Below are 244,809 nucleotides of genomic sequence, written 5' to 3' on the forward strand. Positions count from 1 at the left end.
GTTCTACTGGCCGTACGAGGAGGGGGGGCATTTTGCATCGCACAGGACGGGACCGGCTTGCCGTGGACGGACTCGAGTACAGACAGCAAAGACTGCCTCGCTCCAGGGCATCGCATCCCATTTATTCCCATCCTGGCTGGACGCCCGCCTGGCTTTTCTTTCTTCACCATCCCTCCCGGAGCATTGCTACGTGCCCAAGTTAAGTTGCTGAGTCCTCCGGAACAAGAAAGCCCAACCTCTGTGAGCATATCTCTGGTCGCGGAGCCATTTCTTCTTCTCTTGCTGCTTCTGCTCTCCGTGTCGCATTCTCGTTCACTCTGCGCCGCTGCGAACCACCCACAGCCGCCACCATTGTGCTAACTGAACCCAAATAACAAGCTACATCCCTCCCACTTGCCTCATTTGTCGCTGCCCTGCACTCTATAGCTACCTGGAGCAACACCACCAGCATATAACTGCTTGGACTCGCTCTACCCGGGAACCACTTCGTCGCCAGAGCCAAAAGCTCTGCTGCCGTGTGTCTTACGAACAGAAGGAAACATTTGTTGTTCCGGCGTGATTCTGTCGCGTGCCCTGCACACAATGGCGGCGCAAGGAGGAGCGGAGGAGGATGTTTACCTAACAGTGAGCTTCAAGCCTCAATTCCGCCAAAGCACCACAATCACTGACGACCATGTCCCGATAGCTTCTTATGAACGATACATATTTACCTGGTAAGGTCCAGATTCTTGATCAACTTTCTACGCGCCCGCTAACCCCATCTATAGGCGCATTGGTTCTAGGACACTCGTTGCGCGATGGCGGCACCTCCAAGAAGCTCGGGGCCCTGGTCACATTGGACACAGTTGCTGCCGAAGCTATAACACAGCTCAAGGCAAGCTTCCGCAACGCCAACAAACATGGGAGTACGACATGTAGGCGCTAACCTAGTACATGCAGGCAGTGTACGACTATATCATACCCGTGCCTCGAATCAAGAACCCGAAGCCGTCGAATCTGTCGCTGATGAATCGAACCGACTTACACTCCGCCTTCACCAAGATAAACCTATGGAAACAGACTAGCTTTCGCAAGATCGTATATCTAGATGCCGACATCGTTGCATACCGCGCCCCAGATGAGTTGTTTGACATTGCGCAGCCATTCTCAGCCGCGCCCGATATAGGCTGGCCGGACCTGTTCAACACAGGTGTCATGGTTCTGAAACCCAATCCTGGGGACTACTATGCGCTGATGGCGATGGCCGAGAGAGGCATATCCTTCGACGGTGCTGACCAGGGTCTGCTGAACATGCACTTCAAGAACAATTGCAACCGCATTAGCTTCAGCTACAACGTAACGCCATCGGCCCACTACCAATACGTTCCCGCCTACCGTCACTTCCAGTCGAGCATAAACATGGTTCACTTCATCGGGTCAGACAAGCCTTGGTTCCAAGGGAGATATGCAACAACTGGAAGCGGAGTCTTCGACGAAATGACGGGAAGATGGTGGGCAGTCTACGACCGACATTACCGAGCCGAAGTAAGTTGCTAGGAGGTGGCGACAGCTTACAAGACTATAAGCTAACCACTTGACAGACTCCGGAGTCCGATCCCTCTCGACCGTCTGTTCTGTTTGTGCAATACCTCACCAAGGGCGAATACCAGCCCAGACAACTTCAAGGCCTCGAAAACGCCCCAACAACCAGTGAGCCCAATAGTGACCAGAGCCAACATGAAGAACCTGCAGCTGCTCAGCCTCCTGAGCATGACTTGCATTTTTCCAGCTCCACCTTTGATAGCACCTCTAAGGAACCCGAAGCTGAGGCTCGTAAAGAGCATGGTGAAGACAAGGCCCCTCCCCCCCCCCCATCACATTCGCAGAATGGGACGCTCAACGGTCAGTTTCAACTACCACCAACGTACCGTAGAAGTAAGATTCCTGACATGTACCAGGCAACCCCCACCCGCAGATACGAAGCCCGAGGCTGCGAATTTTCCTGCCACCATATACGAAATGTCTCGAGACACTGCTCCGTTCGTACCTCCCGAACGCTACCCGAGCCCTCCGAGGAACATGTATTATGAGGTCCCCAAGGAACGTCCGGCACGGCATTACGTGAAGCCCAAGGCGATTTTCCCCTGGGAGATCAACCAGGAACCCCCTACCCGCGTTTTTGCCGAAGACGCGTTCCATAAAGAGGCGGGCTCTCCAATTGAACCCACGAGTGAGCCTCCGGCTTCTTCCTCTTCTGAGGAGCAACAAACCCCGGCTGAGACCTGTGTAACAGAAACATCCCCTACGCGACCCAGCCATGAGCCGGCAACCCCCACCACCCCTACCATCTCAGTCACGTCATCGGATCCTTGGAGCTCCTTCACGCGTACGAATGCTTGGGATGAGGTGCCAGAGATTGAGCGATATGTTGGCACCTTGCAGAAGCATCGGCGCTCGTTGAGTCTCAAATCCCCTGGTATTATTGGGATACCCAGTCGGAGCGGAGAGGCATTGGAGAGTGAACGGGCACAGCGGGGTTTGAAGCTCACGGACTTCCCGAGTGAAGCCGAGCGGCCCAGCTTGCCCGTCACCCCAGCACCTATCCGTCGGCCGAAATTCTGGGGTGGTGGTGGTGGTCCTGGCGTCCACGACGACGACGACGACGATGACGACGAGACTTTGCTCCCGGCCGCGGAGGGCGTGCCGGAGCAAAGTGACTGGGTATGTGTGCATGGTAGACGCTACGAGCCTGCAGACTGCCTTTGCGATCTGGCTAACGTTCTGCGCTATCACAAGGATCCTGCGGCGCAACTCCAGAAACTGGCTAAGCAGCAGTCAGAAATGTTGCTGCAGAAACTTGGTAGTAGCGGTGGTGGCGGTGGAAGGAGAGACAGCAGCGACATGCCGCCGCGACCTGTGCCTTTTGGCTCGGAAGAGTTGACTTCTCCAACATACGTGCCGCAGACGGCCAGAGTTTTGAGCCCGCAGCCGGTGAAAGGTCACTCGACCTCGAGTATGGTTCGCGGCATTGTTTCGGAAGAGCAAGCAATCCCCGAGCCTCTACGACCCAGTCATCTGCTGCACAACCACCTATTGTCATACCCGAACCAAGCTACTCTGGTCCTGGAGCAAGTTTCGAGAAAGGCGAGGACATACATCATCACGAAACAGCTCTCCCCCAAGCGAGGAAGAGCTGGATGTACTACAGACTTGAAAGCGGCATCGAGTGTAGCTTGATGTTTAACTAATGATTTGTGAAGTGTACGTACGAAAAGACCTGGGGCAGGATTGGGTGCACAACCGCGGTGGCCGGACACACCGGGAAGCATTGGGAATGACGACTGTTGCTTGGTACGAACGGCACGGATGGTTGGAACCCAAGTCGGCATGATGATGGATCCGAGGGAAGATGGCTAGTTTGGTGTGGTACGGCTTGTTGTTTTGGTGGTATTGGAATGATTTCCTCGCCACTTATATGTTGTATTCTGCATCTTATCCTGGTGCTGGGATTGTGAACACAGCTCGCGAGGCAAAACAGACAGTAACTGCGATTTTTTGTACATTCCTTCCTTCTTTTCTGTTCAGCTTTTGCATTCTTTTGTTGTTGTACCTTGGATTCATTTCGTGCCCGGTACACAACGGGCCTAGCATATGTTCTGGGATGCATTGACATGGATGTCAGTAAGTAGGACGATGAACTAGGCATTTAATAGGGATCATTACGATGGCATTGTACACGAATCTTTCCAGCCGCATTCACTGTGTGCCATCATCTACTGGGTTATGAATCCACTGCTACCCCATCAGTAATAATAACTATGTCAGCCGGAGGGTCGTCGTCAGCCAACCAGCCCAGTCAGCCACAAGAGTCCAGCTTGGGCGACTAATAGAAGCCTTCAGGTAGTAGGGGCCTTTCTATCAAGCGCCTCACCGCTGTAACTCGCCGAGTATATAGCCGTCCACTTTGAGAGAACGTCGCTATAGGAGAGAACGAGTTTGATGCGCACGCTAATTCACAGGGTCTCGCTGGGTTTGGTTGACATTTATTCTGCGTTGGTTTTCTCTTCTAAGTGTATGATATATGTTCTGAAAGCGTTCTTTCTCGAGATCCAGTCAAACGGTATAGCCGGCAGAGGTCGTTGCCAACAATTCAAAGTCGTCTGATCAATTGTCTGCATTCTCGTCTTTTTGAACACCGTTGCCAGCATGTATGTGACTTGCCAGCACCTGTTCTGCAACTTGGATGAGCCCGCAGTGCGCCGCATGAGTTCCGCACCTGCTCTCGACGCGCTTGGCATGGCTTGCACTAAATTGAAACGGCTTTGCTCCGAACCCGGTTTCCCCTGCTTGTTTCGGGCGTGCTTTGGAGCGCCACGGCGGCCCGTGTACGACCAATCAATCAGCCGGCACCGGCCTCAAGGGGGAGCTGAGAAAGCTCGTCGTGCGGCCGCAACGAGTCTGGACCAGCAGCATGTTGGGTCGTTGTTGGGACACGCACCGTACATAGAGTTCCCTTCCTTTGACATTGTCTTTTGTTTTTGCTTCTGTGCCAAGAGCGCCTTAAGCCATCAGCCCGAGCTGATATCCGGCCTGAAACCCAGGCCAGAGTTCAGCTCGGGCATCATGAGTGTCGTGTCGTCATCAGGCCATTCTAAGCAGGAAAGGAAAAGTTAAAAGTTCCTGCTGTGCCATGCCCAACGCCATTAGGGAGTTGTCAGGCGTATATATAAGTCCGACTTTATCTCCCTCTCCTTTTTCCTCCTGAAGATTCCCCAAGAAGCGACTTAGGTTATACGTCGAAGTATGCCGATTGTCAACCACCGCTTCCGAACCCCCGGATCCTCGGACCCACGATCCGGAGACCAAGGGCGCTCGACGCCTTCGCAGTCGCGCTCCCAGATGTACTCGACCTCCAGGCCGACCGCCTCGAGGGCCTCCCGACCGAAGAAGCCGGCCATCTTGGACCGACCAGAGTGGAACCCGGCAATGACCCACGCCCGGCTCTCGGGCCCTTCCTTCATGAACCAGGCGACGGAGCGCTGCAGGTTGGCGTGCTGGTCGGGCATCCAGAGGCAGTCGCAGACGAAGAGGCGGTCGAACTTGTGCCGGTTCTCGAGCGCGAAGGGGTGCCGAGCTCGCCCCAGGCGTGCCCGTCCACGTGGATGCGCGGCGCCACGGCACCCGACGGCGAGAACTTGGGCTGCGTGTTGAACTGGACGTTCTTCCGCAGCGTGTCGACGACCAGAGGGGGTGGGGTAGTCGACGGCGGTGACCTCAGAGGCGCCCAGCAGAGCGGCCAGCATGGAGGGAAGGCCGGTCCCGGCGCCGACCTCGAGGGTGGACTTGCCCCGGATGTCGAAGTCGCTCGCGGAGACCCTGCGCCCCGTGCCCGCAGCAGCGACATCTTGGCTACTGACGTTTCCGTTCTCCTGCAGCTCTGTTTGGCCATTCTCCGCCGCGGCGGCGGTCATGTCCTGGAAGACGCCCAGCTCCGGTTCTAGGACGACGCCCACGAGCGAGCCGGCTTCGACGAGCTCGGCGAGCAGCAGCGACGCGTTCCACAGGTAGTGGGAGAACAGCAATCGGTCCTTGGTCTCGATCGGATCGGCGACGCGGACTTCGAGCGGGTTCGGCAGGTAGGGGGACGTGTAAAGCAGGGACTGGTCGGGGTCGCCATGGGAGTTGGTGACATCGTCGGGGAAGATGGCGCCCAAGCTGTCGGACAGGTAGTCCTCAGGCTCGTCGGCGGGGCCGACGATGCTGATGCGGGCCGTCAAAATCATGGCCGCGAGAGAGAGAATGAGGAAAAGAAAGAAAGAATGAAAACGGGGGGACTACGATGGCAACGAGGACGAGGCTTGACAGACGACAGCAGGCAACCCAGGAACGCAAGCCTCTCCCCTTCGACAGTCGGAATTGCGAAATTTACTTGCGGCGTCGACGAGAGGAGGGGTTGTTTGGCCATGGTGGGGGATTAGCACGATAAGGCTGCGACGGGAAAAATTATTATGGGTATTCCCGAGAACCGACCCGATCGCCGGCGCCCAAGTACCAACGGTAGGTACTTACACTGGACCGGACCAATTTTATTATGCCTGACCACAGCTCAACACCACCGTTCCATCGTCATGTCCGCACCCGGGACACCGAATTGTCCCCGGCTCTCAGCGGCGGAAGCCGGGCTTAGGTGTGGCCCGGTCATGTCTTCCTTCGCCGTCGGGGCCTAGACAATTCCCCGGCCGGGGGCATTGGCAGGGTGAAAAGGAAATGGGGGTTGAATGTGATGGCTCAGAGGAGAGAGAAAACAAACAACTGGCGGGTCGGTCCGCGGTTGTGAGACCGTGTGCACTGCCTCATGCGCTGTCAGATGAAGCAAGTACTTTGACGACTCGAGAGAAAGGCAGGCGGGAATCGCCGGATGACTTCACCCCGCATGGCCTGGCCGCCGCTGGGTACGTGGAAGCTTTTCTTCTTGCTGTTTGGAAGCATGTCTCAACTCACGCCATGCCATTTGCTTCTTTCTTCAGGTGGAGGATGGGCTGCACCGGACTGACCGCCGGTGAGGAGTGGAAAGTTCCATGCATATTTTTGGCATCTTCCTTTTTGTTTTGTTTCGTTTTGTTTCTTTCCTTTCCTTTTTCTCTCGTCGTCTGTTTCCCGCGTATCGCTCTGCGTGCATGCCGCTGCTTATTGCTGTGCCTCGTTTTGCTGCAGGCACTGCGCTCTACTCCGTTGCTTTTACGTGGCCCCCTGCTCTCCCTCCCTCCCCTACAAAGAGAGCCCCTACGTGCAGAACAAAAATACAAAAGGCGGGGGGGAGGGGGGTCTTTTTGGCTTGGTCGACCAGGATCGGCTTGTCCGGCAGCAAGCAACATCGCGTGCGCAGTTCATACAATGCGACTCTACATGACGCTTCTTGTACTGAGTACCGCGGTACGGGTAGGGCTGTATGGTTGGGCGGCCTCTATTCCGCCAATTCCGACATCTTCGACTCTGCACCTGCGACTGCGAGCAATCTGCCTCTAACCCCCACAACAAGCATACCGACAGTGTGGCAGGAATGCACAAGGCGGGGAGAAGGGATTGCTTCTGTGCTCCGAGACCAATCCGAACATGGCAACAGCCTGCCTCTTCCCCAGCTGAATCGACCCTTGGCGTGATGAGGAACTGACGTAGCCTACCTGGACGAGTTGCGGTCTGAAATCGTCTGTGATGGATGGAATAATCTATATGCCCCCCAAGATGGTAGGTAGCCAATCGCAATGGCCGGCTCAAGAAGTCGGTGATGGGCACTGCATATGGTGTCGAGAAGTACCCGAATTGGTCATTGTAATAAAATAAAATGTAATTTGATATGGCCGAATAAAGCTATCAAACAGGGTATCAACACACGCGCTTTCATCTTTGAGAAGCGATTACGACCAGCAAGCCCGTCTTGCTATCCATGAGAAAAACTCCCTTTCCCCCAAAATCCACTAACAAAAAAAGAAGCCGTTGCGAACCAGCTTGTCCAACAGTAAACAGAAATTTGTATCTTCGTTGAAATACGTCCCGTCATGAAAAGATCGTGGCACCGAGCGGAGCGGGAACAAGCAACGCCGATGCCTGCACAAGCCATCCCGTCTCGCTCTGGCGTGCCATGTCCGCGGTCTCGGAAGAGGATAACCCTTGTCTATTGTGATATGACCCCCGTAGTCCTTGAGCCGACACGCCCTGGTATAATGATGCTATCTTCGTTCATCAGATCCGAATTGCGAAAGCCCGAAAATAGGAGAAGCCCATGCCTATCATGCTCCGAATATAAATCCTGCCCTTTTTCTTCTTCTCTCTTTCTTTCACCAACCGCCCCATCATGGTGTATAGGGGTAATAGGTGTATTTTGTAGAATTGCGATATGTCGGTCGAGTGGTTTAGACTTATGCAGATGCGTATGTACTGTACTGGCGACAACGAAGGGAGTGCCCAAGGATTGGCTGATGATGATACAGGGGCCGAGGATATATGTAGTCAGATGGCGTTGTTGATAGGTCGGGTTTAGTGGCCGGTGAATTCCAACATCTTGCGCATATCTTCTTCGGTAGGGTCGTCGGAAATCCACATGCCCTTCTCTGCCTCAGTGGCATCGAGGAAGGCCTGGGCTCGCTTCATGGTTTGCACGTCGAGGTCAGTGACGTACGATTGGCCGTCCGACAACTTGACGCGGACTTCGTGCTCAGTAGACAGCATCATGTCGTCCTTGGCGAGACGGCGGGGGCCATCGAAGACTGTCATGACCCGCTTCTTCATCGTCATCTGGCCCTTGTCGAAACCCCAAGACGATGGATAGTCGCGTCGGTTCTTGCGGCTCTTGCTCTTTGCCGTGAGGGCGACACCGCCTCGTGAATGCGTCATACCACGCGACTTCTGAACACCGTTGGCGGGGTTGCCTTTCCTCTTCTGGCCGGCCATCGTCTGCTTCCGGGAGAGCTTGTATTCGTCGTCGCATTCGTCATCTTCGGCCATATCATCGTCCTCGTCATCTTCGGCCGAGTCATTCGTCTCGGTGGTGAGGGGTAGGTTGTTCTTGTCCATTGTCTCGTGGACCTCCTTGTCATTCTGCACCTCAGCCAAACGCCGGGCGTTGATGGCCTCAGCAGGGTCTTCCTGCTGCACAATGCGCAGCACACAGTCATCCAAGTGCTCGTAGAAGTCCTGCGCGTTCGAGAAGGTTGATGAACATGTAGAACATTTACCCGTCGCGTCAGGGGCATAGCCCGTGAGCTTCTTCCCGGTGTTTGCCGTGGCGGCTGTCTTCTTCCGGCTGTTCGGTGGGGTTTGCTCGACTCCGTGGACAGCTGTGAGGTGTCGCTTGAACACATCCGCCCGGTTGAACGACTTTTCCGCCGCTGAACCAGAACCTGGGCAAAACCCGCAGACCATGGTACCCTTATAGTGTGTAAGGGTATGTCTGTTCTTGTCATACTTCCTTGCGAATCCCTTGATATGGTATTCGCAAGTCTGTATCGGACACTTCTCAGGGCGCTCGTTTTGATGCGTCAACATATGCGCCTTGAGGTCCTTGAAGGTTTTGCCGCAGTCGGGATGCGGACAACGTTGCTTCTCCTTGGATTCGTCACCGCTGTAAGTAAGCTCTTGCGAGCCGTGAGATTGGTATGAGGAGAGAGATGGTCTACGACCCCCTTGCTGTGGTACTGCAAATGGGCTATAATGGTAATTGGGGACGTAAGGCGATGTGCTGCCGTTCCTGATAGCAGGGACAGGCGACGTCTGACTAGAAAGAGCGGGCGAGTGAGGATAGGGATTTTGTTGCTGAGGAGAGAAGTTGTTGCTGCCATCATAGCCAGGAATTGGCGGGCCCATCGGGCCCCGGATTTCGGGGTGAATCAGTGAAGGGTCTGTCATGAGAACGCTTGGGTTAGTTTTTACGTGTATAATTCAGTGTTTGATACAGGAAAACCAACAAGTACAGAGAGGCGCAACAAGATGACCACTGTTTTGAAGAAGGAAAGGCGCGCTGGAGTTATCGTGTCGCGTCACGGGACTGCTTTGCCCCCTCAGCCCAGGACTACCAAACTGGCTCCCAGCACTGATGAGAGGAGATGTATGCGACACAGTGGGGGTAGTTGGGGAAAAGACAGCTGGAGTGGTTCTGCTTGGGATCACTGCCGAGACGTTTGGGGTATTTTCCAAGACGTTGGTATCGAGTACCAGGCTTGGATTTGGAGGAACAGGAAGGACAGGAATCAAGCCGTGGTGCGCCGTGGCACGAGAAGCATCATCTCTAGGGATCCGCGACAACTCACCAACAAAACCGGGCTTGGCCTCGTATGCCATGCTGAAATCGTCCATCACGGGCGCAGTGAAAGAGTATTCGGTACTGGTGTAGTAGTCGGGTTGCCCGACTATGCTGGGATTGACTCCGAGGGCATTTTGGTGGTACTCCGGGATGAAAGCCAATTGTCCGTGGTTAGAAAGTGGCGAGCCTACTGTGGATGAGGCTGCTGAGGGCGCGGATGCAGTGGAGAGACTGGAGGAAGGGACTCTTAGATCGCCACCATCTGGCGAGGCCCTGCCGTGATATGAGAAATGGGGGCTTCTGTGTAGACGGCACCGGCTTCGAAACCAGCGCTGTGGGGGAAGTTGAAGGTCTCTGGACTGTATTGCATCTCCGTTGGCGGCGAGGCATAACCAGTCTGCATTTGCGTCTCTGGGTATAACATGAAGTCTGTGTCGTTGTTTGGTCGTGAGGGGAACATATGATACTGTTGGGCCATGGAAGCCATCATGAGGAAGGGTAGCCAGGCTCGTCCCGGCGAAGTAGGTCGCGTGGTATTGTATATGGCCTGTGAGTGTGAGATCGCCTACAGGTTATCTCATGCCAAGAAGTTTGCGTTGTTGTAGGTTGCTGGTGATGGGTAGTGCAAGTCGAGTGTCCAATGTCTTGGTGTTGTGTGTAAGGCGAAGCGCAAGGCGGCAGTCGGTAGTATTTATGTCAGATCGCGGCGCAGTATGGAAGAGTTCCAGAAGCCAGGTTGGATGGTCCTATCCTGTAAGATGGTAATTTCGAGCGCTTTGAAATTTGGTTTCTTTTTCAGCCTTAGTCGACTTATACGATGCGGCGCAATATTATGCCCCAGGGTCTAGAAACGAGCGGACAACGAGGGTGAGGGGAGGTTGCTTCTTTTTGTTCCTTGATGGCAAGAACAGAAGAAGCAAGGTCGTAGGCGTGCGTGTATATATATTTAACAGTAATGAAGGACAACCGATATAGACCTGATGGAGCGACTTGGAGACGGAGGACTAGAAGATGTGGTGCTTGGGGGCGGGCCTAAGGATTGATATATCCCAATGCCGTGTACCGGATGTGCAAAAACGTGGTGAATCTTACAGTCCATGTATCTATCAGGTAAGGCAGAGGGGGCAGTACAGCTATGTAGGTAGACACTAGGACGGATAGAGAGTGAGAGCCTGCCTTACCAGGGGCCCGGGTGTCGCACAGAATGATCGACTACATGTACCTAGATAGTCGTAGGTCTCTGTTTTTTTTCTCCCTCTCTCCCTTGCTCCAGTACTGTCCTGTCCGCAGGCAGTGGGCCTGGGCTAGGCTTGTCAACTTGACTTGGATGCCCTGGCGAACGAGCAGGGAGGAGGTCGAGTGGGTGGTTCTGGGTGGCCAGGCATCGCTCGCGCGAGGCCGCGAAGGGGTGCATGCCAGGCCCGCCATTGAATGAATGAATGTATCGATGGATGGTTTGATTGACCAAGGTGCGTATTGCATGTACCCGAGTACACGAGTAGCCAGGTACATGCGCTGCCAGACTGATCTTGGGTACCTCTGTGCTAGTGCGCGACTGAGCCATCGCCATCCATGCTTGCAGGGTCCAACTGGGTGGGGAGGGGTGTCTGTTGTATCGGGTGCTGATGCTGGAGAAAAGATGATCAATCCAGAGTCGAGGGGGTACGTACAGCGTGGCCTGCGGAGGCACGACAAAAGTACCCTGGGCGCGAGTGGGAGCGACCTGGAGCGGCCTTCACTCCATCTTTTTGCTCATTACGGGGCCAGATGGGCGGGAGCAGGCCAGAGGGAGGCCTGTGAAGCCTGTCTCTGGCTGGGGGGTGTGCAATTGCTCCCACTCCAGCGGCCAGGGTAGCGTTATACCGAACAGGCTAAGCGTCAGCAGCAGCAGGCCCCGCTTGGTTGATTTGGTTGGCCGCCAAAAGTTTCCGACCTGACGGAGCCATGCTGAGTATCGGTACCTGTCTCGCAGCCGGCTTCAAGTACAAGCCCACACACAAGCACCGACTGATGCTAACCAACCTGGACGTTTCACGCACACACGCGCGCGCGCTCTCTCTCTCTCTCTCTCTTCTCCACGAGGCAGGTTGTAGAGGCAGCTACATAATTTATCAGATGTGGACTTGGCCATGTCGTCAATAGTCAACCGCGCTCGGCAACACCCTACACCCTGCCCTTCTCCTGCCTGGCCTACCTACTGTACATATCTGATAATCGTTTCAAAGTCTGGTTCCATTGCAGCCATGGCTACGGTACCCGGCCTGCTGCTCGTATACTTGCTTTTTCGTTTCTTCTTCCTTTCTGAACAGCCCTCTCATTTTGGGTTTCGACCTCAGTCGCGCAATGTGGCGCCGCCCATGCCTTGTAGGACACGGGAGGATGAGACTAGCAGTAGTGTCGAGGACCGGTGCAGTGGTTCGTCTTGTGCTGGCGTACCGGCCACCATAGTCTAATGTACTTACACTATAACCGTCCTGCCCCCTTTCTGCTCCCACCACACCCACTAGCAACAGAAGGTTTGTAGGCGTGTGGCAGGCAGATGGGAAGATGGAGCACTGTCTTGGGGACCAAAAGGAAACCATAACGGCCTTCTGGGCCAGCCGATTCTCTGCTTGTCTTGTCGGGACATGGTCATGACTATAGCGTAGACGTGCCCTCGGGGCTAACCCAGCGCCATCGTCGAGCTAGACCACACGGCATGGGGTTCGGCTCAATTTGGTAATACAAGACGAGGAAACGCCCAACGGCTGGTCTCGAACATGAAGGGGCATGTTTGCCCAGCTTCGCGGAGAAACGAAAAAGCCACGCTACCAGGAAACATTGCGGGAGGGGAAGGGGGAGGGGGGAGGGAGAGAGCAAGACTCGAGACTGTCAAAGAGCAGAGACAGTCGCGAAATTGAAGCCTGAACAAGGCCACATCGGGTTATGGGTTGGCGGAGGCCCGGCCGCCTGGGTTCAATGGCAGTCTGCTGGGTGTGTCATTGCTACCGCTCAATACCTACCTACCTACCTACCTACAGGTACTCACTCGCTCAACTGTGTTGGTCGTTGTGAGCCTGGCTAGGTACACAGCATCTCCAATTGGCACCTCCTGTCCAGTCAGATGACGGAGGATCGGCGGACATACCACAAACAGTCTCTGATTACAGCAGCAGCAGTATTAATTTTATTCACCGGCATCACCCGCAGCAAGCTTGCTTTTGTGCAGCACACTGCCCCTTTGCTAGTCTCTCTGGTCTATAGCGCCAATGACGGTGACATTCGAGTGGTGGTGGGGAATTGCAGCAGATGTGTAATTTGCCTATTATGTATTGCCCTCTCTCACTGTCGCCAGCACCGCCCTTTTTGGGCTGCTCCATGTGTGTGGTGATGATGCTATCCTCCCACGAAGCTATGCAGACCCCGTTTTTTGCGTGAGAAGCGGTTTCTGAGATGCGATTGGCTCCCCAGCATGTATGCTCATTTTAACCAGGCGACCGCGGAATTACGTGGGACGAGCTCTGACACCTATGTAAACCTCCAAAGTTCGCATGCCGCCGCATAAGCATCTTAATTGTGCAGACAGGCCTTGCCCGATACAGTCGGCTTTCCAGGTTGTCCAGCTGCCCTCTGGACATGAAATATTGGAGGGATATGCCGCTCTTGTCCGCTGAAAACGCTGTCAGACTGTCATCGCATGCTGTTTTGGATGGGCGGAATGCGATGCATATCCCGCCAGTTCTCATGCCATGCCACGCCATGCCATCCAAGTACATCGTAAGGAGCGCCAGCGTCATTATTGGAAGCCAGACTTTGAACCACCTTTCTATCACACAAAGCATTTCAGATGTGGTAATGAAGGGTCTGCATGGGCCGTACCTCGTCCAGTAACCTTCAAGAAGTCGAGGTTGACTATCTGCTGCTGTCTCACCCATTGGATGTACAGAACAGATGTAGCCGCAACGGGTCATCTCATCGCCGGGAGCATGCACTGACGTTGACAATTCGGTTGGTCGTACTTGACATCTTGCAGCAAGGCACCTCGAGATGGGGCCGGCCATGACCGCTTCTTCCACAGACCAGGGCTTTTTTCTTCTCTGCATTGATAGATAGATACGATACTCCGACATCCCGCACCTCCTCAAGATGGGTTCTGTTCGGGTGGGGAGATATTGATGACATAAGACGACCGAAATCAATCTACAAGGGTTGCAACAAACTTAAGCTCGGATGATCGTCATGTCAATTGGTAAACGGGTTGTTTCCGATATTGCGAGGGCCAGCATGTATGTATTCCATGTTGTACCGACATTTCTGTGCTGCCACTGGGCTCACAGTACTGTACGTACTGGTTTCCGACTGTCTGTGAGTAAGAAAGTATGTATGTAGTAGCAGCAGTGGACATGCCGCTGGGATCAATAAGATTGGCTTCTGCTGCATGCTGGTACTTTTGGACGAACGTGCGCCGCCTCATCGATCCTGCGACAAGCGACAAGCGAGAACATCAAGACATCAACCTTTTTCTTGGGCGCGCTCTCTCTCTTGATTCGAATTGAGTATGAATCAAGCACGAGATACTTGACCGAAATAGACAGATCTAGCGCAACGACCCGGCCGGAACGGGTGGCGCCGCCGGTAACCTACTGTGTGCACCTACTTACCGGCTACTCGGGTGAAGGGGAGATGGCGGTAGTATGCAGCATGAGGTTTCCTTCTACTGCTCTACTCAAGCCACCGGCGCATGCGACTCACATTGACTGACTTATTTATGTAAGGTTATCAATAGCGACCGGCGGCCCTGTCAGACTGAGCTCATCTTGTTTATCCAGTCGGCAAGTCAAACAGTTAGCTCAGGTTATGCTTCGCATACTCAGTATGAATGCATCGATCGGCATTCTCGGACAATAACACATGCTATCGGCCTGTTCTATCATTCAACACTTCAATCTGCTGTGCCGCGAAAGTTCAATCTCGGCCCCGATAATCGGTGAGACCGTCCCATACTCTGCCCGCTGTGCCCCAAGTGCAGTACAAGTACATCTGATTTCCAACCCCTGCTCTATCGCACTTGGTACCCATGCCAAGAGGAGCAGTCTCGTGGGGCTTGGAGACATTTGAGACGATCCCAAGATGCTGATTGGCGGTTTTACGAGAAATCAGATGCGCTACCTTCCCACTGGGAATAGCTTAAATCCAAAGATAGATCAAGCTCCAGGGGCGGTGCAACTTTTGCGTCACCAGCCTCACCCTCACACTGTTTATGTCCCTCCCTCAATCTCAACCCCCCATTATCTGGGTGATCCAGATTTCCCAGCAAAAAATGTCTGCCAAGCCGTAGCATCAGAAATGGAGGCGGCTCATTTCTCTCGGTGGTCATCTGGCGATGTCGTTGCCGAGTGCGGAATTGCTGGAGAATGGTGTTTTCCTACCATTTTTTTTCTTTAGACTCCGCCGGCGAGTGAATATCCCGTCGCGGTATAGTGCAGCCCGTTCTGTTGATGACTCGTCGTCCGTGTTCTCTATTGCTGGCCAGAGCACGCTAGCAGTACGTGTGGTGATAGAACATGATTAATGTGTAATCTCGATTCATCCTGCCCGTCAGTGGGCGCGACGTCATTTGATTGTACTGGCTTCGGATTCGCTGTGGCACCAGTCGGGGAAAAAAAGAAGAAAAAAGTCCAAACCTGTCAGCAAAGTTGTATCCTGTTGGCTTTGTCTGGGACCCAACGATTTGGTAGAGGGAGCGTCTCGCGATGAGGAAGCCTCCAGAGCCTCAAGGGTTAACAATAGTCGCCAAGTGGCAGACTGGTCTTACCTTGAACCTAGACTTGAGACCCTTCTCTGTGATTTGTCTAGGGACGTCGATAAAACTGGGAGCCTGTCCAGAAGCCTGGCTAGGCTCCCGTTGCAGAATGCATAGACACATTCCTCCGCAATCCCACCCTCTGCATGGGGTCATCTCTTCAGTGCCCAATCGATAGTGGCAGCGTTGACTTCCTCCGCACAATCCAGGTAGGGGCTAGGTTCCAAAGCAAGTGTCAGTAGGGAGACCATGCACACCGGAGGCGCGGTTCAGGGTAGACCAGCCCTACGGGTGTTGCTGACCCATGATTTTGGATCACGGCATAGCCACCACTAGACGCAATGCCTGATCGTGTTTCGCAGGCAGTATCAACCGCGAGATGGTGGAATCGTTCACCTCAGTGACCGAGGTGCCGTAACAGAGCGATGATCGCGGCAAAAGCGGCTGCGGCATCCTGAAGAGCCAGCGCGAGGTCCAACTGGCCTCGCTAGTGGCCGTTGCGCCAGTTGTCCGTCCTTCAATCTCTCATGTTTTGCTCGATTGGTCACGCCGCCTTTCACCCCTGATGCTCTGCATCCAAGCTATCTGAGACCTATCTAACCTATCTGCATGAGAATGGGGGTCAAGGGTGTGCTGCACAGCAACTGCTTACTTGTAAGTCGCCCAGCGAGATGGCCCTGGTTTGGACTCCAGATGATATGATGCGTACTGCATGTGGCCTTGGGAGGGAGGTAAGACATTCCATGTGGTTTCGAACATTTTGCTGCTTACGGGACAGGGTTGGGATCTAATGATTCATGCAATGCCCAGTACAATCCTGGAGAAACACGCGCAGACGCACACACACACACACCCAAGTCGCTGCTGAGTTTGAGGGGAAGAAGGCGATTGGGGTGTCATTTTCATCCACTGACCCACCCCTCTTGACAGGCCCAATAATGATCAAAAATAGAATTTCCTTGCCTGCCTTCTCTAATCGTATCCTGAAAATTCCATCGTATGGCTAGTCGGTTGAGGATATTGGTATTGCTGTACATCACACATACGTGTAGACGCATAAGGGATGGCTTCCTGTGTGCTATGCTCTCCTGCCCAAAAATCATTTGGAAGGTACCGTACTATAGGGCTGAGCAAAGGCGTTTGTACTCTTATCCCCTGAGGTACGAACCGCAGCAAGTACCCCAGGCCTCTGGCACTTACCAGGGTCTTCACCCTGGCGGTGCCCAAGGCACACCTATAATTGTGTGTACTATTGACCTGGATGCACGCCGACAAAGACCAATAGTATTCTGGTGGTATATGTCTCCTTGTTCTTTTTCCCCTTCTGATATAGATACTACTGCACTGAAGCTTGTCTACATTGGATGTTTTCAAATGGACGACAGACGCCATTAGCCCAATTTTGGCGCTCCAGCCTCCCGGGTGCTTTGCTTTGGCTTTGATGCAATGCAAGTGACAGGGGGATAGTTTATGTCGAGCTTGGTAATCTGCATGCATCCTACTCACCTACCTCCCTGCTTTCGTACAGGCGATGCGATAGAAAAAGCAGACCAAGAGGTAGGTTTCAAATGAACAAGTAGCAGAATGAGACATGAATCGCCAGTCGGATCTGATGACCTCCTTTTCCTCTCCCCCTTGCTTTCGCGTGTCAATGATCCCAATCCCAAGCCGACGGAACGCTAGCTGCTCGTCCCGCGCGTAGGCGTGATGGCCGGATAGGCTCAGGGAACAAGGACGGCCTGCCCGCGCCATCCCCTGCCCTCCATCCCAGTCCCGGTTCTCTGGCTCTTGCCCCGACGTTCGTCCATTTCAGGCGTTAGTTTCAGTGCGATTCCTTTTTCCATTGGCTCAACCTTGCGCCAAGACGGACAGCCCGACTCATGTACCGTAGCGTAGGCACAGAAACACAGAAACATGGGGGAAGAAGCATTGTGGTAATATCGGATCGTCAGTTGCGCAGCTGCCGTTTCTTTTCTTTTGGAATCGAGCGTGTTTTGTGTTCCGTACATGCGCATTCATTCGTGACCGAGTGCCAAAAAACGTTGGACCTGGTCTACCGAGCACTAAGGACTGTGTGGAAAGTGCTAAAAGGCTAGAGGACTCAAGTTTGCGACCTTAACCGGCAGCCAAGCAGCCACTAGACAGGCAAGCCAGCGCACTGCTCTTCAAGCGTTCTGCACTTGGTGGTTTAGGCAGTGCGCTAATGTCTGGCAACGGTTGCCTCATTCTGAAAGCAGCAAGGCCAGACACCACCAGAGTTGGCTGCTATCGTCGGTCTCCACGAATCCCCTGCCGGGCGCAGTGACAATATTGACTGACTGTCATCATCATATATGACGTTGGGTAGGCAGAGCATGGCATGGTATATTATTTCATCGGTGATCGCATACCCCAAGCTAATGGAAGCGAAGCCAATGCTCCATAAAGCAGGACTGACTGATGCCATTCGGAATGCATGTGGTGAGGAAGCATTCCGCCCCGCCCCGCCTCGCTTAACAGAAGCACTGCTGGGGTTATGCCCACTTCCAGTCCCATGAGTAGGTAGGTATCAAGAGTTCTGGAGAGGGGTGCTCCGTAGGGTGTGGAGGAAACAGCAAAACATAGCTCTCTATCGCCAGATCTACGATTCATTGGAAAACGCTCAAGTCCTGCAGCAGAAGCAAAGAACGAGACACAAAACCAGCTAGCGAAATTGCAACCATAACAGGCATCGGGCTCAGATGATCTTAGACAGGGGTGGACTAGGGCTGCCTTAACCCCAATACGGATAGAATAGACGAGAATATGTACCTTCTAGCACTATCCCGGAGTAGCAGAAGAAACCATGGAGTCACGTCTTTTCTGCTCCTCCCCCTGAGAGATGCCGCTGCTCACTCAGTCTACCTCCCACTATTAACTTCACCCCCGAGGTAGTGGGTTTTTCCTTCCTGTCTGTGACTGGATCTCGGCCGAGAGGCCGAGCAAGGCAGACTCCAGTGACTGCCCGCCCGGCTTCACGTACTGTACTGCTCGATCAAACAGAGAATCCAGCCTCGGCAGACACCTCATGACAAATGAAAGGTCCCTTCGCGCCTGTGCTCGTCCCCAAAGAGTGTCTCTGTTGCGCGCTGCCGGGCCCGCCTTGTTTGCCTCTGCACTGTGCAGGTAGAATTTGGCGATCCAGGCTCTTCCTCAAACAGACGCATCGGAGCATCACAGTCCTTAGCTTCTGCGGCATCTTTCAAAGGTACGGCTCTGCAATCACTGCGACTTGGCACCCCCAGGCAGATGCACGCTCTAGTCGCAAGGATCCGGTGCCGGCCAATGAGTCTAATCAATACAAGAATAAAGCGTCTTAAGATCGTCACGCTTCTTGGCCGGACTAGGCACTGACAGGATTTAGGGTTATCGTCACTCATGCAAGAAACTTTTCACCCTGACAATCCATCTCTCATCTCGATTCGCCCAATAAATATGATGGTATGCTGGAACACTAACTGGGCTTCGGCGAGCTCGATCCCTTGCCGCTGGCATATTTCTTATTACCCTCTGATATCATACTCTCGGCAACCCAGCCAATGAGATCCCACCATTGTATGTCCCCAATTACATGAGGAGAGGGTGGGACGAGATGCGAACTTGGAGCAATCTCATATGTAATGCTGCATGTGTGCGGTGCAGCAGGAGGAGTGAGGAGTCAAGGAGTCTGACGACCAAACTGACACGACTGCTAAATTTGGATCGCTTTCGTCAGCACTAGCACCGGCTTGCATGTCCAGGCATCAGGAAGCACAGGCTCGGTTACACGCACATTTTCCTCGTCGACCGCCTTCCTGTTTGGCAACGAGAGGCCATCCAATATACTGTGGTGTTGTGCAGAGTCAATGAGGTAAGTGAAGCCGACCACGATGGCACTACCCAGTCCCTCTTCGCCAACTGCCGTAGGCCAGCTCCTCGCGACCTACGCGTGCTTGTTTGTTTGCGTCGGCGTCGGAAGCAAGCGCCGGCTGGGGGGGATCCAAATTCGGGCAGCAAGACGCATCAGTGGTTAAGGTTGAACAGAGACTAATGCGAGAGACCCTCGTAAGCCTTCCGGAACGCCTGCTTTCCGTGCCCATACGCCTCCGGGCCAATCAGTTTTCGCTCTAGCACGGAATATCACCCTCTCGTTATTCTGTAGGACAAGACTCCACCCGAGTACTTTCCTGGCTGCAAAACAACAGTGCCCTGAGACGTCGGCCGCTCGTTGGCCTCATGCTTGCTCGGTACACATCAAAAGGCGCATCTTCTCCTCATCCTGCTGTCTGTCTAATGCCCAGTAGTTCGTAGATCATCACAGGAACCCCTCAGAGAGGCCGAGTCCAAGGCTAGTAGTCTACCGGTTGATTACCGAAGACGCCAGCAGGCACCCAGGATGTAAAACAGAAGGCGTATTAGTTAGTGAGGAGTGCTGCCTATCCACACAATGATATCAGGACGTTGGCAGATTGATGAGTCTATGGATGTACCTACGATGTTCGAGCATGCTCTTGCCACTGTGTGACATGGTTGCAGTAGAGCGCTCCCCGAGTGAGGCTCTGACGATCCGTATTACTGGATACATTCTGTATTAGTAGTGTATTGTATACCCTTTTCTGCGCGTCTATGATCCAGTTTGGCCACACGCCGAAGCCAAATGGCTGAACCTAATCTCTTTTCTGCTTGGATGCCACTGAGATGAATCTGACGGCGGATGGGATGAGAACGGGTTAACGTTGGTCCCAACTGACGAGCAGACGGTTATGAGGGCCGGTCTAGACCCTGAGGAGGCCAGGCAGGGGTCTTGTTTTTCTTCTCCTCTCTCCTCGGAACCGAACGCATCACGGCCAAGCGGCCAAGCCCATCACCCCCTGACCCTGACGGTCCAATCCCCTGGGCCCGGAATTGGGCAACACACCAAAAAAGCTTGGAACGACATCAACTTGGCCTCTGATTGATCCCATCCCGACATGGGGTGGATCTTCCCTCCCCTCCAAACCGTCATCGGCGAAACGAGACTGTTGCCTTCTCTCAACGACCAAAGCAAGAATTGCCTGTTTGGTGATTGCACGGGACGCTGTCAGAAGATGGGTTTTGCCTATGAGATCGCATGTTTGCTCGTCATGGATACAAAAAGCATAATGCAAATGAAAGTGATGGAGGAGAAAGAGCCCACCTGACTCCTCCCCCACTGCCGCGAGGAACACAAACTACCTGCGCTCATGCGACTGACTGAAGTATTTTCTGCATGTTTCTCTACATACTCCCTTACTCATTGCCGTCTACTGCTATTTCAGGATCCGTTACTAATAGACAGTTTGGCTTTGGGCCTACTGCTACCGGAAACCCAATCCACATCCGCAGAAAGCCGAGCATCCTATCTGTTGTGGAAGATGCGATGCTGCAAGCTTCTCCAGGTCGCGCATGTCCCATTAATCAAAGCCGTCTTAATTATTCTCCGTCTTTCCGTGACTGAGAATGGTTGTCGAAATATGTAGATGCGGAAGCAATACCTGTGGTCATCATCTCAGATTCCCAACCTAGACAATTCCGCGAGATTGGGACTGCCCGTTTTTTGACCGCGTGACTACCAATCTGCGACAATTCTCTCGCATAACCGCGTATCATGTTACGCAGGATGATGGTGATATGGAGTGGTGGTCAGAACAAAAACAAGCACACCGTACCAGATGCCCGGGTCCGTCACCTAAATGCCTTTCAGTGCACGTACATATTATCCCGTCTTGGCGCTGTCTTTGGAATCATGGAAGAGACACTCTATTTCTCGCTCTTTCTTGCACACACACACACATGTCGCCTCGTACAGGACAAGCAAGGACATTCCATGGCTACGGTACCCGTGCCATGTCACACGGCATCTTTGGGGTCGACATTATTGCAAGGAAAGCTGCAGCATTGTGAGTGCGGCATATGCACATAGGTACCCCCGATAGCGGCTATTTTGGGATGACTGAGACTCTACTGCCACTGCCCTCCTCCGTTCCTCTCACACACATTCTCTCTCTCTGGCTCCTCTCCCCCTCTAGCGGATTGGAATGAGGCGGACAATATCTCATTAGATCGCTTTCGGTAGTGGCTGACCGAAATGATAAGCTGCTACCGACCGATACCGAAAGGCTCTTGCGCGTTCTTCACGGCGGCAGTTCATTCACCGCCAGGAATCTCCGGTGTTAGTGACTCTGTGGTTTATCCACTTTTTTATATTGCAAAATCCAGGGATGCCCTCACAAGTCGCCCGGGGATGTTGTTGTTGTTTGATTTCGGATCCAGGGATACTCCAAGCCCATGGGAAGATTGCCATATTGGCTCTGACTAATGACGCAGATATCACGGGCGGCTGCTAGATCTTTTGGGTTGCGTCTGTGTGCCAGGGGGCCTGGACCCGACCCAATGGACTGGGTCAAGCCATGAGGACGGCCTTGGAGCACAAGCACCATGTAGCATCAGTATTACATCGTCTTGGGATGACAGATCGATCGGGCTGTTTCCTCCTCTGGTTCTACAGTATTTGAGGTGGCCAAGGCCATGGGCGGCGGCGAGTACGTGATGGCCTGCATTCGCCCACTACCCTAGCCTCCCAGGTGTCTGATACGAAATGGTGACGATTCCACCCGGTCGACACTGGGCAAGTATGCGCGAGTAATCACTATTGTGTTTCCTCTGGCAATATATTTATCGAATTTGCCGTTGACCCTGAAATCTTACCCCTGATGACTAGATCGTTCGTACAGAGCGTACCCCACCAACCCACTCATGAATGAGCTGCAGATTCGGATGCGAAAAACACAAAGGCCGAAAATGTCCGGGCATGGAGTCGCCAAGTCCCTCCACTGAGCTGTGTACGTACGTGCATCAACCACGTAGGTAGGCGGTACCTGAGCTGGTTTCTCACTATCGTCAGAAAAGCCACCGCGCCTACCTAAGCCCTAGGAGCACAAGCTAATACAAGGGCCGGCGGTAGGTGAATCACCAATTAGAGCATAGGTAGGTACGGGCGTGCGAATCTTTTGCCGGATTAATGAAAAAGCTATGATGCTCTGTTTGAGGCATGGTGCTATTGATTGAAAAAGTACAGTAGCAGGGCAGTGGGAAACCCGATCGAGTGGTTTCGCTCAGGTGCCGCCCACGGCCACGGGTCGTACCCGCCTCCAATGGAATGGAACGCTAAAACAACCCATGGATGGTCCCTTGAAAAAAAGTATTGTACACCTGTAGTGGTAGCACACTCCCAATTCTCACCAATTCTTTCGCAAGCCGCTAACGCGCGGGATACTACTTTCAAGAGACAAAATGAAAAGGGGTTTAAAAATATGAGATCAAGATCCTGATCTGGCTTGCCTTGCCTTGCGCTGCATCGATACATCAGTACCCCTGGGGGCCAAAGACGCCCGAGGAGAGCTCGTAAGGATCCGGTTCAACGGATGGCTGCACGATTTGCCTACAAACATTCATGTTGGTATATATTTCTGTACGCATGTACATGCCTTGGAAGATAGAGAACTGCATCCATGTATTAATTACATTATGGTCCAATGTTTTCCTTTCCCTCTGAACAACGGACGTGGTGAGACAAGGGATGGGATAGGACAGGCGCAGTAAGGATACCATGCTTACTTTAGGTACCGTACCGAGCCAACACTCCACAGCACGCTAGGTATGTTCCGTTACGGCTTCGACTTCCTTTGGTCTCAGTGGTCACCTTTGATCTGCCTATCGAGCGCAATTGATGCCATCTGGACAGGTGCCAATAGGTGTCCCGCCCAGCACCCTAGACCACCGCGTACTGGACCGTAGTCTCGGCGTGTACCTGGCCCCTCGAGTGCGTAGGTTGCACTGCAGGTAGTCGGCGAGGTTCTCAAACTGACATGGTCGCCGATGCACGCACGAATATGGACAAAGATTGCCCATCGTTTGGAACAATTGAAGTAAAATCAGGTTTTCTTTCTATCTACACGATCGTCTTCAATATCGAGCTGGAGACAGCATCAGTAAATAGCTTCACCGTCGGAAATGAATTAATATTGTTAGCGGTATATTTTCGCATGTTGTCCTCGGCTCTCGGGATGGGTCCAGGTCTAGGTCCAGAGCATTCCGAAACGGAGGGCTCGGTAACCTCCGCGAAGCCCGGCATCTCACGATGTACTTGTCGCTGGATCCGGAGATCCAGCCATGTCGCGTGGCTTGCAGGCGCCCAGGGTAGGTACGTAGGTACTTGGTCCCCTTCCCCGCGCGCACATGCTTTCAATGTTATGAGCACAGCTCCTGCGAAGGGTCGATCACCGTGGGTGTGCGCGCGCACTCACACACAGCTCAGGGGTGGGAATTGGCAGGCAAATGGACCCTTGATTTAGAAGGAAGCTGAGCGGGTGGGGTGTGCGATGGGATGGGCGTTCTAGAACCTCGAAAATATGCCAACAAGCCGCCCATCCAGACTGTCGGTTCGTGATGGCTGCAATAAGCTCAGAAGAAGCAAGCACCCACCGTAAGCCTGGGGTACCATTGCGCGTGGCCGCGCATTCCGACTTGTGTCAGATATTTGAGCCTCAGAGCGTGTGTATGCCCGTGTCTGGACTCTTCAGCAGCCCACGTGTACGCCTGGCCACGGGCAACCGCCACGGGACAAAGGGGGGGCCGAGACAGCAAGAAGAAAATGCAACACCACACAATGGCAACAGTATTCTGACAAGATAAGCCGGAAGCGGGTTTCCGACGCCGCGCGGGCGCGGTAGGATGAGTCCTGTCCTCTCTACAAGGCTGCCTTGACCGGTGCACTTGATGGCACACACCTGATGGCAACTAGACTCCTCGACCCAGACAAGTTGTGTTGGCAAAGAAGTCCTTACATGGTTCTGGCTCCAGCAGGATCCTGCAAGCGCCGGGCGCGAATCCGTGTGTGCCAGAGGGATTGCAATCTACTGGCGGCAGTGTTTACACGTTGGCGACCTCATCTCGCCATCCCCACCCTCCAACCGCACCCTCAGCTAGCCTTTCCATTCCGAAGGTTTCGCAGATAGTCACTGCGATAGCCCGGATGGCCCTCACCTCTTCTACGGTGGCGCCGTTGTTGAGGGCCCCGCGAAGATGCCCTTTGAGCTGGGGATTCACCTGTTCGCATCGATGTGTCAGCCATCCTTCATGCGACCCCTACGGGCACCCTGCAGGCTGTTCAAAACCCAGGCAGCCAGATAAGCATTGCACAGCAGGCTGCAATCTGGAGATACTGTCGAGCAGAATGATGCGAGACAACTTACATCCTGCGGGATCAGGCCCGCTATCAGGACAAAGGACGTCTCGGTTGCTGACAGCACCCTCGTGTTGCTCAGGAGGTATCCATACACCAACCGCGCCGTGAGGCCGAGGTCTTGGGTGCCGGACTTGTCCAGTTGGCCCATGATGCGCCTTGAGATCCTTACATAGATTTTATCGAAGAAGGCCTGCCCGCGGCCTAGAATCTCGGCTGGAGGGGTTTCATAGATGTCGCGTTGGCGCTCCGTAAGCGAGGGAGTTCCAGGTTCCTCGAGTAGCCCGGCAGGCGTGACCTCTTTCAGCGACAGCAAAGCATTGATAGTCTAGTATAGGGTTGTTGTTTTTTAGTACGGTCTATCCGGGCCAAGGTTTGTTGCTACACAGGGAACCAGCTCACCTTGGGCACGCCGCCAACAGCGGAGGCTTTGATCAGGGCCTCCCTCATCCGCCGCAGAACAACGAGGCTCTCGCCATTGCCACATTGCTCCACCTCGTACTTATAGACATCTCTTATACCATGAGGCTGATTTAACACTGCAAGAGTGATTGCTGCTACCAGATACCAACAGTGATTAGGCAGGTTGGGATGGCTCCTGAGGTTGGCGAGCACCTTGGATGTGATGACAGAGGGAGCAAGTTTGTGTGACATGTTGTTGGTATTGTCGAGATAGACTGGGTTGGGCATATGCAAAAGGCTGCACAGGCGACACACTCACCGTGTATGTTCTTGGCACTAGAATGGCATTGCCACGGGCAGCATGCAGGCATTGACTTACTGTGATGAAAGCCGGAGTCATCGGTCGATCATTGTTGGCATAATTGGTATAGTCCGCTCCGTCGCCCCCGTCACGGCGTTTCGGCCTAGGTCAGTCACGTGCCCACTTCTTTCCAGGTAGCTTTCCGGTGCCTGCGTCATTCACATCCCGCGCTGCCGGAACCAAACGTGGCCTCAGAGCGAACGAAACTGGGCGCTGCATCAAACGATAATCAATCGTTTGCTCTCAACCCCGACAACCCCATTTCCCCAGCGCAGAAGATGGGCACCTAACCACTGCCTACATCTCTTCCCATCCCAGTAGGACTTTGACAGCCCTCACTTTTACCCACGACCAGAGAGAAGAAGCTTTGGCAACCATGAGGATCCTGTGGTATGCTGGGGTAAGCTAGCCACACCCCCGTAGCTACGACTCGACTCGTAGCTTCATTCACGGAGCTGCTTCCAACTGACGATCCTTTTCGCAGGCTTCGACGGCGCTCGCCGTCGGCGTGACCACCTATGCCTTCCAGCAGAGGGCCAATTTCTATTCGGCCATGGTCTACCTGTCGCAGAACAACCTGAGCTTGATGGTGAGTTCGCCGGACTCGGTCGCGATCTGCGCGCCACGCGGCTGTGGTGATTGATGCATTGCTGACCCAGCTGGCCCACGACAGATCCTCATCAACGTCATTCTCCTGATGTACGGCACCTTCGTCTACAGTCTCCAGCGACTATGCTACGGCCAACTGCGACCCACCGAAGTCGAGCAGCTTTACGAGAAGGCATGGTTCGCCGTCACCGAGACTTGCTTGGCCATGACTATATTCCGAGAGGAGGTCGGCGCATGGTTCCTTGTCATGTTCACCGCGTTGGTGACTGGAAAAATATGGCAATGGATTGGCGAAGGACGCGTCGAGGTCCTCGAGCAACAACCACCTGCCAACCCCCGGCTGTTCCACACACGACTCAGCATATCGCTTATCTTCAGCATCCTGTACGACACCTGGCTGTTCGCGTATGCCGTTAATACCGTCATCCAACAAGCCCGCCCGAATATGATGGTTATGTTCTTGTTCGAATTCGCAATTCTGACGACCGACTCGTTCCGTACCGCACTCCGGTACGTTCTTTCGCTGGTGGAGACTAGCATCACCAAGAAACAGACGCAGCAGCGATTGGAAGAAAGGCGTAAGCAGGTTCGAGATCAGCGGACGGAGATCCTTAGACTCCGTGAGTCGGGCGATGCCGCTGAGGCGGAGGCAGCGAATCAACAAGAGCTGCCAGATGAAGAGGATATTGACGAAATGGACATCGAGGTCCCCGGATGGGAGACCAAGGGCCAGTGGATTCTCAGTCTAGAGCTGGTCGCAGGTGAGCAATTTCAACCGTTCAAGGGAACTATGGAATGTCGTTACTGATCTTGGGACGCAGACTTTGTCAAGCTTGGAGTTTACGCAGCGTTCTTTGCAGTGCTCATGATGTTCTACGGCTTGCCCATCCATATAATGAGGGACCTGTTCATGACGACGAGATCGTTCCTTAAGAGACTGAGTGCGCTCATACGCTATCGAAAGGCCTTGCAGGATATGAACAAGTACCCCGACGCCACCGAGGAAGAACTGGGACGCGAAAATACGTGCATCATCTGCAGAGAGGACATGAGACCATGGGACCCCAACGTCACTGGAGCGGTCGAGCGATCACGCCCAAAGAAGCTCCCCTGTGGACACATTTTACATTTTGGTTGCCTCAAGAGCTGGCTAGAGAGACAACAGGTTTGTCCCACCTGTAGACGCTCCGTTGTCATGGACGGTGGGATGCCGAACGGCCACGCTGCTGCACCAAATGCAGGTGGCCAACAACCGGCTCCTGGCCAACCTGGCGCCAACAACGGCGCTGCGAACGGCAACCAAGGTGGCCAAGGGCGACCGGGCGGCATGCGCATGTTCCAGCTTGGCCCGCTGAGATTGGGGTTCGCTCAGGGCAACCCTCAAAACCTCCAGGAGATCGCACAGCGATTTGGCATGCCTCTGGATGGTGTTAATGCGCCTGCTCCGGCTGTGAATCCTGCAGGCGCGGCCATTCCGGTTCCCATGGCAGCACCTGCTGTACCACAGCCGCCACACGAAGTTACGGCGAACACAGACAGGGCCAACGACATGGCCGCACAACTTCAGGACATTGCACAACGGCTGCACCAGGAGATGCAATCCTTACAGGCAACGCAAGCGGAGCTACAGACGCTGTATGCCATGAGGGCGGAGCTCAATCGGCTACGACAGCTACAGCATCATACTTCGAGCATGCACGTGCCCGCACAGAACGATGCTACTCACGGAGTTCCAAACCTGCAGGTTCCCTTTCCTGCCCAGATGCCGGCTCACCAGCCCCTGGCCTCGTTCCCCATCATGCCGCAAATGGCGCAGTTTCAATATCCCCCACGAATAGGCACGCCTTCGGTCACTAGGCACGCCGCTGGCTCATGGTCTACCACAATCCCTGCCGGCAGTCCCGATTTGCCAGAAGGCGTTGTCATCCCACAAGGCTGGACGTTGATGCCACTACAACGACTCGATCCCCAGGCCCAACCCTCAACGGCCCAGATGCCGATGCCCCAGACAGAAACGGTAGAGCTGTCGCAACAAGGCGCGAACTTGGGCACGGCTGGGGCTGCATCGGCCTCTGGCGAGATCCCGCGATCCACGTCAACTGGACCTTCGACGTCACAAACACAGCAAGAGACCAGCTCTGCAACGTCCACCGAGCAAAATCGGGGAGGTGCAGAACCTCCTGTTGTAGCTGCTCCACAACCTGTCGCACCGAATTGGGGTGGCGCTGCGCAACTGTTCTCAAATAATACACCCTCTACGTCGAGTCTTTTCCCTGGCAGCAATACTGATCACAGCTCGAGACCCAATTCTACAGATGGCGGCCACTCCGATAACGAGCAGCAGCATCAAGGGTCGTCGCCGGAAAGCCCTGATAAAGGCAAGGCAAAGGCAGTGACTGTCGAGGACGCGGAGGATGCGGAGGATGAATGAGACGAATTAGGTCTAGGGCAGCATTGTGTAATAGAATGGGCACATAAGAATACCTGCAGCCCAGACACGGGTGATTATTGCACCTCGCCAGGGATATGCATACTTCAATCCCTTGATTTTTATGGCAGGGCGTTCATGGAGTTCTACCTCTCTCAAACTCGGGAGGTCAATATCGATAGTACACATACCTCAAATGACTGTACGCATTTGCCTACCTGTAGGATAGATAGGAAGGGCCCTTTGCTTCATCAAGATTCAGCCCATGACAGAATGTTACCCACGTTGACCACATCAGCCAATAGTGAGTGGGAAAGAGGGTGAGCTTTACCACCTCGTGCACATCTACACGGAGGTCATATTTACTCCTCTCCTTGGACTAGCCTACCGTTTTTGAGTTGGGTACATATTTTCCTGGTCTTGCAAGCGTCCACGCCACTAGAGGGCTGTTAATGCGGCGCTGTCGGTTCCGCACTCATGGTAGGATGGATTGCTCGGCAATCGCAACGTGTCAGATTGAGAAGAAATATCAGGAAGAGATGACCTTTGGCTAGGGTGCTCCGTAATTTGAAATGGAAAGCGCGACTACGACAGCGTTGATATGTACTGACACGGCGTTGTCAGATTGCTTGGCTTGAATGGGCGAGTTTACCCATGATTAGGGGTACAAGGGTAATTGTGTGGGTGTTTCTGAGTGATACCTTCTCTTTATTCTCGTTCAATCTCATGTTAAGCAGGGTATTCTTCGTGCTTAGTGAAGGGTTCTAAGAAGGGCATTCTCGTGGACTCGGGGTTTGGTGCTCACAGATGGGGATCATTGGCTGCCACGTTTGCACTTATTTAGTGGTCAGAGCTAAGGAGAACATCAACTAGCAGACGGCCTCCTCTGCATTTTTCAATTGCTGCTATCTATTTGGGTGAAGGGAGGAGATTGAAGTAGTCGAATCATATATATACATGTGAATATCACTAACAACTTCGCCTCCTTGGCGGAGCGAAATTATCATATGATGATGTTGAAGCCGGTGATTTGCTTACCACCACGATACATGGACGAGACTGGGCAATCAACGAGCAAGCAGAATCGTAGAGCATGTTTCTTACCCCCTGACTGGGGTGAAGAGATTCGACGTTGCATGCAGTAAGCATCTAGCATCAGGATCGTCGGTAAAAGCACACACACCTTGGCGGTGACCCGTTAAGGAAATTTCGGTCATCGTAAATCTCGCGTCAGCATCCTCCCCTCCCAGGTATCCGATAATGTTTCATCGTATCACTGGCCTAGATCCGCTGCTACCTATCATGCTTACTTTTGGGCCCCCTGCCATGTGCCTGTCCAATATGCCCGTTCTTCCGTTGACCGCCTTTGCTCTCAAGGGCGGTTGAGTGGGCTTTCCTTGGGGGTGATGCATTGAAGCATCTCGCTTACATATAAGTTAATCAATTTGTAAGGAAGTACACCCTTATCTCCGACCTCCAGACTATTACATATGGCTGGGTAGGAGTTTATTTTGCTTCAGAGGAATGTATAGAGTCGCCATTTCCCTACAGTCCTCGCAGTTCACATCATAGACGTAGGAAGAGCCCATGCAAGTGGCCCTTTACGGAGATCTATAGTACAATACAATACTGCTGGGACGAAGGTACAGTTATCAACCAATGCATACATACTTTATACAGCCTCACGAAGAGAGGCCGGTACGTACGTGCAGGGCTGATGCAGCCCTATGAGCCCGACTAGCCGGTTAAGGTGGTGTAAGGGCCTGTGTCCCTCCGCATACTCCTCTTGCGTAAGCACACACTTATTACACATCCATGCAAATATACGTTTGTATGCATGTACTTACTCGGAGGGTCCTCCGAAACTGGCCCTCTTGAAGCCGGGCCTGTATGAGCCGACTCTCACAAACGGAGCCAGTTGTTCAGAACTAGTCCCTTAAGCGCCTCCACACTTCTGTAGTCAGAAGAGAGAAAAAGAATACGAAGACGAAAAAAACAGATGACTTCCCTACCATTCACTTTCTTCCCCGGAGAAGCAAGAAGAAGCAAGAAGACTACTACAAACAGACCTTGCTTTGTCAGATCTAGATACCATGTGTGCATAAGGGCCAACCTAGGAATCATGTGCCCAACCTTGGACTTGTTATTTACCGTTGACCCTTAGAGTTACCTATCACCGGGTTACCCATTACATTTTTGTGTGCTTCGCCACCCGCGTGGGATGCTGACAGTTTGGTTGGCTAGGAGGGAGGCAGAGCCTTCGGGCGCACGCACACGCACACACACAACGCGAGGCGGTGTAATTGTGCATTGAGGCTCTTTTCACCCCGTTTCTCTTGTCCTGCAGGTGCCTGCTGTACACCGAGGTGAAGGGTTTTCTTCTTTCCGCTCACCTTGTCCCACCTGTGCCACTTTATCCGTCTGCCTGGTGACTAATACGAGAACAAAATTCACGGTGTGAACGGAAGGTCAAACTAAAAAGAGTAAGGACGAAATAGCAGGGCTTGTGCATTATGATTTAGCCGTCCTAGAGGACTCTGTTCCATGCAGTTAAGTGGGAGAATCGTGTGGTAAAAGTCATGTACGCTTTCTAGTCAGGACTCGCTGTATAAGTGATGCTTGAATTTTCGTATGCTATGCTATGATGAGAACAGTGATGATAATGTTGACACTGATAAAACAGAAGAGGGGAAGGATGGGTATAAGGGGTATCCGCAACAATTTCAACTGATATGCCACCGCTTGCTCTTTAACACAATAATAGTTCCCCGGGAGAAAATCCCACACATAGAAGCGCTGCCAGACCTGTCCGACCGTACATGCAATAATAAACCAACCCCATCCGCCCAAATGCAATGAAAAGAAAAATGTGGGTGTGAAAATGCAAAATGCCCATAGAATCATCCATAACTCCAAATGTATGCATGCCATATTAACCCCAATGGCCAAACGCTTTGCGTATACCAACCAGATGTACACCTTATCCATGAAAGAAGCCTGTTACCCCTTAACAGGCAGTATGAACCGAACCTTCTTGACGGGCTTTGCAGCCGGGATGTCTATGGGTTGTGTCTTATTAGATTCCTCCAAGTCCTCGATGCGGAGCCCCAGCTCGCTCATCGTCTCCTTCTCGGGTTCCTCCTCGATAGCCCACACATCGGGGCTCGGCTCGCGCCAAGAGTGCCGCCTCGGCAGCTCGGCGCTGCGTGTGCGGCCGTGGAACGCGCGGCGTGGTGGCGGAGAGAAACGCTTAGTAGGTCTGCCTCTGGGAGAGCCGACGTGGAAATCTGTCAACGAGAGCATTTCTTCCGCTGTGTGTGCCTGCGACGCCGAAGCGGTAGGTTTGAGTCGGTCGAAGCCGAAGCCGGGTAGATTGAACGAGGCGCTCTTTGATGGTCGGAAGCGGATATAGTCTTCCTCGTCGTCACTGTCGGCACTGTCTTCGAGTATGGCGCACTCCTCCTTGTTCCTGGGCTTGTATCGCTTGAGGCCATCGAGGGTCGATGGGCTTATACTGCGAACGATCTCCTGAGGCCGAGATGAGTCTTCGATCCCTGCATCGAAGTCGAAATCAAACTCGAGCTCCTCGCCCTGGGGGCTTGCGGGGGTCAAGAAGTATGTCAAAGGGTTCCTCTGTAGTAGGGGCATGTCGAACTCATCGTCGTCTGTCGAGGCATCCTCGTCCAGCAACGGCGGAGAACGGCTGGTGAAGGACAGAGGAGATGAACCCAGCCGGGATAGGGCAATAGGGCCCCTTGGTCGCACAGGCATGGCTGTGGTGTGAGGTCTGTTGAGTAACAGATATGTTGAGGATAGATGGAGAGAGGGAGATGTAGAGAGATCAGGGTGAGAAGGATGTTGTGATGCCAGTTGGCATCCCGTCTTTTCTTATTTGTTTTTGGGGATAACACGAAAGTGACTTATACCCAAGCTTTTATATATATATATAAGGTATAAGGTATAAAGCGGGCTTCAACGGCGGCCAGTGAGTGGGTTGGCGCCGGCTCAATTTTAGAGGGACCGAAGGGAGAGAGGGAAGGAAGCCGGTGAAATCCTTCAGAACACAAAGTGATAGGTCGTGAGAGACAAGCGTCGTATCAAAAGCGAAGGGAAGGAGCAGCGGCGACACCGCCTCTTGATATATAATGTCGCAACGAAGACAGAGGTGTTCGAGGGGAAGCTAGTCGCCCCTAGTAAGCTGCCTAGTCATGGCCCAATCGAAGAGGCTGCCTTGTGAGGTGACAGGCTGAGAATGGAGGGTGGTCATGAACCGCCGTTCAGCTCCATTAGTCCTGGCAAAGATTGACATTTTTCCAATTGCGGGGACGCCTCAGCGCCCGCGTAACCTGTCTCGAAACAGGGAAGTCGAGCGAATCACCTAAGCTGGGGGCTCAGCAGGCAGTCGCCATTCCAAGCTATCGACTGCCCGGAGCCGAATCACGCGTCGGCCAAGGGTGGTGGGCATTGGATGTGTGTATGTGTGTGGGTGTGGGTGGGAAGGGAAAGCAGCGAGAATCGGATACGAAGCCACCATGGCAAAGTGTCCCCCAGACACACGCACTATGGGGATTTGGCTATGTGATGTTTGCTTCCCACATCCGAAGCTACCAACCTAAGACAGTTCGAGCAGGCTGCACACCCTCTTGGGCGCGGTTGACGGGGGACAGCTGACCGCAAAGTGCGACTGCGCTTTGATTCTGCCGAGCCTGCCGTGGCACAAGGCGACCAGCGTCTCCATTGCAACTCCACGAGGCTGGTGAACAGTCATACTTGGGAGGAACTGTTTGAGGTGACTTGCCTCGACGATCGGCCAAACAGTATGCATCGTACCTTGCATTGTGCGGCCATGAGGTGCAGAGTCTCCTATAGGCTGACCAACTGACCCCACGGGCCAAGATGGGGGACTGGTTTGCTCCTCTATTCCCATCGCCCTGCATTAACTGCCTTGGAAGAGGAGACGGATGGATCTGGTGTGTATGCAATCATAGGTAGTCTTGCCGCTTGCCGCTTGCTTACCGTACCTTGGGATCAAACAATCCATCATTCAGTGATTTGCAGTATAATATTTTGATTTGATCGAACCAGTCAATCAAGGAATTCGCTAGTCCAGGCGGTCACGGAGGCGCAGTGCTTTCCATCATCTGCCTAGCCGAATACGTGATGGTTGTGGTAAGCTTGGCGGCGTGTTACTCAGACCCGAGAAAATAACTCGTATGTGTTTGTGTTCTGTGTTTTGTCCTCAGCCGTGGACTGGCAGGGACGTACATACTTACTCCAGTCACATATCGCATTGGAAGGTTGAGTCGAATGGATGTAGTCGAGGACTGGCATCCATGACAAGAGCCAAACAAACATTGAACCGTCCCGCGCTCCAGCTTGCATCCAAGTCGCCGTTTTCGTCGACCTGCAGCTGCCCGAGGAAGGGGGGCTGCATCTGCATGGGGACTAGCGCCGGTGAATCCTAGTGAATCCCAGTGAGTCCCAGTGAACCCTTAAGAAGATCGACAGCAACAGCCGATTAGCTTTAAGCACATGCATATCACATCCAGCAAAAATAGCGGGATTGGCACTAGCATGATAGCATCTTATCGCGAGGTGCGTATCAGATGACAACAAACCTTCCATCCCTCACCTTCCGTTCCGTCTGCCATCAATAATGAGAATGCTGAACTCGCTGCAATGTAACCCAACCTAGCATCACACAGACAAGGCCTCTGGGCCAATGGAAAATCTTCATGTTGCGTCGACTACTGGGGATAAAATACCATCTACATCAATGCACGGACATTTTCTATCACCGGCAGGCACACTACCTCACCGTTCCTTCCTTGGACCTTTCCAAGAAGAACAACGGGAGAGGAGTCTGAGGAGGAAGAGAGTGAAAAACGGGAAACGACGGTGAGCGCTCTCTTCCTTCATCTGAATCTGCCTGGAGACTCGGGATGGAGTCAACTTGGATGGCAGGTTAGCGGTCTCGGCCGATCCCTAGCTGGTCTTAAACTTGGTTCAGGATCACCGTAGAGTTGGAACAAGCGCTGCCCAGGTGCGGAGATCCCAGAGGCAGTGGTACCCGCAACCCTTTTTTTCTTCTTCTTCTTGATAGCTTCGTAGCAGAGCGGAGCTTGGGCAGCCTTCCTTTTAATACCCGATTCTCAAGAAATCGATGTTCACCCCCTCCCGTTTTGCTTGACAGGCCGCTCTGCACCGCTCGCTTCACTTCGAGGCTGTTTGGGTTCAGCGGTGGTTTGGCAGACAGTTGACGAGACGGCCGTCATTGCAATGATCGTGCCTAACCCTGTCGAAGTGGAACACTGGGCCACTCATCAAACTCCGGAGATCTGAAGCTGATCGATCAAAAAGTGAACCATGGGTTTCAGTAAGCGCTGTCAGGTCCGTGTCAAAGGAATCGATCCACCCACGAATATGTATGGGTCGCAGTTACATGGCGATGTGACGGCCACCGCATACCGCGCTGAAGACTACAAAAAACCTTTAGTTTCCGCAGCCGTCCAGATTACCCCGATAAAGTCGCAGGCTAGTGGCCTTATGTTGCTTCGACTGAGCTCCTCTGCAATGCTGCACCGGCATTGACTTTTTGGCCGGCTTGCCTCGCTGGAAAAACATTCCACGACACTTGAAGTGCGAAAGGGCCATGTAAGACATCTCGACCAAGCCTTTATACCCGGCCTGGTCATGCTATTGGTTTCACAAGCGTACGGCCTTGTGTACCGTGGTGGTAGATGGGCTTATGATGGATCAAAGACAGAATTCGGCAATCTGCTCTCGATTGCCAAATCCATCTCCCAGGGCCTGGTCGAGATCATGCTGGAGAGGGAGCGCCCAGACACGACGGATACCAATGTGCTGAAAAGGATCGAACCTATCCGTGCGCACCTGGACTGGCCTGGCCTGGGCTTTCAGCTGGCTTTCACATATACTGGCTAGCGATATAAGGCTGAACCTTGTTGTGCCATTCCTGAAGGCCGGAACCAGCCAGCTCGCAGTCTATGGTAGCCACCGAGCCACGCGGGGGTGTCGGTCGCGTTCTATCGTGGACAGACTCGAACGGCCCAGAGCTTCGCCCAGCCCGCACGTCATATTGACAAGGGACGAGGAACGGGAGGCTGAGGGGTGAGTATTCCGCGCGTGGACATAAGCGCGGGTATTGTTGCACAGAAGGCTGAACTACCCCCACGTGGCATTGTTGCTAATTGGCGGCATGAGTCTTGATGGAAATGGGATTGGCCGAAAACCATTATCGTCCCTAGTATCGGGTCGATCTCGTCAGCTGACTTCTTCAACCCCGTTTCTCTTCCCACGGTACCGGACTGACTATATCTACTATGACGTCTGGCTGTATGATCATGCTTCTTTCCATGCTACTCTTGGTGCCCTAGTTTAGGACCTGGGTCAGTAAAGGTAAGGGTTAAGCATGACTCATCTGACCCAACCTACACATGTGCTCCTTGAAATCTAGCCATGATTCTATAGCAGGTTCGTATTGTTTCTCCGTGCCAGTTTCTATATTAGATATGGATGTCATATCTGAGGTAGGTTACCCAACTGGCCGTTATAGAACCCGATTGCTAACTCGCACCCAGGCTCAAGAAAACCATACCTTGGGGCCTTTAGATTGAACAAAGGGTTGCCATAACACAAGAGATCACAGAGACCTGCATCGTGTGTCTCTAGATATGGACGCAGTATGGCCCCCAACCCATATGAGCTCATTGGTTGACCGCGCTATCAAGACATACCAAAGGTTATTGGCTTAATGCAGTGGTTTCAAGAATCTGATGTCTGGACCAACAGCATGTCTCACACCGTTCCGCACTGCAGCTGACTACCTTGTGCGGCTTCGCCATGTTGAACGCTATCTGGATATTCTCTTCAGGAAAACCCATCAGAACTTGGTTGAATCCGCTTCGATGAGAGCCGATGCTGGTGTAGGATAGATCACTGGCCATCTACCCAATAGGCAGTCTGTGCAAGGCCAATAGCTGTCGGGGAATGACGAGGCTTCGTCCCGGCAATGCTGAGCCTATCTGGTTGGCGGGATCTCATCCGCGTTACTGGAGCCTGGAAGCAGCGGTGGGATTACGGCCCCCTCCGGATCATGTCCCTTCATCGCCGCGGACAATGTGACGCATTCAATACGTGCGCACACACATCTGTGTTGGGAGGCATAAGTGAAGAGAGGGGGTTGTCTACCTGGCTGCCCTGATCACAAGAACCTAGTGCTATTTGCGCATATGAGTTTGCCGATGGACGAGCTATCCTGCGTCTCACGCCCTTCCCGGATCATCACAACGAAGGAGCGAGTCAAAAGCTACCAGATTCTGCCTCGCAGATGAGGTATGGCAACAGCTTTCCTGATGCATGCTGACCTCATGTGACCACCCTCTAGTTGCTTTTCCCCCGGTCAGCGACAGGTACGGCTGTCGAGATCCATGCGAGGACATATTCAATATCGAACTAAACATCCGGTCCCGCTCCCATCGTAGCGCCCGCATACTGGTCGTTAGCATGGGATTGCGATACAGATGGCTGCAGCTTTGGTCAAGCCCTGAATGGATTCCGATTGGGCCAAGAAAGCACCACTCCCTGGCACGCAGTAGGGGACGGTACGTCTCCCTAGGGATCGAAATGACCGAGGGCGTCTGTTTAGCTTCGTGGATTCATGTTCACGATGAGCATGATAGTCTTGCCAGGAGTCTTACCTAGGTCTTCAACAAGCGCATAAGCGCAATATCGGCTCCCCATTATAAGTGGGGTGGCAGGCACACGGAGCTGGCGATACTAGAACAGTGGCGGCGGTAGTCGGTAGGATATTGCTTCCTACCTTCAACCCATTGCAGCCTCACACCGCTCTTTCTACCCGGGACATCCCAGCGTATTACCAGTTCTACATTCTGCGGGAGAAAACGGTGCAGGGACAATATGCCCATCTTGTCATTGTTCCTCGATGTTCTGGCCCAGCCAGCCCCGTTGGAGGAATCGAACGGGTACCGCTATCGAGATTTCTGCTGGCCCCAGTAGTAGCCAAGACACCATAGCCAACGAAACATTTGCGACCGCCGCTGAACACAAGAGCAGCGTACGAACTCGTTCACATGATGGTTTCTATACATTCGCAATAGCCATGGCGAACAAGCTGCTTGGCATCCATCCGTATGCCGGTGCTGCTACACTCGCAGTGTGCAGGTAAACAGGCGGGGAAAAGACCGTGATCGTCCTTTTCACTTTTGTCAAACCCTTGTGTCTGCGTCAATGCTCTGCATCGTCCGCAGCGACTTCTCCATGCACCAAATGTGGCTGGCCTTTGCTTGTGGAGTCTTACTATCGCGACTTTTTATGGTACTCAAAACGGGTCACTCACTGAAGGTCAAGGGCTTCAAACTCCATCCGCGACTATAGCGAACGACACACCTGCTCCAGGTATACTTGGCTGTCATATAGGTAAACACTTCTAGACCCCTACTACGCGTCCTGAGCACCGAACGGTTGTTTTAGGACACTTGATCACTGGAACCAGCCCAGTCAGTAGGTATCTTGGGTGGATGGTGTGCATACCACGCAGTTCGCAAACTGATGGGCTTCTCGGTGCCAATTCAGAGTCACAGTCAGGACGGCTCCTTGGCAAATCACCAAAACGGTTGCTACGCTTTAAGGTTAGATTAGTATGCAGCCGTCAGCAACCTCAACAACGCCTCACCGCAGCGAGGTCCTGGCCCGATTGCTCTACCGATCATAGCATACCGCCGATGCGTAATTAACAGTCAGTACGGGAGACGTTGGCAAGGTTGGGTGACTAACGGGGTTTGCATCTACCTATGTTCTATACTGCACACGATGCATTGGAAATTTCACTCGTACATGATCAGAGCTGAGCGCCCATTGCACTCGACTGGCATGTTGTATTCTGGGAGGTTGGTGTTTCGACTATACTGCAATGACAGCGTTTCAGTCTCCACAGTGATCAGCTATACAATGGCAGAATCGGTCGCGATGACGAATGCTTACTTTGGGCGACGATGGCACTCTGCTTAGTACACTACTACATGCTCCAAGCACTTGAACCAGAATGTTCTTGCGGAATGCGGCCCAATGATGGAAGCTCGTGGCTTCGGTTTAATGCAAGACGTCTGCAGGCATGGGAACAAAAGACCCAATAATACTTGACCGTCTGGGGTAAGGGTGTATTGGCATTGGTCGTCCCTGTCTGCCGCTCGCTCGTCGAGCATTGATAGCGGTCGCCTTGTCTGCACACTTCTGCGATCCGACATCGTCATCGCAATTCTCCCGAGGCCCTCGAGTTGGACCAAACCGTCTGCTCTGGGTGCTTATCTCACAGTCTGGGAAAAGGCTATCCGCTGCGCGACGGAGAAATTTTCCTGGGTGCTCCCTTAAAAAAAGCTCCTCGGTGGTACCAGACGAGGTCGTCCGTCGTAAGACTGAATGATTGGTGTTGACTGCTAGACACAAGTGCCGGATTGGTACCCAAGCGACACATGCAGTAGTCGGGCACGAAACCGCGTTGCCTACCAGAAGCCAGAAGATCACTTTGCCACACACGCCTATGGCCGGCGGCGCCTTTTTGGTAGGCAGGCAGGCAGTCCAATGCGTGAAATGCGTGGGTTCTCTCTCCTCGGTCGACCAATTCTTTGCTCCTCTCCCGCAGTATCGCATCTCCATATTCACCCACTTATCCCACACTAGCCAGGAGCACTTACAGCGTGCCTGACGGGAAGGACGAACAGCCACAAGTCACAACACACAGCTCAGCACAGCGCAATACGGTAGTGTAGTAGCAGGCCTGCCCGATGGGCTGTTTCGGTACGTACCGGGGCCCTTGACCTTGGAGTCTTACCGTTGTGCCCTGGGTGCTTGGGAATCCCAAGATTGATCCCAATCCCGTTCCGTTCCCCAGAGAAGCCAGGCAAAAAAGGAAGGGAGCAGGTATTAGCCATTGGAGCGACAGCTGTTCGCATATCTCAAATTAGGCGACACGAGGTGGCTCGTCACTGGCCCGGGTTGGCTTGCAGGTAGTCAGTCAGTCAGGATTTCAAGACCTCGTCTCCCCCTAGCTACGTCGACGTGCAACAAAAGTGCCTCATAGCCAGCCAGCCAGGAGGAACTGGATTCACCCAGCTGCTGGGTTTAAGCGACACCACCCACGCGCAGTCACGGACACACAAGACACATACGGCACGACGGAGGAAAACTCTTCTTGTTGGCCCAAGGAAAAGAAAAGAAGAGACAAATACTATGCCTATCTAGCTGCTGAGAACTCCACTCTTGGGTACCGTTCCGCCAAGGCTAGTGTGCTAGTCGAGCGCCAAATAAGCTCCTGCCTGTTCCCCCTCTCTCGGTCCCCTCTTATTAAGAGTACAAGCCGTCCGTTGTACTCCATCCTCCTTCTAGCCCAGTTCCAGTCGCACTTCTCGGCCAGGAGGTACCAGCAGCGCAGTAGCAGCAACAGCAGCAACAGCAGCACCAGCAAGCCCTTGATTGGAAAGGCCAGAAGGCCAAGCCCCGGTCTAAACCCAGCGACTCTGAAATACACACTGACACACCCACACCCGTGGATGCGCCCCCGAAAAGGCCGATCAGAAACAGCATTGCCCTTCATTTCTGGGATGCCCTGGCCTGAATTTATCGATAAACCGTGACCATCTGTCCACGGCTTTCTGAATTTCTCGACCGGCAGAACCGTATGGGTACGATTCTCCTATAGCCAGTAAGGCGACAATTGTGGCCTCCTGTTCGTACTGTCTTGTACCTTGTCAAGCCTACCTACCGTAGGGCCCCCTCCTCTGCGGCTGCGCGCCCGCTATTTGTACATTGATCGCATTGATGGTATTCGAGCTCGAGAGACGGCGCCAACGCTCGCACAGCTATTTACCACAATAACGCAACTCGCCTCAACATACTTACCTACTCACTTACTCATTCACATCTTCTCTCTTTTTATTTTGGTCTGAAACTCCTCCCTCCTTGCGCGTGGTTCTGTCGCGAACGGTTGAAGCCAGCGCTTGAAAAAAAAAAAAAACTCATCCGTCGGTCGAAAGAGGAAAGAGAGGAATGATACGTCGAGGTGGCAGGTAGCATACACAACAGACCTCCGCTCACACCCATCGATCGTCCTATCATACCATCCCATCAATCCATCAACCAATTTTGGACCAAGGCCCCCAAGGCTCCCCCCCGACAGAATAGCCCTGCCGCTGCCCGCCCAAAAGCAGCAGTAGCTACCTGGGCAACCCACCCGCTCTTGCATCTCGTTTCTTTCCCACCCCCAGAATATAATAAATTCTCACAAGCCGCTGCCGACACATTTTTATCCCTACACCACCAACATTTCACATTCGCACACTTTTCCTCCTGCCCGACTTTTCGGACCACCAGAATCTTACGTTTACCTTTCCGCGACGAGAGTGACACGGTGCATACATACCACTTTCCCCACGTTATTGTCGGGGCAAGTCGCACTGCCACGATTTTGGGCACAGATTCGACAGCTTTGTCGATACCGGAGCCCTCGAGGGCTTATCAGCACGCTCCACAACTCCCTTGCTCTCCCACCGACCCAACATTCAAACGAATTTGGATGCTTCGCAAACGCTCTTAGCGCAATTTCTTGAACATGTCATCGAGGCACCAGCGGCCTCCCGTGGCCATGGTCGAGGACGTCGACGACGACGATAGGGTTATTGAGGGATCCGGCCACTACGCCAGATCTAATGCCTTCCAGTCACCCCCTGGCAGCCCCTTGAGACAACAGATGAATACTTCAAAGAAGAAGTCCTCACGGTCACGGAGAGATTCTCTTATGTCTCCTCCGGGGTACGATCTCGACTCCGATCTGCCCTCGCCGCCCTCGAAGCCGTCCAGGAGAGACTCCAAGACGGAGAAGAAGCGCTCTTCAATGGGCAGTAAAGGGAAGACCGTAGTATTGAAGGAAGATCCTCGCCCCAGGCGCCCCTCGACGCGCACTGCAAAGACGGCCCCTGGACCACCCCCAAGAGGGCTGTCTGATGAATCCCAGTACTATGGCATTCCTTCGCAGACTATTATACCCTCAGACAGCCGGCCGCGCGCCGCGACAAGGCCAGCAAGCTACTACGGCTCTTCTCGGCCTCCACTGTCTAACTCTGCATATTATGGTGGTTCAGCCCCATTGGGCACTTCATTCCCGCCACCGCAATGGAATGGCGGTCCTCCGGGCATGCCGCCGCCTATGGGCCCCCTCAGATGATGACGCACTCTCCTCTGAGCGGGCCACCAGTTGATTATTTCAGCAACAACGCAAGGCCAGTAGATACTCTTGCTGCAAGATTCTCGCGGCAAGGAGAGCCCCGGCCGCGGTCGTCTCTGGGCTTCCATGGTGGTCCTCCGTCGGCATACGACGATTATGAGCCGTCTCAGATAATAGAAACGCCCCCGCCCATGCGGCATGCTTCGCTAGCGAGGCGGCCGAAGAAGAGTCAGGACGACCGGACCCGGATGCCTCCACCGGCGCGGCCTCAGACTACTAAGCCTGAGCGATTGGTGTTTCGTCCACCACCGCCGGCAAACCACAGGAAGTCGGCTCACTTCGCGGATGATGATGAATTGGACGATGATGCAGAAACGGAGGATGGCTTCTACCAGCCGGCACCAGGTCGCCAGGATTCCTTCGAGTATGGCAATGCTGTGGTCCCTTCCAGGCCAAGAAGAACCAGCATCGATTCGGAGGATTACGAAGATAGTGTCTTTCCATTGGACGAGCCAACGGGACATAACCGACGCCATTCGTCCTACAATTTTGAAGACAAGGTGAAGCAAGCTGCTTCTTACCAAAATGAGGTATCTGGTGGAACGGCACCCCTGACCGCTGAGACTCTTCGCCGCGTTAAGGACGGTGGTACCAGCCGGTCAAGCCGAAGCACCCAAAGTCGCGACGAGAGCAGTTACAAGCAGTCGGCCACCACCAGGACTACACGATCAAGCAGCGGGGATGATGATATTACCATCAAGGTCCCAGACGGCGCGATTGTGGAGGTCGGCAATGCCAAGATCAGCTGCAGGATGGGAGGCGAGATCAACATCGGCCGCAACAATAGTGGGAGCGATCGGGGCACAGTCTACGAGGATGATCGAAAGAGCCGAGCCATTGAGGATCGCAAGAGCCGGGCCATCGAGGACCGCAATAGCCGGGCCATCGAGGACCGCAATAGCCGGGCCATCGAGGACCGCAAGAGCCGGGCCATCGAGGACCGCAAGAGCCGGGCCATCGAGGATCGCAAGAGTAGGACTGACAAGCCTGCTACGCGGAACCGCGCGAGCTCTCAGTCAGGCTCATACTCGCACGCACCCTACCTGGGCGGTCATGGTGGATATGCCCCCGCATTTGGTTCGCATTATGGTTCCCCTGGGCACTACGCTCCTCCTCAATATCCCCAGTACCCGTCTTCTGAGTACGAATACTATGAGACTTAATCGATGACGCCGGCCTGACTCTGGCGTTTTCACTGGTGGAGCCCAATTCTTTCATGCGGGCGACGCAGCACTTTCTTCATGATTGGTACGATATCCGGCTACTTTTACGCCACAGTTTGCCAGCATTGCACTATATCCTAACTCGTCTGCGACATCATGGGCCCTCTGCTTCCTTCTTAGGGAGACCGGGGGTCTAGATACATGGGCTGGAGCACAAAAGAAACTGGAAAAGCGCAACGCTCTATTCACCATTCCGCGCATCTTTTTTCTCATTTTGGCTATTTACGATTGCATTTCGAACATTTTCTGCAGGCATTATATGAGGCACGAGTGATGAGAAGAATGACCTAGGATGGGTGGCTTGGGTCTTTATGAGACTGAGTGGAGTTGGGTTGATGTTAATGTTTTCCCTTGCAAGATACCGACCGTTTTCATTGCGGCGGAGTCTGTTCTGTTTTGGATTGTCTCTTCTTTCTTTTTTTCCTTTTTGGTCATCTTCTTTTCTTCCTCTCTATTCTACAAGGGTATGGCTGTGCCAACGCTATTGCAATTCACCGTGTTTTGAAGGCGAGCGTTTCGCTTCTTCTGCATGGCGTAAGAGTTGGATTCATAGATCTGTATGGAAGTTCACACTTCTTGTGGCAGGGTTGTTCTACTGCAAATAGGCCTGCCCTGCTCAACTCAGTTCCCTACGTGGGGTTTCTCCTCGAGTTTTTCTTTGGCCGATAGACTCGACTTGGGGAATTTGGTACCTCGGGAAGGAGGGTGGTTTGATGCCACCTCGCAAGGACACCGAGGGGCGAGATGGGCTGTTGAGACGGCGTGATCTCTTCAGAAACATTACTTTTTGCCTGCGCAGAAGAGTTGCTCATGGCGGCATGGGCTTTGGATGGACTGCCATGGCGGTGTCCCCCTGGGGCCGCAGCTTAGTCATGGTTTTACAAGGCACTTAGGATAGATATCTCAAGAACCTATAATGGAAATCGCGATAGGCTCGTGCGAAATGCCGACCTGTCGACTCTTAAGCGCATCATGATGTCTCTCATTGCACCGTGTACACCGATAACCACGCCGTGAAGTAATATTGGTGCCGATCTCAAGGTGGCCCTGTATGATTGTAGTGCGGGCTTCCCGGTAGCAAGCTGTACCACTTGGCTCGCAGGCTGCTGGGTCGGTACATCCTGACAGCTGCGGCGTCGTCCACGCGTCCTCTTCTCTCTCTGTGTTGGGCTGGAGAGTTGGAGCAGTTGCTTGCCGCACATTGCCACACCGCACATTGCCGAGGTGACACGAGTGCAAGTCGGACCAAAGAGAGACGCGTTCACTGCACAAGCGAGATGGTCTCCATGCTTTGCTGAGATAGGGAAGTAAACACGATGCGATGACGCGGTCGACACAGGAGACGGGATGCAACAGCTGACAATTACTGGACACCTGTATAACTGATTTGCAGTGACACTGACTGGATGGACACTTATGACATGGAGATATCAACCCACCAAACCAAACCCCCTGAAGAAAGTCGGGGATCCCAGTTCCCGGTGCCACAGTTGCTTCTTCCACCCGAACTTCTCGAACGCGGGTAGCGGCGACTCAGTCTGTGCCAGCCAAGACGTACTGTACAATAGCGTCGTCTCCCCTTTCTTTATGATATTCTAGACCTTCATCTCACCCTGATCGATGGAAGCGGAGCGGCCTCCCCTCTGCCCCCTGGCGGGCGTGGAGGTAAGTATGTGAGACTTCTGGAACCGCGATCCATCATCCGAATTCCCCGACCGGCACCACATGAATCGCAGTGGAGAGAATTGGCCAGCTGGCAGAAGTCTATACGCATGCCAAATATAGTTTGAGACCACGCACTGTCTATTGAGCCTGCTTGGGCTGGTTCCCCGGGGAGAGGGAAGCATGGACTGTCATGCGCCTCAGGTATGTATGTATCCGTATGTATTCATGTACATACATAGTCATTTCACTAACTACCTTCCTATGAGAGGAAAAGACACGGCTTGGCGGGTGTGTATGATATGCAAGCTTGAATTGTTGGAGATGAGACGACTCGACTTGAAACGAGGTGCCTCATCTCATCTCCGTAGTGATGTGCCGTTGGCTGGGTGAAAGACGAAGGATGGATGGATGGATGGATGGATGGATGGCCGGGGATTTTATTTGACGGGATCATTGGGGTGAGACGATAAGCTGCAGATGAGAGCGAGCGGCGGCTACTCTCGTTGATTACCCCAAACCTGTCTGTCTGTTGCTTTCATCATCGCACATGCCCGTACAACAGACCGACCTTCCCTCCCTATTAGGTGCAAATATACGTACATGATTAATAAGTGCATTGTTATGTAGGTGTGTGGTTGCTCCATCCCTCTACACGCACGTACATACGTACATCCTCAGGCAATGGGGATGCAAGTCATCATTAGCTTCGCTTGGTCGCATTAAATCCCATCTGGGGATAGCCAAAAACGAGCGAGACTGGGCAGACAGGGCAGACAGGGCGGCGGCACTAGCGAATCGCCCGATCCACCGGCGGTTGTTGGCTTGGGACGATGCGTTGTCATGAAACCTTGGGGGGGACCACGGGCCACGGCCACTTACTGACGGAGCATTTGAATATTGCTTGCGTGCAGCTGAACTGAACAGGTATTGACGGTCTTTACACAAAATCACGTGAAGCGAGACGGCCTGAAGTAGGCGGACCGAGCCTCTAGCTGGAGTGCATACCTCAGCAAGTCCAAGTCTGTAGGTATTTCAAATAACATGTGTCAACATGGAAGCAAGCGATCATCACAAACACCCAGGTACTCCGTAATGTAAGCTCGACGCGACGTGGAATGATCGCCGCCGTTCATGCCACTGTACAGGGAGATCGGTCGTGCGTGCAACGTGCAACGCCCAAGGTCCAAGGTCCAAGGTCCAGGCCAGCGCTAACCGTAACGGTAACGGTAAGCACGTCCCGAGTAGACCGTTTTCGTCTGGCGTCTCCTGCGCCACTATTTTCACAGGTCCTGTGGCTGGGCTGGGATGTGATTTTGACGTGGCTGGTCGTGTTGTCTAGTCGACGGGGCCAAGGCAGAATCAACAAATGACGTCCTCCCAACCTCTTTCTTCGCTTCGAGGTGTGTGCGTGGACAACCAGCCTCCCAATTTCGGGATTTCGCTGCCAACTCCCATCGTCTAGGAAACCGCCGGACAACCAAGTCTCACCTGTTCTCTTCCCTCATGCACGCTTGCTGCCAGCAGTCACGATCAATCAACCACACGAGATAGCCAAATTACCAAGTTCGGCTTTCTTCTGCAGTCTCCTTGCCTCACCGCCGTACAAAATCCAGTTCCACGAGAGAACTGCACACCTTTACTTGACTTGGCTGGGTACGTCCCACAGGTACCAGCCGGATCGTTATTGAAAACTCCCACTCACTTGACCAAAATTGATCCAATCCTCAGCATACCACAACCTCCATCCCAACAGGCCGCGAACCCTTTCTCTCGCCCACCATGGCGCCTTTGCTGCCAGCACTGGCAGCAAATGCCCGGCATATCTTGTCGCGCGCCGCTGACAGCAAGAATGACGATACCGGCAAGGACCTGGGTCCTCCCACCGGTGTCATCGACCCCCACCACATCAACAACAAAGGCATGTTTGCGCTGTTCGCTCTGATCGGCGTTGCTTTTGTCCTCGTCGGCATCTGGTTCTTCTTCTGGGCCAAGAATGGCGGCTTCTACTTCCAGGAGGACGACTGGGACGACTACAAGAGTACGGTTCTGCGACGCAAGGGACCCAACGGCACCATCCTGTCCAATGCTACCAAGTCGACCAAGCTGGGTGGCGGAAGCATCTACAAGGACCTGGACGACACGAACACCGAGTACACTGGCGCACAAACGCACACCTTCATTAGTGGCCGTACCGACGACACCGGAAGCACCCTGTCCGGCGTGACCGCAGGAGCATCTGACTTGGCCGCTCGCGAGAAGCGGGCCGCGAAGCGTGAGAGGCGCGATCGCGAAAGGGAGAAGAAGAGGGACCGCAAGCACCGCCACGGCCGCAAGGTCGGCGAGGACGGCGCCCTCGTGGACGAGGAGGCCGAGGCCGAGGCCAAGGACGCCATGCGCGCCTACCGCCACGAGAAGGCGGCGCGCGTCGGCGGCATCAACAAGGAGAGCGAGGGCAGCCAGTGGGATGGCTCGAACCCTAGCCACTCGTCGACCGGAGGGTCCACCTTGCTCAGCGACCACCAGCAGCCCGCGCCCGCGCCCGAGCGCAGGAAGACCAAGGACAAGCGCAGTGCTGGCGGCATCCGCAAGGTCTACAGCACCGCAGACCGTCGCGAGGCCCGTGAGAACGACCGCATCAGAGCCGAGGCGCGCCGCCTGCAGGACAAGGGCCGCGCCGCCGGCCGCCGCGACTTCAGCTACCAGCGTGCCGACAGCTACCAGCGCCCGCCGCCCCTGCTCGAGAGCAGTGAGGTCAACACTGACATGAGCAGCGATCTGGGCACCAAGTCATACACACACCACATCCCTGGCTTGTCATCATCGTCGGCGTCGGGAGCCGGAAGCGCGCTTGCTACCACGGACATTGTTGATTATGCCGAGGACAGGAGAAAGAAGCGAGGCAACGGATACCGGCGAACGGGCCGAGACGAAGCATGAGAAACATGCCTTTAGGAGTCTGTTAGGAGGGGGTTGGTGGGTAAATGAATGAGAGAAGCTGGATGGTTTGTGCTCTTCCTACTCTGGCGGGCTAGCTCCATGACAAGCAGCAATGCCCCTTACGGGTTCCATGTACACAAGATGCATGTTTGTTTGGAACCTAGGCCCCCCTCCTTGTGGAAAGGCATGAGGAATCAGGCTACTGTCGTTGCAAGCGGCGATACGTTCTCGCCCGAAGCAACACAAGCACGCACGCACACCACAAAGGAAGGAGGAATATGGGTTTATAATTTTGGAGGCATGGCGTTTTTGACTCTTGTTTTTGGCCCTGGTGTTTGCCAGTGGTTCATGCATTAAATATATGAAGTCCTGTATGTAGAAGTATGATACGAAGCGATGCGATACGTTCGATCCAGAGAATCGGAGCAAACATGAGAAATAGAACAAAGACACCAATACCAAACTTACGATATACCTACTGCTCTGTGAATGATGTCAGACATGTTCTTGGATCTTCAATATGGAAAGGTATACTCCGTAGCGTGCGTGTAAGTAAGTCGGTGGGCTTCTGGGATTGCATGTCGTCATCCGGGCATTGGAAGGATACTACCACGTTCTCGTTGTAATGACGTATCTACGCATAAAGCTTCACGCTTTCGTTTATATGTACATGACTTGCGTTCGTATCGGATATCTTGTTGGTCGTCGACATGGAAACCAGTTGCTGGACTCGGGAGTAGGCAGTGCTCTCTGCTCGTCAAGGAGGGGAAAACCGCTGTACTTCCATCCCCCTTAGTAGCGACTCACGACTCTCTACTTATCTCCATCTTGTATCTGACCAATGGAGCCTTCGTCCCCGTCGACCTAGGGAACCCAATGCAACTCCCAGTGATGTTCGCTACCGTCACAATGTTCGATGGCCTGCTTCATGAGAACTCACAGAGGGGTGAGTCTTTCTCAATTTCGCAAACGGGGGGTTGTCACGCGGCAACTTCGTTGCAGTTGGTAGACGATAATAGCAGTAGTGATTGTGTGTGATCCGGAGAGTAAGATGACTCGAATAATATCAATCTGTGAGCCGCTTTGAGCAAACGCCGCCGGACTTTATTTCAAGGGGCATCCAAAAAGCCGAACGACCATTATCCAACATGCCAATTCTCTTGGAAATTCCGACCGAGTGAAAAAAGATCGCCTCCGTAACATAGCATTGTCTCATTGTCATAAAGTCATAATATGAAAAGAAATAGTCGCTTCATATGTTCCCCTGTATATGGTCATAACTGTGTGTGCTGTGGTCCAATTCCTGTGTATCGTGTCTAGAAGAAGAAAAAGCGAAAAAAAAAGAAAAGAAAAGGTGAGATCAACGAAAAACCATCATATTACCCAGTAGTTCCAACTTGGGTGCCTGTCGGATTAGGGAAGGAGGTGGGAGTTGACTGAAACGTAATTCGCGTAGCAACTCAGTGCCAGCCGAAAGGCCATTGAATGCCAGGGAAATCAAGATGAAGTGATCTCTGGCAAAAACGTTGTAGATTTGGTGATGCAACAACACCCACTTAGCAAGCAGTCCTATTTCGAACGACTAACTAGGCCTCCAATTAAGGTTTTTGTTGTTGCTTCAATGCGATCTCTTCGAATGCTTCTTGTCAGAAGAAGTTTTGGATGAGCTGGATTTGTGCTTGGATTCGGACTCGGTCTTGGAGGACTTGGACTTGGAGTGTTTGGATGACTTGGACTTGGACTTAGAATCCCTGTTCGCTTGTCGGTTCTTCTTCCGCCAGCAATCGTCGACAGCATCCTGCACAATGGCAAAGTCCCCTTCTGTGATGGTGCCAATGAACTTTACTTCGACGTTGTGCTCGATCGTGACCAGTTTTGAGTAGTTGACCCGGGACTCCTTCACAAGTGCTTCGTGTGGATACATGGTACAGGATACAGGTCGATATCCCAGATCCTTCTCGCCAGTCACCTTCCCGGGGCGACGGCCCTGACTGTATATTATACCGTGGACGCCTGGCTGGACACCTGGTTTGGTGCAAGCACGATGTTCATATGTCAAGATTGGCCTGTAGCTCTATGGGTCAAACCACCAACGCACACGCGCACAACATCGAAAGAGAGAACTTCCACTTACACACAGGTACTGTGGTGAGCGCGATCTGTTGCTATGATTACAAATCTGCGGACGCAAAAAGTAGAAGTTGTCTTCGTGGCTCAATGTAACTTCCGTAGGTAGCACTCCATGCTTGCCCCGAGGCTCAGACCACAGCATTTTGAAGACCTGAATTCATGGTGAGCCCAGTTGCATGTCAAAGTTAGGGGTTTTTAGCCCGTACACTACCAGGTTGGTAATAATATGAAGGCACAACACTGAAGCTTCTCGCATCGAGACCCATAGCTGAATATCTGGTCAGCAAGTCATATAATATTGGCCCATTCAGACACTCACAGCTATCCTCTTCTGCTTCTAGAGGACCTATGTTTGGCATTGTACTGGGGAGACTAGCTGCTGAAGGATGCAGAGCCCGTGGAGTCTGTGAAGGGTCATCGAACGTAGCTGGAAATTGTCAGCCCGAAGTTGCAGGTCGACTGGTGAATACGACTCGCCTGGTGCATATGCTGATGCTGCTGTAGAAGATCCAGCTCCCGGGTCATGGCCATAGTAAGCACCACGCCGGCTATCTTCCATGGCTTGTGCCAATCCTCCATCATCATAATACGCCCCCTCGTCCTCACCCTCATCCTCTTCGTCCTCCGCTCCGTTATCTTCTTCGTCGTCACTTTCTTCATCTGCCATCCCGCCCATGGCTTCGAAACCTGCAACGCATTCAATCAGCCTTGTTTACCGTATACACTTGGATGGGTTGGACTATATACCATTGGGTTGGTAATTATAATGGGCACTTGCTGAAGTACCGCCACTTTCGCTCGCAAGCCCCATGCCTGACGAGGCACCTGCCGTATATGCACCTAGGTTGTATTAGAGAACGTATGAATGCCATCGCCCATGGAGGTACTACTCACCTTGGCCATGGTATGTTCCAGTGCTATGATTGGTAGTTCCTTCATCGTAGGAGACCTCTTTTCCCTTGCCATGGTGGCCATGGTGTTGCGGGGTCTCCGCCAGCCCATACGTGGAGTTGTCTGGCCATGACCCGTCCGTATTTGAGTAGACATTCCCGCCTGTGTTGTTTCCATATGGTTGTGTCATGGATATATCATCAGGCATGTGTCCTGGTGGGCTGCCATAGGAATAGCTGGCATTGCTGTAAGACGACGGTGGGGACGATTGATAGTCAAGGGCTAATCCTCGCAAGCTTAGTCGTGATGCCTATGAGAGTTGGCAGCCAAGCTCACCTTGGTTTGGATCAGTACTACTTGGGTAGTAAGTCGAATCGGTCACTGGCCCTGCCCCTCCGATGTGATAGTTTGCGATGCCAGAACTGAGATCGTCAAGAGGACTTGAGCGAGGGGTGGACTCAGGCGGATAAACAGATTGTGTGTCTGAGTTCCATTGTGAGGATGCGGCATTTCCGTCATGCCACCCATGTGCAGGCTCGCCTATACGGGACGTTGGATGTTAGCATACTGTACGGGCACTCGAGGATAGGCGATAGCTTACGATGCTCATTTCCTCCATGCTTGCTTTTTTCATTCCTTCCGCGCATTGTAACATGGTCGCACGGCCCCGGACTTCAAGATGCGATTTCCAGCTGCTTTGGCCAGGTCAGATCAGCACCAGTGACTCTGCAAGTTGCGGGGAAGGTTGTGAGTTGATTCAGCATTTACCTGTATACTTTGGATCATCAACAAGTGGACCAGCTAGTATACATGGTACGACCGACGTAGAAGTGATTGCAGAATTATACATGTACCAGTCCCAATTGGCCGACTATTGCATTCGCCCGCCCTCGTTTTCCCGTGACCCTGACAGGGGTGGCCTATTGGCTGGGGCCGCTCCTCTTCAGTGCAGGCCAGGGGGGATCAGGATGGCCAGAAAGCAGCAGGGAAAAGAGGGTAGAAGCAAGGGCTCCGAGGCCAGTTTCAGCAACCACAGACAGAACAAGCCTCGGCCAGCTGGCTTGCCCAAAAGGCTGCTAGGTCTGGGGAGGGCGCGTAAGCTAGACAGGCGAGGCAGCACAGCAGAGCTCAAGGTAAGGTGGCATTTGCCAGGGTGCGGTAAGTAAGTGTACTATGGAACGAGAATGGCTGCCACTCATTGAAGCGAGGAATTAGTCTGGCGGAATGGGTTAACTTATATGGTATTACCCTGATATACATACCAGGTGTAAAGGCAGTTTCAGAAGAAGCGTTAATCGGTCAATCAAAATGCCGGAAAGACACAAGTCTAATGCGGAGGGGTTGAATGCACCAACTGGAATTGGATCCAATCCATGAAATCGAACCTGATGATGCCTGCATGTGTCAAGCCATGGGTGTTGGTAGTGTGAGTGTAGACATGATGGTACAGGAAGTTTGAAGAATGAAAAGCAACGATCAAATGCATGCAGGAAGCAGCAGCGGCAGCGGCAGCAGCAGCAGCAGCAGGAATAGGTAACGGGCAACCAACCTACCTAACCTAAGCTACGGCTACTGCACAGTTGAAGCATGGATTGACTCTCCCCTGCCGCCCACCCTTATCAATCAATCAGGCCACCCCCATTTTCCCGAGAAGTGCAAATGAAATGAGGCTCTGCCAGGGTACAGCGGGTTTAGAAGCTACAAGTCGGGTACTTATCAATGTTCGGGTTGGAAGGATCCCCAAGGGATTTGATCAAATCAATTCAATTAGAGACATCAACACACAAACACGTACACACGCACACCACCAAAACAACAACTCATCTTCCATACCGTGGTCCCTGTTGAGACCTGTCCCCCAGCTTCATTCTCAGTCAGCAGGCTAGCCTGATTCTCTTGCCTCGCTTTCATCCCCACCAACGTTGATTATGATAGATCGCTTTATTCTTGCCATCAAACTCGCAAGTACATGTAGTCCGGACATGCGTTTGGCAGCCCCCGTTTTGCGCCAGTCGGTTTCTCCAAATCTTTTCATCAGCTAGACGCGTCCCACCGGGCTGCTCACGTGCATTTAGCCCTATCTTTGATGACCAGCACCACGCTGGCGCAAGACGCACCCGATGGCATCGTGAAGTCTTCGCAGTCGGATCGAGCGCCCACTTTAGATCATCATGAGCCGGATATCGGCGCCAATACCATGTCGTCTAGGCACAGCGACTGTCTTTCCGACATCGTGACTTCGTCGTCCCCGTGGGATGATCAGGAAGTAGCCAGCACATCCCGTCGTAATCACCCCCAGTCCCAGAAAAGCTCTGACGCTGAGTCGCCATGCTCCTCCGACGAGGCGTTTCATCGAGTGGCCTCAACTCCGTTTCTTCCATCCGCATCTAGCGCCAACTTCGGCTATCTAGTCAAAAGATTGGCGACCACCAAGCATCGTGTACAGCCTGCACCTTCCAAGAGACCCAGTGAGGGAGGCGATGCACTTATCTACAGCCAACAGCCAAGACGCCCGCAAACTGACGCATCGAACACCTCTAGTTTACTGGGGCCGCGGGTGTCGTCGTCCGGGGTTGATCTTTCTGACGACCCGCTTGCTAATGGATCTACCCGAGAATTCTTCGGGCCTGGGAGACCCACAAGAGACCCTAAGAAAAACCCACCCCCAGCACAACAACCGCTAAAGTTACAGGCTCCACCAACTACATCTAAGCCTGGCTCTGGGACCGCGCCCTCTTATCCTGACGCTTCGGAAGGAGAGTATGAGGGTTCGTCCTCCGGAAGATTGGCCGCCGGGTGCGATTCTAGCTTGAGTAACAGTAACGACGACAGCGAAAGCGACAGTAACAGCGACAGCGACAGCGACAGCAGCGACGAAGACGCAAAGTTCCGGCGCATCGCAGAACAATGGTCTGACTTACGAGAACGGCAGCAAGCTTTGCATTCCACCTTTAGCAATGTCGGAAGAGAAAGGGAAGCACTTGGGGACGTCCGACAAAAAAAGAACCAGGCCTACAATCAACTCCGATTCGCCATCAACAAGATTCTACGCGACCACCCTGATCTCGACAGTCTGTTTCGCGAGGCAGAGCGCGCGGATCTTAGGTGTCAACAAGTAGAAACAAACCTAGATACCTTGCTTGATGGCTTGGAAGATGAGCAAGTTCAACTCGAGAATGAGCAGCGCAGGTTCTTCACAGCCATTGCCCAAAGCGAGCCCTCGACTACGTCCTCCAGCTCGCATCCGGGTTCCCGAACGTCGCTTAGGGGCATACAGGCTGAGAGAGCCGAGGTTTTACATCCCACGATCCAGGCATATGATGAGGCACTCCAGGAACTCCAACTCGCCCGGGAATTTCGGACGAACCTTCTTGTGCAGAAGAAATTATTAGAAATGGAGGGGGAGTATATCGATGAAGGCAACAAGGAGTTCTTGCAGAAGTACAATGACCTCCAGCAACATGCCCATCAGGAAATCGACCGTTGGTCCCAGCTTGTAAACGAACGGAAAAAGGAATGCCAGGAAGCAGCCTTGTTTGGACCAAATGCGTCCGACACCACAGTCGACATCCAACTAGCTGAGGGCTCAACTCGAACGCTTGCACATCCTCTGTTCCCACTTTTGTTGTCCAACCCGGCACATTTGTTAGAAGAGCCGCTTCCCCAGACGGCAATGGCATCCTTGCGTACAGCTACTTCCCTTCCACCGAGAATGCCGGGCAAGAAGCAGAGGGTAGAAGTCGCGAGCAAGGAGTTTGGTATTGAAACGCTCTTCATCCCTGGCAAGGACGAGGGGCGCCAGGAATATGTCAACCGATGGCTGCTGCACAAACTCCGCTTATCTGCAATGGAGGCAGAACTTCTTTCTTCGAACTTTCAGACCAGACTCAAGATACTTGATTGGGGCCAATGGCAACGAGATGTTCTTTTCCAATGGACGAGAGACGAGGCCGCTACTCAACCTATGCCTTGGCCCGAAGCACTTAGCAACGATTATGGTATCCTCGGTATGGATATACAGGATTTACTACGAACATCCACGCATTCACGAATTTCACGGCTTTCCAAGTGCGGCGACCGGACTCCCCAGATGCAAGAACAGTCTATTGTATTGATAGCACCTTCAGCGGGGTGAGAGTGACCAAACCCCATCTTTTACACTTTGATTTAAGTTCTTGGCTGTGTACATGCATGTTTTCTTTTTATCTGGCACGAGGTGCTTGAGGGTGCATTACTTCAGGGGCTATTTGTTAGAGGTGAATTGTCATTAGAACGATACCCTTTGGATTGAGCGTTGAAAATGGGCAGGACTATCAATTTTATTCAAATGTTCCAATGATTCATCTATTCTGAAGTCCTAGCATCCATTAGGCAGTTGCCTTGTTATAAAAATAGGATATGCTAAAAAAAAGGGGGCGGCATCTTACCTACGAGGCAAACCCCGAGATGTCTGTGGCCGCCAATGATTGACGAGATATCTGTCTGACCGTCAACAATACGCAAGTGTTGTCGCGGGCCGAGCCTCCCCCACTTACGGCTGCCCATGTTGGTATGCTGGTATGCGATTTCTGAGGACGGATGAGAGCGAGCTGTCTCCTGACTGCCAGACGGGCTTTCCATGGGGGGCAGGTCTCGTGGATGCACGAGGACGGAAGCGATCAGACATGTGAGGAGCGATGCTGCAAGCTACTTTTGGCCTCGACGGGGGTTGTACCCTCGAAGTCACCCCGGATCATCATGTACGTGACACTCGTTCAGGGTGCGGAGAACAGCTGTCGTAACCCCATAGCCATGCATGCTGATTGTGGGTTGCTGCGTGTGGGTGGGCCATTGGTCTTTCTTGCTGCCGAGCTGCTTCTTGATTCTGCTGTCGATCGCACCCCGCGATGCCGATTCACGGCATATCGGCAAATCGGGTTGAGGAATGAGGAAAGAAATGGGACACGCCTACCGCCCTTCTTTCTATCTTTGTTATTATCCATTTGCATTATCTGGACACGTATATGTCCGAATGCACAGCTGACAAGAGATCCCTGCCATGCTTTTTCTTTTTCTTTGACATCTGTGAAGCCATGTGGCCAGCCTTGTGGCCTCCACGCCCTAGTCTCGCTCCTCTCACTCTCTCGGTATGAAATGTGTCATGCAGTGTGAGATTGTAGTTTGCGTATGCGTGTGTGTGTGTAACGCAGGACAGTCGGAAGAGAGGAAGAAAACGCAACAAGCGCCGGTGTCCACGCGATGCCTGCCACATGTTCGCAGTTACCTAAAACCGCAGCGCTAGGCTCTATATCATCGCCCTCCAGCCCCAAGGCGTGACGCCCCCCGGCGAGGCTGGCTCTATTCGGACCGCAGATAGGCTCGCCCACGAAGAACCGGTGAGACAGCAAGACTGGCCATGCTTGTCTTGTGTCGCCAGAGACCACAAAGCCATAGAGCCAGGTCGTAAGGGAGGGCGACGAGGCAGGCGTATCAGCAGCAACCTTCGGGTCCGGACTGCGGTAGGAGGAAGCCGGGGGTGTGGTGTGTGCACCTACCCCCACCCTCCCCAAGATTCACATTTAATTGCTTCTTTTCCCTCCGACTTTTCTTTCTCGCTTAAACATGCTAGCCTAGAATCCCGCAAAGCGTTGCTGACAGCAGGAAGTCGTGCTGACCTTACGAGTCGGGGAACCGGGTTGCTGCTTCCTGCATTAATACCATCTTCCGGTAAGGGACATTCTGAGTCACATTGATGAGCGAGTCTAGAAGTAAGAGAGAGAGAGAGAGGGAAGAGGGGAAATGGGAGGGACCGAAGGGGGGCGGGGGCGAAGGAGGAGCACGACGGCAGCAGTAGCAGAGCCTCAAAGGTTGTAATTGTGCTGTGTTTGTGGTGCGATGCTGTTGGGGGGAGGACGCTGGTCCCCAGTCCTTGTGGGTTTTCCGAAAACACCAAGGTTTCGTTTCGTTCGTGGATCTCCCACAAAGTCGTAGGGCTGACTGGTTTTGATGGGGAGATCTGATACCTCACTTTATTTCTTGCTGCGTTTGCTTGTCACATCGAATGCCCTTTTTACTGCAAGGTACGCGCGCATGCACTACGGGGGCACCCGCTCGCTCGGGATATCATCTTTGGTCCCGTCATTTTCTTTCTTTTTAGAGTTTCCATCGTGCATGAGAGGATGGGTTCCAGAAGACTTCCCCGAATGTGCAAGTGCAGGGTTTCGTTCGCCCGGTTTGTATGTGACAGACGATCGTGGCAGGGCAGACTTTTCTTCTCGGGCGCGACGCTATTAGGCCTACTCTAATAATAGCACAACGTATAAATCGACCTCCTCTCCTCCTGTTTCTGGAGCACTGGGGCCAAGCGCTGGCTCGTACAAGGATCTGTCTTCTCATCATCGATGCGTCGTTGCTCCAGATTGAAAGGCGCCAGCTGGAATCCAGCACCCGTTACTGTGCGCGGGCCTTAAGTGACACTGTCCACTCAAAAGGGTTGGCTAGCGATGGATTAGGGGGCCGAGGCCCAAAAACCAGAGAGAGGAGCTCGAGGCAGCAGGCGCTCTACGGGCGGCCAGCATTGCCGTTTCCATCTTCTCCCACTCCTCAGATTCTGCGATTGATTGGGCCGACCGGGTCCATTCTTCGACGACGCTGGGCGTACGAAGAAGAAAATGGCCTCGTAAGGCTTCTTTGGCCCCCACCGCCCCGGGGCAATTACGCAGTACGCAGCCAGGATGATTGATGATTACCAACGTGGCATAAAGGGCCTCTCTTTTAGCATCAGGCCTAATACCCAAGGAAAAGTAAGACCTTGTTCCAGGTTCGCAGCATTCCAATCAGTTATTATGAGCTTTCGGTGAAGGCCCTGAATGAAGATGTCCTGTACGGTGTTTGAGGGCAACTTGGCGTAGCATTGCACATTGCGCCAGTGGATGTCGCCCCTTTTCCTCTGAAATCGTTCATCATTATATTGTGGCCACGTTGTAGGTATGTCGAAGGATACTTCGTGTTTTAAATGCTAGGCATAATTTCATTGTACATTCTGTTTCTGTTGGCATCAAAAGTGGCAGTTGCGGTAGGGTGGCATGTACAGTGCTTGTCTGTGTATGTTCAAGGACTGGATCAGGCAACGACGTAGACGAGTAAAAGGCATGAGCATCACTAATGGCTCGTCCTGTAGACATCATACTTGATTATTTCTAAGGAAATCTCTTTCATGGGTCACCCCCTATTCATTTCAGTAGCACCAGTTCAGGGGTGGAGGGAGGTGCCCTATTGCATGCAAAGACGACCCGAACCCTTCGCAAAGGCGTAAACGACTTTAATCACATGCGTTCCTGATGCTGAAGCATCGGGACCATCTTCCACTCCTATTCCAGTCTCATACTTAAGGCTGTGGCGAAGGAAGTGAATAGCTGACCGAGAATCAATGGCGACCAAGTTGGGGGTTTGCAAACAACAGTGGCCAGTCCGACCAAAATAGCGACGAAAGACTGTCCAACAAATGGATGACCATTTAAATGAGAACAGATTGAAATTACGATAGACTTCTGAGATGACATTGATCTGTATGTGCCATGAGGCACGATGGGATGCACATGGGGTGTACTTGTAGACGATAGGGGCGGAAGCAAAACACGGCCAAAACACGAAAAAAAGAAAAGAGAAAAAAGACATTACTGTATCTACGTTTTCTGCAATGAAGAAATGCGAGCAAAGGTGATTTAGGGAATTGAAAAAGGAAAAGAAATGCCAAAAAAAGCTAGGCGTCCTGCGTCAGGATCGAACCATACGAAAAACCCTTTCGGAAACACGAGCCCAAGCAGGTTTATTCTGGCCACCAACTGAGCCACTAGGGCTACTTGTAAGAGTTCATGGTTGGAAAAAGAGGCAGTTATTTGGACATATGAACACACCCCTTCTGGTTACTTGCCTCCTGCCTGGGAGACACGTTCCCCACCAAGCTGCCCTCCCCTACAGGCCACGCAGGTGACATCCCTCAGTGAACTGACTGGCATTGCCTGGCCGATAATTAATTCTCATTGCCCCAACTGCACCTGCAGGAGGCTGCCTAACGCACCCTCGCGATCGGGTTCGAGTGGCAGTCGTGGTGTTACCAAGAACGTGTACGTTCCTCCCGAGACAAATCACAGTATCGTTGCCATCCACAACACAAAGTCGATATCAAGCAGCCTATCGTTAAATACTTTACCCGCGCACAATTCCAAAGAATACGGCATGGGTATCATCTCGTAGCCATATTAATATTCTCTGCCCATCTTGACTTCTGCCCTCGCCAAGTTTACCATTATGAACTCGCCACCAGGTATACGTATGAACTAACGACGGATTCCATGCCAGAGCCTATACAACTGCCATGGTAGCATCACTAGACGTGCATTTAACATCACTAATCATGGGCATGGTGATGCAGAGAACCAGCACGTCAACGCACACTATCCACGAGCCAAGTGGACAGACTCCACTTCACCCGCCCCCTATTCAATGCAGGCACAGCACCAACCATACGACAGAGAGGCCGCAACATACAGCACTCATATGGATGGAGAAGGTGATAAACGATACCCCTTAAGATGACCTTACACCAGTCTGGGTCTGCAAAGGACGGAAAAGTGGCAATGCTTGTAACAATTATGTATGTCCATGTGCCGACAGAGAATTCTGGGGAAGGAGTGGCACAGAGGATCAACAATATCACCCTAGGCGACCAATGCTGTATTTACTTACTTACGAGGCCGCCTGTCAGCGTATGTTCTGGCTGATGGCGTAACAAATAGTCTATGGCACCCCTTTCCTGCCTTCCATCGGTCGATTGCGCAGTACCACGATATCGTGACTCAGGCAACTCGCGGACGCAGGCCGTATGCAGTTTCATCCAAAAGGCATGTGTTTACGTAACAACTCGAATTTGAGTACGTGACGCGACCCGACTTGTCTAATGGCACGATAACACATCTGGTTAAGGGCCCAAGGAGTCGCAGGTATGACTGGAAGCAAGGCTTCATTCAACTTGACCCAGCAATGCGTGACGGAAACGACATACCAGCGATAGTCTTTCGACAAGATGGGCTAATACAGACATCTTAAAGACCGGTGATAACATGTCTGTGGCATGTAATGTAGCTGTTGACCTTCACTGGAAATGGTTGGAACATCACATAACCCCTATCCCTGGATCAAGACCAGTAATGTAATAAAATGCTCATTGCAACGTTCGTATTTCGCGTGATAGTCTAGAAGGCAGACGGCTCGACGTCTTCCCGTCGAGACCTGGTCTGCCGGGTAGCCCCTCCACCTCAGATGAATGGTATGTTCACATTTCACTCGTAGTGTTGCGTCAGCCGCCCGACATATTACCCAGCCTGTGCCATCAAAAAGACGCTCGGAACTTTTCATTTGGGAGTCGCGAACTTAATTTTTTATTCGCAATGTGCATGCCAGAACCCTGAGACCCATGCTTGAGAATGACCGCCTTGACACCAGATGAAAAGCAATACATCCCCATATCCGTATCTCGCCTATCTAACCAACCCCATATCACCATTCGCTTATGCGGAGGTAATGGCCTTGCGGCGGGCAGCACCACGCTGTCTGCTGCTCAGGTGGGCATCGCGGTTGAGATCCTGGGACTTCTGGACGACCTCCTCACCCTCGGTCAGGATGAGCTCGATGTGGCAGGGGTTCGACATGTAGGGGTTGATCTAAAATCCGAATCAGCTGATTATCCCTCTTATCGAAAGCGAGTTATACGTACGCGACCGTGGGCACGGTATGTGCGGCGGCGCTGCTTGGGGGCCTGGTTGACCTGGATGTGCTTGACGATCAGGTTGGAGGTATCGAGACCCTTGGAGTCGGCGTTGGACTCGGCGTTCTTCAGGAGACCGAGAAGGAACTCGGCAGACTTAACGGGCCATCGGGCGCGGGAGACACCGAACTGCTTGCCTATTTGCGTGCCTCTGTTAGCACTGAAGCTCCCTCGCAATGCGCAGAAATTGACTCGGTCGATTCAGGGTTCCAATCATGTTGCCCCTCCAACACAGCCAAAGTATTCGTGGTGGTGGCATTTTGTACCTTGAGCAGTGCGGCCAGTGCTGCCGGCGTATCGGCGCATGGGGACAGCCTCCTTCTTCTCCTGGACGTTCTCGAGGAAAGTGACGGCGCGGGCCAGCTTCCAGCCGTTGATGGCCTGGGCAGTCTCGCGGGTGTTCTTGAAGGACACACGGAGGTATTGGCCGCGGGCGCGAGCCGACTTGGCGGGCGCAATCTCGGTGGCGGCGTATCGAACCTATTTCACCAAGAGGCTCAGTTAGTCTCGATTGTCCCCATGGCAGGAAAAATTGTCGAAGTCGAATTCCTCCCCCGTGACGTCTCCCAACCGGTCCGCAATTATTTTTTCGCAGTCTTGATACATCAAAATTTCCAAGCCGCAAGAGAGACGCCGTTTCGGGAGAGGCAAGACGAGAAATCGATCGATATCAGACTTTCACGTACCATCTTTGCTGTAGGTTAGTGTGGAGATGGATTCGAGTTGTTGTCGTCGAAAATTGTTCTCGGGTCTGGGGGAGATTTTCTTGTCAGTCCACAACGAAATGTTCCTTCCAGCATGAATCTTTTCGCCGCGGGCTGTCAATCCGCTAGGGCAAGCGTAATCCGTGTGCAGTGGGACCCACACCTGCACCAGTTGGGATTGTCGGTGGGTGGGTTAATCCGGCCGCCGATAGGGTTTTGCAGCCCTAGTAAGCGCGACAAGCCCAAAATGACAGCCGTAAATCGACTTGGTACAACAGGATGAATGAACGAACTTACCGATGCGTACGGGACTTGTATGTTGATGTGAGTAGCAAAATTGCAATTGCCTCCGAAACTGCAGAGAATTGAGGACTTTCCTCTGATATCTGGAGAAGGAATTTCTGATTGGTCGAGGTCGAGGCCGCAGATTGACCCACTCCCGGATCAAAGCTGCGCCGCGATAAGCTGATAGCTACTCGTTAGGCTGGAAATTTTTCTGTTTGAGATAAGCTTTTAGAGCTCCGGTGCAGTTTTTCTAAGGGCCCCCAGCAGCTCAGGAAATTTCTACGAAGGCAGAGTTACCTCTTTGCAATTGCCCCGCGAAACTATCCTCGACACATTACCCAACGACCGACATCGTTTGACTACATTTCACACATCCTAACTACTCATCAACAATGGGTTTCGCACCACGAGGTCGGGGTGGTGATCGCGGCGGACGAGGCGCTCCCCGTGGAGCCAGCCGCGGTGGTCGTGGAGGCTTTGGCGATCGCGGTGGACGTGGTGGTGCCCGTGGAGGCCGTGGTGGCTTTGGCGACCGCGGCGGACGTGGTGGCCCTCGCGGCGGACGCGGTGGTGATCGTGGCGGTCGCGGTGGCCGTGGTGGTGCGCGTGGTGGTGCGCGCGGTGGCGCCGCTAAGGTGGTTGTGTAAGTCTACCAACAATGCTTCGCGCAAGGTCGTGATAAACAATCGCTAACATCACAACAGTGAGCCTCACAGACACGAAGGTATCTTCGTCAGCCGTGGCAAGGAAGACCATCGTAAGTAAAGCGCAAGCTCCTTGGCCTCGGCTCTGGACTGGACTTGCACCAAGTCAAAGTCTTTGAGATTGGGATATCCCAAGCTCATGCCGAGGCTGCTTTACCAGTGGCATTGACTAATTACCATGTCTGCAGTCCTTACTCGCAGCATTGCCCCTGGCCTCGAGGTGTACGGAGAGAAGCGAATCTCAGTCGATGATACCACCAAGGATGCCGATGGCGCTCCCGTCTCAACAAAGGTTGAGTACCGTGTGTGGAATCCTTTCCGATCCAAGCTGGCTGCTGGTGTCATCGGTGGTATCGACAACATTTACGTACGTATCGCATCTCCGACTTGGCTCGAATCACAGTGCTGACCGATTTACTTAGATGAAACCTGGAAGCCGTGTTCTTTACTTGGGTGCCGCTTCTGGTACCTCGGTATCCCACGTCGCTGACTTGGTTGGTCCCAGCGGAAACGTTTATGTAAGTTGACTTGTTCCTTACCAAACATAATCTTGAGCTAATCAAACAATTTTCAGGCTGTCGAGTTCAGTCACCGAAGTGGACGTGATCTTGTCAACATGGCTCAAAACCGAACAAATGTTATCCCTATCGTCGAAGACGCCAGACACCCTCTCCGATACAGAATGCTGGTCCCCATGGTCGACTGCATCTTCGCCGATGTTGCTCAGCCTGATCAGGCCCGTATTGTTGCCCTCAACGCCCACATGTTCCTGAAGGTTGGCGGTGGTGTTGTTATCTCCATCAAGGCCAACTGTATCGACAGCACGGCTGCCCCTGAGGCCGTCTTCGCCCAAGAGGTCCAGAAGCTGCGAGCAGAGCACATCAAGCCCCAAGAACAACTCACTCTTGGTATGTTAAACCCAATGTTATTCTCCCAGCCCTGACTTGACTAACAAATGACCAGAACCGTACGAGCGAGACCATTGTATCGTTATTGGACAGTACCAGGGCAACCAAGCGAAATAAGGGGTAGTAGACTGGGGTTGTTTATGTTGCCTGAATTACTATCACGTGTGTGACAATCACGACTGCTGCATGGGGCTACCATGATGCATCGGCGAAAACGGCGTTTTGGGAAAATGGCTTTGCTTTTAACATGTCTTCTGTACAGCATCTAATGGTACGGCGTTACGAACTGGTTGATACCATACGTAAACATCTTGTCCCTTCAACTCGATCTACTTTACGAAGATTGACGAGCGATAGCAATGTAAGCTGTGATCTATTATTTATTCATATATACTGTGTGTATGGTGTGTTCGTGCTGTCTAGATTTCTCTCTGTCCGGCCGCATTGCACTCTGATCTTGCTGGGCCATGCATGTGAGAGGGATGATTGTAGTAGGACGCGATATAGTGTAGGCAACTTGTCTTGTGACGTCATATGTCCCCTAAATATTGTCTGAAGTATTGAAGATATTACTAGCACACTACCCAGTTGCGGTTAGGGGCGATCTCTTACTGTTTGACAGTCTAAGTTCATGTATAGAACCTTGCATCATCAGTCTGTTTACATGCATCATTATACATGCATCCCACCGATGTTAACCTACACGGCCAAGCAAAACGGATTAGCCTTAATCACAATCACCAAAGTTTAGTATCGGATACGATACTTCTGCAACACTTCCGGCGAGGCGGTTCACCTGGCATGACCGTTAAACCCACCTTGATTGCCCGCATTCGGCTGAGACCATTCGCCGACTTCTATCGATGGGACATTAGTGATCATGCTTGCTAGAATGCCGGATGATGAGACTGCGCTGTGATTCGCCACTACGCCGGACGATGAGTTGAGTTGGTTTGCTGACTTACCGAGTGGTGATACTCCGCTGGTGTTTGCAAAGCCTGAGCCGGAAGGTGTCTCTCTGAATGGGTCAGGTTCGAGCGCCATGGATTGGTAGGGCTCCTCCGGAGGTTCCTCGAGCGGGTCCTCTGTCCCCTGGTCCTCCTCTAGCGAATCTATACCAGGTTGCTGGCACCAGGGTGCGGTTGCGGCGCCGACGCCACTATGACCGGAGGACAAGCCCGGGCCTCCGCGTCCGTTCCTTTCGTACCCACCAGACCCTCCATACACCCCGTGTCTTCTGTATCCTCCAGGTCCTCCATATCTAGTGCTCGGAAACACGTTTGGGAGGAAGTTGCCAAAAGTGTTGTTATAATAGTAGTAGTTGTGCCTCCTGTCATCCGGCTGCTGCTGCTGTACAACGATCACCCTGATCTCGGGTTCGGGCTGCCAGTCCATCTCGTCGTCCGCCCCGCCCCCGAACGGCACGCCCACCTCCTCGCTCCACTCGACTATCGTCGCCGCCGACGCCACGAGGTGGTTGTGGAGGGCGTTACGAAGCCGCACGTTGGCCTTTCGCACGGCGCGACAGTCGTTGCAGTCGTTGCAGCCGTATTTACTGTTGCTACGTTGGGGATAGCGTTTCTGTTTATATTGCGGTTGCTGCTGCTGTCGTTGTCGTTGGAATGACGGGAGGTTCAAGTTGGACTGCTGCTGTTGCTGATGTGGCTGCTGCTGCTTAAGAAAGGGGTTGTTCTTGCTGTTCCCGCGGTGGCGGTTATTCCGGGAAGTGTTCTGCTGAGCCTGGTGTTTCCGAAGCAAGCGTGTAATCGGATTGTGCGGTACGGGCGGCAGATCATCCACAGGGTCGTCGTCCTCCTCGGCAAATAGGGGTGGAAGTGCAGGGTCCGAAAGGAAGTCGACGTCATCGTCTGCTTCGGATTCGAGGTCGTCATCCTGCTGTCGGCCGTCCTTCCACGGCCCATTTCTTCTATGGCGCGGTCTGCCCCGGCCAGTGTCCCGGCCACCCCTGACGTCTCGCATGGCGACGTTGTTGTCGTCGTCGCGTTCGTCAAAGCGATCATGGCGACCGCCTCTGACCGGCCGGCGGCGGCCCTCCCTCCCCGGTGTCTGGGTCGGGCCATATCGTGTCTCTCGTGCCCGGGGTTCGTTCTTGAAGTATTGGTTGTCTGTTGAACCCCTTGGAGAGTAGTGGAGTTGACGCGTTGGAAAACCGTGTTGTAGGTGTCAAGTCACTAACTATGTATGAGCTTGTGGTTGGTTGAGCAGCGGAGAGAAGATGTTCCAAGTCATCAGGGGTGTCAGATGTGGTCGAGAGAGAGGGCAACTCTTCTTATCTATAAGGCCAGAGATGGAACACCCCCGGCATGACATCGAAAACGCAGACATGGTTATCTGATGAGTTTGAAAGATCTTTATACATCTTGACTGTTCTACTTTCCTCACCGGGGTGTTGGTAGATTGATCCAGGCAAGGAGCCCCGTGTCATCATGGGGTTCAGAACCAGGAAATATGAATGGGCAGAGAACAAAGGAGTTGTTATGCAAAAATGACTATAACCGAACAAGAGTTTCTCTTTCGCTTGGGCCAGCACATATCACCGAGAAGCGGGTTGAATCGGTAGAATCGAGCAACTCGCCAACCCCCGTGCTGGTGGGAGGGCTCTTCTAGGGGTCAAATCTGAAAGATTGCCCACATAACAGAGAAGGTTGTCTTATGAACACGTAGCTGGACAAAGAACTGCCTGGTGATATTCAGACCTCAGGGGATATGCTCATTTATATCCATTGACAACGACTTTCTTCACTAGATGTAGCACAACCACATAACAAAACACAAGCCTTGGGCCTTACGCATGGCATACTCTGCAGTCACAAACCATGAGGGGCACCGTGACACTCTGGTGAAGGGGATCGAAGTTGCTAGGCAGGTTACTCCATCTCTATTATACTGATGGAAACTACACGTGCTTGCAGATTCAAACAAAAACACCCGTGCGTGGTTCCCAGCTTGACCTTTTTCTGAAGCTCAATAAAGGCAATGCACACTCCCCTTCATACGCACTTAGCTTTATGGGATTGAGGTGGAGTTTACCCACGTAAGTGCCAGACACGAACGGACGTTTTCATGGCATTGGTTTGGACTCCAGCCCAGTCTAGCTCGAGTAGCCTTGCTTGTGCCATAAGGTGATGCCGGTCGAGTTTCCATTGCCCAGGAACGACTCCCAACCTACACTTTTATGCAACGGGAAGCAAATTCCAGTCCACTTAGCTTCTCTCTCTACTTCACACCGAGAAGATTACACATATGCAAGAAAGAATGAGACATACCACTCGCCTGAAGATCGCGGTTCCTTTCTTAGTCAGAGTAGAATGATTCAGAAATTTTCCATACATGATTAATTGAGCGGTGAAGATGACATGGAATCCTACCGCCTGCCTATGACAGATATTCGTTTATATGTTTTTGATCAGAATGCGACAGCAAAGGAGCCTGCCTGGCAGGGCATATCACGAACTCGAAAAGGGCAGGAACGGGTTGCTTTGACACTTGCTGGCTGGTATGCTGCCATGTTTAGATTCTCGGTGCAACATTGATGTATTACATTGTAAGTGGTACGTAAATGTATCAATCCGTCATGGGCGGGGCCGGAGAGTTTTACTGTTTTCCCCCATTGTCCAAAACGTGGCAACCAGGATCTGACAGACCAAAGGTTGAGCAGTTGAGGTTCCAATGTGAGGGGCTGCTTGCTTCAAACCGCTACCCACACTTCTTCTTTCCCGATGTGTAATATCATCCAGGAACATGAATCTAAACCATTGATTGATCTTTCTTCGCCCAAGGTACCTGCTGCATTCACATCTTGGAGCAATTGAACGCTAAGGTCGTATGCGTGGCTCGAAGAATCATCAATGTCATCCCACGCGATACACCATGGGGATATACCACGAGGCGAACCACACCACGAGCACTACCTGTCGAAGTGCCGAAGTGGCCGTGGGGTTATGTATCACTGTTCCCCAGGGATCTTCTCCGAGGAAAATTTCCATGACCCCTGCTTCAGTGTTGCCAAATGGGCTTTACCACCTCTCTATTGACCCCCTTGCTTCCCAATCTTGGCGGGTTGGGGTATGGCCACATGCCTGCCCCTGCCCAGTCCAGACTTAGCTCTCGCCCTCATTGGTATACCTGGACCCGCAGGCAGTTTCCCATTCAGACAGATTCGCAAGATCCGGGGCACGCACTCTCCTTGTCCAGTTCGTCATCCAATAAGGTAGGCATGTATCCCTACTCAATACCATGTCTAACACAGACTGCTTGGTGTGCTACCTACTGCATCTTCTCAAGTTTCCATACTACCCACAATACACTCTCGTATACTCCGTAGTTCCGAGTGGTGCTTGTTACCTCGCACGCATCATTCCCCTACCTCTTGGTAATCTCTTACGCTTCCTAGAGCGGCAGGCCTGACGCTTATTCAGAGCGACTAAGATGACAACATTGTGTGACACCCTTGCCAAAAGCTACCTCCTACATATAACTCTTCCTCTTCCTCTGCCGGCTCCGCATCCTTATCGCACTTCAACGGATCTCTCGCATATTCTTCAGCATATCCATCTGTATGCTCAACAGTACTATTACGTCAAGCTACGCTGGCGGTTCCTCCTTCATCCTCTCTCAAGCTGCCCATACCATGAGCCAATGGTCCTAGAGTGCCCAGTGGTGCCAGGAGAGAGAAATCAGCGATCCGTCTCGTGGGGGTAGTTTGGACTTCAAGGTGTACACCACTTCGATATATTCCTTGCGACCAAGAAGCTGCTCGCCCCAACGGCAGCCAGCCCACAGTCTAGCGATGGCAAACGATTCGGACACGCTCAGTGAAGGGAAACTCGATGCTATCACTATCATTGAGAGGACTGGTTCTGTATTCTCGTTGCTAGGATGCATATTCATCATTATAAGCTTCAGTTGTTCCAAGGCGTTCCACAAGCCGATCAACCGGCTCGTATTCTATGCATCATTCGGCAACATGATGAGTAACATTGGCACCCTTATGGCAAGGTCCTATGTTAACGATATCGACGTATTCGGTTGCCAGTTTCAAGCCTTCTTGATCCAAATGTGAGTCGCCCGCCACCTGGTAGCCTGGACGCCGATCACAAGCTAATCTCAAAGCCACAGGTTCATCCCGGCAGACGCTCTTTGGACTTTAGCCATGGCGATCAACGTCTATCTTACATTCTACTTCAAATTCGATGCCATGCGCTTGCGAAGCATTGAGATCTGGTATTTCCTGGCTTGCTACGGCATCCCATTCATCCCGGCCCTTACATACATATTCATCTCTAGCAAGGATGACATCCGGTTGTATGGGAATGCCACGTTGTGGTGTTGGATCTCGAACACTTGGGATGTCTTTCGCATCGCAACATTTTACGGCCCCATCTGGTAAGTCCGCTGCCTTCACCAGTATCCGTACTGCGGCCCCAATCTCATCTCATATACAGGCTCGTCATTTCGATTACCGTCTTTATCTATCTCCGAGCTGGCGGCGAAATATACAAAAAGCGCAAGCTGCTACGTAACTTCAGCAGTAGCGCGACGCAACATCCCGAACCCCTGACCATGGATGACCCATTCTCCACTAAGACGACCGAGGTCACAGTCACGTTGGAGGATTCTTTGGAAACTATCGGGCTTGCAACATTTGGAAATGGCAAGTCTGAGGTATCTCATGCAACGCCTGCCGCTTATTCGGTCACTATAACGTCGGACCATAACAAGCGCCACTCTCAACGCGAGCCTACGTCGTCGCCAGAACAGTCCAGCCAAGCCAATGCGAGGACAGCTGCTCCTATTACACGTCACGGGGCAGGAGCGGCGCAGAAAAGGAGAGTGAACTTCGAAATCAACAGTGCTACATGGTCTTACGCAAAGTGTGCCCTCCTCTTCTTCACGGCTATGCTCGTCACCTGGATCCCCTCATCGGCCAACCGTCTCTACAGTCTTGTTCATCCTGGAGAGACCTCTTACCCATTGGAGATAATGAGCGCCATAGTCTTGCCTTTACAAGGGTTCTGGAACGCTCTTATCTACGTGGTTACCTCATGGTCGGGCTGTAAGATGTTCTTTTCAGACGTATTTCGACGATCGGGACGCTCCAAGCCCAACGACTTCGCCAGCGAGTTCCACGATCGGCGGAAGGGGGCTTTCAAGCGCTCTGCTCGAAATATCCACATGAGTGGTGCCGAGAGCGAAAGTATGACAGAGCTCGCATACGACAGTCGGCCCACTTCGAATGAGGAAACGAAGCGCGGAATCAGTATTTCGTAACAGTGTAGAGAAAAGAGTGTATCCTAATGAACGGTTATACAGGTATAGCCTCTTGGGGTGCCAACAGGAATGCAGCGAAGGAGTTACTGGCGTCATTGGAAACCCGCCAAAACATGTCAATTCGTACCCTAATTTCACAATCCTTCATAAACATTGTCTGCTTTTAATGTAATGTACCAGTCCGGACGACTGGTTGAGGCGATCCACTAGAATGGGACAGGCAGACATCGCCAGTAAGAAACCAACGCAAGCAGTTGGAAGAGAGCCAATTACTGATAAATTCATGCATATTTTATACATATAAGCCATCTTGTTTTCTACTAGTATATATAAGACCTACCTTAGGTAGGTATAATAACACTGGACTTCAAGGCCTAACACTTGGCTCTACGGTATCCCAGGGAGAAAGTGATGTTGTTGGGCTGTGTGCCTACGCACCATTGGCCTAAGCGAAATGTCCCCTTTCCCGTAGCGTCGGGTCAGGGTCTGCTCACTGCTCGATTGACCCAGCGGGCAGTCCGCCACCCATCTCACTGTCCAAGTACTTACTCCTTCGTTTCTTTCGGTTGCCCCGGTCTTCGGGTCCATACATTGACAGAACCTCACCTACGCATGCCCTCATAATGCAAGAAATGGTAAACTCTTTCCTTTCTTCTCGATCAACCTCACGATCATTAATCCGGCTGGGCACCTTGACCTGGTTGTTGCTATACAATGGTCGCATGGAGGCCGAACGGACTACACGGCTGCCGACATTGCATTTTCTGCCGTGCCTTCTGGACGATGTCGACAATAGTCCCTAGCGAGAGCGTTCATTGAAGCTAGCACGGACTGTACGGTGCCTCCGTATTGCTGCAGTGTGCTTACCCACATCACTTGCCTCGATGGATCATGTAAGAGCTCTTGATACATGCACACTTACTTGTCACTCGCTTACATGGCGGGGGGCTCCTAGGGAAACAAGAGAGGGAGAAAAGAAGAGAGAAGGGAAAAAAGTGATCGTCGGTTTCTGTACCTCCTCGCGCCGAAACGCATGCTGCAAGTAACCATACATTTTCATCAATCTTTCATTTATCTCCCATCTACTCACCCCTGCCGATGACCACTGTTTTCTAGCCGGCTTCCGGCGTCTCGCCCCATGGGCCAATTCCCTTTGCTAGGTAGGTAAATTAACCCCCATCGCATCGCCGGTGTGTTCGAGGGACTCCCTCACGTTACTCAATGCCTTCTGCTTGTCTCACATTCTGCTCTTCCTATTCTGGACTTTTACTTTCACTGTTTTGGGGCATGTATGCCGCGGTCGGGCTCGGGATCCTACGTGGAGAGTACTTATGTAAGAGAGGATCGACATGCGAGCACTAAAACAAGTTACGTCTTACACCCTCTGTCACACGACAGAGCATTGGTGGTGAGAAAGAGGGCTGAAAAGCATGGGGTGGCATCAAAAGCCCTTTTCTGCACTTTCTCGCAGCCAACCCGTGATGCAATTCGCCCTCATACGACAATCGCCACTGCCAGCCAGTCCTTTGGGCCGCAGCCACCTTGCGAAATGCGACAAGAGCCTTGCTCCAAAAACGAGTGAGAATGAGCCGCGACCAAAAAGGGGTGGCGAGTTGACACAGCGTGCGATGACAGATAGGCATTCTGTTCGGCAATAATCATTGGGTCTTGTGGTTTCATTCGGATGCAGTAGTTATTGACCGCGCGTATACTGGCATATAGTTATTGTGGGTGGTCGTGTCTGCCACTTGTCAACATGCATACCAGGTAGATGATAGGTGATGAGGATGGCAGAATTTGATCGTCTATCTGTTCATTGACAGGACAGGCCTTCTCCTGTCATCACACGGGGTAACATGGCATAACCCGCTAAGGAACGATATATACTAGTAGAACTAATAAGCTGCCCAAGAGATGCTCGACCACCACCTTGGCGTTGGTACCCCTACCCCCTCCAAATTAGCTAACCATCAATGCCAAGAAAGCTTGGGGAGGTGGGGGAGGGGGGTGAGTGTCAGTGTAAGCGGAGCGAGTCGGGGAAGATGCCCCCAACATCTCAGAAGCTTGGCCGCAATCCGGGGAACCCAGGATGTAATGGGTACTACTATATGTAGCTAAATAGGGGTTTTAGGGTTTGACGCTTACCCTACTGTTAAGGATTGCTGACCGTCGAGACTCCCATCCACACACCGATATGTAGGCCTTTGCGAGAGGAAGAACAAGGGTGGCCGAGATTGCGAGCAGCATTGCCACGGAGATTGGGTGTAGAGATCCTACAGTAGCCCTGGTAGGATCTGCTTCGAATTCTCGCCAACGGCAAGGAACCCCATTCCCGACGCTCTTGTACGCCCGAGGAAGGCATGCCCGGGCCGGTTTGGAGTTTGGCCAACATGATGTCAATACGCTGGGTAAAAAGGGTGGACGCAGCTATTCCCACCAGCACCCACCAGAACCATGCCAATTTGATACCTGATTCCAGCATGCCTCTCCAGGCTAATTAGCACGCTGGATGAAGCGTGTGTGATTTCAACCCCTGTGACAAAAACAAAAGTCAAACACTTTGAAAGACGTACACAGCCGGCATCACTTGTGCGTCCGAACATGCCGAAACGCCGTCCCGCCGCTGTGTCCCTGCCCTTGTAGATCTTGCCATCATATGATAACACCCAGGCGGGAAACAATTGAAATCGGTCCTGGAGCCGGCCAGGTGCCAGGGTTGGAGCCAATACCGACATGCAAGGGCCCTCGCGCACGGTGGAAGCACAACAAACAATATTGAAAAGGACGGTTCTCTCTGTTTATCTTCACATTATACGAGGAAAGGGTTTTGCGGTTGCCTGTTCGCGAACCTGGGTTGGCGAATTAGGAGGCCAGGAGGCTGAAGAAGCCTCGCCGTTGTACCGTCGATGCAACCTTTCCTGCAGAAGCGAGACGAAGGCTACCAAGATACTCAACGGTACCGTTGAGGGGGTTCCAATGTATCGTATTCTTTGCTGTTTTGCCGTTGAGGCGTCAATCTGCTCCAGTGTTTGGCAACTGCACAATGCCACGGGTACGGCATGCAATTTGCTTTCTCGAAACGCCCAACACGTGTTCCGAAGCCTGGGGAGGCGAAAAGAACAAACATGAACAGACGAGAGCCGAGTTATGTATTGGGATTTTACCAGCAAGCCGTGCGGCATACTTTGAACCAAGATGATCTTCGCAAGCCGGGAGATGTGAGCAGATTTCCATACCTGCCTGAAACGGCTTCGAACCAGCTTTCACGGGTGGACAGCACACACACAGAGAGAAAGAAGCATACCTATTGGCATCAGCTCACGCAAACATACCGACTCGCAAAAATGACTTATAATGCCCTCGATGCCGCTACGCGATGTGATCGCAGTCCAGCATCGCATCGTCACCTGTGATTGTTTCAAGACGCCTTGCTTCCTTCAGAACCCTTTGCGGTTTCGAAGCCTATTGGTATATTCTCTCCTGTTCTGCCGTCACAGTATAGGTGCAGCTGCTTCTGTCTCGTTACGTCTCATCGGCCAGTGCGGGGGTTCCGTATCACTACCCCCGAAGACGGCCCTCACTCACCTCATCGGTTGCGGTGAGAATGCATGTGCCTGCATTCGCCTATTTCTTTTCTCCGGCGCGCATACTGCACATTAAACTTCCGTATGTGCTTTGCGATGAACTCTTGCTGCTGCGGTGCCAATCTCCGTCGGTGGCCTTGTAGTCTTCTGCTTGGCATGTTGCACCCACCCAAGGGCAAACAATTTTCGTCATTCTCTCCCTTGGGCCATCCCGGTGGGTCGCAAACAGGCATATGGACTTTGCAATACGTCGAAGTATATGACACTCTATGTACCTTAGCTAGCCTAAGAACCGGCACAGGCAGCGAAGTTACCTACCTCTGATGCCACCCCAACGGTGCAACACTTGGGTTGTACCTGCTGTCACGCCAACATTCTGACATGGACCGGGGAACAGTCACTTGCAGTAGAGCCAGCTGGGTCGTCCATGAGTTTTCAAAGCGTTCAGGCTCAGCTGCTGGGTTTACATTTCCCTCATGGCCCAGGATTCAACTTTACTAGGATTCAAATGCGACTTGAGAAATTTTAAAATGGCGGGCGCGAATCTATCAACTTTGACATACTCCCAGATTGGTATCTCGAAATGTCAGTCTGTAGCCAAATCCATCTCATCGGACGGACCCCTTTACTTGCCCACCTATTCATGATAGTGTACCCAAAAGCAGCTGGTTTACCGATCTTCCTTCACGGCGACTATATGAGAGTGCTGCCAGTAGGTTCCAAGCTCGATACACTCTGTCACTATATCCCTTTCTTCCCACCACCACCGGTTCGCGCGGACAAAGCTGCCCCACACCTCCTGCCAAAGCATCCTCATGACCAAGCATCGCAATTCGGTTTTGATGCTGGATTGCTTCTTGACCCCTTCAATCTTGTCCAGTCCCTCTGGGATAGCAGGAACTGAAACGGTTACGATAGTGCTGCCCTTTCCACGCAGGCGGCCCAATCCTAGCCAGGCTGGCAGTGTTTCGCTTGGATAGGTGGTGCGAGACGACTGCTCTAGATTGATTAGGAGCTTTTCAAAGAGCCACTGTCGAAGCAAAGGTCCCATAGAAGCTGACACCGGCTGAGGATCGATAATGGTAAGGTGTAAAGCTCCTCCAGGAGCGAGACATCGGTGAATGTGTCTCAAAAAAGGGGGTATCTCTGCCGAAGCAAAGAGTGCTGGCATGGATAGACATGTGACTGCCGAATACAATTTCGGAGGTAGGGGCCGCGAGGCAGCAGTCGACGAGATTGCCGGCACTAATATCGGCTGGACGTTAGGGAAGAGGCTAGGGTAGATGGGATTCTGCGACAGGTGTGATATCGTCATCGTCGGATGTAAAGCCGCGAGGAAAGATGCGGATGCTTACAGAGTGAACAGGTCAGCAACTTTTCAGGATGATTCGTCAGGGGGCTTACCCTGGGTTTCGTAGATCGCGAGGACTTTTGGAGGCCGCGAGGTAGATTGCAAGTCGCGAGGTGGTATGGTCTGATCAAGACTAGCATACCCCTCTCCTTGATGTAAAGCAGAGAACATCCACCTCTTCTTGTTCATCTCCAGTTCCTTGTAGACCATAGCATCGGTGGCGTCTCCCATTCCGGCTTTGAGATTAGCTAAGATAAGCTCAGGACCTGCGGCAGCCATGATGCGCACTTCTCTTTGAAGAGCCGAAAGACCGGGTGACAGATAATGAATCCCGTCACTAGGAGCTGGAGACTGAACTCTGTGCTCTAGCGAGGAGGAAGATAGCTCTCTGGTCAATGTGCAATCCCACTCGTGTGGAGGCTTCCAAGCATCTGGGTTCCCTAACTGTTCGGTTCCATTCCAGCCAGACGTATATAAACTCGCAGCGCTCCGATATTCAGGGGGAGGTGTCTGCGGCGGAAGGAGATACGGACCAGAGTTGTCGAATGGGCGAGGAACGCTACACATAAATCAGTAAGAAAATAACAGATACTATGAAGAGAGGCGTAGATACCCTTCCTCTGGTACTTCGGGCAATGGAGGCGTCTCGGCCTTTACCCCATCCGACGATATTTGGACTTCCGACACAAGCTGGCCAACATCAGGGTTGGAATTCCGCACAGAGACTGTAATCTCGGTACTTTTGGTTACGAACGATGACGGTCCAAGTGCTTGTATCAAATGTTCCGACTTTGTTGACGTCGAGTCTCGCTGGGAAGCCGCGCTTAAAGTCGTCGAAGTTACAAGAGAGGGCTGGGTCCATTTGGAGTTGACTGACTCTGACGTTTCTGCAAGTAAGTTGACTGTTCAACCAAGGTACAAAGCCCACTTACCTCGAGACGAAAGGCTCAGGCTACCATCCAAAGCCTCGGGTACACTGTCGCGGGTCACATTGCTGCTGCTGGCTGGCTTGACAGTAACTGCAGAATCGTCCTCGTGGGACAAGAGCGCTCTGACGCCATAGCCAGACGTCCTCTGGCTCTTCGGCTCTTCCGCCGGCGTCTGCGGCGATGAAAGACTCTGGGTCGCCGGTTTGGACGGCGCAGAAGCCTTTTTCCGGCTTTTGCTGGAAAACAACCCAAAGCTTCTCTCGCTAGAGGCGGAGCTGCTGGCCGACGTGGAATTCCTGCTGATGTCGGTCTTTTTCTTCTCCTTATCCCTGCTTTGCGCTTCGAGCTCTTTGCGAATTTTCCTCTCGCCCACGAGCTCTCGATTCGGATCGGTCCACAAGACATCGAACATGACGTCTGCCAAGTGAGGCCAGGGGCGGGTAAGGAATAATTTCAGTGGGCTCCTAGCGTTGAATTGAGTGCAGTAATATGGCCTCCCCCTATGAACTCGGCCGGGGTAAAATGTAGTAAAATGGCTGCTTATCTGGCTCGATGATCGGAGGTCTGGTCGAATAGCCGCACTCGTCGAGATCGTTTCCGGCTGAATTTCACATGCTGCAAATCGATGCAATAGGAGATCTACTGGGAAACCTGCAGTCAACGTCGGGGCATCTAAGTTAGGGGCCGCAACCAGTATCGAGTCGAAGACCAGCCACGCAGATATTGAACTCACACCTGCGAACACTTGCTGAGCGTAAACACGGACGATACGCAATATGGTCTTAGGGATGCAAGGCGGGATGGGCGATTTCGGTGCCAGACAAGGGCGAGAGGAATTGGGGGAATGCGACGATAGGAAAATGCTCGAGGTTTACAAGGCGTCTCTTGAATGCATGGACGTGGAACTAAGACAGTATTCCGTAGCCGTTGGTTTTCTGGGGCTTAGGCTTGGAACTCCTCGAGGCAGGTCGCAGGGAAGGTGCGATCCAAAAGGGAGATCGAATCAGACGCACCCACCCGAGAGCGCTTCCCTTTTGGGCGGATACTCGAGGTCAACATGGAACACATACCAATGATCAGGGTATTGTATTCCCAGGTATATATGTGCTAAGTAGTTCAGAGATTGGGTTCGTTCCTCGACTTCGATTGGTCCTGCCCAGTCTGGGTTCCCATAGTATCGTATACCTGTTAACTTTTTCACGGCCAAGCATAGGAGAAGGCAAGCTGCTATAGTTCTAGACCCTTTTCAGTGCATTTACATTCAATTTTCGTCCCAACCTCGAGGGAGTGGCTATGTATCCGCTTGGAAACGTGACTGAGAAGTGGTCAGGTCAAGCATCTGCGTGGGACAAATGAATTAGGTACAATGCCAAACTCATGGCTTGCTGTCGGGTTTTCTTTTCGTGGAATCCTCGGACGGTATACATACAGCCAATGCGCAACATCGCTATCCAATCGATCCCTGGGCTGTCAAGCACAAGTTATCGAGATTGGGAATTTCGGTCTTGTGCTGCCTTCGTATGGCCACGCTACCTCTTAGCCAAGAGGGCAATCTCTGGTTTGAGTTGTACAGGCGTTGATCGAGTACTTCCGTGTTCTGGACGACACCTAGCCTTGGACCGAGCCTTGAAGTGCATAACAACTCTGTAAGCCCACGTGTAGGATTCCTTGAAGCCAGTGGTTGATATATACCAGCAACGACATCCTTCCACTTCAGACATGACCTTCTAAACTGCCTATACGTGTCCGTATAGATATGGAGTATCGCCACAACCTTCCCATATTACCAGATGGGCGGGTAAAAAGGTCATAGGTTTGCTTGGGTTCTGCATGATGCCTTGCTGTTTGGTCCTTCTCCTTTACCAAGCGAGTGGATTGTATGACATGTACAGATGCCGCCCCAGAGGCATCCGCATGCAAACATCATTGCTCATCTACCAGCCATGGACCTGCTGGGCCTATTGAGCTACCGAGCCTCGACCGGACGCTTCATCAAGACTGTGACACTCAACTGCGCAGTAGCACACAAGAGAAGATTGGACAGTCTCTTGGGGACTCGTATCGAACCATGCAGCATCGATTGCACCCACTTGGCTTCGAGACCCTAGACGCTGGGCCCGATTCAAGCAATGAGGCAGCACAAACTCTACGAAAGACAATACAACCGCAGCCAATGGCTACACAGACGACGGTTTGAAATCGCTCTTCACTCAGCTGATAACAGGGGTAGTATCCAATCAAGTAAGCAGTGAGACTATCCTTCTTCGGTGCGGAAGTCCCTCAGGGGTTGGGATTGTTCATACAACAACTACTTTATATCCACTCGGCCGAACATCAATATATTCCCCCGTATACTCGGGTGGTACCAGACGTGTCCAAATGCACGTTGATGTCTTTCAACATGGATTAGCATCGGAGCCTCGGAGCTGTGAGCATGGCATGTAGAAACTCTCCGCAGTCCAAGAGTTAAGTGGTGTGGGCGAATCTGACTTCAGGAAAACCAAAGAAAGCTTGATTTCGGTGGTCCTCTTTGACTTTCATGGGATATGAAGCCTACCTATGGTCGCTAGTATGCCATCATTTCCTTGCGAATTGGCTTTGGATATCATATCTTGCCCCCAGAGGTGGTTAAGAAGGGAATCCGTCTATCATTACTCGCCATGCTTTTGTATAGGTCACATTCGTCTCCTGGGGACTACCAAGAGCTGATTTTCGGTGCAGCAGTCCGAGCCTTTGGTATGAAACTTGCAGCTGAGCCGGATATCCCCTATATGGGGGCAAGCCACGAGACCCGGAGACTTATTCTCCAAGATAATCCCATTAGCGCTGTCTTCGGTGTATCAGCTCCTGATTCACATTCAGCCGGACGTCTGCTGCAAGGAGGAAGCTATAGCCCCACACCACTACTGGGAAATGATCAGTTGATACGACGTCCAAACAAACCGCATAGATCTACAGCGTCCTCATGCATAGTTTGGTGCTCCTTGCATTCTTCATTGTCCGAAAGATCAGACGTTAAGGCGGATGTGACATTACCAGCGGGAATTCGCCTAGGTGAAAGGTGATGGACCATGCCGTTAGCCAGCCCTGTAGCAAGCTGCACGGCCAGAGTGGTATTGACCTGGACTGTAGATAGCCTCGGGGTTTTGTACGAGATATAGAACGACACTGCTCTGGTCGCACGTACATGCTTGTGCACCCATCTACACCCATTGGTGCTACACGAAGTCGCTAACATGCAAAATGATCCGCTTGTCTCATGCAATTAGCCATAGCCTAGCCTATCCCTGCTACGTCTTCCAATGATGCCCCTGTTGGCCATGTTCGCATCGCACAGTTTAATATTGTTCACAAGAACCAGGAGGGCCCAATGGGCTTTCGGGTCTACCATGTTCGAGTCCCAGACGATTGCCAGAGTCGAGAAAGACTGGTGAGCGTTGATAGGGGTAAGGGGCTGGCGGGGGACACAGATCTTATAGCAAACTGACGGGTGGATGTCATGTTCATGTTCATGTGGACTTGATACCTGCGGATGGACTACCTTGCTGCAAGGCACCCAACAGTTGGCACAAACAATGTTCGTTATTAAAAAGCATGCAACTCGGTAGTCTACATGACCACCCACATGGTTGCATATATGGTCATCAAGAAGGCCCTTCTCCTCTGGCATTTGGCCTTTCACAGACCACCTATCAAGTAGATGCCAAAGGAGATCCTTGTCGAGGGCCGAGACTAGAGGGAGACCATCCAGTACAGATGAGCAAGGCCGTCCAGTAACACTTCCATGCCATAAGTAGCTCCTTTGTGCACAATTCCACATCTGTTGTTCCTTGATCGTCTCACAATCCCATCGGGGTTACCAAAGCAGCTTTCGCCGTACACGCCCAACCACTGGCCGTACCTGTCATAAGAAATGAGACAATCAATTATGGGGGAAGGTTGAAGAAGCAGAGTACGGAACAAGTCACATCATCACTCTCGCTGTCAACTTCGCAAGTGGGCTCCAGGAAATCTGTGACCCTAGGAGATTGGGAAGAACAGGACCGCATTATTCCCACCGCCATTGAATTCTGCTGTTGGTACCTCAGGTCTCCCAAAAACAGCTCCTCATATTCAGCTTCACCATCTACACATTTTTCCCATCAGCTTGGTGGGGGAAACACCTACCTGACTCCCAACTTGAAGGTCCATCCAACCTTTAGCAATCAACTACTCTCGTCCTAAGCTCTTTTGTCCAGACCTCACCAATCCTGTCAAAATATGGTGTGTTCTCTTGACGTAAGTACTTCTTACCTGCCTGAGCAATGTGTTTGGACGAAATTTAATTTTTGTCCTCCCCATCCGAGTTTCCCGCACCTACTCGAAGCATTTGAGCAGTGGCAGCTAATCATCACCATGCCAGTAGTAACCACATAGGTATCTGCATACCTGTTCCTGTTTACATACTACGCCTTTGGCGTGTGCGGTTCAGGTGCAAAGCAATTTTTCCTTTGGCCGTTCCCTCTTCATCTTTCGTCATCTTTCAGACACGCCAGAAACATCTCACTTCCTCCCGCGTTCTGGGGTGCAGGATCGGTAACGAGTTGGTGTCACCACTAATTTCGATTTCGTGTCTCCTTCGTACCCAAGGTTGGTTTGCCGTCCCCTAGCCAAGTAACCATTTCCCATTTCGACGAATTTGCTACATTCATTCGATTTGTCACTTCTGGCTACATTGGCGTACTTACATCGCGCCTAGGGACGAAGTCCTCGTATGGGCCCCGTGCAAGAACAACGGCCACTCTCATTCATACCTTTGGCGACCCAATTCTGCCTTTTTCGACCGTACAAGACTCGTGACTGGCTGGAATACGCACCTCCCAGAGACACCAGCTGCTTGCAGAGCACCAGATAGCACGATGGGGCTTCAAGGGCTCTTCCAGAAGGCCGTGGACAAGACCGTCGTTTGGGAGGATCGCATTAACCGCTCTACCTTTGGTCGGGTTTTTCGTCTTGACGGCTCTGGTCATGTGAGTTATCTTGGTTTCTTCTGGGTCTGAATGACTCCGGCGACACCCATTGTACTGACCGTTGATACCGCAGCCCAAACAAATCCCAGGCGCATCTTTCTATCGCGAGATACGGGCTGGCTTCGCCACCTTCGCCACCATGGCATACATCATTGCCGTCAATGTAAGTCATAGCACCCAATACGCACCCACACATTTCTAAGTTCAACACCGTTAACATACTCTTGATAGTCTACCATCCTCGCGGATTCTGGGGGCACTTGCATCTGCACGGCACCGACTAGGCCTGATGGCATCAAATGCGACGGAGATGCAAGCTACGACGCTTGCCTAAATGGTGCGTAACATCATATTCTTCTAGAGTATTTGAGCTGACCTCCTATCGCAGTCCTGAAGCAGGACCTGGTCACCTCGACTGCTGCCTTGTCAGGGCTGGCGAGTATTGCCTTTGGCTTCCTGACAAATCTTCCAGTGGCTTTAGGGTGATTATTGATTCATTGACTGTTATAGCGAACATCAGCTGACTTGGAACAGTCCCGGTATGGGTTTGAACGCATACTTCACCTACCAAGTCGTCGGAATTCATGGTAGTGGCATGGTGCCCTACCGCATTGCTCTCACCGCAGTGTTTGTCGAGGGCTTCATCTTCTTGATTCTAGCTTTGACAGGGATGCGACAGTGGCTGGTCAAGATGATTCCTGCTACAATTAAGACAGCCTGTGGTGTGGGTATTGGTCTCTTCCTGACCGAGATTGGTCTGTCATATTCCGCTGGCTTAGGCGCCATCACCGGCGGTCTCACAACCCCAGTGGCCATTGGTGGCTGTCCTGCCAACCGTCTAGACAATCATGGGGAATGTCAAGATAGTGTCATGAGCAACCCATCTGTAAGTTGGAATCATTATTGAATGAGGATGCATGATCTTTGCTTGGCTGACCAACCCCTTTGTCCAGATGTGGATCGGAATATTTGTTGGCGGCATCTTTGTGGCTTTCCTGATGGCCTTCAAGGTCAAAAGCGCGATCGTCATTGGCATCACTCTTGTATCTGTGATCTCGTGGCCGTAAGTACCATCTCCCTCACCTTTGCATGAAAGGGAACCCTTCCAACATTGATACAGGCGAGATACTACATTCTCATATTTCCCGGACACCGATGCTGGAAATGATCGACTCGAGTTTTTCAAGCCCATTGTTGCCTTCCACCCGATCCAGAAAATCCTCAACGCACAGCAGTGGAATCTTGAAGGGGCCAGTACAACACAGTTCATACTCGCACTGGTGACCTTCTTGTACGTTGACATCATCGACTGTACAGCTACTCTTTATTCAATGGCCAAGTTTTGCGGCGTTGTGGAGGACGATGGCGACTTCCCTCGATCGACAATCGCGTACTGCACTGACGCAGTATGCATCTCCATTGGGTCACTTTTCGGCTGCTCTCCAGTAACTGCTTTTATTGAAAGCGGCGCTGGGATCGCAGAAGGTGGCCGCACCGGCCTAACGGCTATGACAGTTGGTTTTTGCTTCCTGATATCTCTGTTCTTTGCACCGGTCCTCGCATCCGTCCCGCCCTGGGCAACTGGGCCCACCCTCGTTCTGGTAAGATGCTCTCTCTACCTTCGACTGCTGCTGCTTTCCACTAATCTCCATCGGACCTATAGGTCGGATGTCTCATGATTCGCCAGGTCACCAACATCAACTGGGCTTACATTGGTGACGCAGTCCCTTCCTTTGTGACGCTAGCGTTCATGCCTTTCAGCTACAGTGTTGCGTATGGCCTCATAGCGTGCGTATTATCCCCCAACCCCCTTAAACAACGATAGGGCATCGTAGTGCTAACGAGTTTTCAGCGGCATGCTGATTTACATTACTCTCAATACCATGATATGGTTCGTTGTGCACTTCTCTGATGGGAAGATTGTGCCATCCAACTGGGACCAGAAAGAGGTGTACCATTGGAGCATGGGCAAGAAAGACGTGCCCAAGTGGATGCTGTTCATACGGAACAAGATCGGTGGTAAAGGCCGCCGTGGTGAAGAGCACAAGGTCGCAGTGGAGCTCGTGGACAATGACAGCGGCGGACGAAGCAGCTCTCGTAATGGATCGACCGAGGACAAAGATGCTGTCGTCCACCCACACTACGATGGCCGCCCCATTTCCGAACAAGAGCTGAGAACGGGCCACTAAGGTCATCAAGAGGGAGGAGATGATATCGGGGTTTGGACTCTTTTTGAGAGAGCCCAGACGGAGGCGAGGCCACCAACTTGATGTTTTGCAGGCCTTGCTAGCACCAGAGGGACGGGACGATGTTAACCCAGTTATGCGGTACGGCCAAAACTGGGATTAGGGGATCATGACCTGGCCATAGTCCTTGGGCCAACTGGGAGCAGAGTTCTGTGTATATAGAGGGACAACCAAGTCAGCTAATGTGTCTCGGACATGCACCTGTAACATTAGATTTTTAGGTAGAAGGATACACAAAAATGGATTTGCCATGCTTTGATTAATGTGTTCATCTAATCTACACCTATAAAGTGCAACGTGAATGGTACGTCGTCGAAATAGCGCCTCGGGCCCTGGGCTGGAGAACATCATAGCAGTAGTTAGTACCTGGTAGGGATGGCAGGCACGACTTGTCGTCATGGGCCTAATTGGCCATCGTGCTTATCTTATCTCACAGGGTGGCCATTGACCCACCATAGCTACATCCAGCACGCCAAGTGATGCTACAAACAACCATACACCAACTGGAACCGCGATTGAGACATACTACTACAAGCCACCACGAACAAGCAACTACGTTGCAGAATCTATTTTACTTTGCGGTCTTGATTCGCTTCAACATCGTCTGTCCCTGGCCAGCACTACCAGGACTGCGCACTTGGATACTAATCCAAAATGAGTGGAGGATGGAATACGAGTAAGCTGGCAATCACGACAGTCTTTCGCTGTATCGTTACTAACCTGCCCTCCTAGTTGAGTCGGATGCGGTAATGCTCCCCATACTTTGATGCCTGCATGCAGCGAAAATGAGGTCAACGCAGATAGCTCCTGCACAGAACGTAACTGACCTCACTTGCGCGTCCAGGGTGTTTTCACCTACCTGCTCGACAACCTCGGTGTCAAGGACGTACAGTTTGAGGAGCTCTTGACGCTGGAGCCCGACGCCCTCGCCTCGCTATACCCCGTCTATGGCGTCATCTTTCTGTTCAAGTACCCTACCAACGAACCGTACACGTCAACCGACAAGCCACTCGACGGCGAATTCGATCGCGATGCTTCCGAAAGCCTCTTCTTCGCCGCCCAGACCATCCAGAACGCATGCGGCACCCAGGCGCTACTCTCGGTGTTGATGAACAAGGAGGGCGACGTCGAGATGGGCGGCCCGCTCCGCGAGTTCCGCGAATTCACCATGATGCTGCCGCCCGAGTTCCGCGGCGAGGCCCTGAGCAACAGCGAGCTCATCCGCGACGTCCACAACAGCTTCGCGAAGAGCAGCCCCTTTGTCGACGAGACGCAGCGGACGAGCGGCGAGACGGAGGACGCCTTCCACTTTGTCGCCTACACGCCCATTGCTGGCAAGTTGTACGAGCTCGACGGCCTCCAGCCCGCGCCCATCAGCCACGGCCCCTGCTCGACAGACGAGTTCCCCACCAAGGTCATGGATGTCCTGCAACGACGGATTGGGCGGTACGAAATGTCGGAGATCCGGTTCAACCTCATGGCCATGGTGCGGGATCTGCGGATAAAGGCCCGGGAGATTGGCGACTTGGACATGCTGGAGCGGGAGGAGCGCAAGCGCAGGGATTGGCAGTTCGAGAACGCCCTGCGAAGGCACAACTTCGTAGGCTTCGCTGGTGCCGTGCTCCAAGGCGTTGTGCAAGAGAAGCTAAAAGAGGGCAACGGCGCTTACGGTAAATGGATTTCGGATGCTAAGGATGCCTCGCGGAAGCGCGTAGAGAGCCGGAGGAAGGGTGGTGGCGGCGAGGACACCGAAATGGAAGGCTGATCCACCCGATCTACCTGCGACCCGGACTGGAAAATTTGCGATCTGGATATCTATCAATAAGATATCTCTTTTGAGGTAGCCTGCATATGGCGGCGATAAGCCCTACGAGTGAATATAGACAAGAGCACGAGTGGCATCGCTGAAGCATGCATACTACCGCCTGCCCATATGTGCAAGTCTCTGCCAGCACGTACAAGACTCAACGTGCGCTTGGTAGAACTCAAGAGGGCCCCGATGTATCCAGAGCGATGATGAGTAGTCCACGCGGATGTTGCAACTGGGGCTCTTGTGCATTCACGTTGTCGCTTGTTTCTAAACAGATGTAGGGCGAAACATGCGACTTTTTGGCATCCCTTGGGCAATTAGCCACTGCTAGAGGCCAGAGGCAGAAACAAAGGGGCTAAGGGGGCTTGATGACTTGCATACTTCGGGGCTGCATGGTTCTCGGGTGGCCATGGTTTTCGTCGGTCGCTTGATCCATTCCCTCGGGACATGGCGAGAATCCTGGGAAGACGATCAAACATGTCGTCAGGTTATGATGAGATGATAAGGAGGGCGAGGGGGTTACAGACCAAAAGCCTACAGAGACCTGATTATTATTGTGATGCATGCTGTCCGATATGTCACATTACACTGTCTCCTAGAAGATTGGACCACGACAGCCAGCCACGTCGATCTTCTTTACCTACCTGGTCAAGGATCCTAAAATGACTTCCCTAATTCCGTGCACGATAGCTCAGAGGACATATTGCTCACCCTATTTCATCCACTGATGTTTTATGATATGCATTGCCATGCTGCCTTATCTGCCCAGCTTGGAAGTGCTGAAACTCAGAGACAGACATCCAAATGCACGAGTTTCATAGTGGCCTAGGCTTTGAACTAGGGGGGCCGAAGGGTGGTGGATTCAACCTTGTTTCAGCCCTGGCAGTGGACATGTGGGGGATTGACGGCCGGGGGGTTCTTTCCTCTTGGGCTGTGTGTGATTTCCGGTTGGCGTTTCAGGCATCACGAAAGTCTGCCCTGGCCTGTTACCTGCCATCAACCAACAACAAAACAGCATTCTTGTCTACCTCACTGGTGCCTGGAGAATGGTGAGGTTGCATGCCGACGAGATTTACGACTTGAAATTGCTGACTGCATGTGGCAATCATGTCGTGTAAATTCAGTCTGAATGGGCCTGGGTGGTGTGCGGGATGCCTACGGCCCGGCGCATACATTTTGGCGATGCTCGTTCTTTTGATGCACGCTGGCCGGTAATGCGGCTCAAGATACGAACCAAGGACTGCATAGCGCTCTTTCCCGAGGAGTGTATAATCAATGAGTGCAGTTTGGCCTTGATCGTTGCCGTTCATGTTGTTGTTGGGAACACACATCGATGCATCCCTCTAGTAAGCAAGGTCAATGCCAAGTAGAAGCCTGCTCGCGGCCAACACTCCTTACCTCGTTTCATTACCTACCTACACAGCCATGACCCGAAATCGGCCCGCGTAGTTGTTGGACGTGGGGAAGAGAAAGATTGACTGCACAGAGCACGTGAACCCAAGACTCCGGATCGCCAAGAGGGAATTCCCAAACGGTGACTGAGAGATTCTGGCGTGCATAAGGACCCTGTCTCCTCCCCCTTCTCCTCTATCTAACTAGGGCTTACCTCTCATCGTGCCAGATAGATGACCACTTTATCGTAAGATATGCAATATATACAGCCAACCAACAGACAATCCATGTTGAGAGAAGGGGTCAGGTCATATAGCCGCAACTCATATCCCCGTCTCATGTCAGATCGAGGGTTACAATGGTTATACGCTTGGGGCTGATATGATGTGGTTGCTACCACCACCTGAATCAAGCCGAGCTGCACACTTACTTGCCACACTGCGTTTCCCCGTAACGGCTAATGCAGTGCGGCTTTTCGTGATGGATGTTGGTTGTGATGATGTTCCTGTGTATGTTTCATCCGAGCCCCGAAAAGGTCCAAGCGCTGTTTGTGCGCCAAGCAGTTCCGATCAGCTGGTACCCTAACATCTGGTAACAGCTAAGGCTATATCCCTGACAATAATGGTTGATGGGATCATGGATGGAAAGACTAGCCGTAGTTCTGGCCGTAGGGTCATGGCCAAACACCAGCACAGGTCAAGTTTGAAGAGATATCTTTAGGGAAAAGAAGAAGGTCATTCGTCATTGCAATAACAATGGAGGCCTATACTAATAAGTATGTAGGAGAAATGCAAAACGCCCAGAAACGCCAGGCGGTACTACTAAAGGTGCGGACAGTAATAAGAATGTATCCGGGTGTGTTTGTGTGTATGTTCATTTTTGTTTTTTGTTAGGTATCATGCTTTCAGGGCGAGCAACCCAGTCTCGCCGACTTGTAATTATACAGCACTGCTTTGTCTTCTCCCTCGTCGACCAATCCCTGATTTAGTCGTACTTGGGTTTTGATCCGGCGTAGAACCAGTATCTGCAAGAAAAGAATCTTGGTTAGTCTGGGTACTATATGAAACTGTCGAGTGCGAGTGAGGGGAACTTACTCCGCCGAGTATTGTACCTCGAATGAGGAGGGCATGCCCTCGCATGTAGCCGGCGAGCTGCCGCCTGCGGTGCCGACGCGGTAGACCTCTTGCAGGTCGCCGGTGGCGCCGTCCTTGGAGCGCAGCTTGAGCCAGGCGACGGCGGCCTCGCCCTGCTGGCCCTTGGGCGCGTCGGCCGGGGCGGCGGTCTGGTTGAGCTTGGCGCAGGGGATGGTGCCGTACTGCGAGCCGGGCGTCGTGTCGAGGTTGAAGTAGGGAGTCGTAACGTCGGTGAAGAAGTGGTGGCCCGAGAGCACGTAGTCGATGGGACCCATCTTCTCGGCCGGGCCGCCAGGACCACCAGGACCACCGGGACCACCGGCAGGGCGGGGAGGACCACCGGCCGCCGCGGGCAGGTCGAACTGTAGAGCCGTCTTGGGCACCAGCTGGAGGACGTCGGGGTACGAGCTCGCGATGCAGCTGGCGTTGAACAGGGTCGCGACGGCACCGAAGAGGACGGGAGCGCTGCTGGGGTTTGACGTGTCGCAGGTGTAGTTCTGCGTGCCACGGCCGACGGCGACGTGCTTGAGGTAGAGGCCAGCGCTAGGCGGCGGGAGGGCGGACTCCGCTGGACTTGATGTTAGTGGCTGGGCTTGCGTAGGTGCTGGCAATGTGTAGGTTGGTACGTACGTAGCTTGACTTGCGACAAGTCGCATACGGGGTTCCGAGGAGATGCTCGGCCGTCTTGGACTACTTTCGCCAGCGCGTTGAACCATGAGGACATTGTCTCGAGTTGAGCAGGCATGGGCACGCTCTTGCTGAAGGCGGGCCATGTGGGGACGGCGATGACCGTCGATGCACTCAGTGCCGACGTGAACAGTATCGAGCAACGCATCTTGGATATGTGACTGGTGGTTGGTGGCGAGGCGAGATCGAGGTAGATTTGTGGCCCAGGTGAGGTTGAGATTCAATCGATGTTGGTATTGTTTGGTTGTTTCCTTGTAAGTGGTTGAGGAAGACAAGACAAGACCCGCCGAGCCCAGAAATTTCCCTTCGGCAAGAGTGAAGAAGACTGGATGGAAAGCGCGACCCGGTTGAAGAAATCCCAGCAGCAGATTGGAAAAGACCCGTTAGATAGGAAAGACTATGAAGAGAGGAACCCGAGAAATTATAAGGAAAGAAAACGGAAAGGATTAACCAACGAGATATACTGTGGTTGAACCTGTGGAAAGATAGATGGCTTGAAGATAGATCTAGGACCTGCCAGCTTGTAAGTGGGATGTGGTGTTTCCTATTATACTCGTGTGCACAAGCGGCAGCAGAATTATATTGATTGAAGAATTGCCCATGCCCCATACCCATGCCCATGCCTGTGCCTGTGCCCCGGCCGGCGCATGCATACCTATTGCTTCGTGTAATTTCCCGTTTTGGCTCATGGGCAATTCGTCAACGTGAGACGACGGGGGACGGCCCCAAGGTACTCGGCGCGCTCGAATCTGGTGTGGAGGGTACCTTGGGCGCCCGCGCAGAACACAAGAACAAGTTGGCAGCAGCCGCCGCCGATGAGTCTGACGGAGGGCCGTTGAAGGCCATTGGCAGGCTGCTATTGGGCGACGCATATGGAAAAACGACCCTGTAGGTTGAAGAACGGGTGCGTCTGTATGGCCCGCCAAGCGATCTGCAACCAGGGCATACTAGCAGGGTAAACAAGGCCCTGTCGTGGTGCGTCTTCAGCTGTCATTGGTCCAGCGGCAAGCAGGGATCACAACCTCCCCCTGTTCCCCGTCTGTGTCCACCACCCCCGGCCCCCTTGTTCGAAGTGCAAGCGCCAGGGCCGTTTTTCCTGGTCCGCAACTCGCCAAATTCTCTGGCCGTCGTTTCTTTGCGGTACCCCCTCCTCCTCCTCCCCCTCAGGCGAGCAAGTGCAGGCGGCAAAACGCTTGGTGTTTGACGGCTGGTGGTGGTCTCGTCGTGCATGTGAGTGCTGCTGCTGCTGATGTCCACCGCTCTCAGATACCTACCTACCTACCTGCCTACTTGAGCTGAGAACCTGTTTTGCCTGGCCGGAGGCAAAGAAGAAGAACATACAGGCAATACAGACGATGCATCCTTCATACCACCCTCTCTTACAAAGGAGGGCGAAAAACGGAGGTTTGTTGCTGTCATCAGGTCACGATGAGACAAGATAGCAACAGTCACACGCGAAAGGACCGAAAAAAGTACGACGAGATGGATGACAATAGCGACGGGGCACGCAGAATAGTAACACTTCCCTTACTAAGAGCTTCTTCCACGATTCTAGATTTCCCATCCTTCGATAGGATCATCCGCAGTTTAGTCAGAGCTACGTATCCATAGCTCCATCCTAGCGTACCGGGAAACGAAACGGGGAGGGAGGCTCTAATGCGGGCAAGCTCAGGATGTGAGATGCGAGAATAGCTTTTCCGGGCTAAGATCTAAACGGTGGCTCCCCCGGAAAGACGGCTTTCCATATTGCCATATGCTGGCCATGCATATCATCAGGACAAGATTGAGTAAGTAAAATAGGTGGGGTCAACCAGACTTCTGTGAATAATTAACCCTGCTTTCCACAGAAAGGTGGTGGTGCGGAAGCGCGCGAGATTTGATGGATGAGAGGGGGATGCTGCGTATCCTCCAGATCTGTGGAACAAGATAAAAAAAGAAATCAAGAATGCTTGGCCATATATCAGATCTGATATGGGCTAATATTGAAATGGAGCGGTGGGCGGGAAGAACAACAAGTCGTCGATCCAGAAGGACCTCTCAAAGCGGGCAAATTTGGATTTGATTTGATGATAGCTCATCGAAATGTCTGCATAAGAGCGACATTAGTCCCCAGGCGTGGTGGAGGGTCACATCCATTTTCCATGGCGGCGGTTAGCTGTTCGGTGGGGGATGCGCTCGAAATAGCAGCAAGCGCGGAAGAAGAGCAAACGAGATGAAGGGTTGCTATAATTAACCCAAATTGTCTACATCGTTATTGGCCGCGTGGGCCGCGGCCATGTCACCATGTGGATCATCTTTCTTTCTTTCTTTCTTTTTCCAATTTGCCCACTTTCTCTCGTTAATTTGCCCGCTTCTGTGGATTCTTTGAACATTGATGCTCCTTCCTTGCTGGCTAGCTGCTGCTAGCCGGTACTCGCTCTGCTCTATCGCTACCGACGTGGTGCCCTCTGACTGCACAGCGGACAGATGAAGCCATCTCATTTGCCTGGCCCAACCCCCGACCCCCCGGCATACATGTAGGTATGCCGTATGACCGCCTGCTTGCATTGGTGTGTGCCAGACATATAGATTGAATGGAGAGACAGGCATACACTTGGCTCACGATAGGACGAGCCCCCATATCCGTCTTCGACCAAAACCCGTCCATTGCCGGGCGTCTCGCTCGTCCGACCATATCCCGGGTAACGGATGCCGTGTTGGTGTGAGTATTGCGCGCGTAAACCTGCCTCCTCTACAATTATTAGCAAACATACTTTTCCTCACACAAGGTCATTTTACGTACTGACACAGAGGAGGACGGACTACTTACACGAGTTTCGCCCAGCCTGTCTCTTTTGGGGTTGGAATGTCTTGCCACTTCCACCCTGGAAGCAGTTCCCGTGGAGTCCTGGTCTCTCTTCCAGTTTGTGTATCTGGCAGCGGCCTGTCCCGCTATGTACGACACATCTGCCACATGACAGACTGGTCGCCGCTAACTGGACGGCCAGTCTCAGGTAAAAGATACAGATAGGGCAAAGCATGTGTGTAAGGTAGCGGGTCTCGAGAGTCCCGGGCCATTCACTTCGCACACGCCCATAAGTTGCGCTGTCGAAGCGTCAGAAGACCTTCATGAATGGGATACTATGCAAATATTCCTTGATGGCAGCCCTCATGGTCACAAGTTGATCGCCGTTCTGCCACCGATCTACAAAGAGACACATCCAGATAAGCGCCATGATTTCCGAATCGTTGCCAGGAGCCTTGTTCTCCGGCAAGGAAAGTCACCCGGCCCACCCCAGTTGAGGATATTTACCAAGCAGCTTACCTCTCATTCATCTCAAGGCCGATAATATTCCATGGGAATAAAAAATATATTCCTGAGCCAGCATGTACTTCTTGTCGATCCTCGATGATAGGAGCCGGGCTGATTCAATGACACCGGGAATGAAGTAGGCCTTCTAAACTTGTAAAAGGAAAGTTGGCGTGAGGGGGAGGGCCGTAGCCCACACCCCCTTGTCATATACTTAATATAGGTCAAGTCAGTCTCGAGGCTCTCGATGACATGACAGTGGCCTATCTTTGGCCGCGGATGACTACGGACTCTCTCCATACCGCCATTTGGCGAAACGCAGTGATGTGATGGAGTGATAGAATCCCTGGACTGATACACACGAGGTACGTAGTGGTGGTCATCCGTAGTCCGCATAAGACCTGATCCAGCGTGATCGTGTTGTTATCATGCTGTACTGGTGTTTGCGGCATGTGTGTGTGTGTGTGTGTGAGTGTGCTGTTTTTAGAAATCTGTCGGGCTGTCGCCCCTCAAAGTCGATCGGCGGTTGGCAATGTTGAACAGAATTCCAGACAGCCTTTCTTGATTTGGGACGCAAACACACACGCAGATAAGATGTGTGGTAAGACTTCCCCTTAGTGCTGCAAATCGCAACCAACAGCACAGTGACAAATCCGTATGGTCTGATTTACCAAGTGGATGGATAGTTGCCCATCACCGTCATCCGCGAAGGGCTTCTGGATACACGTTCTGCGGTGTCTTTTCCACCCAGAACAGCACAGGCAAGTCGCCCACCAGCCTGTACCGTACTCATTGACAGCAGGTAATGCGTTAGGCACAGCAACGACCGCTTCCTACCCGTCGGGGACGACGTCGCCTCGAGGCAATGTACAGGCTAGCATGTCTTCACCTCATCAACGGACAACATGAGCATAGCAGATAGTCGACCTGATCGTTGCTCTGTCATCCCAAGGCTCCAACATATAAGATGTCACATAGAGTCACATTATCTCTTATCACTGATACAGCAAGTTTCTCGAACAGATACCCTACAAACTACTAGTACATGGCAGAGGTACTAATCATGAGTTAACTCCCTTTTAAAAAACACCCTTGGTATACATCCGTTCCGTAATGTTTCAACAATGTATATACAATATCTCTCGGCATGCCTCCGTCAGTGTCCATTAAAGCCCTCTTCTTGCCAATCGCCATGTTTGGCCCGACTCCCGCTGCTCCCCGAGCCAGAGCCAGCCGACCCGCCTCCGCCAGCAGCCATGGCTGCTGCTACGCCGCCACCCAGATTGCTCGCGTGCTGTGCGGTATCTGCCGTGCCGAGCCAATATAGCGAGCAGAAGACCAGCAGGTGCAGAGCGACACAGTACGCAGCGAACAGGTTTCGACTTGTACGACTCGCGAGAACCATGCGCGTCACGGAGTAGACAACCCGCTCGGGCCAGCTCATGCGCTTATAGGCCCGTGCAGACTCGCGGCCCCTGAAAGCGGCAAAGGGTGATATGTTGGATTCGTACGCTTTCCTGTACCGGTCCAAGGCTATACCCGGGTTCGCACTACCGCCAATGGCAATGGTCGACGGATTTGGGTTGGAGGAGAACGCGGATGAAGAGGACGCTGAGGCGCCACCTCGGTTGTATGTCGATACGTAACGGGTCTTCTCGTATAGTTGAAGATTGTCCTTTTGCAGAGCCGCTGTCTCTTGCCGCAGCTGGGATATCGCGCGGTGCGATTCGGATAGCTCGTTTTCCAGTTGAGTAATACGCTTCTTGAAGCGATCCCTCTGCGCCGTAATCATAGGAAGCATGCCAGAGCCACCTCCCATGGGCTCACCACCGCCGAAGCCACCGTCTCTGGGGTTGAATCCAGAAATGATGGATGACGTGGGGGACGTCCTACCTCCCCTCATTGTTCTTGGGGGCGCGACGGATGGCGCGTAACGTGTGTAGGTGCCGGCTACAGAAGCCCCAGATGGGAACGCATTCTGCCCCTCGGCTTGCAGGTTTGCTAGGTCATTCTCGAGCTGAGTATTCAGGTTCTGCGACCTCTCCAGGTCGGCGTTCGTCCTAGACATCTCCTCCTGTAGGTTCTCCAACCTCGTCTGCAGGTCTTGGTGAGAGACACGCAATATGGTAAGCTCATCGCTCAGCTTCTTGTTCCTGGCTAACAGCAGCTGCTCCAAGGTGTCCCCCCTTTTCTTTCGTGGCTGCCCCGTTCGAGTCTGCAGCGCTAGCAATCATGTCCTCATCGTCGCCAGTCGCAAACTCGATGCTCTTGAGGACCTCAAGTTCTTGCTTGACATCGTCGTAGTCACTCCATTTTTGAACCTTGGCTTTTAGCGCATCACGTTCGTCTTTCAGTAATCCTGCCTCTCTCTCGAGACTCCGGAGCCTGGTGTCGATGTCTCGCTTGTACGCCTCTTTCTCTACTCTGGCGGAGTCAAGCTTGCGAATCAAGGAGGAATTCTCCGATCGAACACGTATATACGCAGGATCATCCTCGGGTGCAGGTCCTTGCGTTTGCACATGTGACTTGGACTGGGCAAGATCAAGTCGCAGTTGCTCATTGCGTGCCTCGACTTCAGCTAGTCTTGCGCTTGTACGTTCCAGGTCCGAGTTGACCATCTCAAGCTCGGCGCTCGTCACATGGCCACGGTTGCCTTCCGATTCGGCATCCTCGGATCCCTTCAGGCGCTGGTTCACCTCATAGCTGGCCTTGATCTCCGTCAAGAGTCTCTCTTGGTTTTCTACCTTCTCCTCCAACGCCTTTTCCTTTGCTTCCCAATTGTCCTTCTTCTCCTCCAAGACGGCGGCCCAAGAGGACTCGACCTCTTTGACCTTGCTCTCCAGGTTGCCTTCCAGCTGCTTTCGGGCTGTGCTCTCCGACTGCAATCTCGACTCTGTTTCTTCGAGCTGCGATGTGAGACTGGTGATGTTCTTTTGTAGATGTTGGTTCTCTTCGGTCAGCTTGGGTAGCGTATCCTCGGAGACCAGCATAGAGTCTACCGACGCTTCCAGGAGAGGGTAGGGGTCGGGGGCATCCGACAGCGCCGAGTATACTTGCAAGAAAGCCGAGTTGGTGGATTTGGAGTGGTTCGTCAGGAGGTCGATAAAGGTCTGGTAGGCCTTGAGCAAGCCCTTGATTTCGGTCAACTTGGTAGCGTCATCATGTTTGCGGAAATCCTTGGTCTTCTGTGCCAGATCCTTCCGTTGTATGGTGGAATCTCGTTGGTACGTGACAATGTCCGAGGCGGTGTTGTCAAGGGTTGAGACCAACGAAGTCAGATCGACGTCTGTACAGCTTTAGTCACTGTCTAAATGTGTCTTTATTGATTCCCATTGGTACCTACTTCTCCAAGCTGATATGGCATGCTGGAACTTGTTAGTATTTTCCGGGTGCAGAGTAGCGGCAGGCGTCTCGGCAGCAGGAGGTTTGCCTGCCGCGGCCTCCAAAGCTGTAAACTCTGCCACGTCGGCCATTGTGCTGAGGGTCTTCTATCGAACCATCAGGGGTGTGCTATGCATGCGAACCGGCGCCGAGTCCCTTTAGTATCGAGAACACCGGAATGTGGTCGAATGCAGAGATAGAAGAGGCGATGGTTCAATTGGCGTCTGAATGCTTTGCCGCTTTGGGAGTTACAGGATGTAGAATCGCGACGTCGCAGTATCATCAACGTGTTCGTTGGTTTGGCAGGTGGGTGGACAGATGGACGGATTGGACCTACCTAACCCCCAGCTTCGCTTCGGAGCCTAGAAGCGAGCGTCTTGCGCGTCTCAGCTGTCCGCTGAAGCCATGCTGCAGGGACCCCGAAAGTCTTCCAATGGGCCAGGGAGCGCGGTTTACTGCGGAGCTCCCGCCAACAACGCAGCTATCTTTAGTGCACATCACCTGCAGTTAGGCCGTTTAGCGGCCCCCCCCAGCCTTGCGATCTGCCCTGGCTGGCACTGTACTTAGGCAAGGTAGACCCGGAAGCTGTGTCGCCAGGCTGCCAACCAGGCTGCTTTCGTCACTGCACTGCTACACTCCCGTCGCAAACCACCCAGGGCCATGGACCATCGACGACGCCTTTTATGATGATAATTTGACGCCCATGCTGAGCTATGGCTTCCGATGTGCAGGATGCAAAACCATCACCCAGAAAACCGAGTTACTCCAACCTCGAGACCGGCCCCTACGTCTTGCGCACCCTGCTGAAGGATGTCCCGCTATCCCCCGATGGCGGCAATGACGACGATATCAAGATCAATTGCGTCGAATACCTAGGTTCGCCGGTCCCGTAAGCCCTTTCACGTATCGCATCAGGCCAGCTTTACTGACTAGCCCTCTGGTTAGACGGCAATTTGTACATAGGCACGTCTGCATCCGAGGTCATCCATTTCGTCCAGATCCTCCCGACCCTGCCGACAAGACCACCACTTCCCAGTTCATCCCCGCAACGAGGTTGCAGCCGACATACTCGGAAACCCCAGGTACTGCCAGTAGTTCGAAACCAGGCGTACAGCAGATCCTACTTCTCCCGCGCGTGGGAAAGGCCTGCATCCTGTGTAATTGGACGGTGACATTCTACTCTCTCCCTGAACTGAGCCCCATCTTCAGCAAGGTTCGAAACTGCAATTGGGTCGGCGGCGTAGATCTGAACGAGTATGGTGCCGATGCCGACAACGTTGATGCGCGGGGTGTAGCTATCCTGCTGTCTTTGAACCGGAAGGTCCAGGTTGTCAGAATTGGCGACGAACCCCGGGTTATCAAGGAGATCGGGTTCCCAGGCAGTACCTTGTCTGTTCGTAGAGACTCAATTGCTTGTGTGGCAGACTCGCGGAACTATGCTCTGCTGGAGATTGACCGCCAGCTAAAGATCCCCCTGATGTCAATATCATCATTAGACGAGTCTCAACCTGGCAATACCATCGGCCAAGCCCAAGATATCTCAGCGGTAGAAGGTGGCGGGATCTTGCGGAGCGCCTCTTCGGCACAGAATCGGCCGGGCGAGAGCCATGACTCTCAAGCGCATCGTAGGGGCACAAGCCTAGGTAATCTGATAAGCGGTGCCACTCGCCAGCTTAATCCGCGATCTGGAGACCAAGATGATCCCACATCCCGACAGGCTACCACTCCCCCGAATCGACTGGCTCACCTCAGCCGCCAGACCAATTTCCTAGTCGAGGGGGACGCCTCAGCCAGCTTCAGGAGCTCCATCCCATAGCAACCAACTGGGATTCGCACCCAAGCCACAACAAGGCTTCTTGAAGCCTCATATCGTGTCGCCCAGCGCCGAGGAATTCCTTTTGGTTACCGGGACGGGCCCACTCGAGCGTGGAATTGGGATGTTTGTCAACTTGGATGGTGATCCTACTAGGCCTACCATTGAGTTTGATCGATATCCCAAGGAGATTGTTGTGGACGGAGGCCCTCCCGACCTATCTTCTTCGAGGCCATCGCTAGGAGACGAAGAAGAAGGCTACGTCCTCGCATCCATGGGTAGAGAGTTCGATGATGGTTCACATAACGGACTCGAGATCCAAAGATGGGACTCTGACGGGAGCATAGCCGAGCCTCTCAAGTTCTGGCTAGAGCCACCGGTGCCTGCTGCAGTCACGGTTCGGGTTCCTCAGACACTGGGAATCCGCTCACTTCTCAGCACAGATAAATCGCATTTTCCGGAGGTCGTTGAGAGACTTCGTCAGCAAAAATTTGCACCGTTTGCTTCGGGCGCAATCGAAGCTTCTACCACGTCCCTTCGCAGCATTGACTCCAGGACGACACTGTCTATGGAGCGGGTGACGAGAGAGCGGGAATTGTTTGACAGAGACAATGATTCTCCACCTGACGAGTCATTGCCTGAAGGCTGGGAGAGCACCCGCAACGCGGAGGAAGAGGAGTTTGCACGGAGACTGGCCGGCTCAACCTCTCGGCTAGTTGTCTGGTCTGGCGATCACATATGGTGGGCTTTGCGCAATCCATTGATCTTGCAATGGGAAGCCCAGCTTGAGGCAGCCTTCAACACCAACAGCGATCCTGTTTCTAAGCGACTAGCATTATATGCCGTGCTTAACTCGTTCAGGGGTCGCGACGCAAAGTCGGAACTCGAGTTTCTCACATTCAATTACATACGGCAAAGAGGGGGCATTCTCCTTTTGACGAGCTTTCTTCAATCGGAGAGCAGCCCGCTTGGGGAGAGGGAGCTGCAAGCTCTCGAGGAGGTTCTCATCGACAGTCTTCTGGACCCTCGTGTGGTCTTGTCTTTGATACCCGGTGTTAGGAACGAGGTCATAGAAACTAGACGAGGCATTTGGATCTTCGGCGGTGTCAAGGCGGCAGCCGAGCAGTATATTGCCAGCGATTCGTTTGATAAAGGCCGATCCGGTGTGAGCGTACTGTCGCCGCTCGTACTGCAGTTTCTCAAGCGCTTCCTTACGGCCTGGAGACGCAAAAAGGGCTTTGGTAGCGTTCAGGACGAAAACGAAGTCTTTCGTACCGTTGATGCCGCTTTATTGGCAATCCTGCTTGAGCTTGACAAGAAGTCGCCACCAGGGCTTCCCAAGGGGCGAACTGTTCGGTCAGAGCTATATGAGTTGGTTGATACCGGCGTTGACTGTTTCGACCGGGCTGAGACCCTCATTGAGTCGTACCATCGACTATTTGTGCTGAGCCGCTTGTATCAGAGCCGAAAGATGGCGGCCGAAGTGCTTAGCACCTGGAGGCGAGCCATTGAGGGCGAGCAAGATGACGGAGGGGAGCTTCAGGATGGAGAGCAACGCGTACGCGAGTATCTGCAGAAGATCACTAGTCAAGCTCTTGTGCAAGAATATGGCATTTGGCTTGCGAATCGCAACCCGAAGCTTGGTGTTCAAGTCTTCGCCGAGGATAAAGGACGTGCGCCGAAGTTCCAGCCAGCCCAAGTGGTTGAAATATTACGGGCTGAGGCACCAGATGCTGTGAAATACTACCTGGAGTATCTCGTTTTTGGCCAAGGACACACGATTTATGTCAACGAGCTCATCAACTACTATTTGGACATCGTCATCACACACTTAAAGTCTTCGGCCGAAGCTCGCGAGGTCTTTGTATCAACATACGCGGCATATCGAGCCCTGCGACCATTGAAGCCTACGTACCGCCAGTTCCTGACAGATAACGCGCCACCGGACAACGAGGTCTGGCAGAGTCGCTTGCGTCTCCTGCAACTCCTTGGCGGTACCCATGATTACGACTCAGCTGCGATTAGGGCTCGCATTGCTGGGCTCAACGCTACCGCGGAGGACTTACTGGTTCCGGAGACCATCATTCTTGATGGTCGGGAGCGCAAGCATGAAAATGCACTCAGGTTGCTTATCCACCATCTTGGTGATTATGACACGGCTGTGGCCTACTGTATACGGGGCGGGTCAAGTATCTACAGCATTTACCAAGCAGGTCCTTCCTCGCCCGGAGCCTCGGTTCCGGCCGAATCCAAGGCGCCGAAGAGACGCGAAAGCGCTCCGCCGACACAGGACCAGCAAGCTCATCTGTTCCGGGCACTGCTGAGCGAGTTTCTGGCCATTGAGGATATCAGCGATCGAGTGGAGCAGACGGGCCTGCTGCTGGAGCGCTTCGGCGGCTGGTACAATATCGACGAAGTCCTGGCCATGATCCCTGATACGTGGAGCGTCGACCTGGTGGCAGGCTTCCTGATCAGAGCGCTGCGGCGAATGGTAGTAGAGAAAAACGAAACGACGGTGGCGCGCGCCTTGAGCTCGAGTCAATTGCTGAGGGTGCAACATGACATGGTGGTCAAGATGGACGAGAAGGGGCCTACTTTTGAGGCCGAATAAAGGTAGGGATGGATTAGGGGGAAGTTGCCTACGGCAGTATGAGCCGTGGCAGCAGATAATGTACATCATCCGAGCCTTACACAATATAGGAATTGCTTCCACGTGTATTGATAAGCACTCTGGCACTGTGTGTGCGAGCACCACCACGGCCACAGTGTTGTAACAGTCCTGGCGGTTTTATTCGAGGCGCTTAAACAGTAAGATGCACGGGTTTGGGGGTAGCTCAGTACAAATACAGGCATGATTGGATAGTGTCCTGGACGCCCCCTCCCCTCCCTGTGTAAGCATTGCCCTCGTCGTTCAGGTAGCGGTCAGTGATCAGTGTGGACAGGGGCGTGGGTGGCCAGCACTGCTGCTACGTATGTAAAAGCACTGCGGCTTCTGCAGCTTCCCTCCCAATCCTTCCAAGGATTATGACCAGAATGAGGCGGGAGGGTTGCAATGGGCGCAGTTAGATACAAACGCCCCCGAACCAACCTACTAACTGCACTACTTGGCTGCATGCATACTCACTTTAGGCAGTGCCACTACGCTGACAAGAGACGGAATCTCACTGTCGAAAAGCCCGTCAGCTCGTCGAAGACCTCTAGAAATTCCGACACATACCATTTTATTTTGTATCCTAACTTTTCATACATATATACAGTTCTAAGGATATCATTCTTTGCTATCGGAAACAGACCGGGTCTTCTCCTGTCGGGACCCAGATTTTTGCCACTACTGCGAGAGGTGGCCAACCATTATCACAAGAAAAGCGGATGGTGACGATGACCGCGGCCGGAGCGGCGTCGATGAACAGATCCTCCCTCGGAAGCCTATTCCTAACCTACGTCCTCGTCGTCTCCGCCATCGCTGCCCCCGTTCTCGCCCAACCTTCCTCCTGGACGACCGGCAACTGGGCTGCCCCCGGGGACCGGAGCGGGGGAGCCCGGTGGTGGTCCGACAGCAGCGGCGGATCGTACGAAACCACCCAGAACCAAGGCGCGAGTCCGGGCCAAGGCCGGGACCAAGGCGCGCCGCCGCCGCCGCCGGGTGCCGCCGTCTCCAAGGGGACGCCGCGGATCGGGCTCGCCTTCAAGATCGATCACTGGCGGCCCGCGGGCGCGCGGTGCAGCATCGACCTGTACTGCAACGGCTGCAACTGGAACGGCGCGTACTGCACGGAGCACATGGTCGTCATCGCCACCGACCCTGCGTGCGAGAGGGCTTGCGCCTGCGTGGTCGCTGACTGCTCCTCGTCAAATTGATGCCTGGGGGAGAACGAATGAATAGACTTGAACTTGGGGAGGATTTCCACATGCCTCATTGTTGTCGAGGCCGGATAGCAGGCGAACGGGTCTTTCACTCACTGTTCGATAGAGGCAGCCTTGGAAAACTTACTAGAAGTTATCATGTTTTACTTTGCATTCCGGAGTTGTCTGTTGGCTTGGTGGCTGGAAAATGCGTTGGTGTAAGATGTAAGAAACAACTGGCGAAATATTGTCGCATCTTCCCTGTTGGTTTATTATTTGGCCTTGACCGCGATGTTCGCTCAGGCACGATGGTATTGGGAGTGTGAAAGCCCCCGTTCGGAGGTTTCTGTATTCCTAGCACTCGCTGCTGCACTGGGAAAACAAGTGATGGGCTCGGGTAGAACACACAGAGGTCGATACTATTCGTTATGATCAATATAACCATGATCTTGTCATAAAATGACATGCATTCTATCTATGTAAGTAATACTATACTGTTGACCCAATTCGTAAGTTATCCGTCCCAGTATCAGCAGCCCCTGAAAAAACGTCAACGATCAAAGTCTGCATTTCTCACTGAACCTGCAAAACTTTCGACTTGGAAGCCTTCTGTTGGACCATGGCATCCACCCACTTGTCGGTTTCCTCGACCGCCTTGAGGGGATGCTTCTTACGTTTGAGCAGGTACCCCTGAATCTCGGCGGGCGAGAACTTCGTCTCCGGGATCTTGGCCGCGAACTGCTCGGCGATCTCCGTGAGCTCCTCGACCGAGATGTCCATGTCGCCAGAGTTCATCGCGCTCTGCGTCTCGGGCGCGACGGCCGGACCGCCGCCGCCGTCTTCGCCGCGTTTCGTCTTCTCTGTGGCGGCGGGGTCCTTCCCGTTGGCGGCCGCCATCACCACCGCGGCCCCGTTCGTCTTCGTTGCGGCGCCGCTGCCCGAGGCTTGCTGGCGCCGGCCCTGGTCCGCCTCGTACATGCGGATGAAGAGCTCGCGGGCCTGCTCGCGTGTCGCGTTGGTGAAGCCGACCTGGAGGTCGACGCGGCCGGGTCGGATCAAGGCCTCGTCCAGGGACTCGGGCACGTTGGTCGTCATGATCAAGACTCGGCCTTCGTGGCTGGCCACGCCGTCGATGGCGTTGAGCAAGCCGGAGAGTGAGATGCCCTTCTTGTCGTCGTTGTTCGACTCCTTCTTCAGGGCCTTGGCCAGGTCGCTGACCTTCCAGTCGTTGGAGGGGCCTCCTTGTCCTTGCTGGTTTCCTTGCTGCTGCCGTCGCCGTCCGCCTTCTTCTCCGCCTCGGCCTTGTTCAGCTCCTCGGCAGGCCGCCTCAGGCCTGCGGTGTCTATATCCTCGAGGAGGACGACACACCGTCTGGGCAGGGAGCTGAACAGAGCACCCAGGTCCTCCTCCGTAAGTGTAGGCTCGAGCAAAGAGATAACGTAAATATCAAGACCGAAGACACCGGCCAGTGCAAACGATAGCGATGTTTTGCCGGTCCCTGGAGGCCCGTGGAACAGATAGCCGCGACGAAGGGGGATGCCTCTGTTCGCGTACCATCTGGGAGTGGCAGGATGCAGGTACTCGTTGATGTCAGCCAAGACTTGCATCTTCTGATGGTTATCGAGAACAACCGTCCTCATGTCACGGATGGGGCGGTCGGCGACTTGTTGCCAGCAATGGCGGCCGCCATATCGACGCAGGTTCATGGGACTAGGCCGCTTGACTATAGTCCTGGCATGGTGGTTATTGTAATACGACTCTTTGACGTGTTTCAGTAGAGACTTGATAGGTTCTGTATTCACATCAGCATGTTTTCTCCTGGGCGATTCTTGTCGGGCCGAACCACACTTACCAGGGTTTCTGCCAAGACAGGAGATGACCAAGTCTTCCCTGTCTTTGAAAGTGCTGAAACCAGAACTCGCACCGTCGTCGAACACGGATTCTTGTTTGCGATGTAAGCGGAAGTATGTACCTCCCCACCAGAAACTGTGCAGTCCGACAGCGGGAACGAAGCGAGGCGGCTGTGCAAAAGTCAGACCATTGCAATAGACACAGCACAAAGCGGGATGAAAAAGCCAGGGAGGCAACTTACAGCCTTGGCTTCTTGGTTGGAAAAGTTGAGGTAGACCCCCGACTTGTCCCTCGACACGTTCGAGTCGTCCTCGTCCTCCCAAGCCGTCTTGCTTACCGTCTCCGCCGTCAGCGACCGCGAGCTCGTCATCTTCGGCTGGGCGGCGAGCCATCGCATGAGGTGCATGTACATGTCATCGTTGCTGCTGATGTGGATAGTGGACATCAAGTATTCCGAGGTGACGGCAAAAGCCGTGCCGTAAATCTGCCGGGCGACCTTGTTGAGGGCCCATACGGCGCCGAAGGCCGTGAGGATGAAGGTCGGGTCGATCCCGAGCCAGGTACCCACGAGCCCGTACATGGGCAGCAGACTGCGCAATCCCAGCATGGGCAAGAGGCTCTCAAGCTGGAAGTGCTGGGTGCTGCTGGATGCATTCCCGGCAGCGGCAGTGGCTGTCGCATTTGCGTCCATGGTGGGCAAAACACCACGGATGAGGGACTGTATGTCCATCACGTCGCCGCTTCGCAAGCGATCAATCGTGCGTGCGGACTTGGACAACGATCAAATCTACCGGGCCTGCAAGACACTGCTCTCAAGTTTCAAGCAATTGGGGTTTGCCTCTAGTTCTTGATTGTATTTGCGTATGGTTGAAATCCGACAGAGGGCAAAACAACTATGAGAGGTAAGTAGTTATAGTCTCGTATAGCAAACGCCACCAGACAAAGAGCCGCAAGGCAGCGACGAGCCATGAGGCCTCATGGAGGGTATGGGTCGCGACAATGTCTCCTAGTTGCTTTAGCGCCTACCGAAACGTAAGACTCATCAACAGTCGGCCGACATAATCCAGGAGGGAAAAGACAGTAGGCAACCCTTACGTGGCGAATAATGCGTACGTAGTGCAGAAGGTAGTGTGGGTTGCGACGAATAGCAGCTGCAACTCCCAGCCTGTTCTGTTCCGGTGCCGGGTCATAGTGAGGCTGTGGACTTTTCGGTTAATCCATACCTACCTACCTACCTTGCATGGGTGTGATATATGCACCTGCCTGCCTGCCTGCCGTACACACCAAGATGCTACAGGCAGTCACGGCTTGCGACTGGGTGCCTAGAGTGCCTGGCCGGCTTTGTGGCCCCGAGCGCAGAGGCTAATGACTCTGTATGTCAAAGCATGTATCCCTGGTAGTGATATCGAATCATAGTACTATAATATCCAACTCTTTCCATTGGCATATTAGTTGAAATCATACTCAGCCGACTTCAGTGATTGGGGCTGATGACGATTATAGAGATGTAGGCTGGGGGAACCGCCATTACGGAGTATAAGTGACTCAATCTGGCGTGGCAAGGCAACAATATATGTAAGCTGACTGACTCGCGTCATCCCTTCCGACGGTAAACGCCCCGGTACCGAGACGCAATTGGCCACGCCCGATTCTGAACGCTAGACCCCAGAAACCCATCCCGACGTATGCCGGTTGAGATTCATGGACCATTGGCCCATCCAATGCTTCTAGCCTACAGGGCCGCATGGGGGCCTTCGATATCAACGGGACCCTAAGACACATTGAGCGTCGCACCAGAAATCACTTGGTAGTTTGAGTTAGATTTGTATTGACAGATGTTCGATATATAAACATACCATCCCTATCTTTATGACCAACCGGATGTACTTGCGACAAGGCCTCGGGACGACTGGCCAGCTCTGTTTTATCACCCCAGCCGTCCCATAACCATGACCAACTCTTCTGCCGGGTTCACACGGTCGAAAACAGTTACCCAGGCTCCAAAAGAATCAACTGAAGCTTCGCCCAAGCAATATCATTGCCCAAATGCATTGCGTGGTGTGAAATGAACAGCGCACCAACAGTGAGTGCGCTGAGTGCCTCGGAAAGCAGCGACAGTCGGACTCCTTCACTCTGTAGCATCCTTGTCCCAGGATGTGGTTTTGGACATCTTCACCTTCCAGCAGAAATTCGGAGATGGCACTTGCCCAATCTCTTGCAAGCAGCTGGTCTGGAGTCAGGGCGAGCTCAGTCCAGGCCAATCCACTCATCCTCTGAAACGATTTCCTCCTCTTGCTGAAGAACATCAGCCAACGTCTTGCTTTCGCCCGTCATCAACAGCTTCATTGGGGTATCCTCGCCATCCTCAACCGCGCGTGTAGCGCTAGCATCCTCCTTCTTACTCTCAGCCTGGCCAAGCAGATAGTCCACCATGTACACATTCTCGTCCGCCAACCGGCGAATCTCGTCCCGCATTCTACTGATGGCCCTGGCGACAACTCGTAGCTCCACATCGATTTTGCTTCGATTAGCTGCAAGCCACTTGCCATGCTTATCCATCAAAGCTTTGATCCAAAGTAGACAGAATTCCATGTGTGGTGACTCTTCCGTTTGGGTTGCGACAAAACGCAGTAACCTCGACACGTACACGGTTGGGAACTGTTCCACGACCAGAGGGATGTCAGGGTAGGGTGTCGCCTCAAATACTCGCTTGATCAACCCGGCTTCGTTGAGACGGAACGCCATTACGAGGGCCTTGAGGTAGTCCTTGTCTGTCTCCAGTACAGCCAAGGTCGAGGCTGGTGTGATTTCCATGTTGAGATCGAAAGGATCGAATTGGACATCATTATCAAGGCTGTAGACTAGAAGTCCTTCGGTCGAAGCAGCACAGAAGGCATTGCCGGCTGGCGAAAAGCCCACGCTTGTGACTCTTACTTCTGGTATGACTTTCCGAGAAGAGGGATCACCTCGTTTGGAACCAGGTAAAGAGTTGTCCTTGCGGGCCTCACGGTCCGAGGCGTCGTCTTCATCATCCATCAGACCCTCGGGTCCGGCCTCGGTAAGCAGCTTGCTGTTCAGAAACTCCTGCGTTCCAGAGAGCGACAGGTTGATACTGACAGTAAACTTCTTCAATAGCACCATGGTACTAACTGAGTACAGACAGATGTACTTGCTATTACCGGCGGCTATCAAACAGCTGCCGTCGGTGCTGTAGCGGATCGTGGCAAAGCTCTTGGTGCCAGACACATTGGCAGCAGTCCTGCGCTCTCCGAGCTTGCGACCTCCCGACACATCACGGCGGCCATCCAAGCCGGATAGCTGCTCAGCTTCTGACACGGACCAGAAGGTGAGTTGACCATCCAGAGTAGATATCGCAAGCTGCGCAGAGTCCGGGCGGATAGCAATGTCCAGTACGTCGGCTTGCAATTGTAGAGGCTCGCTAGTCTGCGTGCGGTTGAAAATAGACCATATCCTTGCTGTTCGGTCCCAGCTGCCGCTGACCAGAAGATCTCCACTTGGCGCGAATGCTAAAGAGGATACAGGGCCTTCATGCCCAGAAAGCTGATCGAGAAGCTGTCCAGTCTGTACGGACCAAATGTGGATATCGAAAGAGTCCAGAGAACCAGCCGCCACGACCTCACCGCTCGGATCAACAGCCATGCAAGAGAATGACAATCGACTCGGCGCCGTAAAGGTTCTGAAGTTTCGGTACCTTACCAAATCCCAGGCTCGTATAGAACCGTCCAAACTCGATGTAAAGAGGACGTTGCCCTTCTTTGCAAACTCACAAGCCGTGACCCCACTTGAGTGTTCAGTGAAAGTAACTATACAAAAGCCGGATTCGACATCCCAGACCTTGATCTTGCCGTCGTCTGCTGTGGTGATGATCCGTTGGCCGTCGGGGGAATATACCAGCGAGTTCATCGAGTCGAAATGGCCTTGCTGCTTCAAGATGTAGGATTCTGACTGCCACTCCCACACAAGTAATTGCCCCAACTTGGAGGCACCAAAGGCCAGCCATTCACCGCTCTGGTTGATGGTAACAAAGTCTATATCGTTCTGCGATATGCTCAGAGTGTGGATGGTGTTGAAATCGGGTAGCTCGTAGAGGCCGAAAAGACCGTTAGAGAAGCCTGCGACCAAGAGGTTGGATTCTGCATGGAAGGAAGCGCATCTCACGCTCGCACTTCCTTGCATAAAATAGTGTTTCTTCACAACCCTCCAGCGCATCCCAGCGTCCTCATCCTCCATCTCGTCGTCGGAATCTTCAGGCGGTGGGGCGTTTGGGTTCCGCGCATACTGCCAGTCGAAGACTGCGCCATCTTTGCTGACCGTGTATATCGTTTCCTGGTCCTTGGAGAACCATGCGCCGATGACCGACTGCTTGTGCCCTGACAAAACGGTCGGTTCGAAGCCGTCTTCAGGATTCAAGCTCCATATACGTGCAGTCAAGTCCTTTGACGCAGTCAAGAAAAAGCGGGAATCCTTCGACCATTCTATGTAACGAACATCATCGTGGTGACCGGTGTGTGTATGGTGGCGCACGAAGGGGGCGAATTCCATCATACCGTCGGCATTCGCGTCGGGAGTCGAGGGAACTTGCCATACCTCGATCTTGCGGCCCAGTCCCACTGCGAAATGGCGGCCGGAGGGCGAGAACGACAGCGCAGTCACTTGCGCCCGGAATGAGAAGTGGTAGAGGGAAACGCGCCGGGGCACATTGGTCAAGATGGCGTGACCTTCATCGTCAACGGATAGGAGCAGATTGCCCCGCGGTGTGAGGCCGATGCGGGCAATGTTTTTGCGATGGGAGAACGGGAGGGTATGTGATTTGTTGCTGGGCGCACAGTCAGTATACTGCGGTTGGAGAAGACTGTAGTTGCGGCGTTGGCTTACTTGACCAGATCGAAAACACTGACTCTGTTTCCTACGGGCGAAAAGAGGCAGGTGCCATCTGGAGAGAATAGAAGATTGCCCTGGCTATAGACGGTGCCCAGGAGATTGGAAAACTGGAACGAGGATGTCAATATGCGGCGGTGCCCGAGTAGGACGGTACGGGAAGCCTACCTTGAAATCAGTCTTCATTGTCGCGACTCGCTCGGCTCTTCTATGATTATCATGAGAAGCGTCGCTCTCGGCGTCGAAAATGTCATGGGCAATTGAACTTTTTGTTTCTTATCGGGCGATAAGGAATGATAGACGTGCATTTAGCTGCTGTAGGTAAGGTACACACAAGTGTGGTACCAACCTGAATCCCTGTCGATTTCCTCAACGGAACCAAACGAAACGCTACCGGCAGTGTGCCTTTTTGAGGCGCCACTTTTCGGTGTATGGCCTGGCACTTCCGAAAATTGGTTCTACTATCCAAGAATTGATGGACTTTATTAGCAAGCACCTACCAGCAGAGCTTCATATGCTTGGGCAAATCAGTGCGATGGATCTTTGGCGCGGGTACTCATTTGAACGGATTAATAAACAGTCAATAGAGTAGGTACCTAGGTAAGGTTAACCTTGGCATTAAGGTGTCTGATCTGGTGTCTGGATGGGATTCATCTCAAAACTGGAGTGGTCCATGATCATTTGGATCTCGAGGCAGATGCACGGGCTGGCCGCTGTGCAGCTGGTTGATTGATATGTACCTCAATGATCAATCCCTCTTAGTGCCAGGGCAGCGGAAGGGGGCCGGTTCGAAATCGATGGACTAAGATGGGTAGGTTAGCAGGCAGTTGAGTTGAGAGAAGAAGGTGGTGTGGTGGCCTGTCTCCTGGTCTGTCTAGGGCCTCCAGGGCCTCAAGTGCATGGAGGGAGGTCCTTAGTGCTGTAGCCTGTAGGCCCTCCGTGCAACTCGCTCCGTTGCGCTGCTGCCCCCCGACTCACGCTATTGCTTGACCTGGCATAGCGTACTTGCCATAACGTCTCTGATAGGCGGTCAAGCCACTGGGCAGGAAAGGGGTCTTCGGCACGGGCCCCAGCAATGTTCCCCAGCCCAGCCAAAACTGCTTTGATTAATTGAGAGAGCGAAGGGGAAGTTGAGTTCGATTTCGGGGCATTTGGATCAGGACACTTCAAGGTGCTGGATTGCAACCGAGACCCTTTTTCTTCCAACTCTTCCATCCTACCTGTTGACCTGAAGTCTGCTCGATAACCTTCCTCGGACGACAAGAACAACGGCAGACCAACGCTGCTGTTGCAACATAACTCGCCTTTCCCCCGCCATCAAATCATAAACAAGCTCCCCCATTCGTCTGGCCATTTTAATTACACGAGGAAGACCCGCTCTTTCTTGCATCCCAGTTGCGGTCTTCTCCTGAGTCAATTCACCTCGATCGCTCCCGTTTAAACACCACAAACACGGGTGTCGCGATACCATACACCATACACATCTCTCCAACTCACCGACGCCATGGCTTCTCAAGTCCCGGAAACTGCTAGCCCTGTGGGCATTGCCCATCTGCCTAACCAGAGGCACAAGATTGTCGCCAAGCGAGGTGCTGCTTTCACCATCATGGTACGTTGAGCGCGTCCAACCGAGCATGCGCACCGCTCGTGATTCGGTCTAGAAGTCTAACAACGTGTGCTATTGCTAGGTTGCTGGTGAGTCCGGCTTGGGAAAGACGACCTTCATCAACACCCTGTTCTCGACAACCATCAAGAACTACGCCGATCACAAGCGCCGCCACCAGAAGCAGGTTGACAAGACCGTTGAGATTGAGATCACCAAGGCTGAGCTGGAGGAGAAGTTCTTCAAGGGTACGATACATTTCTGCCGCCGATATGGTCGATTCGCATCTCTAATATTATGTCTACAGTTCGCTTGACCGTTATCGATACTCCCGGTTTCGGTGACTACGTCAACAACCGAGATTCGTGGATGCCCATTATCGAGTTCCTGGATGACCAGCACGAGTCGTACATGCTTCAGGAGCAGCAGCCGCGCCGTCAGGACAAGATCGACCTTCGTGTCCACGCCTGCCTGTACTTTATCCGACCCACTGGCCACACCCTGAAGCCTCTGGATATCGAGGTCATGAAGAGACTTTGCTCCAGAGTCAACCTGATCCCCGTCATTGCCAAGGCCGATACCCTCAGCCCAGCCGACCTTGCCAAGTTCAAGGCGAAGGTAAAGCAGGCTCCTCAAACATCTGTCCCCACAAAGTATACTGACCTGTTTCTTAGATCCGAGCCGTGATCGAGGCCCAGAGCATCAAAATCTACCAGCCACCGGTCGAGGAAGATGACGAGGCGGCTGCCCAGCACGCCCGCAGCCTGATGACTGCCATGCCTTTCGCGGTCATCGGTTCGGAGAAGGATGTGAAGACCAGCGATGCTCGTATCGTGAAGGGCCGTCAGTACTCGTGGGGTGTTGCTGAGGTTGAGAACGAGGACCATTGTGACTTCAAGAAGCTCCGGTCAATCCTGATCCGCACCCATATGCTGGACCTCATCCACACCACCGAGGAGCTTCACTACGAAGCTTACCGTGCGCAACAAATGGAGACGCGCAAGTTTGGCGAGGCCCGCCCCCGCAAGTTGGATAACCCGAAGTACAAGGAGGAGGAGGAGGCCCTGCGCAAGCGCTTCACCGAGCAGGTTAAGGTCGAGGAGCAGCGTTTCCGACAGTGGGAGCAGAAGCTTATTGCCGAGCGCGACCGCCTCAACAAAGATCTCGAGCAAACGCACGCTCAGATCAAGCAACTCGAGAACGAACTCGAGTCGATGCAGGGCAGCGTTGCCCGAAGTGGTCGTCGTTAAGTGCTTGTTGGTTTCGTATACCCCCAACACGCCTTTGAAAGATATTCCCTGAGTATAATGAGCGTTGCCTTGAGATAAGCAGTATCTGTCTATCGTATGACCTTGGCATTGGACCTGGGCGTCCGACGAGGGTGAAAACAAAGACCTGGTTTGACCCGACGCGTTTCTCTGGCCAGAGATGGTTTATGGATATGCTTACGAGCTAATTGTGTCTGTCAAGTCAGCTCATATGACGAGATGAGAGTAGGATTTGGTGGAAGAGCAGTGATAGGTGCGCCTGATTCATTGTATACCCCGGTCCGGTGTGGTATTCCGAGCACAATGCGTTGAATGAGCCGAGATATTCCCCTTTTAATGGATGTCACTTTGACTTCCCAATATTCACTTGAGATAAGCTAGTTTTTTATTAGTCAACGATGTAATTCTGTGTTGCTCAACGTATCGACCGAACCGTGATAACAGTTTTCCATGCCATCATTCTTGAATACATATCCATACCCTTTTAGCGAATGAATGTTGTTCTATTCTTTTTTTTGCAAATCTGAAAAGACTTCTTGTGGCCCAGGACAGAAGCTAGATTATGTAATGCACTTGTATAAGATACTAGGCGTGCACATCGTATCTTAAGGAGTTGCGCTATGTGGATGTTCTTTCTCCCTCTCAACGTGCCTGAAGACCAAGCCTCGCAGAGTCTGCAATTTTGCATTCTACTGCGCTGAACTGTATGCTTCCCTTCGTATTTGCCAAAGTGACGCAGGATCAATGACTTGGCAGGGGAGCTTTAGATGATAGATAGCGTCTCCATGGGAATGTATTACCCCTGTAATATCCTCCTGCTTCACTTCAACTTCGGGACATCGAGGTAGCTTCGAGGCAGTTAGCTGCCATGCCTCGACCACGCGGAGACTGAAGCTTGATTTCCACGTCCCGCGCCAAGTGATTGAAGCACTGCCTCCGTCTACCCGATATATGAAGGCACAGGCATGCCCCTTTCCGCCATTCCACAGCACCAGCGTTTGTAGCTTGGGCATCTTCTGCACAAGGACGCTGGTGCGGCATAGCAGATTCTCGAGGTCGCTTCGTGTGCCCCAGTCGTTCTGTAAGAGCTGCGAAGTGAGCGCCAGGGATTCTAGACGCGGCCAGCTCCAAGTGGGCTGACAGCGTTGAACGATTTCTTCGGCTTGCACCATGAAAGGGATGGCAAGTTGTTGCAAGGTAGCAGTTTTCTGTGCAAAAACAGCACCAAGATCTTCGTAAGGGATCATCACATCCGACAACCAGGGATTTGGGACCACTGGATTTGGCAACGAGTCATAGAACTTGTAAGAGTCCTCGAACAGTATCAGGGTATTGAGCGTACCCGGAAGGCCCTGTTTCATTGAGAAAGACATATCTGTTAATAAACGTCAGCGGCGGTTGGCAAAGATACATTCAACATGGGATAAGAATGATGCTCAAAATATCGGTCATGGGCGTGGGTACTTACCTTGTTCATGCCTGTCTCTCAAAGAATCATCAAATGGCTCCCACGGCTCATAGATTACATGCTTCAGGCGGTCAAAGTAGAAGCGGATTAAGTCGAAAAAGCTATATGGAGTAAGGGAACGCCGAAGTTGTCGGCGGATAATGAGATTGGGGACGGCCGAAACTTTGGGGAGTCTAGGCCCCATGGACGTGTATCGCGGCAGTTCAATATCGAGACAGATATGACGAATGATTTCCCTTTTTTGAGGAGTAGCAACATGCTCGAAATCGTCGAGACACGGCACTCCCAGTGTGACCTTGCGGAAATTGGCCTTTTCCAAAACGTGCTGCTATTCTCGGCATACAGATGCAAGAGAAGTCCATCCGGGATGTTTCTGATCTGCGATTATCTCCAAGATCATGAGCCGAATTTCCGCAGGGAAGGAAGTCCATACCAGGACCTTTGACCTCGCCTGGCTGCGGGTTATCATCTTGTGGGTTGTCATTTTCATCCGACGGCGTATAGAAGAGAATCCGTTGGAGGAATAGACCTAAATATAGACTGGCGTAAGAAGGGGAAGCTCTACTCTCCCGCTTATTTTTGATAACATGATTCATACTGTACCGCCAATTTCGACAACAAATATACAAAGTGTAACTGAGATAAGTCTCAACCAACTCCCGGTTATAGCCATACTTTCCGAGTGTTATACTTCCATGCTTGCGGGGTCCACATTCTGCTCAGGACCGTCTATCGAAAAGCGAGAATCATTCGCATGTCTGTCCAGGGAGGCGTTACAGAGATATACCCAATGTTCTATCTCACTTACGATTGCAAAGTGTGATACTGATCACGCACTGGCGTTGTCGTGACAAGCAGGTCCTCGCCCGGGCAAAATCGCATAGACGGGCAGCAGACCAAATGCATCCAGGAGGCAATTCCGTGTATACGTGCATATAAGTCCGGGGGTGGGCAACATTGAATGGATCTCACGACTGGAGGGATTGATAAGATAAAGTGCATCGTTGATGTACTTTTCTCGGTGCATCTCACCGATGTGGGGTAACTCCAGCTCATCCATGCAGCCCTTGATAGCTCCTCCCAACCCTGGAAGCTTGTGACAGTCATCGCACCGCATTCTCACTGAGCTCGAAGCGACACAGGCAACGTCAGAGCAGAGCGAAACCGGTCCAAACTTGGCCTCCTCCTGTCGCCATCATTCGACCGGTCGAAAGAGTTGATGCGTACCCTCGATTTATACCCCCTCTCTGCCGTTGTCCTCGTATCTGTTTTTTCCATGTTATAACCTCTTCCTTCTCCGCTCCACGAGCTTGGTCGTGGCATGGAAACTCCAACATGTTGTCATTCGCGGCGCACAACGCCACAAGGACCGTCTGCTTGACCAGACCATCAAGAGCATCGGCTCTGCGGGCCGCTTCACTCTACAAAGGACTGGCCAATTTGCCCACGACACGGCCCCAGAGTCGCAGAATACAAACGACAACGAAATGGAGGCCGGTTCAGGTTCTCGATGAGTACGTCCATGTCGTCTGTTTGCTTTTTGCTTTGTCGCAAATTAGCTAGCCGCTGACTGATCTCGCCTCCCAGGTGGGTTGCTAAAGAAGCTCGCCCAATCTCCCTCCGGCAACTGATGGTCTTTGGGCGCTCGCTGACCGAGTCGCGACTCCTCTCATCGGCCAACTATGTGCGAACTGAGCTACCCACCCGCATAGCCCACAGGCTCCGAGACATGCAACGACTCCCATATGTTGTGGTGACGAACCCGCATATCAGCGATGTGTATGATTTGTACTATACGGCGTTCGACATGTTTCGGAGGGTCAAGGAGATCAAGACGCTCGATGAGAACGACCGCTTCTGCCAGGATATTGCGCGCATGCTACGGGCGCATCTTACCGTGATACCCAAGTTGGCTATGGGAATCTTGGAGTGCAGGGGGTTGATGCCGCAAGAAGAATTGGATATATTTATGAATACAATACTGAAATCTGTAGGTGATTAGACCCCATACCCGTATGAGAGGCGGCGGTGCTAACAGGAAGTCGCCAGAGGATATCTAGGAGAGTCATTGCTGAACAGCACCTCGCTCTCAGCGAAACATTTAACGCGCCTTGGTTCTCTCCGGGTGCCAAGGTGTCGGAAGAGTTCATCGGGGAGGTCTTCCTCAAGTGCGTAGCCAGAGACGTCATTGAGCGCTGCGGTACTGCCGTGCAGGAACTCGCACGCTCGGCCAATCCGCCCGACGTTATCATTCCCGAGATCAAGATCGACGGGCATCTCGGGGCAGCCTTCCCTTATATTTTGAGCCATCTGGAGTACATCATTGGAGAACTTCTTCGTAATTCCGTCCAGGCTGTCATAGACCATCACCAGAAGAAGTACAAAGGGAAAAGGGACATGCCCCTCCACCACCGATCGAAGTCACTTTGTGCGAGGCACAGCAGCACGTCATCGTCCGGATATCTGACCAGGGCGGTGGCATTCCACGGGACATCCTCCCTTACCTATGGTCCTTTAGCCGAGGACCGCATAGCGGACAACGTCTCGAGAACCTGACCCAAGTGCCCCTCATGGCCGCCACGCTGCAGGAGCTTCGTGTCGACGGAAACTTTACAGGCCTTCAGGATGGCCGCTCCGGATACAGCGACGATTCGCTCACGTCGCTCTCGGCTAGGCCACCGAACCTGAGGCTGGGCATGGGGCTTCCCTGAGTAGGGTGTATGCTGAATACTGGGCCGGCAATTTGGAACTTCACAGTTTAGAGGGTTATGGAGTCGACGTGTTTCTGCAGATCTCAAAGTTGGGAAACAAGAATGAGCAGCTTGCCACTCGAGCTACTATGGATTCTGTTTAGGGGGCATCCTCATCGAGTGGCGTAGTCAGTTTCATAGCAGAGAATTGGGCATGGGTCATCATTTCCGGGCTCGTAGGTATCGGCGCGTAGGCCTTTGTCTTACGACATTAGGATTGATTGTGAAGAATACATAGCATCTTAGTCATTCAGCGTTCAGATATACCAATGTAGCGGGAAAGGGGGGTAAAATAAAACCACCACCGCCATTTCAAATGAAACTCATACGCCAGATACGTTATACTACTCTTCTCAGCAAACCCCTTGAGAGGTCGTTTCAGAACCGGGAAAACCAAATCAGAATGACTTTCAGAGTCTTCAGAAATTGTTTAGTGTAGTTCAGTTCGAGGAGCGCAAGGTATGTACGCTTGGGAACGTTGCTTGGTTGGCTTGTCCTATCTCTTTATCGCATTGCACTTTCACAGACGCTCCAACATGGCAAGCGTGGGCATTAAGACTTTGACGTCCATAACGCACTTGGGCAGAACGCATGCCTTTCAAGCCTCTTCAACTGAGGTAGGATCCAGTATTCAGGTCAGCATTGGTACAAACTACCATTGGTATGATGGCTGGTCTCTGATTAAGACGTCATCTAGCAAGCTAAGAGAAAGTGGGGGGAATATCACAGTGCAGAGGAAAGTATCAGTATTTCAAATCTATCGATTGATATGCTCATCTCTTACTACATGTATCATGAATTTTTTGTTTACCTAATTGAAGGTTCTGTAGAGTAAGCCCAGAGGTCTCGATTGTTTGACGTACTCTAGAACGACTGGCATAGCTGGTCCCGCAATGGGATAACTGGTCGCGATAGAATAGTCATCCAGTTCGGCTGCTGGTGGAATAACAGGACAGTGGCATAGCTGGCTGGGGCCATGGAATAATATAGCGAACGGTATTTGGTAGGTAGGAGGTAAGTAGTGATTGTTATTTCTCTAGTGGCGTATCGATAGGCATGTACGATTAAACAATGGAAACAACAGCCCGCCTAGATGGATACTACTGTAGGCAGCAGAAGGGAGCCAACGCAAATCAATTGACTGATCGAAGCAACCTGCAATCGAACATGGAGTGTGAGTAAAGTATGTATGTACTTGCATGGAAGTACTTGTCGGGCGGCAGGTCGGTAGGTGCAGCACTGGCGACTGGTTAGCTGTGGCGGCGGTTTATCCTTGCCGTGCTGCCTGGCTGCTGCTGTTGCGTTGCCCCCTCCCCCCCTCCAAAAAGCTCCAATTGATGCCTCCACAGTAGTCACAGCCCACTTCTGCCAGCATCCACTGGCATGTAGCATGTAGCATGTAGGCAAGTACTGCCAGGCGTACATGCGTACATCCGGCTGGAGCCAGTGCCAGAGCCAGTCAACCAGTCAACCTTGCTTGCTACCTTATTCAGTCACTGTCACGGAACTGGTCTTGCTTGCTGGTTTGGCAAATCAATCTATTCAGCCCACATCACCTCACCAAACTTGTAAGCTTCCTTTGCTGGGAAGAGCGTCTTTGGACAACAATTCTTTGCATCGCCAGCTCTGGTTCTCTCCGTCACCTCTTCCCTCTCTTTTTTTGTTCCATTCCACACCTATTGACTTTCTCATCTTACTGGCACAGAGGCAGCTGACCCAGCTTATTTTTTTTTTGCGGCTCGTCGGTTTGGACCACACATCGCACCTGTTCATTCGCCTTTCATCATTGTCGTCAGAGCATCCGACCCCGCCAACTGCGACCTCGAAGCCGAGAACTCCCATCTGGAGCTTCACCCAGCCGCTTGGCCTCGCTGAACAGGCGCTATTATTAGCAAGAAGAAGACAGGAACCCGTATCCTCATTGATGTCCTTGCTGCACCACTTTGACGCCTATAGATACCCGTCGCAGCCATGGTAAGTAAGACTTTGACGTCCCACGACCTTGCAATCGCACTTGCCGGCTCTGCTACCCACGTTGGCTCCTTCCCTTTACTACTGCTTCTGATAATTGTTGGGCCACACGAGCTTTTCGGAAAAACAGAAGCTTTGCGTTCTTGCGCAATTTTCTACCCTCAGGTTCTTACCGGCTCAAGTCACTGGTGTATGTACTGACTAGTCAATTCGACAGAGCTACGATCCCGAGATCCATTCTCCCAACGAGATGGTGGTCGACTCCTCGGACGACTATATCGTCCCCGCCGAAAACGAGAAAGAACCAGTCGCAATCATCAACCCAGACAGTCTCGACACTGACGTCGACCAGCCCGAGAATGTGACGCTAGCGACAGACTGTACGTTACTGCCATTATTCTGAAAATGCGCTGTCAGAAGAACTTTTGGTCGTAAGACTGACTGACTGGTGTATACAGTTGAGACCATGAAAGAACTGGTCCTTCCACCCTTACTCGAAGAACCGAAGATACTCGACGACGCTGTCGACACATGGACAATAGAGAGCTGGCGGAATCTTAGCAAGAGAGAACATGGCCCAGTCTTCCAAGCCGGTGGCTTCCCATGGTCAGTTTGGCTGGCCGCGCAGCGTAGTGACTTCCGTCATCTAACTAATTACACTCCAGGCGAATTCTCCTTTTCCCATTCGGCAACAACGTGGACCAGGCATCGGTTTACCTGGAGCATGGCTTCGAAGACCCCAGCAAGATTCCCGACGATTGGAGCTGCTGCGTACAGTTCGGCTTGGTTATGTGGAACATCAACGACCCCTCTCTTTTCACTTACCACACAGCGCACCACCGGTTCACCAAGGATGAGAGCGATTGGGGCTTCACGAGGTTCCTCGAATTGCGCAGAATGTTCCAACAGCCTTGGGAGAACTCGGGCAAACCATTGTGCGAGAACGAGGCGGCCAACATCACGGCCTACGTCAGAGTGGTCGAGGACGAGACCGGCGTGCTCTGGCACAACTTCAACAACTATGACTCGAAGAAGGAAACGGGATTTGTTGGGCTCAAGAACCAGGGCGCAACTTGCTACCTCAACTCCCCTTCTCCAGTCTTTGTACTTTACCAATGCCTTTCGCAAGGCTGTATATCAGATTCCCACAGCCGAAGACGAAAGTATCATGAACAGCGCATACGCCCTCCAGAGACTATTCTATCAATTGCAGACCTCAAACTCCGCGGTTGGTACGAACGAGCTTACCAAGTCCTTCGGCTGGGACACGCGACATATCTTCGAACAGCAAGATGTACAAGAGCTGTCCCGCAAGCTAATGGAGCGCATGGAAGAGAGAATGAAGGGCACCGCGGCCGAAGATGCTTTACCAAAGATGTTGAGCGGAAAAGTCAAAACATATGTTTCCTGCATTGATGTGGACTATGAATCAAGTCGCATCGAAGATTTCTGGGATATCCAGCTCAACGTTCGCGGCATTTCGACGTTGCAGGACAGTTTCAAGGACTACATCCAGCAGGAGACACTTGACGGCGAGAACAAGTATTGGGCAGGCGATGACTTCAAGTACCAGGACGCGCACAAGGGTGTCATCTTCACCAGTTTCCCCGATGTTCTCCATCTTCACCTCAAGCGGTTCGAGTACGATATTCAGCGAGATGCCATGATGAAGGTGAACGACCGCTTCGAGTTCCCCGACCTCTTTGACGCCGCCCCATACCTCGAAAAGGGAGCCGATGTGTCGGAGCCATGGGTATACAAGCTGCACGGCGTTTTGGTCCACAGTGGTGATCTCAACGCAGGTCATTACTACGCCTTTCTTAAGCCCAACAAGGACGGGTGGTTCTACAAATTCGACGATGATAAGGTCACCAAAGCGACCATGAGGGAGACGCTCGAAGAAAACTACGGTGGCGAATACCGAGCAAGCCACAATCAACTGCGTTCTGCAGTGCAGAAGAAAACACCCATCATGCGCCAGATGAGTGCTTATATGCTGGTCTATATTCGTGAGTCCCGTCTAGACCAGGTCTTGACGCCGGTCAGCGAGGATGATTCTCCACTGCATCTGCAAAAAAGACTGGAAGAGGAGGCTGCTGCGCGTGAAGCTAAGAGGAAGGAGCGTGAAGAGCAGCATCTATATCAGATGGTCAAGGTTGTGAATGAGGATACATTCAAGCATCATGGGTCCACAGATCTGACGTACTTTGATGGGGACGCCAAAGTCGATGCAGCTGCGCCGAGGAGCTACAAGATCAACAAGAAGGCGTCTATGGAAGAGGTGCTCAGTATCATCGGCGAGGATATCAAGCAAGATCCACGCCGCATCCGCCTATGGCTCATGGTCAACCGACAAAACAAAACCACTAGACCCGACCAGCCGATCATGGATCTCAAGCCCAGCGTCGGAGAGACGTACCAACGAACCGCTAGTTCTAGTCGAGATAACGCTCTTCGGGTTTGGGCAGAAGTAGCTGAAGAAACTGATGACCAGGGCGAAGCCATCTGGCCTACTTACCAAAGCAATGCCAATGGTGTTGTTGTCAAGACGACAGATCTGATACTCTTGTTCATCAAGTGCTTTGACGCGGAGAAGCAGAGTTTGCTGGGGGTCGGACATGTTTACGCTAGCAAAGAGAAGAAGGTTGAAGACCTGGTACCTGCGATCTGCAAGAAGATGGGCTGGGGTGATAAGCTTCCCGCCGGCGAGCAGATGGCTATGTGGGAAGAAATCAAGCCGTCAATGATCGAGCCTTTGAAGGCTAAGCAGACTTTGAAGGCAGCTGAGCTGCAAGACGGAGATATCCTTTGCTTCCAGCGGATGCCAGAGCGCAGGGTGCCTGGCGACATCCTTGGGAAGACTCTTCGTATGAACGAGAAGCAATCTGACGATGGTGTCAAGAAGTGGGATCACTTTGAAACCGCCCCTGAGTACTACGATTTCTTGAACTGGAAAAAAGAGGTCAAGTTCTGGCCTCATCCCACGCGCTGCGACAAGGAGTACGAAAACTTCTGCCTCACCTTGAGCAGCCGCATCACGTATGACCAACTGGCGGAACGAGTTGCCTACGAATTGAAGGTGGAACCTACCCACTTGCGTTTCTTCACGATCAACGGCTCGACTGGCAACCCCAAGACGCCGGTCCGCCGCGTGCTCAGCCAGACTCTTCATCAAATCCTCAACCCCCAGAGCAACTTCGCGGCAAATTCTCAAACGAAACCCGACGCACTGTTCTTCGAGGTTCTGGAGATGAGCCTTGCAGAGCTGGATACCAAGAAGAACGTCAAGGTCACATGGCTTTCCGAGGGTGTCTCGAAGGATGTAAGTGAACTATATGTGGACAGTATATAAGTGCTTGTGCTAATCAGCTTGTTTTACCAGGATACATTCGATGTTCTTGTTAACAAGCAGGGTCATGTCGAAGACCTCATCCAAGCGTTTTCGAAGAAGGCGCAGATCAAAGACGAGCAGGATGGCGGTCGGATACGAGTCTACGAGATTCACAACCACCAGTTCCATCGAGAACTCTCGCCTAGTTACCCCGTGCTGAGCATCAACGATTACACGGAGGTAATTGCTGAGCGAATACCCGACGAGGAGCTGGAGGCCGACGAGCGCAACTTCGTCAAGGTTATCCACTTCCAGAATGACCCGACCAGGGTCCATGGGATTCCATTCAAGTTCCTTCTGAAGGAGGGTGAACCTTTCTCGGAAACCAAGAAGCGACTTGAGAAGAGAACTGGCATCAAGGGCAAGGCTTTTTGAGAAGATCAAGTTCGCCGCGGTCAAGAAGTATGAGAAGAAGGCGACATATCTACAAGATGGTAAGGTCCTCCTGGGTACGGATTTCGCGAAGACAATGGGCTAATTTCAGGATGACAGATGATGTGCTCTTCAACGAAGGTGGCGCCCTCGAAGATGACTTGGTACTCGGCCTCGACCATGTTGACCGAGCAAGAAACCGAGGGAACGGACAGGAGATGTTCCTCAAATAGATGTATCGATCATGACCAAGTTTACGACATCATTGCTGCGCCAAGCCGACTTGGCAGGAAAGCACGCTTAGCCACTTCGCTATTATTACTAGTGGTCCGATGACGGCGCCGATGATACCTGGCCGCCAGGCAATAGGAGTAACGCATGGCATATTCGGAGGGCGAATATCATCCTTATTGACGACAGTGGGTGGTGCGAGGTGATGCGCATGGTTAGCGGGATGATGCGATAAAACAACCAGGCTGGGGAGTCGGCTCAGACATTGTGATAAACTTGTGCGAATAAGAGATTATGATTTTGGTACATTACTACCATGGTAGAAAATGCGACGGTTTTGGCGATGTGCCTCTTTGAGTAACCAGCTATCCCATTCGATTGACGCACAGTAACCTATCGTGGACATTATTCCATTAGTATCATAGACTGCCGTGGAGGTTCCGTTGGTAGTTCGCTACATCTTAGCCCGAATGATGAGGGGGAGAAAAGGGACGGGGTTACTCGATGCCGCAAGGTCTCCAAGTACCTGTGCACAATGACGAAGCTTTCTAGTACCGATCCTGACGCTGCCGGTGGATGCGGGGACGGGATGAAGCCAAGGACATTCGAACGGATGCACGGGCTGTTCGACTACCCGTGTTGCTCAGTCGATATATCACTAGAATACATCAGACGCTTCTCCCACTTCCGACTTTGATTCGAAACCTACCGGCTGGGAAACCATGGCGCCTCCGAGTCCCAACATCAAGGTCAACAGCAATGGCGTCCCCGACTTCGAGGATCTCCCTCTTCGTAGAGGCGATCCGCATCATTCCGCCTGGGGCCTCTATGGGGAGAAGGGATGAGCTCGGGACGTTGAACCGCCTGACGGATGACCGAGTCGCTGCGGCCGCGCGCAACGAGATTAAGACTGGACAGAGGTTTGTGGTTTTTCTATTCATCTGTTGAAATAACCCCCATTACATGAAAGCGTTGACTCACTCCTGGTTGAAGAATCTCACTCAACTGGCCCCTGGACGCGCAGTCGGACCGCTCCTTCTTCCAGCGCGCCCTCTTCCACCAGGACATCTTCCCCAAGGCCCCCGCCACCGTCAACGACGACGTCTGGACCTTCAACTCGCAGGTCTCGACGCAGTGGGACGGCCTGCGGCACTTTGGGTACCAGAAGGAGAAGCTGTTCTACAACGGCGTCACCATGAAGCAGATCCATGGGTTTGGCCAGGAGAAGGGGAAGAAGAGCACCGTGAACGGGATCCAAGGTACCTAAACGATTCGCCGTCTTGATTTTATCCCTGGCGTTTGCTGATAGAGTCTACGTTTGTTCGATGTAGCGTGGGCGGAGCAGGGCATCGTAGGACGCGGGATCCTGGTCGATTACCATAGTTGGAGGACATCACAGCCCGACGGCAAGGTCTCGACTTACGACTCGTTTTACTCTACTTCGATTTCGGTCGCCGACCTCAAAGCTTGCCTAGACGCTCAGGCGACCGAGGTAAAGTTTGGGGACATTCTCTTCATCCGCTCCGGTGAGTTTCTTCTTATGATGAACAGCCTTCTGATCCCCTCCCCTCCCCCGGGACCAGATGCCACCCGAGTTCAGCATATTCACTGACCCCCGACCCCAACCCTCCCAGGCTTCATGGCGGCCCGCGCCACCAAGACGCCCGAGGAGATCTGGGCGCACCAGGACGTCATGCCGCACCGCTTCGGCGGCGTCGAGCAGGACGAGGCCGTGCTCCGCTGGATCTGGGACAACTTCTCGGCCGTGGCGGGCGACCAGCCGTCGTTCGAGTGCTGGCCCACCCAGAAGGACTGGCTGCTGCACGAGGTCCTGCTAGGCGGCTGGGGCTGTCCCATCGGCGAGCTATTCGACCTCGAGGCGCTCGCGAAGCGGTGCCGAGACGAGAAGAGATGGAGTTTCTTCGTCTGCAGCGAGCCTTGTAATGTGCCAGGGGGCGTTGCTAGGTGAGTGCAACCTCATTCTCTGGTTACTACATGCCAGGGGGAGGCATACAAGGACCAAGGGGTATTTGAATTCTGACTGATCATGTGATAGTCCGCCAAACATACTCGCCATTTTCTAGAGGCTCGGGTGATGAATGAGAAGAGGAGGCTCGTTTGTTGTGCTTTGGGAGTATCATGAATCCAGAATAACTAGATGAAAAGCTGTTCAGCGGGCACCGGGGCTAAATCGATTTGTGCTGGTGGTGCAGCAACTGCGACTCCTTCGTATCTGACTCCGTACGGTTAAAACTGTTTCTGTATTCCGAGTAATTATTTTCTCTCCGTGAACTTGGCTTGACGAGATACCGGACACGATAACTAAACCATGTGGTGCTTACACCGGGGCCTCACCTTCACCCGCAAACCCCTGAATATATTCTCCCTGCTTCTCCCACTGCTGGCGCTGCCACGTCTTCCCCCTACCACGCGTGGAACAGTGCCTCCTTGATGGTATCCTCGCCCTTGCGAAAGTCAGCAGCCGAGGTGCGGATGACCATGTCGACCTGGTGCCTATCAAGTAGACTGACGACATATCTGACGGCATATATAAACAATATCATGTTGGACGACGATGATGGCGAGCGCATCGACTTATTGCACAACCTACTTAGTTGTGTCTGTATAACAACTGGTTGGATGATGGACCACTCGGCTCGACCCTGCAGACCACGTGGACGTGGATGCCCAGATGTTTCAGTTCAGGCACCTGCTTATACCTTCATCTGTGGGAAAGGCAAATCATCTTCGTTCCTATCTGGCCTAACTTATACGTTCTCCTTTGTAAGACTCGACGTAGTGTTTCCGAATATTCACAAACCAATCCGCAAATGCCAGACGTATTATCAAGCATCGGCAGTTGATGGCTGAAGGCTTTTTGTATTCGGAACCTGCATTATGTCTAGCCAACTGGTGTGCTGGCGCGCTCTATAAGGGTATCTGCTGCAGAGTGTACTAGAGTGTCGACAGGCACAAGCCAAAGCCATATACTGGGCACCAACAGACTGATCATTCAGGCCGCCTAGGCCCATCTATGTTAGTCTGTATGACCTGTATATGTGCCGTTGAGAGCAAGAAGCCGTGATGGCTTGGGCTCATTCTCCTCCTAGTTTCTTCAATTCCCGTACCGCTCAAGACCGCCCTCGACCAGGAGTCTGTCTACTCACGCTTACGCGACAGTACCGCGTTTCGAAATTATGCCTTGCTAAACCATGACGATAGGCCTCAATACCGCTCGCGTCTTTTGGAAAATACTATCGCTCGACTTGTCAAGTCCACCGTTGTGGGGGCGTCGATATAGGCCGACCAAGGCAATATTGCACAGATAGATCCAAGATCCGCATCACGACGAGATACGCTGTTTTAGACCATCGACCGACAAAGGACCACTATCGCTTGCTACTTCTCGGGGTTAGCCTTCCTGCTTAGCATCATGCTGGGCCAGGATTCACTTACGTGCTCAATCTTCTCGAAAGGGTCTGCAGCTTCTTATCGTTATCCGCGTCGTGCTTGGCCTTCTCCATGGCGGCTTCGTGCTGCTCGTCGTGTGCTTTTTTCACCTCCTCGCTAGTGGGCGGCAGTCTCTCGTTCTGCAAATCAACCTTTCTAGCATCTTCAAATGTGCTGATGGCGTTCTTGATGCCCTCTGCTCCCAGCATAAGAGTTCCGGCCGGCAGACGACCACTTCCAGATACCGTCTTGAGTTCCGTGACCCTTTCGGACTCCTCGCGCAGCACCTGGAACACACGCGACAGTCGACCGATGGCCAGAATCTTATTCTTGATAGCCCGCCTCTTGTACTCGATGGAATCGGGGTCTGTGGGCATGGGGCTGTTGAGGGCCGGAGATAGGGGTCCGGGAGAAGTCGAGGCTGGGGTATCTTCTTTGAGTTCTTCCTCGGAGCACGTGCTTAGGATGGCAATGAGCATGTCGGTGATTTTCTCACCAACGAAAGGCAGCGACCAAGTAAAGACATCCATAAAGTTGGGAAGCCAATACGGGTGAGGTGTGCAGTTGAACTGGCGAATGTTCATGACGTTGTTCTCGTACTTCAGCACCGCCGCCTTGTTGTTATAAACGTCCAGGTAGTTGGGGGCAGAGAAGATGGTCATAACACTTGGGAATCCCGTGGTTCGTGTTTTGCGGTACATTCGGTATCCGGCATCTTGCGCCTCGTGGGCTCGGATGATAGACAGGAGGTTGTTCTTCTCCAAGAATGCGCAGGCGGCGGGGTATGAGAAGAAGTAGGAGCAGCCGCGCACATGGTTGTGCATAAAGAACTCGTTCGTCTTCTCCTGGCCGAAATCCTCGAGAGGGTCAGCCCAGAGGATGTCGCACATCAAACCCTGAGTGGGCGGCTCTCGGAAACGGTCAATGCTGCGCAAATCATCGAGCGTGTGCAGTTCGGGGCTGAGGCCACCGTGGATGCACAGGAACTGCTTGTTCATCACTGCAGCCAGGGGCAGGGAGCAGAAAGAGTCCATGCAGGCCTCATATATGGCCTCGGAGTACTTGTGCTTGCACTCGAGCTTGAAGGTGAAATAGTCGGTCAAATGGCGACATTCGTGGTTGCCTCTCAGCAGCCACAGAGTGTTGGGGTAGTGGATTTTCAGACACCACAGGTACAGAACACATTCGATACTGAAGTAACCTCTGTCGACGTAGTCGCCCAGGAAGAGATAGCGCGTTTCGGCCGGGTCGCCGCCGACCTCGAACAGCTTCATCAGATCGTAATATTGGCCGTGAACGTCACCGCAGACGGTGATGGGGGCATCCATCTCCAGGAGGTTGGGCTCGGCGCGAAGGAGGTCGGTTCCTGCCTTGATGATCCATAAGGCTTGCTCTTCGGTCAATCGGCCTTCGCGGTAGAAGTGCTGCTTGAGAAAGGTGATGTTGGGCTTTGTGCGAGTCTCGTCTTCCCAGAACTGCTCGTCGGTGGGCTTGGACATGGCGGGGGCCTGGACATCTGCATGGCGACGGGATCCGCGGTCAGCTCGTTGTTCTCTCGCGAGGGTGCATCCGGGCCTCAACCTCAATTTGGGTGGGTGGCGGCGGGGTAGATTGGGCGGGCGGGCAAGCATAGCATAACATACCTTTGCAGACTCGCTCCGTCGTGTTGACCTGCTCTCCCGACTCGAGAGTGTGCAAGGTGAAGTCGACCTCGGGGAGGGGCTTCTTCATCTGGATTGCGCGAATGGCATTGTCGACCTGCATGTTGCGCTGCTGCTCCAGGGTGGGAGCGGGCGCCTGGCCCTCGTCGTTGTTCTCCATCTTGCAGGAGTTGTTGCTGGTAATGATGCGCCGCCTAGCAGATACAAGCGGTGAAGTTCAAAAAAGGAATGCTCGCAGAGGATATGGGGTGCCGCAATTCCGTAGTCGGCAATCGACAGCGTGGGCGGCTGTTCTCTAAAAGGCAGAAGTCACGACGACCGGCGATGGGTGGAAGGGAAGAGGGAAAAGATGTGATCTGCCAGCAGGCTGAGGAAGGAGTAGCAGGCGATGTAGTTAGTGGTAGTGTGTAGTGGGAGGGTAGAGAAGAGTTGCTGCTAGAGCGTTGGGCTACTGACAGCAGACTGGAGCTGGAGCTGGAGGCGGCGAACTCTGGGCCAAATCGACCAACAAACCCATGCATGTACTTTCGCCTTTCAGTATGCACACCTGGCCAGGCGACAAGTTACATACATCCTAGGCAAGCAGACTAGTACAATCAAATAGGTCACCTAGGAAGTAGGCAGGCTGGGGGTCTTTTTTTTGCTCAAGTCGGAGGGGGGAAGAGGCGGGGAAAGCCGTGTATGTATGTACTTCATATGTAGCAACCAACCTGTACACACACACACACACAAAACCTCATCTACAATTGACACATATACATACACATACACACATACACACACACATGCATTCATTGATACATGACAGGAGCACTTTGCTGCTTGATACTTACTGATGCATCCAAGGCGAAGGCGCTATACGAACATGCATAGAGTCGACATCTCACCTCCTGACCTATGCACGTAGGTCCGGGGAAAGTCTGGTAGATTAACTACGGTAGAACAGTGATCAGTGACCATTGCAAGTGGTGAAAGTGTTGAAAATAGTCGAGTACGTACCGCCGCTGTGGAGGGGAAGCGAGTGCCAAGCAGTGTCCGAAGTGGGATACCCCCTCGTCCAGGGTCTTTCGCTGTCAGGGCCCCCTGTTCGGCTTCGCCAGCCAGCCAGCGCCCAGACAGCAAAGACAGCCAGAGGGAACAAGACAACGGAGAAATCAGATCTGGGAGTACCTAGCACAACGGCGGTCTTGTTTGCATTGCATTGCACACTTCGACAAGTAATACCAGGTTCTAAGTACATACATAAATACGAGCGACCGTCTTTCATGGCAAAGCTGCCAGCAATGCATACATAAGTACACACCTGCAGCAGTCCAGCAAGACGCACGACGCTCACCGAGAAAGATAAAAGGGGGAAGAGATTGGTATACGAGGAGGCAACCCACGCTGACCGATCCGTGGGTATGGCAATGGATACGCGGTACCTGTTAGGTGGTAGGACTTTTCCGCTACCGCTACCGCTACCGGAATGGGGTCCTGTCACTGCCAATTCAGCCAAACTACAACCTAAAAACTTCAGACAGCCAGCATCAAAACCCGCTGGAGGATTATACTTAATTCAGCTGTCGGTAAACGCAACGCCTGACTCTGCTGTTGTCTGACCTTCCCCCTCCCCTTCCCCTTCCCACATTAAGCACACGGGAAGCCTCACGGCCACATCAACCTTAGTGCCCCTAAAGCATGTACGCCTGTTTCGACGACATGAAGCCTGGCCTGGTCTATGACCTCACAACCCCTTAACTAGAGCACGTGATGAGACATATCTTTTCTTTCTTCTTTCCATCCATCGTTATGGGGTAGGCTGGTAGGCTGGTACCTAGGCAGGCAGTGCCTCTAGAGTTAAGGAGAACGGAATATTTAATATTTGCAGACAGCCCGCGTTCTACACCGCGCAGTATCCACCATCCACCAAGAGATCAATACCCGTCGCATAGGAAGAGGCGTCCGACGCTAGATAGAGGTAGGCTCCCTTCAATTCCTCCGGCTCACCCTCCCGGCTAGTAGATAGGTCGGTTAGAAAATGCATTTTGCTCTTTTTCTTTTCTTTTCCATTTGCTCGCCCTCGTCGCGTGAGAACGGAGAACGGGCTTGGGCCAACCATGGGTCACTTACCCCATCGGGATTTTATCTCTCCATATGTTTTTGGTCTCGGCCGGGATGAAGTTGGTGATCTCCGTGTTGATGTAGCCGGGCGACACCGAGTTGCAGCGAGCAAACCCTACCCACTCGACTGCGAATGATTTGCCTGTGCTTGTCAGTCGGCGTGCCAATGCTAACATTGCTTTTTCTCCGGGCGGCACTCACAAGCGTGGATGATGGCCGCCTTGGACGCGTTGTATACTGTCTGCGCCTGCGGGATGTTGGCGATGTGGCCCGACATGGACGCCGTAGCGATGAAGCTCCCGTGCCGGAAGTTGTCGAGCTTCTGCCCGTCCGTCGTGGTCCCCTCCTGCTTCTGCCGCCGCCAGTGCAGCGCGGCGGCGCGGGCGCAGTAGAACGTGCCGTCGATGTTGACGCTCAGCACCGTCTGCATCCGGTCGATCGGCCCGTCGATGAAGGGGCCGTCTTCCCAGGCGATGCCCGAGTTGGCGACGAAGACGTCGAGGCGCCCGTTGAACTCCTTGACGATCTCGTCGACGGCATCGCGCACGGCCTCCCACGACTGCACATTGACCGAGTATGCCTTGCCTGTATGTGAAAAGACGATGGTCTTGTCAGTAATCAGGAAGCGAGAGGCGTCCAACCCCAAATCCAATCAACTCGATTTCGAACAAACGGGACTTACACTTGACACCAAAGTCTGCTTCGATCTTGGCGGCCTCGTCCAGCGCCTTTTTATTGCTGTTATACCAGATGGCGACGTTGGCGCCAGCTTCCGCAAAGGCACGCGCAACCGACAGGCCGATTCCGGCGCCGGCTCCACTGACGATGGCTGTCCGGCCCTTCAGAGAGAACAGTGGCATGACGAGGTCAGACTTGACCGAGGGCATGCCACCGTGGGCAAAGCTGCCTCCATTCATTTCGGCTGCCATATCAAGTGACACGTGCGGGTGTTCTTGCTTGGGGGTCTTGAGAGGACGTGAAGCAGTCTGAGCACGTTTTCTCCGTGAACTCTCTAAGTGCGTTTCGTCGGCTGATCTATTGACGCACGGGAGAGCTCCTTGTACAGTAGTAGTCTGAGGAAGATGGGGCTACGGCGAGGGAGATGCAGCTATCTATATTTATACTCGTCCCAAAGTTCCAACACCGTTGCTTCCAATGACTCTGTGGATAAATGACTAGAGCCAGGACCCCATCGCGCTTGCCGAACTCCTGCCGGCTACCGCTCCTGGCTCTGATATATATGCTCATGTTAGTGGTGCGCATATGGTCGCGAGAAACAGGCTGGATCCTGGGGTTAGCCGCTTTTCGCAACTGGGGACCACAAGTAAGTAAGTAGCCTCTATCCTACCCTACCGGCTTTACTGTTTGCTTTCTAGTTTGCATGGTCCTAGGGCATTCCGGACCGTCCCTTGCGATCGTGTTTGTGACAACGGTTTGATTGCTGCTGCCTAATGCAGTGCATACATCATGTATGCAGGCATTCCAGAAACATGTTTGGCATGAACAGCGGAAGCGAACGAACATGTGCGGCGCGTTGCATTGCGGAATGAGGTATATTTGCTGGCTGCGGGGTACTATATCGTCGGTTTTGGGGTCCCCAGTTTCTGCTGCCGGAGGATGCCAAGCCAACCGATGGAGCTAGTTCGGCGGAATTACTGGGCAGCTTGCCAGCAACCTCCTTCTATTTGCTCTCTGCTTGGGGCATCATATGATGATTGTCTGTCTGGCCTTTGGAGACCGGCGAAAAACCGGGCCGCAGTTTCCCGTAACACCGGCCACGGCTGCTGTAAACACGAAAACAATCAACCGACGATACGCTTGAGGATCTCTTCGCGCGGGAAATTGGTGTTCCTCCATCGGGACACAAAGTCGTCTCGGTTGACTGCACGCCATCAGAAGTTATTAGGGTAATGCCAGGGTTGTTATAGGCAGCGGGCAGCGGGCAGAGGGCCACGAGAATAACGAGGACTTACTGTAACCACCACACATGCGCCTTACACCAGTAAAGGCGCTTCTGCCATGGAGGACGCGCCAGTTGTCAAAGACTAGTAGACCCTCGTTAGCCGCTACAATGGATCTTGTGTGCTGAATATACGGGAACGCTTACTGAGGAGGTTGCCTGGTTCGAGTTGTACCCAGTATTCAACGTCTTTTCTCGTCAAGATGCTGTGCCACTTTCTTGCGGCCTCGTACCATTCCGTGGGGGAGAACGGTCCGTCGAACGGCACGACGCCTCTGTCGTCGTTGTTCCATCTCAGCCGGTCCATCTCCCCGGTTTTGTCGCCAACCTCGAGCACCGGGTACATCTTGTCCGGGGCAATGGTGATGCCCTCGTTTCCGCTCGCGTGCCAAGGCAGCTTCACCTGGCTCAGGATCTCAAAGGCCTTGGGGTCCTCCGCCTTCAAGATGCTCGCTGCATAGAATCCGTCGACGAGCAGTGACTGGCCTCCCAGCGTCCCCTTCCCATCTTTCGCGGTAGGATCTGAGTGCGACAGCAGGTGGAACGCCTGCAAGCCTGCTGGGTCCGAGAAATACGTAGTGTCCGTATGAGCGCCAAGTGCTAAGTTGGTATAGGCCGTATCTGCCATGGCGAGGTCTGGTACGAAGTCGTAGAAGCCACCGTAATGAGTCTGCCTTATGAAAGCAATCTTCTCCAGCAACTTTTCAGTCGCCTCCCCGGTTTCAAACGGAACTCCTGTTACAAAGACGAACCCGAATCGCCTCTGCTTCCTGATTAGCAGGCCTGCGGTAGTATCTGAAGTCTGGTTTATGTATTGGACCTACGATAGCATCGGTCAACTGGGCAACTGTACGGGCCTCATTGCTTGCAAGATCTTGACTCGACACTGATGGTGGCCAAGAGGTACCGTTTTTGCTACCGTCAGATCCAAAGTAGATATGCCTGTAGGACGTTAGTCACGCTAAATGAGCAGAGTTTCATGGTTGCTGACCCAGATGGCTCTAGCTCTCGCCGGTCGGACTTGATGTAAGTCTCGATGAAATCCCACGGATAGAAGCTTTTGTGAGAGGCATCGGTCCCTGGCTGCGTTAGTCGGGTCAGCGGGAAGACGCAAACCAGGGCTTACATTGAACATGGACGCCATTTTCTCGGACGTCTACTTGCTCCGGTCGGACATCTTGTGGTATCTGCGACTAACTCAGCCCCATGGTTCCTCATGTCAAGACCTAGGCAGATCCAAGTACCTCAAAAGTGTTGAAAGCCCTCTGCATCGTATCTTGGTTGACGCATGTCTTGCATCGACAGTTGTCGCTTGTTTGAATAAGCCACTGCGGGAACCCAGATTTCTCCCGACGACTTACCGCAGCCAGAAGTTAGGCCTGAACTCGGTTAGTTGCCAAATATATCCGATAGCCAACATTCAGCACTTACAAGACTTCGCGCCTGGGCTTTGCGACATCTCGGTGTTCTTTGGTATATGCAAATCTGAGACCGTCCCCAACTGGGGTCACCTGGAATTTGGTAGATCCATTGTTGTTGTATCGCTGGCTTTGTACTCGAGGCAACTGCCACGAGGAAACCGGCTTGTATGACAAACTACGAAGAATAAGTATCTCGACACGATCATGTCGGTTGGGAGGAACGGGAGTGCTGACCGTGCCAGTCGCGAGCCTCGTACGATGGGTAGCATTGCAGCAAGATCGAGCAATCTGATAGCTCGGGAAGTCTGAACGAAAGCCGGGAAAGGGGGTGCAATGCACGGCCACTATTCCGATTGTTTATAGTATGTGCTGGTCAGCCAATTGATAGGGTCACACGGTCCAGCTATCGTCGCTGAAAGTCTCAGGCAGCATGTCATTCGGGGTTTTTACCGAGGGAAGCTGACGACATGATTGATTTCTGGATGTTGATGGGTATCCACTGGCCAATCACTTGGCGCGATCTAGTATTAGTCCAAATTCCAACGTCCATCCTTGAATCCTAGAGTGGCATAACATCTTTGAAGTTACTGACTCTAAATCCAATTGACGGTTGTTCGAGCTTTCTGAGAAGAACTTGGAAACCATCATTTTCGGCAGTTTTTTCGCCCGAGGAATGGGAGCACAAGGCGTCAGCCTGCGAGCAACTTCTTCATCGATATGGCGACCTCTCACTATAATGCAGTATGGATTTGGCCAAGTTGATTCTAGATAGAAGTTCACGGGATCTGCTGCACCATCTAAGACAAGTACAGATGGAATATACGGCTGCCTTCGAGGCTTGACTATGAAACTCTTGGGATAACAAAGACAAGGTGGACGGGATATAAGTCCCCTGACGGTTCGCCAACACCGTGGGTTGAGATGTAGCATGTTAGACCTACCATCTGCGATGCGAAATCGTCTTTTTGAGCATGGCTGACATCGAGTCACAAGCCCAGGGCGATGGCAAAGCCTTCATAAAAACGAACCGACCATCATACACACGCTTGTGCACTTGCAAGGTCCTGCCAATTTGTCTCGCAATATGTATCATCTCCATCTTCTCCGCTGCCATCGTCTGCACCGCGCTAGGTAAGCCTGTCCCGTCGAACGCTGTCATTGTGATCTCGGTCATGACTGGCTGTCTACTGCTTCTCATCTTCGCCGGGTACTTGAAGATCTACCACGATAGAAATGGCATGGGCAAGGTGCATCCTCGTGCCGAACAGGCGCTCAAGGTCTTGAGGGATCGCTTGGTGCGCCTGTTCTGTTGCATAGATATGAACAACTACGTCCCTTCTGCCAACAACAAAAGCAGTAGCCATGAGGAAGAGAAGCAGGTGCCACCTAAAGAGAACAGCGCAGGCGAGGGAAACGTACAGCCAGGAATCAGAGTGGTGGCGTCCAGACCACCTCTCGAGAGTGAACCTCTACAAAGGCCCAGCAATACGGTCCAAGGACCACGGGACCAGCCTCAGACACCCGGTGGCTATTCGTCGCGGCGTCTGGCGCCTCAACAGACCTCACAGCAGCGTCAACAGCACCAGCGCCTGCAACCCCCAGATCCTCAACAGCGTATGCGGAGACACCAGACGCCCCATTCTAGCTTGCATGACCGTTCGGCAGCTTCGTCTAGTTACGCAGATGCTTCTCAGGCCGACGAGTTGGGCTTGCCCAGCAAACAGTCGTTTACCGACTTGAACTACACAGTGCCACTGCACGGAAACGACTCCAGGAATAAGATTTCCTCCCAGCAAGGGCTGCACCAGCGATCAGCTGAAGTGAGACCCCTTCAAACACTCCGTTCAAACCAGGGCCCGAATAACCCAGACGCATACCTGATCAGAGTGCCTGATGCGGCAGCTCAGCTGCAAGCCGTCCTAGGCGACACAATCACCACTCCCCTGGAGAGTTTCATACAGCCGACCCGATCCATACGTCACGAAGAAGATACTGATAACCACCAGCAGCGACTGTCCGACTCCCCATTCAGTAACCGGACCCAAGATGGTATACCGTCAACTTCTGGTACGACGACCGACACCTCCAAATTGGCAAGTCGCCCGGGCAGTAGCATTTCCTCCTCCACTACTGCGACAACAGGGGGAAGCACCGACTCCTCGCAATTTTCGGCCCAGTGCCACACCGAGCAGATAATATGGCGGAACAATCGAGACCTCATGGCCGAGCACCGAGCCCAGTACCATACGAGGTATTCCACGGGGCTAGTTTATTGTCGACCTCCATGGTCTGGAAAAGGTCAATGGATTAATGAGCTAGAACGGTGATTGGTCGGAGGGATCTAATATAAACATGACAAACGTACATGTTCGTGAGTTCCGAGGCGACAACACTGTGAACATTTGGATACCAAGGGGCATTCAGAACATTTTGGAGCCCTGTAAGACAGAGCCGAAGCCCATCGCATTTATAGATTTGCTCAATAAGAACTATGGAATACCCGAGAGAAAACGCTTAACAAGTGATACGTATCGGCCAAGCCTTCCCTTGTAGCAACAATACGTATAGCGAGGCTGCCGCCCTTCGCCAGCCCCATCTAAGACTAAACAGAACACGGGGCACGCAATGGTGCATCCAATATCGATTTGCTACCAAGAAAACCATAACGCCAGCTTAACTCCCCATCAAGTAGTTGTGGATCGAGGCTACACTAGACAACTCCGCGGACTCTATCCCAGAATGTGGGTGCAGTTTTCTCAACAGTTGCCGGCGAGGGAGTGGTGAGAACCGTGTTCCATGCCTCCTCACCATCTACAAAGAGGCTATACTTGAGACTGCTCAAGTCACCCTCCGCCAGCATCTCAATGGTAAGGGCTCCAAATTTGGAGTTACCAGTGTTGATATATCTGCCACTGTTAGCTGTGTTTCCACCTCGAAGGGCTGATTCTCCAACTTACTTCAACTCAACATCTTCATCATCAGTTTGCTTGTAAGTGCCAATAGGAGAATAGAACTGGTTCAGAGGGCTCGCAGAGAATTCATGGACCAGGACGCTCTCAGGCCACTTGCCGTCCTTTGGCGGTGGGAACGCAGTGGCACCAAACTCATGTCGGTCGCCCGAAAGCACGACAACGCCGTAGCCGAGTAGGCCAGCATCCCACATGGCTTCGAGGATTTGCTGGCGCTCGTGCAAGAATCCACCCCAGGTATCCTTAGTGTTGACTCTCCAGTTCTTGGTGAGCGGTACAGAACTGGCAACAATCTTCCACTTAACACCCTTGGGTTCCGGTTTCCGCAACCAGTAGAGGAGGTCATCAAGTTGCTCAGGGCCGAGCATTGTCTTGTTGGGATCATCGAAGGGCTCGTTGTTCTTTGAACGATACGAGCGAGTGTCCATCATGAAGAAACTGGCTGGGCCTTGTGCGAAAGAAAAGTATGTGGTGCCAGATCGGGTGACCGCTCCAGCAGTGTTTGCTCTCTTGGCACGAGGAGGGTTCACTGCGGTCTGATAATGATGCCAGGGGTCGACCGCAGACTTGTACAGGCCAGTAGAGTTCTTGTCCCAATCGTTGGAGATTTCATGATCATCAAGTACGTGGATCCAACTCAGGTTCTGTCCAACGGGAGCCCAATCAGGCGAAGCATATACTTGGCGATACTTCATTCTGTAGTCCTCCACAGACTTTCCGAAACGGTGCGGGACATCAACGTAGATGAAATCGCCGAGGAACATCATGAACTGAGCACCGAGCTCTGGAAGAACCTTGGCAAGATGCTTCATTCCGGGAATGGCGAGAGGGTGGTTCAAGGGGTTGTATGGGATCCTAGGGAGAATGCAAGAAGTCGCCAAGAAGGTAAACTTCCCATCGTTGTGGTCTGGCATTTTGCCGGGGCGCGGTGCGCTAACGAATTCCCCGGAATGGTTGTTGGATGTTGTCCATTCATAGACACGCTGCTTTGAGTGGGACAGTGGAATAGTGACTACAGCAGTAAAATCTGTTTCGTTGGTAGTCCATCGCACACCGCCAGCAGTTTGCCATAGCGGGTTATCGAAAGGCGGCTGCGCGTCCTTGATGTGGACTTGGACAGTAATAGGCATCTTCGACTGATCGGGTTCGCGAATCAGTAGCTTTGCTTCTGAGTCCGAGACGTAACCGACGCGGGCAAACGACAAGTCATTGCTGGGGTACTGCCAGCGAGGTCTGTAAACGGCATCCGTAATCATAGCGACACATGCTGCATTGATGAGGAACGTGAGGGCAGAGAAGAGTCGGCTGTTGGGACTGGGCAGTCCAAAAAGCAGAGTGCGCAAGGGAGCGACAGGTTTCTCGACAACAGAGAACTCCTCAGAGACCTCGACCTCCTCATCGACGACGGCTTCTTCGGCATTTCCATCTTCATCCTCAGGGCCATTGTGATCTGGTATCAACTTCTCGGTAACGGTCACGTCAACCTTATCGACCAGGGAGATGATCGGCTCGGTCATGTACGTGTTGACGAAGGACGGAACATATACGGCGAAGAGAGCGTAAACTAAATAGATGGCGGGCTGGAAGGTTTAGCGATCGTTCATGGGCTGGGGGCTCCTGACGCGGTCACGTATAGGGTATCGAGTCCGGTATGGGATGCGGAGCAAAGACGATCGACTTACAGGAGATTAGCCTATCAACACAAAGTCAGCAATGGCGTTCGCGAAGAGTGAGTTGGCTTGCGCATCTGGAGAAGACTTACCCATCGCAGGAAGAAGTAGGAGGCTATCCGTATGCCAGTGGACGCGACAGCCGTCGCGATCCGTTGGTAGTCCATGTCTGGCGGAAGCTACCGGGTACAGGTTCTCGAATGGAGTACGGCGACAATTCGACTAGGCGCGGCTTGTAGTCCAGTCCAAGAAGAATTGGTAGTAAAAGAAGAAGTTGGTAAAGGAGTGGAGAGAAGTGTAGTTAATAAGTAGAAGTGGTAAGTTGAAGCTCAGAAGAAGTAATCGCGTGGGAAGGGGATGATTTCATGCTTTAGACCCACAGGCAATCTGCATAGCTAAAAGTGTGTATCCATCCAACAGTCCTCGGGCTCTTCAGCGTGTCGTAAAGAAAGGGGAGCCAGAGTGACAGTGACGACAGGGACGACAGGGACTTGCAACAACCCGGGGGAGAGCCACACCTGCCTGCCTGCATCCCCAAGCCCCCTGCTCCCTGTATTCGGGGCTGTGTGATTGGCCAGTGGGCGAAAGTCGAGGTGATTGTGGCTCAAAGGGGGAGCCGCCAAGCTTTCAAACCGTTCCCTAACGCAAACTCTCCGTCATTGAGCCTGCCTGACGCAGCTGGCTTTAACTCCAACTTTTAGCGCTTTCACCTGCAGTGAGTACCTAAGCTTAGGTACCTTCTACCTACCTAGCATCTCGACCTGCTCCCAAGGGATTTACGATTACCCGTGCCGAGCTGACAGCGAACTCCCATAGCGATAGCGTGGCCGCATCCAACACCTGCTGCAGGTACCCACTTATTGGTTCGATTCCTCGACCCTATTTGGGAATCGCGACAAGCTGGCCAGAAGTTGGGATTTGCTTCAAGACAATCACCAAACACGACAAAACAACCACCATGAGGGCCACACTTCTCTCTGTCGGGCTCATTGCCTGGCTCGTCTCGGTGGTCTCCGCAACCGCCCTCACGTACAAGCTCAATGCACACGAGAAGGCATGTTTTTATGCCCACGCTGAGAAGCCAAACCTAAAGATCGCTTTCTATTTTGCCGTGAGTTGGCCAATCTCCAGCACCGACCGGAGAACTCGAGGCTGGACCCTAACACTTTGAAATCCAGGTACAATCAGGTGGCTCGTTTGATCTCGACTACGAAGTGACTGGACCCGAGGAAAAGATTATTCTGAATGGCGAGAAGGAGCGTCAGGGCGACTTTGTCTTCACGGCACAGAAAGCCGGCGACTACAAGTTCTGCTTCAACAATGAAATGAGCACCTACTCAGACAAGGTCGTCGACTTCGAGATCGCTGTTAGTATTACCAAGATGGATGGCGCTACATATCTGCGGAACTGACCCCTATATCCGATAGGTTGAGGACGAGGTTCGAGCTCAGCTGCCGGCCAAGCAAGGCACTTCCCCCGAACAGACATCGGCACTCGAGGAGTCCATCTACAAGGTCTCTGGGCAACTGTCCACCATCACTCGAAACCAGAAGTACTTCCGCACCCGCGAGAACCGAAACTTCAGCACTGTCCGAAGCACCGAAGGGAGGATTGTCAACTTCAGCTTGATCCAGTGCTGCATGGTGGTCTGCATGGGCGCTTTGCAGGTTTTCGTCGTCAGGTTTTTCTTCCAGGTACGTATGATCTGGCCCAGACGCCCGTGTATTGCTGCTAACCCTAGTACCAGGGCGCCCGAAAAGGTTACGTATAGACATACACTCAACCACCGAAGGAGTTGGTATCGGTATTTATTGGCAGCAGCGGCGGCGTACAGAAAACGTGGAATTGGTTCAGGGCATGGCGCGCATGAATGTTTGTATTATAGGCCATTGGTCTGGCTGCAAGTCGCTGTTGCAAGTCATAATGATAACGCCTATTTCTATTGGCGGTTTCAATGCACCGAGATATGACAACTTTATACAAGTGCTTTGATGGCATGCTCCAAGAATTATGTGTTATCGCAGCCACACGGAGTTAACAATACTCCATGCGGTCGGTACATGGAAGAGTTACTTGCGATATCCGCGTAGTACGAAGTCCCTATCAACGGCCCACGGGCATTGCAGCACATCGTGCTTGGAACAGATGAAACGTATAACTTACCAATCTAACGTGTTAGATGGCACCAAACCAATCCCACAGATATATACCTACTTACATCCTAACGTAAGAAAGCCATCTACGGCGCTGAATGTTCATGTTGCTGAAGCTCCAGGTCTGGAGTGGACCCACCAACCAGCACTTAACTGGGTTTCCAGCGCGTTGTGGGGCACCAGCCACCCACTTAGCCACGCTTTACGTCTCCGACTGGTGGCCAGAAATTTAACGTGCCTGCTATTGCTTTACCTGAGGTCGACGTCAAGCACCATCACACATAACCTCAACAACGGAGTGCAGCCGCCGTCGCATCATACCTTCGCCATGGCATCAATCGCTTCCTCAATCGCACAGGCGCTGCCAAAGCCGAGGTATACCGGTGAGGATGAGGAAATCCCCATTCATGCCCAACAGCGTGGTCCAAGAATCGTCGGCGCAGGCCAAATCGACGAGTCGCAAATCGTGCTGCGACGAACCGGTCCTCCACCCTACGGACAGCGAGCAGGCTGGCGGCCACGCGGCCAGGAGGATTTTGGCGATGGAGGCGCGTTTCCTGAGATCCCAGTCGCCCAGTACCCGCTGGATATGGGCAAGAAGGGAGCGGCGACCAGCAACGCGCTTGCGATTCAAGTCGACTCTGACGGCAAAGTCAAGTACGACGCTATTGCACGACAAGGCCACGGCGAGAACAGAATCGTCCACGCGTCGTTCAAGGATCTTATACCTCTCCGCCAGAGGGCCGACGCCGGCGAGATTGATCTCGCCAAACCAAACGAAGAGCAGATTGCCGAGACCACCGAACGAACCAAAAATGCCCTGGCCGCCCTCGTGAGCGGCGCCATTGCTTCCCAAAAGCCCAAGAACGTCAATATCGGCCAACGAAAGGACCCGACCTTCGTCAAATACACAGCTGGGAACCAGATGGGAGACAGCTCCAGGAAACAGGACAAGATTATCAAAATCGTCGAAAAGCAACGTGACCCCATGTCGCCTCCCCGATTCAAACACAAGAAGATTCCTAGGGGGCCCCCTAGCCCTCCTCCGCCCATTATGCATTCACCACCGAGAAAGCTCACTGCTGAAGATCAAGAAATGTGGAAGATCCCTCCTCCGGTCAGCAACTGGAAGAACCCCAAAGGTTTTACAGTGCCGCTGGACAAACGTCTTGCTGCCGCTGGCCAGGGTCTGCAAGATACCGTGATCAATGACAAGTTTGCCTCATTCTCTGAGGCCCTCTTCATGGCAGACCGTCACGCGCGAGAGGAAGTCAAACAACGAGCCGTTATGCAACAGCGCCTCGCTGAAAAGGAGAAGGCTCAAAAGAGGAGAATCTTCGTATGCTTGCCCAGAAAGCAAGGGAGGAGCGACAAGGTGGTGCCGGGAGGCGGCGTGACTCCAGCGGTTCCCGTGATTCGCGGTCACGGTCTCGCAGTTACAGCCGTTCCGATTCTGGCTCTGACAGCGATGATTACGAAGTCCGCGAACGAGAAAAGGCGCGCCAAGAACGCCGACGTGAGGAAGAGCGCAAGCTCCGACAGTCTCGCATGGGTGCGGAGCGGAGAATACAAGTCATGGCGAAGGAGCAAAACCGAGATATCTCAGAGAAGATTGCACTTGGTCTTGCAAAGCCTACACAGCAAGCGGAAACAATGTACGATTCGCGTTTGTTCAACCAATCCAGTGGCTTTGATAGTGGGATCAACGAAGACAACCCATACGATAAGCCGCTTTTTGCAGCACAAGATGCCATTAGCAGCATCTACAGGCCGCGGCAGAACATGGAAGACTACGAAGACGAGGCAGCCGGCGACCAGGAAATGGCCAAGATCCAAAAGTCCAGTCGGTATGGTGATGTTTTAGGGAAGGGAACCTTTAAGGGCGCTGAAGACGTTGAGGCCCGGGAAGGCCCTGTGCAGTTTGAAAAGGATGCTGCTGACCCTTTCAATGTGGATAAATTCTTATCCGAGGTTGACCAGAGCTCTTCGTCAAAGAGAGGCTATGGATTACAGGACGAAGACTCAAGGCAACCAAAGCGAGCGAGAGTTGATGAAGACGATGATTAAATTGGACCTGGCACGGAACAGGAACAGTCTTTCCCCTGTACAATATACCGCGTTTCGCAGAACGCACACTCTATAGAGAACATCATACCCAGCTGCTAATGCGTAGCCTGATGGCGGTTTCATGGTGTTTTCAGGTCATTTGTGTTTCCAGCTTTTGAACAGCATCTAGCACTACGCGATCGAGCGTGATAAGAGAACCTAATAATACACATCTGCCGAAACCACTCCATTCCTGTTAAACATGCTAGTGAGACAATAGCCGACGCCGACAACTATCACAAATGATATGCCTAGACGGTAAGTGTCTTGTCCGGGCCAACAATTTCGTCCTCTGCCCTGGAGATGATCTCTACGTGCAAGACACTGTGCTTCATCAAGAATACCTAAAAACCCAGACATTTCGATATGTTGCCGCTGAGGCTGGTCATGATATTACTAGTAGTAGCACACAACACCAATCCCTGCGATTCTTAGTCAAGCAAACACCGCATCAGGCTGGACGCTATTTAGGGCGGATGATTGCCTCGTTGACGTGTGTTCATGGCGGGCTATCTTGTTCGTTTCGAACGGTGGCGTTGATCGTCACAGTGAAACGGATGTATTGGGTCTTACTGCCAAGATTAATGTCGATAGGGTACCGATCGGTTAGACCTGCGACGCGTTCCAGTCGCAGAATCATTGTTCCCCTAGATAACCTAATTCGTTCTGTATCTACGGGACTGCAATAGGTTTATAATTTCACTCTTGTCGCGGCGCTTCAATACATAGATGTCTACAGATAAATATTTTCGAGTGGTGATGGTGATGATGCAGCAGTGGTCTAGACCTCATTAGACTAGCATTGTGTCGAGACACGGGAACCGAACCGGTGCCTGTCAATCATGACCTTTTGTGGCCTTGTGGCTAGACTGCGGATTTTGCGAAATGCAAGTAGTTCAGGATCGCGAGCGGACACCAGGGGGTCGCACGAAGCAAACCCTTCCCTTGCATGAGGGGATCCTTCGCTGCTGTGATACATCCCTGTTCAAGAACGCCATTTTGTTTGGACAGCAACGCTCAAGAACCTCTGACCCTAACTGTTCCAGCCATGACTCTCGAGGTCGCCATTGAGCATAATGCTACAAGAACAGATGAGGTTTGCTGAGCTTTATCTGAACCAGACTCGGCACTGCCCACTAGTTCCTACTGGACGATTTTATAAGATCGCATCGCGAAAGCAATGACCGCATGAAAGACACGACGGGGCATGCTGTTTCTGACAGCGATACGGTGGAGTTGCTTTTCCTTGGTAAGATCCATGGTGTGGTTTGACATTTCCCGACTCCTCCAGAGAAGCTTATCCGCCCATGCCCTTGGAGAAAGATGTGGAGGGCGAGAAGAAGATATAGATGACCGTGTCGGTCGAACCACCCTCACCCATTAATAGATCTCTTCCTGCCTCGGTCGTCTGTTCTTCTCTCCCTGGATCGACGGGTTGCTTCCAGTTTTGTTTAACCTCTCCCTTACGAAACGACCTTCATAATGATAATCATTCCATGACTTAATTGTTCCCCATTCTTTCCAAGTCTATCGAGCGAGCTAGCTCGGACTCGCATACCTGCCAACCCGGCGTATCATCATCCTCTCGACAGCGATTAACCCGCGACTTTTTTGCCAGTTGTCTAAACTCACAACGCGTCAGCCTCTGGAAGGGTGTGCGTGTGCTCCAGTTTAACCGACTTTTTGGGTGACCACATCTCACCACGCGTGCACGTCAGTCTGCTTTGGGTAAACGATTGGATTGCTCTCGTATTGCCATTGGGGTAGACGGTGATCCCATTGGGCGAGCGGTTACTCTCGTATTCCTATTGTGTGCAGTACAGTGGCATAGCCGCATAGTACAGGGAAGCCATTGGACGGGCTGGAGGGGTGGGATAATAAGGTGCAAGTCAAGTTTCGGAAGGGCGGCCGGCGTGCCTGACACACACACACACACACACTTGTTGATGGTGTGTACGTACGTACATGTACGTAACGCACGTTGGTTGCACTAGCTCGCATCGAATAGTCTTTGGGATAACTGCCCCGGGGGGCCTTTTTGTATCCAATGTCCCGCAACGGCCAGAAAACTCGTCCACCTTCTCAACTACCAGATAGGAAAGAACTCGGTTACCAGCCTTTTGAATATTGGAAAGGACCGAAACGGATACTCCCAAAAGAAGCCCAGCCTATTGGAACAACAGTTATTCGGTTGCCTAACCACAGTGGATATACTTCGACTGCCCAGCAACACAAATCTGCAGGTACTGTTGTGCATACCCATAGTTACCCCATTGAGAAGGTTCGACCAGCTACTTCACTGCATCCCGCTCTTTCCAACCAGAATACAAATATGGGTTGGGAGCAACACAACGGTCAGGCCGGTCCTACCTCCTTTCAAGTCAGAGATGCCAACGGTCGTGTGGAATTCGTGAACGAACCACCCTCTTACGACAACCAAGAGCTGCCGCCCAGAACCAACAACATGAGTCGATACGTCGGTGTTCAGCCATGGTACAAGCGCAAACGCACTTGGATCATCAGCGCCGTTGTCCTTATAGTTGCCATCATCGTGGCAGTGGTTGCGGGCGTCCTAGTCTCCAAGGCCAATCGCTATCCGGACTATACGAAGCTCAACTATTCGCTGCAAGACACATGTAAGTCAACTAAGCCCTTGCGACTGATGCCTGCCGCTTACACTGCATACAGACTCTGGCGAGACCTTCTTTGACCAGTTCGACTATTTTACTGGGTTTGACCCAGCCCAAGGTTTCGTTCACTACGTTCCCAAGGAGCAGGCTCAGCAATTTGTAAGTGGTCTGCCCCACGCCCACGGTCTACGCAATGCTAGTGCAATTCGGCTAACCCCGCCAACCAGAATCTCACCCATGCAACCGCGCAGAGCGCCGTCATGAAGGTTGACACCTCTGTCGGGCCAGGTTCGAATCCGGATGCGTCAACAGGTCGCTTCTCTGTCCGCGTGTCGTCCAAGAAGCAGTACAACAGCGGACTGTTCATTTTCGACGTCAAGCACACACCATTTGGCTGCGGCACATGGCCGGCACTTTGGCTCGTAGACGAGAACGAATGGCCCAAGAGCGGCGAGATTGACATTATGGAGGCGGTCAACAAGGCCGACAAGGGCAACCAAATGACGCTGCACACTACCGATGGTTGCGACATGTCAGTCAAGCGGAAGATGACTGGTACGACTCTGCAGAATGACTGCTTCAACGAGACGAACTCCAATGCCGGGTGCGGTGTGCAGGGCAACGATGCCAGCTATGGCGCCACTTACAATGCTGCCGGCGGCGGCATCATGGCCATGGAATGGCGCAACGAGGGTATCCGCATGTGGCAGTTCGGCCGTTCTTCCATCCCGGCTGATATCACATCCAAGAAGCCAGACCCTAGCACTTGGGGCGTCGCGGCCGCCGACTTCCCTAACACGGGTTGTTCCATGGACACGCATTTCCGCAACCAAAGCATCATCGCTAACATCGATCTATGCGGCCAGCTCACCAATGCCGTGTATGCTGAAAGCGGCTGCCCGAGTAACTGTACCGACTTTGTGGCGAACAACCCGCAAGCTTTCAAGGACGCTTTCTGGGAGTTCGGCGCTTTTGATGTGTATAAGGCATCGTAGATGATGGACCCGAGTTCATGTCTAATCGAAGTTCTTTGTGGGGATATTTATACCAAAATAGGCGCTGTTGATGAAATACCTGTACGTGGATTGGGTGAAAAGATTTATGACATGTCCACCTTCCACAGGGAAGGGCGGTAGACTCGGTATTGTACTTGTTAGCGAGGCGTTAGATGGCAGGTGGTTATTGAATACTTATCAACTTAGTTTCAGCTAGATATACTGGCGCAGGCAGCCGTATACTTATAAGACGTCTCTTATTGCGGCGAAAAAGTGACGAAGTCATTCATGAACATGAAAGAACCTAAGATTATTGTGGTCATCTTGTTCTACATCTAAGCAGCTTCCCCGACCAACAATGTGCTGCCTCCTTCCAAACACAAACGATCGCAGTATCGGTTTCGTACCAGATACTTGGATCGGAATCCTCGTGGGAAATTCTTACCCCCTATGATGATGATCATTGTGATGGGCTGCGACCGATTGACAAAGCACTAAAGAGTCACCATACATACCTACCCCCTCAACTGCCATAAAGCAGGACCTCGTAGAGGTACATCTTCAAGTCGATCGGCTGGGCAGTGTAAAGTCTGGTATTCTAATTTATACCATCAAACCACAAGAGCAAACTGGCCGTCGGTAACACTGGACATCAAATGCACAGCACTTTATTTTTGGTGCCCTCCTGCTTTGTGGCACTCAAGGGGGTAGACGTACTGCTCCGTTTCAACGTTCTACCCTGCTTTCTGGGAATGCCCTCTTCAGGCACAGGATGAAGTCGACGAATCGAATACTCCGTCTAGATTTGACCGTTTAAGACACTGCCTTTCATGCTCTAAATAGTTTAAGCGGAGATGTATCTTGCAAATCGACCACCCTCTATAAACGCCTCGGTGCTATGCAGCCAACCACCCAACGCCATAATACAGATGAATCTATGCGATTCCCGAGACCGCCGCATCATGATATACAAGCCATCCCGGCATTAACGACATTATCGGTACCAGCGTCATGTGGGCATGCCAAGCCTTACCCCCTTTGTGCGCAACCTACAAACTTCCTCTCAAGCTTTTTCTTTATTCCTCGCCAGGACTGCGCATGTATGCATCAATCGCCAGACTGAAGGCCGCGAAGGCCGCGCAACCGCCGCCCACAGCCATGGGCCCGCCGCTGCGCGCGAGGATGCCACCCGTGAGGCAGCCGGCCGCAACGCCGTTGGCCAGGTCGTTCTTGGCGCGGAAGCCCTCGATGCCGCACTCGATGCCGCTGAACATGGCACCCACCTTGCCGAAGTTCTTGGCCATGCCCCATGAGCGCGTTCCCATGTCCTTGAAGCCGATGGAGAGTTGGCGCCGCCACGGCATCTGTCCGATCGGTTGGCCCATTGGACCGGTGGGGCCCGGCGCGCCGGCTGTGTGATAGGGTGTATCGTAGGACATCTAGACATGGTGAAAAAGGTTGGTGGTTAGCTCGCTGGCTGGCTGCGCTTTCGCTGCCGCAGGCGGGCGCAAGGGGGCGAGATGGGAGAGGGACGTACAGATGCCATGAACATTCCAAAGAGACCGCCCATGCCGAAACCCATGACGCCGGATATCGCAGACTTGCCGAAACATGATTCCATGAAGTTGCTCATCTGTCACCTCAGGTTAGTACTGCTGCTGCTATGGCGACTTTCTGTCTGGGCGCATGGGGCCTCTGGGTGCTGCCAGAGGATACAGAGTAGGATAAACTAACCGCCTTGACGTTGGGATCCATCTGGCTGTTGTAAGCCGGCGCCCTGGGCGCATCGCCAGAATTCGGTAGACCGTTCATGTCGTTGGCTTTGCGACGGATTGTAGGACAGGCAAAGGTGAAAAAGAGCGACAGCTTCCTTCCCAACTTGACTTATTACCACACTTCGAGGTTAGCAGGGAAGACCTACGCTACTGTACTTACTGCGTGGGGTGCTTATCGCGAAAGCCTTAATTGAACCAAAGGCAAGTAAATAATTCTGCCACAAGATACCGCATTCCCCAAAGCAGATGGATGTCAGACGAAGCCGCAACAAACAACCTGAATTTGCCACTCCAACGCCAGCTCTACTTGCAACAGTCGATGACCATTCAACGAGCACCGGTGCCAGGCCCTACCTCCCATTAGCTGTGAGCGTCTTGATAACTAGGTGCATCTGTATTGTTACATTTAACCTGACAATTCAAACATGACGATACAAAGAGACTTGATCATTAAGAGCTATCAGCTACAATTTCATCTTCAGTTTGACATATTACCATGCCTCCCTTCTTAGTGATGTTGATTTTTATTTTCGAGGTAACCTTGGAAATCTCTCAATCTACCCAGCGCCCCTTGTTATCTACCAACCAAGCTTCAAAGCTCTGCATCTCTGGATAAACTCCCCGGCAAGACTCGATATCGCCCCCGTAACCTTCTGCCTTGAACCACTTGAACATATCGCCCACAGTGTCCTTCAGCACCATTTTGACAGCCGATGCAATAGGGCAAGGGGACATGGGCATAGATGTTCCCATAACCTTCTTGAATATTACATCTGCCTCAGGTTGCGTCAGTTCGTCGCCTACGAGCGTCACTGCTCTGTTGCGATGCTTCTCGGGGTTCAGGAAGCTCTGCGCCGCGAACCAGCCGATATCCTGAGTGGCCACAAACTGCAGCTTCTTCTGCCCAAGCTGCTCCCACATCCGTGCGAACCCCTTGCCGTGGATGTCGCCGGAGAGATTCTCGAAGAACGTCACAGGCCGCAAGATCGTGTAGGTCATGCCCTGGGCGCTCTTTTCCCGTCCTGCGCTGGAGGTGCTTCTCGACTTTGTACTTGGCCGTGAAGTTCTTGACGTTCGTTGGGTTCGTCTCGGAGCGCTCCGGGCCCCCTCGGTCGCCTGACGAGTAGACGAAATGTTTAGCCCCGTGGAGGATAGCTGCATCGATCAACGCCTTGCCTTGCGATTCCTCCGCGTCGGAGTTGACCTGCACGCTGTAGACGCCCCACACCGGGCCGGCCGCTTCGAAGATGGCGTCTGGGTTAGTGAGGTCGCCCCGAGAGGACCTTCACATTTGGCAAAGCGGACAGCTTCTGGGCCCTGGAGCTTTGGATATCGCGTGTGACTGCGACAATGTCGAACCGAGAAGCTCGTGGAGAGGCGAGGAGATGATCAATGAGTGCTCCGCCTTGTTTGCCGGTCGCCCCCGTTACGAGAATAGTCTGCGTTGACGACATGGTGAGGTTTTGGAATATTGCTTGTGTCCTTAAGCTGAACAAATATAAGATATAGGCAACTATTTCAATGAGCGAAGTCAGGATGAGATACCTATACCTGAAGACGCGGAGAGCACGCTTTTATCTCTGAGAGTTCTCTCTCGCACTCGCAAATTCCACGATGGAATAAGATACTAATATAGACAGCTTTGACCATATTGGCCTAGCAATACACTTTGCAACTAAAATCGATGCCCGCGAGCCCCGAGCGCTGTTTCTGCATACCAAGCTACAGTCACTAACAAGCAGGGCACTAATCAACCTACATTCTAGCACCAGGAGTCGACTGGCGTCGAATACCTAGCGCCGTGACCCCCATTGCGGGTGCGAGCCGGCTACATAGTTGCCCCGTCCAGAAGCCGGCCAGATAGTCTTGCCGCTTCCCACAAGATCGTGCACCATCTTAACCACTTGGAATCCTGCAGACCCTGATTCTCAAGATGACCCATAGTTGGAAGACACATTGGCTATGCGCTTCATCACCGACTTAGTACTCCGTAATCCTTTGGCTTTTTCCAGCGACGAGCAAGGTATATCTGCGAAACCTAACAACACTCTTATCTTGTTGTCGTAGATGGACTTGCTTCCTATGCTTCTGCTCCCCCATGCCTATACAGGAGACTCTCGGTCATCAGCTGTTAGATGAGATACACTTGGCAGCTTGTCGAGAAATACAGTACATGGCTTATCTGCAAAGCGCCTTATCCAGTGGCTTCATGGTCAATCGATTAGTGTCAAGTTCACTCCGAGGTCGAGACTCCACTTGATAAGACCACTCTCGAGTGCCACACGCTACGATATAGTCAGCGATAAGCCGCTCGGCTTCCAACAATTGGGGATATGGTCTAGGGGTATGATACTTCCTTCGCATCGGTCTGTGGAAAAACAGCCGAAGTTGGCATGGAAGGGGTCCCGGGTTCAATTCCCGGTGTCTCCACTCTTTTTACCGTGCCTTGTGTATCTCTAAGGGATACTACCTGGATTATATAGAGCATGACAGTTTCTTTTTTTTCTTTGTTGTGCGAAGTATAGTATTTATTATACTCATATGAAGGTATAAACACGCTTGCGCGCACGCCCTGTTTGGTCCGCTAGTATGCTCTAAGTGGCTGCCCCACAGCGTCAATCGGCGTTGAACGCTAGCAGTCAACAAGTCCTCCAATGATCTAATAAAGTCCTACCTACCATCATCTTTCAATCCAGACCACTACATGCAATCGCCAGCAACCTCATGCGATCGTTTTGAGCAACCCACGACCTAGGGACCCGAAACCATCTATTATCTTCAACCCGCAGATTCGAGGCGCCTACCAGCAACGAACATAGACAAGAACCGCGGCAATGGATCTCGTTTCGAGCATCCGAAAATCGGGATCTCGCGGGGGTGTCAACTTCAGCTGGGACGAGGTCGCAAACTCCAACCATCGCGAAAACTACCTAGGACACAGTCTGAAAGCTCCAGTTGGCCGATGGCAAAAAGGAAGAGACTTGAATTGGTATGCGAAGAGTGACGCGACCGGAGCCCCCACGGACGAGACAGAAGAGGATAGGACAGAGCGCGAACGCCGCGAGGAGATCAAGAGAGTCAAGGAAGCAGAAGAAGATGCTATCGCGAAGGCTCTTGGCCTGCCGCCACCCGTGCGCAACCAATCTGGCGCCAACTCTGTCGAGGTGAGCAAGCCTCGCCTGGGACCCGAGGAGGAGAAAGCAGCGACGCCAGCGGACGACGCCGCGGAGCCCCGGTCGTCGCATAGAAGGCACAGGGACCCAGAGACGCATCACCGGAGGAGACACAGAAGCCGCAGCCGAAGCCGGGAAAGAGAACATGACCGACGACGCCACAGGTCGCCGAGGGAGCGAGGAGGGCGTCCATCCGATGAACGTGATAGGCATGGCGACGGTGGGCACAGGAGAACGGCTGATCGGGACGCTGATCGCGAGCGGGAGGCTCGCCGTTCAAGGGGCAAGAGATACGAAGAGAAACGTGAGGGGGCGCACGACGACGACCGCTCCGGCCATAGACGTGGACGAGATCATGGACGTGATAGGTCGTCTAGTCCCAGGAACACCTCGAGGCATGGCGAAGCAAGGAGGAGGCCCAGGTCTCGAAGCCCGCGGCAGAGTCGAAGGAGTAGAAGTCCTGCTCACCATGAGCGATGAGCCGAACGTGTACGCCTAATTATTATCAACTGCGAGGGATCGATATATATGAAATCACATCTTTTCCGCCTTGCGCTCCTCACATAACAATGCCCATGGCTGCGGATATATTCAATCCTGCCGGTACAACCACTGCCCTTAAGCTGTAAGATGTCGGTCTTTTGAAAGACTCAACGATTTTTTTTATTTTATTTTTTGCTTTGGTCATTTTCTGGATGGACTACGTGATATCAGGCATGTCGGGAACTAGATTCAACGACGATGCTGTAAAAGTCGGACATGTAACATCGAAAATTTCCTCCGTGTACATGGCTATGTGGCTTTTATTTAAACCCTCGAACACAGGTCATAGTATTCAATTAGCAGACCAGAGAATCAGAGTTTGCCAACGTACAAGTCAAAGGGGAACACGAATCCCGGTGCTCGGATATCGACATGTTTTATTTGGGTTGAGCAGCGAGACCTCTCTCTGGGATATGGGAGTAGCCATGGCCCACGGCTGTAACCATACCACAGACACATCCTTCGTATACAAGAGGGAGGAGCACAGGGTTCATCAGACAATCACTACACCCCTCAATTTGGGAAAAGAGACTAGAGGGTCTGCCTGTCCCTGAACCTAAGACCATATTGTCCAAACCTCAGTGCTGCGCAATGTTATTCATTCAGACAAGGCGTCGAGGCATGTTACCTTGGTGGATTTCATCATTCAGATGCCGTTGCTCAACCCAAACCGAACCCTTTCTGGGTTGCCACTTCAATAGTTGACAAGAAACTTTTGGAAAAGAGTTTTCGTTCTTCTTAAAGACCCACAAAGTACACGTAGGTGTGATAAACAACATTGAATCTATGTTCATGTACAGCATCAAGCATTAACTTCGGTTGACAACTCGTTGGTTGTCGACAGACCAATAACATGTCAGAAGTGACCTCAGCTGCATGTCCCTCAGATCCGGAGTTAGTGGGGTTTAGGGGTTGAGGGGCTGTCTGAGGTCTCAGTGGCACTCACTGCCTTAGCCTCCTGGGCTGGAACTCAAGCCCCTGTGCCTGCTGAGGACCCGGGCGGGACCCTGTAAGCTGGGGTGACTCGAGAAGCCAATTGGTTGCGCTGTGTGTGTCAACATCAGCAGTGCCTGCCTGCAGGAGGCAAAGTTTGGCCGATGATGCATCCATCATCAGGTACATCTGCAACGGTTCGCACGCCTGGGGCCCTCCTGGCATGGTGGCTTTGTTGACCAAAAATACCGTCTTGTTTCCCTGAGGAAATCTCTTGTTCTTGTAGACTAGATCCTGCACGCAAGCCTTAGGGACATGGGAGGACACCTTAGCTCTGAGCAGCACATTGTTCTTTTACACCACTACAGTCTGGTCTGCGCCAGTACTTAACGAGCCGGTTGTCAGCTAGCACCGTCGTCTGCCCGCCTGTCTTACACCTACTTCGCTTCCGTCTTCCGTGTGTCTCAGCCTTTCGTCTACCAAAACTTCTTGCTATTTATTCATCCTGCCATGATACGATCGCAGGCCTTATTTCTGTAGAGCACGACCTGCTCACCTTCAACGACATCAGGTCAACAACCGATCCGAGCCGAATCCCCACACCGACTTCCCCAACATCGCCACACCATTAATCGCAAACACCCCAGAGTCGCGATCGGTCTTCGGCAGGATACGATGGATTATGGAAGGCTGCGGGCAGCTGCCCTTAACCATGGCGAGGACGAAGAGGCCGTCACAGTCGACACCCGTGCCTTGATTGACAAGGTCCTCGCCCGCTACTCGGGAGAATGGACAACACTACGAGAACTCGTCCAGAACGCTGCCGATGCACAGGCAACAACCGTCAAGGTCAAGTGGGAGACCCTTCCCTCCACCTCTGTGCCTTTGCCCTCCACGCCAGACCGATCCGAGCTGCTGAAACACATAATACAACACCATACACTGCGCCGCTTGGTCGTCTCCAACGATGGGCAACCCTTCACCAAGACGGACTGGGGAAGGTTGAAGAGGATCGCAGAAGGCAACCCGGACGAGACCAAGATCGGTGCTTTCGGCGTTGGCTTCTACAGTGTCTTTGCTGATTGCGAGGACCCCTTCGTCAGTTCGGGAAGCGAGGCCATGGCGTTCTACTGGAAAGGGAATGCGCTTTTCACAAGGAAGCTTTTATTATCCGACGAGCAGAAGAGCAATGATACAGCGTTTGTACTGGATTATAGAAACACCACCACTCCTCTTCCGAACTTGCTATCCGTCAGTCAGTTCTTGGCCACCAGTTTGACCTTCGTTGCACTGCAAAAGATCGAGTTCTGGATTGATGATTACGAAATTCTGTCACTTCGCAAGGTGACCAGCCCCAGTGCCTCGGTGGCTCTTTCGCGAGATGTTGATCCTACGACAAAAGACCGCCTGATGAAGATCAACCAGGTCGATCGTTCCAGCGCTCAGATCGACGCATCGTATATGAGCGCGATAGGCTGGAAGCCGCAAGTAGCAGCGGCGAAGACGAACGAGGCTTATGGTATGAGTAGCTCGGAGATGCCGTCGCTCAGGAGTTTCTTCTCCAGATTGACCTCGAATACAACTATTTCGTCAAAGGCCTCAAAGGCTGCCAAGGAGGAGAAGGCGATCCAAGAGGCTATTGCAGAAGACATCACAGCCATCTCGACCTCTACCATCTTTTGAAGGTGACCACAGCTGCTATCAAGACGTCTGTAACGTCCGGCTTCTCGGCAGAGCTCGAGCGTGCTACCAAAAAGCCTCCGCCTAAAGTTGCCAAGCTTGCCATTCTGACGTCTTCGTACGATGAAACGGCAGCATCGGAAAGTACGAAAGACTCGGGGGCCATTTCCAAGGCCGCTGATGTATTTGCCTCGGTACTACCAAGCAAGAAGCCCGGCGGTCGTATCTTCATTGGGTTTCCAACGACTCAGACAACTGGTGCCGGCATGCACATTTCTGCTCCCTCTGTGATACCGACTGTTGAACGTGAAGCCATCGATCTCAATGCGCGCTGGGTTCGGAGCTGGAACATTGAAATGCTACGCGCTGCAGGTATCATGACGCGACTAGCTTTTGCTCATGAAATGGAAGAGCTTGAACGGAAATTGCAGCGCTTGGTGGAAACACCAGGGGGCAAAATCGGACCCAAAGAAGTTGCTCGGTGCATGCCGGAAGCTTTGCACATTCTGAACTCGTTCACATTTGGTGACTCAACCCCGAGCGGGCAAGTCTCGCAAATCATCGAAGAGGCTTTCTGGACCTGTTATAGGAAGCCTTACATCGAGATCTACAGTACTCGAGGTGTACGCCCGACGACACAAGTCCGCATTGGCTCAGAAGAGCTCAGCAAGTTTGTCGGGGGTATTCCGGTAGTCCCGTCTGAGCTGAAAGACCTCGGGTTTGTCAAGAAAGTAACAGACTTTGATTTGCTATCTCGTATCACAGTCGACGATGTGCGGCGAGAGCTATCCGAGTATCCCATGAACAGAGATCAACTCATTGCTTTTATACACTGGGCCTGCAAGACAGCCGTCCAAGGCGAGCTGGACCCAGCCGACAAAGACCGTCTGTTTGACGCCGCCATCGCGACTGTGAGCCAGGATGGCAGTGAGCAAGGGGGTATCATCACATTGGGCACGATCCGGAACTATCTCAGCCCAAATAAAATACCAGCTGGGTTACCAATCCCCCCAACGACGATCCCATTTGAGTTCACCAGCAAATGCAATTCCAACGAATTGCAAGCGCTAGGTTGGGAGTCCCTCGAGATCGTCCCTTGGCTCCGTTTCCTTCTCGAGAGTGGATCTAGCCGGCCAGATAATCTAAACCTCACCAAGTCAGCGCCATTCGCAGTACACATCCTGACAGTCTTGTCTAAGAGTTGGGAGAATCTAAGTCAAAGCTCCAGGGGCACTGTGGTTTCCCTACTCCAAGCCCACACGGTTATGCCAACCAAGGTTGGTATGAAAAAGCCTACCGACTCCTATTTCCCATCCGTCAAGCTTTTCGATGACTTGGCCACCATCCAGGGCTGCCACGGACTAAAAGACAAATTCCTGAATGCCCTTGGTGTGCGAAAGACGGTCGACCTCGATACCATCTTCAAGCGCCTCTTAGACCCGTCTATCGATGAAGGCTCCGGGCAACCGAAATGGAGCCACGTCGAACTGATCAAGTACCTTGCCTCTGTACAGGCAGACATCCCTAATAATGATCTGAAGAAGCTGAGGGAATCCCGAATCTGCCCTGCTGAAGCGGGCCCCTCTGGACTAGAGTCGGGCAAGGGAACCACACAGCTTTACAAAGTTTCTGAACTCTTCGAGCCCAAGGCAGCTCTTCGATCTCTCAATGTGAGGGTTCTTCAATGGCCTGGGTCCAATGCTGGCTACCGCCCGGGCTCTGTGGAGGGAAGGTTCCTGACAGCCCTTGGATTGCGGCCGTATCCCTCCGTGCCGGAACTTGTGGAGATGATGTCGTCGTCCGACCAGACCCTCCGTGAAAATTCTATGGATTACTACATCACGTCTCATGTCAGCAATGGTTATCACACCTTCGACATCTCATCCACCCCTAGGGCGTTTCTTCCTTTGGAGGGCAGACCCGAGCTGGTATCTCCAAGAGGCTGCTACACGAATACAGCAGCTTCCATCTTGGGGTTCAGCATCCTGAAGAAGGAGTTGCACGTTCATGCAAATGTGAGTTGTCGATTTCTGAGTTGGGTTCCGAATAGTCGTGCTAACCATTGACAGAAATTTGGTGTCGCCACAAACCCTCCCATCATGGAATGCGTTAACCGCCTGATCAGCAACCCACCACTGAGTCAGAAAGCCGCCGTTCCTTTCTTTGAATACTTTGCATCCCGTCAAATGGACCTTCCAGGGCCACCTGTAGCCAAACTCAGAGACGCCGCAATCGTCCCCGTAGTCCGCAAGAGGCCATCTTCAGAGAAACCCATCAGTGCTGTTTCTCACATCAGTCCCAGCAACTGCTTTTTGGGCACCTCAGCCACATACGGCGATATCTTTGATTTCGTTGACTTCGGCCAGCAGGCAAACATGTTCCTGTTCAGCTGTGGGGCAAAGAACGAACCAACAAAGCTTGAGATCGCCCAGCTGGCGGCAACGGAGCCAGCTCGTCTGCTCAGTGTTTTCCAAAGCTCGGAGAAATACCTTAATCTCCTCAGGTCTCTGGCGGAGGATTATCCCGTGCTGAAAAGAGACAAAGACCTATGGAGGAAGATGAAGTCATCTCGATTCTTGTTGGCCTCCAAGGAAATAAGCACACCGAAGGAGAAATTGATCGAGGTTGATGAGGATGAAGCTCCCATCAAGCAATATCAGCTTGCGGCTCCCAGCGATATCGTCATCTTGGATGATTACATTGGCTACCGCCTGTTCAAAGACCGCCTTATTTGCGCCCCAGAAGAGGATTCGTTGGAGGCCTTCTACACAGCCCTGGGCTCCCAACCTTTGGGCAGTCTTGTGTCTGAAGATCTCAAGGTCGGAGCAACCAATGAAAAGCAAGAAGGTGCCGTGTGGCTTCGGAAGCACGTTCTTGAACGATCCAAGATCTTTATACACGAGTATTCGAAGTACACCCGTGACCCGATCAAGCATGATGCCAAATGGTTGGAGAAGAATCTCAATGTGGAGGTTGTCCGCTCGGTAGCTCTCCGGCGAACGCTCCGGGGCACTGGTCAAACCCACACAGAGGACCGGTCTGCTGCGAGCGCTAGGACAGCCAATGGATGGGTTCTATATGTTGCCTCCAAGTCATCCCGCCCAGACATGTATCAAGTTGGTCAAGCTATATGCCAACTTATCTTGAACAGGCCATCTCAACAAGCATACACCTTCTTTGAACCATTCCTCAAGCTGGATCTTCTGGACCTCCGATCCCGTGGTTATAACGTGGACCGTATCTTGCGAGCCAAGGCGGCCGAAGCGAGAATAGCCGAGGAAGAGAGGCGGAAAGCCCTGGAGGCCGAAGAAGCAGCTATCCGAGAGCGTGAGCAACAGTTTCAGCAACAAACCCAGGCAGCAACGGCCACAGCAGCAGCTCGAGAAAGAAACAGGACGCCGCCTCCGCGAATGCCTGGTTCCTTTGAATCGCCAGATTCACCTCCTGAAGCTGCTGTTACGCAAAACAGGAAAAGCAGGGGTCTCTTTTCTAACCTGTCAAAACGGTTTGGGTTTGATGACTCCGGTGATAAGGACGAACATCTTCAGAGCTTCCTGGACCCGCCCCAAGCACCCGAGTCGTCTAAGACGCCCGTACAAGGCCCCAAACCTAATAAGAGCCATGGCGATAACGGGAAGGTGACCAACCCTGCCGTCATTCAACAGAATCTCCTCAACGCTGTTAAGGCCACCAGAGGTCACAACTCGTCCAGCCTCTTTGCGCCTCCCAGCACAACGGAGGTCAAGGAACAAGCTACGTACTGTGACAGTACCCCGTTGCAGAATCTGGACTTCGCTGCCGAGGCTTCTAACTCTATGCGCGTGTTTGTCTCCAAAGGGCTGTCTGTGGATCTCGGCCAGTTTCTTTCTGCCAACCACAGCCACATCAACGCATTTGCCTATCTGCTCCGCGAGGTAGGCGGGGTATATTCCATCCCGGCCACGGCGCTCCACATCTTCTACGACGAGTCCGGCGGCACCATCGCCTTCAACTCGTCGGGCAGCATTTTCTGCAACCTGCGCTTCTTCGTCCAGCTGCACGCGGCGGACTACGGCAACCCCCAACAGAAAGCCGAGGCCGGCGTCTGGTGGTGGGTCGTTATCGCACACGAGTTGGCACACAACATCATCCAGCTGCACAATGCCGACCACAGCTACTATACCGAGAGCTTCATCCAGCAGTATTTCCCCAAGATGATGGTGAAAGCGAGCGAGCTTATGGGGAGCGCGGGAAGTCGTGCTTCGTTGTCAGGGCCTCCGGCGGCGGCTTCTTCTGCCGGTGGCCAAGGTCAGGTCGGCGCTCCGCCTCCCTACGCGGAGCATTAAACGGCATTTTGTATTATTTCTCACATAGACAGAGTCCGATACACCGCATAGAGATAAAGACACTGTAGAATACTCCTTTCTCGAGCGCATTGGGATAAGGCGTCTGGTGTCTCGTATTTAAGAGTTACATTGTATTGTACAGCGTTGAATTGATTTATTGTGCCCATATATTTGCAATATAGCATCCCTCGTTTTGCCCGTGAGTTCTAGCTATGATCCTCACCATTGCTGGTCGTAGTGGAGTCCTCGCCATTTGCGGGGGTGGACGGCGCAGCAAAGGACTTGGGCGTCCCCTTAGTTAGGTTGGCCGTCATGAACGGGCTGTGGCTGAGCTTGTCCCAGTCGTGCAGCATGTACGAGTTCATCTCGCTCAGGCGCACCTCCTCGCCGGCGCGCGGCCGCATCTCGGCCTCGTACTCGCCGATGACGGCGCTCAGGGGCCTGTTCCCCTGCTTCGCGAGGAGCTTGACGATGTGGCCGGCGTCGTCGATGGCGTGGTTGAGGCCCTGGCCGCGGTGGTAGGTCATGGGGTGGGCCGAGTCGCCCACGAGCGTGATGCAGCCGCCGTGGTTGTCCCACTTGTGGTCCGGCATGCTCGGGTCCCAGTTGCCGTTGGGCGTGTAGTAGACCGTCTCGAGGTCGTCGGGCATCCACGCGTAGGCGCTGCGCATGGGGTCGGCGAAGGCGAGGCTCTTCTCCTTGGCCTGGGCGAGGCGCTCGCGCGGGCCCCACTGGCCGCTCGCGGCCTCGGCGTCCTGCTCGGCGGCGCTCGTCCGCCACGAGATGTAGAAGGCGAAGCGCCAAGTCTCGGGCCGCGACGCGTCGGTGCAGTCGAGCGCGGCGAGCATGCCCATCATGCCGTCCGGGTGCACGATCAGGTTGACGAGCGGGTGCGTCCGGCGCAGGTACAGGGCCTGCTCCCGCGTGAAGCTGCAGTCGATGAAGGTGGCCGCGATGGAGAGCCGGTGCAGGCGCGCCCGCTCGGGGCCCAGCAGCAGGGCGCGCACGCGGCTGTTGCTGCTGTCGGCGCCGAGGAGCAGGCGGCCGGTGGCGCTGGTGCCGTCGGCGAAGTGCGCCGTCACGGTGCTGTGGCCGTCCACCTCCTCCTCCGGGTCGCTGCTGTAGCTGACGTCCACGAGCTTCTTGCCCCAGGTCACGTCAATGTCCTCGGCCATGAAGGCGCGGAAGCGCGAGCGCAACAGACGGTAGAAGTTGTTGAGCGGGACGTGGCGTACGATCTCCCCGTCTTGCCGTTGATGACAGGGCAGGCGTCGACCTCCTTGGTGGGCGAGTTGGTGTCGGTCTGGGTCTCGATGATGCGAGCCCATTTCTCCTCGCCGATGAGAGAAGCGAGGATGGGGTACGACCACTAACCTCGGAATATTAGTAACGGGTTTTGTGTATGTGTGTGTGTGTGCGTGCGTGCGTGTGTCTACAGAGACTCTAGAGTTGGGCATGTTTAAAGAGACAGGGGAACAGCTAGATAGTTTATGATCGGGTATCGAAGCTCGTACTTACATGACACCCGATAGCCCAGTCTCGGGCATTGCGCGGTTTGTCCGTGGGATCTTGTTCGAAGACCTTATACGGGACATTGGCCTATATTTCCCTCGTTTAGTTACGTTGAGGCGCAGAGAACGAGTCTGTATGGATTCGGTCGAGAGAAACTGACGTTCTTCAGCCCATGGGCAACGGCCAGGCCACTACTGCCTTGTTTCTTCGAAGTCAGAATACGGCAGGGCGACGGCGGAGTTTCTTTTCGATATGGACTTACCGGCGCCTATGATCAAGACAGGCAGGTCGGTTTGCTTCGGTTCCATTTTGGTGAATACGAGCTAGGCGGGAAAATATGCAAAATTCACGATGGCGTATGTACAAGTGCAGGGAAGGGGCTGTTTATGAGGTACCACTGCCGCAAGAGACGATCCAGGCCACAGATTGAATGCTAGGGGAAACGCGATTGCATCACACCGTGAGTACACTTCAGCAAGGCGGGGGTGATTATCGTCAGTGCTCCATCGCTGCCGCGCCCCAGCCGTTGACAAATGGAGATGGAGCGGGTGGAGGGACTAGTCGTGGGTTTGAGAAAGGTCCTTCTTCCACGACGACAAGAAGTTGGCCAAGGTGTTGATAGTAGGTAGGTACAGGCGCCAATCGTCCATCTCAAATTGCCTATTCCAGACAGTCCAGCGAGCGGCATGCTACAGGCAAGTCGAGTTTGGGGAGAGCAAGGGCAAGGAGACCGACCTTTCTTCAACTGGTAACCAGCCCGGCCTGTCTTCCCCGCCCATCCTCACCCGACCGACTCCCCGAAACCTTCTTTTTGCCTGTCCATCCCTTCTGCTGGGATTCCACGCCTGCTTTTCCCCATCGCCGCTGGCTCAGACTGGGCCCGGCCCAGAAACAAGCTCCCGTCTTGCTCCGCTCGAGCTGTGCCCGCCACTAGATTGGGGATTAGTGGGTGGAGGGGGGACACAATGAACATCAGGGGATCCCCAAATTGTTACTGCGTGCAACTGGCTGGCTTGAAAACTGCAGGGCGGTGGCCGGTGGGTTGCACGCAGTGTTCTCCGTGACGCCGATAGCATCTCTGGAAAGGGAGAAGAGAGAAAAAGAAGAAAAAGAGAAGATGAAGTCATCGTCACATGCGCCACTGTCTAAAACATTGACGGTACCGGCTGGACGGTTCGGTGTGGTGGCATCAGAGAGCCTAGTGTCTACCTATTGAAGGTTCTTTGGTTCAACAACCACCCGATCCAGAATGGTACTGGACTGGCTCAGGCCTCGGACATTTCAACATATGTTGGACATGCAGTTCGCAAATCGATCAATCAATGACCTTTGGGGTATTGCAAAGCAAATGGGCGACACAAGCCGCCGCCGCGAGGCTCAACCGCAAATGATATCATGAGGCGACGGCCGGTGCAGCCAATACGACGTAAAAAGTTATAAGTAGCCACGTTTCGGTGTGTGCACCGCTAGGCACCGCTGCTGCGGCCGAGGTATTTGGAGAGGCTGTGCATATACCAAACTGCCTACCTACCCAAGTAAGCAATTGGAAGTAAGTTGAGTATCTCAAGTCATTATGCGAAGGATGTGCTTTCGGTCTTTTGGGGGCCGGAAGATTGCTGGTTCACATGAAGTTGGGGGGCCCTGGTTTCAGACCTAGACAACCATTATTCCTACAGCGATCATCATCGCCCTCGCCCTCGCCCTCGCCCTCGCCCTCGTCCTCGTCGTCCACACACCGATGGATGGGCGCTGCCCGTGCCTTGATGCCTAGCTAGCTGCGCTGCTGTGCTACGTTGCCTTACGAAACAGGCATGATGACAAACGAGGAATGCAACACCATGGATTCGACATGGGCCAGAAGAGTCAATCAAGCGAAATCTTCAAAATCCGGGCCCGCAACCCGCAACCGAAAACTACTTAGGCAGGCAAGATAGAACAAAGACAATCCCCCAAAACACCCGAGGAGCTGTTTTCTGGTCTGTCAGCAGGGGGAAGTCTGCCTCTCGGACCCCGATGATGCAGGATGCACACAAGGCGGCATGCTATAATAAGTCTGTACACATAATGATTCATAGTGAACGTGCTGCACACTCATATGCGCTGAAACCCGTGCGCCAGCGGGCATTGGCTACATGTAGGTAGCCACATTATCCTATACCGAAATTTTTGCTCGCTTGGGATATGATGCAATGGCATATACTAAGAGCGATGAGAAATCCTCCGTATATTATTAATCCTTCGTATACGGATCGGCGTCCAGCGCACTGCTTCGCCGAAGTGCTCGGTGCGAGTACGCGGCGTTCGGAGCCGGTCCCGTAGCAATGGCAAAGAGTTCGTTCTGCACGTAACGAGTCACACGGCGTGCATGCAATGCCGATCTGTGTCATTCGTCTAGAGATTGCCCTTGCAGAACGGTGTTGATGATTTTGATTTGCCGACTTACGGAGGTGTCCGCCTTGGAAGCATACATAGGCATTATCGAGCCCTGAAAGGCTCTATTCCAGAAAGATATGGCCGTGGTTGTTTCAGCACGAACGAGAACATGTCACTGCAACGCTACGGTTCACGGGTAAGGCTGCCGGGGAAGAACCCCCCGCGAAATCCATCGTATATATCGACTCGTATTGCCAAACTTGCAATGTTGTGACGACCCCATAAGAACGGGGAAAAGGAAGTAGATTGGACGTGAACGGCGGCTATAGAGGGGCGGTCGCGAAGAGCTGATGAGCAGGATGGTTCGTGTCCCCGTAACACGAGCTGGGTTGGAGGCAGAGGGGGGTTGTTTACCTCGCCCCAGCCTCCTACCAAGAGTTACCCCCTCGGATCTGGGACTGGGACGATGGGAATCTGATCTGTTTCGATGCTGCGGCTATCTCTGGCTCCTGTCGGCGGGTACAATCCTTATTCAGCTCAGCTTTTGGCCGTCGCCGACATGGTGGCTGAAAGGGCCAGAACGGGCTTTTTGTCTTGGGCAGCAACGTTCGCGGGGGTGGCTTCATTCGACAGGCAGCGAGTATGAGGCTCAAACAACGAAGGATGCGGAGTGGTCCGAAGCCAGAGTCATATGTAAGCTACCTCATATCTGGCTGTGCTATCAGACAAGGTCGCGGATCTCTTTACGACGAAAGGCACATTGTACCCGACGCGATGGAACGGCGGCAGGGAGAAGGGGGAAGAGAGGAGAGAGCCAAGTATGCATATCGCGTGTCGGTATATACAAGTAACGTAACGTTACAGAGTGGAGCCGTCCACCGCGATATCAAATCTCTTGGCATGAGATTCGTGGCTCAGCCCTCAGGTTCGGTAGCAGAAGAGACACAATCAAATCATCTGCTGGGAATCAGGAACCTGGCGGTGCCTGCTTTCCATCTTGATGACGATGTCGGCCTTGTCGTAAACGTTGGCCTGCGAGGTCAGACTCATTAGATTTAGGTATGTAAGTGGCTATGCCAGTAAAAGCGCTTCAATGGTAGTAGGCAGGTAGGCATGTAAGACAGGCCTTTCTATCTTCAAGTTTGAGGATCCTCGCTTACGACGCCCATGTCTTAGAGACCTCAGTCATCGATGGCTCCCCCGTGGCATCGGAATCGGAAGGGCGTAGCAACAAAGCCAGCATTCGTTGGCGAGCGAATTTCAGTGCAATTTCCAGGCAGGGGATTTTGTGGTAGTGGCTGTACAATTGTTGAAGACACACCTGTTTTCTATTAGTAAATGGTTCGCATGTGATGGGGACTCTCCGGAGTCGACGAGCTGCCCCCTGGTATGGCGTATATCAATCATGAATTCTTGGGCGTGGGGGGTCATCCTCGCTGCGATGCGGTACCTTACGCGGATGCTGTACGAGGTTGCCATCGGCGAATAGAACATATAATTTACGGTTGTATCATGTTTCAAGGAAGGCTGACGATTGGCAGCCGTGGGCGCCGGCTAGCATGGTATAGTCATGTCATATGTCCCGATTACTCAGTACGCAGTACGGCCGACGAGACGCCGAGTCGCATAGCCTCGCCGGTGAAGACAGAGGCGTGTGAGGGCATAGGCTCCGATCCGTGAAGGTAAGGTCTTGGGGGGCACTGCTGTCACGGTGTGCCGGCGGTGAAGAGTATACGTTGAGGCTGAAAGGGGTTTAAGTCGGAAAGGTCTCTGTTACCAACTTGGGTCTCATAGGTACTAAGAAAAGTGCAGATCCATGAATGATGTAGGTATGTATGTAATAACAATATGCAAGCTAGGAAACGCCGTCACCGTCACCCATGCAAACCTCTGCAGTCAGTCGGAGTCGTTCTTAGCTAAGAGAAGTGCAGCGCCTGCCGACTTACCAAAATATGTCTGGGAATTGGGAATTGGGTAACGTACCTAAGTATGTAAGAAACGGGATGCATTTACGATCAAGATGGCGGTTGCTGTAAGAGCGAACCATAGGTAAGAATTTGCCCATTTGAGGGTTGTACTGCTAATTAGCCCACTGTTCGAATGACAAGGAGGGAGGCTGTGCTAATTTGGTCCAGTATTGCTGGGGGAGCAGCCATTGAGGAACCAATGAAAGAGTCTGGGGGCTAAAAATAGGTGGCCGTTGAGAGAAAATGTTTGGGCGCTTCCTTAGGTACTCCAGCTGCCACTGGAGTTGCGACAGCCAGCATAAGCACTAAAATCTGTTCTCTCTTCTTTCCACTTTGCTTTCCCTCCATCTGTCTGTCTCATGCACTCGGGACTGAGGTCAGTGCTCTTCAACGGGAGTCGGGACTCTCTGGAGAGTCTGTTCGCTTGGCACCTCGTGGCACCCTTGGCAGGAGAAGGATGAAGAGGGTGTGGTACGAGCTCGGAGGATGTTGGAGGGACTCCATGGAGGTGCAGTTCTTTTTTTACTCTGGCATCACGGCCAGCCAATTGCTGCCGAGCCTGAGCCCATCACTCAACTCACCTGCGACCATCTAGCGTTGCCCCCCCTGAGTTGATGCCTTGGCCGCAACCTAAGTCGGCGGACGCTGATTGGCAACGGCCGCCGCGTATACTTGCTGACCGAAACCCATGCGTGATGCTTCCGCCCAAGCCCGGTTTTTTAATCTCATCCGTGGTTCCTGAGCACACCGGATTCTGCCGGTCAGAATAGGCCCGTCACTTGACGCAATTGCAAGCCCACAGACAGAATCGCACGCATTCAGTGGCAGCATCATCTCTCGCCTATACGCAAGTGAACGGTGGCCGGCTGACTCACAGTCTATGCATTGAGGCTTTGTCATGGGGGTATAGCGACGAATCAGCAGCATTCCGCATAAGTAATCCCCAGCGTGTGGTGGGGTTTCCGAATGTCAATTTGGAATACGCTGGGATTTTTGGGCCACGAGCAGGAGACGGCAGGGGGAATCACCATCACCACCGGCCCTCGAGATTTCGGTCTTGACCGAGTAAGTAAGCAATTTCGTTTAGTGACTCGGCGACCGACCGAAAGTACGGTACTTGGTCGCCGCGCGCAGAGGAGATCTGCATCTACCATGTGGGAAATAGGTAACCTTAGGTACCGCACACCACCGGAGGGTGGATGGTTGCATGGCATGGCATGGCAGACTAGGTATCATTATGACTGAGCCTGACTTTGGCCCTGACCCAGGGGAATGGGAGAGTCGATACGGGTCGCTGCAGGCCGCATGATCCAGCTGCTTCGGGAAGGCTCGAGATACGATTGTCTTTGATTTGTCTTCGATTCGGTGTGGCATGATTGGCTGAGAAAGAGGTGCTATTTCCAGGGCACCAGCCAGTATGCAGCTATGTTATGTACCTACGGTACCTACCTTGGCCAGTCCTGAGTGGTTGCAGCAGCTGTCAGACTCATCAGACTCGCCGAGTCACCAGCCAGGCTTCGCTCTTTTTTCGCATTGGTCGTATGTGCGCGTGTGTGGCCTGTCAGACTGGCTCATCAATCAAATTGATAGCCGTCTGCGGGCTTGGCAAATCTGCGTCGTATCTCTGTACATTCAGCCCTACAAGGTGTGGCCCCCATTTTTAGATTCCATCCGGCTTCTATGCATCTGCTGCGGTTGCGCAACATCATCAGCATTCTTCCTAATCGAGACAATGCCTTTCTGCTGTCTCATCCCCAAAACGCCTTGTTTCTATATGCGATTTCGGCTTACTTTGTACCTACCTACCTACTTGGGGGTCCAAACAAACCGTTCGAGCTACCGGCTCCCTGAACTGGACTCACCCTCAACTCGGCTGTATCCCGCGTTTTTGAGGCTTCCAGGGGGGCCGTTTTCTCACGGCGAACCCCTGTCGAGGCTGGGTTCTGTTTTTTCAGGCAGCACTCAACCATCTGAGGTCATCAGCTTCCCGTTTCAACGTTCAGATTCGATGGTGAGAGATGCCTTCCCGCCGTACCGCCCGCCGTGCCAGGGGGCTGGCTTGCTGCTGCGGCGCGGACGAGCCGGCATACCTTGACAATTTGAGGTATACGGGTATAGCCTCCAGACTTCTATATAACTCCAAGTTGCCCCCGTCTAGATCCAATCTCATCATCACCATCATCAACAAACATCCAACAGCAACAACAACATCTAATACTACTACACCTTCACATTCACCTTCAAACAGCATCTACAGCAACTAGCTCTCAGCTTTGCCATCGCACACACATACACACACTACAGCAACAACAACAACAACAAGAAGCCTCACGTGCTCTACAACACCAAGACTCATTAATACTTCTTTGCTCCAAATCACACGCCAAACATTCACAATGGCCGCCTTCACTTTCACCAACTGCCCTCAGACCCTCAGCTTCGGCCGCAGCGGCTACAACAAGGACGGCGACGATGAGGATGACAAGCGCTGCTTCGGCCGCAGTGGTTACAACAAGGATGGTGACGATGAGGACGACAAGAAGAACTTTGGCCGCAGCGGCTACAACAAGGACGGCAAGGACGACGACGACGAATAAACAATACTTTCGCGCCCAGTTGTCTTCGGGGAATATCTCACCCCCGCCATGACGACCTCAACTCCATCTGGCTTTCCTCCTTCTTATACGGAGGAAGCTAATGTATCAACACCTTCTCATTTGTCACTGCATTGGGCCGGCGTCAAGGACATACATCACATACCCCCAGCATTCAGCTTCATTTTCCACCTTGCATCGTTTCGGACAAGACTGTAGACCACAACACCAAAGAGGACCCCTAGAAAGAATTAGAATGCTCAGGCATACACTCATGTAACAACAATATCGCATCATCTTGCTAGACACAAAGCATCAGATCAGGCTGCATTGGGAAGGAGTTTGGAAGACGGGTTGATTTTTCTCCTTCTTCTGTATTAGATATCTAATTTCATTCATTTCCCTACACAGAACCTGCGCAAACGATTTGGTCAGTGATTACAATTTGTCAACGAGTAGAAGATTCACGCGACTTACTTTTCGAATATGACGCCCAATACTTCCTCCACATTCCCGGTTTCCCCACGACCCGTGATCCGCGCCAGGCAGTTCGCGGCATATCGGAGATCTTCAGCTGCAACTACAAAATTGAGCTCATCCATGACATCCTCCGACGAAGTGTTGCCCACGTAATCTTCCAGGTGTTGCCGACATTGTACCAGGAGCTGTCTTTGCCTCTCTGTAACACCGTGTAGGTCCTGCTGATTGGCAGGTAGCGCGGTCATATCAGAAAAGAGAGTAGCCAGGCGGTTGACCACTTTGTGGACGCCTCCTGGATCTTGGATCTGCGCGGTACGGGTTTGAGCTTCTTTGCAAGAGATGAGAATCGGTTCGGCAAGCAGTCCCTCGACTTTCTCGAGGGTCGTGGCCACAAAGTCCCTGACCAGCAGCTCCAGTTCATCTCGTGGGACCCCATCGCACTTGTTTACCACCACGATGCCCTTGCCGACGGATTGGAGGAGCTCGAGAGTCTCCGCATCGTATACAAGGGAGTTCTCGCCTGTCGAATCCCGTTCGATCGAGGCCAGGACCATGATCACATCCGACTCCAAGGCCTTGGCTCGAGCTCGACGAATGCCCTCGCGCTCTATGGCACCCATGACGCCCTCGTTACTAGCGCCAGGCATCCCTGGCGTATTGTCAGATCGGAAACCGGCCGTGTCCGCAAAGGTGCATAGGTAGCCCCGTATGTCCAAATGGGCTTCGACGATGTCTCGAGTGGTTCCGGCTTCGCCAGAGACGATGGACGCTTCTCGGCCGACAATCTGGTTCATCAGAGAGCTTTTGCCAGCATTTGGCGGTCCCACCAGAGCTATTCGAATGCCATTCCTAAGAAGCTCGCTCCGATGACTGGCACCCTCATGCACCTCGATGCCCTGAAGAATCTCCTCCACCTGCCGAGAGACATTCGCTAGTAAGTCTGTAGGCGACTCGTCGAAGTGTTGGTCCTCGGAGAAATCGATGATAGCCTCGATCTCAGCCCTGGCGTCTAACAACTTGTGACGCCAATCATCGTAGGTTCTCCCCAAGGCGCCATTGGAGCCACGGACGGCCGCCCGCCGCTGCTGTTCGGTTTGGGCAGAGAGCGTATCACTCAGCGACTCGACCTGTGCGAGGTCCAGCCTGTCATTCAGGAAAGCGCGCTTGGTGAACTCGCCCGGTTCGGCATACCGGATATTGCCGCTACTGGCAGGGCACGCTGCGACCGCAGACAGGACGGCTTTCACGGTAGCGCTTCCGCCATGCACATGGAGCTCTAGCACGTCCTCGCCCGTGACCGTCTTGGGCCCGGGAAGATAGAGAACCATGGCGCTCGAGTCCAGGACGATGGACCCGTCAGACCGGGGATGGAATAGAGTCCTTACACTAGCATAGCGGGCCTTCGGGAGAGGGTGTCCAGGACAGAGACCCGTGTATACCTGAAAGGGGGAGTCAGCATGCATTGCGATAACGACAGGCTTTGCTTTTTCTCACCCGCTCACCTCGTGACAAGCTGGTCCAGAGACTCTGATGACGGCTATTCCGGCCGTACCTTGGGCAGTCGATAGGGCGTGTATGGTGTCATTCTTTTGACTGGCGACCATATACTGCCGTCGTTGTTGCAAGTATAATTGACTATTCAGGGGCCGGATCCCCTGCCGGCCACATGGTGGAGAAACTATCCCGCTTCTGGTCTGGAATGCTCGATACGCAAGACCATGAGCCAAGGGCCTTGCGGCCTGAAGACTGAATGGCTTCGTCCGTATAATAAGACGGCAGAACATTGACTGTCAGTTCGCGTTCACAGCCGCTGAGTCATCAACTCCTACCAGCCAGGAAACGCAGGTTGGGCAGTAGGATGGAACAATGAATATAACGGAGTTATATGTCTCCCAGGATAAAATCTAGATTCAACCAACACGTATTGACACAAGCAGTTCCATTCGTTGGCTGTGCGGTATGTGTGGGAGTGAGGAGTCGAGCACACCAATACTACTGCTGTGAAGTCCTCACCACCTACTACCATCACCCCTGCAGCTCAAGCTGTACCCAGCATTGTTAACCTTCCCGAAGTTTAGTGGATATCAGATACGACGATGCAAGTACATGTACCTGGCCCCACAAACAAATAGCCGGCTTCTCATTGGCTCGAGCGGAACTGATATGCTGAGTGCCGTTCTTGACCGCCCAAGAGCCCCGCCAAAATTTATTATTTCCTCCAGCAGTAAGAGACAGTAAAGAGATCGCAAAGGCGTTCGTACGGCCTTGAAGTTTATGCCAAAGCCGGCACCCATTGCGCAACGAGATCCGGACATTTGAGCTTCTCCGCTCCCAATTTTCGGCCAGAACAATCAGTAAACTGTTCTGCTCCTTGTCACAATTCCTGGGACATTGCGAGAACCGAGATCAACTGCCAGTCACCACTCTCATCCACTCCTCATTCAGCACCCCAGCCAGCCACCATGGCGTCCGACGAGATCGTCTGGCAGGTTATCAACCGTAAGCTACAATACTGCAACCGCCTTGCGCATGGGTCTAGAGACTAACATTGGCTACAGAGCAGTTTTGCAGTTTCAAAATCAAAAGTAGGCTTGACGGCGTCGATATCTTTCCCACGCAGTCGTACTAACGTCAATGTAGCCACCAAGGAACAAACATTCTGTCGCAATGAAATGAACATTACTGGTCTTTGCGTACGTTACAACCCACCCATCATTGGGTATCTTGGCTAACCAGCAGACAGAACCGTCAAAGTTGCCCCCTGGCGAACTCAAGATGTAAGCATTCCTCATTGCATCGTTTCGGGCGACTAGTCACTGACCCTCCATGCTTACAGATGCTACCGTTCGGGCCTCTGCCAATGGCACCATCTATCTGTATATGAAGACAATCGAGAGAGCGCACATGCCTTCTAAGCTATGGGAGCGAAGGAAGCTGTCGGCCAACTATCAACAAGCCTTGAAACAGATCGACGAGTGGCTGATATACTGGCCCCAATTTCTTCAGCATAAAGCTAAGCAGCGTTTGACGCGACTTGTGCAAGTTGTATGCATACCTCACTTACTGTACTGGACTGCTCGCTGGGACAACACTAACACATGCCCTAGGCCATCCGATCTCGTCGTTTAGCCAAGGAAGAGGCCCGCCTGGGCGAGACAATAGTACCGAAGCTGGCGCCCAAGATTAGGAGACGTGAAGAGACCAGAGAGCGCAAGGCAGAGGCGGCCGCCAAACTCGAGCGAACGATTGAGCGAGAACTTTTGCAGAGACTTCGCGAAGGCGCGTATGGCGACCAGCCCCTAAATGTCAGCGAGGGCATCTGGAAGAAGGTGCTTAGAGCCATGGAGCGGGAGGGCGAGGCCAGCCGTGACAAGGACATGGATACTGGTATCGAGGATGAGGAAGAGAACGAAGCCGAGTATGAAATGGACGATGAGGAGGATGGTGCTGTCGAGTATGTCAGCGATCTGGATGACAGCGAGGAAGACCTCGGCGACCTGGACGACTGGCTTGGCAGCGAAGACGACGCGTCGCAAGATGATGACTCCAGCGAGGATGAGGATGACAGCGAGGCCGAAGCGCCCAAGAAGAAGTCGGCAGCCGGCGACAAGAGGAAGAGAGCTGCTGCACCTGCTGCGCGCAAGCCTAAGAAGGTGGCGAGACGGCGCGGCGAGGTGGAACGCGAGGTCGAGTTTGATCGTGCCAAGGACCTCGACTTCTAAGAAGAGACTCTTTTTGAGTCTAATTTAGCTAGATTTCTGTCCCCAGCCAGCTGTGCGGAAAGCACGAGGTGGCTTTTGCTACTGGACGGTATACCCTCTAATGAGCGAAGAGTTTTCTATGCTGGAGATGTCTTGACAAAGAACGAGTCTAGATGGCGCCAGTGATGTAACCGCTAGACTCCAAACGATGCAAGAGCCAAGTCTAGCCAGGGACGGCTGCAGAATGCCATTGTATGCTTTTTGCTTCTTCTTTTTCTTCTTCTGTACCTTTAATGTTTCTGCCCGGGTCTTTGTTGGCAGGACTCGAGATGCACTCAAGGATTTTGATACGCTGCCCTATTTCATTGTTCCTGAGGCGGGACCTACCACCCCGCCAAAGCTTAGCATTGGTACTTATTAAGGCATCCTGCACTGCACTGGACACTGCGCACTGCACTGCACGTACATCAATCAATACATAAAGTTATTAGCGCATAGCATTGATCTTCTCGAGCCTTGAAACAAGAACTATGCATCCCAGCACCGACTTCGAGACACAATTCATCTCCACTCCTCAAAACCCGCCCTGACGCTTTCCTGACCGATATATCAAACTCAGTGTCTCCCATCCTCTCCTGACGACCGACTCCTCCTCCCCTACCTCCCTACCTCCCTTTCACCCCCGGTTATATCACGGACCGACCGATCGCTACACGGCATCATTTGCAACCCGCCGCTCGTGGAACTTGGAGCAACAACCTGACGCAGTCAACCGAACCACCACTGGGAACCACTGCGTAGCGAGCCTCGCGCAGGCCGTCATTTCAGCCAGCCATGTCTTGGTACTCGAACATCCTCACCACCACCACCTCACGCATCAACAACCTCCAAAGAACGTTTCTCGGTGGCGAAACCGACGGTGACACCGAAGATGACACCCACGTCTGCCGCATCCTGAGGGGGTACTACACAGAAAAGGGCCGCCCCTTTCCCGGCTGGTTGCCGCCCGACCCCAAGGCTCCCGCGCCCGTACAACCCGTCGTCTCGCAGCAGGGCCAAGTCGGTGCGCGCTACGGCGGGCTCACCCAACAACAAGGCAGCGGAAGCTTGAGCTCCCTATGGGACAACAACCCGGTGTCGCAGCCCCAAGACTCACAGAGCCTACGACGAGGCCGCGGCGCCCCGCCAGCCGCACGCGGGGGCGACCCGAGGCTCAACCCGTTCGGCGGGCGCAACTCGGATCCCATGGCGGGCGCGCGCGAAGAGGTCCAGGCGCGACCGCTCCCCAGTCAACGCGCGGGCAGCTATCAGTCAGCGGCGCCGGGGCGAGAGGCGACACCGTCGGGCGGAGGATCGGCGCAGGACCGGCTGCGTCAAAGACTTTGGGGCGGTTCGCGAACGGCGAGCCCTGCCGGCAACGGGCCATTCCAGCCTCCGCAGGGCCAACAGCAGAGTAGCCACAGGGGTGGAGGGTCGGCCGACTACGAGGATCGATTCGCGCCGGGCGGCATGTACGATGGAGGATCGGGCGGCAAGGGCGGCGACCGTCCCTTTGTGGCCGCGAACTCGCCCTGGGCTAGCAGCGAGAACGACTTGAGCGGTGGAGGTGGGAGACCCGGTTTGCCCAGCGGACCTAGGAGAGGTTTGCCAAGCGGGCCACGGATGAGATGATGACCCCCTTAGAACAGCAAGCAAGCGATTTTCATTTCGGCACACTTTGACTGCTCTGCTTCTCGTCATGAGTATATTAAATCTAAAGATAGCATAAAACGGCGGGGCCGTTGAAGTACAGGCGATAAGCGATAATGAACATGAGAGCAAAATACATTCCAAGGCAGACTCTGTGTGAAGGTGACGGTAGCGTATAAAACCCGCTCAAATACAGCAGTTCGGCATCCGTCGTTGAGTCGTTGCAAACAGTGTTCCTCCTCCAGAACAGGCAATAGTTCACGGCCAGCAAACAAGTCTTTAGCTTGTGTGGTCTGCATCGGGACTTACAGATCGTGACATTGTAATAACATACCACTACCAATCAGACAATGTCCACCGAAAGGACATAGTTCGGCATACAACTAGATCGCAAAAGAATGATCAGAGTCTTGCTTGTCATGATCGCCTTTGTTAAGTTAGGTAACCAGACATCGCCATATGAGCCACACTCATTCACTTCAGCACTCGATTCTTGTAAGTCTCTTTGTTTGCGCATATTGGCTACAAAGGGGGCGATATTGCCTCCTCGCCTCGCGTATCATCCGCGTACGGCGTAGACGAATCATGATGGAAGCGGGTGACAGGGCAGGATGGCACAGGACAGGCTAGGCATGCAATGCAGCAGAACGTAGCGCCTGACGAGAGGAATGGATACGCTAAAGGTTCAGGTGCCGGGTACTAACGGTACTGCAGTTTGGTCGTGGCTCAGCGCCCGTGAATCAGTACCTGTTACCTGGCGTCAACCCCACTGACCCAAGCTTCCCAGGTCCTGGGCCTGGCAGCCTGGGCCCTGGGGGGGGCGGCGTCGATGATTGCGGGGCTGCTGTCTTGCTTTAAACTGCTCACATGCTCTTGTTTCCACATGCTCGGACAATCGATGCTCTGGTTCTTGAGAGACTCTTGAATCTACATCTTCAATCTGCCTCTCTGAGTGTTAGCTTGGAAAGCCTCTGTCTATTTTATTTTCAACCAAGTGTTGCTGGCCGTCGAGAACTCCAGCATTTGCATCCTGATAGAGGCTGCTCCATCACCAAAAGTCTAGAGCAATGACATCAGGGCCGGACCCCCCACCAACGTCTACTACACCAGGCCGACCCGCGTCGCCGACGGGGGAGCTTCTTCGCCATGAGTGACGACGAGGAGGGCGAGTACAACACCATCACACATACCGAGTCAGGCCGTGGGGTGAAGCTGCTATTCTCCAAAAGCAAGGTTTATGTCCACCCGACACCCTCGGCCAAGGACAATATCCCGGGCTTCATCGCACTGCTGCAACAGAAAGGGCCCCGGAATGAGCGGCCCACGTCGTCAAGCTCCAGGACATCCACCTCGGCCGCCTCATCCGACCTTCTTCTGGCCTGGATCCCAGAGACGTCTTTAGGAGAAGCTGCCAGCATCTACGTCAAGGTCGACTTGACCGACGATGAGTCGCCACCCAAACAAAGCTATCTGGTCCCGCCCCCACCAACCGTCACCACACATCGCGGCTCTGTCGGCCATTATTCCTTCGCCATTCCCGTCAGCGCGATTTACTCGCTTCTCGTGCGCCCCCTAGTATTGGTTGGTGGTTTGGGTCGCTGGTGATTAACACGCGTGCGGGCGATTCCTTCCCTGCTCTCTTTTTCCACGATAGCGAATGCCAGTCCACGATTCTGCAGAAGAAGAAGCGGGCGCGCAACGACTTCGACCCATTCGATAAGGATGGGCAGATGTTCTGGGGCGGCGACGAGGTGCTCAGGTGGCTCAAACGTTATATAAAGATCGAACGGAGCGGTGCTGAGCCCAACATTTATCTCGTCGAACCCACCAAAGAGGACAGCGAGGCTTTTGGTGGCAAGTTAACTTCCAGCAGCCCTACCCAGGTCGGAGGGCGGGATGGCGGTCGGGGTGCATCTGCCAGGGGCGCCGCTCAGGCTGGGCCCAGTAGGCAGAACGCCGATGGCCAGATGGATCCAGTGATGAAGTTTGTGAAGGAAACCGGCTGGAACATCATGGAGAAGTTCAGCAAGGTTACCACCTTTACCAGAAGAGCTGCCCAGGATGTACTGGACAACCCAAATGTGCCGCCCCAAGTGCGAAGACTTATGAGAAACCCCGAGGTCCAGACAATACAGGATGAGTTCGACAGTGCAAGGATATATCTGGCGAGGTGGGCTATGGGCATTGCCGAGCAGAGCGAGCGAGATCGGACCCAGCGGATATGGACGGCCAGGGATGTGTTAGAGATGGAGGATACCGATGTTGGCGAATTCGAACTGCTTGAGGCCAGCTCGTTGTCGCTCGAGGAGCGGAGGAAGCCCGTCACACAGAAGGAGTGGACGACCTATTTCGACCCGAGAACCGGTCGCCTGTCCGTCACCGTTGACGAGGTTAAGGAGCGGGTGTTTCATGGAGGATTAGATGCCGAAGATGGTGTCCGAAAGGAGGCATGGCTCTTCCTTCTCGGCGTTTACGACTGGTATAGCACGGCCGATGAGCGAAGAGCACAAATGGCCTCGTTGCGAGACGAGTATGTGAAACTCAAGGCGTCCTGGTGGGATAGACTGGTCGACCTAGGCGGTGAAGGCGAGGAAGGCGAGTGGTGGAGAGAGCAAAGAAGCCGTATTGGTAAGTCATCCTCACCATATCGCCCGTTTACTTGGGATTTCTACTCACAGATTAACAGAAAAGGACGTTCATCGAACTGACCGTACGGTTCCTATCTTTGCTGGTGAAGATATACCACATCCAGACCCAGATTCGCCTTTCGCTGAGGTCGGCACGAATGTGCACCTGGAGCAAATGAAGGACATGCTCTTGACCTACAACGAGTATAACAAGGATCTCGGCTATGTCCAGGGCATGTCGGACCTCCTTGCCCCTATATACGCTGTTATGCAAGACGACGCCATTGCTTTCTGGGGTTTCCAGCAGTTCATGGACCGCATGGAGAGGAACTTCCTTCGGGATCAGTCAGGGATGCGCAACCAGCTTATGACTTTGGATCACCTGGTCCAGTTCATGGACCCGAAGCTCTACCTGCACCTCCAGAAGGCCGACAGCACAAATTTCTTCTTCTTCTTCCGGATGTTGCTGGTGTGGTACAAGCGCGAGTTTAAGTGGATGGACGTGCTGCACCTCTGGGAAGTCCTATGGACCGATTACCTGAGCAGCAACTTTCACCTATTCGTTGCCTTGGCTATACTGGAGAAGCATCGCGATGTTATCATGACCCATCTTCTGCACTTTGACGAGGTTTTGAAATATGGTAAGTTAGCTACACGTGACCCCCATTCAAACACATAAAAAGGGGATGAGCTTGCTGATCTTTGGTTTCCATCTATTTAGTGAACGAGCTCTCCAATACAATCGACCTAGACTCGACACTTATCCGTGCCGAGGCCCTGTACAAGCGCTTCCAAAGACTCGTCGAGGCCATTGACAAGAAGCAGAATTTCCCGAAGCCGAGGGTACAGCCCAAGTCCTCGACGACGACTTCGGCTTCGGCGGCCACGCCCGCGTCGGCTCCTCCGGCCAGCCCGCTGCGGTCGTCCTCGAACGCGGCAAATACCTCTCCCGGCAACGCTGACAAGGCCAAAGAAGAGCAGAAGAAGATTATCAGCCCCGAGCTTCGCAAGCTCCTCAGCAGGGATATTGAGGTTCTGCCCAGGAAGGTGGTGAAGACGAAAGGGGATGGCTTCACGGCGGATACTCGGAAATAGGGTCTGTTTGTTGGCTAGGCCAAAGTGGCGGAATCCCCATGTGGAATGTAAGGATAGGTAGGATCAAACAGATCCCGGCAGCCATTCGAGGATGCTATTACGAAATGACATATTTTCAGGTTATGGGATGGTCATGGCAGTACATCGTTTTCACTGGGCAGGTACATAGGGGTGTTTGGCGTACAGGATATTATTCACTTTAGGCCATATGATCACTCAAATCATTATTATTTACGAAGTTTGTTCAATGATCGTTTATTTTCATTTTCTCGTTATTTGAGAGGGAGTACTGTATATCCACCAGAAATGTGCGTCCGAGGAAAGAGAGAGAGAGATGGTTCGACGACTATATACAATCGGCAAGCGACTTGTTTCTGCGCCTACCTTCTAGGTGGAACCAAATCCTCGAGATGCTCTAATTGTCTATGCCGCCGAAAACACTTTCGCTCAGAATATGCTGTCCTTCCATAGCATCTTAGAGCATATGGGGAAGGAGGGGGGTATACCACATTGTGTAGAAGTCATTATCACCTTAAAAGAGGCAATACATATCTACAACTCGTCGTGGCCTTCTTTGGCTTCTTGGTCTTCGCTCGACTTTCCGGGCTCCGGTGCAGCCGAGGAAGTCGATGCAGCAGAGGAAGAGGAAGCGGGTGGCGAGGCCATGTCGCTCAAGTCAGGCATAGCCATGAGCTTGACCACCAGGCTCGTCCAGCCGGTGAAGTGCTGGGTACGCTGGCCGTTGCCCGTCTCCGGGTCGTACTGCTCCCACGCGAAGCCGGTCTCTTCCCAGCTCTTGTACACCGTGTCCACCAGGTTCTTGCGCAACCGCGTGTACAGATCCGCCGCCTTTGCCTGGTATGGCCCGTTTTGCATAGCAACGTTCTAGAGGGAGATGGTAGTTAGCAGCCGACCTTAAGGCCAATGGGATTAGTAGGGAATTGACTTACTTGCAGCTGCACGACTGCGAGGTAGTTGAGAGGCATCCACACAGGGCTTCGCCAGTAATTTTCCCCAGTACCGTATAGGGGCGAGCTCTTGCTCAGGCTGCGGATACCGTGGGGGCTGAAGAGTTCGTCTTCGTTGCCAAGAAGGTCGAGGGTCTTGCCTAGGCGAGGGTCGTCGAGTTTCAATAGACCGACAAGGAAGGGGAACAGTGAGATGTACCCCTTGTGGCAGACCAACTGATGCTCTTCGAATTCATCAATAGTAGCATCACAGAAGCATCCCTCCTTCTCGGACCAATGGAGGTCCACAAGGTTGTGCTGAATGTTGTCGAGGTCTGTCTCGTAGTCCTTCGCATCATCGACCTCCCCAATGGCCTTTGCAACCGTGGAGAGGGTCTTGGCCATCAAGCCAACCCACGACATCAGGTCGACGTGAAGCTCGCCCGGGTGAGGTGGCTGTGGTCGTGGATAATCATCGAGGCCGCTGGTCAAGATGTGGGTAACGGTTCGTCCGCGCCATCGGTAGGCCTCCCGGCTAGAGTGAGCTTCCCGGTCATAGGAACGGATATCGCCATACTGTGTCTTCTTGAACCAGTAGAACTGGCGACGCAAGAGAGGATATAGTTCTTGCAAAAACTTGAGACCAAGAGAAGAATTCTCAACATGGGCGCTCTCCAACTTGATGCCCTGAGTTGCCAGAGTCTCTTTCTTGGCACCCTGGGTACCGTTCGCTTCCTTCTGCAGTTTATGCAAGAACTTTTCCACAATGAAGAACAGAGTAGGAGGGTTGGCATAGTGGGGGTACTGGACCTGGAAAGCTTCGGGGACCTTGCTTCGAGCCTCGGTACCAAGAATCTGTTCCCGAGCGATCCAGCCGTCGTCGTCCATCAGGTTGTACCAGCTCTTCACAACCTCCAGAGCGAGGTCCATGTCCCAGTCGGCAATAGGGAGAAGGTGGAAACCCTCGTCCCACAAGAAGCCACGTGGGAAGAAGGGTCGGGACGGAACGCTCGTGAATAGTTCGTAGGGGCCTTCCAGCTGCTCCTGTTTCTTGGCCCTGGCTGCCTCGGCCTCTTCCCAGAAGCCCTCATTCTCCTCTTCGTACTCGGGAGCATAGGAGCGATCGACCAGGTGTTGACCATTGAAGTATCCGATGCCACCAGCCAAGTTCGAGAGCATACTGCTGCCAAGTCTTCGGTATTTGTCATCCTTGAAGGGAGCCTGGGGCGTGAAGACTTCAGAGTACTTGTTGTTGAACGACTCGGAGGTCGACTTGATCTCGCGGGTGAGATCCTCGCTGGTGACCTCTTTTCCGGCTGAAGCGCTCGAGAACAAGACGTCGAACTCAAAGGGGCCCTTGAAAGTTTTCTGGATCATCTGCACGTTGCCTTCGGCAGGACTGTTGGCAACCTGATAGACTTGCCAAGGAGGAGGCGCATTTTCGGCACCGTATGTCTCGACAATCATATCTACGCTCTTCTTGAGCTGTGTGAAGAGCAGTGCCTTCCCTTGCCAGGCATGCTGCTCGGGTACAGTCATGGAGTTGACCAATGTCTTGTCTCCACCCCGGTCTGCTGAGAGAGGGTGGCTGCTGGTAGGGTGGTCTCCAGTTCCCTTGGTCACAACAAGCTTATAGTCGCCCAGGCTCGCAGAAGACCCCTTGAGGGTAACGTCGCCACTGAAGCCGTTATTCTCACTGTCACCCGAAACCTCAAGAGTGTGGCCTAGGCCTTCGGTATTGACATAAAAGATAACAGTCGTCTCCAGACCTTCAGCGGCGTCTTCGCGGGGCTCACCCTTGATACGGGCGGCCCAGCTTCCACCATGGGCGCCGCCCGGTATCTTGACGAGGCTCGTCGTCATGTCGATCGTGTTGCCGGAATCGTGGATTGTCTGGACGCCACCTTTCCGGGTGTCATATTCGTCCCAGCCGTAGCCGACCATGCCTTCGTCCTGCTCGCAGGTCCAGCGGAAATCTGTTAGAGAAACAATTGGTCAACACAAGTGCTACGTCTAGTAACCCGATGCGTCTGTCGCCACATACTGTGCTGAACATCTTGAAAGTTGTCGACCTTGGCCCACATGAGACCAGTCATCAAGCCCTGGGGGTGCGCGGGCGCATGCCAAAGTACAGGGTCGGTCGGTAGGGCCCCCATAGCAAGCTCTGGTTGTTGAGACGAGTAATCTCGGAATGGAGGATGGATTCATCGCCATCTTGGGCGTGGGCAAAGCCGGTGCCGCCAATGCCGAGTAGGAGGCAGAGAAAGAAGGACAGCAGCGCTGCCGCCACTTGGTTATGCGACGCCATGGCACAATGAGCACGAGGTCATTGGCGTCACTACGAAAACGTGCGTGTAGAGGGTGGCTAGGTCGAACGCCGGGCAGTCTTTGGAGGTGTGGTCTTCCTGCTTCGCCCAGCAATTGCAGCGATCAGTTGGGGAGGTGGTGGTGGGAAACCGAGCTCACAAAAGACACGACAGCATGGCAGCAAGTATTCTGGACACTGTGCCTGAAACTGACGTCGATTGGTAGCTGTGCAGCCTGTGCAGCCTGTGCTGTCCTGCCAGCCTCTAGCGTCATTCTCCAGGGCCAAGCTCCAAGCGCGGGGCATTGTTCCTGCTTCGGTCTTCTGTCCGATAAGTAAAGTAGCGATCGATAGCGATAACCGCCGCTAAACGTCAACAGACAGGAGGTGCAGCAAGCTGATGGATGGGTTTCGGAGCCCCTTGCATTCGCCATACCCATGGGAAGAGCTACCAAATAAGGGACATGGCATCGGATAGGAATGTTATTCATTCAGCCTCATGCTCCACCAGGGGCATCGTCCGTTCTGTTTTCGAGTTCGAGTAGTGCGACCGGGCATGGTATGGTGCTTTGTGCTAAGTCATTAGCAGACACGCGAGATCGACCTGGGAAAAGCTTGGTCACATGAAGTAGATTACAAGTATACACTTTGTGTTTGCTGTCTTGCAGTTATCCTATGCCTGCCTATGTTAGATGGCTACTGGGTATCATTCCGATCTGTCTCTACGCCTCCTCTACGCCTAATGATGTCCTGGACTAAGCGGCCTGTTGAATCCACCGATTCTGTTCATGTACTGGCGATACTCCGTCTTCTTCTCCTTTCTCACCGCCCCGACGTTGTTCCCCTTCACCTGCGAGCCCTTGGTGGTGCCGAATCCACCAAAGCCCATCATGGCAGCCATGTCCATGTCGGCCTCGACATCCACATCGTCCTCGCCCTCGCCCTCGCCCTCGTCCTCCTGGTCATCCCCCATAGCAGTATCATTTTCGTGTTGCGGAGTATGCCGTCTCTCTTCACTACCTTTGCCGACGTCGTCTCTGCTCTGACTTGCCCGTGAACTCTCCTCCCCCTTGCCAACGCGGAACGAGAGTGGCGTGTTGCCCCTGTCTGGCTGCTGCTTTGAACGTGTCGGCAGGTCGGCGTTGCGTTCCGAAGGGTTCGCCCGGCGAGGAGGGCTAGCGTCGCGCCTGTTCCCTTCTCTGCTGGGGAGGGCAGTGTCTTGGTCGCGGTGTCTCGATCTGGGCTCGTCTCGGTCATCCCTACGACGTCTATCGTGGTCTCTGTCGCGATCGCGTCCTCCGTAGCCTCGGTCATGGCCGCGGTCACCACGCGGCTGGTATTGGCGGTTGTCCCTGGCGTGGTCACGGTCTCTATCCCGGCGATCTCGCGAGCGGTCGCGCCGTTCTCTCCGAGGGGAGGCAGAGCGAGTTCTGTGACGGTCGTCTCTCCCAGCGCGTCTCTCCTTATAGCGATCGTGATCCGGGTCGTCCCTACGATTGTCCCGTGGGCCATCTCTGCGTCCACCATAGGCTCCACGGTCCCGGCCGCCCCGTCTAGGGTTGTCCGCCATGGTATGGTGCTGGAAGATAAGGATGGTTGCGACCGACGCGGTGTAAGTTTTTGTAGACACGGAATTTAGAATCGGAGTCGGGACGGAACGGGTTTGTAGAGATTGATACCTATGATGAAGAGGAATTGGCAGGCAGGCTTTGCGGGTGTTGTCGACGCTTCGAGAATTTGGCGGCCAGGAAGCTAGCTTGCAGGGATCTCTGCCATCAATCAGGTCGGCCTGTGGGGAAACGGTTAGTTGTGGGGCTGGTCCAGACTGAGGCGCCCTCCCAGAAATTGACCCCAAACCCCGCGAACAGCTGGACAAGTATATTAGTACTGCTCAGCAGTGCTTTGTCGTGTAGCTGTATCTATCTACGCTACAGGATCCTTCCACTGTTGCAATCGACAACAGCTGGAGTAGTTGTTGCCCCGGCGTAAGCCCCGAGAGACTACTACATCAACGTAGGGAAATCCTTATTCTGAGATGCCAGATATGTTTTGGCCGTCTGCATAGGGTATCGGAAAGGCGCTTCGAGGGGACGAATAGAGAGACAGTGTTAAATACTGAATGAATGTCCTTGCCGCACTTCTCTTTCAGCTCGCATATGCATACAACCTGCAAAGGCAATGGTAGGTGAGTGGTCGGTAAGTTCCGGTGACAGCTACTTGTAGAACCTTGATACATGCCTGAAGGCTGATGCCCTTAACAGACTGCCGGCAGGTTCTGTTTTCGCTAGGCACTCTGTTTCCAGCACTCCTGGAATCACAGGCATACGTAGTATTTCTCGAGAGCCAGTGGTTTGACCCAGCTCGGCGGTACCGAGTGACGTTGACCTCCCCCACCACCCCTAAGGTTAGTGCACCTGAATTCTATTCTGACTCGTCTCCTGTGAAAACGTTTGCGACGGCCAGGTACAGCTCTGCATTACACAATCTCCATGCGTCTAACTCGACACTAACAGGAACAAAGGTTTAGTGGACCACCACAGGGATCCGACTTGGGCTTACCTAGTATCTGGGCACTATGCAAACCACCTGATGATAAAAATCGTTGATTTGCCACATGACACCGCCACTAACAAATGCGCCGATGCGATGCGATGCGAACCCACCGGCCTCCCGGCTCAAAGGAGACACTCATGAACCAAAGCTGCTGCAAACCTCTCTGGATAATGAGAACATTGCCCACTGGCCTTGTCGGCGAGAGATAGTCGTCATGTCCCGCCCTCGGATCCTGTTCCTGGACGCCTACGACTCCTTCAGCAACAACATTGTCTCGTTGCTGACCGAGCTCCTCGCCGCCGACGTCGACGTCTTATCCATCGATGCGCCGGAACTGGCCCCGGCCTCCCCCGGCTTCCACGATGCGCTGAGACAAAAGCTCCGGCACTACCACGCCGTCGTCTGCGGGCCAGGGCCGGGATCGCCCACCTCTCCGGCCGATGTGGGGCTCATGAAGCACGTGTGGGAGCTCGAGGACCAGCATCTGCTCCCGGTCCTGGGCATCTGTCTCGGCTTCCAGAGTCTCGCCGTCAGCTGCGGGGCCGGAATCCGGAAACTGTCGACGACGGGGCTGCATGGCATGATCCGCGTCATTGACCACCGGCCACACGCGAGTGCCAATGACATCGCCGAGGGTAACATATTCCACGCTGTACCCCCTTTCAAGGCCACTTTGTACCACAGCCTGTGCGCCGATGTCGGACAAGACTCTGTCTCGGACGCCGACTGGGCAACGATGAGATGGACACTGCCGGCGAAAACCCCCGACGTGGTTCCACTGGCCTGGGTAGACGAACAACGTCCCGGCTTCGTGGAGCGCATCCTCATGGGGATGCGACACGCGACGAAGCCATTTTGGGGCTTGCAGTACCACCCCGAGTCGATATGCTCCGAACCGGCAGGACACCAAGTCATCAAGAACTGGTTCAGCGAGGCCATCCGATGGAGCGCGGCAAGGGGCAGAACCGTGGAGCCCAGCTTCTCTCTGCCCCAGTCTGGGTCTACGAAGCCCTGCTTGCTGTCTGGTCCAGTACTGGACCCCCGGAGGTGGGAAGAGCATAAGAGATGGCTACCGTCTCTCGATGGGTCGTCCAAGTACAGCTACAAGACGATATCTCTGCCACCGCACATCGAAGCCCCTGACATTGTGGAGATCCTACAACACAATAGCCAGGAACACATCATCCTGGACTCGGCCAGTGCTCATGCCAAGCGTATCGGTCTAGACGTGCGAGGGCGTTATAGCATAATCGCATTGGATGTCGATGAGGCCCTGCGGTTCGAGTATCATGTAGGTGACAAAACTGCCACGATTCGTGTGCCTTCGCAAGGGGATGCAGCCCTCCAGAGCGTGAATCTCGGCACAAGCTCCGTCTGGCACGTTCTGGCCGAGTTTCTCGAGACTCGTAGAGTCTCCGTTGGGGGTGAAGAATCACCCTTTGTCGGGGGGTTTCATGGGCTTTGTGACGTATGAGCTGGGCCTGGAGTGCATCGACGTAGACATTGTCGAGAAGAGGCAACACACCAGACCAGACTTGAGCTTTTCGTGGATAACCAAGAGCATCGTCATCGACCATCTGGAAGGAACGATACGCATTCAGAGCCTGCACCCGTCGCCCGTCGAGGCAAGCACATGGTTGGAGGAGACTCAGAATACTTTGGAGAGCTCGACTCTTTGGTCTGATGGGTTGAGGCTCAACACCGATAAGATCAAGGACATCGACAACCTGACGCCCCCTATCACGCCGACAGTCACCCCTCCTGCCCCGACCATTGTCTTGCCAGAACCATTCGTGTATGACTCCAAAGTACGCCAGTGCCAGGACTTCATCGCGGCCGGTGACTCGTACGAACTCTGCCTGACCGACCAGACAACAATCGAACGCACCAAAAGCCCCCACGAAGCAGCAGCGACTGGCTTGCCGATGACCAACAGTTGGGCACCCCCCAGCGCCACCAAGGTCCCGAGCTCGTGGCAGCTGTACCGCTCGCTCCGCTCGAGGCAGCCGGCCCCCTTCGGATCCTACCTCCGCCTCGGCGGCGCCACGCTCATCAGCAGCTCGCCCGAGCGCTTCCTCGAGTACACCGCCGACGGCCTGTGCTCCATGCGGCCCATGAAGGGCACAGTCCGCAAGTCCGACACCGTCGCCACGCTGGCGCAGGCGGAGCAGATCCTGCACGTGCCCAAGGAGGAGGCCGAGAACCTCATGATTGTCGACCTCGTCCGCCACGACCTGCACAGCGTCTGCGGGCCCGGCCACGTCACCGTGCCCCAGTTGCTCAAGGTGGAGGAGTACGCAAGCGTGTTCCAGATGATCAGCGTTGTCGAGGGCCAGCTCCCCGCGACGACCAACTCCTCCCCCCTCAACGACAACGACGACACGACCACGGCTACTGCATCGCCAAGGAGGCATCATTACACCGGCCTGGACGTCCTGGCCGCCAGCCTCCCGCCGGGCTCCATGACCGGCGCCCCCAAGAAGCGCAGCTGCGAGATCCTGCAGGGCATCGAGGGGGCCCACCACGGGGAGCGCAGCCTGTACTCGGGCGTCGTGGGCTACATGGACGCGGCGGGCCGGGGCGACTGGAGCGTGACGATCCGCAGCCTGTTCCGCTGGGACGACGAGACGGTGGCGAGCCCGCGCGACGGGCCCGAGACCGAGGTGTGGCGCATCGGCGCCGGCGGGGCCGTGACCGCGCTCAGCACGCCCGAGGGCGAAACGGAGGAGATGCTCGTCAAGCTGAAGGGTCCGTTGGGGATATTCAGCGAGCAGCCGCAGCAGCAGCAGCAGCAATCTCGCTCCTAGTAGAAAAACAAGGTCTACAACGTTCATCAATCATTTTCGGGCGGCGTTTCCTTGAGGAGGTTCCGCGGGCCCATTCCGTAATCCGGGTCATCTAGACGCATCAATGATACTCAACGTATCAGGGGACATGGCGTTACTTCAACACTTCGGGTAGTGCGCTGTTTGGTTACGGCGTTTTCTTTCAACACGGCTTGGTATACATTTATGGATTTGGATATGGCGGTGCATTTTCAGATGACGACAATAAAGACTCAACGTAGATCAGGATACCCTAAACGAACACCAGGCATCATCTAGACTCCATTGAACGGTGTCCCTTCCAACTGCCAAGCAGTTTACGGGTGACCAATTGGTTATCATACAAATCCGTGCCACATATAACACACTGGAAAGACAACGCTTGGGCATGAGTCTGGTCATTGTATACAGTGCATCAAAGAGCAACTCGAAAATAGTGATGTAGTCCACTCTCATCATGGAAAGGGGGGTGTGGTTCTCGCAAATATTCCACGCCGCCGAAATAAGCCATTACTCCCTAAACACTACCATCTCCAGTCTTTTCTCATATGTATTTGCGCAACTAGAAAGCAGGGATTTATGTCAGTATACCGGTACCTCGGGAAGCAGCCAAAGGTGCTGGCTGAGAGGATTTAAGGAGGTTGGAAGGGTGGAACTCACATCAAGGGTCAATGTTCGCGAGCTATTCACTTCCTGATCACGATAGACACCGACTAAGCTCTCGCTGTCCTGGAACAGACCCGTCTTGAGACTGATAACGATGAACTGCATACCAGGGCCGGCGTGGGTCCGGATGTAGTTCTTGATCTTTTCAACGTTGGCATTGTCCAAGGCCGCGTCAACCTCGTCGAGGACGAAGAAGGGACTTGGCTGGTAGCTGTGGATGGCGAACAAGAGGGCCAAGGCGGCCATTGTCTTCTCGCCACCAGACAGGTGCTCCATGTCGCGGAAGCGCTTGAGCGGCGGCATGGCATGGTATTTGATGCCAGAGAGATATGGGGCGTCGTTATCCTCCTCCATATCAAGGTAGGCCTGGCCACCCAGCGGGTACGCGTCTGAGCGCGTCAGGTCCTTGTACACTTGGGAGATCTGCTCAGAGATGTGCTTGAATGCCTTGTTGAACAGCTCGTAACGCTTGGCTTTGACTGCGTCGAACGCATCTTTAGCCACCTTGTGTGCGGCCTTGGACGCTTCCCACTCTTGCTCAATAGACTTGAGACGGGTCTCGACGGCCTCTAATCGCTCCATGGCACGCATGTTGGGATTGAGCTTCTCCAACTCGGACGTCAACGAAGAAATCTTTTCTTGCAGTTTCTCTTCGATGCTCGCATCCTCGGGCTGTTGAAATTAGCACTGGTTCATAAAGGGAATATACGCAGAGGTATATCGACTTACATCTCGGAGCTCTTCATCAAGGCTGTCGAAGTCGATTTCAATGCCATAATCGTTCATGGCTTCTTCCATGGTCTCATCGGCTTCGTCTACATCCATAGCATCCTCGTCGTCCCCATGCAAGACATTGGCGGTGTTAGGCAGGCTATCCAGGCTGCCCTCAGCCAGAGGGATATTGATCTGCTCCAGCCTACAGCGTTTTAGCAATGTATTTTTGCTTTCGCTGTTGGTCTGAACGTCGCGCTCAAGATCGTTGATGGCTTTTTGCCTGCTTTCAATGTCCTTGCTCCGCTTCTGGACTTCGGACTTGGCATCGTTAACCTTTTCTGTTCGCTTGGCATATTCTGCTTTTCGAGTCTCAAGCTCCTCTTGTAAGGCTTCGAGGGTATCTCGGTCGGTGCCCATAGACTCCTCAATCACCGCCTTCTCTGCTTCGTAGGTCTCGATGTCTTTTTGAACCCGCTTGAGCCTATCTTGCATCTGCTGGACTCTTCGCTCCGTGTCGGCGTGCTTGGACTTCTCCCAATTAAGGCTGCTGTTCAGCCGCGACTTCTGGACCTCAAACTTGTTGCGTTTCTCAGCAGCCTCCTGCTCCAAACTGCCTTGTTGAGCCTCGTACGCACGAATATCGCTATAGCCAAGTCTTTGACAGAAGTCCGCGAAGATTTTGTCTTCGACCTGAGCAATCGCAGCTTCGAACTTTTCAACCGACGCCCGCGTCTTCTGAAGCTTGTTATCCTCTTCCTTGTACTTGGGCTGCCACTCCTTAAGTTGACGCTTGCCGTTATCCAGTTCTTTCTTCTTGCTGCTCAGGTTTTGCTCGTAAGCTTGCAGTTCTCGCCGGGCAGAAGTGAGATGTTGCTCGAGGCTCGAGAGCTCGAACTGCAGGTTTTCTTCAGCGGTGCCACGACGATCAGTCTTCGGTAGTTTCTCGATTTCCTCCTTGTACTTGTCGGCCATCTTGTATAGATTTTGAACATCATGGTCCTCGAAGCGTCGCTTGCCTTTGGAATGATCGACACGGCCACCGGTCATGTTGCCGGACTTGTGAACAACAGCACCCTGAAGCGTTACAGCTTTCACGTGGATTTTTCGAGTATAGCATATCTCGCTCGCAACTTTCAGGTCGTCACAAACAACCGAGTCGCCACAGGCATGAGACATGGCACGCTCGAGCGAAGAATCGAAGTCGATGGTATCGATGGTCAAGCGCGAACCGGGATGTCCTTTGACAGCAGGATTGATGGTGCGAACCTTGACATTGTCCAGCGGTATGAAGGTCAGGGGAAGAAACGTTTGGTCTTGAGATACTGCACACATTCGCGGCCAGTCTCTGTCGTGTCGACAATGACAGAGTCGAAATGCATTCCGAGGGCCGTGATGACAGCCTCGTCGTATTTCTTCTGCTTGGGTTTGCACAAATCGCCAACGCGACCCTTGACGCCTGGGTACAAACGTTTGAGCTCAGTGACCATTTCCTTCATCCTAGCCTCCTTGTTGTTCTGGCGTATGCCAGCGTTGGCTTCATCAATCTTCTTGAGCACATCCTGTAGCTTTTCGTCAAGCTCCGTTCTTCGTTGATTCGTTCTCACCCGTTCGGACTGAATCGAGTTGAACTCCTTTTTCTTGGCGTCGATATCCGTCGACAGCTGTTTGACCAGAGCCTGTGTAGCATCTCGACGCTCCTTGATCGCGACAACATCGGACTCAAGCTTCTCCACGCCAGCCTGATAGGTCTCAACCTTGCCTTTGAGGCTGTTCACCGTAACCTCGTCTGTTTTCAGTTGGCGGGTCAGGTTCTCCAGCTTGGCTTGATTCTCAGAAGACTTGGCCATGGCCTGCGCGCGTAGGGTGTTGTACTCTTTGCGGTCCGCGTCACTCAAAGCCTGGCCTTGGTTCTTCATCGTCTCCTTCCACTGGTCTTCATACTGCTTCTGGGCTTTTTGGGCAATGCCAAGGTCCTTCTCGATCTTGGCGATGGCCGCAGCCTGTTCCTCGCGTTCCTTGTTGACCGTCTCGACCCGCCTCCGGAGCTTTTCTGACTCTTGCTGAGTTTGCTGGATTTTGGCATCGATGGGAACAAGGCTCGCTTCTTTCTCCTCGAGGTCCCTCTCATGTTTCTTGATCTGACGCTCGACCTTGTGCACCTCTTTAGCTGCCTCGACTTGACCCCTACGAGCATTCTCGAGTTTCTTTTCGAAGGCCTCGACATTTCGGCGGAACTCCTTCAAGTTCTCTTGGTGCTCCTGGATCTTTGCGCTGGACTCGTCCATGACGCGCTGGAACCGGTAGAGTTTCCATAGGATGTGCGTCACAATGGCAGCATTTCGTTCTTCGGTCTTGGTTTGGAAGTTGTCGGCCTCCTTCTTCTGCTCCTGGTACTGCTTGAGTTCCGAGTTAATGCCACGGCGGCGCTGAAGGTGGAAGTTGGACTCCTCGCCAGTCTTTTCGGCATTGGCTTGCAGCTCTTCGTATTCGGCTTTGTAGTCCAGACTGCCTGATATTTGCTCAATGAGGCGCGTGAGGTCCTGGGGGGATTGGCCGGCGATGGCCTCCACATCTCCCTGAAACACGAGGAAATTGCGCGCCTTGATCAAGATGTTCTCGGACTCCAAGGAGTCGTTGTATTGTTGGGCGGTAACGGCGCGATCGTTGATCCGGTACTCGCTGGAACCCGAGGCTGTAATGGAGCGCTTCCATCGTTGTTCGTCGCCAGCATCGTCCTCGTATACAGCCATGACCCAGGCCGTCTTCGGGTCGCCGCGACCAGGCCGCTGGGAGTCTTGCGCGTCTCCATTTGCGTCTCCGTTCGTGTGGCCGTTGGTAGCGGGAGCATCGGCGGAGCCGTCATCGTTAATTTTGGAAGTTTTGAGCACGCGGCCGCGGTAGACCAAATCCTTGAGATGAGAGGAGCGAAGATGCGAAGACTTTATACCCAAGACGAAGGATATAGCATCCATCGAATTGGATTTGCCTGATCCATTGGGGCCGATGATGGACGTGAAGTAGGAGTCGCCGAATAGTAGGATGTGGTGTCCCTTGTAGGACTTGAAGTCTGGTTTCAAGTCAGCTTAACCGACAGCAACGGGAGGGATCATGAAGGCGAGCGACGTACTATAGAGCTCCAGGCGTATGAGCTTCCCCATCTTGACTGCACTGTGCCTGCGACACTGCTGCTGATTGTCAACTTGGGAGGATCGTAAGGACGCGCGACGTTTTGCGACAACGCGCCTAAAGGTTTAAGGTGGGGAGTTGGTTATGATGGCGGGCGTGCGGCAATCAAGGTCCTCCCGGCAAGGACATTTCAGATCGCGAACAAATCCAATTAGAGGCGCGGGCAGGGAAGGAAAAAAAAGTCTATACAGAGGACACCGGGGAGGGGAGTAATTGGTGAGTGATTTTACAGTCGTGGGTGAACTTTTGGAGTTCCTGTCGCTAGGTAGGTAGCGGTATCGCGAAGTAATGCTAGCAACAACCAGCTTGCTTGCCTCAGTGCTGGACTTGCTCTAGGTAGCTCTCAGCCTGGGACAATTAATTGACCCCAATGCATAAAGTCGGATGCTTCTGCAGCGCGCGGTGGGGGACCTCACACGCGTAGGAAGGTACCAATCTGACCGTGGACGCGTTGCCTGTCAATAGAGCTTTCTGTCAGTTGCGAGGTCCTGCCGGCCCGACAAGCATGCTTGATCGGGTCCGTTTGATACGGAAGCAAGCCAGTATCACGTATGAGGTAGGTACGTTGGCGTTGACGTTGACGCTACAGGCACCCGATTGCAGCTGGGATTGAGGTCCTAAAAGGTCCGGGTGGGAGTGACAGGAAACCAGACCAGATCTACACACGCTCCACTATGGGGAAGCCAGAACCAGTGCTGTACCTGTGTAGGTACTTTCCTGTGTACCTAACACAGGACTGCCTAGGTGGCTTTGCTCTGGGCCTCTGGTTGTGCAGCAGCTGCAGGTCAGACGTCACACTCTCTGGAGCATAACACCGGGGCCAGGCCAGGTTTTCCTCAGGTCCCAACGTTCGATCTTATGCAACCGGCTTGCCATCGTCATATGAGGGCTCCGAGAGGACCGAATAAATACCAGTCCTGTTGCATACTTGCCGGCGAAAATTGCAATTGCCCGCAAGGTGGTGTTCCTATTGACGTGTCCCCGTGTGCTCCCTGGCACAGACACAAGCAGGCAGATCACCCAAAGCTTCTACCCTGCCTGACCTAGCCACTTTAATGGTTGATAGCTGCATCTATTTTCGATCTGTGCCATACATACATCATACCCTCAGACTCACATTCTTGCCCGGTCCTCTTTTTCGTTTGCGTCGAGTCCGAATTATTTAAAGACCCGGGCATTCTTGACGGGATAGCTGCTAAAGACCGTGCCTCAGTCATTTGAACCCCAATAATTTGACCTTGTCTTTGCAGCCTGCGAGTAGCTGTAGGCGACTGTACCGATTCCACCACGGTGCCGGCCAATTACAAGCCGTCAATACGACACGATCCTGAGCCGCAATCGTCTAGAGGACGACGACGGCAGCAAGGCCGCATTATCTAGCCAAACTTCGCCGAATACAAAGGATAATCTGCCTCCACACCTCAACAGCTCTATCACCACCGCACGCTACTCAGTAGTCACACGTGCCGGACCCTGTATCCAACCGGGTCACAAGCTCAGCACGCAACCACCCCCTACTCGGCAAACTGACGCATACACAGCATACTCGACGACGACACTTTCCCAGCTCCAGATATCCTGCTACCGGCAGTGCATATTGCATATCATTTGGAGAGTGCCTCCACCCCCTAGTGCCTGTCCTTGCCTGTCTTTGCCCTTAAAGGACCAGAGACCCCTCCAAGCGATCGTGAGTGTCCCCAAACTTCATTCCAGTCCTTTTCTGTTCAGATGCTTGTGCATATCGTTCGCCTTGGGTTTGCCCCAGAGTAATACGCACATATGGCTGACGTGCTTGTCCTCAGAGGAGCCAACGCTCCCCGTCGTGTCTCCTTCCGCAACGACCTCGAGCGATACCCCTTGCACACTATAGCAGAAATGGCCAACCTGGGAAGCGATCCCATGCCTATACCGGCCGCGAAATCAGATGGAGGCCTCACTGACGGCGACACGGCGGCCACATCCGATGGGGCTGGCACGCCACCGCTTGCCGCCTCTTCATTAGAGCCTGCCGTTGGTGACACCCCTATTCTTGAGCCTCAGCAGAGCCCGCGCCTGTCAAGGAATCCGTCTTTCTCAAGCAACAACTCTTATCAAGAGGACTGGGACGCTTTCCCTCCTTTAGACCGACTTACGGTCCTCGACCTGCTGGGAAACTTTGCTTTGCCCCAGCAGCTCGAGAAGATCCAGCGGGGCCTTTCCGCGCAGAGAGAGAAGGTGCGCAAGTCGCGCGCCGCCCTCAAGTCCAAGAGCCAGGGGGCCAAAGAACGCATGGTGGAAGAATGGCGACGCCGCGTGCCTTCGGCGGAGGAACAGCTCGATCGTTATCGCTCGCGAATGGAAAAGAGCGTGGAGAAGCTCGGCAACCAATGGAATGATACCAAAGTCATCACCCTGCGCGAGAAAGTCTCCTTTATCTGCGCCGTCATGAACATCTTCATCAGTGGGTACCTGATCGGCGGCTACCCCGAGTATTTCCACATATGGTACTCGGCTCAACTGGCCTACTTTATGCCAATCCGCTTCTTCACGTACCGCCGTCGTGGCTATCATTACTTCCTCGCCGATCTCTGCTATTTCGTCAACTTCCTGCTCTTCTTCAGCATCTGGGTATTTCCTTCCTCCAAGCGCCTCTTCACCGCCGCCTACTGTCTCGCTTTCGGCAACAATGCTGTGGCCATCATATTGTGGCGCAACTCGCTTGTATTTCACAGTTTCGACAAGGTCACATCCCTTTTCATACATATCATGCCCTGTGCCACGCTTCACTGCATCGTGCATCTCCTTACACCGAAAGTGCAACAAGCCAAATTCCCTGCTGTATGGGCCGTCAAGACGGCCCCAACCGGGTCCGCAACTGCGTACGCAAACATCTTCTCAATGCTAGGGTGGAGCACCGTTCCATACCTGGTCTGGCAGCTGTCATATTACTTCCTCATCACGGTGCGCCGCCGCGAAAAGATCGCTGCCGGCCGCCCTACCTCTTACACGTGGCTCCGGAAATCCTACGCCAAGACATGGATCGGGAAAATTGTCCTGTCGTTGCCCAACGCGTTGCAGGAGCCGGCCTTCATGTTTGTCCAATACGCTTACGCCGTGCTGACGATGATACCCTGCTCGCTATGGTTCTACAGCCGCTGGGCGTCTGGCACTTTCCTAGTAGTGGTCTTCTCATGGAGCATCTACAACGGTTCCACCTTCTACATCGACGTGTTCGGCAAGCGCTTCCAGAAGGAGCTCGAGAACATGAAGGCCGAGGTGCAGAAGTGGCAGTCCAGCCCTGAAATGATGCTCCAATCACCCCTCTTGACGCCCATGCCCGACGGCAAACCTGCGCCCCTTGATGCCGCAGCGGCAGCGTTTAGGCAAGAGGATCGTGCAGCCAAGGAAAGCACTATTCGCGTCGTGGACCCTGCGACCAGCAAGTCGATGGATGTGGACCAGATCCCGATGCTGAATGATGAGAAAACCCAACCAGCTGACGCTGAACGAGAATCCGATGTGATCTCGACCTCCATCGACGCCGACTCGGGCGCCAGAGATGTGACAAGAGAGCGAAAGTCCCATGCCACAGGTGCATCATGAATTAGATGACGTATCATTGCTGAATTTGCATACACGCACTCTCTCCACTTATAGGCAAATGTTGGCGTTGGCGTTGTGACACATGGGCTATCACCTTTTCACCACGGTTGGAGGACATCTTTGGTGTTTTCTGGTTTCTTTCTGGCTCTGTATTTGGTGAGGTGCGAAGTGCATTATGGTTAATTATAACAGCAACAGGGTGGGTTATTTTGCAGCTACCGGGCGTTTCCTGTTCAGACCACAATACAGAAACTTAGGATACATCCTTGAACGGGAAAAGATTGGGAGATGGGAAGAAGGCGGTTCCGAATGCAGGATTAGGCAGTTTCCTACGGAGTTGTCATGATTAGTATCATGTTTTTTTAATCGATACCCACACCCCCTGATGGATGAGATGAAGATTACCTAAACATAACATAGCCTCTTGCTCTTATGACAGAACCGCCAATAATTCCCCTGGTGCAGAAGACGTATACCCTTGAGAGTCGTGCTTGGTACATCACTAGTAGCTAACCAGGTATCTCTACTACGACCGAAATGCAAATGAGATAACCAATACGCTAAATTCGTATCTATTATCGTTACGAGAGTATGTGTTGATGTGCGGCTGCAAGGTGCCAATGGCGTCCACATCGTTGTAGAACCACATTGATCTACTCTACTGGCATACCGTAGCGTTTCGCAATCGGCGCATGGTGTCTGCTCGGGAAATCGGCTTTCTTTCAGACACAGCGCTCTCCTCTCTCTCCCTCTTTTCCGCCGTATCGGAAGATGAGAGCTAAATCCATGAGCTGCGGTTGTGCAAACCTCGCTAGCCAGATGAACCTTGGTTCCTGCAAGTGCAATGTGCCTTGCCATGCCATTACCATGGCGAATGCTCGGAAAGCCAGATCCATACCTAAAACGCCAATAAATGCAACAGTGCCCTTGGGGTATTCCTTGTGAAATTCGTCAACATGGACCGTCTAGTCGTAACCACGGATTTGAAAGGTGTCCGTTTCATTATAAGCACAATGGTGTTCTGAGTCGAGCTTTCGTACGTAAACAGAAGGAGTTGGGAGTTGGTGGTCGACTCTGTTTCATCGAATAACACCCCAGTCGGCTAGCCTCCCCCACCGTTGTCGTTCTCATCCCTGGCGCCCGGTCTCCTTCCGAAGATAGACCAGAATCGTAATGTCTCGTCTCCGGCTCCAGTGACCACCGTACGGCCGTCTGGGCTCATCGCCAAGTAGAGTACACGGTATGTGTGGCCGGTGAGACTCACAACCTGGGTCATAGATGGGTATTTCCAGACAACAATCTGGTTCTGACTGTAGCCGTGTGTCGACACAATCTCGTTGGAGTTCTTAGACCATGCAATATTGCACACTTGGCTGCCCGTATCGACTTCATTGATGACAGTCCCTCGTACTGTGTCGTGGAATATGATCCTCCTGTCAGCGGTACCGCCGCCAGACGCAAGAAGACCTCTTTGGTGTGGCGACCAGGCAATCGCCTTGACCGCAGCCGTATGGTCCGAGAATTTCCATAAAGGCGTATCGGTGAGTTTGTCCCAGACCATCAGCTTATTGTCGTTACCACCACTGGCCAACTGCCCATCGTCACAGTTCCACTTGAGCCCACACACCTCCTGTTTATGGCCAACGAGCTTCTTCATCCATTGATCGGGCGCCCGGACATCGCGGTGATAGATAAGCCGGTCTCTTGATCCCGACGTCAGGACATGGGAATTCCACGCCAAAGAACCAACTCGGGCAGTATGACCAGTCATGGTTCTTAACCTCCTCGTCTTCTCAGCGTCCCAAATCTGGACTAATCCCTTTCCTGTACCAATGGCAAGATGTGTTCCCTTCTGAATCCACGACACGCTGGTGACTGTGTCGTCTTCTAATGTGCAGAGCTTGTTAACTCTACTCGTTTGGGCATTCCACATATAGACACTGGAGCCTAATCCCACACCAAGGACGTTTGCACTTCCCCAATCCACCAGATTCAAATAAAAGTCGTCGGCTAGATCGGGTGCATCTAGAACCTTGTACGGGACCTTGGAGACGGCACGAGGCTGCCGCCGAGGGCTAAGAAGCATCTGTTGGCTGCCGAAGCGGACTGGCGATAAACTGTAAATCTCGGACCTGGTGTCCATATTGGGGCCATGGCGACTCTGAGGTGTACGTGAAGGTGTGGGGTGGCCGGCGATATTCGTGTGGTGCCGTGGTGACATGTATGAGAATAAGTTCTTGTGTGGCGTGGATGGGGTGAAGGTGGACGGTAAAGAGGGAGGAGGGACATTGGGCGGAGTATGCGACCTCGTAGGATCGTGTACCCGCGTAGAGTGGTTGGAGGCAGCGTGGTTGCCCTCCGGAGATAGTGTGGACGGTGTTGCCTGGGGTATTGTGTTCTCGAACAGTTCTGATCTTAGCAAAGTAGAGAACGTTCGGTTGGCTTCCTCCGCTGATAGATGTTAGTCTCGAGAAAGATCACGTCGCAATGGGAATCCACTTACTCCTTTGAAAATGAAGCTCGCCGTGGGGTGTGCGCTTCTTTTGTCTTGAAGGTGTCGCAGGGGAGCCTTCGTCATGGAGCAAGCTGAAGCTCGCTTGCAAGTCCTGCCCCGACCTCGAGGGAATAAATCTGGAATCGGGTCAGCCCTGATACATGCGTCCATGCCCAAAGATATACCAACCTGTCGCCGTTGATCCTTTGCCGCTTCCTGCTAGGGCTAGCAGCAGGTGCGCTGTCTCTTCGGTCGGCCGAAAGTTCTCTTGACAGTGCCCTTGACAATATCTCTGGATCTAAACCACTGATGCTCCCATCGCGACGCATGTGTCGGGAAGACCTGGTGTTGATGAGATCGCCATTTGGCTTTGCTTCCAAGCGACCGCGCTCCGAAGGAGGCGGCGGTGTCGACATGCGCGACCGCGTGGATTGGGCGGGGCTATTGGTATCGTGAGCTGATCGCTTGGCCGGCAGCGCCGTCATTGCCGCCGCCAGCTCCGACTCCAACGTCATGTTCGGTTTGGCTGGGAAAGTGGGATCGCAATCGACCAAAGTTGGCAAGGCAGAAATGCGGTGCTGATGACGATGTTATGGAACGTGAAGTTGCCGATGTTGGTGGAGCAACGCAGGTCCCCTGGGGCAAGGCGCTTGGCAATAGCGTTGATGAAATCGAGTTAGGGTGGCGCTTATCGAGTCGAGGTGACAGGTATAATGTGAATCGCCCCGAGGGTTGCGCAGTTAAAGAGTGGCTGGTAGTCGGTACGCAGATCCAGAATCCAGGAAGACCTTCATAAACCTCGGTCGTCTGTGGTACTCGTGCCGGTCTCCCTGATTGAAGATGCCCCTCCTACTGGCGGTTCTTCGATCGCATGCTCTTCGAAATTGGCGAGGATTGTTGCGAACGATGCGGTATCCGATGTTGAAACGGACCAGTGTCGACGGAGGCAATTAGGTGCAGGTTCGATTGATCGATCGCTGATGGTAAGCTGATTGTTGTCGAGGCGGATAGGCAGGTCGCGGACGGTCAGTGCCGGTATTGTTGTTCGGTGGAGAAAGGTGTCGCTATGGGAATGGAAGTTGACCAGGTCTGAAATATTTCAAAGCGGTAATAGGTAGTGTAGGGTTTGACTCGGATGCGGCGTATAGGTTGGTCTGCCACAGCAGATATGGGGGAGGGACAGAGAGGGAAGGGAGAAAGATAAAAAGAGGGAATGGTGAGAGAAAGAGGAATTGCGAGGTGAGGTTGAGGTTGGGTTTGGCGTATGAAGGTTGAACGAATGCTTGGACTTGGAGATGGCGGCTCGAGTGATGGAGGTGAGAGTTTCCCAGGTTCAGTTGACTGTGAGTGCACTGCACGGCTGCTGCTGCTGCTGCTGCTTGTTGCTGCTTGTTGCTGCTTGTTGCTGGCTGCCTTTCTCTTTTCTCCCTCACGTTCGGGCTGTTGCTCTAGTGCATTCCACCCAATCAAATGACAATGGGCAGTCGCGGGAGCACGGACCCGGCGCATCTCCATTAGCCCAACAGGGAAACAGTCCCATAAACCTTAGCTCCAAAAGCGCTCTCTTGTTCTCCTCCGCCTCCCTCCCCCCCCTCCAAATGCCACCTACGTTGGATGCGCCTCTACCGCGACGCGCCTGTCTCGTTCTTGTTATTGGTTTCCATTAAGCCATGCACATTATCACTGTTTACCCCCCCTTATGGAGACCTCAGGTGTTCAGGTGTTTCTTTTCTCACACCACCCGATAGCTTTGCATATAGTTTTTGAATAATTTTCTTATTTTACTTTTTGGAAGTAAATCAACCCGTGAGTCTGCACCGGGGCAATAATTGCTTGCAGAGTGTTGTTTTGTTTTGTTTTGTTTTCTTGCAAGATTGCTGATTGCAGCCGTGTTCACCATGACTGGCATCCATGCCCCTTTGTGACGCTTTGTGAGTGATTGTTGGACAACAGTCCAGTCCGGTGGGCAAACTCGATTGTCTTTCATCTCAATGGTATGGAGGGTACCCACGGAGTAGAGTATGGGGAATCGAACGCGTTGGCGAGCAATGTGTCTCTCTTTAGGTGGCTGGGTAGCCTGGGCGCGTCATAAGTCTATTGGGGTCACATCCTCGCGAAAAACATAATCTGCTCCCTGCCATTCTGCTATTATATCCAGTGGCTGGGGCTTTCCTATTGGCACCTTCAAGGCCATGTTTATAGTACGAATTCGCGTGGCTAATGCACATGTGCATCTACATGCATGCTGGGCTCTCTCAGTTGGTATACCGCATATGTATCCGTGAGACCTGCATCTACCTACTGGCTACTGGCCTATAGCTGCTGTGCCTTTACTAGGTATAGAAGCTACCATCAATGGCTTACCTGGTTGGACAGTGGCGCAACAAAAAAAAAAAAAAAAAAAAAAAAAGACTACCCAAAGGCAGCAGCTACTGTTCACAAGATTCTTATAAGTCCAAAAATGAAAGAAGTATACAGGTAGGATATACTGCGAGATCTTCGGTCCTCCAGGCTCCTCCAAAACAAATGGGCCTGCTTCCAACTGGCAAGCGACGTGTGTCGTGTATGGATCGTGTACTCATGTGATGAAGCTGTCGCGCTGCTTGCGGTTGTTTATTTATAATGGTCTGATGTTTGTTAGTCCGAAGGGGGAAATCCCACACGCGATTGTGCACGTCCTTACTGGCCCATCGCGGCTCTTTGCTCACCCCTGGGCCCTGGCCGGCCGTTGTTTCGGGTCGGCCCCGGACTGGGCCGCAGTACCTCTTACTGGCCCTTATTGACTGGTCAATCTGCTGAACAATGATACCCATGCAGCAATCATCACCTGCTGTTTCCCCAATAAGTCGTAAAGAGTAGATGTATGGCACAACAAACTGTAGTTTACACAACTGCCATGTTACCAGAGCTCCCTTGATTAGCAGTCACAGGCATTACAGCGTAGGCAAAAGTGTACTGCATATCACTTGGTCTATAGGGGGCGTCTGTACCTACTTGGGTACATGTATGTAACGTTCGCTGTGTATTTTTGGCATTCCTGAGGCTTAACGCATTTGCAGCGCTTATACCTGCTGATCTATCTGCTAGGAATAAGTGCTGCTCTACTGAGTCAATCTCGGAAAAAATAAAAATAAAATAAAGGAACGAGGCCTGCCCGGTGCTAGTTGTGCACTCTCAAATGCACTGCTGCCAGCCTGGTATTATTATCCCACATGAAGATTACAAAACCGTGCGTTAGAATAAAGAGAAACGGGTTCTCCATGTTTTCGGTGTATGGCACGTCTAGACGTCTTTGCCTCGACTGAACCGCCATCACTTCCCGAACTCCTAGTCAAATAAATCGCCTGCCTTCTGCCGCCGCCGTGTCCGCCCCTCAAGTTTGTCTGAGAATAGCTCTTTGCCCGCATTGCTGCCAAATTTGTCGGGGAACAACTCCTTAGCCGTTTTGCTCGCACCTTTAATGGCAAAGCCTTGATCAGAACCTCGCTGGTTGGCCGCACCCCGGATGTTGATTCCGGATCGGGCTGCAGGGTCGGTAATCCTGTCTGCGAGCCGCCCACCAGGAACAGTCACCCTGTCCTCCAGCCTCTTGCTCCGAGGCTGAGGCTCGTCGTCTTTGTTATCGTATAGAGGAAGAGCGAAGCGACTCGACAGATACGATGATGTGGCATCTGCGTCCTCCAGCCTGTTACCTTCCGAAAACAACGTTTTCTCCGGGAACAGTTCTTTGCTCTTGTCCTCTCGGGAAAGGCGTTCTTTGATGGCCTTGGCGCCTCGGCGGTTCTTTCGGGCAGCTTCGTCTGCTGAACGAGCGCGCATGTCCAGATCGTCATCGCGGTCGCGCATGGGAGATGCCGACCGATCCCTTCGTGAACCACTTCTCGCGCTAGTTCCCTCCGGAAAGAGCTCCTTGGAGCGGTTGCTTTCGCGGTATGATGATCTGCGGTTGCCGTCTTCGGTTGGTGTGCGCGAGCGCCGATATCGTGTCTGTGGGGTCGCAGAGCGAGCAGTAGGCACGTCTACATCATCGTCGTACATGTTCGCACTATAATGCTCCCTTTGCTCGTCATCATACGAGCGCCGCCGGGGGCGACGCCCGTAGCGCTCACTGTCACGGTCACGATATCGCTTCCGAGTTTCCGGGTCATATTCGGGGTTCAGAAGGTAGAATCGGCTTCTCTGAGCGGCTCCAACCTGCTTTTTATCCGAAGCAACTGCGAGTCGTATTTGTAGCGCGACCTCGGTCCTTTTCGAGAATCCCTTCGCAGGAAGTAATTCCAATAGAGGCAGTTGTGTCACATCGCCGATCTCAACCGCTGCCAAAGCCACCAGCGCCCCTTGCGCAATAGCTTCGGAGGGGAAAATCAGGTTGGCTGAAGAATCGTCAATCCATTCAATTCTTTCGAACCTGCTGTCGGGATAATGTTCGGCGACATATGCCTTGACCTCTTCTGGATTAAGAACATCGAGTCCACGGACGTGGACCTTGTTGGGAAGTAAAGTCTGCGATTCCGGTACTTCGTCGGTAGTGGCCGTGTCCACGACTTCGCCAGGCGACTAAATATGCGTTTCCTGTTAGTATAGTAAAGACGGCCAATGTACGTCACGAACCGGTACTTACTGGAGTGTCTTGAGGTTGAGTGGCGGCTATGGGCTCGTCAGCGACGAAATCCACATCCATCTCAATATCCAAGTCCATGGCATCCATTGTTGCGGCTTTGTTTTTGGCGACTTGCGCGATACTATGGCGGAGGATAGGTGGTTGTATGTAGGAAGGTGCGTTTCGCTGATTGATCGGGGCGCGGGGACGGCGCGGGGCGTAGACAAGGTCGTGTACCTAGGTAGGTAGCCGGCGCTGCAGGTGGTTCTTAGAGGCGGCGATCTGTAGCGATCTATTTCATGCTGAGATTCCCGTCGCAAGTATCCAAGTAGAAGGATGAGGCGCTGGCGAGTTGCGCAACAGCGTGACGATGGGCAATTAAGTAATGGATAGACTGGGTAGGGCGAGCAGTAGCTGTTGTGTCTCCGGGGGTTTGACAACCGACTGGGTGCAGTGGCAGTTTGCTAGCGAGATACTAGCCTGTGGTCCAGGTCAAAAGAAGTGAAGTGTTTCGCGGCGATAATTTTGTATGGGTATGAAAAGCAAGGAAGGCTGAAGCAATCGTCAATGCTGGCCGAGGCGAAGAGCATTCAATTGAACTAAAGAGCTTACCTTATCCATATCGCATCGTGCCCGTACTGCAGCAGAACCCCACCACCTAACGTACCGAATGTAGCTCTTTCACCGACTCCCTGATACGCTGCGAACGGGATGCACTAGGTTAACCAACCAGATTACCCAGGTACGGACTGCCCAGGTTCAGGGCCAGTAATAGGAAGAAGCAATGGTGGAAGTGAGCGGGAGCTTCCGCCGTTAGACCGATCGTGTCGGTCGGTGTTCGTTGATTGATCGACTCACTCTTAATACGGTTGGTTTGAACCAGACTTCCGTTACAGATGCTTGACCTGTATCCACGTCCATTCAATTACTTGCGGGATGTGCAAGCAATTGAATGTATGTGTATCGTACGGACGTAATCATGGCCAAAGCCAAAGCTACTGGCTTAAGTGTCTCACCGATCCCTTTGACACGTCAGGTAATTCGGATATCATGGCTTCTTTTTATTGGTTTAAGATTTCCTCTTCCCTCTTCTCCGTTCAAAAATTCCCAAAGGAAAGAAGGCGCAGGGTTCATCAAAACGGAGCATTTCTCCAGGTATCGTTACGCCGCCCGCCTCCAGAAACGCCATCTGATCTCTATTCTCTACCTTGGGTCCTTGCCTCATCCCACATAATCTAGTCCGGCTCCTGTCGTGGTAAAAGTATAAAAGCTATTCTAAACCGTCTCCACTCGCCTGCGTATCTCGACCGGAACCGTGATGCAAGTGGTTCGCGCGACTTTGGGCCGCGACCCCTCGGATTCCATCACGCCCGAGCCGGAGCTGAAGCTTGGCGTCCGTGACATCTCCGAGGCAGCCCTTTTGAGGGTAGGCAGCGTAGGGAGGATATCACCGGCGGAAGGTCGGCCTTTCTCTTCGCCATCCTCGAACCGATCGTCCGGATCCAGGTATTCGTCGAATGCCCAGCTGTCTTCGAGCCCCTCCAGATAGCATGGCTGTCGACGCAGGAAATGCCAAGAAATGCTGTCCGATGCCATGGCAATATACAAAGAATCCAACTTCCCATTCGGGCCACACACAGCGCAGTGTGTACGAAGGAAGTCGATATCGTATTTCTCGCCAACAAGGGATGGGTCGAGAGGGCGCAACATGGGTAATCCCTGCAGGCTTTCTGCGTCGCATAGTCGGGCTTGGAGAGGCACCCAGACTCTTCCCTTGAGCAGATCGCCGAAAGCTCTTGACACCGTCTGGATGAAAGATTCACTATCCGTTCCCGGCACGGCAATCATCTGGTGAAGGCCCCGTGACAAACATCGCTTGTATGCCGTGGTGTCCTTTTCAAACGGAAATGGCTGTGATGATGACGGCAACAACGATACGTGGACGGTCCATGGGGATGCAGGCATCTTCTCATGGGGCTGTCCGCTGTGTTGGTGGTGCAAAGCGCCAGGGGACATACTGCCGCCACCTGGCGACGCCAGACGTAGGCTTGATTGCTCCATATGTACAAGCGTGGTACTTCCTGGGCCTTGGGCGGCTCCGTCGGAGTTGCGGCAACGGACATCGTCACCACTGTCATATGAAGCTTCTAGGCGATCGACACGCTCTTCTAATTCGATCGCTGCATCGTCAGTCTCCATCAGACGGCCTCCGATCCTCTGTATCTCGGCGCTGTGCTTGAGAAGGTGCCCATCGTGTTCGGCCAAGCGGTCATTTGACGCCGCCTCGCGCTTCGCAAGCTGATCTACAGTTTGCCAGACGCGAGAGATTTGGTTATAGAGACCACGGCTCTCATGGGCAATCTCGTCCTTGCTCTTTTCAGACTGCTCCTCGAGCTGACCCAACCGCTTAAGCGTGTCCCCCAAAGCACTGCCAAGGCCCCCCCTGGGTTTCCCGGTCGAGTTGCTCTTCCAAGACCCGGATACGCTGTGAAAGCTGTTCCACAAGGGCCTTGTCCACAGGGTGCTCGGTCTCCTTGATATGATAACACGACAGGTGTCCACACTCGCACATCACGGATGGGAGGGCGCGGTTCAGAGTAAAGCCAACGCATGCGCATCGATGGCCTTTGATTTCCGGGTTCAGAAGAATGTACCGACACTGGCCACTGGGCAATGGGGTTTCGTCGGCCTGTGTCGATGTCCCCTGTGCTGGGGACGGCGATGTTCGTTCAGACATATTGTATGCCTGTGTTGGAGGCCCCCTCAAGCGAGCCCCCTCGTCGGAGAGCTTGAAGTCGATGTTGTCCCACCCAATTCAATTCGATATCAAAGGCCTGACTCAAAAGGTGGTGGTTCTATTGATCATAGTACGGCAACGACAAGACAAGAGCGACGCGAAATACGTCGTCCATGGGATGATCTGCAACAATGCTAACAATGGCCCCGAAGAAACTCGTGTGCGTAGTGCCTAGGATTTGTATGGGATGGTTTTACGAGGAAGGGGGCGAAGAGGAGTGAAGTGTATAAATTGAAAAAGGGAGTCTTGGTTGAGCCGTGGCCTCGGTATTGTCGCTCCAGCTTCCAAGTTTTTTGTTATCAACAGGTAAATGACAGATCACTTCCCGTCGCTATATCACGTCTTCGCTGCTCGAAATGGGCAACAGGTACCAGCAGACAGGTAGCAGAGCCAGATCGGGCATATAAGGGCGAGTGGGAGAGGGTGACCAATGGCTCTTACAGGGCAGGGACGGGAAGGTTGTGCGGGCTTTTAAACAAAGTCTCGTCCGCCAAAGAAGAATGCGTACTTGACCCGCACCAGAACAACCGATAGGCTAGACGGTGCCGAAACACTGATTGATATCAGAAAATCGAAAGACGGGCAGGGGTTCGAACGGTATCATTGAGGGGGCGGATGGCCTGCACGTAGCAGTCGTAACAACTACTCGCAAGGAAAGAAGACCGCTGGCTGGATGTGTGTACATATATGCAGGTAAATAAGGAGGTGGAAGGGGCCCAGGTACAGATGCCCAAAAGCGGCACAGGAAAAGCTGCAGCTCGTCCGTCAGGTTCGAGTTGCCTCCCAAGACAAGCCAAGTTGGTCCTACCTTGGTACCTCCTGAATAAGTAGGTATGTATGTAGGTATAACAGTTGGGATTCGATGGAAGCGAAGCGGGCGGATGTGGGTGGTGCTCCCCCAAGGCAACAAAGTCCGCATGCGACTTTATCAGGGAAGGGGAGGGAGTGTGGTGTGTGCCATGGGAAAAGCACAGGACCGCCACATGGGTTCCCGCGGTCGTTGACAGGACGAAATAACCCAGAGCGTGGGGGTACATCGACCACGGTAGATAAGGACGAGACATCTGGTTCGCCCTGATTCGTTCGCCTGGGGAATCCCACCCTCCCCAGCCGAGCGCGGGCAAATTTGGGCGGCAGAACTGGCCCGGAGCAGCAGACTCGCACTGAGGTACAAGGACTGGATGCAACCTGGGTAGCGGCAGCAGCAGCAGCGCATCAACCGGATGTATTCAACTGCAAGCCTGCATCTGGGTGTTAATAATCAATGCGCTCCAAAGGTCATGCTTTCCGGCGTGGTCGGGTCGGAGCCTGATGAGAAGCGAGGGAAGATGCGCTGTTGAAAAGGTTGCCAAGTGATGGGGGGCGTTGGAGTCAGCATGTGCTTACAACTTATATGGGTATGAATATAGGCATAGGTTGGTAAATGTAAACGGACACAGCGTTACATGATGAAACAAACTGTTGGAACATACTGCACGCCGGAGGTGGGCAGCCCAGCTTGGGCATAAGCCGGCTTCGTACAAATGAATAATTGAATGAGGAGGTGCTTACCGCGGTGAATGCACTGTCGGGGTCTGAAAGTCGTGGACGACTGGACAAGGCTGGCTAGACGGCTGGCTGGTATCATCTTCATCATATTATACCTATCTAGACGAAGCCGAATTGCTCGTCGCGCCTCATCGTGTCTGAGTGCCGCTTGCCCTGCCTGCCCTGCTGCACGCCTGTCTTGTCGCTAAATCAGCCGATAACCTTTTTTTCTCTTCTTATTACTTGAATCCACGTAGAAAGCACAGTGGCTGGTCAAAGATGGCAAGAACAACACTCGACCCGAAATGATGCCAAGGCTCTCTCGTTCGCCGAGTTGCATCTACAAGTGCCTACCTACCTAGGAACAATACCCTACTGCCAGCCTATGATGGCTACATGAAGGCATCTTCCGATCAAAGTGGCAAACGCGGTTGCCAAGGCGGCCCTATACCGGCCGGTTGGCTGGCATCCCTTCCTGCCGTTCACCATGTCTGTCGAGTAGGTCTGGTCTGGTGTCAGCATTGATCCTTCATTCAACCAACGACTTACTGCCCACTTTATGCTGTAAGACGGGTGCAATCCAAAAAGAACGAAACTGGGGGTGTAAAACAGAGATGTGACAGGCCCGGGATCTCCCTCCCATGGTATCAGTCACCACAACAACATGCGGCAAGTCCAAGAAGGGTCTTGGTATCGAAAATGGGAATTCCTATGCCGTGCTAAGCACGTCCGCACGGCTGTCCCTTATCTGTATGCCTGTATTATGCCTTATATAAGTTTGTATGCATGTAAGACCCCGGCCTCGAAATGTCAGCCGGTTCCCTGTATACATACTGATACTGGCGTTTGTTTGCATCCAATACTGCGAGTTTATCGGCCGGCTGCAGATTTCGATAGCAAACCAACCCGGTGTTATGGCAGAGGGAGATATTGCAGGCCTCCCTTTGGGCTTGGGTTGAAAAGCAAGCTGGAGCACCTTAGGTTAAGTAGATAAGAGGGAGAGAGTGGCATGCTTGGGCATATGCAGTAGACCGCCCCGACACTGGTACAGCAATGACGATTCGCAGTTTGAAGTCCTAAGGGCACGCATTAGGATTGGCCTGTTTCCATCATGGTCTTACTTGCTTGGACCTATTGCATATTGCTTGCAGCTGAAGCGGGATTCCAGGCTCATCTTTGCATGCCCGTCGCTTCTTTATCTGTAATAACTCGTTCAAATTGAGTCGGATCCGTACGCCTACTGACGACCCCCACGCCTGTTGTAACACGGCTTGCTAACTTCTCATAGATGACTGCATGTCCTACCTGCCGCGAAGAGGAATCTGGCGCATGCCATCACTTGCACTGCAGAAGGTACTTGTAATATGCCACCGCCCAGTGATGGTGATAGCCCAAGCAGAGCAGCCCGGAACAGACCCATGGTCATACTGTCAGTTCATGCTCCCAGGTTACATGCCCGAGAGCGACTGAGTGTTCGTACCAGCGGTGTATCGCGAGTCTTTTGGAAACATCGGAGTTGTGGTCTTGGTTGTTGCTCGCAGGGTAGCCGTAAGAGCACTGTCCTCATCGAACATTCTTAACCTAACATTGGTCGTCCTTCTTTATTGCTGCCTTGAATATTAAACTGCCGAGCCCTGCATCTTGTGCACTGGCGACAGCGGTCTATCGCCTTGCCTTGTCTTGTATCTAGGCGTTGTAAAGGTGACATCCTTAACTACTTAAGTAGACTGCACGCAGTTGATTCCGCCGCAAAAGGGCAGTACCTGGCTAATGTTAGAGAAGCTTCCCGTTCCCGTACAGCGGATTGTGCAGGGCGATTTCTCAAAGAGCCTACCGACTTCTCTTCGTGGCTAGGAGCCTCGGGGTGGCTTAAGCGGAAGGCGGCTCCGTGCAGCTTGAAATTAGATCGTAGATCGACAGGAGTAGCAGTCAAGGAGCCGGCGAGTGGCGTTCTAGAATGTGCCTACGCCCGATGCCACGTACAAACCGCATGTGATTGTTTCTGGGTTAGGAGGAGGGCATATCCCACGGGTCTTTTGGCTTTCAACCAAGCAAGTAGGCAGGTATGCTTGGCGATGGAAATCGTTTATGCAACGCGTGTGTAACGGCATTCCTCCCGAACCAGTCCTGCTTCCGTAGTGGAGGTGGGTAGGTGGGTGGCTGGGTGGGTGAGGAGGTGAATAATGAAAGTGATTGGCCGTTGCGACTTCAACGAGCATCGATGCGACGGCGCTTAATGAACGGCACGGCGGCTTGAACGAACGATGCACGTACTACCACGGGATAGACCCCGCACTCCAGACGGTTGTTATTCAACACGAGAACACAAAACTCGCATCAAGCCGTTTGGGGTCCCAACTCTCAGAACTCCCCATCCCGTAGACAGATCAGCACGAATTCGCCGCCATAGCAGCCGACTCACAATGGGCGGCTTTGGTGAAAGTGTGTCGGCTTTGCTCGACACTTACACGCGATGTCTCGGTCTGCTAAAGGCGTTCAAGGGGCACGACGGGTCCGGCGACACATCACCGTACGATCCGGCCGTGAGCAAGGCAAATGCCCGTCTTCGCAGCTCTATACGCTCGGACCGTTCTCAGATTCGGAATGCGTACTCTTCCAAGCTCTCAAGAAGTGGCAATAAGTTGAAGCGAGGTGACGGTGAGTATAAGCTACTTCCCAGGGGGTGGTTATCTGGATGGACTATGACGACCTACTAAGTCTGGTTACTAGCACCATCTAAAGCCGCCATTCGTCGAATTCTGGATAGGTTGAAGGCTGCCATCATGAACTTGCTCGGCATGGTCAAGACCCAGAAGCCGGCGCTCGACTACGAGTCGCTGATGTCCTTATCCAACGCTTCAAGGGTTGATGCCATTCGTACAATGGAGCAGCTATCACTACGTCTTAATAGCTCGAGTAGTTTGTTTCATGAGCACCGGCGGCCTATTTCAGGGAGTTGGAGAATCAGCAGCAGCAGCAGTAGCAGCAGCAGTAGTGGGAAAAAGACTCGTCGGCAGCCTTCTCGGGATACCGATAGTAATGCGTCAGGGGAAGGATCTCGTAGCCGACGACACGCCGCTGCAGCTTCATGCGATCGCGCGCCGGAGGGCGAATTCTCTCGACAAAAGAGTCCTAGAAAGGGATCACACGACTCTGGCCCTCATCACAGTAGACAGTCTAGGAGTCGCTCGGACAAGGAGGACCCGGACCGCAGATACGACCACCACCGCATATCCTACATGACCATGTCCTCGGACAGTACGAAACTGGGAGAGATACCGCGCCGTCAGTCTCGGCTTGTTTGCTCGTCAGATAGCAGCCAGGTAGACGGATATAACGTGCGACCCGTATATCCACTGCATACGTATGCGTCACCGGCACCGGCACCGAAGGAAAAACGCGGGTTTTTCAAACGTGTCTTTGGCGGCAGAACCAGGCAGCAGCAGGAGGACTATTGACAGCCATGGACGGCACTGACGGCCGGAGAAGGTTATTGTAGCGCATACCTACATATACAATTATGTATGACTTTATGTTGACTTTTGAGATTGAGCAGCCATGTAGGTTGCAGGTAGAGAACATTGGGAAGTAAGGAGACAGACGGACCGGTAGGTTGCTAGCCAGGCGTATGATGCATCAGTCAGAGTGCAGCGCAGCGCAGCGCAGGCACTAATTCCATCAATCGAGATACCTAGTACCTAGCTTGAATGTGGGGGATTTTTGGGGAGAGCGGGCAGGTCGGTAGGTCGGCAGGTGCCCCACCACAAGCAACATGGCGAGGCAATTGGATCGTGGAACTTTTATCGATTGAATTTCAGGGCTTGGCATCGAATATCTCACCCCTCGCCAATAAACGGGACCTTCCTTGGGCCGTCGAGTGTTCTGAACAACGTATCCACCGCATCATGTGCCTGTGTCCTGGCTAACCATCACCCCATTCGAACAAACGGCATGTGCAGCTGAGCTCCGGTTCGCTACCTTTGATTCTTGTTCCTAAACTCTTCCAAGCCAGAGACCGATTTGTGCCCACCTGTCGCGCAGCCACCCCGATCCAGACCAGATAATGTCTGACCCCGCGGCGGCCCTCGCCTCGCTGCTACGGGCTGCATCCATCCAAGACCACGATGAGGTCCTCAAAGCCGCCAACGCCGCCGTCAAGGCCGACAAGTCCGACCTGCAAGCACAGCACACCCGCCTTGTGGCCCTGCTCAAGCTCGACCGCTTCGACGATGCCCTGCGCGCACTCGCCGAGGGAGGCGACAAGCTAGAGAAGGAATGCGTACTGGAGAAGGCCTACACTCTTTACAAGACCGGCAAGCTGGACGAGGCCGAGAAGCTCATCAAGTCGACCTCCGAGCCTACACGCGCCCTCCGCCACCTCGCCGCCCAGGTCGCCTACCGTGCCGAGAAGTTCCAGGACGCTGCTGCCATCTACCGACTACTCCCCGACGAGGGCGAGGGCCGCGACGGCGAAGAGAACGACCTAAAGATCAACACGCTCGCCACGAGTGCACAGCTGGAATGGGAGGGCAAGGGGCACCTCCTGAACGACGAAGAGAGAAAACCCTCGAATGATGTTCTGGAAGCCTTTGAAACGGCTTACAACGCCGCTTGCGGCTGTGTGGCGCGAGGAGATCTTAGCAAAGCTTCCGTACTATTGAAGCGCGCAAGAGATCTTTGCAATGCCAACGAGGACCTTAGCGATGAAGAGAAGAAGGCCGAGCTGCTTCCTATCATGGTGCAGCACGCCTATGTTCTCACGCGATTGGGAAAAGAAGCCGAGGCCCTGGCGTTACAAAAATCCATCGTCGTGGCAGAGTAGGTTATACGCAATGTGCAGGTTTTTGACCACCTGGGCTTACACAGTATTTAGCATCTCGGAAGCGCCTACAAGGGTTGTCGCGCAAAACAATGCGATGGCACTCGGCTCGGAGGAGCAGAACCCTTACCTTACCAGCCGCTTGATCGAAACGTCCACGAGTCTTTCTGGCAACGACAAAATGTTCGGATACCAAGCTGCTGTGCTGGGCCACAACCGCTACGCGCTTGACCTAAAAGCCCAGAAGTTCGCTGGTGTTGAGTCCGCAACTTCCAATAAAATCTCAAGCGCGACCAGTCCGACGGCATCGACCGAGATTGCTTCTCTTGGTGTCATCAGCGCCGCTGCGCATGCGCACATGCAGACGGGCAAGGATGCCATCAGAGAGATTCTTCCCATTCTGGAGAAGCGGCCCACAGATATCGGATTGCTCCTGACCATCATTCAGCTTTACGTGCAGACCCAGAACCCAGGGCCTGCACTCAGCCTCTTGCAAACCTTCTTAAGGCGCCTGGAGACGGCCACGACACCTGACCATGAGGATGTTCGGTATGCGCCCGGACTGGTAGCGGTAGCCGTGTCCCTGTACCGCTTACAGGGCCGCCAGAACTCAATACGGACAGAGCTCGCGAGAGCCTCGAAGCATTGGCGGGCGAAATCGGACGACTCAGCCATGCCCCTGCTGCGGGAGGCAGGCGTCGAACTTCTGAAATCGACCAGCGCCGACGATCTGGCTTCCGCCGGCGCGACGTTTGAGAACCTCGTGTCCAAATCCCAGAACGACAAGGCCGCGATCGCCGGCCTAGTGGCGTCCTACGCGACCAGCGACTTCGCCAAGGTCGAACCCTACCTGCAGCATCTGACCGCCGTCGAGAGGCTCACGGCCGGCATCGACCCGCGCGCGCGCTCCTGGAAGCCGGCGTGGCCTCCGTGGCCACCACGACGGCCCCGCTGAGCAAGAAGCGCGGCGCGGACGCGGACGCGGATCAGGCGTCGAAGAGGCGCAAGAAGAAGAAGCGGCTGCCCAAGGACTACGAAGAGGGCAAGCAGCCCGATCCCGAGCGCTGGCTCCCCCTGCGCGACCGCAGCACGTATCGGCCCAAGGGCAAGAAGGGCAAGAAGCGCGCCCAGGAAGCCACCCAGGGCGGTATGGTCAAGGAGGAGGAGATGCTCGAGCTCGTAGGCGGAGCAGGCGCTGTCAAGGTTGAGAAGGCAACCCAGGGTGGCGGCAACAAGAAAAAGAAGAAGGGCAAGAAATGATGCGAACAAAAGTGTGCATTCGCACAATCATAAACCAATTGATAGCACAGCCGTATTATCCCCAGGGAACGCCAGGGATGCCCAAGCTTATGCGACTTACATTCTTGGTCACAGGCTACGATTGGCTATTGCTCTTTAGATCCCGAACTGAAGACCTCTCAAAACATGACTTGGCTGAGAAGAAATTCGTTGATTGTGGGTATGTCTATGATATGAACACTCTCCATCCGCCGTGATACCTTTTAAGCGATTAGAGCAAGTAACGTCTTGAGCTCGTCACAAGAGAGATCTATGTACAATAAGTTATCAGGACGGATCCTCTGTCTCGGGAGTAAGGCTCCCTCCCTCCCAAGAACCCCCTGTCCATTCATGTATCCATCCGTCATCCATTTCGCCGTGATGAAGAAAGGGAACGCCCTCGACTGTTGCAGACATGGGGAAACGGCTGGTTTCCCCTTTTCAAAGTTCCTCTTTTGGTCCCTCACATAGAAAAGAAATGCAAGCCCAAAGATCGTACCGAGTCCGGTTGAAAAAGTCGAAGGAAAAATAAATCAGAAAGAACACGCCTGCCTGCTGATTGGAATGACTATTGCACTGGTTTGGGCTTCCTATTTCTCTCCCTTCTTTCTCGTCACTTATCGCTCCCCATATCGTACCCTTGCGAAGGCATACTTTCCCAGATGAGAGAGAACCTTGGGGATACTGAAAACTTCGAAAGTGTCATTATTTTTCTCAAGCTCGAACCGCCTGTATGGGCGGACTAGGAAGTCGCTCGACCGCACCGTTCTTGTCGCTCGGGTCTGCCTGCTTCTCCTCATCCGTTTCGTCCACGGGCGAGCTGGGCGGTTCTGGGGTGTAGAACTGAGCCTGCCTGGGGAAATTCATGTCGAGTCCAAGACCCGTCTTCCCTACGCCCTTTCTTCTTCTTCTTCATCCTCCTCCTCGTCTGCCGACCCGTCCTCGACCGGAGGCAGCGGGCTGCGGCGACCTTCCGAAAAGCTGAGGGCTGCATCGCTATCTTCGTCTGATGGGACCGTTAGGCCACGATGCGTAGAATACTTGCGGTGCAGCTCACGGAACGAGCGGGCAGTGGCCGTGCTGGCACTGGCCGCCGATGATCGGCGCTCCTTTGAGCCGTGAACTGGCGCTTCCACTTCTATGATGGAGTGGAAGTCGTCATCGACGCTGGCTGGTGACAAGATGGGATCGTCATTGACAGACTGCTTACGCTGGCGTATGCGGTCCTCTGATGTCATGTTTTGGAGGCTTGAACCAAACTCAATGACCGACGCCTTCTTGCCGTGCACTGTGAAACTCCCAGATCTTGCCAGAATGTCCTCGCGGGCAGTGTCATCGGCCAGGCCTCCGCTGGATGCCGAATCTTTCCCTTTCCGCCCTCGGTGGTGTGAAAGATGGCCGGCACCCTCCCTGAGGGTACGCTGCAGACTACGACGGATTTTGCTGCGCTCGAGCTTATCCTTGTCGGCGACAGCTGCGCTGCTTCTCTTGGATCGCTCAGGTGTGTCATCGGACGTCATAAGAGATGAAGTAGGGCGGTGATCTGGGGTATGTGAAGGCTCTATTTCAAGTAAACCGGCCTGTTCGAGTACGTGCCGCTCGCCTTCGTCTTCTTCTGGATGTTCTTCATATTTCCTTCTCTCCCTATCTGTTGAGAGATGAGATGGGATGCGAGTTGCCGAGGGCCCAACCGCAAGGTGGGATGAAGTTGCACTTGATATGGAAGACTTCCTCATGCCTGGTCGCTCAGGGCTCAATGTTACACCGTCGTGGGGTTGCTGTACGTGCGGCATCGGTAGGCCCGAGGAGCTGGTCGGCGGTGTTTGGAATACATCGGTCATTGGGGATTCTGGCTCGAGCGAGTTGTTTGCCGGAGCAGGTATCGGAGGGGCAGGAGAACCAGGGCTTTGCTGCTGACTGAACTTAGAGCTTGCTCTAGACTTCTTGTGAGAAAGGGCTGGGTGCTCTGCCGGCGCTGTCGATTCCACCATGAACTCGCTGAGGTCGCCATTCACGTCCTTGTCCTCCTGGAGATCAAGTTGGAGAATGTCGCGATGGCATTTCAGCCTCCAGATTTCGGTACGAGACCACTTTAGCTGGGCTATTATCTTCGCGGCGCCGCCCCGGACCGAGTCCCGGGTCTTTTCTTGTATGGGCGCCAGAATTATCAGGTGGCGAGCATTTTGTAGCTGACTATCCAGGTGCTTTTCTGCTGCCTGGAGCTTCTCCTCTGCCTCGGCGATTCGCTGTTCCATCACCTCGCGGCGAGCAACTAAAATGTCCTGAGCCATCTTTTGATCAATACGGCTGCGGTTGATGCTGACTTCACCAGTAGGGGTTTGGATGACCTGAGTTACCTCACTGCTTTCAAGCCTCCGGATAGCTCGCCGACCTTGACCCTCATAGTTGCCGCCAATGAGCCCGCGCATACGCACCCCCGAGGTCCTGAACGCTGCTGCGTAATTCAATTTCGCCAGCCAGTCATTCCTGTCGTCCTCGCTTTGAGCCAGTAAGACTTCCTCGAAGCCACCGTGCCTCACATACACAAATGAGTTCTTGTGTTTCTTGTAGGACATGTCCCACAGTGCCACAGCTCCGTCAGTCGACATCAAAGCATCGGGCTTAAATTGTTCGAGAGGCGGGTTGAACGTGAGAGGACTCCCATCGTGGCCAGACTTCAGATGAGTCTCGTACTGATGCATAAGATTTTTTATCCAAGCAGTGTTACGAAAGAAGTAGAGCTGTGCGCCTGTGAGGATTGCACCCCATTCTTGCCACGGAGACCGTGCCTTCTTTTTCTTCTGGTCTTTCCTCCACAATATACCGACCTTCGTGATTTTAATGTCTACAATACCAGGATGGGCCTCTTGTGGGTTGGATAATGTCTTCTCCGTCATGAAAGCGTCGGGCCTTGATCGAGCCGAGACAATCTGGAGCACACCCGTCCGGAAGAATGTTTTCTGGAGCTCTTTCACATTCAGGGCCTTCGCAGTACCCAGATAGCTGAAGTGTTCTTCGAGCGGGATTTGGTCCTTGAGTGGAGGTCGTAATGAATCCAGCTTTCCGTCCAGGATTATGGTGTAGGGATCGATAGGATCTTTCGACCGCTTGAGCGATTCCGGTGTGCCATTTGGAAACACCGCCGTTTTCTTTTGCTTAGTTTGTTACCGAGACGTTCTCCGTTGACATCGAAATCATCCTCAACATGGATGAAAGGGGTATACGTGATATTATCGTAGAAACATTCCAGCACATCATCGAAGATACCCTCCCCACGAGTATTCTTCAGGTAGTCTGGCTTCTGCATCTTGTATTTGTTGTTCTTGTTGAAAACATCAGTGTGAAGGATGAGCAGTGAGAAGGCTATGAAGTATGCCTGATCAGGGGTGGAGTAGATCCCAGGATTGCACTCGTGGTAGCGGTTCGCAAAAGCCTGAAGGAATCTGTCGATCTGTTGCGTTTCCTTGGGTAGTTCGGCCTCCATCAGGAGTTTCCGTATCGCTATATCCATCGGCTCTTCAAAGAAGCCGAAGCTACGCATATAGCTCCGCAGAACTGCAGCCATGAAAGGATCAGTTCCTTTAGACAAGGCAGCTGCAATGACACCGCGGCTAAGAACCTCCTCGAGGCGGTTCAAATATTTGGCGGGGGTGTCGTCTTCACGACGTTCAGGCAGAACTACCGGTTCCTTTTCTCTTGTGAGCTGAAGCGAGTTGTTCTTTGAGGTAGACCCTGGCGTGGCAGGAGTTAGAGCGCCGTGACGTGGGTTGTCTGAATTCTGCCGTAGCCGACTGATCCCCAGCAAGTCCCCAAAGCTTTTGCGGCCTGTCGAAGATGACGTGCGGGTTGTGCCGGCAAACTGGCGGTCTTCGACTGACGCTCTTCCTAGCGAGCTCATGGTGGACGACCGGCCCCGGAGGGTGAGATGACTGCGCGTCGGAGACGATTGTCCTGAATTGCGGGACCCCGGTCGAAACAGAGCCGTTGCAGGAGATGCTGCCGGCTTGCCTAAGAACGTGGAGCTCTGCGAGGGCGAAGCAACGGGTGTAGCTGTCCTGCTCCGGCCGCCGGTCGATGGCCGAGGGGTGTCGGCGCTGGTAGAATCACGCGGAGCTAAAGAGGAGCTAGAAGCCGTTGGTTGCAAAGCTGGTGTCTTGCCCTTCTGTGGCAGATGGCCCATGGGAAACATGGATTCGGGCTGCTTCTGCTTGCGGCGCGGGAGGCGGAAGAACGTGGTAGTTGATGTGGTCTGAGTCGTCGTTGTCGTCGTACTGCCATATACACCATGGTCACTGGCACTGCCTTCTGATCTCTCTGACTCCGAGAGTCGATTGACTGGCAGAGCCAATGCTGAACCATTTTCATCCCCGTAGGCAGGCGGTTCTGTTTGAGATATCGTCCGAGACGACGGTGGCCGTTGCTGTGGCTCTTGGAAGGTCACCGTCTGTTTCCCGGGCGCATTGTCGTTTGACGGCCGGGTCGATGATGGGTATAAGTCGCTAACTTCAGCAGTGCTTTTCCTCCTGTCATTCTTCAGCGACGTGTTTAGCTTGGCTTCCGGTTGCGACTGCGATGTCCGAGGAGATCCCCGGATTTTCGCATACGCATTGGTATCTTGAGGCGGGGTTTCTTCTGGTTCGAATCGGCCTCTTCGACGATCGTTGGCGCTGTTGTGATAATAGCTGGCGCTGGTGCAGATCTACGGTGTCAGCAAGCAGTTTTGGTCGGCAGCAAGTGGAAGGCGCTTCCAACGTGAGCAAGCTGGCAGCGACGAAGCAAGTCCGCATGGGGAAGGGGCCAGGAAGTGGAAACGGGAAAGAGTGACATACGTCGTGGCATAGGAGGTGGCTTCTCAGCCTGCTGCTGCTGTTGTTGCTTAAGCCTTGTCGACAGCTGCGAATCCGAAGCGTTGCGAAACCTCAACATGGAGAAGCGACGGTGTTTGGGCGTTTCTTCTTGTATAGGAGGCGATTCCGGTCGACTGAAAGGGTCATCTTCGCTGGGGCGGCCGGCTGAGACCGACATAGCTGCAGAAAACGCATTTGTTTCGGTGGAAGAGCCTTCGCCGTTGTCGAATTTATCGCGTTCTTCACCCGCTGCTTCCAGCGACGGCCGACTGTTGAGTTTGGAAGAGCTCGGTCGAAGGAGAGACTCGGCAAGGGACTTTCGCGGGGCAACGGATTGCCTGGATGGGAGAGTAGCAGCGCCTGAGCCTGAGCCAGTACCTGGGTCAATGATGGTATGTCGTCGCATGTCCGTTTCGCTGGCCATGACGCCGCGGCGCCGGAGAAACGGCATGGTGAGGCTCGCTCGGCGGTAAGATGCCTAACGTAATGAGATTCTCGACATGGACCGCTTGACTGATTGAATAAACGAGTGAACGGCGAGGAGCGATGGGCGAGGAACCGACGGCGACGGCAGCGAATCGGGAATGTCTAAGGCTAAGGCAGAGCTGTTGTTGCCGAAAGGCGGTTACGTCAGGTTCCTGAAATAATCAGGGAAGCCCATTGTCTTTGCCCACAATCGCTCGGCTCAGACTCGAGATGCCGGGGGTCCGAATATGGGATAGACGGGCGTTGCAGTCGGATAACCTAATAGGAATTGGAAGGACTGCCGCAAGGTCGACGTAGGATGGTTGGTGGTGGTAGGAAGGTTTTACTGTCGCGTTGTAGACGCTGGCCTTGACGGCTTTAGTTTAGCACGTAGGTATTGGCCTGGAAGATAGGCCAGGTACCGCTCTAGCAGCAGCAGTAGCAGCAGCAGTAGCAAGTGGGCTGGATCTGGCGAAGGAGTCTCACTTCCAATGTTTCATTGAGTGGTGGAAGTGGGAGGTAGGTCAGCCAGCATTGGCAACCGGCAGTGGCTGATTACAAAATCACGAACTCTCGAGGTGGGAAACTCATTTAACCATTCATTTGCATGTACGAATAATATCAGCAGCGCCGTGCCAGTTAAGCTACCTAATCCATCCATCGCAAGCTCCAACATAGGCCAGTCCTGGCAGTCCACCGTCCACCGTCCCTGTCTGGCCTGGTCTGGTCTGGAGATGGAGAGGTGGATGGGCATGCCGCAGCTGCGCTCGCTCTGCTCTCCCTCTTCCCTCCCGCCTCCCTCTCTGTCTCCGTCTCTCTCTCACATCAGCCCAGCCCAGCCCGGCCAGTTGTCCAACTATCAATCAATCCATTTGATCCTAGCACCCCGGCCCCTACCCCTAGCACCCAGGTACCTTTTTCCTTGTATTAATCTGAGCAGAGCCAGGCAAGCAGGTACATTGGAAAGGGAGCTAGGCCAGGTACCTAGGTTGGCTGTTACCTAGCCCGCTCGCTCCTCATCTCGATTAGTGCCTCCCAGATGCCTACCGACACGTGCCATCTTAGCGATACCTTCCTCTTTTAATCCAAGGCTGGAGACTGCATTAATTTCACTGCCAACCTTTCTTTTATCATTGGCCTGCCGACCTATGTCTATGTGGTCCGTAGGTTTGTGTATGTAGCAGAGCGACGGGCAGGCACACTGCCCGAGAGTCGATGACGCGACCCTCATCCCACTATTTATCCAGCCTGCATGCGTCTTATGTACCTACCTCCTCAACAGGCAAATGTGCACCTCCAAGGCTGCCTGCGTATCGGTATGGGCCTGGCCATCGGATCCAGCGGGTTGGTTTGCGGCTCCTTTTGTTCCTACAAGTACATGCAGCAGTATACGCGTAATTGGATATCATTAATTATTTCCCGGTCCCCCTGTTCTGCCACGCCCAAATCAGTATCAACTCCACAAAGCGTTTGCGTTTTGGGCTCTTAGTACGCTCACGGCTATGGATACTTGTTTCTCTAGGACCCATACATTCAACCCGTTCCTAATGACAATCGGCCAGGTAATAAGAGCTATATGCGCCTAGAAAGCCCCCTATCCATTACCTCTCTGCGTATGGGCATTTGCCTCCCAAGAACAGGAAAGCTAAGTTTTCCTATATTATCAAGATTAGTAGGTAGTATATTCCAGTATAGCTTTGAACCGCGACCAGGAGAGCAGGCTATTGAGTCCTATATGCCAAAGAGGCAAATACAGTGAGACCGTGATGTGGCCAACCCGAGCTCCGGGGGAGCATTACGCGTCTAACAGCAACAGAAGAAGAAAAAACTATCATCAATGTCCAGGGTATGCAATCTGGTTTGATGGAACTATATTCCCTTTTTAGCTGATAGCTAGGTGATTCTTGGAGCTCGCGATTCAGCTCGCTACATTCCTTGCTTTGGTGTTACGACTTGGCGTCCGATGCCGCGGCGGCACCCGGGTTGTTGACCCTCGCCCGATGTGCATTCCGGGCACCGCTATTGATTTGTCACTTGGATTCATCCGATTTTGATGCCACCACCACTGGCGCTAATCACACTGCCGGTGATCCACTTGGCTTCGGCGCTGCAGAGGAGTCCAACCACATCGGCAACATCCTCTGGCTGGCCGAACCGCGGGATGGACTGGGCTGGAAAGAACTCCTTCTGAAACTCCGCCACCATATCGGGGCCACAGTTCATGACGGCTTCTGTCTGTGTTAAGCCGACGAGTACGGCATTGGCAGTTGTCCCTGCCATGAACTGGTACTGTTGTACTGGTGAGAAGAGGCCTATATAGTCTTGGTGGTAGGTAGCATTGTCCAGGTTGGCAGCCTACCTTTTCCTCTTTGCCGCCAAAAGCTTGAGCCCAGGTGCGACATAGCGACTCTCCTGCCGACTTTCCCGCCGCGTACATAAGCTATGGATCTCATCAAACAATCAGTTCACATCAGACCCTCGGCTAGCACATGTGAACGGGCCTCACTAAGACAGTTCCGGAATCGGGGTGGGTTCTATTGGATATACTGACCTGCCTACTCCATGGCTGTTTCGATCGGACTGAGGAGATATAGATGATGCGGCTGTCAGGCTGGAAAAGGCGGCGTCGAACAAGCTCGTCAACAATCATGACGGGTGTCTGTATGTTTCCCAGAAGACTATGCTGGACTTCCTGAACGTCCATCTCGCCAATGGTCCCCTGGGAGCGAAGGCCGGGTCAGTAATATGGCCCACACCACATTTCCGGGTCTACTGACCGGCATTGGATCACAAGCACTATTGATCAAGATATCGACCCGGCCATTGAAGGACTCCCTAGCATGTTGGCGATCAACGCCGAGCATTCTAGGGAGAATATGTCGGCAACCAGACCCTTGATCCTAAGTCGGGATGGCCTCTGGCGTGCAGTGTCCTTGTATGATCGGGTGACCTCGCTGTCAAGGACCGATGATATCAACTCGAGACTGGTCTCGTTCGTGCATGTGCCGAGGACGGAACAGCCTCGCAGAGCAAGATTCAAGGCAATCGCCCGACCAATTCCACGGGAGGCCCCAGTGATGACAGCAACACAACCGACCAGATCCAGCCTACAGCGTGAAACCGAGGGCCCAGAGGCCAGCGTCGGCGTGTCTGGATTGGACGAAGTGGCCATTGTGCGATGCAGCGATGAATTCCAATCCCAAGGCCGCCGCGGCTTGATAAGAGATTGGGAGTTGTGCTGTCGATGTTGGTCCTATCAATACAACTGCTCGTGTACATACCATGCAGATGTTGTCGGCGTCGGCTTATACTTGGGTGGTTTGCTCTATTGCCTGCTGCTGAGTCTCAAATGCGACTCGATGTTTATCCCCACCCTGGTGCAATGTTGGATATGGGTGTTTGTGTTCCCTCCATACCCGGCGGGGTTAACAGTCGAATATCGACTGTGAGTAACATGAGTAATACGCTCACGTGCATGGCATATGATGCACTACGTAGCTGCGCTTCCTTTGCTATTATGTGTAGGTGTGCATCAGGATCTAGGTAGGCTGACTTTGGGAAGGATCTTCCCTAGATGGGTTAGTCGACATCGCCGTTCCTCCAGCCCTCCTCAGTGATGTACATACAGCTCGAGGCATTTTCACCCCGCTCCTTGAACTACTCGATGCAGCATCGTCCCCAGAAACCTGGAGTCCGTATAGTTTAATATACCTAGTTTCCGACCCGATAGACTGGATTGCCTCCATAAGTTGGTGGGGGCGGGTCGTGTATTCTGGCAGTCATGAGTCCAGCTCAAGTGCATGTCGTTACCGTGCCCCCATACACATCACATCCTCCGACACTTTGTGAGCACGGTTCTTCCGTAACCATGCTGCTTGCTACATGGAAGCTCGTTGAACTGGCCCTGTGGTCAAGGTGGTGAAACCAGCTACTTGTCGATCTCGTACCTATCGTACGGCCAGGAAGGAATAAGGTTATCTCCTTCACCTACGTTGACCGGAATCCCAACATTGACGAACATGCATGATGGAATCTGCTGCCTGCCAATGGCAGCTACATACCCCGCCATTTTATTCAGTGCACGAGACGAGACAAGCCTGCGAACCAAGCCTGTTCCCACTTTACCCAAAGTAGGCTTAGCAGATTGGCGAGGCAAGGAAGCCGTCTGTTGCCCGCATGGATTGATCTTGTCCGAACGACATCGATGTCTGCATTCGGGCCCGGGAAGATTTTCAACCAACTGCAGGCGACCGTATTTCTCTCAGTGCGTTCCCATTGCACCATTTCCGTGCAGTCCCTCCAGCTCTTGCGCACCTTCAATTCTTGCTGCTTCCAATCCATCCATCTACAGGCTTTCCCGCCTGTTTGTCCTCCCTGTGCCAACTTCATAAGACAGCCTTAGTTAAGGTAGCTACTACCAGCCCTTCAGAGGCGCCTTGTCGTCACTAGTCACTGGATATCCTTTCAGCCACCCAGATACCCCGATACCCCGATACCCCGAGTGAAAATGCGGCTGTGTTTCCTTGATAAATTCCCGGTCATATCTTTGCTCGTCACTACATCTCTGTCGTACCCACAGGATACGTCTCTCCCAGGTGCTCCGACGCCGCAATGGGTACGAGAGTCGGCCGTCGCGGCCATTCTTGACGGCCCTCACAAACATGACTCAAAAAGCCCGGCAAGGTCAGCCTTCAGTCATGTGTGGGACTTGGATTTCTGGCCCTTTAAATCATCCCGAGGCTCTCGGTGGGATAACCACAGGCCGACGCATCCCGATATGTACAGAGACCATGCCGTGCTGCGCTTTAGTCTTAGCACGCCGGACGACAGAAGAGCCTTGAGCCGCGCCGCACGAAAGATGAATATCGATGTGTGGGATTCTGGCTCCAACTTTACTGACATGAGGGTCTCCAGAAGGGGAACTGGCCCCTTTCTGAGCATGCTACCGGAGTCACTGCAAACTGCTTACAATGTCTTGATTGATGACCTAGCAAGTGCTATCGCTGCTACGTACCCGTCCATTTCGGAGTTTAAAGGCAACAAAGATGATGAATCAGCTCTGGGGGGACAAGCGCCGTGTCAGAAGCAACTGAGGCGACTCGGTCAACGAAGCCCAGGATTCATCAACCTGAGAGCCTCTTTTCAGGAATTACCAGCCATTTGAAACCATCGATACGTGGCTTTCGCTGCTGCATTCCATGTTTCAAGGAGACCTGGTCGAGAAGTTCAGTATAGGAAAAACAGCTGAAGGGCGAGACATACCGGCCCTGCGGGTTGGGCTTGGTTCTGGAGGAAGCAACGCTGACTCGAGCACTCGAAAAACCATCCTCATTACCGGAGGTCTACACGCAAGAGAATGGATTTCTATTAGTACTGTCAACTATCTTGCTTGGTCTTTCATAACGTCGTATGGCGAGGACGAAATGGTCAGCAAGATCCTCGGCGAATATGACATCGTTTTCATTCCCGTTATGAACCCAGATGGATACGAATACAGCTGGACTGACGATCGTCTGTGGCGCAAAACGAGACAAGAAACAACGATGCCGTACTGTCCTGGGGTTGATTTGGACCACGCCTTTGGATACCAGTGGGGCCCTGCCGAGAGCCAAACTGAGCCTTGCTCCATTACGTACGGAGGTGAAGGCCCCTTTCATGCGGTCGAAGCCGCACAGCTGGCGCAGTGGGCGAAGAATGAAACGCAGAACAACAAGGTCAAATTTGTTGCTTACTTTGACCTGCATTCCTATTCGCAGCAGATCCTCTGGCCTTTTGCATATTCCTGCTCTGCCAGGGTGCCCAATCTGGAGAACATGATGGAAGTCGCCATGAATATAGCAAAGTACATGAGACTTTCGAGTGGCGACGTCTACACTGTCGACTCTGCATGCGAGGGCGCGGTGGCAGCCCAAACGGGCGCCACGTCAGACGACGATATGGAATCGAAACGTCGAGTCGAGCTTCTGGGAGGCTCAGCACTGGATTACTTCTTCCACGATATGAAGGCACGCTACAGCTATCAAATCAAGCTGAGAGACACGGGGACTTATGGTTTTCTTCTCCCGCCGAGCCATATCATTCCTACTGGCCAGGAGATGTTTCAGGCGCTGAAGTACTTTGGGGACTACCTGCTCGGAAACAATGGACACGAATGGATGCAGAGCACCGAGAACCAGCACGTCTTGGGATAGTACTTGAATAATGGGTGTGCTTATACTGGTTATCGAAATGTTGAATTGCCTATCAATCTACCAGCATTGAAAAGGGTTATCGATGATGCCGTGAGCGTTGTGGCCAACTTGATGGCTAAATGAGACGATGGATGCGAAGCAGGCATCAATACGGCAGGCCTAACGCACTGTTAGATATGATGAGGGTGGATTTTACCCTAGCGATATCCATTCTCGAAGGCGAATGGAGTTTGGGCTTATTGTCTTTGAATAAACAAACATGTGCAAAGTAGCATTGTACATAACCTATACCCGGCTTTTCTTCCAACTCAATCTCACAAAACAGAAGCGCCGTGTTGTGTTTCTTGGCGAGGTGCCCGCCTAGCTTGTCTGAAATAATGTCATATTGGATCGAAGTATACATCTGTTACTACACGTAGGGTGTCCTAGCTATCGCAAACATTTTCCCCGAACCGCCCACGAATGCACTTTTCGTCTCCCTTGCTCAAGCATACGCCGCCATGGCGAACTGCACGCTGGTCCACAGGGCCATGCCCTTGAGGGCGAGGTCGCTCAGGGAGGAGACGAGGAAGCCGCCGATGCGGCCCTGGGGCCCGCGCTTAGCGTAGCCGACGGCGTAGGCGGCGCGGGCGGTGACCCAGGCGGCGCCCAGGCCGGCGGCGGCGGTCGGGTAGTGCAGGCCGGCGATGAGGAGGGCGCCGAGGAAGGGGGTCTGGTTCTCGACGAAGTTGCCGTGGGCGCGCTGCGCGCAGTTGAAGGCGTAGGCCTTGGGGTCCTTGGCGGCCTGCTCCTCGGTCGCGTACGGGATCGGGTACTTGAGCCCGCTCGCCTTGCGGGCCTTGGCGCTCAGGAAGAAGTGCACGAGGTTGACGAGGAAGGAGCTCGAGGCGGCGACGAGGACGTAGCTGTTGGGTCGGGGTTGGGGTTGCGCCCCGCAGGTTAGCCCACAAGGGTTCTTCTTCTTCTCGTCCCACACGCGCACATGCATATAAGTACACAAAAGCAGGTGGTAGGTTGGGTAGGGGGTTAGGTTAGGTAAGTTCCGGCAATTTAGGTGCAGTCGTTGGGTGGCATTGGTAGGGTTGAGGTTGTTTGTGTTGGTTTGCGACGGGTACCTGCATGAAACCTGACGACGAGCCGGGGAGAGATGACGCCATTGGGTGTTAGAACGAAAGAAGAGAAAACTTACCCGTATTCGTTGGGGACTTGCAGAATCAAAGGCATCTTGTGTAACTTGACGGGCGACGTCGAATGAGCTTGTTGGAAAGGGGGGTATAATGTTGGTGTCTAGAGTTGACTTGAGCGAGATTGTGACAACGGGCGGATGTAGACTTGATATATATCCCCAGCCTTTTGTTCTCCCCTTTTGCTGCCAGCCTGCTAAGGCACTCGAATGTGACGTTAAGCTCTTTTGACACTAATGTACCTAGGTGGAAGCCGTCCGTTGTATCTCCCGTCGGTCCACTCGGGGGTTCAGCGATGCATCCAGACGGTCGATAGGTAGGGCCTGGCATTCTTTGTAGTGGGGGGACCTCGGAGATGTCATCTACCCGGCGGCATCATCTTTACAAAAACACCTATGCATTCTCGGCGCTTTCTATCACTACAGTATGTACCTGGCTTGCCTGACTAGGAGCGAAGAGCCAGTGCTGTTCTAGTCCTTCTGGTATGCATGCGACCTACTGCACAATTAGTAATAGATGGGATTCTTGAGTGCCCAAAGCCGAGATGATCTTGGACGCGGCCTAATGCGTACCCCGAAGCCGATCTGTCTCTCTACTAGTCTCCGAGAAACCCCAAAACCGTATTCGCCAGAAAAGGGACCACAGAATCAAAGCGCACGTTTGGGAAAGTGGCTTTGATTACCAAGCAATTCCACGATTTGAAATTGAGCATCTAAAAAGATATGTCACCAGTTTAGCTAAGTAAGTAGTTGATCAATTCCCACTTCAGTTGCTATAATCCGATGCCACGAATACTGCATGTGGTCACAGGCTTGAAGTTCATATCTTTGAGCAAGTCATATCTCTTCACCCCGTATTCCTCTCTTCGGGTAGCCGCCACTCTAGACCAAGGCCTTTGAACACTCTCTGCTCCGCCGTGATCATATCAGGGGCTGCTGCGCCGTCTGGGCCACTCTCCAAGTCCACCCAGGAGCCGTCAACACGGCTGCGCACGCCGCTCGAGTCAAACTTCAGACCTTTCTCCGTCTTGCAATATCGCCGAAGGTCTCTCTGGAAAGTCGTGCCGCTCGTCCAGCCCATAACCGCACAGCCGACAGTCTTCCACGGAGCAACAATGATGTCCACTCGCCGGTGCGGGTTGGGATTCTTTGCGGCCGCGGAGCGGTCCCATTCTGGGTCTTGCCATACCACCAATGCTTTGTCCAGTGTGTCGAAACCAGAACCTGCCTGTCGCCCCTCGCCTTTCCACGGCAGCGGTTCTTGCCCACGCTCAGAGTTTCTAGTACTGATTGTGAGGATATGAGTGATATGCCCGGATTGCGCAAGAGCGTCCGCTATCTTGTCGATGAAGACCAGGGTGACAGCTGGGTCTCTGTGGCTGATGACAACATCCACATCGCCACTTTGGGACTTCCCTCTTCTGTAACCACCTACAATCACCATCTCACAGCCCTTGTGAAGTCTATTGGCATGCTCTAGAATTATGTCTGCGATGGACTTCACTTCGGCGCGGGGTATCTTGAGCAGAAACTCGTCATAGTACTTGACCCCAATCTGCTGTACTCGACTGAGTTGATCCCAGCCGTACTCCACGATGTCGTCCAGATCTCGCCAGCCCCTCTTGTAAAATTCCTGGGCCGTGGTTTCGCCTACACCCCAGATTTGGTAGAACAGTCTTAGCACGCTGAGCTGAGCATCTGATTTCGCATTCTCGACCTCTTCAATGCAGCCATTGGTCTTCCACTCATGGAAGAGGCTGGCTATCTTCGTACCACAGCCTGGTAGGTGGTCGACCTCTAAAGGATAGCATGTCAGTATGACGCATTCCCCAAAAGTAGACTGAGTTCCGCCGTACCGATTCGGTTTGTCAATAGATGCGGATATGCGGCTACGGCGGCGATACATGTCGAGTAAGCTCGGACGCCAATTTTGTCCCCCAATAAGGCTCTGGTAGTCCTGATATCCTTGAGTTGCTCAAGGAATGCGTCGTTAGGGGGTTGGGCAGCGTCGGCCTCTGGCAGGAATATGCCGTATGTAAGAAGTCTGGGATCGGTGGCAGATGCTGGGTTATATCATGCTCTGAGGTTGTCTCCTGGACCAGCGCTGGCCGCTTAAGAGGCACCAATGTCCTAGGATGATGTGGCCCCAGGCTGTAGTCGTGTGGTAATTTATGCTTCATCGCCGCCGCCGCCGCCCCCGGGATCTCACCAGTGTCGTCTTTGGGTAGCCCAAGGACATTCGGGGAATTTGAAGGGACTACTTTACCGTGCTGGTCCGACAGCTTGAGACCTCGATAGAGTAGGTAGCCTTCCAAGGGCAAGACCTCCCCCGAGAAACCGAATCAGTGAACCAGGAAAGCTTCACAACTTGCACCACCCCTTTTCTAGACTGATCCTCGTCGTCAGAGGCAGTGCTCGCGTCATCCTCAAGCAAGGTGTCGTGGGAAAGCCTGCGGCGCTTGGCTGGGGGTGGATGATCCGTGTCGTCGCCAGCGACCTCTTCGGTCAGGACTTTTAGCCTCCTCAGCTCAAAAGGGCTCTCTGTTTCTTCGAAATCTTGCCGAGAACCACCTCTGCTTCATTGATGTCATACGTTAATGAGGGAATCTGGCTCTGCAGATCAGGCAACTGGTCCGGATCGATATGGGTTGGCAGTAGGTAGATTGGGGGAAACTCCAGTTGGGACATCCTGGCCCTCAAGCCGCGAGCAGAGCCGGCTTGATGCGCGGGGAGCAGTTTGCATACTGGAGAAGCCCGGGGACAACCATACACGGCGAAGCAACACGGCTGGCCGGGTGGAGATGATGGTACAAGTAGAAAGGCGGGTGGGTATCCGATCAGTATCGCGGGTAAGTTACTCCAGTCTGCCCACTCGTCTGCAGGTCCGTCTTTCTTCTCCGGATCAGGATTGGTAGTTTGATGGATGCACTCCAAAACCACAATGATATGTTGCCAGGTCCACGGGTCGCGAGCAGGATATGTACCCGTCTTTGCGTATTAAAGCAGAATGAGTGTCGATGTTGCCATGCCTCGCTGTATTTCTGATCATAAGAAGTAGGCAAAGCATGTTCTATGCTGAATACCGGCCTGGGCCAATCTACTTGGGAATATAGAAGGTGCCCCCGGTAACATGACAGCATGACTTCCGCACCTACAGTTGATTACCTAAGGTAAAAAGGTCACTTGACAATGCACCCAACAAACCACCATCACCTGGCTACAACCCGAATTGCTAATACCGATTTTCAAGTCTTCCCATACCAAATATATCATTTTATGGTGGGCTTATAGCCTTACGTGGTGTTGAATAAGCGTTTTTTTTTCCTATTCCCTTGCGTGATTGCAATTTTTGAGCCAAGCATGCAATTGAATTGATAGCAGTGCAGTTGGCTACATATGTACCTACTCGATGCCTAAGCTAATAAAGTAGCATACTAGCTATTCCACCTGCATTGGTAGGCCAGTCAACATCGGTGGCGGAATTTCGAAAGACCGGGGAATTTCCATTCCGCTGCAGGTGGAACTACCTAGCCTCCTACAAATTATTAGACATCTAGAAATACTCGGGTAACCGATTGAATAGCTGGAGGCTGTCGCGAACGCGATTCAACTGGAATTGTCGATTTTTTAACGTTTAGAGTTGTCCAGTATCCAGTCAATGTTATAATGTCATTTTTTCACGCTGATCCATTTTGAAGTTATTGGACATTAACAAATGGTTGCCCCAGTCTCGTAACAAACAATATGTCGGATTGTATGGATCTGCCTGGCCGCATTGTCCGATTAACCACCAACCTGATTATTCCTTTGTGAGCAATCGGAGAAACGGTCGCGTGGAAAAAAAAAGATAAGAGCCCATCGACGAGCTGTCTGCTCCATACCTCATACAACGTCCACACATCACCGCCATGGACAAAGCACAAACCCTCGTGCGGTCGGTGGCGCGCGCCTTCTATGACCCGACGCACTTCGATCCAAGGCATATTGTCATCATCGACGCCCTGATCACGCACTCGGCCCTCCGCGACGATGATCTCTCATACCTAATGGCCCAGAACACCAAGGATCTCCACAAGATCTGCGGCAAGCTGCGCGAAGATCGCTTCATCGAAGTCCACGTCAGAGCTGAGCTCCGTGAGGGCCAGCAGCGCCCATCGAACCGAACGTACTACTACATCGACTACCGAAAGGCCATCGACGCTATAAAATGGAGGGTCTACACGCTGGATAAGGCTGTGCAGGGCAACGCGGTCCCGGCTTCCGAGAAGAAGGAATATTTCTGCTCCTACTGCGGATCTGACTGGACTGCCATGGAAGTCCTGGATAAGATGGGGCCGGAAGGCTTCATGTGCCATACTTGCGGTAGCTTGCTCCAGCAGGATCCGGAGCGGCAGTCTGGTGGCCACGAGCAATCAACGCGGCTCAACAACCAGTTGAAATTCATAACCGACCTGCTTCCTGAACTGGACAGCGTTCTGGTTCCTGAGATGGACTTCGAGAAGGCCTACGCGTCGGCACGCCCCGTCGAACGAGATGCTACCAACCAAGTAGCCGCGTCGGTTGCCGTGGACTCGAGCCTCAAGCCCACAGCTGTCAAAGGTATGGCAAATACAGGACCGACCAGCATCGCTATCAACATCACGGCCTCAGACGGGCCCGATGACGCCACCAAGGAAGCCGAGAGAGCCAAGAAGGAGAAGATTGCTCAACAGAACGCCCTGCCGGAGTGGCATACGACCAGTACTGTCACCGGCGCGTCGTATTCAGCAGACGCGTCGGCCTCGTCCAAGAAGGACGACGAGGAGGACAAGAAGCCCGACCTCGGCGGTACTGCTGACGAGAAGGAGGATGCCGCGCTCGATGACCTGTTCAAGCGGCTTAAGAAGGAACAGGAGGAAGCCGCTCGGAAAGCGGCAGAAGAAGACGAGGATGAGGAAGAAGACGATGAGGAGGACGAATTTGAGGATATCCCTGCTGCTGGCAACGTCACTGCTCCTTCCAGCCAGAAACGGCCATCGTCCAGTGCCGATACCAGTGCAGCCAATACACCGGCGTCTGAAGAGCGGCCAGCCAAGAAAGTCAAGGTGGAAGAGCCCGCAGAGAACGGCGATAGCGAGGATGAGGACATGGCCTTTGAGGATGTATAGAGAGCGAACGGTCTGGCTAGATTTCTCTTTAGATCTGAATGGCAGCCACATTGCCCCCACCTAATAACCATTGAATGACTGACACCATTATCCAATCTGCCCAGTGCCCAGAATCATAAGCATCGCGAGATATCATTGTTCAATTAGTCCAGTGGTATCACGCCCATGTATCTTGGGAATAACCTAGTGCACCAGCATCTGCGTGCCTGCCAAAATCTAAAGGATTACTCCACGAGTGGACTGCAAGGTCCTGACTATCATCAATTGATGTAGGTACCTAAGGTAACAACAAACACTGGAGGTCAACTGAATAACCTCACTGAATCCCCTTCCCCATTATTGGGATGTTCGTAACCAGCTTTGACGACATCAACAATTCCCCACGCATACAAAGGTAACTTGTGCTGACATCTACCAACCTTCTTGAGATTACCACTGCTGTTCCCTTGGTGACTTCACAGTCTGCTCTGCATTTGGCGTGGCAGCATTGACTTCACTCATTGACCATTTTACAAGAGGACCACTTTGTGGCCCATACCATATGACGAGATGGCAGATCTGGGCAACTGGCTTCGTTTTGGCCCTCGATCAAAGACGCCGGTCACGCCGCGATCACCCGTCTTATCAGACCGTTTCAGTGTCCATGACACGGAGGAACAACGCAGACCCGGCCCTGCACACATGTCAAGCTATCCCAGTCTCGCTACGCATGCTTCTCTATCGCCAGAGCCACAGGACCCCGCAAGTGCCGACCTCGTCGTCAACAACCAAGACAAAGTGTGGTAAGACTCTGCCTGTGTACTATTGACCAGTGTGCTTCGCATCGCTTACGTCGGATCCTACCTAGGTACAACCCATCACTGGACCAGATGGTCGAGGCGCTTCAGGTGAGCATCATGACCAATGGGAACTTGGCACAGTTGCCGGTTCACCTGAACTCGTACATCCTCCGTCTCATCGAGGGCTTCAGCAACTGCCAGGAGGAGCTCAGGGCCAAGAACGCTGCCCTCGAAGAGGTGAAGCGCATGCGAGAAGACGCATTTGAGGATTTCACAGTGTTGTCAGAAGAGTTCCACAACCGTGAGGGACAATACAAATCTGAAATCAGACGACTGGAGCTTCTCCTAGCTCGGAAAAACGGGCTCGAGACTGTCACATTAGCGAGGACCAACAGCACCTTGGACAGGAGCCAGCCAGATGCCAGAAACTTCGTATCTAGACTACAGAAACGGCGCAACGAAGCGGCTGCGCGTGATGCCGAATCACGGGCCGCAGCCTCGCAGCCTGTAATCTCGTTTTTGCATGGCCATTCCCTATCGACAGACACGGAGGTCCTGAGAGTCCTGGACCAACATAAGCAAGTTGAGGGAATAGGCAATGGCGATGGCAAACCATCTTCGAGTAAGTACTTGACCCCAACAAAACGCCCCCTTCCAACACCATGCTGCCTCGGTGGGACATGCTGCAGCAGCCACAGCTGCAATTGATGCCTCATAGGGAAAGGCTGACCATATGCCGGGTTCTCGTCAGATACACTCAACGTCGAATCGGACGTCAAGATTAGCGAGAAGTTCAGGCGTTTGGACGCGGTTAGGGCTGGGGCTCCCAGACGTAAGCCAAGACTTAGAACCGGATATACCGCTCTAGAGCCAGGAAATAGAGACTCCAGATACCTACGGACTATCTTAACAGACCAGTCGCGATCAGGTACAGGAAGCTTAACGAGTAGCCCCGGGCACATCAAGGGTATTCCCGAAGCCACAGAGGCCCAGGGAACGCCTAGCGAGAAGACCAGTGCTAGAATAGACGGGAACGATAGCGACGATTCCAGCCCTTCAGAGCGTGATGGGTTCAAGAGCGACAGCAATCGAATGGTAATGGCTCACCGCAACGGTGGCACCCCCTAAAAACGAAGAACGGCCGAAGATACAACGATGCTCGGGAAGGCCGCTTCTCGTTTGCTGAAGGGGACGATTCTTTTACCACTGGGGCCGTCGCAGAAAGTACGCCCCGGCCGAGCGAGGACGGTTCTGCCGAGAAACGCGGCGCGGCGGCTACTGTGAGAACGTATGAGCAGGTTCGGCAATCCCAAGCCACACCTGAACAAGTCTCCAAGCTCAGTTTCCCCACAGCGCGCTGCACAACGAGTCCTCACTCTCGAGAAGAAGGCAGCGCCCCGCGCCAGCCACGGCCGCACCTTGAGGGCCGGTCGATAACGTGGAGCCGTAGCCCTAGGTCTCTCGCTAACACGACGCCGACACGGACTGCCGAAGACATGTTTGCCGGTATCCGCAGCCACGACTCGACCGGGAGCATCAACACCGTGATAAGGGCCAACTCCTCACGCAGCAGCCGAAGTGCCGGCACGCTGTCATTGGCCGGAGACTCGGACCTCAGTAAGGGGTCTCCGAATCCGCGGCAGCGATTGCCAGGCTCGCAGAGGCGAACAAGCGCCCAGATCGCAGCCTCCCTAGCCGTAGCACGAGACAAGAGCCGACAGTCGAGCCAGGCATAGGACCTGCTATACCAGCTCAAACAAGCCATCACGGAGTTCTCGATGCTAAGAGTATGGCGCGGCGCCCCGTCGGAGGAACTGCACGTCGATAGAGAAGAATGGCCTGATGAAGCTGGCTTTAAGGCATCCTACATTGTCAAAACAAGCTCTAGAAGCTTACGTTAGTAAACAGCGGATTGAGCAGGTGCCTCTACAAGTACCAGAAGCTGTCAAGACTGGGTGCACGGCTGGTGTGAAGGCACGTTGACGCCAGGGGCGTGCCGAAGAAAACGGTTTGAGGAGAAAGGAAGGCTTTCTCGGCCCAGGTAACCCTTGGTACACAGCATGGTACTCTTTCGATAGCTCTAACGATGGCTTCTACTAACAGTTTTTACTTACTGACAATGCTGACGTGAGGCTTGACTTGAGTACCCCTCTGACGGACACGGCTCTAGACCTTTCGGGTTAAAGTGTCACGACAGTAGTAAACAGTAGAGGAACGCCTTTGGCTGCGCCTGGGGGTCGGCTCTCCTCCGCAATGGCTACAGCTAGAGCCTGGTGATGTTGGTGCATCGCGAGCTGGCCAGCTCTACTACATCCATGAGACCAGGAGAGAGGCAGAGAGAGCGAAAGACTATGCAGATTTGGATGGCGACGGGGGCTCGAGTGTCTTGGCTGCTTACATGTCACTGCCTGAGTCTAATTCTGGCCGACTCACCTCTTCCGCGTCGTGTCATACCGAAAGAGACGGGCCAGCGGCTACGGGTAGGTAAGTACACAGTCAGGCCGGATATGGCGCTGGACCGTTTTCCCCGCGATCCTAGCCTCAACCTCTACTGAACTCGTAATACGGAGTCAGCACACTGACAGCAACAACTACTTGTATCATTGAATCGATAATGTGAAGTGTGAACCATTTCTACGTCGCGCAAGATTGGGTTCAATAATGGCATGCCTGTGATGTCTCGGCATCTTGAAAGTGAGAGGCAAGACCAATCGATGAGCCATAGTTCACACCCCCTCCCTCCCTGACTCTCTATCATCCTCTCCTCGTGTGCGTGTGTGTTAGATGCTGCTCTTCCGAACTTGTGTCTTGTTCCTGTCACCCCCTCCTTTCACCGTCCGTTGTCGTCATCCACCGATCGCTCTGGCGCCCGACCCGAGGGTAAACACGACTTTTGTTAGACACTGTGTCACTTGATACTATATGCGCGTTCTGCAACGCGAGATGTGTGTTTATGGTTGTGTTCCCCTTCCCCTCTCTGAGATGCACGTGCGGATATACGTGGACGTGTACGTGTACATTTTTGTGCGTGTGTGATCGGACAGTCTACCTTCCCTGCCCACTGGAGGAGGGGAGGGTGGTGGTGTTACATGATTTCACACGTCTCTCTGGCGATATCACCGATTGGATAGGGACGACTGACCTGCTACCCGAAAAAAGGCGACACAAGGCAATTGAACCAGTGCGCGGGTAGGAGGCGGGGGGAGTGGTTGTGGCCGCAGTGTGGCGCTGTGATGTTGCTAGGGAAAGGGAGAGGGCTTGTATCTTGGATCGTCACGATACGATCTGTACGACAAACCGTACATGCAAGTCCTGCGTAACCACCCCCCAATGCGAGTGTACGTACTTGGATTTGCGTGTGTGCACTCTCAAAAGTTCTTCCTCTTCGTATAGTTAGATAAAGTTACACACAGATGGAGAAATGAAGAAAGAAAAGAAAAAAGTAAGCAAGGGGAGGGTGTCACCAGATCGGTCGATAACCGAGTTCTTCATCCCTGCCCGTAGCTGAACCAGATTGCTGGGATATGCGGAATACAAATCACTTCTCTCTCCCTCCCTCCCTCTCTTTCTCTCCATCAGCAAAGCACTGTTTTCCGGGGCAGAGAGACGGCTTGAAGGATAGGGAGAGAAGGGAAGGAAAGAAGAAAAACAACGACATATACTCATTTCTGGAGGTTCATGCCGGGTCGAAACATCCATTCCTTTTTGGCTTGATCCACCGGTTCGTCACTAGATATGTGTGTCTTGCGGGCTGTACTATAGATATACAGTATTCCTGCTTTCTCTGCCACCCTGGCTATATAGATACCACTCCTTTTTTTTTTTTTGCGACGTGTTGTTGTGGTTGTTGCTATTGTGGTATACGATCTCAGGTGAATCTCGCATGCTGTACGTAGGGAGGTGCTTGTTTGCATTGATAAGTACATACATACTCTCCAAGGGGGCGCCCCATCCCTGTCTGTCCCGAATCGATGCGCGGAATGTCTGAGATTCGAGCAATGTTGCAGGGTCAATCTGGACCGTTGGGCTTGCTTGCCCGATGAATCGAAACGGCCGGGAAAAGGGGGCAGGGGTTGTTGAGCGGGTGGCCGAGAGCGAAGGGAGTTACACAATTAGTAAGAATAATAACGGAAGCCCGACGTGCCGGGATTGGAGATAGAAACAAAGCACAAATCGCATCCAAGTACCCATATCCGTCGGGGGCGGACCCATGAAGCGGAGGCAATGGTTCGATTCGCTCAGGCCTGCCTGACAAGCAAATAGACTGTTGCTTGATGGACGGATCGGTCGATATTGGCTGGCGGTTGGGCATCTATATTCCATGTAGGTAGGTGATACAAATCTGAAGAGATTCGATCTTGCATTGATCGCCCATTTGGCTTTTCTTTTCTTTTCTTTTCTCTCTCTCTTTTTTTAATCCTTCAATCCCCACCGCCGTTTTTTTGCTTGTTTCCGTCTCTATTCACTACGCACTACAGGCGCCTTGGGCCTTGGGACATGGGCATTGCGGGTGCTGATTGGCCTTCGTGGTCGGCGACCAAGAAGAAGCAAAAAAGGGCCATTTCCAAGCCCCCCCCCTGTGCCCTGTTCATGGGCAATTAGGCCTGCGGGATACCACCTCAAGACCCCGACAGGGTCCCAATGCCTTAATTAAGGTGGGATGAACGTTCTTTGATCGACAGTTCCGCACCCCCTCTTGGGTTTCCCAGGTTCCCAGGCTCCCTCTGCCTTCCCTGCCACGCCCCAATCAACAACCCTGTGCAGCTCATCCAGCCGGCTGGGTAAGAGGCAGAAGAACGGGTACGCCATCCACTGGCCCTTGTCCCTTTCCGGCCGAGACGGGTCCCCGCCAAGGCCCTGCCCAGCCAGCCAGCAGCGGCCAGCAGCGGCCAGCTGATGGACACGATGGACCAGGGGGCCACGGGCTTGCGAACAAGATTGAGAGCGGAGGAGCGAATGCCAATACCTCATTAGACTACTGTGCTGCAGTATAGACTCGCTTGACAGCCCATCCCAGTCGAGGAAAACGAGACGAGACCGCCATCGACGCGCTCTCAGAAAGACAACTGAAACACCCAGCTCTGGCCGTGTTTTCCCTGAAGCCGGTGAAGCACTGCACATGTGCAGAGCACAGCCCTGAGTGCTGAATGCTGAGTGGGCTGAAGCTGGGGTATGCCTACCTGGGTGTCCCGACAGCATGAATTGTTTGCCTTTAGCCGTGTCACTAGTCAGAACAGCTCTCTATAAATGGAAGAGCCCGAAAGTGCAGAAACAAGGAAATACAGATGCTATGTAAGCGACGACTAGAAGTGGGCTAAGCGCCTCGTGCGCGCGTGGCTCGGAGTGTGGGCTACCCGTTTTCTTATCGAGCAGCTGATGCTCTACCGTTCGTTGTTGATGTTGATGTTGTTCAAGTCGCTGACAGGACGGGACAGGATAGGCTGTTCCCGACCGTCAAGGCGAAACCCCACTGCGGGACAGGAAGGAAGAGGAAGCACACCACACAATGCATGCGTGCTCCCCTGTCGCCCAGAACATCGTCATCTCGATAGTCGCATCCATCTGCCTGCTCACGGGGCCCCTCTGGATCAACCAGGAATCAGGCAGATCAAAAAGCAGCAGCAGGCCCAAAGGAGAAAGACAGAACGGGGATATGATGGATAGGATGGATACACAGATCTGCTACTGCTACCACTAAAGGCTGCTGCTGCTGTGTTGTAAGGTTAATAAGAAGAGGAGTCTCTGCTGTACGTACCTGCTAGTACATGGTAGAGACAACGTGTGCCCCACCTCGCAAGCAACGGCCCAATATCATCATTGTCGATCTCTGCTGTTTGCAAAGTCCATGCGCCTGAAAAGGGAACAGGGTCGAAACAGGGCATGATGCAAGAGCGTCCTAGACTGCATTGAGAGACCAGGCGGGAGAACCCCTTCATCTTCTTTTTTCATCATCATCATCACCATCGTCACCACCCTTGCCCCACCGTCTCCGTCGCCGATTAACGGTGAGCCGGAACCAGCTCAGACATGTTCCGGAAACGGCATAGCCCCGGGTTTGCCAGTCCCGCGATCGATAGTGCAGAGAGTGCAACAAGACGGTTGGCCTGCTAGCTGGGCACAGTAAGATGACGAGAGTAGCGTAGTACAACTACGCAAACGGGAAAGGCAGGCAAGCCCACGAAAACGTTGCAACGGTCAGCTTGGGGCTAACGGATAGATACCCTGTCTGGCCTCGCCTTGCCTCACTGCTGCTACTGCTGGCTACTGCTAGGCCAGTAGGCACAGGCACGCGTGCTGCTAGCGACAGCTACAGCTACCTGCAACACTGCCTGCGACACTGTCTGCAAGTGCCATGAGGAGAGGAGGAATTGAATTGAGACTGATACTACCCACCACTACTGGCGGCCTCGTGAGATTGGCAGATCGAAATCTGTGCGCCACGCCAAATGTGTCAATTTGGAGCTGACAAACAGTCTAGGTCGTGTCTTGTCTCCAAGTACTTTAACTACGACAACAGCGCGATGCACTGACGCCGACGCCGACGCCGACGCCGACGCTGAAGCTGACGCTGACACTGACACACCACACCACACCACTCACACCTAGATCCAATCTCGTACAATCCAGTCTGTCGTACTCGGAATTCGGTACTATCGAAGAGCCTAATGCAAGGGTCGGGTCTGGTGTGCTGGTATTGCAGAAAAGACAGAGAGAAGGGGGAGGAGAGAGACTCGGGTCCCAAGTTCAGGACGTTCAAAACACAGCAATGCACATAGGCACTGTTTGTTCGCTTGCACGTATGGAATGATCTAAGAATATCGTTGAGCCGTTGAACCGAACGGAGAATTGATAGTCAATCGAGACGATGGAATGCTTGGTGGCGGTGGCGGCAGCCGGGTGGTGGGTGGTCGAGAGAACGAACCCCTGCCGTTTCTGCGACTTGTTTCGACCACTTGCAGGCAAAGGCCAGGCAACCAAACGCGGAAGGGGCCCGAAGGAGGGGAGAGCATTTCATGCAAGGGCTGAAGACTGTGCCCCCCGACCGGCGCTGTGGTCGAGGAAAAGCTCCGATGCGCCTCGGCCAATCGATCATAGCAGTCGTTAGTGAAGGATTGAACTCGAACTCTTGCTGCCCCTTCGCATTGCATTGCATGGTAGGGTATGGTACACAGCAAAGTGGAACGACCAGCTGGCCATGACCGGCGGCACACCGGGCAACAGTGTATGGCAGAGCATTCCAATGCGCTTAAGCTTGTTTCACCGCAGTACGAGGGGAAACGTGGGCCATCGAGGTTGTGTGTGTGAGAGTGTGTGCGTGTGCGTGTTGCACGGCAAGGACAGGAAAAGAAAAAGGATCTGTCCGAATGCGTGGTTTGATCGGTGTTCGGCGGGAAGGAAACCAAGCAGATTGCCAATCCACCGAGCTGGGTCGGCCATGTGCAATGTTTTCCCACCGATAGGTTAAGTACATGGTACATTGTAGGATACGTACATTACCTAGGTAGGTAGCCAAGTGAGTAGGTACCTCTGAACGACAACATGGAACAGCAACAACAACAACAACATCATTACCAGCGAATCCAACACCGGTATGCAATCAGTCGGGCTGTTTTCTTTTGGAGGAGTTGCACTTTTCTTTTCTAGCACCCCCTTCCCACTCCTTCTCCCACCGTTCTAGCGCAGTTCGACTGCTTTCAATGTGAATCATCGCGCCTGCCTCTCCCTCTCTCCCTCTGCCCGTGCAATTCCAAATCTTAATTTACAGCGGGCTGCAGGCGGCGGTCGGGGTTTTCTGCGCAAATTGGATATGCATCGAGACTTGGAACTATTGGCTGCCGATGGCATTCCTGGTTGGGCGTTGTGAGGTAGGGGGTGGGTGTGCAACGGGGATCCCTAGTCTTGAGTCAACGGCCGTTGTGTGTTGGATCTTCAGCAACGGAAATTCCAAGGTGAAGGTGCAGAGAAGAGAATCGAGAATCAGTGAGGGTGTGTCGTTATCTCGCAGCTCCAGCCTGTGACTTGGGAATGGGGGTCCCCAGAGAAACAAAGCCAGAAGAAGAAACGAAAACCTGCGCCAGCCATGCAAGGATCATTTGCTGGCCACACGCCCCCCTGCCCCTGTGCCCCTGCTCTTCTTCAATCCATGGCTCCAGCCCAGTTGCAATGATCTGCCCGTTGACGGTCGATCAACTCCCTCTCTGCCGGTAACATCCTTATTTTGTACGTGACCAGCCTAAACTCAACTCATTGTTTTGTCTAACCTCCGTCTCTCTCCACCAAAAGAGAGGAATAGAGAGAGAGAGAGAGAGAGTCTCAGAAACATAGAGAGCAAATAAGTGCAGCGATTGATTTGTTTCATGGGCCAAAATCAACACCGCTACTGTCGTGGTCCCTCCACGAATGCGTGCATTTCATGACTTTGATGACAACGCCTCCCTCCCTCTCTCTCTCTCTCGCTCGCTGCGGGCGAGTGGGTGTTTTTCGTGCTCAAACTGGGTATCTGGACTCACAGCAGGGCACATCAGCTCACGCACGCGCGCACGCACGCACATCCATACCTACATACACACACACCAACCTGCAGGCAGCATGGCTGCCCACTTCTTTGCTCTTGCTCGACAGTCGATGATGGGTAGCATGACATGGGCTAAGGAGGCAGCAAGCATAACAAAGCATAGCATAGCATAGCCTGCCCCGGCCGGAGTCTCTAGTTTACCAGTCTCAGATGGGGCGACGACAGGAAACGCCCAGCCGTTGGGAAAGGGCTGGGCAGGGCCACCTGTTGACTCTATCTATTTCGCATCGCTCTATTCGACGCCCTCGCCGCCGACCCCGTTGCCCCTAAATCAAGGCTCTCCACGCATCAGCCAGCAGCAGCGGCGGCGGCGGTGAGATCGTTCGTTGCAGCTTATGCACTTAGAACATTTTTAGATACATGTCACTCTACCGTAGCATAACGCATCGTCGTTTCGTGTAACCGAGTGGGCGGGCAGGCGGACGAAGCTGGGTGAGTGAGTTAGTGAGAAAGAAAGAAAGAAGGGATTTTTCTCATAGGGCCAGATAGAGTGTCCGACACGCGCGCCACGCCCGTCGTTGTCGATCGCTCTACCGGTCGTCTCATCCACCCCTAATCCTAATAAGTTGATGCCAATTCCAGGTAGAGAGACTACTGTAGCTTGTTATGCTAGCTTGGGGGGTTCATCATGCTACCTGAATTTTATGCTGTATGGTGGCAGCGTTCCCCCCTTTATAGAGGTCTTTTTTTTTCTTTACGTGCGCAATGCGGCTGGGGTGTGACGCCGTTGACGCCGCCGTCTTTCGCCCTTGTCTCTTCTCTCCCTCTATCCACTCACTCTTGCCTAGGCCCAGCCTTTCCCTCGTCTTAGTCTGCAAAAGTCGTTGAGCGAGCAATCTTGGGCAGTGGCTAGACTGGCAGGTAGCAAGTAGTAGCAGGAGTAATAGCCCCGGGAATAGTGCGCAGGACCGATTGGGACATGGGCTAGCCTAGGACTTGTTCCCAACACGGTAACCTCTTGATAGCTTCTTGGCTGCAAATGGCATAAAGGCACCACTTGGTCAAGCTGGTTCTACGTCTTTTGAGCCTAGTGCAACTGCCTTTGCGAAGACGGTCCATTGTGATGTGGCTCGATTCACCAAGGGCGGCTGGCGGTAACCGCATCATCGTCGCGATTCGGCCGTGGCAGTTCTGGCGACTTGTACATGGGCAATGATCTCATCATTCCCAATAGTGTCTTGGTCATGGTGGTCAACCAACGAACGTGCTGTGTCTACGTGCCTCGTCTTATGCCCCCTCGGTGGGCTAAGTAGGTTGGTAGGACGCATGTAGTTTTTGCTGTCGTAAGCATAATAGCCATTCCTGAGCAAAGAAGCCACCAAGGTTCAAATTGGGACACACGAAGTATCGATGAAGAATATATCGAATTATCTCATTATGGTAGTTCTCATGACAGATTGTCACATATGTATATGTGTGGTATCGCTTTTGTGAAGGGGGAAAAACACAAGAGGCTGGCTCAATAAATCCGTCTTTTCTCCTAGCGACCAGCTCACCCAACGCCGAAACTCTGTACAGTTTCCCAGGAAGAGCCTGTTCCAGCCCAGGATATCCTTCTCAATATGGTATCGACGCCCCGTTGATGTCCCCAAAAACCCGTGAATACATGTTCCCCAAACGCCTCTCGGAACGCTTTGGGCCCAATTACGATAGTAAATTTCCAACCTTCATTCTTGAATCCTTTGACGTTGCTTCGCTCTGATTTCTTAGCGAAGCCGAAGCCACCGGAGAGTTTGGTGCCGTCGGCAACTGCGACGACCTTTCCAGATTGGCCCGGATTGGCGGTAATCGCATGTCCGAACCATACATGACCGACACTTTCTGGCATGGCCTGTAGTCAAAGGCGACTGGCGGTGAGCACCCTTCTGCGCGTCTCTTCAAGGGAGGCAGCTCAACATCTGGGTGCCCCGCAGATGTAGGGGATGTAGTATAGTGTGATCCAGTCTCGCCCTCCCAGAACGACTCTCCGCCAGGCGATGTGCTTGATGGCGATAGCAGACCCGAGTGGGCGCCCCAGTATTGCGGGAATCGCCCTGTCGCGGTCGGTGACAGCGTCGTGGGGTAGACAGACGGGTACTGTGGTATGGCGCCCAACAGCTGCAGGGGCTCGGGTCTGGGGTAGGAGGAGTGTCCAGAGTGTACAGAGTGTACCATCGACTCGTCGTAGCCGGGTCCGCGCCGACGGTGCAGGCGCCGGCGACGGTTCATGCTCCCGTTCCACCAGTTCTTGACAGCGTTGTCGCTGCGGTTGTGTAGTCTCCGCGCAATCTCGGCCCACCGCTTACCGAGTTCCGTCACCAGCTTCTCGATAAGCATGCCTTCTTCCGGGGAGATGGGATCGTGGTTGAGGGATGGCTTTAGGTTCTGATGATATCGTTCTCGGCACTGCTTAGGCGTCCGCGAATCCAACATCTGTGCGATCTTCACCCAGTTCAGAGGCCCCTTGGCTGTGGACGAGGTCCATGAGTGTGTGGTCCTCCTCCGTAGACCACGGTCCTCTCCGTTGGTTCGCCATATTATCGCTGTGATACCACTGACAAATTTCTTGTAAGTGGATGGGCGGCTGTCGACGCTTTATCGCCGAATAAACGGGTTCTTCTTGCGGTAGTTGCCTGCAAACCGTGGTCTTCCCCAGCGGCAAAGTTTCCAGCAGACTTGGTAACGTCTAAGCGTAGACTATATCATACACATCGATGAAGACGGGTGAGTGAGAGTGATTTGGTATCCGCAGTATAAGGTATATAAAGTTCAGAAGACGAGAGAAACAACGGCGGAGAGGGTATCAATGTACAAAGTTAACAATCGAGAGACAGGAATCGAGTCGTGATATAGATAACCTGAGATCGTCTGGGGTGTAGCAGGCTAGGTCTGGAATGAATTGGAGGGACGGTATGATTTATAAACGACTATTGGAGTCGAGCAACCAGACATATGTATGGGGCTGAGCCAAGGTAAGGTCAAGTACATGGTATCCGTGACCAGGGGCGCCTGAAAGACACCCACTGGTATTACCCGACTAGAACAGATCTGAACAGGGCTGATGATTGGCAAAAGCAATGTCTAACAGGGGTACATGAAGAGATTGATCTGTGTACAGACTGAACTGTAGGTCACAGGAGGTATGACACTTAGTGGGGGAGCGGCGGGCTGGCGACGAGGAGGACGCAGGTAGAAGACCGGGGCCAGCTAGTAGAGTCGATGAGCGACGCAGGCATGCTGGCCTGACGACTAGTGTACCGAGATAGGTCGTAGGCAGAACAGGGCCAGCCTGGAACTTGGGAACGCCCCGGTACTGTGTAGGTACTGCATACTGCGTGCGCGCGAGTGAGTGCGGAATGGGCGTGTGCCTGCCTGGCTGGGGGAGAACAACGACCTCTCCAGTCCCCAGTCGCAGTGACCTGAGCTACAAGTAGTACACGCTGCCACTACAAGTAGTGACTATGCCAAGAGCAACTGCCAGCAGCACCAGCGCCCCGTAGACAGATGAGGCAGGGAACATGGCCCAAATCTCGAAGCCACAGAGCAACCGGGGAGGTACAGGAATCGTTAGGGTACAGCCATCTCGCCGGGGTGGAGGCAGAAGGGTAGGTACAGTAACTCGGGGGGTGGGGATAGCAGAAAGCATGGACAAGGGGCTGACGGGAGGGAGTGCTCGTATGTACCGAGCGACTCCGCCGTTCCAGCACACCTCCCCTGAGGAGTATGCAGGTAGGTAGGCAATGATGTAGGTAGGTAGATAGGTACTAGAAGTATTCCCCAGCGGTGCCCTGCAGCTGTTGTAAACTTCTGCCACAGCAAAAGAGTTCTCCTTCTCCCTCCCCCGACCTTTCTCTGCTACCCCATCAAGGTGTTCAGCGTCCACGACCACGTAACACGTAGCACGGCCTCTCGACTGTGACAGACGAGACAGTGTGGGTTGCCACGAGGTAGTTAGCGTCATATAGCGAGCTACAGTATGTAGGGGCCAAGTCCAAGCTCGCTCGCTCGCTCTCTCCCGTCAGTGACAGCTCACGCCAGGCCGTGGTAGTCATGCGTTATCTCTCTCCCTCCCCCAGTCATCAGAGTTTGTGGGCGGCAGGCGAGAATTTGGGTTCTTCTGGGCTCAGGTCTGTTGGAGGGGAGGCTCTACGACGCCATGGCCTGTGGTAAGAAGCAAGAAAAGGTAGGGCAGCGGAATGGCAACTCTCCCTGGAAGTCTATTCCTCGATGACAGCTGATGGGCAAGAGGTAGCTAGCCCGAAGGGCCCGAAGGGGAACAACTAGCATTCAGCGTCATCAACGGGCAGTCCCAGATAGGGCTAGGGCCGACCCAGCCGGTGGGATGAACGGTAGAAGCGGCACTCGAGACAGACAAAGAAGCATGCAATGTACATACTTACACATACATACCGGCATTATTTTTCTTCACTGGCCTCCTCGCTGCTGGCTAGCAGGAGACGGACAAGCCATGTTGGGCCTTGGCAGGGCTGCCTCTTACCCAGACTGGTACTACTACACGAGACCGTCTAGGTTTGCGGGCCGAAGGAGATCCTGACGAAGCATTTCACTGATCCAAATCTCATTCGGGATTTCTTGTTTCTTGGCGAGGTGTCAGGGTAGCAAGCAAGTAGTATAGGCATCGGCCTAATGGAGAGGCGGAGATTCAACAAATTCAAAATGCTCTTTTCTTTGCTTTGCCTTGCTTTGCTTTGCTTTGCTAGGCAGGTGCCAGCGGTGGGTGGGTATCGAGAAAGAGTGGAAGTGGAAGGTAGGCAGGTAGGTTAGGTAGGAAATGCCAAGAGGAGTTCACCTTGGACGGCGACGGCGACGATCGCATTTTGGGCGGTGCTTGCTGCCTCTGTGACGTGTGCATTGATCTTACGGTACAGGTGCTGGAAGGAGCAGCGTGTACCTACATACCTGAGGTAGGTTAGGTGGTTTAGTTATGTGAAGAAGAAAAAAAGGAAGAACATTCATTGATTGAAACGAAACTTGGTGCACCCCCAAATGCAGCGGTTCCAAGGGAACGGACCTCCCCCCACCCCCCGTAAAATTATGCCACTCAGTTCAATTTAACTTTTTCAGCAGACCAGACATGCCAATATCACCACCCACCCTGGCCTGCTGGGATGGATGGACAGGGGAGGAGGGGCGCCTAGGCCGGCTGTTAATGTTTCCGAACAGGTAGGTAGGTACCTTACCGTAGGTAGCAGATGGCCAAGCAAGGCTCGCTCAGGCCCTCCCTCCCATGCTGCTGATGACGCGGGCGATGATGATGATGATGGCCGACGGGGGACATGTTCATCATTGCTGTCACCATCCGCCGTGATCCTTGTCGTCGTTGGTCTATATGTGAAGGATGCTTGTTTCAATTCACTCTCCAGCGATCGCCGGACGGCTAATCTTTGATGACCGTGGATTTCACATCATAGCTTCAGTTGCCAGGGATGCAGGCGGTTGGTTGATTGGCACACGGGGCTGAAGCCGTCACTATGCGGATGACTATATGTGGTTTCCCATATATACAGACTGAATTATAAATAAAATAAACCCCTGGGTATAATACCCTTGTGACTCGTATACTATACCTCCGCGTGTGTCGGACTGATTGCAGGGCTATCCATCTCAGGTATAGCATCTGTAGAAGCTATCCGGCCACTGCCTCTTCCACTGCCCCGGGAAAAACAGTGTGCGGATCAGTATAGGCATCTGTCGAAACAAACGTCCGCACTCGTTCGCATTACCGACAGGCGGGCGAAGCAAGATGGGGGCACATCAAATGCTCCTAGCAGCAGCAGCAGGAAACATCCACCCTCACATCCACACCTCCTTCACTGACACAGCTAATGGTGAAACACGTCGACCACTGTGTTGCTGCATGGGTTATGTGTGGTCTGCATTGTTTTCGTTTCTTTTCTAGTTTCGACGGAAGTTCCACCTGAATATGAATGGCTCATGGCTCAGCGACACCCCGTGTTACATTCGGTTTCTTCCACCTCTGGTCCGTCAGGGGTGGGAGGAGAAGCGGCCGCATCGACGAACCGAACCGAGCCAGTCAGCACGCACCCGCCCGTTGACCCTGGAGCTCGTCTGGTGTTGACGAGACATGCAACCCGTCGCATTGAGCATTCCCGTCTTCTGCTGATAAGCGTGCTTGCCTGCTTGTTCTCTTCCACTCGCGGACGGAAAGCCAGTGATGTCTGCATGCATGTACTTTACATCATATGTACACTGGCAATGTTGCCGTCGCTTATTACTAGTGGAGACTGGGATTACGAGCGGGGGATTACGAGCGGGAGAAAAACGGCCACAGCTGAATATGACCGGGGCAGGCACAGAGCGAGGGTGAGAAACTGAGAACCGCATTCTTTCGTTCGTTCAGGTTGATCCTCGCGCGGGTGGCTTCCAGGTCGACCCAGGCTGTTGGGTTCTCCCATCCGGCTGCCTGCATATAACCGCTCCAGGGGGGGATTGCTTAAGATAGAAGGGAGGGGGCGGCAGGGAAGGGGTAAAAGAACAAAGGAGCTGAGGGAGGATGATGATATGATGCTTGTCGACGCATCCATCCATACCATCGCTCATCCCGAGCCCGACCGACTTACATGGCTCGCATGCCTGCACTATAGCTGAGGGAGGTAGATCTCCAATAGAACAGGCCTGGGGGATGGGCAATTTTTGCTTTTAGCGACAGGTTGGCTTAATGCGTGCCCAATTCTTTCCTGTGTGTAGCGAGCGGCACAGGGCGATGAGAACGAACGAACGAACGAACAAGTCGGTCTAGGTTCATGGCGCGCATATCCGTTTCCGTGTCGAGTCGTCCGTTCATTTTGAGCAAGATGGCGTGGGTTCAACATCGACAACCTTCCTTGGTCCACCAGCCTCGCCAACGAACGGGGTGCCAAGCCCTTCTCTCTCTCTCGTTCCCCTTCTTGTTTTGATCTCGCTTGGATTATTCTGCTCCTCAGAACTCTGTTGTATGTCGTAGCTGGCCCCGGCTACCCCGAATTAATCCCTCAGTCGGCAACGGGAAAAATGGATGACGAATTCCCAACATGGCAATTATCGACGTCCAAATGCTGCTGAACGGGGCGAGGGCACGAGCGAATGAGAGGCGGCAGGTACTGTAGAGCGTACTGTAGAGTGGTAGCGGCAGCGGTAGCGAGAAAGGGTTCTTTCTTGTGGCCTGCTGATTGATTGATAAGTGATGGATTGCCCTCAGGGATCCATCTCTGTGCGAGGCAAACCCTCAATTCACAATTCGTCCCAGTCTAATAACCTTGTTGCCCAGATGGAGTTCATTCAGCCTCACTGCGACGCTACCATGCGATGCGCTTATGCGATGATCCACATCCACAGGGAGGATTGCAACGCTGACGCTGACGCTGGCAGGCCGGGGAGCTTGGGAGTCACGGGAGTGTGCTGTCAGGCCCAACGGTGGACGGGCAAGATTGGATGATTACCGGGCCACGCCTCGTAGCCCGTACTCAGTCGGTTACATGCATACTTCCTGGGTCACGATCAAGCACGCAGATCATGGATCATGTACATACCTACTCTACTTGCTCAGATATAGTTGGCATATCTCGGTGGCTTCTTTTTGCTTGTTTTTGCTTTCTCTTCTTGTATTTTGCCTCTTTCCGTCTCCTCACTTGCGTGGCAGGACGGCATAAGGAATGCGCAACAAGCGAGTGGGAGATTGGCAGTATATAGGTGACGGGACAACGAGCCGCAACCCATAATTGCATAACGTACATCCGTATCGCTATATCCCAGTGCAGACAGCACCCAGATACAGATAGGGTCTTCGTTTCGCATGCACATCATGGCACCATGGCAATGGGTTGATGGCCGGCACGGTCGCTGAGGGGTCCTCCCGCATCCTGGTCTACTCTAAATGTAACCCTTGATCGATATACCCAGAAGCAGAACCAAACTCAGTCGATTTCTGTTCGTGCTGCTTTCGCAACGAGAACCGTAAATAGTAATTGCTCGCTGCGATCCTCGGCAGGCATCCTCACCGCATCCGCAGCCAGCAGCCAGCAGCGACAACGGGCGGACCTCTACACATACACTCACGCGCGCACACACACACACACAGTGCATACCGTACAAGAGCCCGCATACACACGCTACGTACATACATGTACTTATTATGCTTGCAGTCTGCATCTATCTGCACTGCACTACGCCTGCAATTCAAATCAATCAATCTGGGGACATGTTTTTGCTTCTTTTCTTCTAGCAGCCTTCTACGCAAATTCGATTGTCTCAAAAGCTGCACCCACCCTGGGAAATATGCAGAGAGCTGGATACTTCGCCTACGTAGCAGCATCACTATGCCTGACCGAATTGAGCCGACAAGCCCCCAGTTGAGTTGAGATGCGCTGAGCTGAGCAGCCAGCGGCTATTGATTAAAAGCACCGGAAGCAACGTAGCCCGTGCAGTGCAGTCGTTGTATATCCACCCCCGAAACAAAACATTGCAGAACCTGCACACCGGGTACGGCAGGGCGAAACATAGTCGATGGGCGACAGCTGGGACGGCGACGTAAGCTTACCTTACCTAAGCAAGTACATACTTTATGGATGTGCTCAGGTTGGGTACGTCAATGTCGATAATGCTGCATGCAAGTCGTATGCAATGCATGTAATGGCGCCGTATACCCCCATCCAGTCCATCTACGTCTCACCAATGCCTGCCTCAAAACGGAAGTCTATCTCTGTAGTCGGCGATTAAAAGAAAAGAAAGCGACGCGAGAACCATCACCATCCGCGAAAGAGAGATGGATGGTAAAACAAAACAAAGGATGGGAGAAAAAAGACGTTGTGACGCAGGCATGCCGTTGTGACAACTGCCATTCTCCAGACTGCCCCCCAATCATGTGCCCGGGAGTGCAAGACGCCAGCGACGCCATTGACGGTGGCGCGACGGGCTGGCGTCCGCCCTAAGCTGCATCTGCTCAGTTCAGGCTGGCTGAGGATCCCAACTTGGCCAAGACCCGGAGATTTCCAGCTTCTCTAGCGTTGAAAGCATACATGGCATACTTGGGCCGATCTACGCCGCTTGCCCGAGTCATGTACGATAGTGTGCACGTATAGGCGGAGACCATCATGACTATCGTCGCCGTCAGAATCACCGCCAGCACCACCGTTGGCTTTATGCATCGTCACCTGCGACTGACCTGCGGCACCGAGAGGTCATGTTATGCTTCAGTATATGGGACGATGGGTGACAACTACCCCTCAGCCCCCCTTCTACCCCTTCTCTCGAATCGTCAGCCGTGGTTGCCGGCGGTTCTGTCGTTTCTTTGGGGTTAGACAGACACCCAGGCAACGATGTGGTCGTCCAATCGGCCCATGAGCATGCTACAGCGCTGGAAGACGGCATGGGAAGACGGGCTTGCCTGAGAACGGACGGCCTGTCTTCCATCCTACCTGACAGGCGCGTAACAGCCAACTAGGCCGTGAAAGGGGGAGCACGACGAGAGAGACCTGAGACATTGAGTGGACACGAGGGCATTTTAAGTGCCTGCGTTTCCTAAACCCATTCTAATAAGAAGTATGTATGCCGCCGAGTCAATTTGAGCTGGAACGGGGGCCGCATTATTGATTAATAACAGGGTCTCTGACGGCAAACCTTGGCTGTCAGTGTTGGTGATATGTAAGTACATAATGTAAGTGAGCAAGCAAGCAAGTAAGTATGTATGTATGTATATAAGTAGTCAATGGTGGTGATAATGAAGAGAGTACTCGGTTGAAGATAAATGTACCCAGCGACACCACAGCCCACACGCGGGACATTGCTGATGCCCCCTGGGGGACACAGACCTTCACCATCCCCCTCGTTGCGTAGTAGTCTAACGGCTGGCTGGTGGAGAGAGGCATGGAGCCGTGGTGATGATCATCGCCCAAGGACCCCCCTCCTTTTGCTGGCGAACCAACCAATCTTCGGTCCTGGCAAAGATTCCCGCATGTCACGGTGAATCAATTCCGCCCCTCCCAACCCGTTCGCTCGGG

General features: G+C 53.2%; 67 protein-coding genes across 67 annotated transcripts; 35 read left to right on the forward strand and 32 right to left on the reverse strand.

Annotated features, from left to right (window-relative positions):
• Window positions 1-582: 582 nt before the first annotated feature.
• Window positions 583-3,216, forward strand: PG997_012385 (glycogenin glucosyltransferase; the record flags this gene model as incomplete). The annotated part of the gene is made up of 6 exons (XM_066816699.1): window positions 583-624; window positions 686-713; window positions 768-905; window positions 944-1,524; window positions 1,581-1,881; window positions 1,955-3,216. 6 exons carry the CDS (start codon window positions 583-585, stop codon window positions 3,214-3,216), a joined length of 2,352 nt encoding a protein of 783 aa, XP_066662391.1.
• A 1,547-nt stretch (window positions 3,217-4,763) lies between these two features.
• Window positions 4,764-5,762, reverse strand: PG997_012386 (nicotinamide N-methyltransferase; the record flags this gene model as incomplete). Its single annotated transcript, XM_066816700.1, has 1 exon — window positions 4,764-5,762. One exon carries the CDS (start codon window positions 5,760-5,762, stop codon window positions 4,764-4,766), a length of 999 nt encoding a protein of 332 aa, XP_066662392.1.
• Window positions 5,763-8,013: 2,251 nt separating this feature from the next.
• PG997_012387 (uncharacterized protein) lies at window positions 8,014-9,381 on the reverse strand (the record flags this gene model as incomplete). Its single annotated transcript, XM_066816701.1, has 1 exon — window positions 8,014-9,381. One exon carries the CDS (start codon window positions 9,379-9,381, stop codon window positions 8,014-8,016), a length of 1,368 nt encoding a protein of 455 aa, XP_066662393.1.
• An 81-nt stretch (window positions 9,382-9,462) lies between these two features.
• Window positions 9,463-9,975, forward strand: PG997_012388 (uncharacterized protein; the record flags this gene model as incomplete). The annotated part of the gene is made up of 1 exon (XM_066816702.1): window positions 9,463-9,975. One exon carries the CDS (start codon window positions 9,463-9,465, stop codon window positions 9,973-9,975), a length of 513 nt encoding a protein of 170 aa, XP_066662394.1.
• A 14,528-nt stretch (window positions 9,976-24,503) lies between these two features.
• On the reverse strand, window positions 24,504-25,470 carry PG997_012389 (uncharacterized protein; the record flags this gene model as incomplete). Its single annotated transcript, XM_066816703.1, has 3 exons — window positions 24,504-24,680; window positions 24,827-25,144; window positions 25,219-25,470. 3 exons carry the CDS (start codon window positions 25,468-25,470, stop codon window positions 24,504-24,506), a joined length of 747 nt encoding a protein of 248 aa, XP_066662395.1.
• Window positions 25,471-25,955: 485 nt separating this feature from the next.
• PG997_012390 (uncharacterized protein) lies at window positions 25,956-28,619 on the forward strand (the record flags this gene model as incomplete). Its single annotated transcript, XM_066816704.1, has 4 exons — window positions 25,956-25,979; window positions 26,064-26,168; window positions 26,253-26,949; window positions 27,010-28,619. 4 exons carry the CDS (start codon window positions 25,956-25,958, stop codon window positions 28,617-28,619), a joined length of 2,436 nt encoding a protein of 811 aa, XP_066662396.1.
• Window positions 28,620-31,616: 2,997 nt separating this feature from the next.
• On the reverse strand, window positions 31,617-32,387 carry PG997_012391 (uncharacterized protein; the record flags this gene model as incomplete). Its single annotated transcript, XM_066816705.1, has 1 exon — window positions 31,617-32,387. One exon carries the CDS (start codon window positions 32,385-32,387, stop codon window positions 31,617-31,619), a length of 771 nt encoding a protein of 256 aa, XP_066662397.1.
• An 8,875-nt stretch (window positions 32,388-41,262) lies between these two features.
• Window positions 41,263-41,874, forward strand: PG997_012392 (uncharacterized protein; the record flags this gene model as incomplete). Its single annotated transcript, XM_066816706.1, has 1 exon — window positions 41,263-41,874. One exon carries the CDS (start codon window positions 41,263-41,265, stop codon window positions 41,872-41,874), a length of 612 nt encoding a protein of 203 aa, XP_066662398.1.
• On the forward strand, window positions 41,823-43,097 carry PG997_012393 (uncharacterized protein; the record flags this gene model as incomplete). Its single annotated transcript, XM_066816707.1, has 1 exon — window positions 41,823-43,097. One exon carries the CDS (start codon window positions 41,823-41,825, stop codon window positions 43,095-43,097), a length of 1,275 nt encoding a protein of 424 aa, XP_066662399.1.
• A 3,504-nt stretch (window positions 43,098-46,601) lies between these two features.
• On the forward strand, window positions 46,602-47,759 carry PG997_012394 (uncharacterized protein; the record flags this gene model as incomplete). The annotated part of the gene is made up of 1 exon (XM_066816708.1): window positions 46,602-47,759. The coding sequence occupies one exon, from the start codon at window positions 46,602-46,604 to the stop codon at window positions 47,757-47,759; it is 1,158 nt and encodes a 385-aa protein (XP_066662400.1).
• Window positions 47,760-49,377: 1,618 nt separating this feature from the next.
• On the reverse strand, window positions 49,378-51,427 carry PG997_012395 (uncharacterized protein; the record flags this gene model as incomplete). Its single annotated transcript, XM_066816709.1, has 9 exons — window positions 49,378-49,784; window positions 49,894-49,918; window positions 50,096-50,157; window positions 50,209-50,265; window positions 50,313-50,576; window positions 50,637-50,729; window positions 50,784-51,062; window positions 51,117-51,320; window positions 51,382-51,427. 9 exons carry the CDS (start codon window positions 51,425-51,427, stop codon window positions 49,378-49,380), a joined length of 1,437 nt encoding a protein of 478 aa, XP_066662401.1.
• A 1,439-nt stretch (window positions 51,428-52,866) lies between these two features.
• On the forward strand, window positions 52,867-54,915 carry PG997_012396 (uncharacterized protein; the record flags this gene model as incomplete). Its single annotated transcript, XM_066816710.1, has 1 exon — window positions 52,867-54,915. One exon carries the CDS (start codon window positions 52,867-52,869, stop codon window positions 54,913-54,915), a length of 2,049 nt encoding a protein of 682 aa, XP_066662402.1.
• A 5,413-nt stretch (window positions 54,916-60,328) lies between these two features.
• On the reverse strand, window positions 60,329-61,497 carry PG997_012397 (60S ribosomal protein uL22; the record flags this gene model as incomplete). The annotated part of the gene is made up of 4 exons (XM_066816711.1): window positions 61,272-61,497; window positions 60,852-61,065; window positions 60,535-60,722; window positions 60,329-60,481 (listed from the first exon to the last, which is right to left on the reverse strand). Exons 1-4 carry the CDS (start codon window positions 61,272-61,274, stop codon window positions 60,329-60,331), a joined length of 558 nt encoding a protein of 185 aa, XP_066662403.1. The 5' UTR covers window positions 61,275-61,497.
• A 469-nt stretch (window positions 61,498-61,966) lies between these two features.
• PG997_012398 (uncharacterized protein) lies at window positions 61,967-63,303 on the forward strand (the record flags this gene model as incomplete). The annotated part of the gene is made up of 6 exons (XM_066816712.1): window positions 61,967-62,217; window positions 62,279-62,331; window positions 62,467-62,645; window positions 62,701-62,796; window positions 62,853-63,186; window positions 63,242-63,303. 6 exons carry the CDS (start codon window positions 61,967-61,969, stop codon window positions 63,301-63,303), a joined length of 975 nt encoding a protein of 324 aa, XP_066662404.1.
• Window positions 63,304-63,978: 675 nt separating this feature from the next.
• Window positions 63,979-65,166, reverse strand: PG997_012399 (uncharacterized protein; the record flags this gene model as incomplete). The annotated part of the gene is made up of 1 exon (XM_066816713.1): window positions 63,979-65,166. The coding sequence occupies one exon, from the start codon at window positions 65,164-65,166 to the stop codon at window positions 63,979-63,981; it is 1,188 nt and encodes a 395-aa protein (XP_066662405.1).
• Window positions 65,167-67,996: 2,830 nt separating this feature from the next.
• PG997_012400 (G-protein coupled receptor) lies at window positions 67,997-69,477 on the forward strand (the record flags this gene model as incomplete). The annotated part of the gene is made up of 3 exons (XM_066816714.1): window positions 67,997-68,265; window positions 68,326-68,592; window positions 68,652-69,477. The coding sequence occupies 3 exons, from the start codon at window positions 67,997-67,999 to the stop codon at window positions 69,475-69,477; spliced, it is 1,362 nt and encodes a 453-aa protein (XP_066662406.1).
• Window positions 69,478-73,731: 4,254 nt separating this feature from the next.
• On the reverse strand, window positions 73,732-75,753 carry PG997_012401 (uncharacterized protein; the record flags this gene model as incomplete). Its single annotated transcript, XM_066816715.1, has 5 exons — window positions 73,732-74,207; window positions 74,466-74,971; window positions 75,026-75,102; window positions 75,167-75,288; window positions 75,345-75,753. The coding sequence occupies 5 exons, from the start codon at window positions 75,751-75,753 to the stop codon at window positions 73,732-73,734; spliced, it is 1,590 nt and encodes a 529-aa protein (XP_066662407.1).
• A 4,486-nt stretch (window positions 75,754-80,239) lies between these two features.
• On the forward strand, window positions 80,240-82,539 carry PG997_012402 (permease; the record flags this gene model as incomplete). The annotated part of the gene is made up of 9 exons (XM_066816716.1): window positions 80,240-80,350; window positions 80,424-80,513; window positions 80,582-80,687; window positions 80,739-80,832; window positions 80,885-81,236; window positions 81,304-81,413; window positions 81,471-81,951; window positions 82,014-82,138; window positions 82,203-82,539. 9 exons carry the CDS (start codon window positions 80,240-80,242, stop codon window positions 82,537-82,539), a joined length of 1,806 nt encoding a protein of 601 aa, XP_066662408.1.
• A 711-nt stretch (window positions 82,540-83,250) lies between these two features.
• PG997_012403 (uncharacterized protein) lies at window positions 83,251-84,361 on the forward strand (the record flags this gene model as incomplete). Its single annotated transcript, XM_066816717.1, has 3 exons — window positions 83,251-83,272; window positions 83,329-83,342; window positions 83,441-84,361. The coding sequence occupies 3 exons, from the start codon at window positions 83,251-83,253 to the stop codon at window positions 84,359-84,361; spliced, it is 957 nt and encodes a 318-aa protein (XP_066662409.1).
• Window positions 84,362-86,782: 2,421 nt separating this feature from the next.
• On the reverse strand, window positions 86,783-87,766 carry PG997_012404 (uncharacterized protein; the record flags this gene model as incomplete). The annotated part of the gene is made up of 3 exons (XM_066816718.1): window positions 86,783-86,822; window positions 86,893-87,499; window positions 87,562-87,766. The coding sequence occupies 3 exons, from the start codon at window positions 87,764-87,766 to the stop codon at window positions 86,783-86,785; spliced, it is 852 nt and encodes a 283-aa protein (XP_066662410.1).
• A 4,297-nt stretch (window positions 87,767-92,063) lies between these two features.
• Window positions 92,064-94,380, reverse strand: PG997_012405 (Golgi membrane protein; the record flags this gene model as incomplete). Its single annotated transcript, XM_066816719.1, has 3 exons — window positions 92,064-93,002; window positions 93,070-94,193; window positions 94,251-94,380. The coding sequence occupies 3 exons, from the start codon at window positions 94,378-94,380 to the stop codon at window positions 92,064-92,066; spliced, it is 2,193 nt and encodes a 730-aa protein (XP_066662411.1).
• Window positions 94,381-95,001: 621 nt separating this feature from the next.
• Window positions 95,002-98,712, forward strand: PG997_012406 (uncharacterized protein; the record flags this gene model as incomplete). Its single annotated transcript, XM_066816720.1, has 3 exons — window positions 95,002-95,177; window positions 95,252-96,059; window positions 96,130-98,712. The coding sequence occupies 3 exons, from the start codon at window positions 95,002-95,004 to the stop codon at window positions 98,710-98,712; spliced, it is 3,567 nt and encodes a 1,188-aa protein (XP_066662412.1).
• A 767-nt stretch (window positions 98,713-99,479) lies between these two features.
• PG997_012407 (uncharacterized protein) lies at window positions 99,480-99,959 on the forward strand (the record flags this gene model as incomplete). The annotated part of the gene is made up of 1 exon (XM_066816721.1): window positions 99,480-99,959. The coding sequence occupies one exon, from the start codon at window positions 99,480-99,482 to the stop codon at window positions 99,957-99,959; it is 480 nt and encodes a 159-aa protein (XP_066662413.1).
• Window positions 99,960-100,517: 558 nt separating this feature from the next.
• PG997_012408 (mitochondrial chaperone BCS1-B) lies at window positions 100,518-102,525 on the reverse strand (the record flags this gene model as incomplete). Its single annotated transcript, XM_066816722.1, has 4 exons — window positions 100,518-101,277; window positions 101,334-101,736; window positions 101,797-101,965; window positions 102,037-102,525. 4 exons carry the CDS (start codon window positions 102,523-102,525, stop codon window positions 100,518-100,520), a joined length of 1,821 nt encoding a protein of 606 aa, XP_066662414.1.
• Window positions 102,526-104,042: 1,517 nt separating this feature from the next.
• Window positions 104,043-106,880, reverse strand: PG997_012409 (uncharacterized protein; the record flags this gene model as incomplete). Its single annotated transcript, XM_066816723.1, has 3 exons — window positions 104,043-106,632; window positions 106,692-106,804; window positions 106,863-106,880. 3 exons carry the CDS (start codon window positions 106,878-106,880, stop codon window positions 104,043-104,045), a joined length of 2,721 nt encoding a protein of 906 aa, XP_066662415.1.
• Window positions 106,881-108,198: 1,318 nt separating this feature from the next.
• PG997_012410 (cell division control protein 12) lies at window positions 108,199-109,547 on the forward strand (the record flags this gene model as incomplete). Its single annotated transcript, XM_066816724.1, has 4 exons — window positions 108,199-108,303; window positions 108,383-108,545; window positions 108,605-108,915; window positions 108,972-109,547. The coding sequence occupies 4 exons, from the start codon at window positions 108,199-108,201 to the stop codon at window positions 109,545-109,547; spliced, it is 1,155 nt and encodes a 384-aa protein (XP_066662416.1).
• Window positions 109,548-110,254: 707 nt separating this feature from the next.
• PG997_012411 (uncharacterized protein) lies at window positions 110,255-110,926 on the reverse strand (the record flags this gene model as incomplete). Its single annotated transcript, XM_066816725.1, has 1 exon — window positions 110,255-110,926. The coding sequence occupies one exon, from the start codon at window positions 110,924-110,926 to the stop codon at window positions 110,255-110,257; it is 672 nt and encodes a 223-aa protein (XP_066662417.1).
• A 1,442-nt stretch (window positions 110,927-112,368) lies between these two features.
• On the forward strand, window positions 112,369-113,744 carry PG997_012412 (uncharacterized protein; the record flags this gene model as incomplete). Its single annotated transcript, XM_066816726.1, has 4 exons — window positions 112,369-112,547; window positions 112,621-113,027; window positions 113,072-113,348; window positions 113,396-113,744. 4 exons carry the CDS (start codon window positions 112,369-112,371, stop codon window positions 113,742-113,744), a joined length of 1,212 nt encoding a protein of 403 aa, XP_066662418.1.
• Window positions 113,745-115,754: 2,010 nt separating this feature from the next.
• Window positions 115,755-119,750, forward strand: PG997_012413 (ubiquitin carboxyl-terminal hydrolase; the record flags this gene model as incomplete). The annotated part of the gene is made up of 8 exons (XM_066816727.1): window positions 115,755-115,757; window positions 115,972-116,134; window positions 116,213-116,360; window positions 116,420-116,852; window positions 116,884-119,076; window positions 119,137-119,435; window positions 119,512-119,579; window positions 119,638-119,750. 8 exons carry the CDS (start codon window positions 115,755-115,757, stop codon window positions 119,748-119,750), a joined length of 3,420 nt encoding a protein of 1,139 aa, XP_066662419.1.
• A 757-nt stretch (window positions 119,751-120,507) lies between these two features.
• On the forward strand, window positions 120,508-121,832 carry PG997_012414 (uncharacterized protein; the record flags this gene model as incomplete). The annotated part of the gene is made up of 5 exons (XM_066816728.1): window positions 120,508-120,668; window positions 120,742-121,007; window positions 121,080-121,274; window positions 121,383-121,713; window positions 121,805-121,832. The coding sequence occupies 5 exons, from the start codon at window positions 120,508-120,510 to the stop codon at window positions 121,830-121,832; spliced, it is 981 nt and encodes a 326-aa protein (XP_066662420.1).
• A 1,368-nt stretch (window positions 121,833-123,200) lies between these two features.
• On the reverse strand, window positions 123,201-125,019 carry PG997_012415 (serine/threonine-protein phosphatase 2B catalytic subunit; the record flags this gene model as incomplete). Its single annotated transcript, XM_066816729.1, has 2 exons — window positions 123,201-124,714; window positions 124,842-125,019. The coding sequence occupies 2 exons, from the start codon at window positions 125,017-125,019 to the stop codon at window positions 123,201-123,203; spliced, it is 1,692 nt and encodes a 563-aa protein (XP_066662421.1).
• Window positions 125,020-126,741: 1,722 nt separating this feature from the next.
• Window positions 126,742-127,879, reverse strand: PG997_012416 (uncharacterized protein; the record flags this gene model as incomplete). The annotated part of the gene is made up of 4 exons (XM_066816730.1): window positions 126,742-126,856; window positions 126,972-127,104; window positions 127,164-127,547; window positions 127,645-127,879. 4 exons carry the CDS (start codon window positions 127,877-127,879, stop codon window positions 126,742-126,744), a joined length of 867 nt encoding a protein of 288 aa, XP_066662422.1.
• An 885-nt stretch (window positions 127,880-128,764) lies between these two features.
• Window positions 128,765-130,812, reverse strand: PG997_012417 (trimethyllysine dioxygenase; the record flags this gene model as incomplete). The annotated part of the gene is made up of 7 exons (XM_066816731.1): window positions 128,765-128,844; window positions 128,936-129,028; window positions 129,070-129,685; window positions 129,747-129,864; window positions 130,284-130,301; window positions 130,354-130,687; window positions 130,794-130,812. 7 exons carry the CDS (start codon window positions 130,810-130,812, stop codon window positions 128,765-128,767), a joined length of 1,278 nt encoding a protein of 425 aa, XP_066662423.1.
• A 502-nt stretch (window positions 130,813-131,314) lies between these two features.
• Window positions 131,315-132,670, forward strand: PG997_012418 (uncharacterized protein; the record flags this gene model as incomplete). Its single annotated transcript, XM_066816732.1, has 1 exon — window positions 131,315-132,670. One exon carries the CDS (start codon window positions 131,315-131,317, stop codon window positions 132,668-132,670), a length of 1,356 nt encoding a protein of 451 aa, XP_066662424.1.
• Window positions 132,671-133,053: 383 nt separating this feature from the next.
• On the reverse strand, window positions 133,054-135,149 carry PG997_012419 (uncharacterized protein; the record flags this gene model as incomplete). Its single annotated transcript, XM_066816733.1, has 3 exons — window positions 133,054-133,249; window positions 133,301-134,892; window positions 135,075-135,149. 3 exons carry the CDS (start codon window positions 135,147-135,149, stop codon window positions 133,054-133,056), a joined length of 1,863 nt encoding a protein of 620 aa, XP_066662425.1.
• A 791-nt stretch (window positions 135,150-135,940) lies between these two features.
• On the forward strand, window positions 135,941-136,754 carry PG997_012420 (ERP3 protein; the record flags this gene model as incomplete). Its single annotated transcript, XM_066816734.1, has 4 exons — window positions 135,941-136,093; window positions 136,161-136,349; window positions 136,411-136,677; window positions 136,731-136,754. The coding sequence occupies 4 exons, from the start codon at window positions 135,941-135,943 to the stop codon at window positions 136,752-136,754; spliced, it is 633 nt and encodes a 210-aa protein (XP_066662426.1).
• Window positions 136,755-137,464: 710 nt separating this feature from the next.
• PG997_012421 (transcriptional regulator cwf13 protein) lies at window positions 137,465-139,203 on the forward strand (the record flags this gene model as incomplete). Its single annotated transcript, XM_066816735.1, is given in 2 exon segments — window positions 137,465-138,475; window positions 138,490-139,203. The coding sequence occupies 2 exon segments, from the start codon at window positions 137,465-137,467 to the stop codon at window positions 139,201-139,203; spliced, it is 1,725 nt and encodes a 574-aa protein (XP_066662427.1).
• Window positions 139,204-141,289: 2,086 nt separating this feature from the next.
• Window positions 141,290-142,867, forward strand: PG997_012422 (concanavalin A-like lectin/glucanase domain-containing protein; the record flags this gene model as incomplete). The annotated part of the gene is made up of 3 exons (XM_066816736.1): window positions 141,290-141,878; window positions 141,931-142,031; window positions 142,073-142,867. The coding sequence occupies 3 exons, from the start codon at window positions 141,290-141,292 to the stop codon at window positions 142,865-142,867; spliced, it is 1,485 nt and encodes a 494-aa protein (XP_066662428.1).
• A 1,076-nt stretch (window positions 142,868-143,943) lies between these two features.
• On the reverse strand, window positions 143,944-144,679 carry PG997_012423 (Mitochondrial import inner membrane translocase subunit tim22; the record flags this gene model as incomplete). The annotated part of the gene is made up of 3 exons (XM_066816737.1): window positions 143,944-144,306; window positions 144,405-144,500; window positions 144,602-144,679. 3 exons carry the CDS (start codon window positions 144,677-144,679, stop codon window positions 143,944-143,946), a joined length of 537 nt encoding a protein of 178 aa, XP_066662429.1.
• A 515-nt stretch (window positions 144,680-145,194) lies between these two features.
• On the reverse strand, window positions 145,195-146,096 carry PG997_012424 (transcription factor SEF1; the record flags this gene model as incomplete). The annotated part of the gene is made up of 3 exons (XM_066816738.1): window positions 145,195-145,669; window positions 145,695-145,925; window positions 145,948-146,096. 3 exons carry the CDS (start codon window positions 146,094-146,096, stop codon window positions 145,195-145,197), a joined length of 855 nt encoding a protein of 284 aa, XP_066662430.1.
• A 1,380-nt stretch (window positions 146,097-147,476) lies between these two features.
• Window positions 147,477-148,314, forward strand: PG997_012425 (uncharacterized protein; the record flags this gene model as incomplete). The annotated part of the gene is made up of 2 exons (XM_066816739.1): window positions 147,477-148,119; window positions 148,184-148,314. 2 exons carry the CDS (start codon window positions 147,477-147,479, stop codon window positions 148,312-148,314), a joined length of 774 nt encoding a protein of 257 aa, XP_066662431.1.
• Window positions 148,315-149,966: 1,652 nt separating this feature from the next.
• Window positions 149,967-155,296, forward strand: PG997_012426 (hatpase c domain-containing protein; the record flags this gene model as incomplete). The annotated part of the gene is made up of 3 exons (XM_066816740.1): window positions 149,967-150,810; window positions 150,888-152,986; window positions 153,041-155,296. 3 exons carry the CDS (start codon window positions 149,967-149,969, stop codon window positions 155,294-155,296), a joined length of 5,199 nt encoding a protein of 1,732 aa, XP_066662432.1.
• Window positions 155,297-155,502: 206 nt separating this feature from the next.
• Window positions 155,503-156,624, reverse strand: PG997_012427 (fad nad-binding domain-containing protein; the record flags this gene model as incomplete). Its single annotated transcript, XM_066816741.1, has 1 exon — window positions 155,503-156,624. The coding sequence occupies one exon, from the start codon at window positions 156,622-156,624 to the stop codon at window positions 155,503-155,505; it is 1,122 nt and encodes a 373-aa protein (XP_066662433.1).
• Window positions 156,625-163,544: 6,920 nt separating this feature from the next.
• On the forward strand, window positions 163,545-163,745 carry PG997_012428 (uncharacterized protein; the record flags this gene model as incomplete). The annotated part of the gene is made up of 1 exon (XM_066816742.1): window positions 163,545-163,745. One exon carries the CDS (start codon window positions 163,545-163,547, stop codon window positions 163,743-163,745), a length of 201 nt encoding a protein of 66 aa, XP_066662434.1.
• Window positions 163,746-164,215: 470 nt separating this feature from the next.
• PG997_012429 (tRNA modification GTPase trmE) lies at window positions 164,216-165,685 on the reverse strand (the record flags this gene model as incomplete). The annotated part of the gene is made up of 1 exon (XM_066816743.1): window positions 164,216-165,685. One exon carries the CDS (start codon window positions 165,683-165,685, stop codon window positions 164,216-164,218), a length of 1,470 nt encoding a protein of 489 aa, XP_066662435.1.
• A 999-nt stretch (window positions 165,686-166,684) lies between these two features.
• PG997_012430 (Mak16 protein) lies at window positions 166,685-167,944 on the forward strand (the record flags this gene model as incomplete). The annotated part of the gene is made up of 6 exons (XM_066816744.1): window positions 166,685-166,721; window positions 166,781-166,807; window positions 166,863-166,915; window positions 166,966-166,999; window positions 167,059-167,267; window positions 167,330-167,944. 6 exons carry the CDS (start codon window positions 166,685-166,687, stop codon window positions 167,942-167,944), a joined length of 975 nt encoding a protein of 324 aa, XP_066662436.1.
• An 813-nt stretch (window positions 167,945-168,757) lies between these two features.
• PG997_012431 (uncharacterized protein) lies at window positions 168,758-169,594 on the forward strand (the record flags this gene model as incomplete). The annotated part of the gene is made up of 1 exon (XM_066816745.1): window positions 168,758-169,594. One exon carries the CDS (start codon window positions 168,758-168,760, stop codon window positions 169,592-169,594), a length of 837 nt encoding a protein of 278 aa, XP_066662437.1.
• A 1,164-nt stretch (window positions 169,595-170,758) lies between these two features.
• PG997_012432 (uncharacterized protein) lies at window positions 170,759-171,217 on the forward strand (the record flags this gene model as incomplete). The annotated part of the gene is made up of 1 exon (XM_066816746.1): window positions 170,759-171,217. One exon carries the CDS (start codon window positions 170,759-170,761, stop codon window positions 171,215-171,217), a length of 459 nt encoding a protein of 152 aa, XP_066662438.1.
• A 125-nt stretch (window positions 171,218-171,342) lies between these two features.
• On the forward strand, window positions 171,343-173,334 carry PG997_012433 (GTPase-activating protein GYP7; the record flags this gene model as incomplete). Its single annotated transcript, XM_066816747.1, has 3 exons — window positions 171,343-172,240; window positions 172,299-172,880; window positions 172,961-173,334. The coding sequence occupies 3 exons, from the start codon at window positions 171,343-171,345 to the stop codon at window positions 173,332-173,334; spliced, it is 1,854 nt and encodes a 617-aa protein (XP_066662439.1).
• Window positions 173,335-173,886: 552 nt separating this feature from the next.
• On the reverse strand, window positions 173,887-176,437 carry PG997_012434 (uncharacterized protein; the record flags this gene model as incomplete). Its single annotated transcript, XM_066816748.1, has 3 exons — window positions 173,887-174,219; window positions 174,285-176,257; window positions 176,326-176,437. The coding sequence occupies 3 exons, from the start codon at window positions 176,435-176,437 to the stop codon at window positions 173,887-173,889; spliced, it is 2,418 nt and encodes an 805-aa protein (XP_066662440.1).
• An 888-nt stretch (window positions 176,438-177,325) lies between these two features.
• PG997_012435 (uncharacterized protein) lies at window positions 177,326-178,156 on the reverse strand (the record flags this gene model as incomplete). The annotated part of the gene is made up of 1 exon (XM_066816749.1): window positions 177,326-178,156. The coding sequence occupies one exon, from the start codon at window positions 178,154-178,156 to the stop codon at window positions 177,326-177,328; it is 831 nt and encodes a 276-aa protein (XP_066662441.1).
• A 1,197-nt stretch (window positions 178,157-179,353) lies between these two features.
• PG997_012436 (uncharacterized protein) lies at window positions 179,354-181,946 on the forward strand (the record flags this gene model as incomplete). The annotated part of the gene is made up of 2 exons (XM_066816750.1): window positions 179,354-180,556; window positions 180,615-181,946. 2 exons carry the CDS (start codon window positions 179,354-179,356, stop codon window positions 181,944-181,946), a joined length of 2,535 nt encoding a protein of 844 aa, XP_066662442.1.
• Window positions 181,947-182,508: 562 nt separating this feature from the next.
• On the reverse strand, window positions 182,509-186,502 carry PG997_012437 (uncharacterized protein; the record flags this gene model as incomplete). The annotated part of the gene is made up of 5 exons (XM_066816751.1): window positions 182,509-182,526; window positions 182,625-183,302; window positions 183,360-184,610; window positions 184,673-186,411; window positions 186,472-186,502. 5 exons carry the CDS (start codon window positions 186,500-186,502, stop codon window positions 182,509-182,511), a joined length of 3,717 nt encoding a protein of 1,238 aa, XP_066662443.1.
• A 1,807-nt stretch (window positions 186,503-188,309) lies between these two features.
• Window positions 188,310-190,112, forward strand: PG997_012438 (uncharacterized protein; the record flags this gene model as incomplete). Its single annotated transcript, XM_066816752.1, has 1 exon — window positions 188,310-190,112. One exon carries the CDS (start codon window positions 188,310-188,312, stop codon window positions 190,110-190,112), a length of 1,803 nt encoding a protein of 600 aa, XP_066662444.1.
• A 1,102-nt stretch (window positions 190,113-191,214) lies between these two features.
• Window positions 191,215-193,121, reverse strand: PG997_012439 (WD repeat-containing protein srw1; the record flags this gene model as incomplete). The annotated part of the gene is made up of 3 exons (XM_066816753.1): window positions 191,215-192,563; window positions 192,616-192,743; window positions 192,796-193,121. The coding sequence occupies 3 exons, from the start codon at window positions 193,119-193,121 to the stop codon at window positions 191,215-191,217; spliced, it is 1,803 nt and encodes a 600-aa protein (XP_066662445.1).
• A 2,812-nt stretch (window positions 193,122-195,933) lies between these two features.
• Window positions 195,934-197,314, reverse strand: PG997_012440 (uncharacterized protein; the record flags this gene model as incomplete). Its single annotated transcript, XM_066816754.1, has 2 exons — window positions 195,934-197,163; window positions 197,228-197,314. The coding sequence occupies 2 exons, from the start codon at window positions 197,312-197,314 to the stop codon at window positions 195,934-195,936; spliced, it is 1,317 nt and encodes a 438-aa protein (XP_066662446.1).
• A 1,167-nt stretch (window positions 197,315-198,481) lies between these two features.
• PG997_012441 (uncharacterized protein) lies at window positions 198,482-199,943 on the reverse strand (the record flags this gene model as incomplete). The annotated part of the gene is made up of 2 exons (XM_066816755.1): window positions 198,482-199,612; window positions 199,683-199,943. The coding sequence occupies 2 exons, from the start codon at window positions 199,941-199,943 to the stop codon at window positions 198,482-198,484; spliced, it is 1,392 nt and encodes a 463-aa protein (XP_066662447.1).
• Window positions 199,944-203,953: 4,010 nt separating this feature from the next.
• On the forward strand, window positions 203,954-204,988 carry PG997_012442 (uncharacterized protein; the record flags this gene model as incomplete). Its single annotated transcript, XM_066816756.1, has 2 exons — window positions 203,954-204,188; window positions 204,261-204,988. 2 exons carry the CDS (start codon window positions 203,954-203,956, stop codon window positions 204,986-204,988), a joined length of 963 nt encoding a protein of 320 aa, XP_066662448.1.
• A 605-nt stretch (window positions 204,989-205,593) lies between these two features.
• PG997_012443 (uncharacterized protein) lies at window positions 205,594-207,609 on the forward strand (the record flags this gene model as incomplete). Its single annotated transcript, XM_066816757.1, has 3 exons — window positions 205,594-206,348; window positions 206,404-207,187; window positions 207,226-207,609. 3 exons carry the CDS (start codon window positions 205,594-205,596, stop codon window positions 207,607-207,609), a joined length of 1,923 nt encoding a protein of 640 aa, XP_066662449.1.
• Window positions 207,610-208,341: 732 nt separating this feature from the next.
• On the reverse strand, window positions 208,342-212,925 carry PG997_012444 (uncharacterized protein; the record flags this gene model as incomplete). The annotated part of the gene is made up of 4 exons (XM_066816758.1): window positions 208,342-208,480; window positions 208,522-210,724; window positions 210,796-212,326; window positions 212,380-212,925. 4 exons carry the CDS (start codon window positions 212,923-212,925, stop codon window positions 208,342-208,344), a joined length of 4,419 nt encoding a protein of 1,472 aa, XP_066662450.1.
• Window positions 212,926-214,979: 2,054 nt separating this feature from the next.
• On the reverse strand, window positions 214,980-216,111 carry PG997_012445 (NAD(P)-binding protein; the record flags this gene model as incomplete). The annotated part of the gene is made up of 4 exons (XM_066816759.1): window positions 214,980-215,228; window positions 215,299-215,379; window positions 215,491-215,658; window positions 215,827-216,111. 4 exons carry the CDS (start codon window positions 216,109-216,111, stop codon window positions 214,980-214,982), a joined length of 783 nt encoding a protein of 260 aa, XP_066662451.1.
• A 1,605-nt stretch (window positions 216,112-217,716) lies between these two features.
• PG997_012446 (zinc carboxypeptidase) lies at window positions 217,717-219,130 on the forward strand (the record flags this gene model as incomplete). Its single annotated transcript, XM_066816760.1, has 2 exons — window positions 217,717-217,949; window positions 218,086-219,130. 2 exons carry the CDS (start codon window positions 217,717-217,719, stop codon window positions 219,128-219,130), a joined length of 1,278 nt encoding a protein of 425 aa, XP_066662452.1.
• A 484-nt stretch (window positions 219,131-219,614) lies between these two features.
• Window positions 219,615-220,354, reverse strand: PG997_012447 (glutathione S-transferase; the record flags this gene model as incomplete). Its single annotated transcript, XM_066816761.1, has 2 exons — window positions 219,615-220,035; window positions 220,320-220,354. The coding sequence occupies 2 exons, from the start codon at window positions 220,352-220,354 to the stop codon at window positions 219,615-219,617; spliced, it is 456 nt and encodes a 151-aa protein (XP_066662453.1).
• Window positions 220,355-221,160: 806 nt separating this feature from the next.
• Window positions 221,161-223,001, reverse strand: PG997_012448 (uncharacterized protein; the record flags this gene model as incomplete). The annotated part of the gene is given in 4 exon segments (XM_066816762.1): window positions 221,161-222,108; window positions 222,218-222,637; window positions 222,652-222,886; window positions 222,907-223,001. The coding sequence occupies 4 exon segments, from the start codon at window positions 222,999-223,001 to the stop codon at window positions 221,161-221,163; spliced, it is 1,698 nt and encodes a 565-aa protein (XP_066662454.1).
• A 1,220-nt stretch (window positions 223,002-224,221) lies between these two features.
• On the forward strand, window positions 224,222-225,460 carry PG997_012449 (uncharacterized protein; the record flags this gene model as incomplete). Its single annotated transcript, XM_066816763.1, has 1 exon — window positions 224,222-225,460. The coding sequence occupies one exon, from the start codon at window positions 224,222-224,224 to the stop codon at window positions 225,458-225,460; it is 1,239 nt and encodes a 412-aa protein (XP_066662455.1).
• Window positions 225,461-226,009: 549 nt separating this feature from the next.
• On the forward strand, window positions 226,010-227,975 carry PG997_012450 (uncharacterized protein; the record flags this gene model as incomplete). Its single annotated transcript, XM_066816764.1, has 5 exons — window positions 226,010-226,242; window positions 226,308-226,861; window positions 226,991-227,071; window positions 227,153-227,334; window positions 227,376-227,975. 5 exons carry the CDS (start codon window positions 226,010-226,012, stop codon window positions 227,973-227,975), a joined length of 1,650 nt encoding a protein of 549 aa, XP_066662456.1.
• Window positions 227,976-236,458: 8,483 nt separating this feature from the next.
• Window positions 236,459-237,226, reverse strand: PG997_012451 (putative regulator of conidiation rca-1; the record flags this gene model as incomplete). Its single annotated transcript, XM_066816765.1, has 1 exon — window positions 236,459-237,226. The coding sequence occupies one exon, from the start codon at window positions 237,224-237,226 to the stop codon at window positions 236,459-236,461; it is 768 nt and encodes a 255-aa protein (XP_066662457.1).
• Window positions 237,227-244,809: the final 7,583 nt, after the last annotated feature.

The sequence above is a fragment of the Apiospora hydei genome (genome assembly GCF_038363865.1).
Source record: "Apiospora hydei strain CBS 114990 chromosome Unknown utg000009l_segment0_segment0, whole genome shotgun sequence".
Classification (NCBI taxonomy): Eukaryota; Fungi; Ascomycota; class Sordariomycetes; order Amphisphaeriales; family Apiosporaceae; genus Apiospora; species Apiospora hydei.